The 288358-nt window shown below is 39.5% G+C and overlaps 3 protein-coding genes, 3 long non-coding RNA genes and 2 pseudogenes across 73 annotated transcripts; 4 read left to right on the forward strand and 4 right to left on the reverse strand.

Annotated features, from left to right (window-relative positions):
• Positions 1–592: 592 nt before the first annotated feature.
• SPRYD7 (SPRY domain containing 7) lies at positions 593–32103 on the reverse strand. 2 transcript variants are annotated; one of them, XM_036299621.1, is made up of 6 exons: positions 31890–32037; positions 30550–30703; positions 18845–18961; positions 17155–17321; positions 12520–12622; positions 593–1452 (listed from the first exon to the last, which is right to left on the reverse strand). In XM_036299621.1, exons 2-6 carry the CDS (start codon positions 30560–30562, stop codon positions 1355–1357), a joined length of 498 nt encoding a protein of 165 aa, XP_036155514.1. In that variant the 5' UTR covers positions 30563–30703; positions 31890–32037; the 3' UTR covers positions 593–1354. The 2 variants fall into 2 exon arrangements, with proteins under 2 accessions (XP_036155514.1, XP_036155513.1); XM_036299620.1 differs by lacking the exon at positions 30550–30703 and having other exon boundaries at positions 31890–32103.
• Positions 32104–56517: 24414 nt separating this feature from the next.
• Positions 56518–80045, reverse strand: LOC118650274. Of its 2 annotated transcripts, none has more exons than XR_004965977.1 (3): positions 79577–80045; positions 57046–57193; positions 56518–56673 (listed from the first exon to the last, which is right to left on the reverse strand). It is a non-coding gene; the product is annotated as an uncharacterized LOC118650274 (long non-coding RNA). The 2 variants fall into 2 exon arrangements; XR_004965976.1 differs by lacking the exon at positions 79577–80045 and adding an exon at positions 59404–59522.
• TRIM13 (tripartite motif containing 13) lies at positions 76414–109098 on the forward strand. Of its 18 annotated transcripts, XM_036298510.1 has the most exons (6): positions 76414–76751; positions 79013–79177; positions 90574–90683; positions 94920–94993; positions 106367–106575; positions 107530–109098. In XM_036298510.1, exons 5-6 carry the CDS (start codon positions 106564–106566, stop codon positions 108754–108756), a joined length of 1239 nt encoding a protein of 412 aa, XP_036154403.1. In that variant the 5' UTR covers positions 76414–76751; positions 79013–79177; positions 90574–90683; positions 94920–94993; positions 106367–106563; the 3' UTR covers positions 108757–109098. The 18 variants fall into 18 exon arrangements, with proteins under 18 accessions (XP_036154403.1, XP_036154402.1, XP_036154404.1 ...); XM_036298509.1 differs by lacking the exon at positions 90574–90683; XM_036298511.1 differs by lacking the exon at positions 90574–90683 and having other exon boundaries at positions 94923–94993.
• On the reverse strand, positions 94696–184517 carry LOC118650271. 48 transcript variants are annotated; one of them, XR_004965955.1, is made up of 14 exons: positions 165407–165584; positions 159458–159552; positions 150929–150994; positions 150795–150837; positions 149171–149207; positions 144523–144604; positions 143408–143485; positions 141817–141875; positions 140953–141071; positions 140630–140706; positions 134674–134755; positions 122461–122606; positions 120185–120245; positions 119599–119793 (listed from the first exon to the last, which is right to left on the reverse strand). It is a non-coding gene; the product is annotated as an uncharacterized LOC118650271 (long non-coding RNA). The 48 variants fall into 48 exon arrangements; XR_004965956.1 differs by having other exon boundaries at positions 119600–119793; positions 149182–149207; positions 165407–165583; XR_004965934.1 differs by lacking the exons at positions 141817–141875; positions 143408–143485; positions 149171–149207; positions 150795–150837 and adding exons at positions 163349–163397; positions 164298–164373; positions 164773–165022 and having other exon boundaries at positions 119593–119793; positions 165407–165585.
• On the forward strand, positions 109189–117499 carry KCNRG (potassium channel regulator). Its single transcript, XM_036298528.1, has 2 exons — positions 109189–110974; positions 114915–117499. Exons 1-2 carry the CDS (start codon positions 110394–110396, stop codon positions 115153–115155), a joined length of 822 nt encoding a protein of 273 aa, XP_036154421.1. The 5' UTR covers positions 109189–110393; the 3' UTR covers positions 115156–117499.
• LOC118650273 lies at positions 165799–170329 on the forward strand. Of its 2 annotated transcripts, XR_004965975.1 has the most exons (4): positions 165799–166456; positions 167099–167227; positions 168232–168417; positions 168820–170329. It is a non-coding gene; the product is annotated as an uncharacterized LOC118650273 (long non-coding RNA). The 2 variants fall into 2 exon arrangements; XR_004965974.1 differs by having other exon boundaries at positions 165799–167227.
• On the forward strand, positions 177834–179268 carry LOC118650270 (annotated as a pseudogene).
• A 40855-nt stretch (positions 184518–225372) lies between the features above and the next one.
• On the reverse strand, positions 225373–226949 carry LOC118651462 (annotated as a pseudogene).
• Positions 226950–288358: the final 61409 nt, after the last annotated feature.

The raw sequence follows: 288358 nt of genomic DNA on the forward strand, positions 1-288358 counted from the left end.
AGTAGTTTCGGATTCAGTGAGTGGAGCCTGAGAATGTGCATTTCCTACAAGTTCCCAGGCGATGCTGATGACCACACTATGAAAACCACTGTGTTGGAGTCAACAAGCAAGCTACATTCATTAAGTGCCTATGATGATTAAGGTGTTTTACATATATTACCTTATTTAACTAGTTATAAAATGTTATAAAAAATATGATTATCCCTTTCGTAAATGGGGTATCTTGGCTCAGAGAAACTGAAAAACTCGCCTGAGGAGATAATGGAATTAGGAGGTAAAACTACAATTCAGAGCTTGGATTCTAATGCCCATGTTTTTCTAGTACAACATACGGATCCCTTGTTATCGAAGGAGTGAAATGCATGCATCGTTGCCATGTTCATTTGAAAAGGAAACTCTACCGAGATGTGTACAGTGATTACTTTGGGTTAGTAGGGTATAAACTCAAAGATTCTTGCTGAAAATTATGTAAAGGCTTAGGGTCATGAAGAGGATTCATTTATCTTTAAAGTTCTGAAATAATTAAGGGTGAAGTGAATTTACTGTATCATTAACAGAGCAGAAGAAAATGTATTTAATATAGTACTGAATATTCATTAATTACTATTATTTTATTATTCCTTACAGAAAAAAATACATTTAAATAAAAGTCCCTAAAAGAATAATCTCATTTACATTTAAGTTTAAAGCATCCCTATTCTTAGTGTCTGCCAGTGTGTACTCTAACACTAATCACCACTACTTACTCTGGAATTGAAGTAACACAGCATAATGGTCTTCAATACTAGAACACATCTCTTTTCACAAAGCAAATTAAAAGCAAAGACATACAAACAAACTAGGCAATTTAAATTTTAAGAAAATGATACATCTCACAGTAAATAAATTGTGGAAAGTGAAGTTGCCAATAATATAAATCTCTGTCACTTGTTATGCTCTATAAAAAAGAACATGAGACACAAAATCATTGGACTGCAAACTTAAAATAGTTAGTGAGATCTAAACTTCAGAATGACAAAAACCCACCCAACTCTACCAAAACAAATAATTTATATAAGACAGATTCCCTTTTAAATATATATACATATTTCAACTTAATACTGTTAATCATACCCATAGTTACATTTACTTAAATAAGAATTAAATAAACTGCCCAAAATGCTGACTTCATATCACAAAATGTAAGTACTTTAAATCACAATTTTGGGGTGATATATTGAATACACTGGTTCCTGAAACAATATTAACAAGCATATTTTTAATAATATATTTTCATCTATAAGTCAGGTAAAGCTTTATTAAATGGTAAACACTTTTAACAGTGCAGAAGTACAAGTTTCAAAAACAAATACATTCAGAAGATCTGCTGTTCAAATAGTATTTTTTCAAAACCAGGTGGAGGAGTATGATAAAATTCACTGAACTGGCAATCCAAAATTGCACTGTCATCAACTAGAGATAGAAAAAGACAAAATAAATTAGAAGCAAACACCTTAATTTGTATGAATACATAATTATAAAATAAACTGTTTCCAGAATACCATAATATCAATAGGCAAAAAGAATAAACACATCTACTGTTCAGGTTACAAAACATGATCCTATTGGGTAAAAATAGCCACAACAAAAAGCAAAATCTATCAAAAACACTGAAAGGCTATACATCAAAATATTATTAATAATTATCTCTAAAGGGTGTGATTATGGGTAATTTTTTTAAAAAAGATTTTTTATTGATTTTTTTTTTTTAGAGAGAGAGGAAAGGAGAAGAAGAGAGAGAAACATTGGTGTGAGAGAGAAACATTGATTGGCTGTCTACCAGGGATCAAATCTACAACCTAGGCACGTGCCCTGACTGAATTGAACTGGCAACCTCTTGGTGAACAGGATGACTCCCAACCAACTGAGCCATACTGGCCAGGGCAGACTAGGGGTAATTTTAATTTTTCCTTATTTTCCAACTTGTATTTTCTAAACTTTCTACAATTAACATTGTTTTAAAATTTCATTTTGAAAAAAATTATAGCTCCACAGGAAGTTGCAAAAATAATATAAAGTCCTCAGGGGAAACATCTTACATAACTACAGTACAATATTAAATCTAGAAAACTGACATTGATAAAATACTGTTAACTAGTCTCCAGGCCTTATTTAGCATGTACATGTTTTTACCAACATTTACCCAAAATAAATGAATGCATATAGCCATATAAAGACTTATACATGAATGTTTGTAACAGCTTTATTTTATTTTTTCAATCCTCACCTGAGAACATGCTCATTCATTTCAAAGAGAAGGGAACGGAGAGAGGGAGAGAAAGAGAGAAGGAGAGAAGAAGAGAGGGAGAGAGGGAGAGAGAGAGAGATGGAAAGAGAGAGAGATATCCATGGGTTGCCACCTGTACGTAACCTGACTGGGGATCGAACCCACATCCTAGGTGTGTGCTCTGACTGAGAAATCGAACCTGCAACCACACTGGCCAGGGCAGTAACAGCTTTTATTTTTATTTTTATTTTTTTATTTTTTTTATATATTTTTTATTGATTAAGATATTACATATGTGTCCTTGTCCCCACGTTACCCTCTACCCCCCACCCCCCCCACCCCCGCTCATGCCCTCACTCCCCCGTTGTCCATGTCCATTGGTTAGGCCTATATGCTTGCATATAAGTCCTTTGGTTGATCTTTCCCCCTTACCCCCACCCTCCCCTACCTTCCCTCCAAGTCCCGACAGTCCAATCAATGCCTCTCCGTCTCTGGATCAGTCCTTGTTCATCAGTTTATGTTGTTCATTATATTCCACAAATGAGTGAGATCCTGTGGTATTTATCCGCTCTCAAGTTCCATCCATGCTGTGGCAAATGGTAAGAGTTCCTTTTTCTTCTTCCTCTTCTTAAAGAATACCTTTCAGCATTTCATATAATGCTGGTTTGGTGGTGATGAACTCCTTTAGCTTTTTCTTATCCGTGAAGCTCTTTATCTGACCTTCTATTCTGAATGATAGCTTTGCTGGATAAAGTAATCTTGGTTGCAGGTTCTTGCTATTCATCACTTTGAATATTTCTTGCCACTCTCTTCTGGCCTGCATGGTTTCTGTTGAGAAATCAGCTGACAGTCGTATGGGTACTCCCTTGTAGGTAACTGACTGTCTTTCTCTTGCTGCTTTTAAGATTCTCTCTTTATCTTTTGCTCTTGGCATTTTAATTATGATGTGTCTTGGTGTGGTCCTCCTTGGATTCCTTTTGTTTGGGGTTCTCTGCGCTTCCTGGACTTGTAAGTCCATTTCTTTCACCAGGTAGGGGAAGTTTTCTGTCATTATTTCTCCAAAAAGGTTTTCAATATCTTGCCCTCTCTCTCCTTCTGGTACCCCTATAATTCTGATGTTGGTACGCTTGAAGTTGTCCCAGAGGTTCCTTACACTATCTTCATATTTTTGGAATCTCTTTTCTTTTTTCTTTTTCGGTTGGGTATTTTTTGTTTCTTTGTATTTCAAATCTTTGACTTGATTCTTGGGATCCTCTTTTCTGCTGCTGGATCTCTGTAAATTATTCTTTATTTCAGTCAGTGTATGCTTAATTTCTAGTTGGTCCTTTTTCATGTCCTCCATGGTCTCCCTATACTTATTGAGGGATTCATTAAATTTATCGGCGGTTTCCATAAAATTCTTGAAAAACCTTATAACCGTGGCCTTAAACTCTATATCCAATCGTTTGCTTTCCTCCATTTCTGCCATTTGTGACCTGTTTCTTTGTCTCCGCATTTTGGCAGCTTCCCTGTGTTGATAGAGTGGCCCTGTGCGCCAGGTGTCCTGTAGGGCCCAGTAGCTCAGCCTCCCCAGTTACCTGGGGTGGACACTCTTGGTGCACTCTTGGTGCCTTGGTTGTTGTAGAATCACTGGGAGGAATTGACCTCCAGGCCAATTGGCTGTGAGAATCAGCTGTGTCTAAAGTGGGAGAACTTCTGTGCTGAAGACACCCTTCTGGGGCAAGACTTGCTTCAGTGGGGCTTTGGTGCTCACTGAGTCTGCTCCCTGAGTGCGTCCCTTATGGATCTGAGGAATTGCAGTCTGGATGGACCCCCTCTGACCACTGGGTACAGTGGCTCCTGGATCTAAGGAGGTGCTAATTCAGCCTCTGCCTGAGGCCACACAGCAGGAGCCACGAAGAGGCTCAGCTGTGAAGCAATGCAAGCCGCTGCGGGGCCTTGGGCCTTCTCTTGGAAGTTCCAGGTCTGCCTGGTTTGGCTGCAGTTAGGTACATTCACATGCAAAAGCCTCTGCCGCAGCCTGGGTGGGGCGGGGTCTCAGGGAGTCAGAGGGCGGAGAAAGCGGCCATGGCCGATTCTCCGCCCGGAGTCGCGCGTCTCAGTGTTCCGGTAACGGCTGCAAGCACCTCTGAGGGAAAGCCGCCCTCAAGTTCGCTCGCTGCCGGACAGACCAGCTTCTCCCCGTGTGAGACCTGGGTCCCCAGAAACTTCCCGGAACCGGAGTTCAGAGCCGTCGGGAGTTTGTGATTCAAAAAGTCAGCCGCGTCCTCAGGCGCCACCCCCTTTCCTCGCGCGCGCACGCCGCCGTACCTCTGCTCTTCACCTCCGCAGCACCTCTGGCTCTCAGCGTGCTTTTCTTTCCTTCTAGTTGTGGAATTTACACTCAGCCAGCCTTCCTGTTGTTCTGGATGATGTTTACTCAGTCCTTTGGGGTAATTTTCAATTGTTGTGTGAGGCAATAATTTCCCGGTGTTTACCTATGCCGCCATCTTAGTTGCTCCAACAGCTTTTATTTTTAATAGCCAAAACTACAAATAACCTAAATATCCATTAACAGATGAAAGGAAATACAAATTGTGATACTTCCACATAATGAACTATACTACTTGGCAAAAAATAAATCCTATCTAATAAAAGACAAAAAGGGTAATTAACCATACCTCCAACACATTTCCCATTGGCTAATCAGGGCGATATGCAAATTAACTGCCAACCAAGATGGCGGCCGGCAGCCACACAGCTGAAGTGAGCAGGAGGTTTCTTGCTCCAGTGATGGAGGAAGCCAAGGTTCCCCGCCTGCTGTGGCCCGGCTCTGAGCTCCGAAAGCAACAGCTCCAAAAGCAACAAAGTTTCAATTATAGAAGCTAAACAAACCCCAGATACCTGCTTTCAGCCGGCTGCGGCCTCAGAGCTGGGAGTACCAGTGACGGCAACAATGTTTCAATTATACAAGGTAAATAAATCTCAGAATAAAAAAAGAAAGAAAAAAAGGAGAGGCTGGGAGCTTCAGTCGCTGGCCAGCCTGAAAACGGCCCTCAGCCCCTCACCCAGATTGACCAGGCACCCAAGTAGGGACCCACACCCTGAAGGGGGTGTGACCAGATGCAAACACCCATCAGCCCCTCACCTAGGCTGGCCAGGCACCCCTGCGGGACCCCCACTCTGATCCAGGACACCCTTCAGATCAAACCAGCTGGCCCCCTCCTGTGCACCAGGCCTCTATCCTATATAGTAAAAGGGTAATATGCAGACTGACCCTAACAGCAGAAAGACTGGGAATGACTGGTCACTACGACACACACTGACCACCAGGGAGGGGGCAGACGCTCAATGCAGGAGCTGCACTCTGGTGGTCAGGGTGCTCCCACATGGGAGGAGCTCTGCTCAGCCACAAGCCAGGCTGATGGCTGCCAGTACAGCAGTGGTGGTAGGAGCCTCTCCTGCCTCCTCAGCAGCGCTAAGGATGTCAGACTGCAGCTTTGGCCTGCTCCCCGCTGGCAAGTGGACATCCCCCAAGGGCTGCCAGGCTGCCAGAGGGATGTCTGATTGCCATCTTAGGCCCAATCCCCGGGGGAGCAGGCCTAAGCCAGCAGGTGGTCATCCCCCGAGGGTTCCCAGACTTCGAGAGGGCACAGGCTGGGCTGAGGGACCCCCCACCCCCATGTGCACAAATTTTTGTTCACCAGGCCTCTAGTAAATAAATAAACAAAGCAGAATTATTAATGCTATAACACGAATCAATCATAAAATAATTATGCTGAGTGAAAGAAGCCAGACAAAATAATAATAAAAATTGAATAATTCTGTTTATATAATACTCTAAAAATGCAAGATAATCTACAGTGACAGAAAGCAGATCAATGGTTACCTGGTTGGGGCTGTGATGGGGAGAAGCAAAGGATTATATGGGAGCAGGAGGAAATTTTTAAGGGTGATAAATATGTTGGCTACCTTGACTATGGTAATGACATGGATGATCACTTTATAGCTCTTGTCAAACTGCACCAATATATTTAATGAACATTACTAAATATTTTATATTTCATAATAAATGCTGAAGAAAAGGTAAGTACTGGATTTGACATTCTTGAAGTCATAAGTGATTTTAACAAGGGCGGTTTCAGTGAAGTGGTGGTAAAGGCAGACAAACTGGATTGAACAACAAATGAGTGATACAATAAAGACAGTGGTATAGGCTATTCAGTGGTCGGCAAGCTGCGGCTTGCGAGCCACATGTGGATCTTTGGCCCCCTGAGTGTGGCTCTTCCACAAAATACCACGTACGGGCGTGCACGTACAGTGCAATTGAAAGTTTGTGGCCCATGCGCAGAAGTCGGTTTTCGGCCTGGGCGAGTCTATTTTGAAGAATTACTGTGATATTTGGCTCTGTTGACTAATGAGTATGCTGACCACTGAACTATTCTATAAAAAATGCAGCCATGGGGAGAAACTAAGATGGCGGCATAGATAAACACTGGGAAATTGCCGCCCCCCCACAACAATTGAAAAATACTGCAAAGGACAGAGCAGACATCATCCAGAACAACAGGAAGCCTGGCTGAGTGTAAATTCTACAACTAGAAGGAAATAAAAGCACACTGAGAGCCAGAGGAGCTGTGGAGGTGAAGTGCAGAGGTACAAGTGCAGAGGTACGGAGGCTCGTGCGCGCGCGGAAAGGGGGTGGCACCTGAGGACACGGCTGTTTTTTTTGAATCACAAGCTCCAGACTGCTCTAAACTCCGGTTCCGGGAGGTCTCTGGGGACCCAGGACTCATATGGGGAGAAGCTGGACTGTCGGGCAGCAGGCGAACTTGAGTGCGGCTTTCCCTCAGAGGTGCTTGCAGCAATTATCGGGTCACTGAGACGCGTGGCTCCTTAGGAGAATCAGCCATAGCTGCTTTCTCTGCCCTTTGACTCCCTGAGACCCCGCCCCACCCAGGCTGCGGCAGAGGCTTTTGCATGTGAATGTACCTAACTGCAGCCGAGCCAGGCAGACCCGGAACTCCCAAGAGAAGGCCCAAGGCACTTCAGCGGCTTGCATTGCTTCACAGCTGAGCCTCTTCGTGGCTCCTGCTGTGTGGCCTCAGGCAGAGGCTGAATTAGCACCTCCTTAGATCCAGGAGCCACTGTACCCAGTGGTCAGAGGGGGACCATCCAGGTTGCAACTCCTCAGATCCATAAGGGACACACTCAGGGAGCAGACTCAGTGAGCACCAAAGCCCCACTGAAGCAAGTCTTGCCCCAGAAGGGTGTCTTCAGCACAGAAGTTCTCCCACTTCAGACACAGCTGATTCTCACAGCCAATTGGCCTGGAGGTCAATTCCTCCCAGTGATCCTACAACAACCAAGGCACCAAGAGTGTCCACCTCAGGTATCTGGGGAGGCTGAGCCACTGGACCCTACAGGACACCTGGAGCGCAGGGCCACTCTATCAACACAGGGAAGCAGCCAAAATGCGGAAACAAAGAAACAGGTCACAAATGGCAGAAATGGAGGAAAGCAAACGACTGGATATAGAGCTCAAGGCCACGTTTATAAGGTTTTTCAAGAATTTTATGGAAACCGCCGATAAATTTAATGAATCCCTCAATAAGTATAGTGAGACCATGGAGGACATGAAAAAGGACCAACTAGAAATTAAGCATACACTGACTGAAATAAAGAATAATTTACAGAGATCCAGCAGCAGACAAGAGGATCCCAAGAATCAAGTCAAAGATTTGAAATACAAAGAAAGAAAAAATACCCAACCGAAAGAGAAAAAAGAAAAGAGATTCCAAAAATATGAAGATAGTGTAAGGAATCTCTGGGACAACTTCAAGCGTACCAACATCAGAATTATAGGGGTACCAGAAGGAGAGAGAGGGCAAGATATTGAAAACCTTTTTGAAGAAATAATGACAGAAAACTTCCCCTACCTGGTGAAAGAAATGGACTTACAAGTCCGGGAAGCGCAGAGAACCCCAAACAAAAGGAATCCAAAGAGGACCACACCAAGACACATCATAATTAAAATGCCAAGAGCAAAAGATAAAGAGAGAATCTTAAAAGCAGCAAGAGAAAGACAGTCAGTTACCTACAAGGGAGTACCCATACGACTGTCAGCTGATTTCTCAACAGAAACCATGCAGGCCAGAAGAGAGTGGCAAGAAATATTCAAAGTGATGAATAGCAAGAACCTGCAACCAAGATTACTTTATCCAGCAAAGCTATCATTCAGAATAGAAGGTCAGATAAAGAGCTTCACGGATAAGAAAAAGCTAAAGGAGTTCATCACCACCAAACCAGCATTATATGAAATGCTGAAAGGTCTTCTTTAAGAAGAGGAAGAAGAAAAAGGAACTCTTACCATTTGCCACAGCATGGATGGAACTGGAGAGCGGATAAATACCACAGGATCTCACTCATTTGTGGAATATAATGAACAACATAAACTGATGAACAAGGACTGATCCAGAGACGGAGAGGTATTGATTGGACTGTCGGGCCTTGGAGGGAAGGTAGGGGAGGGGAGGGGTAAGGGGGAAAGATCAACCAAAGGACTTATATGCAAGCATATAGGCCTAACCAATGGACACGGACAACGGGCGGGTGAGGGCATGAGCGGGGGGGGGGGGGGGTAGAGGGTAACGTGGGGACAAGTACACATATGTAATATCTTAATCAATAAAAAATATATTAAAAAAAAATGCAGCCATGTCGGGAAGGATAAACATAGGACTAGTGGGGGGTAGAGTTTAAGAAAGAGTTGTTCAGATGACAATGATTCAGAATGCTTATAGGCACTGAAGAGAGAGGTTGATGACATGAGATACAGATGAAGAGCTGAAAAAGTGAAGTCCCAGAGTTGGGGAGTTTTAAGTCTAGATTACAGAATGAGTTTTCCAAACATGAAGGGCACCACTTCCTCTGAGAAGGGATGAAAGGAGGCAAGATTGGAGTCGATCCAGAAAAGCTTCAGGAGGGTAGGGAGGGAAGGTGGAACTCTTGATAGCCTGTTTCTTTATAAAGTACCAGAGGCCTGTTGCACGAAGAGATTCGTGCAATAGGCCTTCCCTTCTCCTGGCTGTGGGCATAGGTTTTCCTCCGGCACCCAGAATCCAGGCCTTTGCTCTGGCCAGAGCTGCCTTCCGTTTTCCGTCTTCGCGGACCCGGCCAGAGCCGCCTTCTGTCCTGCCTTCGCGGCCCCGGCCGAGCCACCTTCCGTCTTCCATCTTCACTGCTCCGGCTCGCCTTCAGTCTTCGCTCCGCCGCTTGGAACCTATGTATGCAAATTAACCACCATCTTTGTTGGCGGTTAATTTGCATTATCGTGCTGATTAGCCAATGGGAGGCGTAGCGAAGGTACGGTCAATTACCCTGTTTGTCTATTATTAGATAGGATAGGGTAAGGTCATCTGCAGAGAATTGAGTAGGAAATTCAAGAAGCATAGTGAAGGTCTGGGATGTTTAGAGATGTAAAGGAACTGCCACAATGACACTTTTCTTCAGTGTTATACAATTTTTCTCTCCCCAATGATTGAATGTAAGAACAGATGAAATGAATGGCTGGACTGATCTAGAATTAGGAATGGGATGGAAGACAAAGGGTAAGGAAACTTAAGTTTTACACTTATATGTGATAGTATCAGACTACTAAAATATTTAATTGCACTGATTTATCAATTCCAATTTATAAAACACTAGAGGCCCAGTGCACAAATATTTGTGCACTTGGTGGGGAGGTCCCTCAGCCTGGCCTGTGCCCTCTCGCAGTCTGGGACCCCTTGGGGGATGACCACTTGCTGGCTTAGGCCTGCTCCCCGGGGGATTGGGCTTAAGATGGCAATCAGACATCCCTCTGGCAGCCCGGGAGCCATCAGGGGATGTCCACTTGCCAGCGGGGAGCAGGCCAAAGCTGCAGTCTGACATCCTTAGTGCTGCTGAGGAGGCGGGCGAGGCTCCCACCACCACTGCTGTGCTGGCAGCCATCAGCCTGGCTTGTGGCTGAGCAGAGTTCCCTCTGTGGGAGCGCAATGACCACAAGGGGGCAGCTCCCGCATTGAGCGTCTGCCCCCTCCCTGGTGGTCAGTGTGTGTCGTAGTGACCAGTCATTCCCAGTCTTTCTGCTGTTAGGGTCAGTCTGCATATTACCCTTTTATTATATAGGATAAAGGCCTGATGCATGGATGGAGGCCCGTTGGTTTGATCTGAAGGGTGTCCCGGATCAGGGTGGGGGTCCCGCTGGGGTGCCTGGCCAGCCTGGGTGAGGGGCTGATGGGTGTTTGCAGCTGGTCACACCCCCCTTCAGGGTGGGGGTCCCCACTGGGGTTCCTGGCCAGCCTGGGTGAGGGGTTGATGGCTGTTTGAAGGCTGGTCAAGCCCCGCCCCAGTGGGGACCCTCACCCCATGGAGGTTTGGCCAGCCTGGGTGAGGGGCTGATGGCTGTTTTCAGGCTGGCTACACCCCCTTTAGGGTGGGGGAGTCCCCACTGGGTTGCCTGGCCAGTCTGGGTGAGGGGCTGAGGGCCGTTTTCAGGCTGGCGAAGCCCCCCCCCAGCGACGGAAGCTCCCAGCCTCTCCTTTTTTTCTTTTTTTTTTTATTCTGAGATTTATTTACCTTCTATAATTGAAACTTTGTTGCCTTCAGTGGAGCTCAGAGCCGGCCGTGGCAGGCGGGAAGCTTGGCTTCCTCCATCACTGAAGCAACCAAGCCTCCTGCTCACTCCAGCTCTGTGGCTGGCAGCCACCATCTTGGTTGGGTTAATTTGCATATAGTCGCTCTGACTGGCTGGTGGGTGTGGCTTACGGCTTAGCAAAGGAATGGTCAATTTGCATGTTTGTCTCTTATTAGATTAGATACCTTACTATATATAATTTATTACCTACAACTTTATTATATTAAAAATAATGCTGAGCCAAACCGGTTTGGCTCAGTGGATAGAGCGTTGGCCTGAGGACTGAAAGGTCCCGGGTTCGATTCTGGTCAAGGGCATGTACCTTGGTTGTGAGCACATCCCCAGTGGGAGGTGTGCAGGAGGCAGCTGGTCGATTTTTCTCTCTCATCGATGTTTCTGACTCTCTATCCCTCTCCCTTCCTCTCTGTAAAAAATCAATAAAATATATTTTAAAAAAATGCTGAATCACAGAAACAATTTATAGTAATAATTTTATTTGCTACTCGTTTATATAATTCAGTCATTCTAGTGATATTTATTTCATTTCTCAGGCTAAATGATTTTTAATATTAAGCTACATTTCCATTTATTTAAGTAAATGAAGGAATTGCTTTTAGGTGTACCCAATATAGAAAGAAAACTAACCTACATAGAGTTTAAAAGTATACCTTTGCCCTGGCTGGGTGGCTCAGTTGGAATGTCAACCCATACACTAAAAGGTTGTGGGATCAATTCCCAGTCAGGGCCCCTGGAGACAACCAATAGATGTTTTTCTCACATCAATGTTTTTCTCTCTCTCCCTTCTCTCTAAAATCAATAAACATATCCTTAGGTGAGAATTAAAAAAAAAAACCACCACACTTTTACATGCAAAGATACAGAAGGTAAAATCACTGAAAAATAATTAGAGAAAAGAAGACTAATAAAAAACTTAATTAAAAAGTAAAGCACAGGCTCTGATAGTTATTACCATATTGTTAAATATTTATATTTGTTATTATTTTTCTGACATCCAAACATTGTTAATTTTCTAGGAAATTACTGCAAAAAGTTAATAATTAGTTTTCATTATGGCTCAATTCTAAGAACTTAAGTAAGGTAGTTAAATGATAAAATACTTTTAGGTCTACTAAAACCATGCACCTGTTGATTTTAAAGTTGTTAATATAAAAAAATAAAGCAGAATAGAATGATAAAAGCATTCTGGCTTTTTTTAAAAAAAGAGAGATACCTTATTTTTTTGGCATTTGTCTCAAAATAATGAAGAGAGAGAGATGAAAAACAATAGGTGTTGGGGTTAGATGAAATCTAATTGGCTACAATAATTGTTTGAAGATAGGTGGTGGGTACATGAGGGTTCATTATATTATTCTCTTTATTTCCAAACATGTTTAATATTTTCCATTATAAAAATTAAAGTAATTAAGTGGTATAGGGTTATCTCTTAAGTACCCCAATTCTTGCAGGACACACTTATACAGAAACTATAATACTTATACAGGAAAACCTTCCTTATCCTACTGAATACATTTCCTATAAAAAGCCCTTAGCAAAAGTTAACATATATCTAATAATATTTAGAAATATTTTAGCTTACCATAAACAACTGGATACACTGTCCCTCGTATACCTGATGCTGGACAATGCATGTTTTTTCCATTCAAATATACATTTAATTCTACATGGTCATATGTAATACCCTAGGAACAAAAGAAAATATTAAAAATGGTAAAAATATAAATCACAATTATTAACAATTATTATTAAAATGCTGGAAAACACTTAGATACCAAGCACTATTCTAGGCACTTCATATTTACTCATTTAATTCTCACAACAAGATAGGTATTATTATCATCTCCATGTTACAGATGAAGTAGCTAAAGCACACCAGTTTAAATAATTCACCTAAGGCTGCACAGCTGGAAAGCAGAAGAGATGAGATTTAAACCTATGCAGAATGGTTTTGCAATACTTATTTTTAATTTGCATATAATTTTAAACTTTTAAAACACTCTTTAAAACTTTGCACAGTAGTTACTGACTGATGACAGAAAGAGAGCTTTCTTTGGAAGAATTAAGAATAGACAGCAGAGATTCTTCAACAGAGAAATCATTACAGACCAAGAAGCACCACTTCTGACTGTGGATAAAGTGTACCAATTTAAAAGCTTCTTAGAGGTAGAAAAAGATCTCATAGATAATGTAGTCTTTACTCCCTCACTTTCCAGTTAAGACAGCAAAGGCTCAGATAAGTCATGGTGTTAAAGGCTATGAAATATTTTCTTCAAATCTTCGCAAAACCAAGGTTAAACAATGATTTATTAAAAGTTAAGGAATATTGAGAAAGATAAACAAGCTACCTTTGTTTCATTTCAGTTTAGGTATCCCTATCTAATAATAGACAAACATGTAAGTGACCGTACCTTCACTATGCCTCCCATTGGCTAATCAGCGCGATATGCAAATTAACCAACAAAGATGGCGGCTAATTTGCATACTGCAGGCAGGGCGGGACAGCGTAGCCGCCAGCGCAAGCCGCCATCCCTGGCTTCAGGCTAGCCCCAGAAGCTGGTGATCAGGGGAGATGGGGGTCCCCTGCCCAGGCCTGACACCCCTGGCCGAGACATCAGGCCTGGGCAGGGGGCAGAGCCAACAATCACAGGGGTCTGGGGGTCCCCTGCCCAGGCCTGACGCCTGGGCCAGAGACATCAGGCCTGGGAGGGGGGCAGAGTCGGCAATCGGAGAGGTCTGGAGGTCCCCTACCCAGGCCTCACGCCTAGGCCAGAGGCATCAGGCCTGGGCTGGGGGTGGAGCCAGTGATCTGGGGAAGATGGGGGTCCTCTGCCCAGGCCTGACACCTCTAGTGGAGATGTCAGGCCTGGGCAAGGGGCCGATCTGGCGATCAGAGGGTGATGGGGGTCGACGCCTCTGGCTGAGGCGTCAGGCCTGGGTGGGGGGCCAAGCCGGAGATTGGTGTGAACTACAGGGGAAACACCTTTTCTGATCACTCATTGGCTAAGCTCCCTGTATGCCACTGGTAATATTCTTAGTAACTTGGGTAATAAGAATCCAAAAAGGTGATCTAGGGTTTTTCACCACACTCCTGGCAAAAAAAACGAAGGTCTGCTGCTGGAGGACTAAGAAATGTAATATCCTGCCCTAGCCAGTTTGGCTCAGTGGATAATGCCTTGGCCCGCCTACCGCAGGGCCTGGGTTCAATTCTGACCAAGGGCATGCACCTAGGTTGCAGGCTCCTCCCTGGCCGGGGCTCAGGTCAGGGCTCATGCAGGAGGCAACCAATCAAAGTGTTCCTCTCACTTTGATGTTTCTCTCTGTCTTTCCCTTTCTCTTCCACATTCTCTAAAAATCAATGGAAACATATCCTCAGGTGAGGATAAAAAAAAAAAAAAGTAATAAAGAAATGTCATATCCTATGAAAGACACATCTAGAAAATGCCTAAAGAAAGTTGTCATTTTTTCATGGTGAAATGACTGGAGTCCATGCTGATGAAAAAACCTTGGAGGCTGCGGTGACTGGCAGTGGCTGCAGCAGCGGGGTGATGGGGCTGGTGCCTTCCCCTGATCAGCCCGGTCGCCTCCCACAAAGGGAGGCCAGACTGAGGCTTAGGCCCGCTCCCCAAGGGGAGCAGGGAGCTGGCCTAAGCCATCACGAGGACATCCCCTGAGGGCTCCCAGTATGTGAGAGGGGGCAGGCTGGGCTGAGGGACAACCCCCCCAGTGCATGAATTTCGTGCAACAGGCCCCTAGTCCTATATAATAAAAGGGTATTATGGAAATTGACCCTAATGGTGGAATGACTGGTCACTGTGACGCACATTGCCCACCAGGGGGCAGATGCTCAACGCAGGAGCTGCCCCCTGGTGGTCAGTGCGCTTCCACAGAGGGAGCGCCGCTCAGCCAGAAGCCAGCTCATGGCTGGCCAGCGCAGCGGCGGTGGCGGGAGCCTCTCCCACGTCTGCGGCAACACTAAGCCATTAGTCAGAAATCCCCCGAGGGCTCCCAGGCTGCCAGAGGGATGTCTGACTGCCAGCTTAGGCCCAATCTTCTGGGGAGCGGGCCTAAGCTGGCAGGTGGACATCTCCTGAGGGGTCCTGGACTGTGAGAGAGTGCAGGCTGGGCTGAGGGAACCCCTCCCCCCAGGGTACTAATTTTTGTGCACCAGGCCTCTAATTTAAATAATAATAATAATAATAATAATAATAAAGCAAATTGATAATTGGGATTAGCATTTTTAATGAAAAGGTCTGTTTTCACTTTTTTAAAAAAAATCCTATACAATAAAAGCATAGTATGCAAATTGTCCCCTTGACCGGGAGTTCGACCAGGGGACGTGGCTGGCCAGGGGAAGGGAGGGCGTACCAGGCCGGCAGCTGGCAGCCGCTAGGGACCCTAGTGCACGGGGCCTCCAGAAATTACATAAAAAGCAGTAACTCTCTTTAGAGCAAGCATGTCAAACTTGTGGCCCATGGACAGCATACAGCCCACAAGGAATATTTTTGTGGCCCAGCCAATATAACAGTATGTAAGAAATGTTTTAATAAAGATTTTATAACTTAATTTTCACAAAATCCTATTATACATAATTATTAATAACAAACTATAATGTTTGCTAATGACTGATTACTATAACTGTGTTGCATTCATTTCTCTTATGCACCTTACTCACAGGTGCACCATTTCTCTCCACTAATACTAGCAGTGAATATTTTAGCAGCCGATTGCCACGTCATCAATCTTGGACTGACTTGTTTGGTGTGCGCAACAGGAAATATTTCACTTTCAGAGAACAAGAAAAATAGGTTTATTTGTGTTACATTTATTTGTGCAGTTATTCAGTGTCTGGTAAGTTAATGTTTAAGAAAAAATATTAATTTTTATTAAGATGTTCTATTATTTTATGTTAATGATTACTCATTTATCTCAGCCCTTTGTATTCAGCATGTCTCTATCGAAATAAACCTATGTTTCTATGAAAATTGAAGCTTTTGTTTTTTTGCGGCCCACATAAACTTAAACCTTGTTTATTTGGCCCGTGTTAGCCTTTGAGTTTGACATGCTTGATTTAGAGGACTACAGGAAATTTAGCAACTCAGATCGGGTGGTAATCCAGGCACCCTTCACCACCTGGTGGCAGCATAACCTATAGTATAAGGGCAAAATCTCAATACATACCAATACCAAAGAAAGAAGTGAAGCAGCAAGTGAGAACCCCACACCTCATCAGCAGCATTTGGTTCAAATATTTTCAAACTTAACCTGTCCTTTTACATGATCTAGAAATTAGGTTTGATTTTGACATAATGGTGCATTTATCAATAATTGTTTGCAGGTTTAGCAAACAGACTCATATTAAACTGTCTTCTGTATTATAACCCTGGAATCACCTTGTACAAGAAGTTACTTAACTTCTCCTAATCTGTAAAATGGTGATAACAATACTACCTATTTCATAGGATCATTATGAGGATTAAACAATTTAATCCCTGACAGGCACTTAAAACAGTAACTGTCTCATAATTATTCTTTAACAGAAATTCATAACAAATCTTACCTAATAGACAAACATGTAAATTGACTGTACCTTTGCTACGCTAACCAGCCAATCAGGAGAGTATGCAAATTAACCTAACAAAGATGGTGGTTAATTTGCATATGTAGGCTCCAAGCGGTGGAGCGAAGCCAGACGGCCCCGGGGCCGGAGCAGCGAAGCCGTATGGCCAGAGTGAAGACCTGGGTCCTGGGTGCCAGAAGCAAACCGGTGCCAGCAGTCAAGGGAAGGGAAGGCCTATTGCACGAATCTCTTCGTGTAACAGGCCTCTAGTTAAGTAATAAATGTCAAAATTTTCTCTGAGATCTCCAGCTGCAAAAATGCCTACTCCAGGTGAGTGAACTTTTAAAATTGTGGGCCAAGATTTCTCTGATGTTAGAGAAGCAGGAAATGTTGATCAGCAGCCAGTCAGTCATTAACTCTCCTGAATGGAAATAAGGGCTCACTGATATCCTTCACCAGCAACAGCTGTAGAAAGCAGACAGTTCGGTAAGGCGGCAGCATCTTCACCAAGTGCTCTTTTTGGAAAATGTGCCACCTCATTAGATGTATCCCTGTGCTTTGGAATTCAAACCACAAACTCCCAGGCAAAGTACATATACTAAAAGCAGTTCAAGTTTAATAATATACAGTGGAAGACAACTCCTCAAGAAAACTCACCACCACGTCTCCCTCCTGTGGAAGGCTGTTGGCTGGCAGCCTGTTTTTCTCCTCGTTGTTGTGGTATAGAGCTCCATCATTTCTCATCACCAGACTGTGCACATCTCGGCCGAGAGGAATCTGATTCAAATTAACTTTCTGAGTTGCAACACCAATACCCCAGATTCCTAAAAATATAATGATATTACTAAAAATATAATGAACTATTGTTTTGAATCTTTATTTTAAAAAAAAATCTTTTAAAAGTAGTTTGCAAGTTATAGTAGGTTCTGCAGACATAGCATAGCCTAGGAGATAAGAGTGGGCCTTGGAGTTGTACCTAGGTTTAAATCCTGATGTAGCTATGTCATCTTGGGTAAGTTGCTTAACCTCTCTCTGCTTACTCACTTGTGAATTATGGATCCCAACATTACTTACCTCACAAAGGTATTATAAGATAATAGAGGCCCAATGCACGAAATTCATGCATGGGGGTGGGGGTGGGGTCCCTCAGCCCAGCCTGCGCCCTCTCACAATCCAGGACCCCTCAGGGGATGTCTGACTGCTGGTTTAGGCCCACTTACACACTAAAATAATGTGTAAGTAAAGCACAGAGTAAATATTCAAAAATATATGAGCTATTTTCATTCTTCTTCTCTAAAATGATTTTTTTAAGAAGCTACACATTGAATTTAAAGGGCTTGGGTGTTCTATTTCTAGCACTATCTCTGAGAAGTAGGAAATTACTATCTTTCATTTTTTCATCTATATATAGTAATATGTGACAAATAACATATGACTCAGTCAATATCATGGAGAGAAAATTATTCATAAAGTATAAAATCATTTTGTTATCCAATACTTAAATCAGTGAATTAAAAACCTTTTGGGCTTAGGCTGACTATTATAATACTCATGTAAAATTGTTATACAATTCAAGAAACTATAAATTTTTAAAGAAAGCATAGACTTTAGACTTCTATCAGAATTCTATCTGACTTCTATCTGATTGCTTCAGATAATACTGAATCAGGGTATCTTAATAGGAGTTAAGAGAAAAACTCAGGATCATAAGATTGATTTTATCCTAAAATAAACAGTAAGAGTCTATATCTATATCTTATATGCTTGACCAAAGGAAATGGTGCACCTAGCTGCAAATTAATAATTAATTATATTAATAATAATGCTAGTGCCTCACAATGATCTAGTATGTCCTGTTGTTAAAACACTTTCATAGCCCACCCTGTGTAGCTCAGTGGTTGAGCATTAACCCAGGAACCAAGAGGCCACTGGTTTGATTCCCGGTCAGGGCATATGCCTGAGTTGTGGGCTCGATCCCCTGGGGGAGGGGGAGGGCATGCAGGAGGCAGCCAATTGATGATGTTTCTCTCTCATCAATGTTTCTATCTCTCTATCCCTCTCCCTTCCTCTCTCTCTAAAAAATCAATAAAAAAACACTTTCTAGCTCATGTAAAGAAGGAAAGGAAGGGCAGCTCCATTAATCCCATTTTATAGAGGTGAAAACTAAATCTAATTAAACTAAATTAACTAATTAAACCAGAATCACAAAGAAGAGATGGAAGAAAATGTCTTCTAAGTAAGAGTTTAGAGCTTTTTTACTACCTCATTAATCTTTTTCATATATTGAAAATTACTCCTAATATTTAAAACAATTAGGACTATACTAGTAAAGTACCATTATACCAACCTGTGGACTGGATTTTGAATTCAAAGTAGCTTTTGTTTTGATGTAAAGGTGCACTGGCTAAACAACCTCCTGTTCCACATATTCTTCTTCCATTTTTTACAATAACAACATCTGTTCCTAAATAAAAAATGCAGACAATGTGTAAAGTTTTGTATTTTCTTATCCAACAATCAAGGTTAATTTCTGTTTCACTTTTAGCTCTTGGTCAACAATAAAAAAGTACACTATATATACTTTAAGATATGGAAATAATGTAAATATTTAATTCACTATTTTTTTCCTGAGAGAACATTTATATTTAATATTCATTTGTAGCTACAAATCTTGTTTAATTAGGCAGGTCCAAACCCTGAATTATGCTGAATATTTAAAATACTTTAAATAAAAATAAAAAAACTAACTTTCTTTCATTTTTAGCCAACAAATCAATTTGATTTCTTAAATCTCTTAATTTAAATAAAAGCGTAAACACCTAGAAACTGGTAAATTAGTATAATTTTCAATTCAATCCAGGTGAATTAAAACAATCTACTAACAGCTGGCTGAATATCTACTAAGTACAAAGTACTATGCTAGTGCATTAGTCAAGGAAGAACTGAAGAGTACATGGAATATGGAAAGAAACATACATCTTTGTTCTTGAAATAGGTAACACTGAAAAATGCTAACTTTAGGATTTTAAAAATGTTTATAAGATAGCTACTATAAATCATATTGCAAATATGTAATAAAGGTTTTAACATCATTAAAAGCACTTTATTTTCATGGAAATTTTTAGTTTAGCTCAAATAACATTTGATAGATGAGACTGTGAGAAAAAAACTGCAGTGTGGCCTCAATACCAATTCTTTTCCAAATCTCAATTAAGAATGTATATAAGAGAACATGAAGAGACTTAATTTAATTCTAATATGTAAGAAATATACTATAACATTGAGGCATGTGACTCCCAAGTTCTGTGGCCAGTAGTAAGTGTAAAAGCCAAGAAGATTTGGCTATTGGAATTATATAGGACTCTTTCTAAGGGCGTTAAATAAAACTAGGGCATAGTAACAAGAGGTATTAGCAGGGTGCAATGATCACATTAACTCACTATTGGATTCATGTTTAAACAAAAATTATTTGAGATAAATACGTAATAGAAATGCAAAATTTTCAACCTCAATCACAATTCTAAATTTTCAGACACTCTCCTAAATAAGGTAAAACTAAGATCCTATTATATGATTATTAAAAATTCACTAGCATCCATTTGTTTCTAATCATGAATGTTAAACTCCAAATTCTGAGTAACTTTATAAATAATTTACATCTTGCTGCAAAATGTACCACCAGCAATTTCAACTGGAGAGCACCCAGGACCCAGCTTCTCCTTGAGGTAGAGACCATTTAGTGCTTGGCATCTAGCAGATGCTCAGCAAATAACTAATATAGAAATGAATGAATAAATATGCTCTGCTAAGCACTTTGCGGTGGACATGTAGCATCTGTTTTCCCTTTCCCAACAGCCTTCCCTCTGGAGTTCAAAACAGTTCCAAGGAAGCTGACTCAATCTCTGGCTTCAGGGGTACAGCTTTGACCTAGGTTAAGTCAATCAATGCATTCCATATTTCTTGGCCACAGTGATTAAGTGAAAAATGGTTATATGACCTAAGCCAGTAAAATCAAAGATAGTCTCAGGACTTCTACAGAAAACAAAGGGATAAAGACACTCTCTCATTCTTGCTGGACCTAAATGAGGAAGCCCAGGGAGCTGCTGCAAGTTATCATGGAAGCCGCCCTCCAGAAGAGGAGAAAAGAAACCCAGTCCTTGGCAACAGTCTTTCCTGAAGCTTGTGCTGCTTTTGTACTTTTTTCAGTTACATGTACCAATTAATATCCTTGATTGTTTAAACAACTCTGAGTTATAATTTTTACTACTTGTAACTAAAAGCATTTTAAGTAAAACACATTTCAAAGAATTATGTGAATGAATGGCATTTTTTCTTAACCAGCAATGCTCTGTGGTTCCCATACATACTACAATCATCTAATATCAAGCTCCTCTAGTAGATAGCTTATTGTCTTGTATATCATCCTAAGGTGCTAAGTTAATAGAAATATCAGAAGACCCTCAATACAATATAGTCTACTGTCAGAACTACAGAACCAACTCTGAACATGGTATTATTCTCTAACTTCAATATCATTTATCTCCAAGGCATTCTGCTAGGTACTGAGATATTTTATATAAAAAGATAAATATATTCAAGGAACACGCTGGAGTGTTGTGAATAATTAGGGAATTATATTTTAGATGTATTCCATTTCTTTTAGTACAAAGATTAGGATCTATGTAATTTGTACAGTTTTATTAATTAGAAAGTCAAGGCCAATTTGAATACAGTCAGAGCACGTAAAAACATAATCAGAGTATGTTTTAAGGAGGGAGGTCAAGAAGGCTGCAGTCTAAGGAAGTTCCATCTGCTTGCTTTGAGCACTGGACCAGACTTGTAGCTAAAATGCAGAATGTTCAACTTGAAAAGCCAGCTGAAAAGTAGCTGATCTGACATACTGTGAGTGGGGAGTGCAGAGAGGGGACAGAAGATGAGTGGGTGAGCCAACTTGTGCAGCTGTGCAGTACAGCTGGGAAGCTGGAGGGTAGGTGTGGCAGCACAGCTCCTGGCCACTGGGAGCATGGCGTCTCAGACCCACATAGGGATCCCCAAACCAGAGCAACAGAGAAGGGAAGGGGAGCCCACGTAGCATCCGACAGTGGGAATCAGTGGTGATGTGATCCACCTGGAGGTGACTGGGTGGGGAGGACTCAGCACTGTCCCAGGCAAAAAGCGAGTGCTTGGTTACACCACCAGCCAGGAGAGCTCACCCTAATCTGTGTCCATGGAAGGGGCCACTCAGCAGAACTATGACTGGCAGAGGGGTCTGAGCCCATCACTCAGCAGTGAATTTGAGGGGCTGATTATTCTCTGAAAGAACTTTCAGCAGAGAGCAGGACAAGGGCCAGTAAGAGTACTCTGGGAAAGAGGTGTAATCCTCCACACCTCCAGCAAAGAGGAGGTCCTTCCCCCACCTGTGGAACAGCTCTGGGCTGGAAATATGCACCCATGTGGCTGGGCCTGGTGGCGCAGGGGACTTGGATATCTGGACTGGTGGAAGCCTGGGCAGAAGCCCTGCCCAGCAAGAGCATTGAGCCAGCCATGCTGAAAGATTAGAGATAAGCAGGGCTGGTTCCTTTTTTTTTAATTCCCTCCTGCTTGGGGTGGCAACAAGGGACACCAGTGACTCAGGCAGAGCTGAGGGATTGGAAGCAGAGGAAGCACCTGCCCACCCCTTCTACAAGCTACAGGCATCGCCCCAAATGTAAATCTGTCTAACCATCCACACCGTGACTGGATACCCCTACAGAGCCCAGTTCTGTGGGGGAAGGAAAAGCAGCTCAGAAAGTACTATTCAAGGGCCAAGTCCCAAAGCAGAAGCAACTTCTGGGTTAGAGAGGCCCTGTCCACCAGACTATTTGGGGATCTGCCCAGGCAGGTTGCTCAGGGCCAGGCTGGGACAGCAACTCACATTGGCCTGCACCAGAGAACTGCCCTGGAGGCCTGGCACCTACACACCAAAGGACTAGATCCAACAATATTGGAGCAAAATCCAGCAAGCTCCACAAGTAGCAGATCCAAACGTTTTTGTTTGGTTTGGTTTTCTCTTTCTCCTCTTTTTTTTTTCTTCTTCTATATTCTCTTATTGCTAGCTTTCATTTTAATCTATTTTTCTCACTCTCTTTATTTTTTTAATCTTTATTTTTAATTCAGTTTTTTCTTTTCTTTTCCCATTTTTCTTTTCCTAGTCTATATTTTATTTTGTTCAGTATTATTACTTTCCAAAATTATTATTTCATTCATTTTTTTTCCTATCTTTTATTGTTTCTACTTATCCTATTTCTGGTCTCTTCCTTCTTTGCTTTCATATTCTCTTTTTTGTTTTAGTTTCTCCTCTAATTTTTTTGGTCCTGTGTCTTCTGATATCCTTTTGTGTGTGTGTGTGTGTGTGTGTGTGTGTGTGTGTATTGTTTGTTTTTTAGACTTTTTGTTGGGGCTGTTTGTTTTCATGTTGTTTTTGGCTAGCTCTGGTTTTGTCTTTTTTGTTTTGTCTTGTTTTATCACCTGTATAACAGTTGGCATGATGTAGCTGGGTTGAGACTTACAGTCAACAAACCTGAGGGCTGGGCCCACCAACAAATGGGACAACAACAACAATCAAGACCCAAATTCCACAGGATAGCCAACATAATCCATACAAGGGTCATTCCTAGAGCACCCAGCTCAGAAGATCAAAGAGAATACTAGGTGTACCGGTTAATAATGGCAGATTTTGTAATCAAAGAAAACACGATAATTTCAAGAGAAACATCAAAAGTGCTTTATTCAAATAATGTCCATCACTAGCTACACATTTCCCCCATCTTTTAGGAGATACCATCCCAAAAGAACTTTTCTTGTTTTGAGGCAAACTATTCAGAACCCAATTTTCCACTTCTTTGTATGTTTTGAAGTGCTGCTCAGAAAGTGTGTGTGACATCGATCAGAACAAGTGGTAATCTGAAGGAGCAAGGTCTGGTAAATATAGCGGGTGGGTTAATACTTCCCAGGCAAGATCTTTTAACGTGTCTTTAACTGGTTTTGAAGTGTGTGATGGTGCGTCATCACAAAGCAAAATTACTTTGCTGTGTCTTCTGGCACATTCTGGTCATTTCACGATCAAAGCGTGGTTCAAATTGATTATTTGTTGTCAGTAGCAATAAGTATTAACCGTTTTACCTGGTTTTAGAAGCTCATAATACACCACACTTTCCTGATCCCACCAAACACAGAGCATTGTCTTCTTTCTGAAGGATTTGGCCTTGTAGTCGATGTTGATGGTTGACCTGGATCAACCCATGATTTTGTGCATTTGGGATTCTCAAAATAAATCCACTTTTCATCACCAGTCACAATTCGATGCAAAAAAGACTTTCTTTTGTGCTGTTGAAGCAACATTTTACTGTTGACTTTTCGGTTTTCCATTTGTCTTTCGTTCAGTTGATGTGGCACCCATTTTCCTTCCTTTAAAATCTTTCCCATTGCTTGTAAACAATCAGAAATTGTTTGCTGAACAACGTTTAATCTTTCTGCAAGTTGTTTTTGAGTTTGACACCCATCTTTATCCAATAATGCTTGTAATTGTTGGTCTTCAAACTTTTTTGGTTGACCTGGACATTCTTTGTCTTTCACATTGAAGTCATCACTTTAAAAGCGTTTAAACCAGCATTCACAAGTATCTGGAGATGGAGCACATAAAGCTTCCCAAAGTATACAATAACTTTTTCTTCAAAATAAAGTAATGAATTTAAACTTCCAGCAAATGCTCTTTTTTTTTTTGGGGGGGGGCACAAAATTAGACATATTTAAGCATAAAATATCTATGATGTTAACACCTTCAGCAAATTTGACATATGAAGTTTTGAAGCTTGCTGTCAATACAACAAAATAGCATACATATCAAATTGCATACATATCAACATATGTGTAACTCCATCTATTGAAAAAAATCCACATTATTAACTGGTACACCTAGTACATCACTGGGTCCCACAAGAAGGCCACCCCACCAAGACAGGGAGACATAGCACTCTTATCAGATACACAGAAAACACACACAAAGAAATGGCAAAAATGGGGAAACAAAGAAATAGGTCCAAAATAAAAGAACAAGAGGAATTGCCATAAAAACAGCTAAGTAAAACAGCGGCAAGCAATTTATCAGATAGAGTTCAAAGTAATGGTTATAAAGATATTCAAACAATTTAGTGAGAACTACAAGCAACTTAATGAGATCTACATGAGCATGAAAACAGATACAGACATCATGAATAAGACCCCAACTGAAAATGAAGAATGACATAGCTAAAATAAAGACTACCCTGGAAAGAATCAACAGATTAGAAGAAGCTGAGGATCAAATCAGTGAATTAGAAGACAAGGTAGAAAAAAAACCACTCAATTAGAGCAGCAAAAGGAAAAATTACTTAAAACGCATGATAACAGTGTAAGGGAACTGTGGGACAACATGAAACTGAGGAACATCTGTATCATAAGGGTATCAGAAGGAGAAGAAAGTAAGCATGGGATTGAGAACCTATTTGAAGAAATATTGACAGAAAACTTCCTTAACCTGGCAAAGATAAAAGTTATACAAGTTCAAGAAGCACAGAGCATCCCAATTAAAATGAACACAAAGAGAACCACAGCAAAACACATCATAATTAAAATGGCAAATATTAAAGACAAAGAAAGAATTTTAAGGGCAACAAGAGAGAGACAGTCAGTTACATAAAAGGCAGTTCCCATGAGACTGTCAGCTGATTTCTCAACAGAAACACTATAGACCAGAAGGAAATGGCATGAATACTTCAAAGTAATGAAAAGCAAAAATCTGAAACCAAGACTACTCTATCCAGCAAGGCTATCATTCAAAATTGAAGGGGAAATCAGGAGCTTCCCAGACAATAAAAGGCTAAAAGGAGTTTAGTACCATCACACCAGCACATCAAGAAATGCTAACAGGACTGCTGGGAGAAAAAGAAGAAATAGAAAGAAACAGAGGAACATAGGCATAAAGAATAAAAATGGTAATAAATAAGTACCTATCCAGAATAACCTTAAATGTAAATGGATTAAATGCTCCAATGGAAAGACATAGGTAGCTGAATGGATACGAAAACATGACCCATATATATGCTGTCTACAAGAGCCCACCTCAGAACAAAAGACTCACACAGGATGAAAGTGAAGGGATAGGAAAAAAATTTCCATGCAAATAGAAACAAGTAAATAAAAAAGCTGGGGTAGCAATGCTCATATCTGACAAAATAGACTTTAAAACAAAGGTCATAGCAAGAGACAAAGAAGGACACTATATAATAAAGGGATTGATCCAACAAGAGGATATAAACCTGGTAAACATATATGCACCCAATATAGGAGCACCTAAATATATAAAATAAACTGCTGGAGAACTCTAAAGGGAGAGATCGACAGCAATACTATTGCAACAAAAAAACTTAACCAGGGAGGTGAAATAAAAAGCCTGTACTTAGAAAACTACAAGATGTTAAAAAAGAGATAGAGGAATACAAAAAAGTGGAAGTATATACTGTGTTCATGTATTGGTAGAATTAACATGATTAAAATGTTCACACTATCCAAAGCAATCCATAGATTCAATGCAATCCCTATTAAAATACCAAAGGCATATTTCACAGATCTAGAACAAATACTCCAAAAATTTGCAGCAAATTCTCAGACATCTCACATAACAGAATTTTCATTGACACATTATCTAGGAGGACAAGAGAAATAAAGGAAAAATAAATAAACAAATTTACTCAAACTAAAAAGCTTCTGCACAACAAAAGAAACCAACATTAAAAGGAAACCCACTGTATATAAGAACATATTTGCCAATGATACATCTGATAAGGGGTTAATTTCCAAAGTAAATAACATACTCATACAACTCAACAAAAGGAAGCAAACAATCCAATTAAAAATGGGCAGAGGACCTGAATAGATACTTCTCCAAAGAGGACATACAAATGGTTCTTAATAAAGAGACTTATTAAAAATGTTCAACATCACTAATCATCAGAGAGATACAAATTAAAGTGACAATGAGGTATCACCTCACACCTGCCAGAATAAGGCATCAATAAATCAACAAACAAGTGCTGCTGAGGATATGGAGAAAAAGGAACCCTAGAACACTGCTGGTGGAAATGCAGACTGGTACAGCCACTATGGAAAACAGTGTGGAGTTTCCTTACAAAATTAAAAATGGAACTGCCATTTGACCCAGTGATTCAACTTCTAGGAATATATCCTTAGAATCCCAAAACACCAACCAGAAAGAATATATGCACCCCTATATTCATGGCAGTGTTATTCACAATACTAAGATCTGGAAACAGCTCAAGTGTCCATCAATAGATGAGTGGATAAAGAAGTTGTGGAACCTTTACTCAATGGAATACTATGCAGCTATAAAAAAAGAAGGGTCTATTACCCTTAAGACAGCACGGAGGGACCTGTAGATTATTATGCTAAGCGAAATAAACCAGTCAGAGAAAGACAAATATCACATGATCTCACTTATATGTGGAATGTAATGAACAAAATAAACTGATGAATAAAATAGAACCAGAGGGGAGAAACCAAGATGGCGGCATAGGTAAACACCGGAAAGTGCTGCCTCCCACAACAACTTCAAAAATACAACGAAAAGACAAAATGGACATCATCCAGAACTACAGGAAGGCTGGCTGAGTGGAAATTCTACAACTACAAGGAAAGAAAAAAGCACAATGAGAGTCAGAGGAACTGCAGAAGTAAAGTGCAGAGGTACGGAGGCTCAAGCGCAGGCGGAAAGGGGCTGGCACCTGAGGACGTGGCTGTCTTTTTGAATTGGGAGGGAGTCACAAGCTCCCGACTGCTCTGAACTCCAGTTCCGGGAAGTCTCTGGGGACCCAGACTCATACAGGGAGAAACTGGACTGTCTGGCAGCAGACAGAACTCAGAACTCGAGGGCGGCTTTCCCTCAGAGGTGCTTGCAGCAATTACCGGGACACTGAGATGCGGGGCCTCTTAGGGCAGGGCTGAGGATCAGCCATAGCTACTTGCTCTGCCCTGTTGATTCCCTGAGACCCTGCCCCACCCAGGCTGCAGCAGAGGCTTTTGCATATGAATGCCCTGGCACTTTGCAATCTGAAAATTACCTAACAAATTACAGCTGGGCCAGACAGACCCAGAACTTCCAAGAGAAGGCCCAAGGCCCCACAGCAGCTTGCATTGCTTCACAGCTGGGCCTCATCTGGGCACCTCCAAACCCCCCAAAAAGAAAGGGGAATCTGCAGATCTCTTTGTAGCTCTGCTGAGTAGCCTCAGGCAGAGGCTAAATTAGCACCTCCTTAGAGATCCAAGAGCCAGTGTACCCAGTGATCAGAGTGGGACCATCCAGATTACAACTCAGATCCATAAGGGACACACTCAGGGGGCAGACTCAGTGAGCACCAAAGCCTCACTGAAGCAAGTCTTGCCCCAGAAGGGTGTCTTCAGCACAGAAGTTCTCCCACTGCAGACATAGCTGATTCTCACTGCCAATTGGCCTGGAGGTCAATTCCTCACAGTGATACCTACAACAATCAAGGCTTAACTACAACAACACTGTGCACAAAGCCCACAAAGGGGTGCACCAAGAGTGTCCACCTCAGGTAACTGGGGAGGCTGAGCCACTGGGCCCTATAGGACACCTAGCACAGGAAGCCACTCTATCAACACAGGGAAGCATAAAAAATGCGGAAACAAAGAAACAGGTCACAAATGACAGAAATGGAGGAAAGCAAACGACTGGATATAGAGTTCAAAACCATGGTTATAAGGTTTTTCAAGAATTTTCTGGAAACCGCCGATAAATTTAGTGAGACCCTCGAGGATATGAAAAAGGACCAACTAGAAATTAAGCATACACTGACTGAAATAAAGAATACTATACAGAGATCCAACAGCAGACAAGAGGATCCCAAGAATCAAGTCAAAGATTTGAAATACAAAGAAACAAAAAATACCCAACCGGAAAAGCAAAATGAAAAAAGAATCCAAAAATATGAAGATAGTGTAAGGAGCCTCTGGGACAACTTCAAGCATACCAACATCAGAATTATGGGGGTGCCAGAAGAAGAGAGAGAGCAAGATATTAAAAACCTATTTGAAGAAATAATGACAGAAAACTTCTCCTACCTGGTGAAAGAAATAGACTTACAAGTCCAGGAAGCGCAGAGAACCCCAAACAAAAGGAACCCAAAGAGGACCACACCAAGACACATCATAATTAAAATGCCAAGAGCAAAAGACAAAGAGAGAATCTTAAAAGCAGCAAGAGAAAGAAACTCAGTTACCTACAAGGGAATACCCATACGACTGTCAGCTGATTTCTCAACAGAAACCATGCAGGCCAGAAGAGAGTGGCAAGAAATATTCAAAGTGATGAACAGCAAGAACCTACAACCAAGATTACTTTATCCAGCAAAGCTATCATTCAGAATTGAAGGTCAGATAAAGAGCTTCACAGATAAGAAAAAGCTAAAGGAGTTCATCACCACCAAACCAGCATTATATGAAATGCTGAAAGGTATTCTTTAGAAGAGGAAGAAGAAAAGGGAAAAGATAAAAATTATGAACAGCAAATACACATCTATCAACAAGTGAATCTAAAAATCAAGTGAATAAAAAATCTGATGAACAGAGTAAACTGGTGAATATAATAGAACCAGGGGCATGGAAAGGGAGTGTACTGACAATTCTTGGGGGGAAAAGGGTGTGGGGGTGCAGGAGGAGACTGGACAAAAATCGTACACCTATGGATGAGGACAGTGGGAGGGGTAAGGGTGGAGGGTGGGGTGGGAAGTGGGTGGAGGAGAGCTATGGGGGGAAAAAAGAGGAACAACTGTAATAATCTGAACAATAAAGATTTAATTTAAACAAAAACAAACCCAAAACTACAGCTACATATAATAATAATAATAATAAAAAGAACCAGAGGCATGGAAACATGGAACAGACTGACAAATCTCAGAGGAAATGGGGAGGGAGGGAGAGGTTAACCAAAGAACTTATATGCATACTAGAGGCCCGATGCACAAAATTCATGCAGGAGGGGGTCCCTCAGCCAGGCCTGTACCCTCTCCTATCTGGGAGCCCTCGGGGAATGTCTGTTGCCAGTTTAGGCCCGATCCCTGTGGGACATCCCTCTCAGAATCCGGGTCCGCTGGCTCCTAACCGCTTGCCTGCCTGCCTGCCTGATGGCCCCTAACCCCTCTGCCTGCCTGATTGCCCCTACCTTGCCCCCCTGCTGGCCTGATCAACCCTAACTTGCTCCCCCTGCCGGCCTAATCGCCCCAAACCACCTCTGCCTCAGCCCCCAGCCTAAGCCACAGTCTGGTCTCCCTCTGCGGGAGGCGACCTGGTGGATCAGGGGAAGGCACCACCCTCATTACCCCGCAGCTGCTGCCACTGCCGGCCTGAGCCTGGGCCCTTCGCAGCCTCGCCTTAGCTCTCATGGCAGCTGCGGCTTTGTCTGGAAGGAGGTCCGAAAGGTCATCCGGAAGACGTCTGCTCTAATTAGCATATTATCCTTTTATTAGTATAGATATGCATTGCACATGAACACAGACAATAGGATGGTGAAAGCCTGGGGCAGGTTGGGGACTGAGTGGAGGAAGGCAATAGGGGAATAACAAGGGAACATCTGTAATATTCTCAATAATAAAGATTTTTTTAAAGAGAGTATGTTTTAAGAAACATGGAACATTTTCAAATATATGGCATCTTTTTCAAAGTAGCTACCTTAGATACCTTAGAAAACAGTTCTTACTAAAAAGTCAATTCACAATTAATGCAAAAGATATGGCAAAAAATGCAAACATTTACAAAAACTATGCCACAGAAAATTCCAATAGAGGAATTCAAAATGGCTTTAAGCAATGCAATATCACCAAAATAAGTGACAACTTTGAAAGAGAAAACATTCATTTGGATGTGACATATACAGGCTATTTTGTTAAAGAAAAAAAAAAGCAATCATCTTCTTTAGGTTATCTAATACAACCTTTCACATACCCAATACACCCATACTTGCTCAGTGTGCTTCTCATATTTTCAATGGAAGATGAATTTATGCTTGAAATGTACTCTTAACACAGCATGCCTTTCCTCTCTTTCATGTTATTCAGTTTCTAAAATCCAATGTCTTTTGTGATTGAAGAATTTGAACCTAATGGAAGAAAGGTTAACAGAAAATCTCCATGCAGGTAGAAAATTTGGGGATGACATTATTCTACTGAAATTGCTGGGCAGATGTTGAAAAGGTCAGTGGAATGAGTATAACTGACCAGCTCTTCATAGAGAAGAGACCAGAGAAAAGGAATGCTCCCAGGAGCAAACTGCAGTAAATCAGGAGTTTAGCAGTAGATAAAAAGAGCTAAAGCTGATTGATCCTAAGTTCCAGGAACTACATATGGTTATCCTTTACTGTGTTCCCAGCACCTAAGAATCACCTTTGTTATGTCAATGCAATGTCCTTTAGCCAATGAGAGATGTGGGGAAAATAGAAAGTGCGTAAGTACACTTGGAATACAATAATACACAAAAAGACACTACTCTGAAATAATTATAGTGGGAAATACCTGCTTCTAGAACCCAACTCCAGAAGCATGAACTATGTGGGAAAAGTCCAAGGACAGAAATAATGTGGAGGGAGAGGAAGAATATTAGATAAGAAGTTATATGCCCATTTGAAATTGGGAGGAAAACACATAGATGCAAAGGAGCAAAGTGCTATTTTATTTTGCAACAGCCTGACCTGTTGGGAGCAGGCCAGTCTGGTGAGATTACACCACCTTGAACCGTGACTAAGGAGCCAGGTAAGAGAGGTGTTGGCTGAAATGGCAGAGTGTGACCCCAGATGCGGTCAGGCTCCGGCAATTTGCCTCGTTTTGACTTTAGATGAAAGGAAAATCACTTCCAAGAGATCAAGCTCCAACCTATAAATGACGGCCGAAGAGAAGTCAGGGCCGGAGCGGGGTGAGACCTAGAGCACCCTGAAAACGTCCGGGTTTTGACTGGAGCTCGGCAGCAGGGCGCTGCAGCAGCCCACGCCGCTCTCCGCGCCCTCGCCAGGGGACCTCCGGAGAGCCTCCAGGCGGCAGCTCCAGGAGGTTCCTGTGAAATCCCAGTGAAAATGGGTAGGTCCACGCACCCACCTCCCGATGACAGGAGCTGCGGAGGGAGGAGGTCCGAGACACCAAACCGGGTCGGGGCGACGTCGCCGGGGGAGGAGCGGGGGCGGCGCCCGGCGGGGCTGGGCCGAAGGTGGTCCTTCCGACCCCGCACGCCCCCGACCTGTCAGCGGCGCCCGACCCCGAGTGGGCCGTTGGGTCTGGCGAAGGGAGGGTCCTTACCCATGTGCTGCGTGTCCAACTGCACGGCCGGCATCTCCTTCAGAGGAATGTGCCCCGTTCCGCCGTCTCTGCAGCACCGCAGGCAGCAGAACACCGAGGCGGCCATCACGCAGGGACCACTGACTCCTCTGCTGCCTGTCGCTCTTAGACCGCGGCGACCCCTCCCTCACCCCTCCTCTCTGCCTCGCGCCCCGCCCGAAAGCCGGAGGTGTCGGTGTGGAGCGCGCGGAGGCCCAGACAGCGACGCCCCTGGCTAGGAGGGCGCAGCGCAGGCTGAGGTGAAGGCCTAGTAGGCGGAAGAGCCCGGAATGCAGGCGGGGCGGGGCAGAGCTACAGTCAGGGCGGAGCAGGCCGGGGAGGGCGGGGCTAGAGTCAGGGCGGGGCTGGCCGGGGAGGGCGGGGCTGGCCGGGGAGGGCGGGGCTGGCCGGGGAGGGCGGGGCTGGCCGGGGAGGGCGGGGCTGGCCGGGGAGGGCGGGGCTGGCCGGGGAGGGCGGGGCTGGCCGGGGAGGGCGGGGCTGGCCGGGGAGGGCGGGGCTGGCCGGGGAGGGCGGGGCTGGCCGGGACAGAGGACGTGAACGTCAGGCGGCGGGAAGGACACGGCTGGCGCCTGCGCACGGGGTTTTCTCCCTTGGGGCGGCCTCGCGAGTGCAAACCAGTTCTTAGGGTGCGCGAGGGTGTCTGCGTCCTCTGAACACCGAGGAGTCATCGATGCTGTGCTTTTTTTTTTTTTTTTTTTTTTAAATTTTATTGATTTTTTACAGAGAGGAAGGGAGAGAGATAGAGAGTTAGAAACATCCATGAGAGAGAAAGATCGATCAGCTGCCTCCTGCACATCTCCCACTGGGGATGTGCCCGCAACCCAGGTACATGCCCTTGACCAGAATCGAACCTGGGACCTTTCAGTCCGCAGGCCGACGCTCTACCCACTGAGCCAAACCGGATTCGGCGATGCTGTGCTTTTAAAACTGCACCTCCCACGTCGACATTATCTTTAAAGATAAATTGACAAAGGCAAATCAGGCTGGGGGAGTGGGAGTTGATGAGAGCCCGGAGGTAACCACTCCGCGCGCCCGTGGCTGAGAGAATTTTGCCTCCACAGAGAGCCTCGGTCCCCCCACCAGGGCTGGTTTCTGAAGAATTTCCTCAAATCCTGAACAGACGCACAGGCCCCTGGAGTAATTGCACCTGGATGAGCACCCGAGTAGGCCCTGCTGCATTTTAGGTGCAGAGATAACGCATTTCTTGGCCCTTGATGCCTGCTGTCACGAGCGCGCTGGAGGCCACTCCAGGGGTGCACGGGGGAGCCCTCGGTTCTCTCTGCCTATTCCTTTCTGCTTTCACGTAAAAGGCTCACGTGGCGGTCACCTGTCATTTTCTTGCCTGTTTTGTCATCCGTCCCTGGTCAATTTAACATCTTCAGATACCACCTGGCGTCTAAAATGGACAAACTCGAGAATTAACCTAGCTCAGACCTCTGTTCCTAAATAAGGTTTTCATCCTGAAGGCTTTCCCAGGCTTCAAGTCTTGGAAAACCAGACATAAAATGCCCATTTAATATGTAATGGGTTCCTGTATGTAAATTTTTAGCGACTTGAGTACATATTCTTTATGAAGGATATTTCTCTGCGGAATAAGAGAATTTCTTCAGGGTCTCTTTGCTGTCTACAAATACTGTTTTGTACTTTGAGATTTAGTAAACATAGAATTAATAATCAAGGTGATTATTGAACTGGTTCACAGTAGACCTCCCTCACTGCTGTAAAGTAATGTCTTGGTAATCATTTTACACATGGAAGTTTCTCTTACTGAAATCCTTGACTATTATTCGGAGAAGTGTTAGTGTTCTGCTTTTCTTTCCACTGGGAAGGGAGGGAAAGTTGATATAGAATGTTGTAGAGAAATTTTTTCTGCCTGTCTGTGAGGTAAGCACTCTTTCACATATGTATCTAATTGGATTCTTAGAAGGTTTCAGGGTGGATATTGTTCCTCCCATCCCCATTTTATAGATGAAGAAATAGACTTAGAGGGATTAAATAATTTGTGTAGCTTCAGATGACTAGGAAATAAACAAGGTAGGATTCAAAGACATCAGTATGACTCCTAAGCTTGTGTTTGCTCCACCAGATCATGCTGCTTCTCAAATTCTGAATTTATCTTGTAATTAATGCTACAATCCTCTAAAAATGTCCTCTCAGCAAAATGAAGATTTGCAATTTATTTTTGTATGGCTCATTAATCTCCATATTGGCTACAAACTGTCATAACTTATATAGACAATAAAATAAAATTAGTTTTTATAAGGTACAATATTTGTTCAGAAATATTATTTAATGCATAACCTTTGGACACAGAAAACAGGGTGCTGAGGACCTGGGGCAGGGGGAGGGGGCAGGCTGGAAGAGTCAAAGGGGGAAAAAAGAGGACATATGTAATACTTTCAACAATAGAGAATTTTAAAAAAAGAAAAAAAGCAACATCAATGATGAGAGAGAATCATTAATTGGCTACCTCCTGTGAGCCCCCTATTGGGGCATGTTCCCTGACCAGGAATAGAACCGTGACTTCCTGATTCATGGGTCGACCCTCAACCACTGAGCCACACCAGCCAGGTTCAATTTACCATTTTTAAAGTATAGTATTTCTTGCCCAGTTGGCATGTCTCAGTGGTTGAACATCGACCTATGAACCGAGGAGTCATGGTTCCATTCCTGGTTAGGGCACATGCCCGGGTTTTGGGCTTGATTCCCCAGTGGGGGGCATGCAGGAGGCAGCCGATCAATGATTCTCTTTCATCATTGATGTTTCTATATCTCTCTTCCTCTCCCTTTCTCTCTGAAATCAATAAAAAAATACATTTTTAAAAAGAAATATTATTTAAAGTAGTACATGTATTAAATATATAATAAACATTCAGGTCATTTAAGTAGGTCATATCTTCAATGAAAGCCAGCTCTTAGATGACTGTGAATTGACCATTACTATACAGGCAGAATTGCCATAGTCTTTCCTGGCTAGAAAAATAATCGGCTGGAGCATTGCCCAGTGCACTTTGCCCCCATGGTAGCAATTCAAGTGTGCTCAGCATATGAAGCCAGCAAAACCCATTAGCTCCTAAAACGGACTTACCTGTCTTGGCAGATGAATGCCATTCATGAGCTCGCAGACCTTACTTCTTCTTATATCTGGGATTCTATTATTCTTTCATTATTCTTTTCAAAGGAATTATCCTTTCTTTTTGAAAAGCACAGTGCTAAAGATTTTTTGACAGTCTTTTACAGTTATCACTTTAAATAACAACCACAAATAAAGCCTACAAAAAGTTTTCCAATAGTTAGAAGGTTGTTTATCTAAGTCAAAAGCAATTACAGAGAATTACTATTTTTTTAAAAAAAAAGTCTATTTGCTTCAACAACATATGCTAGGAACTCTACAACTGATGGGACAGTAATGTAAAGCATGTATTTCCAAGTTGAGTGTAGCGTCATGTTAGGATTTTATTTTTATTTTTTATTTATTTATTTTTATATTTTTAAATTTGATTTTAGAGAGGAAAGGCAGAGGGAGAGATAGAAACATCAATGATGAGAAAATCATTGATCAGCTGCCTCGTGCACGCCCCCTACTGGGATCAAGCCCACAACCCTGGCATGTGCTCTTGACTGGAATCGAACCCGGTCCACTTCAGTCCGCAGACTGATGCTCTTATCCCAGTGGTTCTCAACCTGTGGGTCGCAACCCCTTTGGGGGTCGAACGACCCTTTCACAGGGGTCGCCTAAGACCATCGGAAAACACATATATAATTGCATATTGTTTTTGTGATTAATCACTATGTTTTAATTATGTTCAATTTGTAACAATGAAATTGGGGGTCACCACAACATGAGGAACTGTATTAAAGGGTCGCGGCATTAGGAAGGTTGAGAACCACTGCTCTATCCACTGAGCAAAATCAGCTAGGGCTATTTTTATTTTTGAATTTAAAAATATTTTTGAAAGGGCAGTGGGGAAAGAGAGATAGGAGAAAATAAAGGGGGGATAAATGGTGACAGAAGAAGACTTGGCTTGGGGTGATAAACACACAATACAATATACAGATGATGTATTATAGAATTGTACCCTATATACTTTTACCTATATAATTTTATTAACCAATGTCACCCCAATAAATTTAACAAGAAAACAAAAGTCAAAAAAAATTTCAATTATAGTTGACAATATTTTTCAATATTATATTAGTTTCAGGTATACAGTATAGTGGTTAGACATTTATATAACTTACAAAGTGATCCGCCTGATAAGTCTAATACCCACCTGGTACCATTCATAGTTATTAATAACATTATTAACTATATTCCCTATGCTCTACTTTACATTCTGGTGACTATTTTGTAACTGCCAATTTGTACTATTTAATCCTGTCACCTTTTTCACCTAGTCCCCCAAAACCCCTCCTAACTGGCAACTACCAGTTTGTTCTCTGTATCTAGAGTCTGTTTCTGTTTTGTTTCTTCATTTATTATGCTTTTTAGAGTCCATATAGGTGAAAACCATATGGTATTTGTCTTTCTCTATCTGACTTATTTCACTATTACCGTATAGATCCATTCATGTTGTTGCAAATGGTAGGATTTCTTTTTTATAGCAGAGCAATATTCCATTTTATAATGTACCACTTTTTCTTTATCCAGTAATTCTTTGATGGAACCTTAGATTGCTTCCGTATCTTGACTATTGTAAATAATGTTGCAATGAACATAGGAATGCATATATCTTTTCATATTAGTGTTTTGGATTTCTTCGGATAAATACCCACAAGTGGAATTGCTGAGTCAATATTTTTTGTATTTATTTATTACTTTTTTTTCTTTCCCTTTAATATTCTCTATCCCCCTTCCCTCTGGTAACCACCATCCTGTTGTCTGTGTCTATGAGTTTTTGTTTGTTTGTCCTGCTTGTTCATTTGTTGCTTTCAGTTTTATATCCCACATGAGTGAAGTCATATGGTTCTTAACTTTTTCTGTCTGACTTATTTCACTTAGCATGATAGTCTCAAGATCCACCCATGTTGTTGTTGCTGGTGAGAATGCAAACTGGTACAGCCACAATGGAAAACAGTATGGAGGAAACTTAATTTTTGAGGAAACTTCATACTGCTTTCCACAGTGGGTGCACTAATCTGCATTCCACCAACAGTGCACAGTGGCTTCCTTTTCTCCACACCCTCACCAATACTTGTTTGTTGATTTATTAATGATAGTCATTCTGACAGGTGTGAGGTGATGTCTCATTGTGGTTTTAATTTGCATTTCTCTGATGATTAGTGATGTTGTTGAGCATCTTTTCATATGTCTATTGGCCATTTGTATGCCCTCTTTGGAGAAGTCCTCTGCCCATTTTGTAATTAGATTGTTTTTTTGGTGTTAAGTTGTATTGATTCTTTATATATTTTGGATATTAACCCCTTATTATTGATGCATTATTGGTGAATATCTTCTCTCATGAGGTAGGTTGTCCTTTTGTTTTATATATATACACTAGAGGCCCGGTGCACGAATTCATGCACCAGTGGGGTCCCTTGGCCTGACCTGTGGGATCGGGCTGAAACCGGCTCTCTGATATCCTCTGAGGGGTCCTGGACTCCAAGAGGGCACAGGCCAGGCCGAGGGAGCCCACCAGTGCACGATCGGGCGTGGGGAGGGATGCAGGAGGTTGGCCAGCTGAGGAGGGACCACGGGCGTGTCTGGCCCATCTGGCTCAGTTCCAATTGGCCAGACCTCAGCAGGAAGCTAACCTACCAATTGGAGTGTCTGCCCTCTGATGGTCAGTGCACATCATAGCAAGCAGTTGAACAGCCTTAACATATCATTAGCATATTACACTTTTATTGGTTGAATGGCCGATTGGCCGACTGGACACTTAGCATATTAGGCTTTTATTATATAGGATATTATACTAAAAGCAGTGTCAAAGAGTTTATTGTCTGTGTTTTCTTTTAGGCGTTTTATGATTTCTGGTCTTACATTTAAGTCTTTAATCCATTTTGAGTTTATTTTTGCATATGGTATAAGAAAGTATTCTAGTTTCAGTTTTTTGCATATATTTGTACAGTTTTCCCAACATCATTGACTGAATACACTGTCTTTACCCCATAGTATATTCTTTTTTATTATTATTATTGTCTAAAGTTTTACATATATCTCCCTTTTCCCCAATTGACCCCTGCCCCAGCCACCAGCCATTCCCACCCTGAGTAAGCTCCCACCGCCCTAGTGGCTCTGTCCATTGGTTATGCTAATATACATGCATACAAGTCCTTTGGTTTCTCTACAATCCCCCCCTCCTCTGCCATTTGTCTCTGGATCTATTCTTTTTTTTTTATTATTAAATCTTTATTGTTCAGATTATTACATTTGTTCCTCTTTTTTTCCCTCCATAACTCCCCTCCTCCCAGTTCCCATCCCACCCTCCGCCCTCACTCCCCACCCACTGTCCTCATCCATAGGTGCACGGTTTTTGTCCAGTCTCTTCCCGCATCTCCCACACCCCTTCCGCCCCCCCAAGAATAGTCAGTCCATTCCCTTTCTATGTCCCTGATTCTATTATAATCACCAGTTCATTCTGTTCATCATTATTTATTCACTTGATTTAGAGTCACTTGTTGATAGATGCATATTTGTTGTTCATAATTTGTATCTTTACCTTTTTCTTCTTCTTCCTCTTTTTAAAGGATACCTTTCAGCATTTCATATAATACTGGTTTGGTGGTGATGAACTCCTTTAGCTTTTCCTTATCTGTGAAGCTCTTTATCTGACCTTCAATTCTGAATGATAGCTTTGCTGGATAAAGTAATCTTGGTTGTAGGTTCTTGGTATTCATCACTTTGACTATTTCTTGCCACTCCCTTCTGGCCTGCAAAGTTTCTGTTGAGAAATCAGCTGACAGTCGTATGGGTACTCCCTTGTAGGTAACTGTGTTTCTTTCTCTTGCTGCTTTTAAAATTCTCTCTTTGTCTTTTGCTCTTGGCATTTTAATTATGATGTGTCTTGGTGTGGTCCTCTTTGGATTCCTTTTGTTTGGGGTTCTCTGCACTTCCTGGACTTGTAAGTCTATTTCTTTCAGCAGGTAGGGGAAGTTTTCTGTCATTATTTCTTCAAATAGGTTTTCAATATCTTGCTCTCTCTCATCTTCTGGCACCCCTATAATTCTGATGTTGGTATGCTTGAAGCTGTCCCAGAGGCTCCTTACACTATCTTCGTATTTTCGGATTCTTTTTTCATTTTGCTTTTCCAGTTGGGTGTTTTTTGCTTCTTCGCATTTCAAACCTTTGACTTGATTCTTGTGCTCCTCTGGTCTGCTGTTGGGAGTCTGTATAATATTCTTTATTTCAGTCAGTGTATGCTTTATTTCTAGTTGGTTCTTTATCACAACATCGAGGGTCTCATTAGATTTCTTGCAGATCTCATTAAGTTTATCGGCAGTTTCTAGAAGATTATTGAAAGACCTTAAAAGTGTGGTTCTGAATTCTATATCCTCCATCGACATTTGTGTCCTGTTTCTTTGTCTCCGCATTTTTTATGCTTTCTTGGTGCACCCCCTAGTGGTCTTTGTGCGCAGTCTTGTTGTAGTTAAGCCTTGATGTAGGAAATACTGGGGGTGATTTGACCTCCAGGCCAACTGGCTGTGAGAATCAGCTGTGTCTGCAGTGGGAGAACTTTTGTCCTCTGGGGAGGTGCTAATCTGGCCCTTGCCTGAGGCTATCCGGAAAATGGCTCTGTGCAGGGCTTGGGCGGGGCGGGGTCCCAGGGGATCAACAGGGCGGGCGGAGCAAGCAGTTATGGCTGGGCTGCTGTCAGTCCCGTTCCCAGAGGCTCTGCCTCTCAGAGTCCCAGCAACCGCTGCAAACCTCGGAGAGAAAGCTGCCCTCGAGTTCCAGACAGTTCCGCTTCTCCCGTTTGAGTCTGGGTCCCTAGAGACTAGCCCAGAACTGGAGCTCAGAGCCTGAGACTCCCTCCCGATTGAAACAGACAACCGCACCCTCCGCGCGCACCTCCGCACCTTTGTATTTTCCACACTGTGCCTCCTCTGAGTCTCGGTATGCTGTTCTCTTCCCTTCTAGTTGGAGAATTTCCCCTCAGCCAGGCTTCCTGTGGTTCTGGGTGATGTCCGTTCCATCTTTAGTTGTATTTTTGAAGTGGTTGTGCGAGGCAGCAATCTCCAGTGTTTACCTATGCCGCCATCTTGGTTCCTCTCTGGATCTATTCTTGTTCATCAAATTATGCTGATCATTATATCCCACATATGAGTGAGATCATGTGATATTTATCTTTCTCTGACTGGCTTATTTCACTTAGCATAATACTCTCCAGTTCCATCCATGCTGTTGTAAGTGGTAAAAGTTCCTTCTTTTTTATAGCAGCATAGTGTTCCATTGTGTAGATGTACTACCATTTTTTAATCCACTCATCTGCTGATGGGCACGTAGGTTGTTTCCAAATCTTAGGTATTTTAAATTGTGCTGCTATGAACATAGAGGTGCATATATCCTTTCTGATTAGTGTTTCTGGTTTCTTGGGATATAGTCCTAGAAATGGAATTACTGGGTCAAATGGGAGTTCCATTTTTAACTTTTTGAGGAAACTCCATACTGTCTTCCACAGTGGCTGCACCAATCTGCATTCCCACCAGCAGTGCAGGAAGGTTACTTTTTCTCCACATCCTTGCCAGCACTTGTCGTTTGTTGATTTGTTGATGATAGCCGTTCTGACAGGTATGAGATGGTATCTCATTGTTTTGATTTGCATCTCTTGGATAATTAGTGACTTTGAGCATGTTTTCATATGTCTCTGGGCCTTCTGGATGTCCCCCCCCCCCATAGTATATTCTTGCCTCCTCTGTCATTTATTAATTGACCATATATAGGTGTGACTTTATTTCTGGACTCTCTATTCTGTTCCAATGATCTATGTGTCTGATTTTATGCCAGTCTCAGGCTGTTTTGATTATTCTAGCCTATAGTATAGTTTGATGTTTGGTAGCATGATACCTCCAACCCTTTGGGTATGTTGTTGATGGAGCTATTTGGGTGGTACTCTGGTGTGGTCTGAAGGTGGCTATGGGGTATTTTGGTTCTGGGGCCTCTTGGGATGGGCTTTTTCAGGCAAAGGTCAGCCGCTGCCTGTGCCTGGCCCCGGGGTCACCTGGTAGGAGCTACAAAGCAATCCACGCTTGGTAGCTGCCTGTGCTTGGTCTAGACGAGACAAGTGGGAAAGGCCATGCTGTGAACCAAGGCTGCCTGCCATTAGCGCCAGACCTGGGCCATTCAGCAAGAGGCACAGAGCGTCAAGAGGCCAGCCACAGTCCTGTGAGAGCTTTCAGGAAAGTGTGCAGCACAGGCTGAGGCCAGCTGCCTGTCAGGAACAGCTACTGAAAGAGGCTCAGGGAGTCGCCAAGATGGGGCGAGCCATGTTCACCTGATTAATGCAGATTCAGACCTGGTGCCCACCTGTGTTTATAGGCTGTGTGGGAGGAGGGCTCAACATAGGAACAGTAGTGGCTGCCCCGCTAACCCTACTCCTGAAGCCACACAATCCCGTTTCTCCCCATATGTCCCTGGCACCTTTCGAACTGCCGTCCCTTTGCTGGAGCTTCGGTTGAGTGTTCGTGAGTGAGTCTGCACACAGACCCTTTAAGAGGACACCTTGGTTTCCAGCTGCCTTTCATCTCACCCAGACTGAAACCCCACTGATTTTCACATCCAGATATTATGGGGACTCCTCTTCCCACCACTGGAAGCCTGGTGTGGGGCTGGGACGCCTTGCCCCTGGGGGGACCTCCACACTGAGATATCCAGAATCTCAAATGCTATGTCTGGGTGTGGGACCAGCTTGTTTCTAGGCTCTACCTCCTCCTAGCAGTCTCCACATGGGTTCTTCTTTATTTATTTTTAAAAATTTATTGTTGTATGTAAGTATAGTTGGTATAAAATCTTATACTGGCTATATTAGTTTTAGGTGTATAATATAGTGATTTGACATTTTAATAACTTTAATAATTAGTGATCACCCCACTAATTCTAGTAATCATCTGTCACTGTGCAAACTTATCACAATATTATTGACTGTATTACCTTCCCCTTTCACCAATCTCCCCTACTCTTTTCCTTTGGGTAACCATCCCTTTGGCCTCTATCCCTTTGGTAACCATCCCTTACCTGTTTTTATTTTTTTGGTTTTTAGATTCCACATATAAGTGAAATCATATGGTATTTGTCTTTCTCTGTCTGACTTTTTTCACTTAGCATAATACCCTCTACATGCATCCCTCCATGTTTTCAGAAATGGCAAGGTTTCATTCTTTTTTTATTGTCACATGATATATATATATATATATATATATATATATATATATATATATATCTCAATTCTTTTATCCATTCATCTACTGATGGACACCTAGGTTGCTTGCATATCTTGGCTATTGTAACTAATGCTGCAATGAACATAGGAATATATATATTCTAATTAGTGTTTTTGTTTTCTCTGGATAAATACCCAGAAATGGAATTGGTAGGTCATTTTCAGTTTTTTGAGTAATCTTCATGCTGTTTTCTATAGGGAATGTACCAGTTTGAAGTCCCTCCAATAGTACACAAAGGTTCCCTTTTCTTCACATCCTCGCCAACACCTTGTTACTGTTCGTTTTTTTATAAAAGCCATTCTGACTGGTTTGAGGTGATATCTCATTGTGGTTTTCATTTGCATTTCCCTGATGATTAGTGATGTTGAGCATTTTTCATATGTTGGTTGACCATCTATATCCATTCTTTGGAGAAATATTTTTTCATGTTCTCTGGCCATTTTTCGATTGGATTGGTTATTTTTTTCTTATTGAGTTGTATGAGTTCCTTAGATATTTTGGATATATCATTTGTAATTATATTCTCCCATTCAGTGGGTTGCCATTTGGTTTTGTTGAAGTTTTTCCTCATTGTACAGAAGCTTTTTAGTTTGCTGTAGTGCCATTTGTTTATTTTTGCTTTTGTTTCCCTTGCTCAAGGGATGTTTTTAAAAAGATATTACTCAGACTGATGTCAAGTAATTTTCCTCCTTTGTTTTCTTCTAGGAGTTTTATGGTTTCAGGCCTTAATTTAAATATTTAACCATTTTGAGTTTATTTTGTAAATGGTATAAGAGAGTGGTCCAGTTTCATTCTTTTGCATGTACCTGTCCGGTGCTATCAACACCACTTGTTGAAGAAACTGTTGTTACTCCAGTGCTTATTTCTACCACCTTTGTCATAGATAAGTTGACCATATAAATGAGTGTTTATTTCTGGACTCTATTCTTTTCCATTGATCTGTGTGTCTGTTTTTGTGCCAGTACCATACTGTTTTGAAATCTCCATTGTTCTTCTTTCTCAAGAATTTTTTGCAATTTGGAATTTTTTGTCATTCCATATAAGATTTAGGATTATTTGTTCTACTTCTGAAAAGAATTACATTGCTATTTTGATAGAAATTAACATTTAATCTATAAATTGCTCTGGGTAGTATGGTCATTTTAACAATATTAATCCTTCCAACCCATGAGCACCGTATATGCTTTAAATCATTTATTTGTATTTTCTTCACTTTCTTTATTCTATGTATTATAGTTTTCAGTGTACACGTTTTTAACCTCATTGATTAAGTTTATTCTGAGGTATTTTATTCTTTTTTATGCAATTGTGAATGAGATTTTTTTTTTCATTTCTCCTTATGGTTATTTATTTTTAGGAATGCAACATATCTGTATATTAATTTTGTGTACTGCTACTTTACTGAATTCTTTTATTAAATAGATTCATTTTTTGGTGAATTATGTAGGATTTTCTAAATATAGTATGCCATCTGCAAATAGTGACAACTTTACTTTTTTTTAAAATTTGGGTACCTTTTATTTCTTATCTGATTGCTTTGAGGAGGACTTCAAGTACTGTCCTATATAATAAAAGCCTAATATGCTAAGTGTCCGACTGTTCATTTGACCAGTTGCACTGACCACCAGGGGGCAGACGCTCCGGCCGGTAGGTTAGCTTGTGCTGGGGTCTGGCCCTATCGGGAATGGGTGAGAGGGGCCAGACACACCCTGGAGCCCTCCAGTGGCCCCTCCCTGGCCTCTAAAATATTTCTTCTAATTAATTTCCTTTCAATGTGCACAAATCCGTGTACTGGACCTCTAGTGTTGAATAAAAGTGGTGAGAGTGGACATCCTTGTCTTCTTCCTGACCTTAGAGAAAAATATTTCAGCTTTTTACCATTCCATATGACATTAGCTATGGGCTTGTCATAGATAGCCTTTATCAAATTGAGTAAGTTTCCGCTATACCCACTTTGTTGAGAGTTTTTATTCTAAATGAACATTGAATTTTGTCAAATGCTTTTGCTGCGTCTATTGAGATAATCATATGATTTTTATTCTTGGTTTGTTGATGTGATGATCACATTAATTGTTTTGTAGATGTTGAACACCCTTACATTCCTCATATAAATCCCACTTGATCATGGTGTATAATTCTTTTCATGTACTGTTGAATTGTTTTAATGTAGTATTCTAGTATTTTGTTGAGAACTTTGGCATCTATGTTCATCAGGGATATTGGCCTTTCCCTCTTTGAAGTGTCTTTGGTTTTGCCTCATAGAATGAATTGAAAATGTTCCTTCCTTTTCAATTTTTTTTTTTGAATAGTTTGAGGATAGTACTAATTCTTCTTTAAATGTTTGATGGAATTCAACTATGAAGCCATCTGGTCCTGGACTTTTGTTTGGTGAGAGTTTTGTTTTTTCATTACTGCTTCAATTTCATTGCTAGTAATTGGTCTGTTCATATTCTCTGTTTCTTCCTGGTTTAATCTTGGAATTATGTATGTTTCTAAAATTTACCCATTTCTCTAAATTGTCAAATTTGTTAGCATATAATTGTTCATAGTATTCTTTAATGATCCTTTGTAATTATGTGATGTCTGTTGTAACCTTTCCTCTTTCATTTCTGATTCTACTTGTGTTCTCTCTCTTTTCTGCTTAATGAGTCTTGCTAGAGGCTTGTCAATTTTATCCTCTCAGAGAACTATCTCTTAGTTTCATTGATCTTTTCTATTGTTTCCTTTTTATTTACTCCCATTCTAATTTAATTTTTATTATTTTCTTCCTTCTGCATGCTATGGGTTTTCTTTGTTCCTTTTTTATTAGTTGCTTTAGGTCAGTGATAGCGAACCTATGACATGCGTGTCAGAGGTGACACGGGAACTCATTTTGGATGACACGCATTGACAGAGACAAAAAAATGCATAATTCAAATATTTGTCTCTTGCAACAGCCAGAGTTGGGCATCACTAGAGTAATATTATTACTCACGTTACTCATGATCAATAATGCAATTCTAAAACTGGATGTAAACATGTACATCGGTGTTGCGTAGCAAAGATACATAGTGAAAACATCCAAGATACATTGTTCCAATATTGGCATTAATATGAAAAGGTTAAGAATTGCACTATAAAGAGATTAATCTTTACTCATGACATTTTATTTTTACTCGAGTGACAAAATGCCCAATTCTGGAAACGGCCTTGTTATTGTCAACATGTGCCTCGGGTAAGCTTCCCGTGCGTTCGGGTGCATTCGGCAAATGGACGCATTTGATCGCCATGTTCATTAGGAGACAGGAGTGGGAGGGTTAGAAGAAAAAGATATACAGTGCAACAGTGCTCGACGAGACATTCTGCGTGTCAGATAATTGATTACAGCACCATATATTTGTTGGTTATACATACTATCTTTGAATTGTTTTGCACCAGGAGTCAGTGCAACAACACTGCAAAAAGTTAGTAGGTAAGAAACCTATCAACCTTTTATAAAAAAACGCCGTGATTTATATTTATTTTTGCAGCCTTGTGATGGAGAATCAAAAATATTAAAAGGCAAGATTGAATGATAAAGGAAGTGGAAGTTGCAGTAGCCGACCCTTTCAAGACATATGGACTGAGATGTACGGGATTGTCAACAGAAACAACAGATCATTGTGCATACTGTGTAATGAAACAGTAGTAAGCAGAACGTGGAATGTAAAGAGACATTTTGAAATTAATTATTGTCAGCTCTTGAAAGAAAAAAAGTATCGATGAAAGGAAGGAATACATTTCTAGGCAGCTATACCTCTATAAAAGTCAATCAAATTCCATCATTAAATTTGTAAGATGCTCTACAAATTTAACACCAGAAAGTTACTGTATTGCTCACTCCATAGCTCAGCATGGAAAAGCCCTCAGTGATAGAGAATTTATTAAGGAAACATTTCTAAGATGTGCACCAGCTCTATTTCACGATATGAAAAATAAAGATGATATTATTAAAAGAATTTCTGAGTTACCACTCAGTAGAAATACTATCAAAGACAGAATAATAGATCTTAACAAAAATGTACAACATCAATTTAAAAAAAGACTTAAATAGTTGTAAATATTTTTCGATTTCTCTTGATGAAACTACTGATGTCACATCAAATGCTTGGTTGGCCATTATTGCTAGATATTCTGATGGTCTCACAATGAGAGAAGAGTTGATAAAGTTAGAATCAGTGCCAAATAAGTACATCAGGAAACAAAATATGTAAGGTTGTTATAAAAACGTTCAGTGACCTAAACATTGATATCTCTAAAATTGTGTCATTCATGATAGAGGGGCACCAAATATGGTGGGGATTCCTGAAATTGTTTATGGAAGCTATTAGACATCCACTTGTACCTTTTCATTGCATTATCCATCAGGAGGTGTTGTGTGCCAAATCGGGATTCTCAGAATTGAATGATTTAATATCAGTTGTAACAAAAATTGTGAATTTTATAGCTTCTTGACCCCTTCACAAGTGAGAATTTTCTGCACTTTTACAGGAAGTTGATTCAACCTACAGTGGACTACTGATGTTCAATAATGTGAGATGGCTGAGTCTAGGTAAAGTACTTGAGCGATTTGTGGAGGGCTTTGAAGAAATTCTGGTATTTATTGAGAATAAGGATCTGGCAAACTTTCCTCAGATCAATGATCATAAGTGGGTCAGCAATTTGATGTTTTTTACAGATCTCTCTGTTCACATGAATCAACAGAACTTAAAATTACAAGGTTTTGGCAAAAGTATTGGTGTTATGTTTGGATACATCAAATCTTTTGAAAGTAAACTTAAAATTTTCAAGCGAGATATTGAAACTAAAACTTATAAGTATTTTCCTTGGATAAAAAAGTATTTCGAGAAGGCCACTACAACGAGTGTAATGGAGTCCATACTTATGCACCAGAATATAGTAAACTTGTTATTTGAACAGTTCAGTGAAAGATTCAACCAATTTAGAAGCCTAGAACAGACCATTAAAATAATCAAGTATCTGGATGTAGTTGTTTACAGTACTTTGGAATTAAAGGATTTCTAATGCATGCAAATTGACGATTTAGAGATGCAACTTGCAGATTTTCAAGGTAGCATTTGGACTCATGTATTTGTCAACTTAAGGTCAAAACTTGAAAATCTGGAACGAAATCGTTTAAATAATGAAGAGTGCAACTATGAACAAGAAATTTTGAGTGCTTGGAACAGAGTACCTCACACTTTTAGCGACATAAAAAATCTAGCGATGGCTTTGCTAACAATTTTTTCATCAACATATTTTTGTGAGACTTTGTTCTCAGCATTAAATAATATTAAAACGAACAAAAGAAACCGGCTAACAGATGAAGTTAGTGGCACTTGCTTGGCCTGAAAGTGCACCAAGTATGAACCTGCAATCAAAGAATTAGCAGACAAACTTCAGCACCAAAAAAGTCACTAATTTCTAGTTTTCTTACCATTTGATTATCATTGTTTTTATTATTTTTTCCTAAGTGTACATTGTTTTTCTGTTTTTGTTCATTTTATACGTATTTTTTGGTTGATTTTTCTTTGTTAAATGGCATTTAAATATATAAAATAAATATCAAAAATATAAATTTTTTTTTACTATGGTTGCAAATATTAAAAAAAATTATGAATATTTCTATATGTGACACGGCACCAGAGTTAAGTTAGAGTTTTTCAAAATTTTGACATGCCGAGCTCAAAAGGTTTGCCATCACTGCGCTAAAACAAAATAAAGCCAAACATAAAACTGAAACAAATGAACCCAAATTTGCATATATGAAGTTTAACTTTATCCTGGGCTTGGAGCCCTGCTACCCTGCCTGGTTTCAGGTGCCAGAGACAGACTTAGAAAATTTTGGAGAAGGCACTCTTAAATGTGGGGGCCGCTGAAACAAGAAGCCATTGCTGTCTGGGTCAAAGGTTAAACTGATTTTAGGGCAAACAAATAGTTGATGATAGAAAGTTCTCCTTTACCAAAGAATTGCAGTAGATAAATGCATGATTTTGAAATTGTCCCTTTAAGAAAACCATTAATGAAATAAGAGATCTAGGCAATGATCCTCAATGAATGCTAAACCTATTAGGTAAAATGTTGATGGGAACTTTATAATTACTGAAACCAACTGAATGCACTGAATAAACTTAGTATCACTAAAACTGGGAAGCCTGACATTATGCAATAGGAAGAACACAGGACCAATGCAAAGTCTTTCCACCTTAAAAGCCAAACCTGAATCTGATGAAACTTCTAGATTAGGTTTCCAGTTTATAGAAAATAAAGGCACAGAGAACAAGTGAAATTATTTAATTAGAACACAATCAGCCAAATCCAGATGTAGGGTTGTCAAGGTCTGTGCAAAGCCTGGCATTTCACCCTGCTTACAAGCTAGTAAGTTAGCCTGTTCCTTTTTGTGGATACTGGCAGAAGACACAACATTTCTGAGTCAGAGACAAAGGACTTTATTGCTCACAGAAAGTAGTGTTCAGAGCTTCATGTTCCTTTGTGTTGGCTCCCCATACCTCACAAACCCCCTGAAGGTGACACAAAGGGTCCATGATGGATACCTGGGGATGCAGTGGGCTGCACTAAAGGAAAGAAACACGGACTTGAGAGATTCATTGTTTGTATAGCAAGTGAAAGCCAGCCTGCCCTTTGTCTGGGGGAGACATTACCCCATTCTTCAAGATTGCTTGCTACAAACGCAGCCCTGAGAAATGGCCCCGGTAAAGAATGGCCAGAGCTTTGCATTCATGGCATACCCAGAAGGAACATGCAGGCACACTCAGCACCCATGGCAGACTGCCTCTCTCAACAATCCGTCCCTCAGCCCACAATAACACATTCTTGGCTGAACTTGGGTTTTTATAGGAGTACGCCACTCTGATTAGCCACTCTGATTAATCTGACTACAGAGACTGGGAGAAAATTCATTTAATTAGTCTCATTAGCATTTAATCAAATCTAGTATCAACAGGACTCCAAGCAGCACGATGAGGTCACCTTGCAATCTACCTCAATCATACCCCTCCTTGCCAAGGGCACAGACTCAGCTATCTATGAATAAGTCCCAAAGGGGTTCCGTAGATCTAATTTCAGACCGCCAAGATAAGGTCCAAAACAAAGCTATAATCCATTAAGACCCACACAAGGGAGTTCAGACTAACATGCTGATCTACAGAGTGCAATCGCTGGGCCATAAAGCAACCCCATCCCCAACAAAGAGAGACTGCATGGCCCACACTTTCCCACACACAAAAACATAACCTGAGGCGCAGGGGTCACTCCGCTTTGAGATTTGTTGTCCAGCTTGATTGGGATCCCCATTCCCTGGTTAGGCCACACAGGCAGTGTCGCCACGTAGTTAGTCTCGATCACCGTGTGGTTTAACCAAAACCACTTGGGCTTCAGGAGAAGCATATGATTGTTTACTTATTTATTTGGTTTGTTGGCAGCTAACCACTGCGTTTCTCAAGTACAATGGAGTAAAAATAGGTCACAGTTCATTTTACCTACTTTTTATTAATTTGGTGCCACTTGTCTTCTCACTATTTTAACAATCTCTCATGGGAAAATAGGGACACTTCCTGAAAGAAATAAAAGTAGAGTCATCTTGCTCCACTTTATTCATCAGGTTGTTTTAGTGCACAAATTAATTCATTCAACTGAGGCTGGGAATGGAGGTTCCTGATGCCTAAGTAATGTAATGGAATTAGGAAAGAAAAATTCTTTATCCCAAACCAGTTGGACTAAGCTGTTCAAGTCGTATACAAGATTGAGTGTGTTGCAAGTGGCCTGGAGATTGAAGAGGCAAATCACTATCACCATTTTTTTTTTTTGAGGACTGCTAAGCACAGTGCTGAGGGCTCCATAGGCCTTGTCCCCCTTTTCCCACCAATTCTGTAAAGGGAGGTACCAGTATCTCCATTTACAGATGGATTTCAGTGGCTGTCTAAGGTCAAACAGCTAGAGAGTGAAAGTGGCAGGCTTGTAGCTCCCAGAACCTCATCTCAGTGCCTCTCATTTCTCATATACATGTGAGAGATATTTGTTTTACAGTCCCCAAAGATGCACTGAGTCATGGTAGAAATACTATGCTTTTGGGATATTGAGTGAGGAATTATGACAACTGCTTCATAGCAGTACTCTTCAGGAGTATTCTGTTAATCATAAGGCTTTCAGGTTAAAACACTTTTGCCTAGTGACTTCATCTGTTTATCTATAACAATAAAAGCATAATATGCTAATTAGGCCAGACAGCCGAACAACCTGCCGGATGTCATTCCAGATGTCCTTCGGGACGAAGCCGCCGCAGCAGGGACTGAGGCAGAGGCTGTTAGGGGCGAGGCAGGCAGGTGAGCAGTTAGGGGCGATCAGGCAGGCAGTTGAGTGTTTTGGGGTAATGAGGCAGGCAAGCAGAGGGGTTAGGGGTGATGAGGCAGGCAGGGGCAGGCAGAGGCGGTTAGGGGTGATGAGGCAGGTAGGCAAGTGGTTAGGGGTGATCAGGCAGGCAGGCGAGTGATTAGGGGCAGTCAGGCAGGTGAGCAGTTAGGAGCCAGCAGTCCCAGATTGTGAGGGATCCCAGATTGCAAGAGGGTGCAGGCCGGGCTGAGGGACCACCCCCCCCTCCAGTGCATGAAATTCGTACAAAATATGTTTTGATAAATTTGTACCTTGAGCATCCTCCAAGTAACCACTTCTGTCCAAACCCAGTTCCTAGGTACCACCATATGTAAAAACACATAATGGAAAATTTATCATCTTAAACATTCTTAAATGTACAGCTTAGTGTTAACTGCACTTTGCAACACATCTCTGAAACTTATTCATCATGCACAACTGAAACTCTATATCCATTGAACAACACCTTCCCTTTTCCCCTCCCCCAGCCTCTGACAATCACCATTCCACTTTCTGTTTCTAAGAGTGTGACTGCTTTAGATACCTCATATAAGTGGATGTATTATTTGTCTTTTTGTGACTGGTTTATTTCATTTAGTGTAATTTCTTCAAGGTTCATCCATGTTGTAGAATATGACAGGATTTCCTTCCTTTTTTTAGGCTGAATATATTCCTACACACACACACACACACACACACACACACACACACACACAGACATACACACACACCCCACATTTTTTTTTTATCCATTCATCTATTGATGGACATTTAGGTTGCTTTTACCTCTTGGCTGTTGTGAATAATGCTTCAAGGAACATGATGTGCAAATATCTCTTTGAGATCCTGCTTTAGTTATTTTGGATATATACCCAGAAGTGGGATTGCTGGATCATATGGCAATACTATTTTTAATTTTTTGAGGCATCTCCATATTGTTTTCTATAGTAGCTGCACCCTTTTACATTCCACTAACAATGCACAAGTTTTCCAATTTTTCTGCATCCTCACCAGCACTTGCTATTTTCTGTCTTTGATAGTGGTCATTTTAATGGGTCTAAGTCGATATCTTGTTTTAATTTGTAATCCCTTCATGATTAGTGATGTTAAGTATCTTTTCCTATGTTTGTTGGCCATTTGTATATTTTCTTCAGAGAACTGTCCAAGTCCTTTGCCCATATTTTAATTGGATTTTGTTTTTGTTACGTTGTGGGAGTTCTTTATATACTCAGGATATTAACCCCTTGTCAGGTATATGGTTTGCAATTATTTTCTCATACTCCATAGTTGCCTTGTCATTCTGTTGATGGTTTTCTTTGCTATACAGAGGTTTTCAATTTTGATATAGTCCCATTTGTCTATTCTTGCTTTTGGTGGTTGTGTTTTTGGTGTCCTAGTCAATAAAGTACTGCCAAATCCACTGTAATGACATTTTTCCTCTATGTTTTCTTCTAGTATGTCATTTGGCATCCTATTGATTCTGTGTTCTTTGTAGTATATTTTGATATTAGAAAGTATGAGGCCTCCAGTTTTCATTTTATTTATTAAGATTGCTTTGACTATTTGGGACCCTTTGAGGGTCTATATATGGATTTTAGGGTGTTTTTTTTCTATTTCTGAAAAAAAGTGGAATTCAGATTTTGATGAGAATTGTATTGAATCTGTAGATTAGTTTGGGTAGCATGGACATTTTAACAATATTAAGTCTTCCAATCCTAAATCTAGCATCATGCTTAATGATGAGAAACTGGAAGCTTTCCTAATAAGATCAGGAACAATGCAAGGATGTCTTCTCTCACCACAAGAATATTCTGACACATTTTGTCATCCACAGCTTTAGTTTTGAACTGTTCTAGTTAATTTAGGGTTCATGAAGCCTTGCTTTATATTTTTTCAACTTTCAGGTTCTAATGCACTGAAAGTGTCCTCCCACTGTTGACTTTACTTGTTCTCTGACCCTAAGCAAGGTCCATCTTACCAGGTGAGACCTTGGCTTCTGTGTCTCTACCTTTAGTTATGTTATTTCAGGGCCCTTTGAGTAAAGCCCAGTCAACTAGCTCTTAGGGCCCTTGAGTCACAATGATGCTCCCGTGTGTTGTGCTCAAGGCACACCTGGCTGTACCTAGGCAGCTTTTTGCACATAAAATTCCATGATTATTAAGATTTCCATCTAGTACATACTGAAAGATATGGGATATAAATTTTAAAGACTTTGTTTTAACCAAAGCCAACAATAGAACAATGCCTTATGAATCAATATGTGATGAAAATGAGAGCATTATGAAATGTTTTACTTTTATTGGTTGGTAATTATGTCTAATGGTTCACTAAATTATGTGACATTCTTGATTTTATTGCTCCCCCAGGAAATCCTATTTTAAATAAAGTGTGTTGTAGCTATTAAGTGCACCCTCACCTGCACCTCTCTCACTTGCTAGTGGGTATGTATTTGTGAGGGTGGGGCTGGGGGTAGAGGCTTTCACTGTTTACCGTATGCACTTCTGTATTGCCTGAATTTTGACATATTTATTTTTTGGAGGAGGGTAAAAACACTGAAGTTCTACTTTCTTCTGCCTGCATTTCTTAAGACATGCATTTCTTAATTTTAACTTAAATATAAGATGGTCACCATGGTGCAGCCGCTGCTGCATGGCAACCCATACTCAGTTCTTTTCCTCTGTTTCCCCACACTTCTTTCTTTCTCAGCTTTTGCTTTTTCTCTACTTTCATGAAGTTCCGGTTTTGTCTTTCCTCTCTTTCTTCTTCCTTTGCATAGTTTTCTGAGCCTACACCCTCTACAGGTACTGTTTTAGAGATTTGTCAAAGGCTCTCACTTGTAATTATATCCACCTTTGGTTGCTATGATGGCTGTTCCTTTAGGCCATGGTTCCAAGAAGTTTGTCTAGAATGACTACTGCACTGAGTGGCATATTTCTTCACTTCATATATCTCTCCCCTCACATATTTTGAAAAGAAACTAAAAGATGTGCTCTTCCTCCTTCTTCAGGTTTTTTTTTCCTCCTGGCTTGTATAGCAGTTTTGGTTTGTTTTTTTTTACCAGCAAAACTTTCTCTAAAGTGAAAGGAAATCATTAGTATGCAGCAGTTAAAAAAGAAGGATCTCTTACCTTTGAGACAGCATGGAGGGACCTGGAGAGTATTATGCTAAACAAAACAAGCCAGTCAGAGAAAGACAAGTATCTCACTTATATGTGGAATCTAATGAATAAACTAAACTGATGAACAAAATAGATCTAGAGACATAGAAGCATGCAAAGACTGACAGATCTCAGAAGTAGGGGTGAGAGGATAGCAAGAGATCAACTAAAGAACATATATGCATATATACATAACCCATGGACACAGACAATAGTGCGGTGAAGGCAGGTTGGGGGAGGAATACGGAGTGCAAGGGGGGTAACATCTGTAATATTTTCGATAATAAAGATACTTTTTTTAAAAAAAGGAAAGAAAAAGAATTAACTAAAAGGCACACTAGTTGCTGGGTGTATCTAGAATCTGATTAGATTTAAGAAGAGCAGAAAGATTTTTATTTTAAAAATTGAAAAACATGACCAAATAATATTCTATTAAAAAATAAGATCCAACAAAATCTAGATAGGAATATAGGCTAGTTGTTACTAAAGGTATCAGAAATCTTGGTTGTATATTTTAAATGCACTTATTACTTATTAATTTAACATAAAAATGCAAAGACATCTTCCTGGCCCTGTTCTTAATCTTCCCCCTTTCCCTGTTAAATCCTGACCTACCTCTGCAGCCCCTTCTGTGCCCACTCTAGAGAGCTGGCTGTCAGGACCACTGCCAGGTAGCCTGCCTCCAGGGAAGCACTAATTAGCCAGGTTGCTCCTATTCAGGTCATCTCTGTGCACAGAACAAAGTGAGTCATAGTCCTCCTCTCCTAACAAAAGGGCATTGTGCTGTATTGTTTGATTTGGGCTCTTGTGTACAACTTGTGGTTGCAAACTTATGGGACACGAGGCACAGCTCCAGTGAGTGACACGCCTCTCAAGCTGTGCTATAATGATCTGATCAGCGTGTGCCCCAATGGACTGTGAGATCCTTTAAGGCTGCCATGCTTTTCTTTATTTTTGATCCCCAGCCATAAGCACACTTGTGCTTAGCTCAGGGTTCATGTTAAACAGATATTGCTCAGAAGGCTGCAGGAGGAGGGGAGGGGCAAAAGTTTGTGCTGTACCCCGGGCCGGCACAGAAGAGGCCCCTTTATGAGGGTGGATTTTTTTCACGGGCCGGCAGAGGGCGGCTTGCATCAGCAGACTGGACTGGTTTCTTCCCCCGCCCCCCACCTTGTTAACTTTGGGCATTACTTTTTCCGTGAACCTGAAGGCCTGAGGCTAGAAATTTAAATGTAAGCCTGTACAAGCATTAGGACATCACCAGTTAGTTGTACAGAAGAAACCCATGCTACGTTTAGTCCAAAAGGCACAAAAACAGTCCAGAATTAGTTAAAGAATACTAAACCGTGACAGCTCCGGCTGACACAAAGCTAAAGAAGAAAAGTTACCTGGTCAGTCTTTCAGGATATTTTAATAATTTCAAAGTTGGAAAGCTCCTTACACTCACTTGAAGAACTAGTTTATCTAATCCAACTGCCTCATTTCTTAGACGAGGGAGCTAAGGTTCATGAAACCAGTCCTCTGGACTCTTCAAGACGATATAGCTACAGAAAAGTATACACGATTCTCAAACTTTGGTTTTAGGCACATGTTGAAAACATGTGGAAAGATGACTATTTGGAAAAATTGCACCTAGAATCCTTGTATCTCCCATAGTCTCGCATACATATTTACATATGTATATAATGTACATACATAAAACATGTAATATTTATATATAATAAGTATGCTATATATAAAAATATATATTTATTTTTCCAGCATAGAGAGGCGGCGTAGTCGACTGGTTCAACATATGGACCACCCAGGCTGTCTGGGTTTGAATTCTAGTTCTGTCACTTATTAGTTGTGTAACCCTGAGCAAGTTACTTAAACTCTCTATATATCCTCATCTATAAATGAGGTTCTTAACAGTACCTGTTTTATTAGAATATTTTAAGGATTCAATTAGTTAACATTTATAACGCAGTTAGAGCAGTGCTTGGTATATTAAAGGCACTATAACCTATACTAATAAAAGAGTAATCTGCTAATTAGACTGGGAGACCTTCCGGACATCCTTCCAGACAAAGCCATGGTGGTGGGGCCGAGGCAGAGGTGGTTAGGGTCGATCAGGCTGGCGGGGGGTGAGGGTGGGGCAGTTGGGGGCAACCATGCCAGCAGGGGGTATAGATGGGGGTGAGCAGGGCAGCAGGGCGGGCAGGTAGGGCAGGCTGATGGGGGGCAGTTGGAGGCAAGAAGGCCAGCGGGGGGGGGGGGGGGGCAGATGGGGCAATAAGGCTGGCAGGGGGGCAGTTGGGGTGATCAGGCTGGCTGGCAGGTGGGGGCCGTTAGGGGCAAACAGGCCGTCCAGGGGGCAGTTGGGGGCAAGCAGGCCAGCAAGGGGGGGCAGTTGGGGATGAGCAGGCTGGCAGGCAGAGTGGTTAGGGGTGATCAGGCAGTCAGGCAGGTGAGTGGTTAGGAGCCAGCAGTCCTGGATTGTGAGAGGGATGTCCCCCAAGGGGTCCCAGATTGGAGAGGGTGCAGGCCGGGCTGAGGGACACTCTCCCTCCCGTGCACGAATTTCATGCACTGGGCCACTAGTCTATATTATAAAAGGCCTGTGGCCATAATGCTGTAATGACCAATGACCGGACTCACCAGGAGGTGCATTGATGGGTCTCGCGGCGCGGCAGGCCGGGGTCCTGAGGCGGCATGGTGGGTCTGGGGTCCCACACCTGCAGCTGCACAGTGGGTCTGGGATCTTGCCCCCATGGCAGCCTGGCGGGTCTGGGTTCTCATGCGATTTCATGCACTGGGCCTCTAGTGATTATATAATGTAATAAATAAAATACATAAAAATTTGGAAAGATGCTATTTTAACAATGAAAAAGAATAACATTTCAAGGGTACTTTTTAAAGGGTTGGAAGTGAGCTTTTAATATATCTCTCTTGGGGAAAATCAATTGTGTAATATATTACAAAGGCATGAGAAATAAGGTGTGGTTAATGAACTTGACCACCAGATGGAGAGCCAAAAAGCCTTCCATTATGATTCCAGGTGAGGCTCTGGTTTCCACCTTCCAGAAAAGTTATTTGACTTTCCCCCCTCATTTTGGAAAGTGTAAAAACAGCAACCCAAAGTCAAGTTCACAAACCTTCAACGAAGCAGGTGCTTGGAACATTTAACACTACCTGCCACTCCTGCACTCTTGTTTCAGAGGAACCATGACCCTCTCTCCCAGGCTGGTTCTTAATCAGCATCGCCCGCTTCCCTGGGCGTCTCCATTTGAAGGCAGCCATGGCTTGTACTCTGCTCCTCGGGTGGGGCTGTAGGGCATGGCTGGCAGGAAAGAGGAACGACAATAGTACATCCACTCTCCACTTCAGGCTTAGTGTGGGAAATGGGAGTCCCTGGCCCTGTGAAAAGCAACTCAGATCCCGGCTGAGGACCAGGGTCAATGGCAGTGGGATCCAGCTTCCAGGGGCCATCACTGGAGAGGTCAGAGCAGTTCTAAGAGATGCAGCAGAGGCAGCACTTGGGTTGGTGTTACAGACCCTACTTAGGAGAAAAGAGAAAAGCAGCCTTTGAGGAAATGCCCAGAAGCTTCACCTGAGCAGCGGAGTGGGAGGATGTCTCCTACAAGGGAAAGGCGCTCATAGACGAGGCGCCGGCTGAGGGAACAAGGCAGGAGGCTGTCTGAAGGCCGTGGCCCAGGATCCTTTGGAAAGTGACTGACAGTGAACTAGGCTGGAGCTTACTTAGACAGGACATGTTATAAGAATTGTCTCTAGCCAACGGAAGCGAGGGGCCTGAGCACTCATGCTTCTCAGACTTGCAGATGCATGGAAAACACCTGGAGACCTTGTTAAAACTCATTCTAATTCAACAGATTCAGGATATTGCCTCTGATTCTGCATTTTACCCTGGTGAGGATGCTGGTCCCTCTACCCCACTTTCAGAAGTCGGGGTCTCTTCAAAATGTCAGAAGAGAGAAAGCTGAGCACTGCAGGTCATGGAGCAGACACTCAACCACAGGGCATGTACTTTGGGAGGAAATCCTTCCAGCTGCCATTCAAATTCAAGGTTGCCTTTGCAGGTTCCCAGGTAGTAAAAGTATTTAAGGAGGAGTTCAATTATGGGGCAAAGAAGGAAAGGAATCACAGATTCAAGAAGCCCTCACTGACCTCCCAGTGTGATTGGGGGCTGAGAAGAAGAATGGTTGGGTGAGGCCAGATCACCAGTAGTTAGGGAGATCTGGTGAGGCAGAAGAAGATGCTAGCAGGAAAGTCCCGGGCCCATAGCAGCCCCTAAATTCCCCACAGGCAGTTTTTCACATGCTACCTGGAGGTCACATCTGGAGGCTTTGAAAGAAGATACCAAGTTACCTCACACAAGCACTCGCCAAACCAGGTGACTCGATTGAGAGAAGCTGCTAATTGTAATAGAGGCAGAATGTTATCTGCACTAAGTTTAAAACAGTTTTCCAGGGGGAAATGAGGACAGGCCAAGGCTGCCAAAGAGGGTTGGGTGTTGGCTTTGCAGAAAGCTGAGTGAAACACTGACAAACAGTGTTGACAGGTGTCCTGCATTGAACCCGGCAGTGTGGGATTTTAGGTTTTGGTGTATAAAAATGCAGTAAATACCTGTTTTAAAAAATTCATTATTCAGATATACTTTTTCATACATTTTGACTATTTTTTTTTAATCATTAGGGGTTTGTAATTTCAGTGTTTAGTTACTCATCCTGCTAGGTATTAAATGGACAAACACTACTTAAAGGATGCTTATAATTCTTTTGAAATGTGAGGAATCCTTTATGTGTGTGTGCAACTAAAAGATTCCAACACTAATGTAAAGTATTCTGTTAAATAGAGTAAAAATCTATCTCTTAGGAGAGGGGAAGAGTACACTCTACAAAAAAAGTTTTTCTTTTCCTCAGTCTGCCGGGGGTGGATATTTTTGTAACCCTGTTGCCCAGGAAGCAAGGAATCCCAGTTACCGTTGGGAGTTAACAAGAGCTAACGTTTGCTGAGTGTTTACTGTAAGCACTCCATGTCCTCTACCGCCTTGTGCACAGCAATCCCACAAGGGAGATGCTCTAATTGCACCCATTTTACAGAAGAGGAAACAAGCTCAGAAAGTTTAAGTATTGAGGCCAAAAACCTACACGTTACCCTCAGTTTCTCTATTTTACTCAGGCCCATCATCCAATTTGTTTACGAGTCTGTCAGCTGTAACTCCAAAATATATTTAAAAATCTGATCTTTGTTCCACCCTAGTTCAAGTCCTCATTATCTTTCTTGCTTGAACTTTGGATTAGCCTTGAACTGCCCCTCCAATGCCACTCTTAACCCAGTTCAGTCTTCCCTCCACATAACGGCCAGAGTAGTTTTTTAAAACTCTAAGTCAGATCATATACTCTCCAATGACTCCCCTTGACATTTAAAATAAAATTCAAACTCCCTACGGGGGCTTACAAGACCCTACTACGTGTTCCAGCTCTATGGCAGATTTTTCATTCACTCAACAAATATTCACGGAGGGCTTACTATGTGCCAGGTATCTTCGAGATACTGAACATATTGTTGCCATACAGAGCTTGCACAGTGGGAGGAGACAATAGTCGAAGAAATGTGGAGGATATCAGATGAAGATAAGTGCTATGGAGAAAAATGAATTGGAAAAGGAGAATATGAAGTGCTGAGTGGCAGTAAGGGTCCACGGGGACAGCTGAATGGATGGCAGGAGGCCTTCTTGAGATGGGGACATTGGAGCAGAAACCTGTAGGAGAGAAAGGAGTGAGTCAAGAGGATTCTGGAGAAAGAACATTCCAGACAGAAGGAATAGCAAGTGCAAAGGCCCTAAGGAAAAGGTATGTTTGAGGAACGGCAGGGAGGCAAATGAGGCTAGAGCAAAGAGAGTAAGGTAGGGGAGGAAGTGGAGAGTAGAGAGGTCCTGGCGGTGGGCTGGCAAGAGGCAGACATGCAGGAACGTACAGGTCCTCTCCCCTGCCTCAATAAAGGCACTTGGACTCTGACAGAGTGTGTTGGGAGCCAGGGGAGGAATATGAGCAGGGCAGTGGCATGATTGTGTAGAGAAAGAGAAGTGCTCAAAAGTTGTCCATAGGTCTGGTAAACAAGAATAGGTAGTTAACTATTGAATCTACCAAGGTGAAAGATGTAGCAACTGAGACAGTTTCAGTGGGATGGTGACACAAGCTTGACTGGAGAGAATTCAGGGCATATGGTGGGGGTCAGGGGAGGGGTGGAGGAAGTGAGGACAATGAGTAAAAGTGGCTGTGCTAGAAAGAAGATCAGAAAAGTGTGGTGGTGGCTAGAGGGGCAAGTAGGGTCAAGAGAAGACTTGGTTAAAATGGATGAGATTACAGCAATTTCTTATGCTGATGGGACTGATGAAGGAGAAAGAGTGAAACTGCTAGCGAAGGTTAAAGGGAATGGAGTTTGTGGACCTGTAGAAAGGCCTTCAGTCAGGCGATGGAGAGCCAGTAAGGATGTGGCACAAGTGCAGTGGGTGTGCAGACGGGGTGCTGGGAGCTTGTGGGTGCTCTCTATTGCTTGCTTTTATTTTCTTAGTGAAATAGGTAGTTCATCAATGAAGAGTGAGGACTAGAGAGGAACTGTTGAAGTTCGGGGAAAGGAAAATGGTATGAAGCTAAAAGGAGTTGAATGTATGGAGGGGTGTGATTAGACAAATGGACCTTGAATCTATGCTGGTTAAAGACAAAAGTGAGGACATGAGGGAGGAGAGGAACAATTAAAAGGTAGTAATACAGTAGACTATGGGATCCAATGGAGTTGAAGAAACTTTGGAGTTGGGGTACTACAGGAAAATAGGAGGTGATGGTGGAAAATGATGTTTCATGTGCCACTGTTCTCTCTCCCACAGTCTGCTTCAGCTCACTAGCCTTTTTGCTGCTCCTCCAACACTTGAAGTTTGTTTCTGCCTCAGGGCCTTTGCACTTGCTCTTTCATTCACATCATAGCTTATTCTTCAACTATACTCAGCGCTCAGATCTAATGTCATATCCTCAGGGAAATTTTCTCTGATCACCTAGATAAAGGGCAGTCTCTGTCACCTGGCCTAGTTTCATTTTCCATGGCATTTATTGCCACATGAAATTATGCTATATTCATTCATATATTTATATTCTGTGTCTTCCACTAGAATGTATGCTCCACAGGGTAGATTTTAGTAGGCATTTGGCGGGGGGGGGGGGGGGGGGGAATACTGCTATAAGTTTTATGTGTGTTGTTGTTGTTTTAAAAATACATTAAGGGAGTGATTTTAGAATTAAAAATTTTTAAATGATCCATTTTTTTTAAATAAGAAAAAAAAACCCAAAACTACAGACAATCTGATGATGAAAGCAAAAGCTACAACTTTGTCACCTTTTCTGAAAGTGCAACTGGTTTAGAAGATTAAGCTATGCAAACACAAAGAAAATATTTTGAATCATCCATTTTCTGGGTTACTTTTATTTTATTTTCTTTATTTATTTTTCTTTCCTTCTTTCTTTTTTAATTGTCTAAAGTTTTACATATGTCTCCTTTTTCTCCAATTTAACAACACCCCCCCCCCCCTGCCAAGCCATTCAATTTTCAGGCGAATGGAAATGAAAAAAAAAAAAAAAGCAGGGGTAGCAATACTTACATCTGACAAATTAGACCTCAAAGTGAAAGCCATAATAAGAGATAAGGAAGGCCACTTCATAATACTAAAGGGAGGAATTCAACAAGAAGATATAACTCTGGTAAACATATACGTACCCAATACAGGAGCACCAAAATACATAAAAAACTTCTGGAGGCTATCAAGGGAAAGATTGACAGCAATACAGTCATAGTAGGGAAATTTAATACCCCACTAATACCACTGGACAAATTCTCTAAACAAAAAAATCAGCAAAGAAACATCAATCCTAAATGACTCACTAGACCAGATGGAATTAATTGACATCTTCAGAACATTTCACCCCAAAGCCACAGAATATACATTCTTCTCAAGTGCACACGGATCATTTTCAAACATAGACCACATATTGGGACACAGGCAAAGTCTCTTCAAGAAGATAGAAATCATATCAAGCATCTTCTCAGATCACAATGGCATAAAACTATAAATCAACTACAATAAAAACAATAAAAAATCAGACACCTGGAGGCTAAATAGCATGCTATTAAACAATGATTGGTTATCAAAGATATCAAAGGAGAAATAAAAAGCATCATGGCAACAAATGACAATGAAAACACAACAATCCAAAATCTCTGGAACACAGTAAAAGCAGTCCTGAGAGGGAATTACAGGCCTACCACAAAAAAAAAAAAAAAAACAAGAAAATATGGTAATAAATTATCTAACCCTACTCAAAGAGTTAGAAAGAGAGCAACAAGAAAAGCCCAGTGTAAGCAGAAGGAAGAAAATAATAAAGATCAGAGCAGAGATAAATGACATAGAGGCAAAAAAACAAAACAAAAACAAAACAACAAAAAGATCAATAAAACCAAGAGCTGGTTCTTTGAAAGGATAAACAATATTAATGAACCTGTAGCCAGGCTCACCAAGAAGCAAAGAGAGAAGACCCAAATAAAAATACTCAGAAATGAAAGAGGTGAAGTAACAACTGATCCCACAGAAATACAAAGAATTATGAAAAAATACTTTGAACAATGCTAATCCAACAAACTGGACAACCTAGCTGAAATGGACATGTTCTTAGAAAAATACAATCTCCCAAAACAGAATCAAGAAGAATAAAAAAACCTGACTAGGCCAATAACTACCAAAGAAATTGAAGCAGTGTTCAAAAATCTTCTAGCAAACGAAAGGCCTGGTCCAGATGGCTTTACAAGGGAGTTCTACTAAGCATTCAAAGAAAAACTAAAACCTATCCTCCTCAGACTATTTCAAAAAATTCAAGAGGAAGGCACACTTCCAAGCTCTTTCTATGAAGCCAGCATTATCCTAATCCCCAAACCAGATTAAGACACCACAAAAAAAAAGAGAGAACTACAGGTCAATATCCTTGATGAACATATATGCTAAAATCCTCAACAAAATTCTAACAAATCAGATCCAGCATTACATTAGAAAGATCATACACCATGACCAAGTAGGATTTACTCTGGAGATGCAAGCATGGTACAATATCCGCAAATCAATAAATGTGATACACCACATAAACAGACTGAGAGACAAAAATCACATAATCATATTAATAGATGCAGAAAAAGCATTTGACAAAATCCAATACCCTTTCTTGATAAAAACTCTTAGCAAAGTGGGAATAGAGCAGTGGTTCTCAACCTGTGGGTCACAACTCCTTTGGGGGTCAAATGACCCTTTCACAGGGGTCACCTAAGACCATCAGAAAACATATATATAATTACATATTGTTTTGTGATTAATCACTATACTTTAATTATGTTCAATTTGTAACAATGAAATTGGGGGTCACCACAACATGAGGAACTGTATTAAAGGGTCGCAGAATTAGGAAGGTTGAGAACCACTGGAATAGAGGGATCATGCCTCAACATAATAAAAGCCACATATGACAAACCTACAGCCAACATCATGCTCAATGGGCAAAAACTAAACTCAATTCCCTGAAGAACAGGAACAAGACAGGGATGCCCACTTTCAGCACTCCTGTTTGATATAGTACTGGAAGTGCTAGCCATAGTGATCAGACAAGAAGAAGAATTAAAAGGCATCCAAATTGGAAAAGAAGAAGTAAAACTGTCCTCATTCACAGATGACATGATACTATACATAGGAAACCCCAAAGACTCCATCAAAAAACTACTAGACCTAATAAATGAATTTGGCAATGGAGCAGGATACAAAATTAACACCCAGAAATCTATGGCCTTTTTATACACCAATAATGAAAGAGGAACTAAAAAAACAATCCCATTTACCATTGCACCAAAAAAAAAAATTAAGATACCTAGGAATAAACTTAACTAAGGAGGTAAAAGACCTGTACTCAGAAAACTACAGGACATTGAAAAAGAGATAGAGTAAGACATGAACAAATGGAAGAACACACCATGTTCATTGATTGGTGGAATCAACATCATTAAAATGTCCATACTACCCAAAGCAATCTACAAATTTAATGCAATCCCCATTAAAATACCAATGGCATATTTAAAGACCTAGAACAAACTTCCCCAAAATTCATCTGGAATTTTAAAAAGACCCCAAGGGGGGGAGGTAATAGGGGGTAAGAACACATATGTAATACCTTAATTGATAGAGAGAAAAAAAGACCCCGAATGGCCACAGCAATCCTGAGAAAGAAGAGCAAAGTTGGAGGGATCACAATACCAGATATCAAGCTATATTACAAAGCCACAGTTCTCAAAACTGCCTGGTACTACCACAAGAACAGATCAATGGAACAGAACAGAGAACCCAGAAATCAATCCAAGCCATTACGCTCAATTAACATTTGAAAAAGAAGGCAAGAGCATACAATGGAGTCAAGACAGTCTCTTCAATAAATGGTGCTAGGAAATTTGGTCAGATACATGCAAAAAAAAAAAAAAAAAAAGGAAAAGAAAGAAAGAAACTAGATCACCGACTTACACCATACACAAAAACAAACTCAAAGTGGCTAAAGGACTTAAATGTAAGACGGGAAACCATAAAAATCTTAGAAGACTCCATAGACAGCAAAATAGCAGACATATGTCGTAGCAATATCTTTACCGATACAGCTACTAGGGCAATGGAAACTAAGAAGAAAATAAATAAATGGGACTACATCAAAATAAAAAGCTTCTGCACAGCAAAAGAAACCATCCACAAAACAACAAGAAAGCCACTGCATGGGAGAAAGTATTTGCCAATGTTATTTCAGATAAGGGTTTAATCTCCAAAATTTATAGGGAACTCATTCAACTTAACAAAAGGAAGATAAGCAATCCAATCAAAAAATAGGCAAAGGACTTAGACACTTTTTGAAAGAGGACATACAGAAGGCCCAGAGACATATGAAAACATGCTCAAAGTCACTAATCATCCAAGAGATACAAATCAAAACAACAATGAGATATCATCTCATACCTGTCAGAATAGCTATCATCAACAAATAAACAAACAACAAGTGCTGGCAAGGATGTGGAGAAAAAGGAACCCTCATGTACTGCTGGTGGGAATGCAGACTGGTGCAGCCACTATGGAAGACAGTAAGGAGTTTCCTCAAAAAACTAAAAATGGAACTCCCATTTGACCCAATAATACCACTTCTAGGACTATATCCCAAGAAACCAGAAACACTAATCAAAAAGGATGTATGCACCTCTATGTTCATAGCAGCACAATTTAAAATACCTAAGATTTGGAAACAGCCTAAGTGCCTATCAGCAGATGAGTGGGTTAAAAAACTGTGGTACATCTACACAAAGGAATACTATGCCGCTATAAAAAAGAAGGAACTTTTACCATTTGCAACAGCATGGATGGACCTGGAGAGCATTATGCTAAGCAAAATAAGCCAGTCAGAGAAAGATAAATATCACATGATCTCACTCATATGTGGGATATAATAATTAACATAATTTGATGAACAAGAATAGATCCAGAGACAAATGGTAGGGGAGGGTGGGTTAGAGATCAACCAAAGGACTTGTATGCATGCATATTAGCATAACAAATGGACACAGACACTAGGGCAGTGGGGGCTTGCCATCCAGGGCGGGAGTAGCGGCGGGGGGGTCAATTGGGGGAAAAAGGAAACATATGCAATACTTTAAACAATAAAAAAAAAAATCAAGTGTTTACTACATGGCAGAGAGTATGTCAGATGTTTTTATTGCAGTACCTCATTTAGAAGCCACCATAGAGAAACTGAGGCTTGGAATAATTAACCTGCCCAGAGCCACACAGGATAGGTCACCCAGGTCAGTCTTCATGTAACTGAAGCTAAATAAACTATATGGACACAGAATCACTGCTTTTATAATAAAAACTAGATGCTTGGTGCACGGATTTGTGCACGGGTGGGGTCCCTCAGCCTGGCTTGTGCCCTCTTGCAATCCGGGACTCCTCAGGAGATGTTGGACTGCCAGTTTTGGCCTAATCCCTTCAGGTCCGGCCTAGCCTGCAGGAATCAGGCCAAAACCGGCAGTTCTACATGCCCCAAGGAAATGGCAGGCGGCTGGGGAGGAGTCCGCACCGCCTCTCATTCCTGCCCCTCTGCGCCTGCTGCTGCCAATTGGCAGCACTACCGCGTGGAAGCAGGAGAGGCTCCCGCCACCATAGTAGTGCTCACCAGCCATGATCCCGACTTGTGTCTGAGCAGCGCTCCCACTATTCCCACCTTGCTGAGAGTTTTTATCAAGAAAAGGTGTTGGATTTTGTCAAATGCTTTTTCTGCATTAATTGATATGATCATGTGATTGTTGTCTTGCAATCCATTTATGTGATATATCACATTTTTTATTTGCAAATATTGCACCAGCCTTGCATCCTTGGAATAAATCCCACCTGGTCATGGTGTATGATCTTTTTAATGTATTATGGGATTTTAGCATCTATTTCATCAGGGATATTGGCCTGTAATTCTCTTTCTTTTTCTTGTCTTTTTCTGATTTTGGAATTAGGACAGTGTTTCTCAACCTTCCTAATGCCGCGACCCTTTAATACAGTTCCTCATGTTGTGGTGACTCCCAATTTCATTGTTATAAATTGAACATAATTAAAGCATAGTGATTAATCACAAAAACAATATGTAATTATATATGTGTTTTCCGATGGTCTTAGGTGACCCCTATGAAAGGGTCGTTTGACCCCCAAAGGGTTTGAGACCCACAGGTTGAGAACAGCTGAATTAGGATAATGCTGCACTCATAGAAAGAGCTTGGAATAGTCCTTTCCTCTTGGATTTTTTTTAATAGTTTGAGGTGCATATGTGTTAGTTCTTCTTTGAATGTTTGGTAAAACTCTTCTGTGAAGCCATCCAGACCATGGCTTCTGTTTGCTGGAAGTTTTGTTTTTTGGGGTTTTTTTACTACTGCTTCCATTTCATCAGTAATTGAAATTTAGATTTTCTGATTCTTCCTGATTGAGTTTTGGAAGATTGTATTTTTCCAGGAATATGTCCATTTTATCCAGGTTGTCCAGTTTGTTGGAATATAGTCATTCATAGTATTTTTTTTATGATTCTTTTTATTTCTGTGGGGTCAGTTGTTACTTCACCTCTTTCATTTCTGGTTTTGTTTATTTGGGTCCTCTCTTCTTTGTTTCTTTTTTTTTTTTTTAATTTATTGCTTAAAGTATTACAAAGGGTATTACATATGTGTCCCTTTTATCCCCCCACCCTAGACAGTCCCCTAGCCTCCCCTATCCCCCAGTGTCTTATGTCCATTGGTTATGCTTATATGCATGCATACAAGTCCTTTAGTTGATCTCTTACCCCCCTACCTCCTGCCCCCCAACCCTCCCCGGCCTTCCCGCTGCAGTTTGACAATCTGTTTGAGGCAGCTCTGCCTCTGTATCTATTATTGTTCAAAAGTTTATAAAGGAAAAATACCACATGATCTCACTCATTCATGGATAATAGAGACCATTATAAACCTTTGTTTCTTGATGAGTCTGACTAGAGGTTCATCAATCTTGTTTATCTTTTCAAAGAACCAGCTCTTGATTTTATTGATCTTTTGTTTTGTTTTTTTTTCAGTCTCTATGTCATTTATTTCCTCTCTGGTCTTTATTATCTCTTTCCTTCTATTTACTCTGGGATTTTTTGTTGTTGTTCTCTTTGTAATTCTTTAAGTTGTAGGGTTAGATAACTTATGAAAAGCTTTTCTTGTTTTTTAGAGGTGGGCATCTCTCAGACCTACTTTCACTGTGTCCCATAGATTATGGTTTGTTGTGTGTTCATTTTTATTTGTTTCCATTCATTGTTTAATAGCATGCCATTTAGCCTCCATGTGTTTGAATGTTTTTTATTGTAGTTGATTTCTAATTTCATGCCATTGTGATCTAAGAAGATGGTTGATATGATTTCAATCTTCTTGGACTTGTAGAGACTTAGTTTGTGTCCTAACATGTGGTCTATCTTTGAAAATGCCCTATATGCACTTGAGAAGAATGCGTATTCTATAGCTTTGGGGTGAAATGTTCTGAAAATATCAATTAATTCTATCTGATATAATGTGTTGTTTAGCATTGCTGTTTCCTTGTTGATTTTTTTCTAGAAGATTTATCCAGTGATGTCAGTGGAGTGTTAAAGTCCCTACTATGATTGTATTGCTGTTGATCTCTCCCTTGATATCCTCCAGAAGTTTTTTTATATAGTTGGATGCTCCTGTATTGGGTGCTTATATGTTTATCAGAGTTATATCCTCTTGTTGTATTGACCCCTGTAGTATTATAAATGGCCTTCATTATCTCTTGCTATGGCCTTCACTTTGAAGTCTATTTTTCCAGATATGAGTATTGCTGCACCAGCTTTTTTTATTTTCCATTTGCCTTGAAAATTTTTTCCCGTACCTTCACTTTCAGTCTGTGTGAATCTTTTTGTTCTGATGTGGGTCTCTTGTAGACAATATATATGGGTCATATTTTCTTATCTATTCAGCAAACCTATGTCTTTTGATTGGAGCATTTCAACCATTTACATTTAAGGTTATTATTGATAGGTACTTATTTATTGCCGGAATTCAATTCCAGCATGACAGCAGGGCTGAATCATCTGGAGTGGCAAGGGCATTTCCCCAACCCTGAAAAGGATGCATAAAATTGATTTCTTGCTGCCAGAAAGATCAGGGCACCTTAATTTACATGTTATTGCCTCCTACTAGCCAAACACCTGAACAGCCATAGGCAAATTCCCCCATTCTGACAATGCCTCTGTATACAAAATCCTGACCCTTTCAAGTGTATATCTGCACCTTGCCTCAGGACAATTTGTGTTAATAAAAAGCATGGGGTCCTGAGATGAAGAGATCTTAGTTTCTTAACCCAGGCTCCTCTGACCCTGAAATGCCTTTTAAAATTATGCTTCATCTCAGGACTCTTGATTAAGTTACACACAGCCCCATCTCCAGGTTGCTGAACCCTTCTACATGCTGGAACAAGAATGCCGGCAATTTATTGCCATTCTTATTCTTTATGCCTGTGTTCTTCTCTTTCTCTCTATTTCTTCTTCTTACAATAGTCTTTTTAGCATTTCTTGCAGTGCTGGCTTGTTGGTACTAAATTCTTTTAGGCTTTGTTGTTGTTGTTTGCGAATCTCTTTATTTCATCATCAATTTTGAATGATAGCCTTGCTGGATAGAGTAGTCTTGGGTTCAGTCCCTTGGTTTACATTACCTTGTATACTTCCTGCCATTCCCTTCTGGCTTGAACTGTTTCTATCAGGAAGTCAGCTGACAGTCTAGTGGGAGCTCCCTTGTAGGTAACTTTCTGTCTCTCTCTTGCAGACTTTATAATTTTTTTAAAATATATTTTATTGATTTTTTATAGAGAGGAAGGGAGAGAGATAGAGAGTTAGAAACATCGATGAGAGAGAAACATCGATCAGCTGCCTCCTGCACACCCCCCACTGGGGATGTGCCCACAACCCAGGTACATGCCCTTGACCAGAATCGAACCGGGGACCCTTCAGTCCGCAGGCCGACGCTCCATCCACTGAGCCAAACCGGCTAGGGCCATTGGTTATTCTTATATGCATGCATACAAGTCCTTTGGTGCACCTCTTAACCCCCCCCCCCACACACACACACAACCTTCCCTTGCCTTCCTGCTGTAGTTTGAAAGTCTGTTCTATGCTTCTTTGTGTCTATATCTATTTCTGTTCATTGATTTATGATGTTCATCATATTCCATAAATGAGTGAGTTCATGTGATATTTATCTTTCTCTGACTGGCTTATGTTGCTTAGCATAATACTCTCCAGTTCCATCCATGCTGTTGCAAATGGTAAGAATTCCTTCCTTTTTACAGCAGCATAAAATTCCAGTTTATAGATGTACCACAGTTTTCTAATTCACTCATCTGCTGATGAGCATTTAGGCCGTTTCCAAATCTTAGCTATTGTAAATTGTGCTGCTATGAACATAGGGGTGCATATATCCTTTCTGATTAGTGTTTCTGTTTTATTGGAATATATATCTAGAAGTGGAATTACTGGGTGGAATGGGAGTTCCATTTTTAACTTTTTGAGGAAATGCCATACTATTTTTCACAGTGGCTGCACCAGTCTTCATTCCCACCAGCAGTGCAAGAGGATTCCTTTTTCTCCAAATCCTCTCCAGCACTTGTGGTTTGTTGATTTGTTGATTATAGCCATTCTGACAGGTGTGAGATGGTACCTCATTATTTTGATTTGCATCTCTCAAATGATTAGTGACTTTGAACATGTTTTCATATGTCTCCTGGCCTTCTGTATGTCCTCTTTCGAATATGTCCTCCCTCTGTATGTCTATTTAGGCCCTTTGCCCATTTTTGGATTGGATCGTTTATCTTCCTTTTGTTAAGTTTTATGAGTTCCCTATAAATGTTGGAGATTAAACCCTTATCGGAGATAACATTGGCAAATATGTTCTCCCACGCAGTGAGCTTTCTTGTTGTTTTGTGGATTGCTTCTTTTACTGTGCAGAAGCTTTTTATTTTGATGTTGTCCCATTTGTTTATTTTTCCCTTATTTTCCATTGCCCTAGGAGTTGTGTTGGTAAAGATATTGCTATGACAAAAGTCTGCTATTTTGCTGCTTATGGCTTCTTCTAAGACTTTTATGGTTTCCTGTCTTACGTTTAAGTCCTTTATCAATTTTGAGTTTATTTTTGTATAAAGTAAAAGTTGGTGGTCTAGTTTCATTTTTTTGCATGTATCGGTTCAATTTTCCCAGCACCATTTATTGAAGAGACTGTCTTGACTCCATTGTATGTTCTTGCCTCCTTTGTCAAATATTAATTGAGCATAATGGCTTGGGTTGATTTATGGGTTCTCTATTCTGTTCCATTGGTCTATATGTCTGTTCTTGTGCCAGTACCAGGCAGTTTTGAAAACAGTGGCTTTGTAGTATAGCTTGATATCTGGTATTGTGATCCCTCCAATTTTGTTCTTCTTTCTCAAGATTGCTACAGCTATTCAGTGTTGTTGTTTTTTTTGTTTTTGTTTGTTTGTTTGTTTTTTATTCCAGATGGATTTTTTGGACATTTTATTCTAGGTCTTTGAAGTATAAAATTGGTATTTTAATGGGTATTGTATTGATTTTATAGATTGCTTTGGGTAGCATGGACATTTTAATCATGTTGATTCTACCAATCCATGAACATGGTATATTCTCCCATTTGTTTACGTCTTCCTCTATCTCTTTTTTCAGTGTCCTATAATTTATTGAGTATAGATCTTTACCTCCTTGTTCAAATTTATTCCTAGGTATCTTAATTTTTTTTAAATTAAATCTTTATAGTTCAGATTATTACAGTTGTTCCCCTTCCCCCCCCCCCATAGCTACCCTCCACCCGGTTCCCACCCCACCCTCTGCCCTCACCCCCCCCTCCCACTGTCCTCATTCATAGGTGTACGATTTTTGTCCAGTCTCTTCCTGCACCCCTCACACCTCTTTCCCCCCCAAGAATAGTCAGTCCATTCCCTTTCTATGTCCCTGATTCTATTATATTCACCAGTTTATTCTGTTCATCAGATTATCTATTCACTTGATTTTTAGATTCACTTGTTGATAGATGTGTATTTGTTGTTCATAATTTGTATCTTTACCTTTTTCTTCTTCTTCCTCTTCTTAAAGGATACCTTTCAGCATTTCATATAATACTGGTTTGGTGGTGATGAACTCCTTTAGCTTTTTCTTTGTCTTTGAAGCTCTTTATCTGGCCTTCAATTCTGAATGATAGCTTTGCTGGGTAAAGTAATCTTGGTTGTAGGTTCTTGGTATTCATCACTTTGAATATTTCTTGCCACTCCCTTCTGGCTTGCATAGTTTCTGTTGAGAAATCAGCTGACAGTCGTATGGGTACTCCCTTGTAGTTAACTGACTGTTCTTCTCTTGCTGCTTTTAAGATTCTCTCTTTGTCTTTTGCTCTTGGCATTTTAATTATGATGTGTCTTGGTGTGGTCCTCTTTGGGTTCCTTTTGTTTGGGGTTCTCTGCGCTTCCTGGACTTGTAAGTCTATTTCTTTCACCAGGTAGGAGAAGTTTTCTGTCATTATTTCTTCAAATAGGTTTTCAATATCTTGCTCTCTCTCTTCTTCTGGCATCCCCATAATTCGGATGTTGGTATGCTTGAAGTTGTCCTAGAGGCTTCTTACACTATCTTCATATTTTTGGATTCTTTTTTCTTTTTGTTTTTCCAGTTGGGTGATTTTTGCTTCTTCATATTTCAAATCTTTGACTTGATTCTTGCGATCCTCTAGTCTTCTGTTGGAACTCTGTATATTATTCTTTGTTTCAGTCAGTGTATGCCTATCTAATTGGCCCTTGTTCATATCCTCAAGGGTCTCACTAGATTTCTTGAGGGTCTCACTAAATTTATTGGCGGTTTCTAAAAAATTCTTGAAAAACCTTATAAGTGTGGTTTTGAACTCTATATCCAGTAGTTTGCTTTCCTCCATTTCTGTCATTTGTAACCTGTTTCTTTGTCTCCGCATTTTTATGCTTCCCTGTGTTGATAGAGTGGCTTTTGGTGCTAGGTGCCCTATAGGGACCAGTGGCTCAGCCTCCCCAATACCTGAGGTGGACACTCTTGGTGCACACCCTTGTGGGCTTTGTGCACAGTCTTGTAGTTAAGTCTTGATTGTTGTAGGTATCACTGGGAGGAATCGTCCTCCAGGCCAATTGTCTGTGAGAATCAGCTGTGTCTGCAGTGGGAGAACTTCTGTGCTGGAGACACCCTTCTGGGGCAAGACTTGCTTCAGTGGGGCTTTGGTGCTCACTGAGTCTGCCCCCTGAGTGTGTCCCTTATGGATCTGAGGAGTTGTAATCTGGATGGTCCCACTCTGACCACTGGGTACACTGGCTCTTGGATCTCTAAGGAGGTGCTAAGTTAGCCTTTGCCTGAGGCTACCCAGCAGGAGCTATGGAGAGATCTGCAGATTCCTCTTCTTTGTTTGGGGTTTGGAGGTGCCCAGAGGAGGCCCAGCTGTGAAGCAATGCAAGCTACTGTGGGGCCTTGGGCCTTCTTTTAGATGTTCGGGGTCTCTCTGACCCAGCTGCAGTTTGTTAGATAATTTTCAGATTGCAAAGGGCCAGGCCTTTCATATGCAAAAGCCTCTGCCAAAGCTTGGGGTGGGGGGTCTCAGGGAATCAACAGGGCAGAGCAAGCAGCTATGGCTGCTCCTCAGTCCTACCCTAAGAGGCCCTGAGTCTCAGTGTCCCGGTAATTGCTGCAAGCACCTCTGAGAGAAAGCCACCCTTGAGTTCTGCCTGATGCCAGACAGTCCAGTTTCTCCCCATATGAGTCTGGGTCCCCAGAGACTCACGCGGAACTGGAGTTCAGAGCAGTCAGGAGCTTGAGACTCCCTCCCGATTGAAAAAGACAACCGCATCCTCAGTTGCCAGCCCTCTCCACGTGCGCCTCCGTACCTCTGCACTTTACTTCCGCACCTCCTCTGAGTCTCAGTGTGCTTTTCTCTTTCCTTCTAGTTGTAGAATTTATACTCAGCCAGCTTTCCTGTGGTTCTGGATGATGTCCGTTTTGTCTTTTAGTTGTATTTTTCAAGTGGTTGTGCGAGGCAGCAATTTCCAGTTTTTACCTATGCCACCATCTTGGTTTCTCTACAGTTTCGGTATCTTAATTTTTTTGGTGCAATAGTAAATGGAATTTTTTTTAAATTTCTCTTTCTGTGAGGTCATTATTGGTGTATAAAAAAGCCAAAGCCTTTTGGGTGATAATTTTGTATCCTGCTACATTGCTGAGTTTATTTATTATGTCAAGAATTTTTTTTGATGGAGTCTTTAGGGTTTTCTTTGTACAATATCATGTCATCTGCAAATAATGACAATTTTACTTCTTCTTTTCCAATTTGCATGCCTTTTATTTCTTCTTCTTGTTTGATTTCCATGGCTAGTACCTCCAGTACTATGTTGAACAGGAATGGTGAGAGTGGGCATCCCTGTGTTGTTCCTGTTCTTAGGGGAAATGGATTTAGTTTTTGCCCATTGAAAATGATGTTGGCTGTATGTTTGTCATATGTGGCTTTTATTATGTTGAGGTATGATCCTTCTATTCCCATCTTGCTGAGAGTTTTTATCAGGAAAGGGTGTTGGATTTTGTCAAATGCTTTTTCTGTATAAATGGATATGATTATATGGTTTTTTAATCTCTCAATTTGTATTACATTTATGGAATTGTGGATAGTGTACCATCCTTGCATCTCTAGAATAAATCCCACTTGGTCATGGTTTTTGATCTTTCTAATGTAAGGCTGTATTGGATTTGCTAGAATTTTGTTTAGAATTTTGGTGTCTAAGATCACGAGAGATATTGGCCTGTAATTCTCTTCTTTTGTATTATCTTTATCTGCTTTTGGGATTAGGCTAATGCTGGCTTCATAGAAAGAGCTTGGAAGTATTCCTTCCTCTTGAATTTTTTTGGAATAGTCTGAGGAAGATAGGTTTTATTTCTTCTTTGAATGTTTGATAAAACTCTCCTGTGAAGCTGTGTGGTCCAGGGCTTTTGTTTGTTGGAAGTTTTTTGATTACTGCTTCAATTCCCTCCATAGTTATCAGCCTATTAAGATTTTTTATTCTTTCTGGTTGAGTTTTGGAAGGTCATATTTTTCTAGAAATATGTCCATTTCTTTTAGGTTGACCAGTTTGTTGGAATTGAGTTGTTCATAGTATTTTTTAATGATTCTTTGTATTTCTGTGGGGCCTGTTGTTATTTCGCCTCTTTCATTTCTGATTTTGTTTATGCTTGAATTTGAAGAGAGTCCCTGTGTGCATGCTCCGATAATCAGGATCCCCAAGTGTGCACCAGGAATCAGAGTCCTGTGTGCGCATGTCGAGAATCAAGAATCAGAGTCTTTGGTGCTCGGTGCGGCCTTGAGCATGAGGAGAAACAGAGTCCCCATGAGAATCAAAGTCACTGGTCTGCTAGGGAGGCAAGATTGTTTTTGTTTCTAAATATTAGATCAAACTGCTATGCCTCCAAGATTTTGTGGGGTGGTCTTATGTACCAGGTGTTTTGTAATGGTGCATTCTCTTAGATCTCCTTACCTGGGTGCTCTAGGAGAGCCCTTCATTTAACTTTTTTGGGTTCTCCTATTGTATTTGGGTCTTAAATGTTATTGTCCCATTCATGAACAGAATCTCCTCTCAGGCTGGCTGACTATGTGGCTCACCCCCAACCACATCATGCGAGCTGTTGCAAAGGAGCTGATGAAACAGAACAAAATAGAACAAAACATGAAATAGAAGGAACAAAACAAAAACATACACAAAACCCCTACAGCACCAACAAAAGGAACCACCAGAGAAGAGAGAATTAAGAAAGAGAGAAGAGAGCAAGAATGATAGTAAAAAAGAAAAAATATATGAGGAGAAAATAAAGCAAAACAAACAAACAAACAATGCACACGTAAAAAGGAACAAGAAAATGGGGGCAGGATATGTAGATGCAGAGATGAAATAAAGAAAATTAGAATAAAGTATTAGAGAAATAGGGGAAGGAAAACAGTTTGAAATAAAAGAGTGAGAAAAGAAATGACAAGACAAGAAAAAAATTTGAAAAGGAAAATAGAGGAGAACATAGGTTGACCTAAAATAAAAAGAAGAAAAAAGATGAGAAAGCAGGAGAAAAATAAAAGCGAAAAAAATTCAGTGAAAAAAATTGAGTAGGAAATGAGAAGAAGGAAATTAAACATATGAATGAAACAACAGAGACTAGAATAATAAGAAATTGATAAAGCAGATAGATAAAGAAGATACATTTTAAAAGAGAAAAAAGAAACAAAAATCTCAAAAAAGAAGAGAAGAAAAAAGGGAGGAGGAAAAGAGAAAAGAAAAAAAAGGAGGAAAAAAGTTCATTTCAGCCAAGTTTAATGCCCTATGGGACCTTGCTTTGGATCCCACTCTTCTGTTCTGTCTGCCAGTTCTGGGCTTCTTGTTGGGTACTTAGTTGTTAACCACTGTGAGGCACTGTCTTTTGGCTTTTGGCAACCTGCTTGAGGCTTCAAGCGATACACTGATCCACCACTTGTGTCTGTCTCCACAGGCCTTGGCTGGAGAAGGAGGAACCAATCTGCTCTCTAAAGCAGGTTTGTTAGCAGCAACGGGCCCAGGGCAGGGTATTGTAGTAATATAGAGAAATGTTTAAAAATGCTTTGAGGATTCCTGAAAAATGTCTAAGAAGGTTTTAAAATGTTTAAATTAACTTTCCTTGAAACTTAAAGCGTGGTATTAAGAACACATTCCCCACTGCCCTGAAGCGTGTGTCCCTCATAGATAAGGATTTGAACTTCAGTAAATAACTCAGAGTGACTTGTCAAAATAACCAGCTGAGTGAGTGATGTACTCTCCCTAGATAACCACATGTAGCCGCTCGCCCTGTTTGAGATAAACATGTGTGCATTGACATAATTCATTGATAGCCACCTGGACTGCTGCAAATGGGGTACAGGTTTTAAAAGTGGGGGTCCTGACCAGCCTGGTGCTCGCCTGTCAAGACAGCCACAAAGGCACGTCCTCTTGTCAGTCCGGCAAGCGACGCGGCTCCACGCTCTTCTCTCTGCCAGACAACAGAAGAACGGTCAGTACCTCCCAATTGAGATGCGACCGAGCTCTTGGGTAAGGAACACTGGCCCCCTGTATCCGGATCAGACCAGCTTACCTGCTGGACCCCCAAGGACAGCACCACTGGGATCCCACTTAAGCCTGTACCCACAGCACCAGGAATTGTGTGAGTAATAAAGTGCCGTGTGATTTGTAACTGCATATGTTTCATGTGGTGTAATTCCTCCAGTAGTTAATTGAATTATTTTGCGTACGCTTAAAAGTTAAATTAAAGCTTCTGGTCTTTTTGATCCTAAGCCTGCCCTTCAGTCCTGCTTGTGTAGAGTAGCCTCTTCGCTAGAAACTACTTAAATGTCCCACACCTGCACGGTTAAAGTTTATCTCAAGGGACACTTTAAATACCCCAGATCCTTTCCCAGGATCTACTTGGGACACAGGGCCAGCAAACTTCCCCTGGTTTCCCAAGTTCGACCTCTGCCTGCCTTTGCCTGCTAGCTAGCTGTCAATCTTAATTACTCAATAGTCTGTTTCTTAAAGAGCATTAGGTGGGGCAGATGCCATTTAGCTTTCAGAGAACATGGTGGGTTTGTTCCCCTGTACCAGAGATACTCCTCCACGAATGGCCCAAAATATTACTCTGCTGGACAGAAATCCTTATATGGAGACAGTGGGGTAAGCTGGAAACCTGCAGTTTTTATCAGTTTCCCATGTGCGGGGGAAAATATCAGTCTGGTTCCCAGGATTTTGGGGTGGATGGCCACTCTCCCAACCTAGTCCCTTAGGGTTCCTTGAGACTATTTAAACCATAAGTTTGGCCTCTGCCTTTGTTTCCTCTGAAAAGCTCAAAATGCAGGGTGTGGCATGCAGGGTACCTGAGGTGGGGGGGGGGGGGGAGGAATGTATTCACGAATGTATTCATGATTCTAATAAGCCCCAATAAAGGTGACCACCAGAGAAAAGAGAATTAGGGCAGAGAAAAGAGAGCAAAAATGATATTGAGAAAAGGAAAAAAGGTAAGAGAGAAAAGAAAAAGAAGAAAAAAGAAGGGGAGAAAAATATATGTATATGGGGAGAAAACTTCAAAAAACCAACAACTAATTCAAAAAATGCAAACAACAAGCACCCAGAAAAGAAGGAGGGAAGCTGAATCTGAAGAGTCTGAGCTTATTTCCAGAAGGTAAGGTAAAGGAATTGAATGAATGGGGAAATGGTCACGATTCAGTATAGAGGAGGTAGAAAGAGAATGAATGTATAAGAAGAAAAGTAAAAAACAAAATACTCAAAAATAGTAGAAAATAATAATTGAAAAAATTATAATTAAAAATATATATAGAGGAAAATTTATATATATATGAATTTTCTTTTATATATAATTATATATAATTATATATATATATATATATATATATATATATATATATATACACACATATATATAAATTTTCCTCCTTTCTTTAACCTTTCTATCTATGCATTCATCTATTTTTGGAAAAGGAGAATATAGAGCAGATAGGCCTGAATTGGTGATTGAAACTAATTAAGCTATTAGTAGAAGAGAAGAAGCAAGGAGAGGAAAAACAAAAACATAAACTAACAAAATTAACAAACAATCAAACAAACAACAACAAGAAAGAAAAAAAATCGGGGTGGCAAAGAAAGACAAAAGAGAAGTGTGCATGGACTTGGAGTAGGGGAGAGTAAATTAGATATATGAGTAGGCCAACAGAGACTACTTTAATAGTAATGTGTCAATAAAACAGATAAAGAAGATCCATTTTTAACAAGGAGTAAAAAGAAAGGATAGAGAAAAACTAAAGCAGGATCAGGAGAAGAGAAACAGGATGGAAAGGGAAAAGAGAGGAAGAAAGTGTGGCATAAAGAAAAAAATGAGATAGAGTAAAATAATGATTAAAAAAATAAAAATAGAATGTAGAACACTAATCCAAAAAAAATAAAAATTAAAAAAAGAAAGGTAAAAAATAATAACAAATAAATAAAAATAATAATAAATAATAAAATAATGTGAAAGAAAAACATTTTTAGTCTCTTAAGTAAAAGATAAAAAATAAAAAAGTGAAGTTCGTTTGCTTCAGTGGAGCTTCAATGTCCCACGGGGGCTGGTTTAAGACCCATCTCTACTGTTCTGCCTGCCACGTCTCAGTTTCCTATCAGGTAGTCAGAAGTGTTGAAGTTCCCAGCGATCCACCGCTTCTCTGTGTCATATGCCACAGCCTTGGTTTCAGGCAGGTGGGATAAATCTGCCCACTTTGTTTTCCTGCCTGCTTTCAGTCATATTTACACAAGCGTCTATTTCTAACACGGCCCCTTGGTAGCGGTTTTTCTGTATTAGTTTCCAGGACCAAATGGCCCCTCAACCCAGTCCCTGAGGGCTCCCTCGGGGTATTTAGAATCTTCCTTTCCCTGCAGTGCTTAAGACTGAGTGCAGCTGTGCTGCTAGGAGGAGCCTGGTCTTCAGGAGAAAAATGTCTGTTCAGGATTGGAGGGACAGACTGTCCCAGAGTTGGCTTCCTGATCATCTCTCCCTCTTCTGCTCCCCAGTTTCCACAAAAGCCACCTTCCCCTGCAGTCTCGGTGAGTGTTTTTAATTGAAAGATCCTATGCACTGAGTTTAGCAAGTAAAAGCAAGGAAAATATAAAGAAAGAGCAACCATGCCACCTCATGTCTTTCTCGCGCCCCCCGCCCCTGCCCCCTGGCACTGCGCCTGGGCAGTGTAGAACTTCAGGCTGCCTTTCTGGGCACAGCCTCCCACGGATGTGGGCTTAGATCTAGAGTCCCCCGCTGCCAGCAGCCCTGTGGACCCCCTTCCACATTCGAGGGCTACACTAACCCCAAGGGACGCGGATTTGGTGCAGGACAGTCTCCCTCTGATTCTCTAGTCCCGGCTGCATGCATTCCTCCCTCCAGCCCAGATCCCCAACCCCACCTTTCTCCAGGTGATCTCTGACATTTCTGTCCACAGATTGCCTTACCAGCTGTGTTTAATTCACCAATTCCAGGTGGATGGATTCAGCTGTTCCTTCTACCTTCTCTGTGAGAAGGTGCAGGGCCCCTCTGCGGTATTCAGCGCCATTTTGTCTCCCGCTGGACAAACTTTTTAGGTGCCCACAGCCGGGGAGGCTGGAGTCTCGGTGTTTGTGGGTTCACAGCCAAGGCAGCTGGTCCCTGGATGTTGTGGCTGTAGGGTCCCAGGTGGTATCCAAGGTCACCCCAGGTGAAGATAAGGCTGGGCTTCCAATCACAGCTGCTCTCCCCTTCAAGATGGTGTGGTCTCTGTGGCCAACACTTGATCTTAACCCCATCACTTCTTTTAGCTATGTCTGCCTCCAGTACAGAGAGGAACTTTCTCCTCCTAAAGTCTTTAGCAACCTAATTGGAAGATACAGTTGTTATTTTTCACGGCTCATTTACTTTTCTTGTTAACCGTTGTTAAGATAATATTTAGTTATTGAAAATCTTATTCTTTTCCTATATCTATGCCACCCTCTTAAAGACCAATGCACAAAATTTCATGTGCAGCCACTCACCTTGGGCTCCGGTAGAGGGAGGGAAGAGCGGATTGGAACCATGTGAGCAGAAGCTAGTGTTGGGTGCTCTGGGGTAAGACCTCAGAAGGCAGACATTCCAGTTTCCTGTACCAAGTCATTCCCTCATGCTGCAGAAGACATCTTTCTCCAGTGGACCTTTGCGATCCAGGCAATTTTTACCTGGGAGGGAAGGCAGTTTCCCCACCCTACTGGAAAACCCCTTGCCCCACTCTGAGGCCCAATAAGAGGCTAAAAATAACAATCAGCCTACAGGCAGAATCAATTACCCCACCCTATTGGAAAACATCTCACCCAACCTGTGGTCCATAGCCTGAGACTAATTAAGACTGAATACAAACAGACTGCAGGCAGAGGCAGGTCTCTGGAGGATTTGAGTCTTTGCCGGGTCTAATTTGTGACCTGGAACTAGGAAAAACAGACTTTGGTGCACATCTTGGTCCTTTCCAAAGGTAATCAGCCCCAGCAGAGAGAGACCCAAGCTCTAGATTGCTGATAGCTACAAACATGGTACGCAGGGCCAGTCAGAAACAGCATCTAACACTGTTCTACACTAGAGATTGGGAGGTATAGCAGACCTACCTAATACATAGTCACAAACCCAAATAGGCAGCCAAAATGGGGAAACAAAAAAACAACCCCCAAATGAAAGAACAAAAGAATTATTCAGAAGAAGAGCTAAATGAAATGGACATAAGAAACTTATCAGACACAGAGTTCAGAATAATGATGGTAAGGATGCTCAACAAATGAGAAAATATATACTAATTATGAAGAATGACATAACACTAATAAAGAACACAGTGGAATGAATACACAGAAGACTAAGGGAAGCCGGATATTAGATAAGTGAATTAGAAGACAGGGTAGAAAGAAATCACTCAATCAGAGAACCAAAAAGAAAAAAACAAATAAAAAGGAGTACAGATTAAAGGAGCTGTGAGACAACATGAAAAGTAAGAATATTCTCATAATAGGAGTCCCAGAAGGTGAAGAAAGTGAGCAAGGGATAGAGAATGTGTTTGATGAAATAATGGCAGAAAACTTCCCTAACATAGTGAAGGAAAAAGTCACACAGGTTCAGGAGGAATAGAGGGTTCCAAGCAAGTAGAACCCAAACAGGCCCATGCCCAGACACATCATAATTAAAATGCCAAACATTAAAGCCAAAGAGAGAATCTTAAAAGCAGCAAGAGAAAAGCAAGTTGTTACCTAAAAAGGAGCTCCCATTAGGCTGTCAGCTGATTTCTCATCAGAAACTCTACAGGCCAGAAGGGAATTGCATGAAGTATTCAAGGTAATGAAAAGCAAGGATCTGAAACCAAGATTACTCTATCCAGCAAGGCTATCATTCAAAATAGATGGTGAAATAAAGAGCTGCCCAGACAAAAAAAAAAAAAAAGACTAAAGGAGTTTGTCACCGCTAATCCTAATCGAGCACTGCGAGAAATGCTAAAGCGGCTCCTGTAATGAGAAGAAACAGAAAGAGAGAGAAACACATGGGACTACATCAAAATAAAAAGCTTCTGAACAGCAAAAGAAACCATCAACAAAACAATAAGAAAGCCCACTGCCTGAAAGAACATATTTGGCAATGATACATCTGGTAAGGGGTTAATTTCCACAGCATACAGGGAACTCATACAACTTAACAAAAGGAAGACAAATAATCCAATTTAAAAAATGGGCAAAGGACCTAAATAGATACTTCTCCAAAGTGAACATACAGAAGGCCAAGAGACATATGAAAAAATGCTTTGTGTAACTAATCATCTGAGAGATGCAAATTAAAACAATAATGAAATATCACCTCACACCTATCATAATGACTATCATCGACAAATCAACAAACAACACGTGTTGGTGAGCATGTAGAGAAGAGGGAATCCTAGTACATTGCTGGTGTGAATGCAGACTGGTGCAGCCATTACAGAAAACAGTATGGAGTTTCCTCAAAAAATTAAATATGGAACTGCCATTTAATCCAGTGATCCCACTTCTAGGAATATATCCTAAGAAACCAGAAACACAAATCAGAAAGAATATATGAACCCCTATGTTCATAGCAGCCAAATTTACAATAGCTAAAATCTGATAGCAGGCCAAGTCCATGGGTGGATAAAAAAGCTGTTGTACGTTTATACCATGGAATACTATGCAGCAATAAAAAAGAAGGATCTCATACCCTTTGAGTCAGCATAGATCGACCTGGAATGTATAATGCTAAGCAAAATAAGCCAGCCAGAGAAAAACCAATATCACATGATCTCACTCATATGTGGAATCTAATAAACAAAATAAATTGCTGAACAAAATAGATCCAAAGACATAGAAGTATGGAACAGACTGTTGAACCTCAGAGGGAAGGCAGGGTAGGGTGGGTGGGTGGGAAGTGATCAACCAAAGAACTTATGTGCATATATGCATAACCCATGGACACAGAGAATAGGGTGGTAAAACCCTGGGGTGAGGGTGGGGGTAGGCTATAAGGGATCAATGGCAGAAAAAAGGGGACATTTGTAATACTTTGAACAATAAAGATTTTTTTAAAAAAATAAAAAATGTAATGAGATATAATTCATATACCATAAAAGTCATACTTTTATTTTATATATTTTTTTTAAAAAAACCTTTATTGTTGAGAGTATTATAGATGTCCCCGTTTTTCCCCCCTATTGCCCCTCTCTGCACCTGGTTCCTGCCCTGCCCCAAGCATTCATCACCCTATTGTTTGTGTCCATAGTTAATGCATATATGCATATACCTTCTTTGGTTAATCTCTTCCTGTTCCTTCTTCCTCCTTCCCTCTAAGATCCTTCAGTCTGTTCTATGTTTCCATGCCTCTGCTTCTATTTTATTCATTAGCTCATTTTGTTCATTAAATTCCTTGTTCATTTATATTGATTTTTAGATTCAATTGTTGATAGATTGTATTTATTGCCATTTTATTTTTTATATTTTTGTTTTCTTTTTCTTCTCCTCCTCCTCCTCTTCCTCCTCCTCCTTTGAATATGCTTTAACATTTGATATAATACTGGTTTTGTGATGATGAACTCCTTTAACTTTTTCTTGTCTGTGAAGCTCTTTATCTGACCTTCAATTCTAAATGATAGCTTTGCTGGGTAGAGTAATCTTGGTTGTAGGTCCTTGCTATTCATCACTTTGAATATTTCTTGCCACTCTCTTCCGGCCTGCAAAGTTTTTGTTGAGAAATCAGCTGACAGTCATAGGGGTACTCCCTTGTAGGTAACTAACTGCTTTTCTCTTGCTGCTTTTAAGATTCTCTTTGGCATTTTAATTATGATGTGTGGGCCACTTTGGGTTCCTCATGTTTGGGACTCTGTGTGCTTCCTGGACTTGTAAGTTTATTTCTTTCACCAGGTAGGGGAAGTTTTCTGTCATTATTTCTTCAAATAGGTTTTCAATTTCTTGCGCCCTCTCTTCTCCTTCTGACACCCTTATGATGCAAATGTTAGTATGCTTGAAGTTTTCCCAGAAGCTCCTTACACTATCTTCATATTTTTGTGTTCTTTTTTCTTTTTGTTGTTCTGATTGGATGTTTTTTATTTCCTCACATTCCAGTTGCTGTTTTGATTTTCAGTATCCTCTACTCTACTGTTGAAACCCTGTAAATTATTCTTTATTTCAGTTAGTATACGTTTAATTTCTGACTAGTTCTTTTTCATATCTTTGATGTTCTCACTAAGATTCTTGAAATTCTCACTAAATCCCTTGAAGCTCTCATTATAATCCTTGAGCATCCTTATAAACATTGTTTTGAACTCTGTATCTAGTAGTTTATTTACTTCCATTTCATTTAGTTCTCTTTTTTTGGTGATTTCTTTTGTTCTTTCATTTGTGACATGTTTCATTGTCTGCATTTTGACTGCTTTCCTGTGTTTGTTTCTGTCTACTAGTTAGATTTGCAATGTCTCTGGGATTGGTAGAGTGGCCTTGTGTAGTAGGTGTCCTGTAGGGCCCAATGATTCAGACTCCCCAGTCACCATAGCTAGGCCCTCTAGGTGTGACCCATGTGGGCTGTGTGCGCAGTCTTGTTGTAGTTGAGCCTTGATTGCTGTTAGTGTCACTGACAGGAATTGACCTCCAGGAAAATTTTCTGTGATGACCACCTATGACTACTGCAGAAGAGCTGCTGTGCAGGAGACACCTTTATGGAGTAGGACTTGCTTCAGTGGGGCTTTGGTGCTCACTGAGTCTGCCCCTTGAGTGTACTGCTCATGGATGTGTAGAGCTGTAATCTGGTATGGTCTGAAGCTGACCACTGGGAGCACTGGCTCTGGGGCCTCCTGGGAGGTGCAAAGTAAGCCCCTGTTTGTGCCCTGCCTGGGGCCACCTGGCAGGAGCTACAGAGTGATCTGCAGGTGGCTGCTACTTGTATTTGTCTTGGAAGTGCCTGGGAGAGACCATGCTGTGAAACAAGGCAGACTGCTGCTAGTGTTTGGCCTGGGGCCTCTTATTGAGAAGTATGGGGTATGCTGACACCAGCTTCTGCTTGTTTGAGTGATTTTAGGAAAGTGTGAAGCCTGAGTCAGGACAGGCCATTAGTATGGAAAAGCCACTGCAAACAACTTGGGTGGGACTGCACATTGGGTGTGGCAAGGTCCCAGGAAATCACGAGAACAGAGAGAATTGTGTGAGCCAGGTTGATGGAGACTCAGATATGGTGCCTGCCAGTCAGCTCTGCAACAGAGGAGGTCTCAGCATACAAACAATGACCTCTGCCAGCACTCCTGTTTGGGAGAAAGCTGCTCCTGAGTACTTATTCCCATGCCAGACAATCTAGTTCCTGTCCATATGTCCCTGGATCCCTCCCAACCCCCATGCCACTGCCCCAGCCCTGCAGCTCAGAGGAGTAAGTCCAAGTGAGGCTGTGCAAATGCCACTGCCTGGGACTCCATCGGCTCCAATGTCACTAGGCCACAATCCCCACTGGTTTTTATAGCCCAAAGTTATTGGGGCTTCTCTTCACTGCACCAGAATCCTGGGCTGAGGGGTCTGGTGTGGGACTGGGACTCCTTGCTCCTCACGGGAGGCCTCTGCAGCCAAGATCTCCCTCCTAATTAAAAAACACCACACGTGGGTGTCAGACCAGCCTGCTCCGCACCTCTGCCCCTCCTACCAGGCAATGTACTCTCTTCTTTACTTCTCTAGTTGTAGGGCTTCCATTCAGCCAGATTTCAGACTATTCTGAATAATGGTTGGTCTGTATTTTAGCTGTAATTTTGATGTGGTTGTGGGAGGTGGCAAGTACCACATTTACCTATGCCACCATCTCTGCACTCCAAAATTCAGTTTTAAAGTGTACAATTCAGCAGGGTTTTGTATATTTAGAAGGTTGTGCAACCATCATTACTATTTAATTTCGGAATTTTTCATCACCCTGTACCCATTAGCAGTATCTCATCATTCTTTCCTCTGCCCAGTCCCTGGAAACTACTAATCAACTTCTGGTTTATATGGTTTTGTCTATTTTAGATAAATCATCTGAATGGATGATTTGTAGGCTCCTTTCACTTACTATAATGAATTCAAGGTCTATCCAGGTTGTAACATGAATCAGTATTTCGTTCCTTTTAATGGCTGAATAATATTCCATTGTATGAATGTATATATCACATTTTGCTATTTTGCTTAGCCATCCATTAGTTGATGGACATTTGGTTTGTTTTCTTTTTTTTGTTTTGGGATATTCTGAATAATAATGCTATGAACATTCATATACAAGTTATCATATGAGCATATGCTTTTAATTCTCTTGGTTATATGTCTAAGAGTAGACTTGCTGGATGAAGTAGTAACTCTATGTTTAATTTGTATTATTATAACAGTAATATATTATATAACCATTATAGAAACTTTGAAAAATCCAGTAATGAACCAGGACAAAATTAAAGTCTTCTCATTTTATACCATTCGTGGATAACAATTGTTAACATTGTGGTGTCTTTTTAATATGTGCATATGTATTGACATACGCTAATAATCAGTTTCATGCTATGTATACTGTTTTGAAATTTGCTTTTCTTTACTTAATAAAAGATTGTGCAATTTGCAAGTTGTTTTTTTTTTTAACATGATTTTTATATGGCTATGTATTATTATTTACTATGACTGTACCAGGATTCATTTAACTCATATTTTTTAAATGGATAATTAGGATATTTCTAGTTTTCCCCTGATAGTTTTCACCAGGGGGCAGCTCTATAACAAATAGACTTGACATATAAATTGTGGTTGTTATGATTATTTTCATAGGATAAACTCCTAGAAATTGAATTAAATATATATTTTGAGTGTTTTTTATACGGATTACCAAACTTCCCCCAAAGGATTGTATCTTTCTATGTTGGATTTTAGCAAGAAACAAGATGGCCTGTAACACTCAATGCTGGCCTATTGGTCATTATAATGTTTTTTTTGTTTTGTTTTTTAAATTTTGTTTTATTGCTTAAACTATTACAAAGAGTAGTACATATGTCTCCTTTTTTTTTCCCCCTTGACCTTCCCCCGGCCTCCCCTACCCCCCAGTGTCTTGTGTCCATTGGTTATGCTTATATACATGCATACAAGTTCTTCAGTTGATCTCTTACCCCCTCCCCCCCAACCCTCCCCACCTTTCCCGCTGTAGTTTGACAGTCCGTTCAATGCTGCTCTGCCTCTGTATCTATTTTTGTTCATCAGTTTATAATGGTCTTTATTGTCCATAAATGAGTGAGATCATGTGGTATTTTTCTTTCATTGACTGGCTTATTTCACTTAGCATAATGCTCTCCAGTTCCATCCATGCCATTGCAAATGGTAAGAGTTCCTTCTTTTTTACAGCAGCATAGTATTCCATTGTGTAGATGTACCAGTTTTTTAATCCACTCATCTGTTGATGGGCACTTAGGCTGTTTCCAAATCTTAGCTATTGTAAATTGTGCTGCTATGAACATAGGGATGTATATATCCTTTCTGATTGGTGTTTCTGTTTTCTTGGGATATATTCCTAGAAGTGGGATCACTGGGTCAAATGGGAGTTCCATTTTTAGTTTTTTGAGGAAACTCCATACTGTCTTCCATACTGTCTGCATTCCCACCAGCAGTGCACGAGTGTTCCCTTTTCTCCACATCCTCTCCAGCACTTGTCGTTTGTTGATTTGTTGATGATAGCCATTCTGACAGGTGTGAGATGGTACCTCATTATTGTTTTGATTTGCATCTCTCGGCTGATTAGTGACTTTGAGCATGTTTTTATATGTCTCTTGGCTTTCTGAATGTCCTCTTTTGAAAAGTGTCTATTTAGGTCCTTTGCCCATTTTTTGATTGGATTGTTTATCTTCCTTTTGTTAAGTTGTATGAGTTCCCTATAAATGTTGGAGATTAAACCCTCATCAGAGATAACATTGGCAAATATGGTCTCCCATGCAGTGGGCTTTCTTGTTGTTTTGTTGATGGTTTCTTTTGCTGTACAAAAGCTTTTTATTTTGATGTAGTCCCATTTGTTTATTTTCTCTTTAGTTTCCAATGCCCTAGGAGCTGTATTGGTGAAGAAATTGCTTCGGCATATGTCTGCGATTTTGTTGCCTTTGGATTTCTCTAGTATTTTTATGGTTTCCTGTCTTACATTTAAGTCCTTTATCCATTTTGAGTTTTTTTTTGTGTATGGTGTAAGTTGGTGGTCATTATAATGTTTTAAATTTTTTCCAATTTAATGAACTAAAGAAGGTTTATCATTATTTCATTATTTTGCTTGGTATTTCTTTTGTTGTTCATCCTTACCCTAGGATATTTTTTTCTATTGATTTAAAAAGAGTGGAAGGAAGAGGAAAGAGAGAGAGAGAAAGAGAGAGAGAGAGAGAGAGAGAGAGAGAAAGAGAGAGAGAGAAACACTGATGTGAGATAGAGGTGGGGATAGAAGCAGCAATCCAGGTATGTGCTCTGGAGCGGGTATTGAACCCAAGACTCTTCAGTGTGAGGCCAGACGCTCTATCCGCTGAGCAACACCAGCCAGGGCTTGCCTGGTGTTTCCTTATCAATGAGAATAAATATTTTTTCTCATGCTTATTGACCATTTGCATTTCTTTTTTTAAGTCCTGTTTTTCATATTTTTATCTTGGTGTTTGCCTTATTATTTCTTAGGAAGAGTTTTTGACCTAGTTACATATATGACATATATTTGTTCTAATCAAGTTTATTTTTCTTTTACCAGTTTATCTTTTTAAAATACATTATAAAAATATAAATACTCATTATAAAATACAAATATATATATATAAAAGCCTAAGCGACTGCTTGATCATTCGACTGTTCAACCACTGACTACCATGGGGCAGATGCTCCAACCAGTAGGTTAGCTTGCTGCTGGGGTCCGGCTGATTGGGACTGGGCGAGACGGGCCAGACACGCCCTGGAGCCCTCCTGCAGTCCCTCCCAAGCTCTGATCAGCCCTGATTGGGACTGGGTGAGATGGCCCTGATCAGCCCAATCGCCGTGATAGGGACTGGGCACGAGGGGCTGGACACACCCTGGAGCCCAACTGTGCTCCCTTCCCAGCCCTAATCGTGCGTGCACTGGTGGGGTCCCAGATTGCAAGAGGGTGCAGGCCAGGCCGAGGGACCCCACCGGTGCACAAATCCATGCACCGGGCCTCTAGTTTATAATAATATAAAACAGATATTGAAAATTTTCCAAATTCTATCCCCTCAAATTGACAATTTGGTGTGTATTCCTCCAAGTATTTTTTCCTAACCATATGCTACCAATTACATTTCTTTTCAAAATTGGAATCATAGTATACATAGTTTTTAACCTGATTTTTCGCTTAAAGTATCTTATACATATTATCAACACATACAGCTTTATCTTCTTTTTAATAGTTATATACTATTAACTGTGTTGTGTTTTTAATATATAAATTTTATAATCTTATTTAATTATATTGTTTTTTGTGGCATATTGTTCAATTTTTATGCTTAGAAAGAATGTTCTCAATTTTTTTATAAGAATTTTCTGATGGACTATTCAAGAAATTATCCTAATTTTAAAAGACAAATTATGTTGTGAATGAGCGAAGACTACTGACACATTTGTATAAACTATAGGAGGAATCTGGAAAAACTTTGCAAATGAATGGGGAAAATATTGTCTTGATAAGATAAAATATATTGAAGTGCCTATTTTAAGTGAATAAAATTCACAATATATTGCCATTGCAGCTGATCTCAACAGCTAATTTTTAGAGATTTAAAATACATCAATGATGTTTGAAAGAGAGAACTCTTACTACCCCAAAATATTCATGAAAAAATTCATAAGCACTGTGTTAAGTGCTAGGAATGCACTGAGAAAACACAGGCAGATGCTCGCAAACACACACAATCTCTGCTCTTGCAGAGTTTACAGTTAAGTGGGAGACAAACATTATTCAAATAATGATGCAAATAAATATATAATAACAAACTGCAGTGTGTGCAATAGAAGAAGAGTATAGGATAAGAGCTGATTAAGATGGAACTGTCCTTGGCTTAGAACATTGTGGAAAGCTAACCTGGGATGTATCAGTTGTGCTGTGGTTGGAGGTAAGGATGGAGAGGTGGGTTTGGTGGCAGGTGAGGGGGTGCATTACGGAGAGAAGAAACTATAAGGGCAGGAACCCTGAAGCTGGAAGGAGAATAAGCCTTGGGTAACACAAGGGCTAGCTGAAATGCCTGCAAGAGGAAGAAGGAGCATGCCTCTGCTAAAGTATTTAAATTCAAACAGTTTTCACCATTCAAAAATGATGTAAATATAGGCTGTCAGGTTGTGTGAATCACTGAATGATAGTTGAAGTCCTGTGAGTGTCCTGAAACTGAGTGTTCAAAAAAATTCCAGAATTTAAGTGCTGGATAGAAGAGAATGCCCCAGCAAGTATTCCTGAGTTGAAAAAAGGAAAGCCAGGAGTGAGAATGATATAATTGAAGGCCAGGGAAAGAGGACCTTTTAAAGAGGCAGTGAGTGCTGCTAAGAGATCAAGGTAAATGAGAACTGAAAAAAGGTCCATTGAATTTCACAACATGGAGGTCAAAGACCTTTACAAAATGTCTAAACTCTGCTGATATTGTATAATGAGTTTCATGCATCTTCTGAATTGTCTGTGTCTTTTGCCTGACTGGGAGGGTTGTGGGCTGCTTTAGATCCAGTGCAAGCTCTGGGAGGTCCAGCCACATTCTAGCAACAACCAACATGGCGTTATAAACAACAAAAGCATTATATGGAAAACCCATTTTTGACAAGGCATTTATTACCACATGCTTTGACATCAGAATCAACTAGGTTCTTATTAAAAAACATCTGTAATACTCTCAACATTAAAGATAATTTAAAAAAAGAAAAAAAAACCACAAAATGTATTTCTTGCACAATACTTGTACAATTTCTTGTAGGTATCTGATAAATCTAGATATTCAGAACCAAAATTCTATATAACTGAAATATATGGAATCTGGAATTTCTTCAAACCAGGGACCAATTCCTTTAATTTCTCAAGTTTTAGGTAAGTTTCTGCCTTTTGTGATAAATGTATTTTTACAGATAGACTTTTTTTCTTTTAAATGGAATATTTTGGATGTTAAATTTCTCTAAAATTCTAGAGCTTTTTAAAAAACTGCAGTCTTCCCTTCTTCGAGTGTGACGTTTTTCCCTTTTTCTCTCCTTAAATACAGGGAAGGAGGTATAGATAGAAGTGGAAGGATATATACTTTTTAAAAGGTCATCCTGGGCTGGGTGTGGAAAAGCAAAAATTATGATGCTTACTTCCTCTACTTCATAGGCAGTTTAGCTTTGCTTAAGACTATCATGGGAGCCTCAAAGTTATAAATCCAAGGCAACTGTAATCAAACTCAGCATGGTTTCTTCTTTCATATAACAGTAGCAACCATTTATTAAGCACCTGCTATGTGTCAGACACAATGTTGGTGGCTTTAAATATTATTTCCATAATCAAGTAAATCGTGATCCCCATTTTACAGAAGACTAAAGCTTTGAGATGCTAAGTAACTTGAACAACTAGTGAGTAAGTGGTAGAGCTAGATTATGGATGCAGGACTGGTTCCAAAGCCTTTGCTCTTTTCACAACTTGGGATGTTAGTGCCTTTTATTGTTAGGGGTCCTCCTTGGGGGATGTTGGGGCTTGCACTCCCGACTTTGACAGCTGTTGGGAAGGACAGAAAAATAAAATGTTCAAGCGTATCTGAGGAGGCTCACCAGCACCCCACTCCTGCACAAAAATTGCTCCAGGCTTACTTATTAGATGTTCCCCACTCTGAAAATTTATATTTCAGTGTACACCAAATTGGCACTGTCCTTTTGTTTTTTAATGGAACACCTGCTCACATGTCTTGGTAGGTGGAAGGAAAGCAGCATTTTTTTTTTTTTTTAATCTTTGTCAAGGTTCAGCACAAAAACAATAAAACAATGCAACAAATAAGATTATGTATATATGAAGTTCTACCTATAAATATACTTACCACAAACAACAGAAAGAAATAAGACTATATCCATAGTCTTATTACTGTGCCGATGCATTAATTCCAATCTTTAGTTGTTAGTTTACTTATGTGAAGACCAATCAATAGAAGGAAATTCCAGTGTGACAGAATTTTGACAATCGCTCAATGTTATCTCTAACAGGATCTAGTTACATTGTGCTCTTCCAGGAAGGATGTAAGCTGTGTATATGTTTTAATCTGGCCCACCGTTACTCTCTTTTCTAGTTATACTATATGTGAGATTCTCTGACTGATATTTTTTTAGGATCATGGGAAGAGAGAGAGCCCCGTCTTCCTTCCTTATTTTTCTATACTTAGGAGTTTAAATATATAATGTTCTCTTAGTAATTTTTTAAAAAACAATCTAGAGGTTTCTATGCATGTTTAACCAGTGTTTTACATTTAGTTTGGCAGAAGTTTATTAATTAGAACTATATAAATATGTATTATATAATTACAGTAAGGATAAATTGTGATTTATGTGTTAATAACCTAACTTTCTCTCTTGGATCATTTTAATAGTGAGATATTTAAAATGTTTCTAAAAATCAGCCTTTAAAAATAATATTAATATAGGAGACTGGGGTGCAGTTTTTATTGGCACTGACAGTTACTGTGCTATAGAAAGAACCTAAACCTGGAACCTGACTTTAGCTCTGCCTCTTATTTACTTCAGAGAACTCCCTTCATCCCTTTCTTCATCTATAGAATGAGGATACTTTCCACTCCACAGTGTTCTTATAAAGATTAAATGACATAAACATAGCAATGTTCTAGAAAGACAAAATTGGATTTAAGGGACCTTGGGCATGGTGAGGAACTGGACATCTCAGAATAGTAGGGAGGTGCTTTTTATGGGTTTTGAGCAAAACATTTATTAGTCATGAGGCTCAAATTCTATGTATGGTAGGCCTCAAATACCTTTCTCCCAAATTCTAAGCCCAGACTTCCCCACCTGGGTGAACTCAACCCCAGGGCATATTCTGTGACGTTTTTGTCCTTGTTTCACTTCCCCCAGACTATAAAATTTGGAGAAGCCATTCCTTCATCTTTACATTCTTCTTATAACTGCTCATTGGTTAAGTGCTTAATGTGTTTATAATAGAGGCCCGGTGCATGAATTTGTACATGGGTGGGGTCCCTTGGCCTGCCCAGGGATTGAGGCCTATTGGGGGGCTGGCCAGGGGCATGGACCCTGGGAGATTGGCCGGCTGGCCCCCCAATCGTGGCCTATTTGGGGGGCCAGCCGGCAGGGGGGAGGGGCCTTGGGAGGTTGGCTGTGGGAGTGAACTGAGCATCGGGGGGCAGCTCTGCATTGAGCATTTGCCCCCTGGTGGTCAGTGCACATCATAGCTACTGGTCGGTTGACTTGTCATTCCAGGTGTTCGGTTGTCTGGTTGTTTAGGCTTTTACTGGTATGTTTATAGGCTAGAGGCCTGGTGCACAAATTTGTGCACCAGTGGGTTCCCTTAGCCTGGCCTGTGAGATTGGGCCGAAACCGACTCTCTGACATCCCCCTAAGGGTCCCAGATTTCGAGAGGGTGCAGGCCAGGCCGTGGGACCCCCACTGGTGCACAATCGGGGCCAGGGAGGGACATGGGAGGTTGGCCAGCTGGGAAGGGACCGTGGGAGGGATCCAGGGGTATCCGGCCCATCTTGCTCAGTCCTGGTTGGTTCGACCCCAGCAGCAAGCTAACCCACCAGTCAGAGCGTCTGCCCTCTGGTGGTCAGTGCACATCATAGCAAGCGGTTGAACAGTCTTAGCATATCATTAGCATATTACGCTTTGCTTGGTTGAATGGACACTTAGCATATTAGGCTTTTATTATATAGGATAAGGTCCTTACACAGAGAGCTGCACATCAGAACAGTGAGTTAGATTAGCAACTGAAAGCCATTAGTGGCTCATTAAGTTAAAGCCAATTTTAAGTTCCTCCTTCTCTCTGAAGGAAAGAGCAGCGTTTTTCCTGAATGAAATCTTAAATAGAATTGAGCCGCTTAGTGTTCAGCTTAAAGCCTGCAAAGGTACAGGTGCAAGATTGGGTGTGGGGACAACCGTTCACTTTGGTTGTGCTCTGGCTGGAACCCCCTGGCTTTGGTCCCAACAGGAGTACCCCTCCCAGTCCCACCCGCCCGGTTGTGGGGTGCGAGGCAGTCAGCTGTCTTCCGCCCCGCAGGCCGCTGTGGCCGGGCTTCCGGTCTTGAGAGATGCAAATGAAGTGGTGTGAAGGGTTGGGCCTTTTTTTTTGTTCCTTAAAATGCAACGAACAAAAAAAAAAGTACAACAATCCAAACCCAACCATCTTGCTGCACACGCTGGCTTCCCGGCTGGCTCCTGAGACGGCAACGCCGCCCGCGTCCGCGCGCTCTGGGCGGGGCCCCCTCTCCGCCCGCCGGTCGTTCCCTGACGCCGCGCGCCCCGCCCCGCCCGCTGCGGGCTCGGAGCTCCGCGCGCGCAGCCCCCCTGGGCCGAGCGGCCGCTCCGGACCCTCCCCTCTCCCGGGAGCGCAGCGGCGGAGGCGGTTGGAGGCGCCGGAAGGACTCCTGCCTCCCCTCACCCTCTCCTTCTCCCTGGGAAAGGCAAGACGCGGGAGGCGGAACAGAGGCGAATCCCGACCCGGGAGGCGGACCGAGGTGCCGGGGAGGAGGGCGGCGGGGCGGGCCCGATAGGCCCCACGAGTCCATTTTGCTGCCGGGAGCTGGGCGGCCGCGCGGCCCCAGGCAGGGCCCCTTCCTGCCCCCGGAGGTGCTAGCTAAGTGCCATCCGCCGTGCTCCTCTCGGGGAACACGAGGTGATCCCAGAGGTGCTGCCAGGGTGGGGGCTCGTTCTGGCAGGGCAGGCACCTGCGGGAGGAGCGGGGGCTGGCCGAGAGCTCGGGGAGAGTCCAGTCCAGCAGCGCGGCGGGAACCTGCGGGCGCCGGGACCGCGGGTGGGGAGGAGCGGCGAGCGATGGGTGGCCCGGGGAGGTGTGGATCTCCTCCAGAAGGCCTGCTCCGCTACCGAGCTTGCTCGGCTCCATTGCCAGCAACTCCCTATCGCCTGGAAAAGAGAAGGCGGCCGTGAACCAGAACCGAGAAGCTTCTTAGTACAGAAATCGCCAGCCTCCCCCCGTGCTCCTGGCTTTCACCAGGTCTTAGCAGACTGGTTTTGTTTGTGGGGGACAATTGATAAAAACTGATGGTTAAGACTAAGAATCCTGTGCGAATTAATGCCTAACACCCTCTTTGTTCTTTCTTTGCAGTAGCCTCCTTTGATTGTCAGTCACAACCTGGGAGATAGTAACCCAGAAGAATACACCTGCTTGCAGGGACAGAGGTAAACTACAATACATTTCCCTACATTAAAAAAAAAAAAGAAAAAGAAAAACTCCCGTTTTCTTTAGGCCCAGAACCTTTTAAAATTGTGTACGATGTACCCTCATGGGTGACTTTTGTCTTTAAATATTTTATCAAACCTAAAAAAAAAAAAGATTCCAGATTTGGAAATTCTTTATGTGGCAATTACCTGAAATGTGTTATAATCCAGAAGTTTATATTGCAGTGGAAAAGGGAGGCTTCAGCAGCATTTTGCTTTTTTATAAGTTTTTTTTTCCTTCTATGCCATGCTGCTAGAGCTTGTACACCAGAGCTTGAATTTTCTGACTATATAATAGATATTTTAAAAGCAGAATTTCATTTACATAGGCACTCCCTTTGGTAGAATTTGATGTAGCTGTTGATGAACAGGCTATACTTATCTTGCACAATGAGAAGATACATTTCTTCAGGCTTTCCCATATTTCCCTAAAAATACCATCCTTTTTTGCACCAGCTGATGTACTAAACCTCCCTGCTAAGTCTTTCTGTAACGTACCAGATTATTCTCTTCATTTTCTACATTTATGATAGGTTGGTTACCTTGCCTTACTTCTTCTACAGCTTTTGTTCAGATATGCCCATTTCCATGATATTGCTTTGTAGCTGTTATCCTATGTAATACTTTCTATGTTCTCCCTTGAAATTACAGTTTAAGAGTCCAGCTCTATTATAGGAACATTCTTGGGTAATACACTCATGCTCGAACATAATGCTTTAAATGTATTTACAGTGTTTGTAAACATATGTAATTAAACTTCTATATTTATATAGTTTAGCAGTTTACAAGATTGTCACTTAATCTTTCCAAGAACATTATGGAGGTACTATAAAAATCCTTACTCTGTGAATTGAAGGGTAAAACAGGTAGTTAAACCAGAGGTGGGGAAGCTTTTTTCTGCCAAGGGACATTTGGATATTTATAACATCATTCGTGGGCCATACAAAATTATCAGTTTAAAATTAGCTTGTTATATTTGGTCAAACATTTAATTAACCCACCCCTAATGCCTTGGCAGGACCAGACCAAATGATTTTTCTGGCCTTATATGGCTCTCGGGCCAGATGTCCCCCACCCCTGATAAACCTAGGTATTTAGAAGCAGGTTCAATGTTCTTTCCCCTTTGCTGGGAAACCTGTTACAACCTAAATTGTAAAAGTCATAGAATTTTATAAGGGATTTAGAAAGCCCATGATTAAACTTCTCCATTTTATTAATGAGGGTACTAAATTCTTGACCTACTTCTTGGATAGTTCTAAGATGTAAGAATTGGAAAACTTAGATCCTGTGCCGAGCTTGCTGAGTATGATTGAGAAATCTGGGGATGGGGGGAAAGGAGGTATTCCTTTTTTCACTTTGCTTAGTTAGATGATCTCTAAGGTGTTTTTAATCTCAGTACTTCTACTTTATTCCTTCCCCATAACATTTATATTTCCTATATATATCTAATACACAGACACATACTAATATTAACTGCCTTAAACTGTTTTATATTTTAAACTTGGATAGATATGGTAAAGTATACCTTGTTTTTTTTATTAAGCTCTATAAAAGTATGGCTCTCTTGTAAGGTCAGGAACTGCATGGAGAGGTGGGGCACTCCCATCTCTTTGGTTAGAGTTCATAAAGTGGTGTACCCTTTCTAGAGGGAATTTTGGCAGTCTTTTCAAGAGTCTTAAAAATGTTCCTAATCTTTGAGCCACCCAACAATACACTTAAAGGAATTGTCTAAGGAAATAATCAGAGCTATGTACCAAGACTTTTCTACAAGATGTGCATTTAAGTGTTGTAATACCAGAAAAATAACCAATAAGAGCATATTCATAGGTACACTAGCATGTTTTAGAAGGATATAAAGTGATGGGAGAAATGCATATGATAAAATAAGAGAAAAATTTGTGTTATGCTACCAGTTTTGTTAATATTTGTATGTGTACAAACACACAAGATTGGAAGAAATATGCCAAAATAATACTAGAAGAAATGTACCAAAATAATAATAGCGGTTATTTCTTGCTAATTTAATTATGAATGATTGTCTCCTGTATTTTAAGAAAGACATAAAAGCTAATTGCATGGTGGTACATCTGCACAATGGAATACTATGCTGCTGTAAAAAAAGGAATTCTTACCATTTGCAACAGCATGGATGGAACTGAAGAGCATTATGCTAAGTGAAATAAGCCAGTCAATGAAAGAAAAATACCACATGATCTCACTCATTTATGGATAATAAAGACCATTATAAACTGATGAACAAAAATAGATACAGAGGCAAAGCAGCATCGAACAGACTGTCAAACTACGGCGGGAAGGCTGGGGAGGGTTGGGGGCAGGGGAGGTAAGAGATCAACAGAAGGACTTGTATACATGCATATAAGCATAACCAGTGGACACAAGACACTGGGGGGTAGGGGAGGCCGGGGGAAGGTCAAGGGGGGGAAAAAAAAGGAGACATATGTACTACTCTTTGCAATATTTTAAGCAATAAAACAAAATTTAAAATAGAAATAAAAATAAATGAGAAAAAAAAGCTAATTGCATGGATAGACTCTCCAAACTTCAGTATGGTGTCAACTTTCTATGTCTTTTTTATAAGGCATTAATCATACCTTTAGAGCAGGGCTGTGGAATGGCCTGCCCATGGGCCACATGGCCCATGAAATCATTTGGTCTGGCCCTGCCAAGTTATTATGAGTAAGTTAATTAAATGTTTGACCAAATATAACAGGCTAATTTTTAAGTTGACAATTCTGTATGGCCTGTGAATGATGTTATAAATATCCAAATGACCCTTGGCAGAAAAAGGTCCCAACCCTGTTTTAGAGTAACAGTATCTTTGTAAATGTGCTATATTTTTGGATTAGGGCAAGAATTGACTTTTGATTTTTATTTAATCTTTAAAAATATCATTAGAACGTTGGACTATCCATTTTTGTTATTCATAAAAGACACTGCCATTATTATTACTTTGGGCTGGTACTAGATAACTAGAATAGCACTAGGATAGATTGCTATACCCACCTCTTACAAATACAAGTGAACTTTGACATACAGAATAGTTATATTCAAGTTAAGCCTTCTATAAAGCAAATTCCTATAACATGAACTCTTTTTTCCCCCCATTTAAAGATTTGTTTTTATTGATTTCAGAGAGAAGAAGGGAGAGGGAGAGAGAGAGAGAGAAACATCAATGATGAGAAAGAATCATTGATTGACTGCCGTTTGCATCCCCCTTACTTGGGATTGAGCCTGCAACCTGGGCAGGTGCCCTGACCGGAAATCAAACTATGACCTCCTGGTTCATGGGTCAGTGCTCAACCTCTGAGCCACACTGGCCAGGCAACATGAACTCTTTTAAATTAACTTCATTATAGATGTAAATACATACATTTTTAAGGAAAGGCTGAATTGAAAATTTTTGCTAATAATTTAAGTTATTGTATTTTCTGTGGCATAAGCATGGAGTGCCAACATGCATAATATAGCCAACCTAAAAATTACTTAAAGTTTAGCACCATTACCTTTCAACTTGATATATGCTGTAGAATAAGATGTGTATATCATTCTACACTGAACAAATGGAACATTGTTCATACCAATTACATTTCCAATAGTCATCTCAGAAATAAGTTCTTATTAGTTGGTAGATGGTACTTACCAGTTATGTACTAAATACCTATTTTCACTTGGTGCAGTGAATAATTTTGTCTAATAAATCTAGTTAGTTGTCTACTGAATGCTAGACTTTGGCAGCACTTTTCTGAAAACTGGAATTAACCTCAAATACAGAGTTAGTTGATGTAATCTTTTAGTAGGTACCAACCTGTTGGGATAATAATTTAGGTCAATGATTGCCAAGTTTATGGCTGTAACGAAGACAATTTGTTTTAGGGATAAGAATTTGCCACCTTCATATAAACCTGTTTTTCTGGGAGAAAAACCAGACATTTCTGGTTCTTACAACTTTTGCAGAAGTCAGTAGTTGGAACTTAAATTAACTTGATTTGAACGATTAACAGGCAAAGATAAATATCTGGGTATGGTTGGTACCAGAATAGGAGAATAATTTAGTCTGTATGTATATTTCCCTGTAATTCAGACACACAGTTTATTCAAATTGATTTCACCTCAGTGGGAGAGAATGGGATTCAACACCATTTGGAGTCCATATAGATTTTTCAGTAGTTGTACATAAGTGGGATAATGATATCTACTGGGTATCTTAAAACCCTACTGATTTAATACTTCAGACTTACAGGATTATCTGTCTGTCTATATATAAAAGCCCAGCGACCATTATGGTGGAACGACCAGACAACCAGAATGACCAGTTGCTATGACATGCACTGACTACCAGGGGGCAGACGCTCAGTGCAGGAGCTGCCCCCCCACCGGTGGTCACTGCGCTCCCACAGCAGGAATGCTGCTCAACCAGAAGCCAGGCTGGCGGCTGGCGAACGCAGTGGCAGTGGCGGGAGCCTCTCCCTCTTCCGAGACAGCGCTAAGGAACTGTGAGCCAAGCTGTAAGGAGCAAGCAGGCAGGCAGTTAGGAGCAAGGGGTCCCGGATTGCGAGAGGGATGTCAGGCCTAAACCGGCAGTTGGACATCCCCCAAGGGGTCCCAGATTGCAAGAGGGTACAAGCCAGGCTGAGGGACACCTCCCCTCCCCCATCATAAATTTTGTGTATTGGGCCTCTAGTAGAATAATATCTTGGTAATTATCAGGTGTCACAGGGAAAGAAAGATGAAAAGGGTGGGGAATAAGAAAAGAATAAGAGGAAATCAGAGATTTTACTCATTGAAACAAGTATGAAGAAGATGAGTTAAAAGAAGAATAAAGGAAAGAGCCAAGGTGAAATAGTGGTACATATAAGAGAATGAAGAAAAGAGAAAAAAAAACAACACCCAGTTTTTCTGAGTGGTCTGTACTAGTTAGGTAATAACCTGGACTTTTGTTTTTGAGAATATCACCTTAGTCCAAAAACTGAAAACTGAACTTTCTGCGTAGGTAGGTCTTCCAAGCTGGTGGACCTTCTGTACTAGCTTCATTTTGCCTTGCTTACTAGGAATCTGATTAGAAATATCTGGAGGGAAATTTCTAATTAGTCTTACATGGATTCATAGTTAACTTTTGTTTTGTGTTTGCAAAAGCTACATAACAATTACATAAGCTATTTTATTTATTTATTTATTTTAAATATATTTTATTGATTTTCTTTTACAGAGAGGAAGGGAGAGAGATAGAGAGTTAGAAACATCGATGGGAGAGAAACATCGATCAGCCGCCTCCTGCACATCTCCCACTGGGGATGTGCCCGCAACCCAGGTACATGCCCTTGACCGGAATCGAACCTGGGACCTTTCAGTCCGCAGGCCGATGCTCTATCCACTGAGCCAAACCAGTTTGGGCTTTATTATTTTTTTATCCTTACCCAAGGATATATTTATTGATTTGTTTTTTTAGAGAGACAGAGAGAGAGAAACATTGATCTGTTGCCTCCTGAATGTGCCCCAACTAGGGATTGTACCCACAACCTTTTTGGTGTATGGGATGATGCTCCAACCATCTGAGCCACCTGGCTGGGCAGATAAACTATTTTTAGACACAGAAATATGTGATATCTTAATTTTAATATTCTTTTTTTGAGATACTAGAAATCTTCATCTTTGTCCTGTTTTGATTAAGTAAGTTATGAAACGGTCTGTAAAAGCCAGAATGAAGTGTAATAACACATTGATATAAAGTACTTAAAAACTTTGTAAATAATTTTCACATATTATTAGATACCTTTCAAAACAGTTGTACAATGAGGACAGAAACTAGTATGTGTAAATGTTTTTTAAATATATTTTATTGATTTTTTTACAGAGAGGAAGGGAGAGGGATAGAGAGTTAGAAACGTCGATGAGAGAGAAACATCGATCAGCTGCCTCCTGCACACCCCCTACTGGGGATATGCCCGCAACCAAGGTACATGCCCTTGACTGGAATCAAACCTGGGACCTTTCAGTCCGCAGGCCAATGCTCTATTCACTGAGCCAGAATGGTCAGGGCTATGTGTAAATGTTTTGTCGAAGGTCACAGACTGAGAGCCAGACCAGTATAGTATGTCAGTCTCTTCACAGACCTGTATTCAGAGATTCTGAATAATAAATTTTTTAATTTATAAAATAATACTATTCCAGATTAAGCTCTTTGTGATGCTTAGCATATTTAATGTTTCTGAAGTTTTGCTTTTTTAGCTCAGTATGGTTTTCTTATAATTGGCCATCCTTTTTAGTTTTGTTCTCTCTTTTTGCCAACATTTTTCTTTCATTTTACTTTATTGATTTTTATTTATTTATTTTAAATATATTTTATTGACTTCAGAGAGGAAGGGAGGGGTATTGATATTTATTTATTTATTTTAAATCTATTTTATTGATTTCAGAGAGGAAGGGAGAGGTAGAGAGAGATAAAAACATCAATGATGCGAGAGAATCATCAATCAGCTGCCTCCTGCACGCTCCCCACTGGGGATCAAGCCTGCAAACCGGGGCATGTTCCCTGACCGGGAATCGAACTGAGACCTGGTTCATAGGTCCACTCTTAACCACCGCGCCATACTGGCCAGGCTGCTTTATTGGTTTTTGAGAGAGAGAAAGGGAGAAACATCAATTGGTTGCCTTCTGCATGCTCCCCCACCAGGGATCAAACCCGCACCTGGTTGTGTGCCCTGACTGGGTATTGAACAAGCCACCTTTTGGTGTAACAGGACAACACTCCAACTATGCCACACCAGCCAGGGCTCTGCCAACTTTTTATTGTGAAAATTTTCAAATATACAGAAAAAATAAATATCCTTACCTACATTCAATAATTTATTTATTGGATCCTTATTAAGTTTCAAGAAAGCATTATTAATGGATCTCATATAAAATAGAATACACTATACTACTTGAAAATAAGCTTAATTAGTGTGCTTAGAGGAAGTGATTTATAAAAGAAAAAAAGGTGATTCCTTTTATTCTAAGCATTGTTCCAAGAGAAGATTGATATCTCAGTGTAGTAGAGCTTCTCATATTTAGTTTTGTCTGTGAACTCAATTTCAATATTTGTTATCTAGTTAACTGTTAGGTATTTGGATACTGCTTTGAAATTCCTGAATTCAAAGATGGGTGGAAATTTGGTTTAAATCCGTAAGATAAGAAGTATAATATCTTGGCTTTTCTTTTTGTTCTTAATGGGATTTGAAAAGAAATCATGGGTAATATTTTGAACAACTTCATATTGCTATCAACCAATGAAATTTAAAAGTTTATAGGAATGTTTCTTTTAATAAATAGGGTTTTTTAAAAAAATAACTTTTGCTTGCCCTAACGGTCCGGTTTGGCTCAGTGGATAGAGCATCGGCCTGCGGATTGAAGGGTCCCAGGTTCGATTCTGGTCAAGGGCATGTATCCTGGTTGTGGGCACATCCCCAGTAGGGTGTGTGCAGGAGGCAGCTCGTTGATGTTTCTCTCTCATTGATGTTTCTAACTCTCTATCCCTTTCCCTTCCTCTCTGTAAAAAATCAATAAAATATATTTTTTAAAAAATAACTTTTGCTTAATGAATAAATGAACACCTTTTGCATTGTAATGATTTTGGGTTGATCATTTAAAAACAAAGGACTTGTAGGAGGGAGAAGTCTTAATACACACAGATTAGCTTTAATATCTATTTTATGGCTCCATTCCTTTTAAGTATTAGCTTTTCCATTTTTAATGTTTTGTTTTATATTTATAGAGACTGTTGAAGCTATATCTATATAACCATTACTGGTAGAATTGTTAATGTAGTTTTTGTAGTTTTCCTTCAGTGGATGTACCTTGAAAATTTGCTTAAAACTAAATCTGTGGTTCTGTTATACAACTGTGTATTTGTCAAAATTCATAGAACTGTACACCAGAGAGTGAATTTTACTTATATAAATGAAAAAGTATATTTAAACTATAAATATGTCAGGAAAACATAGTTGAAAGACAAAGAGGTGGTAGACAACAAGGTATATATTCATTTACTTTCTTTGTTGCTATAAAACGGGAAATTTTTGCCCTGGTCAGTGTGGCTCAGTTGGTTGGTCCTGTACATCAAAAGATTGCAGGTTTAATTCCCAGTCAAGGCACATACTTTTGTTGGAATGCATCTGGCTATGGGATTAATGTTTCTCCCTCCCTCTCTCCCTCTCTTCCTCTCCCTAAAAATCAATAAGCATGTCTTTGGGTGAAGATTTAAAAAATAAAAAAAACTTGGTAAATATTTAATTGTTGGGAAAACAGATTTTGGTGCTTCCCAATTGAGACCTTTTGGTATTCAGAAACACAGTCAAAAAAAGAAATGAATCTTGGGAAACTTGGTTGCCTTTATACACATAATTTGACATTGGTTAAGTCGAAATTTATGACTGAACAATAATTTTGTTTATATAGTTTCTTGATGTTAGTAGAGCTTCTCTTCTCTATTAGGAAAATTAGCCCCCAAAAGAGGAGCTATGCACTTTGGTTTCTTCAAAGGGGTAAACTTTATTGATTTCTTCAGATTTTATGTGTTAGAAAATTCTAAATTTAAGAAAATTCTATAAATTTGTTTACTGTAAAGCATACTCTTCAGGTAATGAGACCAAAATCTTATTGTGTATTTTCATTTAAAACTTTTAGTTTTTACTCAGAGAGGAAGGGGGGAGGGAAAGTTGGGAGAGGGAGAGGGAGAGGGAGAAGGAGAGGGAGAGGGAGAGGGAGAGGGAGAGGGAGAGGGAGAGGGAGAGAGAAAGAGAAACATCCATTGGTTGCCTCCCTCATGCACCCTTTGGTGTATGGCACCACCCTCCAACCAACAACCATACCGGACAGGGCTTCATTTAAAACTTTTGAGGCAGTAAACTTGCCATGGTTTTTTGGATTAGAATATATCTCAATTTTCTCTAAAACTCAGCTATGGAAGTGGTCACATAGTTTTGTCATAGAGACAGTTTTGAGTATAAAGCTAAGGGATGAGAAAGTAAAAGTATTTAAAGTGAATGAAAATAAAAATCTTTAAATTATAAACCAATATGCTATATTATTAAAAATGGAACAATAGGATCTATCATAATTTTGATGCAATTTATAAAAAAGGGACTTTGCAAATAGTAATTTTTTTCCTCTGGTTCATTTTAAGAGTTGTAAATTGATTATGGCTTTGAGATGACTTTATTATTTCTAAATTTTCCTCTGTGTGTCATTTTCCTTTTTACTTTTGATCATACTTAATTGCCTTAAAATTCTTTTTGGCTCCTGTTGCAGTATCCTCAGTTTTCTTCAAAGTTTCTCTTTGCCGTGGTTGCTCTTTTTCTCCTCCTCATCCCAACTGTGCATCCTTTTTTTTCCTCTTTCTTATTTATTTAATATGCTTGAATAGGATTCTCTGGAAATATTAACCTTACAAGGATAAGTAAACCCTGCTACTTTCCTATTTCTACTATCTACTCCAAAATCTAGCCTTCACATAGAATTCATAGGTGAAAGATGACAGTAGAAGTGATAAAGTATGGAACCAGGACTAGGATCGGAGGATATTCAAGTTTTCCCTCAGTGTTTTCAGCTAGCACACCAGTCTTCATAGCTATTCTCTTCCCAGTGCTTTTCAAAGGTTGTATGATTTGTCTCACAAAAGAGTTTTCCGAAAAATCAGTTCATCACACATTTGCCATATGACACTCAATTTGACAGAATAATCTTTGCTTTAGTTCTATATACTAGTATATTAGTATATCTTTCACAACTTAACATAAAACTTTAAACTAATTAGCCTTGCAAGCTCAGCTTATCTTTTAAATACTATTTATCTTCTGGATTGTAACTCTAATTGCGACTCTTAAAATTACTGTTAAAAAATTACTTACTTATTTTTTATTATAAGATGGCCTTCTGAATATTAGACCCTTTTTTTTTTATTACTTTGGTTGTAACATTATACATATATATATATGTGTGTGTATCCCTAACTAGAACTGAATGAGGACATATATAGCACTATTTAAAAATTTTAGGATAGAAGTTTTAAAATGTTCATATAAAAATAAATAAGCTTTTCATTGGGAAGCTTTTGTTTACATGTGTACAGTACAGTAGATATTTATTATAAATGAAAACAGAAAAATTTTAAGATAGTAATTTAAATAACAAGATAAACCTATTACATCTTAACATAAATAATTTGTGAAAAACAACTTCTTTGAGACACATTTGTGAGAAGAGTGGCATTGGTTTACATATAGATCTCTTTAATGAATTATTTATTTATTTTTTTAATCCTTACCAGAGTAAGGATATTTTTTCCATTGATTTTTAGAGCGAGTGGATGGGAGGGGGAGGGGAAGAGGGAGAAAGGGAGAGAGGAGAGAGAGAGAAACAATGATGTAAGAGAGACACCAATTGGTTGCCTCCCACACGCACTCCAACCAGAGGGGAGGGATCAAACCTGGAATCTGCAACCAGGGTACGTGCCCTTGACTGGGAATTGAACCTTGACCCTCGGGTGTGCAGGCCTAAGCTTTAACCATTGAACCATTTGGGTGAATTACTGTTTAATAGAAAACACCTAGAGTCTTTTATCTGCCTCTGCTATAGTAAGTTCTTTTGGCTGAAATAAACAAAGAAAATAAAATCTGGCCTTGCACAGATATGTAGGTGGTGAGGGGAGGAATATTTTAATAGCCTTTTCTGATAATTGGGGATCTTTGCTTCTGTACCATAAGTCAACAAGCAGTAGTTTCTTAAAGGTTAAGTTACAGTATGGAATCTGAAATCATATTTTTTAACATATTTGGTCTTTTGCTCTTTTACCCATGCATAATTTGTAACATGCATTGATGATTGAACTTGTTCGTTCACTGTGTTGTGCAAATCTTGACATATTTTATCATATAGTAATCTTCCCACTAAAAACCCCCACATTTATTATTATCACCACTTCTCTCACTAAAAGTCTTTAATTTAGGGAAGTTATCAAGCTCTTAAATGACAATGTTTTCCAAAGGTCTAGTTTTCACCCCAAAACTCAACTTTTATCATTGGGAAGAAATACTGTTTTTTCTCTTGAAGTGATAGGCTCATTTTATTCATTTTCAAGAAAAATCTCTGCCAGATACCTAAATCGAAATGGCCATAATTTTTTTACTTGTTCTCTCAAGTAACAATGGTGTTCCATGACAAAAACAGTTGGTTCGTTTCAGCTTGCAACTCAGTCACATAAGCGTTTTTCCTCCAGGCAATTGTCTGCTGGTATGTGGCAGAAGTGCTGTGTGTTTACTTCCTATTTTATCATTAAAGGATCAAGACTTAATAAAATGAATACTTGTTACTGCTTCATCAAGAACATTCTTAAATGAAACTGGCTATCCTCAGTTTGATGTGGTGGTGAGAGGAATACAGACTCAACAACACAGTTCGGTACTATGTGTTGCCGTGCTTGATTCCTGCTAAGTTTCCAGCAGCCTCACCATTGCTTTTACAGTGCAGTGGTTAACATGGTGCCAAAAGCAAGTAACATCTCAGTATTATTATGAAAACCGTATTGACCTCCTGGATGCCCTGAAAGAGTCTTAGTGATACCCAGGTTTCTGTCCACCACATTTGGAAAACTAATGCTACAAGATGGCTTTGATTACTGCTCTGCTATTTTAAAAAATGCATTTAATTATCTAAGGAAGAATGAATTACAACTCTCTCATTTTATGTCTTTACCTATCATTTTAATAATTGTAATTTTGCCTTTGAAATAGGAAAAAATGCCATATTTATTTATATTTTTTATTGATTTCAGAGAGGAAGGGAGCGGGAGAGAGATAAAAACATCAACAATGAGAGAATCATTGATTAGCTGCCTCCTGTACTGGGGATCGAGCCCACAGCCCGGGCATGTGGCCTGACCAGAAATCAAACCTTGACCTCCTGGTTCATAGGTTGATGTTCAACCACTGAGCACACTGGCCAGGCAAAAATGCCATTTTAAAATAAAAGTATGCATGAGAATACATGCTTGGCTTTCTATTTCTGTGCTGCTTTCTTTTAAATAGCACATTTTATAATTGTGGGCCCAGACTAAAGAACTCATTCTATTCAGACACTGAGTAGCTTTGTTTCTGACAGCAGTAGTCAGCTCTCTGTTTTAAAACAATCACTTGGATGCTGCTGGCTCAACTTGCAGTTGTCCTAGTCCTAACCCTGTCAGCCAAAGACTTGTTGGAAAGCCCACACAAAGGCCTTGTGTACAGGGAGCCCTGCTAATAAGGAGTGTGTTCTAGTCCCAGCAGATTAAATCTGCTTTGGTGTGCATTCCCTTCCCAGATTTCTTACTTATTTCCTTTGTTTGCCCTGTTATTTTAGTGAAAGGTTATTTTTAATATATATGAATATAGTTTCTTATAATTATTATATAGTGCAAGTGGAGGAGGTTACTGGAATGAAATAAAATGTTTATTTCTCTATGGTAGGATGTGATGGAGCTGCTTGAAGAAGATCTTACGTGCCCAATCTGTTGCAGTCTGTTTGATGATCCTCGAGTTTTGCCTTGCTCTCACAACTTTTGCAAAAAATGCTTAGAAGGGATCTTAGAGGGGACTGGGCGGAACTCATTGTGGAGGTCATCTCCATTCAAGTGCCCCACATGCCGTAAGGAAACTTCAGCCTCTGGAGTCAATAGCCTGCAGGTTAATTACTCCCTGAAGGGTATTGTGGAGAAGTATAACAAGATCAAGATCTCTCCAAAAATGCCAGTGTGCAAAGGACACTTGGGGCAGCCTCTCAACATTTTCTGCCTGACTGATATGCAGCTGATTTGTGGAATCTGTGCTACACGTGGTGACCACACCAAACATGTCTTCTGTTCTATTGAAGACGCCTATGCTCAGGAAAGGGATGCCTTTGAGTCCCTCTTTCAGAGCTTTCAGACCTGGCGTCGGGGAGATGCTCTTTCTCGTTTGGATACCTTGGAAACTAACAAAAGGAAATCTCTACAGTTACTGACTAAAGATTCAGATAAAGTGAAGGAATTTTTTGAGAAGTTACAACACACATTAGATCAAAAGAAGAATGAAATCCTTTCTGACTTTGAGACCATGAAACTTGCAGTTATGCAAGCCTATGACCCAGAGATTAACAAACTCAACACCATCTTACAGGAACAGCGAATGGCCTTTAACATTGCTGAGGCCTTCAAAGACGTGTCAGAACCAATCATATTTCTGCAACAGATGCAGGAATTCAGGGAAAAAATAAAAGTAATCAAGGAAACTCCTTTACCTCCCTCTAATTTGCCCACAAGCCCTTTAATGAAGAACTTTGATACCAGTCAGTGGGAAGACATAAAACTAGTAGATGTGGATAAACTTTCTTTGCCTCAAGACACTGGCATACTCATTGGCAAGATTCCCTGGAGCTTTTATAAGTTTGTAGTAGTCATTCTGCTTGGCCTTCTCATTTTCTTTGGTCCTACTATATTCTTAGAAAGGTCTTTATTTGATGAGTTCTCAACCTGGAAAGACCATCTTTCACACTTCAGTTCCTATCTGACTAAATCGCCTGATTTTGTAGAACAATCAGTTTTTTACTGGGAACAGGTGACAGATGGGTTTTTCATTTTCAGTGAAAGATTCAAGAATTTTACTTTGGTGGTCCTGAATAATGTGGCAGAATTTATGTGCAAATATAAACTATTATAAAATCTATTTTAAGTGCATAGTTCTCTTTTTTTGTTAGACATTTGTTAGAGAACAGAGTGGTAGTTCAGATTTGGTCAAAGATTCCAGTCAGATACTTTCCTTCAAAAGTAATATCTTACATATGCCTTTCAAATTAGGTAGTATAAAGATAAAAGTGAAATTTAACTGTATAGTCCTGAACCCTCCTTTTTTAAAGAGTGCTTTTGAAATAAGTATCATACTCCCCAATATTGTGTTTATGCTATGTAAAAAGGGGAGGTGAGAGAGCACATGATGTAATATTGTATTGATGAGGTAATGTAATAGTGATTGAATCTAATAAAGACTACTCTTGTAAAGCAACTTTTTTTTTTTTTTTTTTTTTTTTTTAGAAAACGGGTGGATTGGATTTCCAGATTTTTCTGCCAAGGGTAGATTTTCTTTTTTGCTAAAGTGTAAATCATATAAAGTGCAAATAAAAAGTGGCATTTTCTTGTGATAAGTGTACATTTTTAAGAGGGTGGAGATTTTAGCTTGCCTTTTTCTCCTTAGGTTTTATAAATTTATCACTAAAGGGGTTTGGTAATAAACTACAGAAGTGTTAGGTGGCTGTGCAAATGAAAGCATAGGTTAAAAAAAGTAACATGGTAAAAGCAGGAAATGGGAAAGCCTCCTTTTACTGACAGCTAAGTGTGGGTTGTCCCAAAGTATCCTGGCAACCGTACAACCAAGCAAACCACTTGCTTGAAGAATTTAAGAGTAGTAAGACTTTTGACAATAGAGAAAACAATCTGTCAGCTACTATAAAGTACAAAGTAATCATTAAACATTAATGCTGTCCTATCTGTTCACATGAGGTAAAGATACCCTATCTCCCAAAGAATACTTAATTTCCTTGTTTAGAATTCAAGGAAAACAAGAGTGAGCTTATCTTAGAACTGCTCTCCGGTATAACTTACATCTGTCATAGATCAAGACATTTCTTTGAAAGCCCAGAGTGTCTTTACCCCAGTCCTTTAATTTGGTTGAGAAGAGATAATACAAGGGAAATAGGAAAAAAAAAGATGGCAATGCAATTTAAAGTACAAAAGAATCATTGTAGTTATGAGAAGAGTCAAGTTAACCTGCTAGTTGAGGTAATGGCTGTCTCATCCTTAACTGACAATTTGTGATTGAAATTGCTAAAGGGATCATAAGAAATGACAATTTTCTCTAAATCTTAACCACTGCCATGAGGATTCAGTGGATAAGTGGTCTGGGGAGGAGGAGGACTTTTCTGCTCCCAGTATTTTTTTTTAAATAGAGATTTACAGTAGCTTTTCATGGAGAATTTTTTATGGAATACAGGAAAGGGATCTATTTGACACCTATCCTTATATATTGTCAGTTTTTCTTAAACTGTCTAGTTTCTCATCTGTTGCTTTTTTTATTTTGTGTACTGTAAGTTCCCAAGCAACTCAAATTTGCAAACACAACTATGGATACACTATTTGCTTTACAGTAGTTACCTGGAAATCTAGGTCTTTATTTTTTTTGTTATTTTCTCCTCTCTCCACTTAATTATATATAACTAGCAACATTTATGGGTATAGTTTGATTTACAAGTTCTTAAGTTTGTGGCGGAAGATTTGTAGCCTCTAATCTGAGGCAAGGGAAGAATGAGTGGTCAGAAACTGGTCACTCTGAATGTGGGAGGGAAGATATTCACAACAAGATTTTCTACCATAAAGCAGTTTCCTACCTCTCGGCTAACACGAATGTTAGATGGCAGAGACCAAGAATTTAAGATGGATGGTGGCCAGATTTTTGTCGACAGAGATGGTGTTTTATTTAGTTTCATCTTAGATTTTTTGAGAACTCAACAGCTTATATTACCCACTGATTTTTCAGACTATCTTAGGCTTCAGAGAGAGGCTCTTTTCTATGAACTTGATCCTCTGGTTGATCTCTTAAACCAAGAACTCCTGCTACAGCCAAGACCTGCTCTTGTGCAGGTGTATTTCCTAAGCCGAAACACTCAAGCTTTTTTCAGGGTGTTTGGCTCTTGCAGCAAAACAATTGAGATGTTAACTGGGAGGATTACAGTGTTTATAGAGCAACCTTCAGCACCAACCTGGAGTAGTAACTGCTGCCCTCCTCAGATGACCTTACTTCCACTGCCTCCACAAAGACCTTCTTACCACGACCTGGTTTTCCAGTGTGGCTCGGACAGCGTTACTGATAACCAAACTGGAGTCAGGTATTTTGTACTTTGAAGCATCTCTCTTCTATATCAGTTCCTGATGTTTCCCCTCAAAACGGAAAGTTTCTCATGCCTACAACTTTTCTTAGAATAAATTATGACTCAGTGTTTTGGGGTAGCCAGTAGAGTTGGGCAGAATGACCAGATAATTATTGTCCAAACTGGGGTACTTTTCAGAGTGAAAGAGGGTTTTGTTATTATGTGGGACAATAGGAATAAACCAAGACTGTCCAGGGAAAACTGGGACTGTGGTCACTAAAGTTGTAGGAAGAAATAATTTTATAGAAAATGTTCCATTGCTAATAAATTTGGCTTAGGAATAAAACTTTTTTTTTTAACCCCTAATGGCTGGCATATAGTGAAGGCTCAATCGTTTATCCTGATCTCCTCATACTTTATGTATGTTTGCTTTTTCAGGCCTTATGATTTGACTACTGATTTTTCTCCATTCTACTTTATTTTTAAACACCATTAAGGCAGATAATCCATGGCAAATCTGGTATCCTTACATCTTTGGCACTCTTAGACAACTCAAACTATTGGTATAGGCCATCAGTATGTTAAGGATAGTTGCTCCTGAGTCAATTACTTTATCCCCCTACTGTTCTTGACTGGACCCTATGGCTAATTTCCACTCTGCTGTCAGTATCTTTTTCCCCCTTAAAATTATCTTAATATTGTCCCACCATTATTTTACTAGCTGTGAAAATTGGCTTCGATTTTCAGGAGGAAGAAAAAGTCTCCATATTTTTTTTATGTGTACTATATATAATAATAAAAACATAATATGCTAATTAGACCAGATAGCCGGTTGACCTTCCAGACAAAGCTGCAGCAGCAGGGGCCAAGGCAGAGGCGGTTAATGGCGATCAGGCAGGCAGGCAAGCGAGCAGTTAGGGGCGATCAGGCAGGCAGGCAGGCAGGATAGTGGTTAGGAGCCAGTGGTTCCAGATTGCGAGAGGGAAGTTCAAGGGGTCCCAGATTGCGAGAGGGTGTAGGCCGGGCTGAGGGACCACCCCTTCCCCCGCCCCCCCACCCTGTGCACGAATTTTGTGCATCAGGACTCTAACATAAAATTACTTTTTTGGGACATAACGGTAGGCATATTTGGGGACATTTTCTTAACTTCAGCAGCAGCCATCAGGAACTACCAATGCTTGCCCATCCACAAGACACCCCTCGGTCTTGCAACTGGGGAACACTGAGCAGTATAATTCTTAACTTATTATACTTCATAATTCCTGCCCTTGCAAAGAGGTTGAAATGTCATTTTGGGAGAAGAGAGCCAGTTAAATTAATAGGCTGACTGTGAATAAAAGTAAGACCCTCTCATCTCAAATGGTTTTAAGATAACTCCATGCACAATATTCTTTTCGTTGGTGGGGCACTAACATAAATAGAGAGGAAATGACCAGTTTTTTGGTTTTTAAAATATGAGTGATTAAGATCTTTGAGTATCCCTTTTGTAAAAGGGATCCTAAGGAAACCTAAGAAAAAATGGTGTTATTGGTTTTAAGAAGAAACATGCAAGGTAAAAAATGATATCCTGGAAATACTTAAATGCTCTTTAAAAACTATGCAGTTGGAGAAAATAATTGTAATCTTGAAAAACAAGATTAGAAACTCAGGTTGGGATATCCTTGCATGTACACAGTATCAAGTGGTTTTCCCTTTGTTATTAAAGTGTTTGTGTTTTAGAAATATTACAAAATGGTTTCATCTTAATATGAGAATGGCATTAAACTTCCAAAATAGATAATTCCCAAAACAGCACCTAGTTTTAAAAGTTGAAAGCTTTTTTTTCATCCCCAAATAGTATTCTTTTCAATTGAAGTTCAGAATTTTTTCTATCCCAGAATGTTTGATTTTATTTATTTTTACTTTATAGTGCCGTTTTCAAAGTCGAGACAGATAACCTGAATAAGGTGACATTATTGGGATTTCAGATGACTAGATGAAGCCTCCAGGCTTAAAAGATCCACCTTAGATGACTGCCTCGCTGGCAATCATTTTTATTTCTTGCTCTCTCCCTGTTCTGAATCTGTCCACTCAGTTGCTTTTTGAAGGTGGAAAGTGGAGAATAAGCCTGACTGGCTTCTAGGAGTCTGGTGTGTCATCCAGTTGTTTGGTATGTTCCACTAATGTAACTTACTACTCTAAGTTTTGTTAACCTAACAGCTTGCTCAGTTATTATCTCTCAAGTTCACAGTACTAGAAATACTTGGCTTGCATCTTGCAGATGTGGTAACATTATCAAGCTCAAGTTATGGTCATAGGATGCTAGACCATAGAATCCCAGTAGCCTTTTATTCTATCTCACTTTTCCTTTTTTAAACTGGGTCAAATGGAAAAGTGTAACTGCCTTTTGAGTTTTTAAAATACATTTTGTTTTCTGTTTCTCATTGGCTTCTTCTATCCTTTTCTGGTGCTGTGAATCTGTCATTTCTCAATCTGGCTTCAGAGGGAATTAAGTACTTTGGCTCAGTGATTTCTTGCAAGTGCATTCCACTTTGTTATAACCTATAGTATACTATTTGGATCTTTATTTTGTGAGATGCTCTATAACTGTTTTTCTCATTGAAAAATGTTCCTACACTATATAATTAAGATCTGGGACTTGTGGGTAGATGGAATGATTTACTAAGGTTAAAAATTTATTATATCAGACATAATAAACATTTTTAAAAAAATCCTCACCTGAGGATATTTCTTAAATTGCTTTTGCAGAGAGAGTGGAAGGAAGGGAGAGGGAGAGAGAGAGAAATATTGATGTGAAAGACACACATCTATTGGCTGCTTCCCATATGCATCTCTACCAGGACCGGGGCCGAGGATCGAACCTGCAACCCAGGTACATGCCATTGTCCAGGAATGGAACCTGCGACCCTTCAGTTCATGGCCTGACACTCTAATCCCTGAGCCACACTGGCCAGGGCAATAAACATTTTTTTGATATGTACTTTGTGGTTTTACAATTCTTACATTTTTTGAATTGCTTTCTTCGCCTAGAATGAGCTTTAGAATGTGAACTACAATAAGCCACTCTATTTCAGTCATAATTAAAAGGCTAGGGATGCCCCCAAGGCTCTTTTTATCCCATAAAACTGCAGATAGTTTAGGTTGCAGCCTAGAACTAATTTAAGTTGGCCTCTTCTTCCTATCTCATAAACAAATGGTGGGAGGACACAAAGACATAAAAATATCCTTGATGGTAAATAAAGAAGGAGTAATACAGCTATATCTATTGAATATGTTATAGTGACATTATTAAAGCCAACATATAACCAATCTGAAAAGTTCAGATTCATTTTTCTATAATTATTTAGATTGGTTCTATCAAGTTTCCCAGGAAATAGGCAGAGGCTTTTTGACCCCATGTTTTGCTTTGCAATATTTAGACAGTTATTGAGTAAAACTTGACAATAAATTCTTCTTGATATTTTATATCTGCAAAATTTACCTGGAGAAAATGTGTTTGATAAGAATAAGTCATAAAAGAAAATGTGTAATATCAGTGCTGAAAATGTGTAATATCAGTGCTGGTAAATTAAATCTAGGGGGAAAATTATAAATGTATAATGTTCATTAAAATGACTAAATCAATTAATTAAATTATTTAATTAAAGCAGTGTTTAGTAAATGTAATTGTTTGACCAAATTGTTTGCTCCAGAAAATAGTTTCTCAACGAAAATCCATCAGTGCCAGTTACATTCCTAAGTGTAGAATTAAAATGACTTTGGAAATCATAGTAAGATATCTATTTTCAGTACCCTGAAATTACTGATGTGGATTTATAAATGAAGTGTCAAAACAAAATCTGATGAAAATGGGTATGATGCATTTATGAGTGGTTATAAGTCAAATTTATGTGTTCAGTTTTGCTAGTTATTTAAGGGATGCTTTATAATTAAGTGTGTGTGTTTTTTTTTGTTCTAGGTATGTTTCTATAAAACCTGATAGTCGAAAATTGGCCAATGGAACTAATGTTCTCGGCTTACTCATTGACACTTTATTAATGGAAGGCTTCCATCTGGTTGGTAATAGAACAGTATCCTCTGAAGACAAAACTGAATGCTATAGTTTTGAAAGGATAAAAAGGCCCGAAGCTCTCGCCATGAACAAAACTGTGAAACCGGAGGCTGCCATCATGCCAGGGCAATCTCAGAAAAAGAAATGAGTTTTTTGTTCTTTTTTAGAGTAAAGGGAAATTGCCATTTTCTTGTCTCTTGCCATGCCATCTCTGGGCAACCACACCTCAACAATGTTTAAGCCACTCTAACTGCTTGCTGCTTTCTGAACAACACTGTGCACTTGGTGCTTTGCCACATATTCCTTCTACCTTCAATGCCTCTTTCCATTTCTCTTTTTCATGAACATTTATATGGCTTTCAAGAACGGATTCTGTAATCATGCTGATTGATTTCTAATCCCAGCTTAATCACTTACTAGCTAGATGACTTGGGCAAGTCATTTAACCTTTTTGTGCCTCAACTTCTTCATCTATCAAATGGGGATAAAAAAATATATATATTTTATAGTATATATGAGAATTAAAGGAGATAATATACTCAACACATTTCCTGGTATATGGTAAGCACTCAGTAACTAATAGTGATGATGATGATGATGAAGATGGCTCCCTTTCCTCTGTATGGACTTACATGCCATTATAAAAACAATTTTTTCTCACTTGAATATGAGCTTCATCTACTCAATAGTGTTAACATTACTATGTGTAAAGTACTGTCCTAAATATTTAGTGAGAAGAATAATATATGTTACTAATTAGCATCTACATTTGATCAAGACCTTTATGAATAACTTCGACTAACATTTAAATCAGCGGTTCTCAACCTGTGGGTCGCGAACCCTTTGGCGGTCTAACGACCCTTTCACAGGGGTCGCCTAAGACCATCCTGCATATCAGATATTTACATTATGATTCATAACAGTAGCAACATTACAGTTATGAAGTAGCAACGAAAATAATTTTATGGTTGGGTCACAACATGAGGAACTGTATTTAAAGGGCCAGAAGGTTGAGAACTGATTTAAATACACATATACTTTGACTTAGTGATTCCTCTTGTAGGAATTCTTACATATGTGTCATTTTAAATAGGAAAAACATTTAGAAGAGGAATCATTAAGTCAAAGAGCACCAAGTACTTTGTACATAGTAGGATTAAAAAACCATAGAGTGGAAGCAGTTGAGCACCATTTTAAAAAGTATAATTAACTCATTCAAAAACATCTGTTAAACATTTGTTGGACACTATACTAAGTTTTCAGGATTAAAAAAATGAGTAAGAAAGAAATTATTATTCTCAAGGAGATCACATTCAACTGATAATCATCATAACAGCAAAAGATTAGAAATACACTCAAAGTTCATCAATAGGGAATGGGTAAATTATGGTTCATACAATGAAATTCTATGCAACTCTTAAAAAGAATAGGGCAGCAGTTCATAAACTGATAAGGAAGGATTGTCAAATATTTATAAGGGGAAAATGTGCAGAACAATGTATAATGTTGAAAAAGATATATTTCCACTTTATAGTTTCCATTTGTGAAAAAATATACTCGTTTTCTTATATATCCATGAAATTGTCAGCAAAGATCCAGGTCACCTGTGGAGAGGGAACTGGGTGAGTGGGGTTTAGGCATGGGAGAAAGGCTTTTTTTTTCACCAGACCATGTAAAAGTATTAGCTATTTTAAAAAAAGGAAGAGCCATACCTGAAAGACAGTATGCAGAGTAAGGGGGACTCTTATGGCATATTATGGCCCATTAACTTCCATTGACACAAATTTTACCATCCTTCCTGTGAAACTCCTCCACTTAGTAAAAAAAAAAAAATGTATTCCAGACATTTCTAGTAATTACTTACAGATTTGTGTACTAGGTTGTAGGGAAGAAATAATTTTTTAAAAAAATTTCCCAACAGTATCTGAAAAGATTATGTCTATTATAAAAGTGCAAAATACTTTAAGACTAGTAATGTTAAGGTTAGCAACTGAAAACAATGACCCAAATAAGAAAAAAAGCTTTATGAACCAAGTGTTTTGATTTTGGTGGCATTCTCTTTTCTGCAGAAAAGCCAACTTAGTTGTTTTAGTGCGTCATCTTAGTTTTGGGGATGATGTGTTTGGTCTGGTTCCCTTGCTAGCATCATATTCTAGGGCACAATATTTCTATTCTGTTAAGTTTTTGGCATGTATATGATTTAACTAGTTGAGTATAGTTGAAATGGTTATATATGTAACACTATTTAATTCTCTATAGTGTTTTGCTAGTAAGATTATTAAAAACTGATAACTGGTTAAAATACTGAAACAAAAAATATTGTAACAGGAAATATTTAAACTGTATTAATAAGTTTGTCATTCACATTTGCAGAAAACTAGTTTGATGAGAAATGTTCTTATTAATGCACTAATAGAAACATATTACCTGTGGAAACATATAATATACATAACATTTATTAATTCATTCAATAAATATTTATTGGCTTCTGCTATGTGCCAAATACTATTCTGGACATTGGAGATACTGCAAGGAACAAAACAATGCCCTCCCTTCTGGAGCTTACTATAAATATAACTCATAACATTGACAATGGGTTTAAATTAAAATAATTTGTCTTTTATTAAATAGTGTCTAAAAGTCATGAGTTCACAATGTAGAGATTTTTTAGGAGACAGACTGCTACACTTAAAAAAATGTTCATTATAGAGAAGTGACTTTGAGAGTGGATTGAATTTCTTATTTTAGTAAATATTTTAGAGATATCATATCTGGAGACACATCTGTCAAGATCACTTCAGTAAGCCTCTGGTGTTCACTCCAAAATAGAGTGGGACTCTGTGATTGGGATGTGAAGACATGCAAAAAATTGAGTCTTTTTTAAGAAAGGGAGGCAGGCAAATGTAGTTAGAAGGAAATAGTGATATGTTTAGATGCACCACAGGCAAATTAAAAACTTGCTTGCCTTAGGAAAAAAAAGACTAACATTTTCATATGGGCACCACTTAACTCTTAACTTCTTGAATGAAATGATTTGTCAATTTTCTTTTCAATTATAAGAAAATAATGGCAGAAATTTGTCTTGGCAAACCATGCTGAAAACTTTGTTCATCAAATCATATACACATGCCCTAACCGGTTTGGCCCAGTGGATAGAGCGTAGGCCTGCGGACTCAAGAATCCCAGATTCGATTCTGGTCAAGGGCATGTACCTGGGTTGCGGGCATATTCCCAGTAGGGGGTGTGCTGGAGGCAGCTGATCGATGTCTCTCTCTCATCGATGTTTCTAACTCTCTATCCCTCTCCCTTCCTCTCTGTAAAAAATCAATAAAATATATTTTTTTTAAAAATCATATACACATATCAATCCATCTCATATACACAAGTATGACTCATCACAATGACATGTTAATGTTTGTCAGTCTTAACTGTACCATCAATAGTCGGGCCTCCCTTATTATCCCACTTCTCTTTTGTTTCAGCTTTTTTCCATCACCCAGTTTCATTTCTGATAAGGCACTAAAGATTTTAGCTTATTCTTGAATCTCCTTAATTTACCTTATAAGCAATTGGAAGTTCTCCCTACAGAGATTTTCTGAAAAGAAGCTCTAGTGTTGAATTTTACTCTTGGATTTAATATATGTCATAATTAGAAAGAGTTCAGAATTAATTTGAGCTGCTTTGAAAATATATCTAAAATCAGGAGCCAAAAATAATATAAAATGGTCAAGGGAAAGCAACTTGAGAAATACATGGTTTAGGGAATAATTGCTGTTTCTAATTTGTCTTGTATACTGTTTTCATCTGACAAACTTCAGCTTCGCTTTGTAAGCTTTTGTATTGATTCTCTATCATAAATAATAGAAATGGTCACATCACCAGAGACCTTGCTGGGGGATGATAAATGACTTGGTAAGAGCCCTCTAAATCTCCCATATGCTACTGTTATTTTTCCTGTGTTGGGGAAGTTCATTCTGTAACAGCAAGTTTAGCAATGTAGAGCCACTAAGGAAATTATTTTTTTAATTTAGGAATTTTTATTACCTTTCTGGAGCCAAAGAAGCCATCAGAGAGAATAATGTGACATCAAACTTAGTGTTTTAAACAAAACATAATTACCAGCTTTGCCACAGAACTACACCTAAAGAATTATTTGGCCTTCTAGTGGACCTCCTAGAGAAGAAAAGTTCTGTACAAATTTTGCCAAAAAACTCAGCATCTCATAATTATTAAGCTTAGAAAATGCCTTAGTATTTATCTAAACTATGAGATAGATCCAACCACATGTCTTTAAATGGATAAAAAGCTAACACCTTACATGGGAAATGAGTAGTAAGCATGACATAGAACAAAAAAGCAATAACATGCAGCAAAATAAATAAGACTATGTTCCCAAAGCTAAAATGTGCCTAAGTCTTATCTAACCAGAGAGAGCTTTCAGGTAGGCAGCATTCTGCAGCTGCAGATTTCATATCAGTACCTCAAAACTAGAAAACATTACTTTAAAGAGGCTTTTTCCTCTCAGTTGAGTTAAACATACCAAATATTCAGTGTTTCTATATCATGTTATTCTCCATTTTCACACTCTGGTAAGAATTTGGAATATCTCTGGGTTCCCAAGATGGAAGCCAAACAGGATAGGTTTGTCTTACCCTTCTTGTAAAAAGAGACCCTGAGAAATTCTGGCTGCAATGTCTGAGGTTCCACAAATTCTTTTAAGATGAGGATTGGGACTGCTTTATTTTCCCCACAGTGCTGGACATCCAACAGTCCAAACTGAACTGAACTGAAAAATTCGGAATGCTACATTATCAGTGAACAGGCACTTAGAAAAACAAGAATTATAGTAGATTCAAAGATGGATGAGGATACTTTATGTAAAATGTCTGAAAGACTTGGTTCAAGTAAAGACTACCCAGCATTTTTCTATTAGGTGTTTTCTTGGGTGATTACAAAATGAGATGAATATATTGATGTATATAGAAATACTAACTAGTTGAAAGTTACACAAAAGTATACATCTAATCAGTACAACAGCCCACCTAAAACGAATATACATAACTTGCTAATAAAAAATACAATGCTACAAGAGTGCTTAGTAATTTAAAAAACATTAAAGGAATATAAGTTCAGAATGAAGGTTACATGACTATGATCGATATTAAATCTTTACTTACCTCCATAATTTAGTCATGAAAAGACAGAAGTCAGCAGATCAGACATGTAAATTAGATGTAACTAGAATAGAAATACGGGGGGGGGGGGGGGGTGTAAGTTTCCATTTCTGGATAACCTGACTGGAAGTTCACTGAACTTGGATTAATCAAATGGTTCAAGGATAGAAGTGAATTAGTCTAAAGCTCCTGGTATATGCCCAGAAGACATATTACTGAGTTTTTTAAAGGTTGTTTGGAAGCACAGATGAACATTTTAGTTTTCCTTACATTTCATTAAAATAGAACATAAAAAAATCAACTAAAGATGTAGAATAATATGGTATTTCTGTCTAACGACGTGGCTACTTTACAGACAGGTAATCACTAGGTAAATAGGAATTATACAAAACAATGTTTAGTTTCTAGAAAACCAAAATATTTGCTTTTAATTAATTAAACAATTTTTAAAATTGTTTTCCCTTTGGTAACTTTTTAAACACCTGCCTACAATTTAAGCAGTACTGAGTTCCTATTTGATTATTTTTGGCTAAGCCTTTTCTTCGGAAGCAAGCCCAATTTAGGGTAAGGAGGAGGAAAAGTTCCAGATCTTTTAGAACCTTCATTTCCTCTTAACATGTTTCTCCATCAAAAACAAGTATTCAAATAAGGAATCTCAATTATCTAAACCATTTTTGGCCAACTCTGGAATTTCTTGTTATACCACCTTTGAAATGCTACAGTTGTACTCTTGAAAAACCTGTCTTCCTGGTTTTCAAATTTCTGTTTATTATTACACTTCTTCAGCCAGAATGCCAGTTCTTTGTGCTGTACTGTTTCTTGAAACTAGAGACCAGCACATTTCCCACAATTCAATTATTTGCCTTTCCATTTGCTAAATTAAAGCCATGTCAATTTTACAAAGTTTTAATTGATTGAATTATTTGGATTTTAAATTCTCAATTTCGTTCCTTCAATCTAATACTGGGAAAGATCTTTGTTTTATTAATGGAAGTAGAGGTTAAGGCTCAAGAATATGAACACATTTTAGTCATTGACCCTCATAACTGATTTTCTTACAGGCATAAAAAGCTTGAGATATGACACTCCAAGAAAAAAATGAAGAATTTTAATTCAATTTTGGAAATGTTTATTTAAGATTACATACTTAGTCAAATAATTTATTTACATAAACATGTGTTTACATATTTAATTTATTATTTTTTAAATATATTTTTATTGATTTCAGAGAGAACGGGAGAGGGAGAGATAGAAACATCAATGATGAGAGAGAGTCACTGATCAGCTGCCTCCTGCACACCCACTACTGGGATCAAGCCTGCAACCCGGGCATGGGCCCTTGACCGGATCCAAATCTGGGACCCTTCAGTCCGCAGGCCAATGCTCTATCCACTGAGCCAAACCAGCTCTACATATTTCTTTTTAAAGAAAGGGGTCTTGTCCATAACAAAGAGCTTCAGATAGCTTGTCCACCCTTATCAGCTTTATGAGGATACTGACAAATTTACCTCTCCAGAATGACTTTTACATAGAATTCTCGTTCTATATATTCACAACCTTTAATCGAAGCATTTCAAATGAAATTCCTGCATATTGTCTTAAATTCAGTATGACAAAAATGGGACTCAGCATCTTCTCAAACCAGCTTCTCAACAGTCCACTTTCAATGATACCATGATTGTCTAGTACAAAACATTTATTTTTTGACACCACCCTTTTATCCAACTCATTGTGATGTTCTATACTTTTTCCTTTTGAAATATCTTTTATTCTTTCATCTCCATTCTCATTGCCACTATTCTGTCCGGGATTTCTTCACTCCTAGATTACTAAAATAGTCACATGCCCAGCTTCCTTACCACTAGACTTTATTTCTTAGAATCCTTCTATATATAGTACTGCCACATTTGATTTCCAAAAATTCCATTACTTTGTCAACTTCCACTGTTATTTCAAGATGCTGGGTTATGCTAACTTTATGCCATATCAAGACTAAAATCCTCTAATTGGTTTTCCAGGCAAAGGTCCAATAACTTAATAATGTAGTTATCCAAATTCATGTAACCTTTTATCTAAGGTTTTAAGACAAAGGTTTCAAGTTATTGCATTGTGTTTTGACTTAAATTCTCACCCACAAACCAGTCCTCTACTTGACAACTCAGTGTATCTTAATTTACAAGCATACAGACCACAAATTACAAAATGAAGACATTTTTTTTTTCTATCAAGTCAGCAGAGACAATTTTCTAATCCCCCTGTAATTCCCAAAAGATACTTACAGATTTGTGTTGAGGGATATTCTCAGTGGCATTTATTGCCCTTTGCTACAGTGGTCTATTGTCAGAAACTCTGCTCAGAACAGACAATGTCTGTAGCTTCCAATCTCAATCCTTTCTTCATGTGCCTTAGGTGTCAAAATATATTCCTAGAAAACAGGTTATAAAGTAAATTAATATATGGGGAAACTGCTTTGCCATAGGAACCATTATTTAATTGCTGGTTAAATTCCTGACTTTTGACTAACAGTTAAGAATAATTTATACCTAGATTCTGGAAAAACATGTCCTATAAATTTTAGATAAAAGCTTGGGGCACCTAATTTTTTTTTAAATCACATTATGATAACAATGAAAGCAATTGCTGCATATTTGATCCACAATTTTCTTTGCCTTCTTGGATTTCTTAAACCTTTTTTTGGTGTAATTTAGTCTCTAATAAAATTATCCAAGTTTCTAAGAAAAGCTCTTCCACTCAATAAGATCACTCCAGCAAGAAGTCAGAAGCACACCATTTTCTTTATAGACTCACTTTAAAGAATTGCAGCCGAGCCTGGCCAGTGTGGCTCATTGGTTGAGCATCGAACTATGAACCAAGAGGTCACGGTTCTATTCCTGGTCAGGGCACATGCCAGGGTTGTGGGCTCTATCCCCAGTAAGGGGCTTGCAGGAAACAGCCGATTGATGATTCTCTCTCATTGATGTTTTTTTCTCTCTCTCTTCTCTTCCTCTCTTAAGTCAATAAAAATATATTTATTTTAAAAAGAACTGCAGCTGATACTCAATACATTTGTTTTTATACTATGGTAATGTTATTTCTTGAAAAGTTTTTTTTAATGTAAGGACTTTTCTTTCTACTATAGTCAATCTCCTCAGACACACAAATAAAGGCCAACAGAAAACAAACTATATTCAGAAAGCATTAGGTGATGTTAGATCACTAACAAAGCCTCAAAAAGGAATATTAAAATTTCACCGGTCTTCCAACTATTCATACCCCATCCATAGGTTTCTGACTTTAAAATTTTTTGAAAGGACACAGTAAGGTAGCTAAAACTTGAGGTATGAACGTAAATGTGTAGTATAGAATGAGAAGAACCTCTATGTGGTAAAAGGCAGAGAACTCCTAAACTACCAGGAAATGAGCATTACATTTATCTAGCTGGTACTCTTTTCAGAATATATTTTATCATAAAGCCATTTCTGCTGATTTTCAGCACTCAACTGCCATTTATCAAACACCTGCTATGTTAGGCTGGCAAAGTACATAATAAAACATGATAGTCCCTGCTTATAAGGCAGGATATATTCATTGTTCTAAGGTATAGAAGCACAAAAGAAAAATGATATTTGTGGCTGAAGAGGAAAATGAACTAGGAAAATTTCATGCAGAGAATAGAAAGCCTAAGATTTAGAAAGTTGAAGATGAGGGAAAGGACATTGTAGGAGTAGATAACTTGAGCTAAGGCTTGGATGCAAATTAGAATGGATTGGAAAAGGAATGTTTCTATTTAGCTTAAAAATACTTTGGTATTAATTCACAATCATTCCCATAGTGGTAAAGGTCAATCTTACTAGGGCAAGAAAATATCCTGATAGAATTTTTCTCTGCAACTTTTTCAATATTTCTAACTTGATTTGCTTAGTTAAAAGCCATAGATCCTCTAATGTTCAGGATAAAATTGTCTAATGTAAGCCTAGATTTCCTTCCAATATTTCTTTTTTAAAATCCTCACCTGAGGATATGGTGTTGTTTTGTGTGTGTGTGTGTGTGTTTTCATTGATTCTAGAGATGGAGAGGGAGAGGGAGAGGGAGAGGGAGAGGGAGAGGGAGAGAGAGAGAGAGAGAGAGAGAGAGAGAGAGAGAGAGAGAGAGAGAGAGAGAGAGAGAAAGAAGAAGAAGAAGAAGAAGAAGAAGAAGAAGAAGAAGAAGAAGAAGAGAAGGAGAAGGAGAAGGAGAAGGAGAAGGAGAAGGAGAAGGAGAAGGAGAAGGAGAAGGAGAAGAAGAAGAAGAAGAAGAAGAAGAAGAAGAAGAAGAAGAGAAGAAGAAGAAGAGAAGAAGGAGAAGAAGAAGGAGAAGAAGAAGAGGGAGGAGAAGGAGGAGAAGGAGAAGGAGAAGGAGAAGGAGAAGGAGAAGAAGGAGAGGGAGGGGGAGGGGGAGGGGGAGGGGGAGGGGGAGGGGGAGGGGGAGGCGGAGGGGGAGGGGGAGGGGGAGGGGGAGGGGAGGGGAGGAGAGGAAGAGAAACATTGATGTGAGAGAAACATCATTGTTGCCTCCCGTACACTCCCCAACCAGGGATCGAATCCCAGACCCTTTAGTGCACAAGAGGACGCTCTAACCAACTGAGCCACACTGGTGGGTCTGTAATTCATTCTTTAAGCCCGGCTCATCTTCTACCTTCTCTAAGTCTTCTTTTATGAGTCTAAGTCCTCATTTCCTTGAGCTTCTACTGCACTTCAAGTCAGCAAGACAGACTTTATAGCCCACTATTCTCTAGTTGTTGTTGTACATAAGTATAATATTCAATCTAGGCCAGGGGTGGGCAACCCCTGGCATGCGTGCCAAACATGGCACGCCAGTAACTTTTTCTGGCACGCAAAACCCTCTCTTAAAATCTTCCATTTACAATTTTTTTCTTAATATCGATTTTTTTATTTTTCAGATAAATTCAGTGTAGGTGCATCTTAGATAAATAATTTTACATAACAAGTTATCTTAAAGACCATAGACATGTATTGACGAGAGAGGGGAAGAGCAATTTCTATGCCTCTGCCTTAACTCTCCCTGCCTTTCTAGATCCAACCAGTGTTTTGGTTTCAGCCACATACGCTTGTGAATCTTTGTTCTCAGTGATGAATTTTGTTAAGTCTCGTAATAGGAGTAGCCTGACAGATGAAAGTAGTAGCTCGTGCACATCTCTGAAGGTCACGAAATATAAACCTGATGTAAAATCTCTGTCATCAGTGATGCAGCAGCAAAAGTCCCACTGATAATATCAAACAGAGTGATAAAGTTTTCTGTCAGACTATCAGTGTATATGTATACATTAAAAAATAAACGTATTTTTCATCATCATATACTGTGTTTTTGTCGCTCGAATGAATTTTATTATTTCTTCAAGGTTCTTCACATACATACACCTTAAGAGATATCAAGTAGGCGTAACATGTTCTCAAAAAATTAGGGTTGGCACGCAGAAGAATTTTGAGTCAGATTTTGCTGGTTTTGGCACGCACTCACAAAAAGGTTGCCCACCCCTGATCTAGGCTAAAAGTTCTTTGCTGACAGAGATCATTTTTTTTTAGACTAAAGTGAAATACTGGACATAGAATAGGCCCTTAATAATAAAAGATTATCTCACTTAAAAATGCAAACAAAAAATTTTTAAGTCATTTAAAGTAGTATTTTATAACTATTTTTGATGAGGTAATATTATATTCACTCTCATTTATAGAATTTTGAACCTCAGATTATCACCACTTCAGGTCTTTACACTATTCAAAAATAGATTTGCAGGAATAAAACTGTCCTACTCTACCACATGTATGTAATATAACCTAAATTTTTTTCTATAATGGCAGTTAAACATATACTTTCCAGAGGTTTCCACATAAATCTACAATATTTTACTTTTCCCTTTGCTTTTATGAGTAATGTCAGTGTACAGGATTATTTGCAAAATAAATATCCAGGCTGGACAAAAGTAGGTTTACAGTTGTGAATATGAAGTTTATTCTTGTATTATTATTTATTAACTAGTGGCCTGGTGCACGAAATTTGTGCAGGCGGGGGGTGGGGGGGGTGCCCAGCCTGCACCCTCTCCAATTGGGGACCCCTTGGGGGATGTCTGACTGCCAGTTTAGGCCCTCTCGCAATCTGGGAGTCCTGGCTTCTAACCACTCACCTGCCTGCCTGCCTGATCGCCACTAACTGCCCTCCCCTGCTGGCCTGATCTTGCCCCCACTGCCTCTGCCTTCCTGATCACCCCTAACTACCCTCCCCTTCCAGCCTGATCTCACCTCCAAGTGCCCTCCCCTGCCAGCCTGATCTCACCCCCAACTGCCCTCCCCTGCCAGCCTGATCTCGCCCCCAACTGCCCTCCCCTGCTGGCCTGATCTCGCCCCCAACTGCCCTCCCCTGCTGGCCTGATCTCGCCCCCAACTGCCCTCCCCTGCTGGCCTGATCGCTCCTAACTGCCTCTGCCTTGGCCCCTACCACCATGGAATTGTCTGGAAGGAAGGTGGACACCTGGAAGATGGCCGGTCGACCCAGTCCAATTAGCATATTACCTTTTTATTAGTATAGATCATATAGGACAGGATTGCTTAAATGGGGGGGGGGGGGCTTTTTCAGCAGGAGATACTCTTGGAGACAAAAACACATCATCCCTATATCTGGACTGATAGCCAGCCATATGCACTATACTGCCAAACCGGTCATTAAAAACCCTTAAAACCCCTGTTGCCCTTAAGATCCCTCCTCAGTCCCCACCTTAGGTTCTGCCTTCGCAGTTCACCCAGATTTGGTTCTTATTGGTCAGTTTCTATGCTAGTCAGTGTCTCTGGGCCTATCTCTGGGCCCGATCAGAGGCAGGGTTGATAAGCAGCTCTGCGGAGGCCCGGAGAGAAATAGGTGCGGCTGTTGGCGAAGCCCGGAAAGAGAGAGGCAACGGCTGATCAACAGTGCCACAGATGCTGGGGATCAGACCCTGCCTCTTTCTCTCTGAAGGCCTCTCTCGGGCCCTGATCCACAGCCCCCTGGGCAGTCAGTGCTGGGTTGCTGTGCTGGCACCAGCTGCAGTTAGTGCGGGGTCGCCACAGCAGCCCAGCACTGACTTCTGGTGTTTGGTTGAGCCTTGGTCGTTGTGGACATTACAGACCCTGGCTCTTTATATATATAGATTATATTATTTTCCATACAAACAACTGTAAAACTGCCTTTGCCCCACCCTATATTAAAGGCAAACAACTCGGTTCTAGGATTATAAAATTTGGGACAAGATAACCAAATTCAACCTCTTATTTACTTAAAACTGAAGACTGGAGAGACAGCAACTTGGTCAAGGTCACACAACTAACCCACAGCAGAGCCAATTTTTAAGTATATGATCACACTAACTTCTCTGGGATAGGAACAATGTAAGCTTCTGTTTGCATTGTCATTCCTCTGGAAAAGTAACCAAACATAATATTCACAAATTATGAATTTGTGCATTTTACTGCATTATAACCTTTTGTTCTGCTTCATTTCATGGTCTTCTTAACCAGTGGAAAAGTTTTAACTTTTCTCACATGCTTCTTATCTTAATAAGATGTACGATGATGACACTGAAGAGATAAGTGTCAGAGGCAAGTACTTCTGAACAAAGTGACTTATTAGATGAATAGCTGTACACACATTGAATGAGATTGATACAATGAAAGTTTCATTGTCTGAGACTTTAAAAATGAGGACAAAATGGTAGAAAATAATTTAGATTCTAATGTCCTGACTCATCAAATTAATCCAATGGACATTTTCCCTTCTAATTTATATCACTTGTTTTTCCACATTATTCTTATATGAATTCTTAAATGAATCCTAATTCTAAGTTATTTCTTTAGACATGCCTTTATTGGAAAAATTTCTTTTCCATAGGAGCAAATAACAAAACCAAAAGAATAGTCTAAAAAGATTTAATCTAATCCATTTAGTGTTTCTATGACTCTCATCTTTTCCACTATGATAAATTATATATAAAAATATTAAATATTAAAAGTAAACTTTGAAAACAGAGAAGGCTCTAAAATTATAAGATTTGCTAACAAAATTCTAAAAATTCTGACTTACCTTTTAAACCACTATGTTACGTAAATCAGTTTATTAACTCATTCAATATTAACTGAAAGGCATATTAGGTATCTGCCATGTGTCAGATATGTTTTAATTTCAATGTCCTTATATCTATAAGGAAATTGTTACTTGAAATATCAGATACCACAAATTGTAAAATTATATTGTATACAAGTGAGTAAATTAAAATTATGAAAATTTAAAGAGCATGATTTAATGTAAAAAGATTATCATACTAAGAAAGGAAATGAAACAAGATGAAAAATAAATTTATATTTAAAAAAAAAAGGAATTTCCACTCTTCAGACTTCTCCTGGTCTTTTATTCAGGACTAGATTCAAGATCAGACTTTAAGATGATTTCATCATTCTCATGCTTTCTTTCACAGTTCTCTGGATTCATTCATATGAGCAATTACCTATTTAAAGTTAACTATGTGTTGGCACAGTGCCATGTGCTGTATTTTAGAATCTTGATGTCATAATCTTATTCTAAAGCAACAATATCTTACGCTTTTTTCTTATCTTTAAATGAAGAGGGTAATGAATAGTTAATGGCAGTGAAGTTAATTTTAGAAAACTTCTTAAAAATAAAAAGTATTTTAGAGTAGCAGACATATCAGGTAAATTATAAAAAAATACATTTGTTAACTATAAAACACCCAAATAGTTCACTGGAAGGCGGGTCTTGCCTAATTTGGGAGGAATTAACTATGGAGAGCAACAGAGACCATCATGTGAAATCGACTCAAGAGGCTGCATAAAGCAAGCAGGGTATTAAGGCTAGGTTTCAGTTCATTTGGGAATATCTTTGGATAACCCCAAACAAAAGAGCTTAGAAGCCAGATAATTTCCCAATGCAGGGCAACACATCTGAACACCATGGATGAAGCAGAAAAATTAGCCATTAAATAATTTTAATACTTTAAAAAGTATTTAATTTTTTAAATAAACCCAAATTGAGATGGTTGCAAAACTAACTATTCCTGACCTTCATAGTGCTTTCTCATAACTTCTCAGAAAGAACATGTGGGAATCCATTTCAGTCTGCTAGAGACAATTTTTCTTAAGATTTACATCAGATATGTCAAAATTTCTTGGTAAGAGATAAAATATGCTGTAAAATTCCTTAACTAGTATATCATTTCAATGAGAAATAAAGGTCCCAACAAAGAATTATTTCACATATAAAACTTTATATTATCTGGCAAGTACTATTTCATGTTTCTCATTCTTTTTGGCCCTTCAATGTAGTTGATATAAGTGATCTATTTAAATAGATTTGACTTGAGCCTGGGAGAATTCCACTGAAAAGTAAGATCTAATTTCTGGCTACCTGATCAGTGAATTGTTTTGAGTAGCCATATTAAAATTGGTACCAATGTATTCTATATTACTGAGTGCTATGTGAGGTCATCAGCTACATTAGTCATCAAATGAGCTGAGTTAAGATAGTCTCTGGGCTCAAACCTATTAGGCTTATTGCCTAATAGTACAACAAATAAGGAAGAAAATAATCACAATATGATGTATCATAAGTAATAATAAAGCTATTATAAGGGTGATAATACAGAAAAGGGAGTTAATTTTCTATGTGTGTATATGGAGGGAGTAGGAGGAGGTTGCCCTTCTGAGTAATACCTGAGAATGTTTATGAAGGTTATACTGCCTGGAACTGCTCTATGAGACAGAATTAAATTAATGATCATTAAGCCTGAAGTCCCATTGACAGAAAATATTTTTAAAGTGTATCTCATAGCTTAGAGATAGGTAATCTCCAAAATGTTTATAATTTAGATGTATTATGTAGTTTGTCTGCAGCCTTTTAGTTACAAAAGGTCCATTTTCTTAGATTTTGATGAGCTTCCTGAGAGACAGTGTGCTTAAGCGAGATGACAACATTTGATGCTGTAAATGCCTTAAAAACAATACAATCAAGTACGACCTATAGATTGTGTAGGCTTACTATGGATAGTTGGGCAGGGGCAGTTTTCTCAGGAGATGACTATTAAATTAAGAGCTGACTGAATTCACATATCAGCATGTATAGCTATGGGGCACACATACCTACAGGAGGACCATACACAAACACCCATATCCAGTGTTACTGAAACACACTTCTAAAAGCATGTTTTCTTGCAGGGAACAGAAGTAGCATCCTGGAATATTTGAGGAAATAACTTGGGCTTGGTATAGAACTACCAAATACAAACCTATATGTAAGACATTCTTTGGAAGCTATCACTATCATTTTGCATTCTATGGCTTAATATGTTAATTTTGTCCCCCCCCCCCCATCTCTTGTTGGCTATAAGACAAAGGATATAGATATTACTGAGCATGAGCTCTGCAATCAAACCACCTGAGCTTGAATCCTGACTCCACTTACTAGTTATGACATTAAGCATACTATTTCCCCTTGATTCAGTTTCCTTACCTATTACATAAGGATAATAATGTACCTTCTTCATAACATGGTTATGAGAATTAAATGGGTTATTAAAATTTCTGGCAAAGGATTACACAATCAATGTGTTAGTTGTTACTCCTATCATTTATAGCAGCATCTAAAGCTTGAGTGGTTTCTATATGCACTTAAAAAAAATCAACAACCCTATGGTGTTAAGCTGTTTTGATTTGATTGATTTGGGTACTTTTCACTAAATTAAGCACTTAAAATAAACAATAACAACTTACTGGCCTATTTCCCAGAGGGGCAAATAAACATTAATACATGTGCCAGGGTTGATGTTCATTATTATATTTACAATTCTCTCATATCAAAAATCTCATATAATTTGGAAGAGAAGCACAGTAGTCTGAAAAGTACTTGAACTGTAAAAACTAAAAAGCCTGCATTAAAAAGGTGTTTTCATAAAAATTATCTTTTCAGCCAAGCCATAGCATTGTCTAATCAAGTCTCAACAATGATTTGGGTTCATGACTGGTAATGATATATAGAATGACTATTTACTGCATATTTGATGCCAGAATCAACTAGATCCACTGCCAATTTCAGAGTGAGATTGATGTTCCTGGGAATACCCCACTTAATAATTAGCTGAGCACCTAGTATGTGCCTAGTAAGATGAGAAAAGCTCCAATTGAAACTGAATTCCCTTATATTTAACTACAGGAGGAGAATTCAGAGAGAGGTATAAAGCCCCAGCTATGACTTTTCAGTCTTAATATCCATACATCCTAAAATACAAACATCAAATAATACCCCATTATAACCCATCTCCTCGAATCAAAACAGTATGGTTAAAATTTTTCTGTAGAATCGATTCCTTCCTGTTTATTCAAATTATTCAAACTTATTCTTCTTGGAAGTCTTACAAGGAAAATGAAAACATATGATTAGTTCTATACTGGATTTGTCCAAAAGCCTTTAAAAGGTACCCTCTTGGGCCCTGTCTGGGTAACTCAGCTGTTTAGAGCATTGTCCCAATACACCAAGGTTGTGGGTTTTATTCCCAGTCAGGGCACATACAAGAATCAAACAATGAATGCATAAATATGTGGAACAACAAATTGGTTTCTCTCTCTAAAATAAAAGTAACCCTCCTTGAAAACAAATGACAACTTATAAAAGCCTTTAATATTAAAAAAATGTTCCAACTCTAGTACTTAATGAAAATGTTAACATTTTCATTATTTCATAGTTTCCAGACAAGTGGTACATGCTCCTGGAATTTCTTAAGAATACCTTTTGTAGATACTGTCAGTTCTGTTAAAACAATGGTTATTTTCAGTAAATACTGTCCTAAAACAAAACAAAACAAAACAAAACAGGAAGTTTCCCTATAATTTCCTTTAGTAAAAAATCACCCTTTGGCCCAGCCGGGCATGGCTCAGTGGTTGAGCATCCACCTATGATTCAGGAGGTCAGGGTTCAATTCCTGGTCAGGTTACATGCCCAGTATGCGGGTTTGATCCCCAATAGAGGGCATGCAGGAGGCAGCCAATTGATAATTCCCTTCATCACTGATGTTTCTCTCTCTTTCTCCCCTCCCCCACTTCCTGGAAAAAAAAAATTGTCCTTTGTTAGCACACATTTTAAAGGCAAGAATTTGTTCAGCTGATGTATTTTCATTTCAAATGTCTTTAAATCTTACTCCCCCTCCCCTCTTATTTAGTTACTTTAAAGATTCCTGGTATATCAGTCTAATGCATATATCCAGTTGGTATAAAATACTGAAACTCGATCTACTGTTCTGTCATCCAGTACAATACAGAATAAAGAAGTCTCAAAATTTGTCTTTTCTTTTTCAATCACTCCTTAATATATCTGAACACCTCATTTTTTCAATTCTCTGAATGCCCTCTTAGTTCACATTTACTCTACATGTGGGCCTAACATAAGCCATATACACTAAGTCTTCCAATGAACATGCATTTATTAGCATATAGCAATATTAAATAATTTCCATGCTAGTTTTTAAATCTGTTGAACTTTTACCTAAACTCCAAATTAAATTATCTAATTTGGCTATTCAGAAACTAAGACCATCTGGTATTGTTTAAAACAGGAAAGATTATAGTGAAGGTCTTTTTTTCTTTTTAGAAATTTATTTTCTTAATGTATATCCTATATAATAAAAGCCTAATATGCAAAATGACTGAATGGCAGGGGTGTGAGCAGCCCCCCCCCCCATCACTCCGCCAGTCGTCCCAGAGGGAGGCAACCAGCAGCGGTGGTGGGGGCAGGGCCGGTGAGTGGGTGGCACCAGGCTAGCCAAGGCAGGTGCCAGTGGGGGCCCCCCTGATTGCCCCACAGATTGGACTTGATCGCCAGCCAGGCTTAGGGACCCTACCTATGCATGAAAATCATGCACCAGGTCAGGCCTCTAGTAAGTATTATAAAATCACCAAATTCTTCCTGAAGAGTAAAAGTATGAAGAAAAAAGAAGTCACCCATTTTCAAAGTTCCAAATTCCTGGAGTTTTAGACATAAACTCATCTAAGAATCACCTATTCAAAATGGTACAATAACTATTATGGACTTATTTGGTCCATAATCCCTATTTGGATATTTTCCTTTTTTTCCCCCCAAAGGATGCAATACCCATTAAAATGCTGACAAAAATGGCATAACAGGGTCTGACTTGGAATCTGTACCATAGGCCTGTTTTGATGACAAACACCACTGCCCTCAGATTTTTAGACTCCCAAATAATATAGTTTATTTTATTAGCCAATTTTTCATATTCTAAAAATATGCTTTTATTGATTTTAGGGAGAAAAGGATAGAAACATCAATGAGAGACATCAATTGGCTGCCTCCTGCACACCCCCCACTGGGGATAGAGTCCATAATGAGGGAATTGAGCAGGGACCTCTTGGTTCATGGGTCAACACCCAACCACTGAACTACACTGGCCAGACCAATTTTCAGATTCTAAACCTGCCTTTCCAAATTAAACTCCTAGTTCTTAAGAGTTTTAAATTATAAAATATTAGCACGTGAGAAAAATAGGTTGAGACATACCATTTTTGCTTACATTCTAAATGGGGCACTGTAACAGATAGGTCATACACTCTGAATTCATGTTTGTGTCATGTTTACATTTTTTTAAACCATAGCCACATGTTCAAACTGAAATGTCAATAACTATTCTTAAAGGTTTTTTGATTATCAAATGTAAATTCCATCCTTTCCAAAGAGCTCAGCTTTTTGATAAATTTGGTGTGATGATTGGGGTACAAAAGAAATTCATACTGATCTTAGATTTCCTTTTGAGCAAATCTTGAGTCAGTATTTTCCTTACTCTCCTGTTTAAAAAACCTTCAATGATTTCCCTTGCATCAGAATGCTTCTCACACTATGGGAAGGTACCTGTGGGGATGATAAGCAAGTGTGGCAGAGGAAGCCACAGGATAAAACATCTCATATGCTCAAGTTTACTAAAACATCTTGAGAAATTTTATGTATTTAAATATTATGGAACAAATTCTACAATTCATGGTATTTTTCAGGTATATTTTAGATAAATGTAAAGAAAAAATTTCTGGGCCAGAGCCTATCTCAAGAGGGAGATGCTCCCGTTAGTCTCTTATGAATCAGGTTAAGAAAAAAAAATTTGCTAATCCAACTATGTAACTAGAAGGGAATAAAGCCAAATAGTAGTTGCCATTGGGTGGTAAAACTGTGATTTTTAAATAGAATTTTTGCCCTTTCTGACATTTCTATATGTTCATGTATTACTTTTACCCTAAGAAAAACTAAAACAAACTTCATTTTAAACAGAAAAATACTTAATTTTTAGACTTGAAAGTCAGTTTTGTTGTGCTATTAAATACACTAAAGTCAGACTTTCCTTTAGTTTGTTAATATAGTTTCAAAATTAAAATAGATTTATATACTCCGTTTCTTATACTTACCTTTTGAGGTCTGGGGCTTGAAGAGTAGGAAAATGACAGAAAAACCTCTCAACAAATTCAAGAATTCTTTTTGTTGTTAATCCTCACCCAAGGATGTGTTTCCATTGATTTTTAGAGAGTGGGAGGAGAGACACAGAGAGAGAAACATTGATGTGAGAGACACACAGGGATTGGTTGCCAGAGCTTGCAACTAAGTTACATGCCCTTGACTAGAATAGAGCCTAGAACCCTTCAGTCTACAGGCCAAACCTCTATCCACTGAGCCAAGCCAGCTAAGGCTTCGAGAATTCCTTTTTTAACATTCCTTTGACAACAGAGTAGATTGCTCCCCTAAAGCTTATTTTAAAATGACCTTATTTTTTAAATGATTTAATTTTTGAAATTATCTGTTCAAATTCTTCCCATGATAATATCCTTCATTATCACTTGTACAGTTCCCAAACCCAGTAGGATTTCCATTACAGATTTCCATGGTGGTAAGGCTGCTTCAAATAACTACTTTTTTTTTAAGGATTTCTCATTCTGCACAGCTGGCCTGGCTCAGCAGTTGAGTGTTGACCTATGAACCAGGAGGTCACAGTTTGATTTCCGGTCAGGGCAGATGGCAGAGTTGGGAGCTTGATCCCAGTGTGGGGCGTACAAGAGGCAGCCGATCAAAGACTCTTTCTCATCATTGTTGTTTCTATCTCTCTCTCTACCTCTCTGAAATCAATTAAAAATATATTTTTTAAAAAAGAAAAAACAAACTTTCCTCCATTCGCAATCATACATTCTTATTTATAGCACACCCCTCCCCTGCCATGCTAATACGATTGATCTCACACCCATAATAAACCAGTAAGTTTAGCAAATGTATTCTTCTAATTAGTTCATTTGTACTATTTGGTAACCTTTTTCACTTAATCATGAACAACTCCTAGCTCATTAATATAACTACATTATATTGAGTAAGTCTGAATAGTACTACTTATCACAATATATTATTTTTTGCTCTCCAGCCTGTTTTCTCCTCTCTTCCAGGAACTTATTCCATGTGGTTTGAGCAGGCCTGACCATCCCCACCACTAGGTAGGCGCGATTTAGACCAGCCAATCAGAGTACTCCATTTATACTCCACCCCCCCCCCCGACCATGGTGATTGGTTCAGGAATGGACATATCCTAGAAACAAGCCAATGAGAGCCTTCCCTGAGACCTCTTTGCCAGAATTATTCAGACAGTATGCCATTTAACATGTTATTTAATCAGCTTTTAATTGTTAGACACCTAAAATAACTCTTCCAATCTTTTAATATAAACATTATAATAAACACATGGACTACTTCTTAAGAGTATATTTATTAACTGTTTTTACAATATTAGAAAAGGGAAATAATTATTCTAATGTGCTAAAATCCTAAAAATACATTATGGCTACTCCACATTCTTATGTGATTGATATATAGTTTTTCATATAACAGAAAATAATCAACTATACCACTTGTCAGAATAGAACTAATATCTGAACTTTGGGACCTAATATTTAGGCTGATGTTTCGAAGTTCTGGATATCTTAGTCAAGCTGCTTTTTCTTCATTTTGTTTCTTAAAATTAAAATTTTTGTTCATATTGCTAATACATTTTAAAGGTTAATATGTATGAATAAATGAGGTACAATTAATGATAAAAGTGTTATGTTCCTCAGGTGTGTTAAGTCAGAGAATAAGGTTAAGAACTAGGGATATAAATTGTTCGTATCATCAGGAGGAGGACTAGTGCCAGACTATTAAAGTCAGGAAATAGCAAACAGAAATTACTGAAAAGCAAAGAGATAGAAAAATGCATGTATCAGGACTAGTTCACTTGAAGAAATATGGAAAAACTTTAGAAAATATTGGGGCAAGATCATGAGGTACAAGCTAAAAAATTTGAATTTCATCCAATACAAAGCAGTGTTTTAGGAAGGTTAAGTTAATGGGATATCTGTAGCAGATGATGAAACAATTATAGGCAAAGAATTCCCGAGCTAAAATGCTGCAAAATAAGAATAAGCAAGAAATAACGAAGTACTTAACTATGGTAGCAATTCTAAGAATGGTGTCAAAGACAATGTTTGGGTAAATGACAAACATGAACAAGTTCAGTGTGTTCCTTGGAGCCATTAGCTTTGACTAAACTGGTCAAGTGGAAAACAATTTCAGAGTCATCAAAGCACAATTTGCAAAAACCTGATCATCACACATATATCTATTAACCAACCAAACACTTTTTATACTCTAAATGGTCTCAAATGGAGGTTATTAACCTTGAGTCTGATTCATAAAACTATTATGTTATATTTACAAAGATCAAATAGGCTTAGAGGAAACCAAATGAATGAAAAATTAAATCTGTAGATTAAGCTAAAAGCTTAAGCAGTCATAACATCTGCCCCCTATAAAGTTTTTGATCTTATGAGCTACGATTCTCCCTCTTGTATAATTGATCATAGCCTTCCAGACCTCCTTCCTATACCAGAAATGTGTTTATAGTTGCTATGTCATCTACCTGAAAGCCTCTTCTCCCAGATACCTAATGGTGTGCTCCCTTATGGTTTATGTCTTTGTTCAAATGTCATCTCTGTGAAGCATTTTCTCATCATACTATTTAAAATATGCCTCTCCTGCTTTCCAAACACCTTCATGCCATCCCTCCCACAGCCCTTGATTTATTTTTCCCCATAGAATTTATCACCATCTGACATGCCACTATGGTACCTATTAATGTTGTGTACTCTGTTACCCACACCTCACTCCCAAGATTGTAAGCTCCATGAAGGTTGGAATTTGTTTTTTCAGTGCTGATCCCCAGTACCTACATAACGTAAGTAAATTTGTACCTTACTTTCTATATATAAATGTTTCAAATCTATTTTTTTTAAGTTCTTTAAAAAATATATTTTATTGATTTTTTACAGAAAGGAAGGGAGAGGGATAGAGTTAGAAACATCGATGAGAGAGAAACAATGATCAGTTGCCTCCTGTACACCCGCTACTGGGGATGTGCCCGCAACCAAGGTACATGCCCTTGACCGGAATCGAACCTGGGACCCTTCAGTCCACAGGCCGATGCTCTGTCCACTGAGCCAAACCAGTTAGGGCTCAAATCTATTTTTAATGTTCCTTGTCCAACATTAGCATTTTCACACTGCCAGAAAATACAAATATGAAAATCTATACACACTATGTTAAAACTTACAAATTCTCTTAAGAAGTGATGTACTTAAACTTTCTCGATGTATACTACCAAACAACAAATATTCTACCTTCATTGTTTCAGGCTAAAATTATATTTTAAACTGTTCACATGGGAACAAAAAAAAATTCTTTATAGTTTACTATTTATCATATGAATTAAGTCCAGACAAAGAAGTTTTAGTAGCACTATAAGAACTTATATCCTTGAAATGTTACTTCCATATATAAGAGCATTCCCAAAGATTATAAAATAATGAGATACAGAAGGAAACAATCTCTGGGGTGATTTAAAATTTCTACCACTTTCTAAAGATACTCTTTAGTAGAATAAACCATGCTAAGTGGTTAAGTTATAAAACAAAGATATATAGAATCCTATCTAATAAAAGAGAAACATGGTAATTAGCTGTACATCCGCTACCCTTCCCATTGGCTAATCAGCAAGATATGCAAATTAACTGCCAGCCAAGATGGTGGCCAGCAGCCAGGCAGCTTGAAGCGAACATGAGGCTTGCTTGCTTCAGTAACGGAGGACTCCAACGTTCCCTGCCTGCCGCTGCCGGCCTCTGAGCTTGCAGTTTGAAACATTGTTACAAATATCGAAGCTAAACAAAACCCCAGAAACCTGCTTTCAGCTAGCTGGGATCTCAGAGCTGGAGTTGAAACAGTGTTTCGATTATAGACCCCAAACAAACCAGATACCTGCTTTCAGCAGCTGAGGCCTAAAAGCTGGAGCCAAGCCTCAGAGCTAAAGCTGGCCCAGAATAAAATAAAAAAAAAGAAAAAAAGAAGCGGTTGGGAGCTTCAGTCACCCGCCAGCCTGAAAACAGCCCTCAGCCCCTCCCCCAGACTGGCCAGGCACCCCAGGGGGGACCCCCACCCTGAAGGGGGTGTGACCAGCAGCAAACAGCCATCATCCCCTCATCCAGGCTGGCCAGGCACCCCAGTGGAGACCCCCACCCTGATCCAGGACACCCTTCAGGGCAAACCAGCTGGCCCCCACCTGTGCACCAGGCCTCTATCCTGTATAGTAAAAGGGTAATATGCCTCCCAGCACCGGGATCAGTGGAGCCGCGAGGCCTCCCGGCACCGGGATCAGCGTGACAGGGCAGCACCCAAACCCCCTGATCGCCCTGGGGCTCTGTGTGTGACAGGGGGCGGGGCCACAACCTCCCTATTCGCCCTGCTCTGTTCATGACAGGGGAAGGCACCCCAACCCCCTGATCAACCCTGCTCTGTGCCTGATAGGAGGGAGCTCCCCAACCCCCTGATCGCCCTGCGGCTCTGTGTGTGACAGGGTGCGGCGCCCCAACCCCCTGATCTGTGCGTGACAGGGGGGAGCTCCCCAACCCCGATCGGCCCTGCTCTGTGCGTGACAGGGGCAGTGCCCCAACCTCCCCATCGACCCTGCCTTGAATGTGACAGGGGGTGGTGCCCCAACCCCCCAATCGGCCCTAACCTGAGCGTGACTGAGGGTGGCATCGCAACCTTCCGATCCGCCCTGCTCTGTGCATGACGGGGCGGCGCCCCAACTCCCCAGTCAGCCCTGCTCTGCCTGACCAGGGGCTGCACCTAGGGATTGGGCCTGCCCTCTGCCACCCAGGAGCAGGCCTAAGCCAGCAGGTCGTTATCTCCCAAGGGGTCCCAGACTGCGAGAGGGCACAGGCTGGGCTGAGGGACCCCCCCGCCCTCCCCCGAGTGCACAAATTTTTGTGCACCAGGTCTCTAGTACCTTTAATAACAAGTTAACTAAATTGACGAACATTTAGTATAAAAGTGGCTTAAAATTTTTTCAACACAATTTCTCAAAAAAAATCTAACCCTATAGCATAAGATAAATATAAATAACTAGAGGCCCGTTGCAGGAAGATTCCTGCAAAAATAGGGCTTCCAGCGGCTGAAGCCAAGCAGAGAGGGGAGCGAAACCCACTGAGGCGGGCTTCGCTCCCACTCCAAGCCGCTGCGGCTGGGGTTCCCCTCCCGCTCCCAGCCACTCCTGCTGGGTTTCCCCTCCCGCTTCCAGGCACTGTGATGGGTTTCCCCTCCCACTCCCAGGCGCTGCCCCTTCCCTCCAAGCCGCTGCCGCTCCGGCTCGCAGCCACTGTGGCTGGTCTTGCCCTCCCACCTTCCGCCTCCCACCACCACAGCCTTGGCTCCGTTTCTGTCCTCAAGGCCTCTACTTAGCTCCCTTCAGTACTGCTTGGCCTCCATGTTGTCCTCAGTCTTCCCTCGCAACTGGTATATGCAAATTGACCACCATCTTTTAGCTTCTATAATTGAAACATTGTATCTTTTGGAGCTGCTGCTTCAGGAGCTCAGAGCCAGGCGGCGGCAGGTGGGGAACCTTGGCTTCCTCTGTCACTGGAGCAAGCAAGCCTCATGTTCGCTTCAATTGCCTGGTTGCCAGCCACCATCTTGGCTGGAAGTTAATTTGCATATCTTGCTGAGTAGCCAATGGGAAGGATAGCGAAGTTACAGCTAATTACCATGTTTCTCTATTATTAGATAGGATTACAAGATTCTACAGGCAGTTTACATTTTTTCCAAAACATAAAAGTCCAATCATATGAAAATAACTATCAGATTATTCAAAATCCCACCGAATTAAGGGGAGCTGTGCTCATTAATATGCTAATCTAAGTTAATTACTCATGTTGCATGTGTTAATCAAGAAATAGACCCAAATAGAAATTATGAATGAATTTAATTTCAGTATAATTAAGACAAAAAACAGCAACTAACTTGTCACCTTGCACGGAAATTTAACAGAAGAGGTTTAAATTTATTTATTTGCCAACATTTTCTTCATAGCATATAGCCTAAAAAAAAGACATCAGAAATTCATGAGTTATATTTTATAAATAAACATGGTAAGAACATAGACTCTTAAATTTCTGGTGGAGGAATTAATGCTTCATTAAAGAGCTCAAGTTAAACAGAAACTTTTATTCTAAACTGTAAAATTTCCTTGATAGAAGAAAATAAGATTTTTTTAAAGCTGGAAATGTATGATGGTCTCTTATTTCTTCTCCCAGATATACAAAGTAATATATCTAAACACTTACTAGAACCAAATCTATCTCAAAAGTTTAGGACATTAATTTTTCTCCTTTTAGTTAATACTCAATGAGAAACAACACTTAGAATAAAACTTTTTCCATAAATAAGGGATAGTAATATCCACCTGCAAAAGGAAAAAAAAAATTGAATTAGAATGTCAACTTCTAAATACATACATACATATATATATATATATACATGTATATATATATATATATATATATATATATATACACATGTGTGTATGTGTATATATATATATATATATATATATATATATATAACTTTAGAGATCACAGTTTATGAAAGTATAGTCTTGCTAATCCAATTGTACCTAAGATGGGCTCGTATCAGTTATAATACTTAGTTGCTTAAAACATCTATAATTCTGTAACCAAAGAATATATAAATGAAGAAAATCAACTTAAACATGAAAGTTAGTCTATGGCCAAATTTTCAAATCTATCACATATCAACATGTGTAATCTTAAGAGATTTTCATTTGAATATAGGATGCAAACTGAATTGTTGAATATTCCTCTTCTTGTCTCCTGGATACTTGCCTGCAGCACTCTGAGTTATCACTAAACTCAATCTATACTCCAAATAACATTTAAGATGATCAAAGCTGGAATTATTTGGCATCAACTTAAAAAAAGAACCTGAATAAAAAAGATTAGGATTTTTTTCCAAAGAAGATGGGAAAAATGAAAAAAAATATATACTCATATGTAACTCTTTCTTCCTTGCAAAATAAATAGCCAAATTAAGATTAACATTTTATTTTACTATTTGTTCTGTTTCAAAATTACACAAAGATGGAATTATATTAACTTTTACAAATAAAGCTTCCAGTCCTGTTGAATTACCTGTTTCATCAGGTACTGACAGGCTATTTCCTCTTCTATAATAAAAGGCTGGAAAGAAACTGCATAGCTACAATAAATTTCAATGCAATATTGTCTTACTCTCCCAATATTTCAAATTTTTTAAAATCTATTATCCGGATTAAAACAAGAAAGTTTTCTTTTAGCTATAATAGCCCCAAATGGACCTTCTTCATACCTGCAGCACCTATATATAAATATTCACCTAGTAAATGTAAAATCCAAGTTTCCTCTGTCATTTAGAAGGAAGATCAGATTAAATATAATTTCGTAAAATTTGACTTCAAATTCATTTAGAAAAACATAAAGAAAGCAATAAAAGAAATCTAACTCCTGGGGTGTTCTGGAAAATATTAGACAAACTATGTAATTCATTCAGTAACTATTTCTAAGCATCTATGTGTTAGACGCTGGAATATTTTTAGTGAAACCAAAAACTATCATATATTTGTACAGTCTTTCATAAAATGGTTGAAATGAAGTAAAGGAAACAGGTTAAGAGCTTGATGAATGATTTATGAAAGCACCAAGCAATATTATTTCAATGTGACAGCTTGCATTTAATTCTAACAATATGGTGTATTGCTTCCTTGAGACAAAAAATTGCTGGAAAAAAGTGAGGTTGTTCTAAAAAATGTCTTATATAATATTTACCTTCAAATTAGAATTTAAACAAAAGATACTTGAATACAATTCCTTAAATTACATCTAATATACTTTCAGTGCTTCCAAAATTGACAATTGAAATTGGAAATTATTCATTAAGAACTTCTTTTATTTTGTATATTTCCTGCTTGGTTATATAGAAAAGGGTAAGATATTCCTGGCAGGAAATAAAACCAGAAGTATGGCACACTACACAAACACACTTGTCTCATCCTGAACATCAAGTTTTAGTTTAATGACTTAATGAAACTCCAACAAATAAAAAATAAAAGGTAAAGAAAACATATTGCTTTAAATTTTAATTAAAATGTTTTACTGTGTTTGCATCTATAAAATTAATTTTTGGTGTTACTATGAAGTTAAATTTTGGGATAAAAAAGCAAACAAGGCCTTAATATATATGTACATATATACACACACACACGTATGTATATATGTATGTGTACACACACACACAGTTTGTCTTTTTGTTAATCCTCAGATGAGGATATTTTTTTTCATTGCTTTTTCAGAGAGAGACTGGAAGGGAGGGAGGGAGAGAGAAAACATCAATGTGAGAGAGACACATTGACTGGTTGCCTCTTGCATGTCCTGACCAAGGGCCAGGAGCCAACTATAACCCAGGTTAAGTGCCCTAGACTGGGAATTGAAACCTCGTTGAGATGGCCGACACTCCACTGGGAACACCGGCCAGGGCAAGATGTTCGTTTTCGACTTGTTAAACAAAAATCTTTGGCTATTAAAAAAAAAAAATTAATAATAACAGGAAAAAATATGAGAACATAAAGTCAGACATAGGATTAAGATTCTAATCTGTCATAAATAGCAAATTACTTAATTTACTTAATTTGAGTTGTTTCCTAAGTTATCCCAGGAATAGGTTGATCATCTGTAAGATTTTTCCTACCTTGAAAATTATGATTAAGTGCACTTTGAGACTCAGAATTTCAGGAATTTAATTCACATTTCATTATTTTTCCCCTTCCTTATAAGGAAATATTTAGAAACATTATTAAATAGTCTAAGTTCTTTCCAAAATGTATATGTTATAATGTACATTTAACTGTGAGATAAGTATCTCTCAAGTAATTTCATTTTACTAGAGAAACAAAGGGAAATGAATATTTGTTTAATCATATGTAAAAATCTGTATATTTACACTGAATATAAATGTGCATTAAGAAATATTTATTTGATGTATAAGCTCTTTCAATAAACTCTTGATGGCATTCAACACAATTATTAAATTGCAATTATACTATTTTAATATACATAATACATCTGAGAAGTTAGTACTAATTTTTATAGATTATAGAATTATAAACATAACAGGATTATTAATAACACTGAAAATATACTATCAATAAAACAGAAAGTTCATTAGTAATATTAATATATATTAAAATATGACTGTAGAATATGGTCAACCTTACTTCAGCAGCACAGTTAATACTGGAGATAATTTAGAATCTTAACGCCAATATTTACGTGCTGCTAAGGCACTGTTGACATCACTATCATAGGAGTTATGAAGAGTTAAAACAAATACATTTTCTTCAGAAGATCAGATCCTTGTATTTTTGAGGCAGCACAATATGGCCTGCACCTTTTCAAAACCCACAAACCATTATGTGCTGCTACTTTACTCCAAGGTTTTATTTTTTTAAACTCACATTAGCACCTAAAGATACAAAAATATTTTTTTTTCTTTTAGGGAAAAAAGAGAATAAAACCATTAAATATTCCATGTTTATAGACTATTGCATAATTAGTTTCTTAGAAGCTTTTAAGTAGCATATTTATTTCTACATCAAAATTTTAAGGAAAGCCAACTATGTGCCAAGCACTTTGCTATAGTTAGGAAAACAAAAATGCATAATGTGAGGAAAAGAAAAGTATTTTTCCTAGGTCACCTTAATAAGTTAATACAGTTAAATATTTAATCAAATTTTTAAATGTATTAAATACTTTAAGTTATTTTTTCCTTTTATAAAAAGTAAATTCATAAAATTTGGTCTTTACCTTGGTAACAGCATATATTATAAACAGCATTTCATTCCTTGAAGTACACTTTTCATAAGACATCTTCATTAAGTAGATAAGACTTCATATCAAGAGAAAAATAAAAAATGACATGCAAGAGCTCAGTTTCAGTAAACTAAAGCTAGCAAAATGAAGTCACATGAAATATTTAATACTAAGTAAAAAGACCCCAAATAAATCAATTTTCTTAAATAATTTATGTTTAAAAACCTAAATATTTTACCCTCAACATTTATCTCCCTACTAAAATAGTCTGTCAAAGTTGGATATCATTTTATATAAGACGTAATTCTAGAATATGAAGCCTTGGAAAGATAAGTTAACTTTGTACCCAGAGATGAGAAATAAAAACAGGAATCCTGTAGCTCTTTATCTTTCTTCCCCTTACCTGTTTCCACTCTTCATCAGGCAAGAAAATATTCTCCTAAACATTTTCCACTTATTCAACTTTGGGAATTACATATTTCTCTCACAGGGGTGGGGAACCCTCTTTTCTGCCAAGGGCTATTTGGATATTTGTAACATCATTCTTGGGCCACATAAAATTGTCAACTCAAAAATTAGCCTGCTACATTTTGTCACACATTTAATTAACTCACCCTTAATGCTTTGACAAGGCCAGATCAAATGATTTTGAGGGCTTTATATGTCCTATGGACTGGACGTTCCCTACCACTCCTCTAAAAGATAAAATTACCAGGGCTCTGGCTCAAATCTTGATAACCTCTTTTATTCCCGTTTTCTCACCATTAAAATAGCTTTGCTAATGCTACAATACTTCTACAGAATAACGTGATGTGCACTGAAATTTGTCCCTCCCTCCTAATATCTAATTGTTTAGAAAAAGCACAACTGTCATATAGTCCATATTAATTTTCTTGTGAATTTTTCACTATTATTAAAAAACATATGTAATTAATCTCCTATCTGAGCAACCTGTGTTTCATATGTTACTCTACTCTATTAGTGTCTTACTTTTCCACACAATTTTTAATATGTAGCCAAAATAAATCTGTTTGCAATAACATGAAAATACATAATACTTATTTGTGTTTACCAATTACACTAAGAAACTGACCTTCAGGTTACCCTCTCCCCTCAAACCCACTTTCCAGACAAAAAGGCACACCCTTTCAGACAAAAATGTAAGCGTGACAATTTTCAAATATACAAACTATATATATATATATATATATATATATATATAATTTAACAAATACTTTATTGAACACCTACTATGAGCTAGGCACGGCCCCAGTTGTTACACTAATTGGTACACTAATATACCAGACAAAATCCCTTCCAAAAAATTTAAGATCATTTAGATTGAGACAAAAATCATGAAATAAATAACCGTTCAAGATTATATATTGTTCTTTGAGCCTGCGGCAAGTAGAGGTATACATTAAATAATTATTACAAAGTCAAACGAATGATTATTTCTTTTTTTAAAAAAAAAATATATTTTATTGATTTTTCACAGAGAGGAAGGGAGAGAGATAGAGAGTCAGAAACATCGATGAGAGAGAAACATCGATCAGCCGCCTCCTGCACATCTCCCAGTGGGGATGTGCCCGCAACCCAGGTACATGCCCTTGACCGGAATCGAACCTGGGACCTTTTAGTCCGCAGGCCGACGCTCTATCCACTGAGCCAAACCGGTTTCGGCATGAATGATTATTTCAAAATCATGAAAAATGAGTCATTTCAATTCCAATACTTCTTTTGCTAAGTCTACTAGTATATATTTTAAACTAAGCCAAGTATACCATACTTGAAATGTGAATACTATAAAATGCAATCAGTTTTTAAAACCTTTTTTAAAAAAATTCACATTAAGAACGTCATTTATTTTATTTCTTAAAATTGCAGTTAAATATACCTAACATAAATGTTACCATTTTAAAGTTCTATGGCATTAAGACCATTCACATTGCTGTGCAAATCATTGCCACCCTCCATTCTCTAGAACCTTTTTATCCATAGCAACTAAAACTATACCCAATAAATACTAACTACCTTGGGAGGGAGAAGAGGTAGAGGAGAAGGAGGGAAAGGGATGGAGGGAGGGAGGAGCGGAGGGAGGGAGGAAAACATCAATCAGTTGTCTCCCTGACCAGGAATTGAACTGGAGGCCCTTTGGTGCACAGGAGGATGATGTAACCAACTGAACCACACTGGCCAAGGCAAAGATTATTGCTTTCTGTGACAATACATATTGTAATTTTATCACCGATGTTTTAATAATCACCCTCATGAGGATGATTTTTTCCCTATTTTTATTTCTACTTTTAACTATCTGAGATAATTAAAAAAATCTACTTTCTATTTGAAAGCCTGATAAAAATATTTCCATAAAATACAGAAATTCTTGATTTATTTTAATCAAATGTGAAAATTCTTGATTTAAATTATTAATAAAGTGAAAGATTCTAGTGGAGCAATTCCAGCTAGATAGAGAAGGAGTACCTCTTTACATGGCATAAAAATATTTCTGCTACTTTGTTATTTAGCTATCCTTTATGTGTTACTACATTACTTTAGATTTTTCAAGTATCTTAATTTTACTTTTAATCTGGCATCAATACATTTTATAATAGTAATTACTTTCTTCAAGTATGCTTTAAATTCTGCACTTAAACCTCTGGAGCTGGCTATATATAACCATTCTGGGCTGCAGAATGATTATCCTTGCTCAGGACAGTGGAATACTACTTAAGTAATGAAATATAGGGTGGGGCAAAAGTAGGTTTACAGTTGTGAGTATGCAAAACCATTTACTCTTGTATTATTTATTAATTATTGTATTTTCCATATGAACAACTGTAAACCTACTTTTGCCCCACCCTGTATTATTATTATTATTATTCTTTGTTAATCCTCACCGGATATTTTTCCCATTAATTTTTAGATAATGGAAAGGAGGGAGTGGGGGAGTAGGAGAAGGGAGAGAAGGACTAGAGAGAGAGGGGAAGAGAGACACATCAATTGTTTGCCTCCCGTAGGCAGAAGGCACTCCAACCTGGGCTGGGGATCGAGCCTGCAACCCAGGTACATGCCCTTGACTGGGAATCGAACCCTCGACCCTTCGGAGCATGGGTCAACCCTCTAACCATCAAGCCACAATGTCCAGGGCCCTACCCTGTATTATTATACTTGAAGAATATTTTAAATTAACCACTCTTTAATATCTTTAAGCAAAGCCTAAATTATGGGGTCAAACCAAACAGCATGACAATTTCACTGAATATGGTAATTTTTTTCATTACCCTATTAAGAAATTGAGAGGTTTATGAAATGTCCAAATATATAAAACTCACGGGTAACAGATTAAAATGTGTTTCGCTTTTTTTCCTTTTTTCTTTTTTACTTGTCTTTTGGGTACAACTGATTAAATACAAAAAGATTATATTAACTACAGAAGATATATTTAAAATTCAGTGTGGTGATGAGGCATGCAATGAAATAACATTTTGCTATAATCCAAAAAACCTAGTTTTTGCATTTAAGTTGTACTGTTTCTATATTACCTTGATTTTTTTTTTCCAGATGGAGAAATTAACAAATGAATGATTATTTGGAAACTGTGAAGTGGATTTCAATTTAGACAATTTATCCCAGAAAAGTCAGGATATTTATATATAAGTCCCTAAATAGAAGCTAAACATTCATATTTTGGGGGTATTAAATTTTTTTTTTTTTTTTAAATATATTTTATTGATTTTTCACAGAGAGGAAGGGAGAGAGATAGAGAGTTAGAAACATCGATGAGAGAGAAACATCGATCAGCTGCCTCCTGCACATCTCCCACCGGGGATATGCCCGCAACCCAGGTACATGCCCCCGACCGGAATCGAACCCGGGACCCCTCAGTCCGCAGGCCGACGCTCCATCCACTGAGCCAAACCGGTTTTGGCGGGGTATTAAATTTTTGATGATTTTACTCTAGATATGAATCAATTATAAATATACCATGATGTCAGCCAAGAAATACAATACAAAAAAGTTGATAAGAACTAATAAATATAGCCAAACCTCGGTTCTTAAACATCTCCCATCTCAAACAATTTGGTTCTCAACCAAGTTTTTATGGGGAAAAATGTCTTGGTTGTTGAATGAAACTTTGGTTCTCGATCAGTCATGAGTCTCTCAGGTGACAAAGGAGAGAGTGCATGAGTGAGTCAGTTTATCCCTAAACCTTGTGTTGTAAACATATCAGGAAAATGAAAACAAGGCAAAATTTAATAGCACAGGTCTTGATTTAAATAGGAAATAAACATACAAATGTAATGAACTCTAGTATAATAGGGATTTCATGTTCTAAGCATAAATAAAATAGGTAACATCAATAGATTACTCAATGCAGTCTTGCCCTTTGTCACTAATCTGTCTGAAATATTTGAGTCTTCAAAGTTATCTCCACATGAAAACAGGAATAAATTGAATGCAGAATTGAAATAAATTTATGTCCACAAGTAAGCAATCACATTTTTTATCTAGGCTGTCAGTTTTACTCTCCCTGTTATGTTCAATAAATAAATAAGAGGCATACACATAATTATTCAGAATCATGGACTACTGTCACTATGTGCTATTTTTCTGGATATTGTTTAATTGGAAACATTACCATTTTAGTACCTTAAAGGGAACTCCAGGCATATTACCTAGAACAAACAACAGAAAAAAAATTCCAACTATGAAATATTGCAAATGACCTATGTTTAAAAGATACTGCAGAGTAGCCAAGAAAAACTGCTTAGAAATTTATAAAGGAGATGAAATGAGGTTAACAACGTTATGTGTGCTTAAAAATTTTTTTAAAGTTAAATGATACTCATTTCTTTTTGAAGAGCAGACTGCCCTCAGTCTATAGTAAGTGCAATACAAATTGAAAAGACTTCTTTTTCTGAGACTTTAGTTGAAGAAAAGCTGAGCTGGCTTCCAAGGGACCAATTAAGAAACCCAAGCCTGGATTATATAGGATTCTTTGGGGATTTGCAAATGTTTCCATTCTAGTTTTCCAGAAACAAAAATATTGAGGGGGAAAATTTTAAAAAGAAGTGACCTGTGACATTTGGCTACTACTCTTCAAACTGGCTCATTATTAAAAGTTTTAATATTTAATTATTTGTACCCTAAAAACTACTTATCAAATTCAGTGGATGACCACCTATGATCATAATAAAGTCACTCTTCAACACATAGACATTATTTACTGGGTCACTAATGCAATAGTATGAGATAATGTAAAAAAAGCATCTCAAGGATTAGTTTTCCTTTAAACAGGGCCATCCCTCAACATCAAGAACAGAAATAGCTGCACATTACTTTCATTTAGAGATATAAAATTAGCTCAAGAAATATATGGAAATTAATCTTTTTGGCAGAGAATCTCAAATATTTTTAAGGAAATACATATTTCCTAGATTTGAGAGTTTTTCTAATGGTATAATATTAATTTTAGCTAATGTGTTAGAATTATTCCCTTAGAATTTACTTGTTTCTCAAAAGTTAAATGAATCAGGGTAAAGATCTTTCATATTCTAAGAAAAGAGGTATGCATGTGTATATATAAAAGGAAGGAAAAGGGATTGTCTTCCTGTTTTTCCCACCTCCTGAAGTTTAACAGCTAAATCTAAAGCACTTCACAAAGAAGTATAAAGTGTAACCTAGGGAAATGTAAAAATAATAATAATAATAATAAAAAATAATTTCTTAAATGGAGAGAATACTTCCAATTTATAAAACCATAAAATAACTGTCAAGGAACCTGAATAATGATAATAAGACCATACTTATATGTAAATTCCTTTGAAGGAAAAGGGTGCAAAATTGTGATTCTCAGAGTTAGAGATGCTAGGGCCTACCTGTAAGATACTTTCCCAAATAGAAAAATTACCTATGGCAATGGCATTATTCTTGCTCTAAAATGGATTAAATAAACACCAAACTTCGCCCAGCCAGTATGGCTCAGTGGTTGATCATCGACTCATGAACCAGGAGGTCACCGTTCAATTCTTGGTCAGGGCACATGCCTGGTTTGTGGGCTCGATTCCCAGTAGGGGGCATGCAGGAGGCAGCCAATTGATGATTCTCTCTCATCTCTCTCTCTCTCTCTCTCTCTCTCTCTCTCTCTCTCTCTCCTTCCCTTCCTCCCTCCCTCCCCTCCCCTTCCTCTCTCTGAAATCAATAAAAATGAATTTAAAAAATAAAAATATATTAAAAAAAAAACAACACAAGAAAACACCAACCTTCAATGTGTAGAGGATAAGGGGACGTTAGTAAGTTGTCATTCTAGGATGGTAAAAAATCAGAAATAAAGCAAAAAATTACATCAAACAGTAACTTTTTAGAGCAATGGTAGGGGGGCCGAGTTAATACTTACAAGGTAAGAACTGATGAACTAAGTACAAGGCTGTTTTATCATGGTCTTCATTTTATCGTTATAAACCTAGAAAAAAATAAAAGTGAAGACTTTAAAAATGTGTTCACATTATATGTTATAAAATTAGCAATCGAGGTTGACAGTTTTCTGCTCCCTATTAAGCATAGAACAATCACAGATTATAAAATCCAGCACCATTTATATATTTCAGTTCAGAGTTTGTTTGCTTTGGGTTTTGTTGTTGTTGTTAATACTCACCCAAGGATATGTTTCCCATTGACTTTTAGAGAGAATTGGAGGGAGGGAGAAGGGAAACATCATGTGAGAGACACATAGGTTGGTTGCCTCCTACAGGTGCCCCCATCTGGGTGAGGATGGAACCTGGAACCCCAGGTACCTGCTCTTGGCTGGGAATCAAACCCAGCAACTCTACTGTGTGTGTGTGTGGGGGGGGGGGGGGGGGGGGGGTGTGGGGGGGTGGTGTGTGGAGGGACAAGTGCATGCCTGGCGCTCTAACCACTGAACACACCAGCCAGGGCTTATTATTAGTTTTTAAAACTCACTTTTCTATTACTAATACCATCTTGAAGTTTAAAAGTCTAATATGTAAGTGCACTTAAACTCATTCTTCAATGTCTAACTTGAAGCACACTGAGCTTCTGGAGAACATCATAATTACAGATATTTTAAGATAAATTCAAGATCATACCACAAGATTGACCAACCTCTCTCTCACAAACATACATACACATACATGTATGCTACTGCAAAAACTAAAAACCACACAGTGCCCAATTTCAATAATTCTATTATAAATACAAAGCTTAAGGTGTTTAAATATGTATAAATAAATGGTTGAAAATCCTATATAATAAAAGCATAGTATGCAAATTGTCCCTCTGACTGGAGTTCTTCCAGGAATTCGACCACAGGGTAGGCCAGCCGAGGGAAGGGAGTGAGGTCCTGGCCAGCAGTGGTGGCAGGCGGCCAGGAGAAGAGAGTACCCAGTCGACAGCCGCTAGGGACCCTACCAGTGCACAAATTTCGTTCACTGGGCCTCTAGTAATGTTATAATCTACTAGAGGTCCAGTGCACGAAATTTGTGCATGGGGGAGGGGTCCCCTCAGCCCAGCCTGTACCCTCTCCAATCAGGGACCCCCTTAGGGGATGTCCAACTGCCGGTTTAGGCCCGATCCCAGACATCCCTCCCACAATCCAGGACCGCCAGCTCCTAACTGCTCACCTGGCTGCCTGATTGCTCCTAAATGCGCCCCCTGCCAGCCTGATCATCCCTAACTGCCCCTGCCTGCTGGCTTGATCGCCCCCAACTGCCCCCCCTGCCAGCCTGGTCGCCCCCAACTGCCCCCCCCCCTAGCCTGGTCATCCCCAACTGCCCCCCTGCCCGCCTTGTTGCCTCACGCAGCCTGTTGTTCAGTTGTCCATTTGGTTGTTTTGGTCATGATGGCCCCTGGCTTTTTATATATTAGGATGGCCAAAACAAGAGAAAATATAGTTGTGAAATTGCCTGAATGCAGGAGCAAATGAAAGAGTAATGATAAGAAAAATTTATTTCCATGGTTGCCCTTTACTTATTAAGAATAGGAAGGATTAAAAGCCAGTATGCAAAAGAAAACATTACATCTTCTCTTTAAAAATAAAAAAATTGAAAAATATCCTGGAAACTTAAGTTTGTTAAAAGGTTTGACTTCTTTGGGACATATTATAAACTGTTCTTACACCAACTAACAGTTAAGAACTTACTACAAGTCACAGAATAGAATGAACAGAATAAACCCATCCATGCTTAATGAAACATTCATTCCAATTGTACATCTTATTGTAGAAGATCTTTGCCAAAAAAAAAAAATAGCACTTTTGTCTCATTAATTTCAAAAACAAACAAAAAAACAAACAAAACCCCAACATTTTAAATCCAAAGAAAAACCAAGAGAATACCAAAATGAATCTCCACATCTTAGCCCTGGCTCTCCAATCCAGCTGTATTTAATTCTAATATTCTGCCATGCTTACTTTGCTTAAATTTTTTAAGAAAGACTACATATATAGTTGAGTCTCATTCCCCTCTCTCCTGATTATAATCCTGAATTTGGTTTTCATTAACTATGCATGCTTTTATATGATTATTATAAATTCAAGTATTTAAAACAACATATATCACTAGAGGCCTGGTGCACAAGAATCGTGCATATGGGGGAAGGGGGGGGTCCCCTCAGCCCAGCCTGCGCCTTCTCGCAGCCCGGGACCCCTTGCTCCGCCACCGCTGCTGCGCTCGCCAGCCGTGAGCCTGGCTTCTGGCTGAGCAGCGCTTGCATGAGAGCACACTGACCACCAGGGGGCAGCTCCTGCGTTGAGCGTCTGCCCCCTGGTGGTCAGTGTGTGTCATAGTGACCGGTTGTTCCATTGTTCGGTCAATTTACATATTATGCTTTTATTATATAGGATTGTTTTCAAACTTTACATAAATGTTACCATGCCATATATATTTTGTATAATGTATTGTATACTTTGCAACTTATTTTTATCATTAATCTATAATAATACACACAGCTCTCTTAAATAGCAGTATAACAAAGAGTTCATATGATTATGTCACAATTTATCATTTTCTTTACTTAACATTCAAATTGCTCTCAAAATTTTTCCTATGAAAAGTAATAGTAAGCAAGATTTTTTCACACGTCTTAGTTTATCTAGGACATCTAGGAATGGAATTGTTGTGTTCAAACCTAAGTATATCTTCAACTTTATTAGAATTTTGTCAAATGCTCCCACAAGCAGCATAAGAAAAGTTCCTCTTTCTGTATTTTCTCCAATAATAAAACTACATTTAAGAAAAAGTGCTACTATGCAGATGAAAACAAAAAATTCTTAAATGATCAATTCATCAAGTGTAGATATACTAAATGTTCCAAAGAAATAGAACAGACTAAAATTTGGCCAAAGATACTTGCACAAAAATAAAGCTCACATAATATAGATTTTCCTCATATGACTGAAGAAATACCAAGATGTTATCTAGAACTACTGTGGAAGAAATGATAAGGTTCATAATTAGTTACTGAACTTAGATACACAATGATCAAAGAGAAAAGAAAGCAGAAAATATAAATGGTTTATTGATGTGAAGAATCGTCCCTCATTTCTTTTTGGGCAATGCTTCTCGCATGTAGTGCTTCTAAAAACAAAACAAAACAAAACAAAACAAAAAACAAAACAAAACATTACAGCTTGGGGAAAAAACCCAAATTCCTGAGCCCCAGCTCTAGATTCTGATTCAGCAGGTCTGGAAAATGTTTTATTCTAGGTTATTCTGGTACAGGTAGTCCACAGACAATTTATACAGTAATTAGTAGTAAAAACAAGGTGTTTTTGATATAAAGGATTATGTAGCTCACTTTTTGGTTAAGGGTCATTTAACACTAATGTTATCTGTAAATTACATCAACATATTAAAGAAAACACTTCAGTATTAGCAAAACATAGTAATCTCAACTTATGGTTGAATATGTTTTACTTCACAATATTAAACTAGGTCGTGGGATCACTTATCATTTCAGATAACCAAGCACATACTACAACAAAACTTTTTTGGATAATATTAGGGAATATTCTTAGTTTACTGTAATTAGTAAGGGAAAACATTAAGAGTGGGGGTGATTAGTTCTGTTTTTAATGAGGACATTTGTTACCTTTTTAAAGAAATGCTATTGCAAATGTCAGACTTTAAGACATGCTCACACACTAAAATGTCATTGTAGTTCCCAGGAAGAATGCTACAAATGAAATCAGTACTTTAACAGAAACCCAATATTTACTTCCCTGTAATTACAACCTATTGGAATGATTTAGATAGAAAAGATGAGAAAATGTACAGATATTTAGGTGATACAAACCTGTGCAAAATCAAATTGTGTTAAATTATAAAAACACTCTTTTATACTATTTGAAATTACAAAGTCCTATCTCTGAAAGATTTAGAATAATCTGAATTTTCCAGTTATAAGATATTAACAGTGAGAAAAAGCAAAGACTTATGAGTTTCTATCTGCAGCATGCTTTGTATTAGTTATATACAATATTAAGTAGTATAGAGTGGTATTCTTTTTAGTTATAGTGAAATCTACAATAAGTTGGCCTTGTTTAGATTGGGCTATAGAAAACGAAAATATGGGTTGGGAATATGGCCCCAATGTGAAAAAAACACTATGTGGCTACCGTCAAACTTTTCTTTCTTCAATATTACCTAACTTGTGTTATTAGCAACTAATTATTAATTTTTCCAGTTTACCAGCTTAAAAGTGAAAAACATGAAACACCATACACACTTTCAGATGCAAGACAAGTTTACATTTAAACAGAGGAAATTAACTGAATGAAAATTACATTAAGTAAAACAAGAGTAAATAGTAAAAATAATAAAAGTCTAAACACTGTAAGTACCTATGGCTCTTTTTATGCTCCTCTGGGAAGAAGACACCTTTTTGTCGACGAATATAATATATAGGGTTACACTGACAAGCCCGTCACAACTAGTCTGTAAAAACTGGTGGGTTTAGGTTCTTTTGGCCACCATTATTGCATATTTGATGCTATTGTGTACAACAGCTGAGTAGAAGCAGCAATCTCCCAGCTCCTGTTCCCAGCTATAAGGGACAAGAACAAGGGCTGTGGTGATACTTGTTTATTCACTGTTGCTGCTGCTGAAGCAGCAAACTGAGAAAAGCATATATAACTAATAAGAAAAACAAAATGGTTCAATCCAACCTACCTAGTATGTCTGCTTACATCATTATACAATATACTTATTTAGAAGGAATTTTTTTCTTTAAAAAGCAGGATGGGAAGACAAGACAAAAAGACAAAATTGGTGTTTTGCTTAGAAAGGGCACCTATTAATGTATCTCAGAAAATAATTTAATGACATGTAATGATCTGCAACTTGTAGTTTAGTTGCTCAATTACCAAAATTCTCAGGCTGTCTTTTTACCCAGGTTTAGGGTTAATTCATAAAGAGTATTTTCCATAGCTAGTCTCCTGGAGAATAAGAAAGTATCTAAACTTTAATCAAGATATGAACTTGTATTTTGCTTACAAAGAGCACCAGGCTCCCAATTAATCACTACCATATGTTTCACATTAGATACCATTAATAAAAAAATATTTTTTAGCCCATAAAGTTTACAAAAATCCCAACAACTAAAAAATTTCTACATGTAACTTATCTACTTTAAATGTGTAACACAAAGCTAAAAACTTAGTACATAATATCAATTGATGATGAATAAGAAAAATAAACTGTTCTGTCAAATTACCTTTAAATTTAAATGTGATGCTATTTATAAACTTAAAACTTAATATTTAAAAGCAATTTGTACCTTTTAACAACTACGGAAATTTTTTATTCTGAAAAGATATTTTAGAAGTCAGAAAAATTAGGAAACCTATAGCATTTTTTATAAATGCTAGAACTGGCTGATACATTTTTAAAAATATTTGGTAAAAAAGGATAGGTTTGCTATTTCTTTAAAAAAAGTATAAAACACAGTAATATTTAAAATTCAGATCATAATACTTTGTAAAAAGAAAAAAAACACCCAATCTTTTATTTTTCTCACAATTGAAAGCATATTTTTTCTGCTTAGTAGTGCAATAGGAAAAAAATAATAAAAATAAAAATAATTCTGAAGGTCACAGGATAATAAAACTTCTAAATATATGTATTTAATATAAAGGCTATACAATAAAATACTAATAGCAAAATAAAAGGATTTTTAAAAATTAAGACATTTGCAAACAGTAATAAATAAAGTATTAACCAGAAGATTAATCAGTATCAGCAGGTGCTTTTGAAACATGCTTCATGTTTCTGTTCCAAGTGACTCTAACCAGGAAAATAGGAAAAAGTAAGCCAAATTATATGTTAATGAAACACCAAAAGTGTGGTTTGTGTTGCTGAGAACTTAAATTCTACTTCAAAATAATGTTTAGCAAAAAATTTAAATTCTCACACTAAATATTGCCTTTTGAAAATGCTTATCCGAAAATGTAATTCTGATGCATTAGGTCTCATTTGAAAAAAACAGAAATAGAATTAGGATGAATTTCCTAGTCAAGAAAAGAAACAAACTACTCACGTACAAAACTGCTTCAAATAAACATTTTTTATTAAGAAAGATAATTGTATCTACTCTTTAATAAAACCTCTATTAAATAAAGTTGGTATAGCTGACAAGTTACTTAAAATATAAGTTGTCCTTATAAATTAGCATTATATATCAATGACAAATAATGAATAATTTCAAGTTCCTTCATACACATATGTTAAATTACCTCTATTCTAGTTTATCCAAATATTCTCCCACCAGATCCTAAGGATAACTATTTCAATAAAATAGGAACACTGACAGTATAGCTGTATTTTAGAAACAATTAAGAATTTTTCCTTAAAACAAGTGTCATTTAACCCCCAAAAATGCATTTAACAAAAAATATAGATATTTGCACAAGATGTAAGTTTATCAACGGAAAAAAAATAAATTCTTTCTCAAAATTTTGACATAATGAAGTACATATCAAGGCTTAGATATAGATAAGCGGGTTTGCAAATTTACAACAGCCAAAATCCTTACAAAATGTCCTTTAAGGGGCAGTTAAAAGATAACCAATCACACTTTGCAGTATAAAAACTTAATAACATGTCTCCTAAAATAAAATACTACAAATTAAAGTTTCTGATCCTTCATAAGAAGTGACCAAATACAAGAAAACTATTAATATCTGCATTGATTCTTTTAGATATTAAATTACTTACTAAGTTTAAAATTTTTAAGTTTATAAGCCAGTGTATAGAGAGGACAATTTTATGATGCTAAAAATTTGTGTCCAAAGAGTAAATTTTGACAATTTCAAAGAACAGAAATCATAAGCTCTCTAAATTAGGGATAATTCTATGGATTTATGTCCTTATCTATAATATAAATGCAAAAGCTATTTCTCTTCACCCATTTAATTCAATAAGGCTGTGTGTAAAGATACCTGGTTTGAAAGTAATAAATTGAACCTGGATTTTTCCCCCCAGACATTCAGAAATCATATTTTTTACTTTTCATTATAATTCTCTAACCTGGAAAACAATGGTTAAGTTAAAGGGGAGCAAATTTTCATTTTCTTCCCAATTAAACTCACATTTTTCATAACATGCTCAAATCAAAGTTATGAAAGACATTCTAATATTATGTATTTATCTCAATCACCTACAGTATAATGACATCAACATCTGAATTTCACCCTTATATTAAACTAATTTCTATTAAATTTTTAACATTTTATTTAACCTTAATTGTTAATAGATTCACATTCCTGGATCTAATATCTACTAATACAAAAACATCTAACATTAGCTTTTTAGTATTTTGATATATATCTCAATGTTCAGAAATTCTTAAACATACATCTGAGAATTTTCTCTAAAAATATTTAATAATGTGTAAAGATATGTTTACAGATAAAAGTAGTTTTATGACCATGATAATTACACTTTATTCTTAAGACTAAATTACACTTTTCTCGTGGAAAAAAAACACACCCCACTTTTGTAATTCCTATATCTTAAGTATATAAAGTAAATATTTTTAGGTGAAAAAAACATTTAAAGAAAAATTATAGTACATTATATTTTAGTAAAGCTCACTTTATGTGGCAAATAGTTTTTAAAAAATCATAGTAATACTGTTCAAGTTCATTTTCATTATACCAGATTACCATTTAGAAATCAAGAATTTTATTAGCTAAGTAGCCAAAATTTTCAACTAAACCCATACAAATCAAAGAAAATAAATGTTATAAAAGTGGTTCTGTTGTAAAGTTTTCTGGAGGAAAAAACAATAAGTCACTAGAAATTTTGGCATTCTCCCATTTATTTTTAAAGAGTTTGCAACTTCTGATATGAACAATTTAAATATTTTACTTGGAACACCCATGAGTCAGACACTAGTTTCTACTTAAGAAAGTGGGTTTTTCAGTTTCAACCAAATTGCCACTTTTAGTTAGAATACTACTTGGAATATTTTAAATGCTTTAAAAATATTCTCATTAATTTTATCTAATTTTATAGGCTCTACTGACCACTAAACCCATCATACAGCCAAGCACCAAATTCCATTTGATTGAAACTTTCTATTTTATAAGATGAAAAGTCCAACATTTAATTCTTTTATATATAACACTATAATAACAACCCTAAGAGGAAAAAAAGAAAAATCCCTATATATACTTATTTTTAGACTAAATAAATTCAGTTGGAGTTGGACCTAATACAAGATGATGAGATCAACTATATAAAAAATCTGGAGTTTTAATAAGAGTACTTAACCATGGCTACTTCACAGGATGTATTACTATATCTTTACTGAGTTTTAACTCATCTAAAAGTTCTAGCTTTACCAATTGTGCAACCCAATTATATTGAAAAGATATAAAACTGTATGCTTCTAAAATTCATTAGTATACCTTAATCTCCTAACATGTTCCAGTGCATTATGTGAGTGCTCAATCAAAGAAGTTAGGTTGTTCTCCAGAACTGGCTCTCTCCTTAAGGTCAAAACCTGCAATAAAAATGTCATGTATTATAGCAAGAAGACACTCAACAGATTTCCGCCTCCTGGAGTTCCACATTGGATCCCTGGACAGAGGTAAGGTCTTCAAAATGACCTCAATCTTGCGTATGTTAGAAAACACACTAACTTGAAAATAATGTTATTTGAATAGAAATAACTTGATTAGAAACACCTGTGATATGCTTTATCATTTGAAGCCTCTTCAAATCAGATTAATATGTTTCTGCTTTCATTTCTCTTTAGGGCATTCATTTTCAAAGCAGTGTAGCGGGGGAGGGTGTGTAAGTAGGTGTTAGAGAACTGGTAAAGGGGACTCACAAGGAAAATACCAGAGATACATTTTGTCTGTGCTTCTGAAACTTATAAAACCCAGTTTAAAAAAATACTTAAGGGATGGAGAGGAACTTTTTACTACCTTTCTCCCCAAATTATCAAACTTTTAATGATTATAGAAATTACCATTATTTTCAACTTTTATCTTTTGCCATACCGGAGTGAACATTAATATTGACATTTCCAAATATTTTAGACATTACAATTGTAACAGAACAAAATTTTGAACTTACTCTCTAAGCAAATTAAAATATAAGTAATAAACAGATGAATACTGGGCCAATGCTTTTTTTAATGTTCCTAGCAGACATGGTGTAACCAAATGTATATGTGGCTTTTGATTTGTTTCACCTATATTTTGACTTAATGGCAATCTAGTATATAAAAATATTAAATTGCTAAATTACCAAAGATTAATAATGTACTATAAGTGAACCAAAAAGCTCTGAGTTATCCTTATTTATTTAAAAATAGCTTAGGAAAAGAAATAAAAACCAAGTAAATTTTTACTTCTTTGGTGCCAAATATTTGATTATTTAATGGCAAAAACCACACACACATAACCCACAAACACCAATTAAATACCATGATATTTTAAAAAATTAAAATCATTACTACAATAGTCTTCCTCAAAGATATAGACAAAGTTTTCTATATTTGAGTACTATAAAAATTAAGGTAGCTTAGCTTTAAAAATCTCAAAAGAAATGTAGTTGATACCAATATGTACTCTATGCCAAAAGTTAACTTTTTACATAGTAGGAAAACAAAATATACTGATAATAAAGAACAAAGGAAGTACAAAGACAAATATTAAACCAAATGATTAAAAAGATGATGTAAAAAACCTTTAAATAATGAAACTCAAATCTATTACAAAATAGTTTATTATTTATACTTAGAACCCACATCTTTCCAGTGTAAAAATTTTTTAGTAAAATAAGTCAGAATTAAACAAAAGTATGGTAAACTTCTCATTTATCATAAGAAATATTTAGAATAAAATTTGTATGTATTTAATATCAATTCTAATATTTGAAACTTATCTTTAAAGGAAGACCTTTTAAAGCATCTTGAAGACAGTCAAGAAGGGTGGGGGGAGGGAAGACAAATGGAAATCATTTCCCCTCCAGAAAGCAGTATTTATAGGAAGGCTTTACAGTCATTTGTATTTGAAAAATATATAAACACATTTAGTAATGTGATATTATAAAACTGATGTTACTCATATTAATAAGACAATCAACTTTAAAGCTCTAACAGTAACTTGTAAAAAATGCAAACAGCTTAATCTCATTTTCAACATTTAAAAGAAAGTGGTAATTGTGGTATTTTATTACCGATTTCCTTTAGTGTTAAGAGAGGGGCTACCAAATTTCAGCAAGTCATAGTTTGAGTTCTTATTACATGCCCAGATTAGTTGCCTGACACATAGTGTTTGTAAGCTTGCTGAATAATAATAATAAAAGAACAAAAATGTTCTTTTATTATTTAGTGTATTCATACTCTAAAATATGACCATTCTTTTTAAGATGTGTTTTCTAGTTATAATCAGATTCATAGCCTGTTTCTTTTAAAAACGGGTTAAAAAGAAATCAATATGGGGATCATTATGCTTCATTAAACAAACAAACAAACAAAAGACAAGAGCCAATTTTAGGCCAGTAATTTGTTAAAATAAAGAGATAATTTTTTGTAGAATAAAATTTCAAAATAGTGTATAAATTTATACTCTGATTTTTTTAATTGGAGAAAGTTTATGTATCATGTAGAACAAATAACTAATATAATCTTCTGGCTATTTTATTTTTGTAAACCAAATCAACTGATCAATATTTCTGGACTACAATATTTTGTTACATTCTGAACTGTTACTACATATCAATAAATAAACAGAAATAAAAATATAGGTAATTGCCACAAAACAAAAACCAAAAATGTAGTATACCAAACATGATAATATAAGGAATCCAGAATATGAAAGTTATTTTGAAATTTTCCTCTTTAGTTCTAGTTCATGATAAACATTAAAAGTGATATTAATCTGATTAGAAAAAATACAGTGCTACATACAAACACCTGAGAGTACATTCTGTAAATGTACAACTAAGACAGTTGACAGCATTAAAACAAAGTCTAAAACTGCATTTTTATTTGGATTTTTAAAAATAGTAAAGACAAAAATTAAAATCAATGCTAACAGGAAGACTGATACCTTACCTTCTCAAGTTCCCTCTCCCCCCACCAATATGTAAACATAGCTTTAAAAAAGAGTTGAGCTACTATAGTAACACCTTTACTCACCATTATTTTCCTGTGGTATTATGACTTTTCTAGTCTTTACAGTACAATCAAAATAAATTCAATCACATACATAATATAGTAATCATATGCATCTGTTGGAACTCATGCCTATATGCCCACAAATCTAATGCCCAAAATCTTCCTCTTATCTATATCACACAAAAGGGAAAATATTTTTAATGCTGTGGATTTTATTTAGATGCTAGTGTGTTTTCAAGCTTTAAGAGCAGTGTTTTAAATAAAGGAATCCTTCTCTTCTTTAAAAAATATCTTATTAAGCAAGACAATCCTTCACCCATCACCCCCAAAACAAAAACCATAAAGCAAAGTACTAAAAAAAGTATGGTTAAATTTAACCAGCCTGGTGGAATCTGAAAGCCTCTCCCACCCTCAAATTCTCCAAGTTACATAATAATTTGAGTGAAAATTAAAACACAAAAAACAAAACCACAGGAAAAAAACACACAACAAAAAACAACAACCCACTGGTATCATAGGTAAAATTACATTAAAAATAGAAAAGAGGTTGTCTATAATTTCATCAACTTAAATTTAATAAAGGATAATTAGTATTTTCTATGAAATTTTCATGAGATGATTGAAAATAAAACAGCTTTTAAAATAAGGTAATGAACATAGATTCTGTAATTGCAATTCTTGTTATGAAGGCACTATAAAATAGTACCATTTATAAATTCAGTTATTCCACTCTATTAATATAAATTATATTTATAGCCCTGCAGAGACTTATAAAAGTCATATAGGAGCCTGTCATTTGAATATTTCCTAACAATGCATGTTTGATCTAATGTGAGAATACAAACTCTTAAGTTTCAAAATTTCAACTACTACTCAAAAGGATGCAAATTTCCATTAAATTTAAAAAAACTTTAAAAAGGATCAACAGCTATCTTGTTTATCAGTAAGTTTGCAAATTTTCTTTGAAAACCACACCGGACTTTTATCAAGATGCAATTAAACGCAATGACAAGCTGGTAATAAACATAAGTATATAGATGGCTGTCTCAAGCAACGTTAAACAAAAATCAACTTAAAACCAACCAAATAAAACACATCATACCCACTGTTGTATACAATATTTTCTTCATAGTAAATTTATCAAAGGAATGAAATCATATATACGCACCTGTGCATACTTACCTGTTGTATTGTGTAAATTAAGCAATATAAATTTCCTGTAAATAAAGTTTTAAGCCCGCTACATTGGCTAATTAAATAAAACATTTATTTTAAAGATATGAAAAAATTTAAAAATATATCCAATTTTGTAAAAAATGTGGGAAAACTCAACATTAAGAAAATTAAAGTTTCTTCTCATAAAAATAAAAAAACAATTCCCCTGCAATCTGCATCTAATAAATATATGTAGCTTAAGATGAAGAATTTCTGTCAAAAGAATAAACAATCTTAATGCTTCACTCAGTTTTAACCAATAGAGAACAGGGGCAAATATCTAAAAATCTTGCTATTTCTGCCAGCAGAATTACTATTTTGCGAAAATTGTCTCCTAAATTTTACTTTTAATATACATTTCAGAATCACTCGAAGTTCTTTTATGGAAAAAAAATTAAACACCAGCTTTTTTTTTCAGCTCTCCGTATTAACGTTTTGTAATTATTTCCGTTGTCTAAAAATATAATTTTTCGTAAAGTCGAAAATTATAATCTAGTGTTTAACATTCAAATCCCTCAGTCCGCTCTCTTCCAGCCAATCAGGGGCTAACGAGTCCAGTGTTTTGGGTGCTCCGTTAAACACAATTTGAAAAACATCACATTTCGTTCTCCTGTTCTCTTCGGGAAAACATTCTAAGTGAAGGCGGCTCCCCCCATCTTTACAGAAATAAGAAATCAACCCATCGTTACATCGGGGGGGAGGGGGATTCCGCAGGCGGGTCCCCCGAAGCGCTATTCCTCTCGGCCAACAGTTTAATCGCTGTTGCAAAGACCATCTCCTGCGCATTCGCCACTCAGAGCCGTGCATCCCACACGCAAACACCACGCCTGCACGGAGTTAACCTCGGGGCGCTTCGCCACAGAAAAGGCTTCCAGAACCGATATATTTACAAAGGTCATTACCTATCAAGTATTACTTAAAGCCGCCACTGGCTCAAATCATTCGAGCTGTCGAGTAAGAATTGGTAGGAACTGGGAGCTAAGAAAACAACAACAAAAAAGCAATCACTAAAGGGAAAGACAAATAACATCCCCCTCCCCTCCGCCTCAGGTCAAGAGAGTTCCTAAGAAAAGGGGGTGGGGGTGGGGGTGGGGGTGGGGGGGGCGGTGGGGGCAAAATTGCCGCTAAGTTGTCCCGGTAAAGACTTTTCCGAGGAAAACATCAATACTGCTTCACAGATTGCTATTTTCCTCGCGACATGTTTCAAAGATTGGAGAAGAAAAAGTATTCTAAGAAAAGTGACTTGGAGGCAATCGCAAGACTCAAAGCCCCATCTTTTATCTCACCCAATACCCCCCGTCCTCCCCCACACCCCGAAAGGACAACACCGGGAGAGCCAAAGACAAAGATCCCAGGCAAAAAGCGAAAGTCCAGCACCTTTCCCAGGAGCCGCTAGAGCCTCAAAAGCCCTATCTGCCCCGAAGCGCAGCAGCGGGCAGCGCGACCCCCGTCCGGACCGAGGCGCTCGGGCCCGAGGGCGGCAGCGGGAAACTCCCACTCCTGGGGCTCCTCACGTTCCAGCGTCAAAGCGCGACGGGCGCGAGGCACCCGCTCCTTCGGGTCCTCAATTCTCCGCCAGCCTGAACTTTCTTGTCACGAGAAGACGGCCGTCAGCAGGCCAGGCAAACTGCAATAAAAGACGGCCCGGTTCCGCAACGGGGGAGGAGGCGCTCGTCTCGCTCCTCCCGTCAAGGAGCCGCGGCCGCCGAGCCCCGCGCGTCCGTCCGGGTCCTCGGGGGTCGCGCTGACAGATCCGCTGGGCGGCGGCCGCTCCGCCGCAGCCCGTCCCGCTCAAACTGCAGCTCCCCTCCCCCCACCCCGTCCCTGCGCTCCCGCCGATTCTGCCCGCCACCGCCCACTCGCAGACACCCCGCTACCCCCAACCCGACCTCCTCGCTTTTTTCGTGATTAAAATGAAGACGGACCCAGTGCCCACTCCCTGCACCCCCTCCGCCTGCCAGTCCCACCACTGCCACCTCCCGAGTCCCGCTCTGCTACTTCAGTCTCTTACCGACTGCGCCAACCCTGGCCAAGCTCCGCGGACTGCCCTCGGCTTGAAGTGATTTTTGGAGATTTTTTAAGTGATTTTTTCGGTGGAGTCCTATCGGCGATCTACTGTCGGACAGGTTATCCCATCTCTCCCGCTAGATTGATGGGCTCAGGCATCACTCGAAAATGGCGCCGAAAGCGCTAAGGCTCCTCATTCAAATTCGTTAGAGCCAACCCCGCCGCCCCGGGGCATGCCGGGAACGCGGGCTGCCTCCACAGCTGTCAATACCTCCTCCAACCCCCCTTCTGACTTTCCCAACAATTTTGCGCACGCGCAAACCCCTCCCCACAACTCCCCAACCCTCTCTCTTTGCACATGCGCAGAATTATAGCTGTTCCCGGCTCTCCCAGGACTTCCTTGGTGGCAACCCTCCTACCTCTTCTTCCTTGCGCGTGCGTGCAAGCCCCGGTTTACTCAGCCTCGGAGGTAGAGAGACGGTGGAACTGTGGGCCTGAAGGACCATACATAGACGATATATCAGTCTATAAGCATTTAGTCTACTGTTCGAGGAAAACAGATAAGGGTGCAGCTTAAGCGAAAAGAAAAATGTCTTATTGCCAGTGTCTAACTAAACCAACAACGGAATGTGTCTCCGAGACCATCTATATTGGATGGACACACGCGTACTTAAAACAACCCCGCCTGTGTGCAGAGCTCTTGCTGTATGACAACGCGTTGCAGGAGTTATTGCACATAAGCTTCAGAACAACTTTATGAGGTAGGTACTATTATTTTGTTTGCAGACCGGGAAACCAGGGCTGAGAGACTTTAAGTAATTTGCCAGGTAGCAAGCATGCGGATGAGTCCGCATCTGTCAGATTCTGGAGTCCGAGGCATTCTCCTTGCTGTGCAATCCAATGGGAGCACACACAGGAGGCGTGGTTTCCCCGTGTGTGTGTGTGTGTGTGTGTGTGTGTGTGTGTGTGTGTGTGTGTGTGTGTAGTTTACTTGCCTAGTCCTCCCGGTCCTGTTGCAAAGACGCTTTCATCGAATCCAGTTTACCTCACCATTGTACTTGTCCTTACGCATTCTCTCAGTATGAGAGAGGTTGAATGAGCAGTCTATGGGTGTCACGTAGAGTAATTAAAAAAAAAGGCCTGTTAAGTGAACTGAATCTAGTAAAGATGGGTTTCCATTGTGTGACACACTGATAAAGAAATAATACCTAGTTGCCACGTATTGCCTGTGGTAGGCACGGTGCTAAACTATTTATGGATAGATCCTGTTTATATCTCACAACAGCCATAAGAAGTAGGTAATATCCTCATTTTACACATGAAACCCAAGACTCAGATCAAGAAACTTGCCTCAAAGTGTTACAACTAGTAAGTGGAAGCACAGACCTAGGCAAATCTGTGTACACCTTAAAAACAAGGTGCTATGATGCAAGTAAAATGATGATAAACTTGTCAGTATTTTAACACTTTCCTTAAAAATTTCTTTCAGTAGTTCATTTGCTTGGTAGAGTTATCCTATGTCCACAGGCTAGTTAAGATGAAAAAAAAATTTTAAACTGTGATTGATCTGAAATTAATAGATTTTAAGATTATTTTTGATTGATTACCTTTTTCCTGATTCCAAATTATAATGAAGTTTCTAAAGAATCCAACAGTTTAAATCTGGGGTATTGCTGTGTTGTTGTTTTCCTTCCAGTTTTTGTTGCAAAACAACTTGTGTTTAAGTATATGAAGACATATGAAGGTTAAAACAATGAATATATAAGTGCAGGAAGTATTAAGAAGTGAGAAAATGGAAGAAGGCTGGCATATTTGCATTATCAAGGTACATTGAAAAAGAAATGGATTTTAGTAATTTAAAATCTAAAAGTAACGTGGCTAAGTAGTATGTTATATATGTGCATGGCACTTTTGTGCACTGGGTAAGTGGACTCTGGAATCAAATTGCCTGGGTTTGAATCCCAGCCCTGCTACTTGCTAGATGTGACCCTACAGGAGTTACTTTTTCTGACTTGGATTTTCTGTTAAAGCAGTAATGCTAGTGCCTCGTTGAATTGTTGTAACGATGTAAATGAGCTAATATATTTAAGGCATTGAACGGCGCTTGGCATATTAGTAAATGTTAGCTAGTAGTCTTTAACATTGGTCTTTCAAAATGGCTTCTTTAAGAGGTGTTTTAAAGGTCAAACTATAGTTAGTGCCATTAGGAATTAGCATTTGTGTTCAAGAGTCCCTTAAAATGACAAATTAGCCTGACCTATGATTTTTGCCGAATATGAGTAATGATTTCTGTCAGAAAGGTAATTTGTTTTACCATTTCATAAGAGTAACCTGGAAATGGAATGGTTTTATTGCTCTTTCTAAATATTAAAGTTAAAAAAAAAATCAGGCCAGACTAAAATATATAGAGTAAAAACCATCCAAATTTCTGTCATCCAGAAATAATTACATATTCTTTGTATTTTAAAAATATAATGTACCTTTGGGGAGAATCAGCTAGGGAAGTCTAGATAAGTGATATATTTGGGGAACTTATTTTCAAGACTATATTGAACTTCATGAATTGGTAAATTTTGATCTAGCTCCCTTTTAGTATAGTCTGTCAAGAGAATGATAATATAAAATTGATAATACCATTGAGTGCCTACTCTGTCAGGTACTGTGCTAAGTATATATGCAGTTTTCACTTGAATCCTCATACTAACGCATGAGGTGGGTGCAATTATTATCTCCATTTTGCACAGACTAAAGTTTATATGGAGGTTACTTTTAGATTTAAGCTATTTTGTTTAAAATCTTTTTTAATAAACCCAAAATCTTTAATTAAAGCTCTTGATTCACTAAAACGGGAGAAAACGAAATCAAGTAACATAATTCCTATGCCTGAATAAAAAGCCCAATTGAAAAAAATGAAACGTTTTGACCACAAGGGGGTGCAAATTCCCGAGTTGAATTTCAAAGGAAAAAAAAGAAAAGAAAAGAAAAGAAAAGGCGTTTAGACTATAAAATTCACAGGTAAGAAACTATTAAGAATACCTTCTCCAAATTTTAAGACTCCACAAAATGATTTACTTTATGAAAAGAAAGAACTTGATTATTTAGGTACTCAATTAGGGCAGTTTTCAGCTTTTTTCATCTCCCCCACCCCTTTCACCTATCCAGTTTGTGTCTCTGCATACTCTTTACTTGTAATAACAGTAGAACTGAAGTCATAATTTAAAATCCGAAGTTTTACTTGGAAACTGGAATGCAGTCACTAGTCAACAAATTGTAAATATGGATGTAGGGTGGAGAACAGAAGTCTTGTACTTTCAATGCTTGTTTTTCCCTCCTGCTATGTCTAATGAGTAAGCTACAACTGATAGTATGTTGGCTTCAACATATTAACTTATTTAGATAAAATTGTGAAATTTGCAGGTATGCTCATATTTTAAGAAAGAATGAAGACTGTTAAAGAAGAAAGCATTTTGAACGGTAACTTGAAACCTTATATACACTATTGAATGTTTTAAAAAAACTTATTTAGATGGGTACCTTTTATTTTCTTGTTGGTCTTATTTCTCTGAGGGGGATTTAATTAAAAAACAACAACAAACCCTTTTATTTGGGAAATAATTTTAAATTTAAAAAAAGTTGGGAGGAAATTGCTTCCTCTTATGCACAGTGCTTCTCTTTTCACAATTATGTTCATATACAATTTTTTTTCTGAAACACTTGAGGTTACATTATATACATCATGGTCCTTCACTCCTAAATGCTTGAGAGTGTATTTCTTATAAACTTCATAAATTTACATTGAAGTAATATTTTAACTACCATGATATTCCAATTTTGTAGGTTGATTTTTATAGCATTTCCCCCTCCAGCACAGATTCAGTCTAGGGCTAGGTACTGCATTTAGTTGTCCTGACTCTTTAACATCCTTTATTTTGGAACATTTTCATAACCTTTAAAAAAAAATCTTTACCTTGACATCTTTGAAGAATGCAGCTTGTCTCCCCACCCCCATTTTTAATAGAACATTTCTTATTTTGTTTTTGTCTGATGTTTCCTCATGATCAGATTGAGGTTATACAGTTCAACTGGATTACTATGCAGATGATATGTGTCCTTCTCCAGGGTATCACTTCTGGAAGCACATGATATCCATCTGTCCCTCACTGATGATGTTAATTTTGATTACATGATCTATATGTGGCTTGAGTTTTCCACTGTATAGTTAGGTGTTGTTGTTTTTTTCTTCCTGGCAATTAATAAGCAATTTCTGGGGAGACATTTGAAGATATATACAGCTCTTCATCAAAATTACCATTTAAGTATGTATGTTCTATCTATATTTATATGTGTACATTTTGTAAATTATTTCACTGTTCAAATTGTCCCAGATTTAGCTAGAGGGAGGACCTTTGGTCTGGCTCCTGTGTCTTTGTGACATGCCTACATCATTTTTTAAAAACACTTCCTAACTTTGTGGTATAATAAGATGTTCCATATTTATCTTATCCTTACCCTGCCCCACCCTGGAATTAACTTTTTCTCTAAGGAGTCCTCTTAGTGGAGAACTGTATTAGAGACCAAGGCTAGGTATGCTCGTTGATACTAAGGTATCTCTGCTTCTTGGACCTTTCAGAGGCAGAGCTAGGATATATATGAATACACGAATATATCCGTATATGTTAGTGGCATGGGTTTAATTTTAAATTATTTTTATTATAATTGAAATGTCATAGCAGTTTCATGAAGTTCTGAATAAAGGCAATGAAACCATAGTCCACACAAACAGCTCACATTTTTCATTTTCCCTTTTAGTTAATGTCTGTACATATATTTGTATAGGGTTTTAGTGCAAAATTATTTTGTCTTTTTTCAACTTAACATGTCATAAGCATCTGAGTTACTATATCATTTTTACAACCTTTATTCCAAATGGCTGAGCTACATATTTCGTATCATTCAGCCAATTCTGCCATGCATTTATTTCTGGCATTTAAGTTGTTTCCAGTATTTTGCTTTTGTTAAAAATTCTGAACTGAACGTTTTTATGCATATAGCTTTCCTAATTGACTTTCTTATTTATTTGCTTGTTTATTGGAAGATTTCCCAGATGTGGGAATAGCAGTTCTCAAAATGTAGGTATGTTTTGATGGGTTTGATATGTACTAGCACACAGAATTAACCAAGCATTTACCATATCAGAATTGGATAAATAAAGATGAAAAGAATGTAGTATCTGTTAGCAAGGAGCCGAAAGTCTAATGGAAGAACCATAAATTTTTTTAAAATTGTAATTTGATAAATATCGAGGAAGAGCTTATAATCCAAGTTAGGAGTACGTAGCTCAGAAAACCTTTACAGGAGGAGGTTACAATTGAACTGTGTCTTGAAGTACAGCTTGATAGAGCTGTCTTGAAGGATACCTTAGTGGAGCCTTAAAGGATTGGAGTTACCCCAGTGTAAAAGAGTGTAGAAATAGGCTATAGAAGCATTTGAAGCAGAATCACTATAGTATAAAAAAACAGGGAGGTTCACGAAAATTCAGGTAGTTAATGTGATTTGTTGCCTAGGTGTCTTTGAAGGAGGTGAGAAAGTTCAGTCTGATAAGTGGATAGAGGTTAAACCATGAAGGGCCTTGCATGTCACCTTTATATTGATGCACTTGGAAATTCTTAAACCAATGAGTAATATGATCAGATTTATATTTTAGAAATTTACTTTAACAAGCATACTGGAGAACAGATTAGAAAATCCAAGAAACATGAAAAAAAACAAAACCCTCCTCACATTGGTGGTATCAGTAAAGTAAAGAAAGGCTAGTGGCAATGTAAATTAAAACAGACCTTTTGGAAAGTAATTTAGTGATATATAAAAAAGGGTTATAAAAATATTCATATTTTTCCTTTCAAAAACTCTAATTTCAGGAATCTAGTCTAGGTGAAATAAATCCAAAATATGGGGGAAACTCTATACAAGAGCCTCATTCAAGCATTAAATATAATAAAAAAAAGGGAATAGGAGAATGAAATGTCTAATAATAGGAAGATTATTAATTAAGTTATGGAATATCTACTGTATTTGCTATTAGCATCATCACAAAATGATGCATATCAACATGGAAAATGTTATAAAGTGCAAGATATAAAGAAGTATAATTAGCATGATTATAACTACATCTAAAAACACACAGAAAATGCCTGGCTGGTGTGGTTCAGTGGTTGAGCATGGACCTATGAACCAGGAGGTCAGAGTCCGATTCCTGGTCAGGGTACATGCCTGGGTTTCAGGTTCAATCCCCATTAAGGGGTGTACAGGAGGCAGCCTATCAGTGATTCTCATCATTGATATTTCTATCTCTTTCTCTTCCTCTCCCTTCCTCTCTGAAATAAATAAATAAATAAATAATATATTTTTAAAAACACAGACAAAAATATACTTAAGCAAAAACTATCAACCCATATTAATGTAAGTTAAAAATATACATGTTAAAAGGCCAATCTAAAATTTGGAATTGTTGACACCACCAAACTATGTTTCCAAGGAACACTGGTGTTCTATGATCTAATCCAGTGATTCTGAAACTGAGAATTTTTTTTTTAAATATATTTTATTGATTTTTTACAGAGAGGAAGGGAGAGAGATAGAGAATTAGAAACATCGATGAGAGAGAAACATTGATCAGCTGCCTCCTGCACAATCCCCACCGGGGATGTGCCTGCAACCCAGGTACATGCCCTTGACCGGAATCGAACCTGGGACCTTTCAGTCCGCAGGCTGATGCTCTATCCACTGAGCCAAACCGGTTTCGGCTGAAACTGAGAATTTGTTGACAGTTATAAATCCTTTCTCTAGATTCATGTACACAGGTTTGCATAATTTCAGAAAAGGATGATGCCTGATGTAAGATCCTGAAGAAAAACAGGAAAAACTGTATATGAACAGTTATATATATATGCAGAATAATGGTCCTCCCGAAGACGTTCATGCCCTAGATTCTATGAATATGTTATGTTACATTGCAGGGTTGCAAATAGAATTAAGGTTTCCACTCAGATGGCCTAAAAATAGATTATCCCAGATTATCTGAGTACGCCCATTATAATTATAAGGTTCTTCTAAATGTGGAAGAGAGAAGAGTAAGAGTCAGTGTGAGTGGTAAGATATGAGAAAGACTCAACCAGCTACTGATCTAAAATTCCTTTACAATTAATAATGGCTAATATTTATTGAAGAAGTTTGAACTTTCCCCTCTTTTTACCAATAAGGATACTTGGAAATGGATAAACCCATTTGTTGCAGTTATCTACTTTCTAAAAAATTAGTGTGACTGGCCTTAGATTAAATATTAAAAACAATGTTTTGAAAATAATGTAGTTTTCATAAGAGTTTAATAAAGAAAATTTAACCTATTCAGGTTTGGAGTCATAGGATCTTTTTTTTTTCATAACTTTTATTACAGTATGTTGTTAGTATTATTCTATTTTATTATTTCTTATTGTTGTTAATTTTTTTTCTTTATTTATTAAGGTATTACATATGTGTCCTTATGCCCCCATTGCCACCCCTCCCCCCACCCCGCTCATGCTCTCACCCCCCTGGTGTCTGTGTCCATTGGTTAGGCTTATATGCATGCATACAGGTCCTTTGGTTGATCATTCCCGCTTACCCCCACCCTCCTCTACCTTCCCTCTGAGGTTTGAGCATCTGAATGATGCTTCTCTGTGTCTGGATCTGTTTTTGTTCATCAGTTTATGTTGTTCATTATATTCCACAAATAAGTGAGATCATGTGATATTTATCTTATTTCACTTAGCATAATGCTCTCCAGGTCCATCCATTCTGTTGCAAATGGTAGGAGTTCCTTCCTTTTTACAGCAGCATAGTATTCCATTGTGTAGATGTAACACAGTTTCTTAATCCACTCATCTACTGATGCGCACTTAGGCTGTTTCCAAATCTTAGCTATTGTAAATTGTGCTGCTATGAACATAGTGATGCATATATCTTTTCTGATTGGTGTTTCTAGTTTCTTGGGAATATATCCTAGAAGTGGGATCACTGGGTCAAATGGGAGTTCCATTTTTAGTTTTTTGAGGAAACTCCATACTGTTCTCCACAGTGGTTGCACCAGTCTGCATTCCCACCAGCAGTGCACAAGAAAGCCCACTGCATGGGAGAACATATTTGCTGATGTTATCTCCGATAAGGGTTTAATCTCCAGCATTTATAGGGAACTCATACAACTTAACAAAAGGAAGATAAACAACCCAGTCAAAAAATGGGCAACAGACCTAAATAGATACTTTTCGAAAGAGGACATAAGGAAGGCCAAGAGACATATGAAAACATGCTCAAAGTCACTAATCATCCGAGAGATGCAAATCAAAATGACAATGAGGTACCATCTCACACCTGTCAGAATGGCTATCATCAACAAATGACAAGTGCTGGCGAGGATGTGGAGTCATAGAATCTTAACAGCAAAAGCATGATTCTGTAATTGCCACCATTGTCAGAGTGCCCCCAGTAGTTACTGAGAACAAATTCATTTCCACCTATATTGATAACCCTTATTTTCAACCAGAAGATAACTGAACCCCCACTCCCCCAAAATCCTTTTTGTTTCTTTGATGGCTTTATGATTTTAAACCCTTTACTATCTTGGCTCCCTTCTTCTGGTTATTCTTCAGGTCAATAGGGCTTCTCTCAAAAGTGACACCCGGAATGGTAAATCATATACCATATTTGGTCTGAAATATACCAAGGGTTGGTTAACTTTTTATCCTAGCCATTAAAATGTTTGTTTGGGGGAAATAATTTTAAATAATAAAAAAGACTATAAATAATACAAATAGATCTATTCTTGGCCCTTTATCAAAATCGAAGGAGAAAGGAAAGTGATATGTTGTTAAGGGGCCTTCAGAAGCAATGCAGTCTGTTGGAGATGATATTGAATTTTCAGTACCTGTGACACTCCCAAGTTCAAAGTGGGCAAGCATCAATTAATCTACTCCCTGCCATACTTAGGCTAAATTGTACAAGAGAAAAATGAAAAGGAGCATGTTATACAACCATGAATAGTCTAGGACCTTGCCTGTGAAAGTTCAGCTTGGGGAAAGGAGTACTTGTTGTATGCCAGGGTGTTAAAAGTGATTGAATAAACATGAGGCATCTTCTCAGTTATCAATTTTACTCAGAGATTTTTAAGATATTTATAAGCAGTATATTTATACTACACATAGGATTATTATGGAATATCATGCAACATTTATTTATATTTAAGACAAAACATGAAACTAAAGAAAATTATAGCTTGGGACCAATCTTCTAGGCAATTATTCATTCTTCTCTACTACTAACTACACTTTTGTGAAAAAGTTTGAGGAGCAATGACTTTGATGATTATTCATGAAATAGGGATAAATCTAGGGGAGGGGGCGCTACACAAACAATAGTGCGGTAAAGGCCTGGAGGAGGTGGATGTGGGGTGAAGAAGGTCAATGGGTGGAAAAGGGAGACATTTGTAATGCTCGCAACAATAAAGATTTTTTTAAAAAGAAATAGGGATAAATCTAGGAAAAGGCATGAAAGATCTGTACACTGAAAACTGTAAATATTGCTGAGAGGAATTAAAGATGACTTAAATAATTGAAAGATATATCTGACTCAAGGATTCATATTGTTAAGATGTCAGTTCTCCCCAAATTGATCTATAGATTCAACATGATCCAAATTAAAATCCCAATAAGCTTTTAAAAAAATTGACAAGTTCATTCTAAAATTTATATAGAAATGCAAAAATCTAGAATAGCCGAAACAACTAATTTTGAAAAAAGATCAAAGTTGGAGGGCTGACACTACCTTATTTCAAGACTTATAAATCTACAGTAATCAAAATAGAATCCATTAGTATGAAATAGACAAACAGATAAATGCAGTAAAATACAGAGTTCAGAAAGACCCATATATGTAAGGACAACAGATTTTTGACAAAGTGCAAAGGTAATTCAATGAAGAAAGTATATTTTTTTCAATACATGGTGCTGGAAGAATTGAATACCCATATACAAAAATATGAACTTTAATTTATATGTCATGCCATATGTAAAAATTAATTCAAAAGTGGTCACAGATCTAAATGTAAAACCTAAAGTTACCATAATAGAAGAAAACAAGAAAATTTTTGTGATTCTGAGTTAGACAGATTTCTTAGATGTGATACCAAAAGTACACTTTATAAATGAACAAATTGATAAATTGGACTTAATCAAATTTTACAAACTTCTGTTCTTTAAAAGACATTGCTAAAAGAAAGAACAAACCACAGACTGGGAGAAATATTTGCAAAGCATATAATAAAAGATTTGTATCAAGAAAATAAGAAACTCTCAAAACTGAACAATGAGAAAACAAAAGTCTCAATTAAAAATGGACAAGAGACCTGAATAGTCACTTCACCAAGAAGATACCTGGATAATAAACAAGCATATGAAAAGGCATTCAACTTTATTAATCTCATTAGTCTTTATGGAAACACTAAGTAAAACCATGATGCAACTACTAGTTATCTGTATACATAAAAAAGGTATAAATATTTGTTAGAACAGCTAAAATTAAAAGTGATGTTGAGAAGTGGAGGAATCAGAACTCTGATACACTTCTAGTAGGAATGTAAAATTATACAATCAGTCTGGAAAACAGTTTGTCGATGTCTGAAAAAAGTTAAACATACCCCAACATATGATCTAGCCATTTCAGTCTAGGTATTTTCCCAAGAAAAGAAAGCATGTGTTCCTACATAGATCTGTACATGAATGTTCATAGCAACTTTATTTTTAACAGTCTCAAATTAGAGGCAACTCAAATGTCCATCAACTGGTGAACAGATTGTGATTTAGTTATACAATGGCATACTACTCATCAATAAAGGGGAATGAACTATTACATGCAACAACATGGATGAATCTCAAAATAACATTCTAAGTGAAGAGACAAAGCGTTGAGAACATACCATATGATCCTATCTAATAAAAGACAAAAAGGGTAATTGACCGTACCTTTGCTACGCTTCCCATTGGCTAATCAGCATGATATGCAAATTAACCACCAACAAAGATGGCGGCTAATTTGCATATGTAGGCGCCAAACGAAGGAGCGAAGCCTGCTGGCCCCGGGGCAGGTACAGCGAGCGAAGGCCAGCGTGACAAGCAAAGAGCGAAGCCCGAAAAGAGCTAAGCCCCTCGCCCTCCGTGCCAGCACTGCCCCCGGCGCAGAGCTAAGCGCTGAGCCCGCCACGCCGGCCCCTCCCGGGCGAAAAGCAAAGGCCTGGGTTCCGGGCGCTGGAGGAAAACTGATGCCAGCAGCCAGTGGAAGGGGCCCCCGAGGGGCCCCAGACTGGGAGAAGGCACAGGCCGGGCTGAGGGGCCCACCCAAGTGCACAAATTTTTGTGCACCAGGCCTCTAGTTCTATATATAAAAAATTCTAGGAAATACAAACTATAGGAGCAAAAGACCAGAGTTGCCTGAGGAGAGAAGTGTTAAGGAGGGAGGGATTACAAAGAGGCAGGGAAACCCTCAGGGATGTTGGATATGTTCACTGTCTTATTCTGGTGATGGTTTCATGGGTGTATACATGTTAAAACATCAATTGTACACTTTAAATACTCATGTTAAAAGTTATCAGTTGTATACCTTAAACATGTGTGGCTTATTGAATGTCAATTATGCCTTAATAAAGCTTAATAAATATATTTTTAAAAATGTATCTAGAGAAAAGGAAGATAATTTCAATTGTAATATAAAAGGGAATTAACATTTATTTGAAACATACTAAGGGGCAAGTACTGGATAGATGCTTTAATAAGAATTATGGTATGAACAAATATATAATTTGCTGTGTGCCAGTTCCCTGACCGGGAATTGAACCTGTGACCTTTCGGTGTAAGCCGCAGCGGTTCTCAACCTGTGGGTCGTGACCCGTTTGGCAGTCGAACAACTCTTTCACAGTGGTCACCTAAGACCATCCTGCATATCAGATATTTACATTACGATTTATAACAATAGCAACATTACAGTTATGAAGTAGCAACGAAAATAATTTTATGGTTGGGTCACAACATGAGGAACTGTATTTAAAGGGCCAGAAGGTTGAGAACCACTCACTAAGGGACAATGCTCAACCAACTGATCCCCACTGGACAGGGCTCATATATTGTAACTTTGAGTAAAATTGTTTCTTCAATGTTTAGTTTAAGAAAAAATTAAGAAAAGAAACATTTTAGGAAATTAAAGAAAAACATTTTAAAGTTACAGAAACATCTATATGTTGGTAACATTTCTCCAGAAATATTTAATATAATATAAAAACTCTGGACTGGTCAATTTGAATCTTTTCTCATAGTCTCCATAGAAATGTTTGTTTAACAGAGACACTGAAATAATGTTAGATAGAAAATATTATTAACTATTACAAAACCATAATTTATTCAAAGACGAGAGATAATATCCTGGATTTCTACAATACTTAAGCTATTTCTTAGTTGCCTCACAAAGGAATTTATGTAGTAGAACATAGTCAAGGCATGGCTGAGGTATCATAATAAGACTGTACAAAGTGTAAGATTTTCAACTAGCTAAATTTAGTCATTCACTCTCTGTCCTCTGTCCATCTGCACTGTCTTCTGGCAACAATAAAGTTGGGTAAACTATACATTAAAGCAATTTCTAATGATGCCAAATAAACAGCAGTTTCTAGGTCATTTCTATTCCCTCCTCCACGAAAGTGTACAACATTTAGGTTATCCCACATATTTCCCTTACACCCCAAAGAGTTTGGTTGTCAAAGAAAATCAATCAGATAATATTACTACTTGCCTTTATGTATTCTCTAAGTACATACAAAATTAGACATTAACATGAAAATATAAAGGGCTCTCTGGATTGGGAGCAGCTCTCCTGCCACATCCCATCATCCCCTAAAAATGTACCCCTGGATCAAGTTTGTCTCCACCCGCTCCTAGGTCAGGAGCACCTCTGTGCTGCTGAACTGATCACTGCCTGCAGTGGTGCTGAAACGACCTGAGACACTGACAGAACCTCAGCAGCTCCCCTGACATATTTCTAGCCACAGCTTCCAAACCAGCACCTTTCAAGGGACATTGACACAAGAGCCAAGTTCATTGGGGCTGGGGCTGCCACATTAGGGGCTAGGATTGGGACTGTGTTTGGGATCCTCATCATTGGTTATGCTAGGAGCAACAGGCTCTTAGCCTATGCCCTCTGGGCTTTGCCCTGTCAGAGGCCATGGAGCTCTTTTGCCCGATGGTGGCCTTTCTCATTTGCTTCACCATGTGAAGGAGCTGTCTCCACCTCCCATAGTTCCTTCTCCCATGTCTTGTCTGCCCTGTATGTTCCTTTATACCTTCCCAGGCAGTCTGGGGAAAGTGATTGGCTCAGGGTTTGACAGAGGGAAGACAAATAAATATGGTATTAATAAGAGGGGAAAAAAGAAAATATGAAGGGTAGAAAACATCAAACCATAGAACTGAATTTTAGTTTTACTGATATTTATATATTACACTTCCTGTTTATGACTTCAGAAGTGCAACCATGCAGTACTTCTATTAAAAACAGAATAATCTGAGAACAGTTTAAGTAAATGATAACTTACCCAAAGGAAAAAAACACTAAACTGACTGCTGCCTTCATTTCTGGAATTCTTATCTTTGTTATATACAGAGTTGAATGTTTCTCAAACATCATTTACTAATTGTGTAGTTAAAATGGAGCTTGAAGGCTTTTAAAACAAGCAACCAGACATGAGTCTTAGTTCTGAATCTGACTAGTTAATGGAATAAGAAAACCAAGCCAAACTACCCCATATATATGTTTATGTTAAAGTATATATTTTTATATAAATGTTATGCTTGCAAAAATTTGCTTTTTTCCCCTCTCATTTTGAGGTTTCAGTTGACTATTGTTATATATTCATTAACAATTCTGCCTGAAGGAGGGAAAGGGTAGAAGTGAATACAATCCTTAAATAAAAGTCCCTTTACTTCACTATTAACTTGTTCTATTTGAAACATAATTGAGTTTATTTGTGTGTGTGTGTGTGTGTGTGTGTGTGTGTGTGTGTGTGTGTGTAGAGAGAGAGAGAAGGGAGAGAGAGAGAGAGAGAGAGAGAGAGAGAGAGAGAGAGAGAGAGAGAGAGGAGAGAGAGAGAGAGAGAGAGAGAGAGAGAGAGAGAGAGGAGAGAGAGAGAGAGGAGAGAGAGAGAGAGAGAGAGAAGAGAGAGAAAGAACACACATGAGCAATGACTGCTAGCTAGCTAGACATCAAAATCCATGTTCTCACTTTTTGGCCTCCCTTGCAGTTAGGTGTGGGCATGTGACTAAATTTTGGGCAATAGAATGAGAATGGGAGTTATATGTACTACTTTCAATGCCCCTGCCTAAAAAAAAATTCCCCTTCCAACAGACTGAAATAGAGAAAAAACCACAGGGTACCTTGGAATTTGGTATTGAAAGCCTAGGTACTGAAAGACCTTGGAAACTAAGTATTGAACTACTTGTTTATTTCAGCAAGAAATAAATTTGAGTCATTGATTGTTGGGGATTGATTGTTATGGCAATTAGCCTACCCTGATTAATATGACACACACAACACCTATTTGCAGTATCCCTGTGATGCGAAACTGCAGAGGATACCATTTACATTGTAATGTATATAAATGGCATTTTCTGAAGCACACTTAAGAGGCTATAGGTGTGGCCCTGGCTGGTGTGGTTCAGTTGGTTGGAATATCATCCTGTACACTAAAAGGTGGCAGGTTTGATTCCTGGTTGGAGCACCTGTGTGAAGCAACTGATTGATTTTTCTCGATCACATTGATGTTTTTCTTTCTCCCTCTCTTACTCTAAAAAAATAATAAAGTAGAGGCTACAGGTATGTATACACATGGATAGACATAAATGCTCCCCCCCCCCCAAGAAGTTGTGCAATGATGTAGCTTCGTTAAACTAACACCCACTTCCCTCTTTTATTGCATATGAACATCAATTTGTGTAAAGGCACTTCCTTTTGTGTTGGTGGTAACAGATTAAGGTGGAATGGAATGGATCATATAATAAAAATGGTAAGGGGAAAATCAGAATCAAATCAGACATCTTTCTTAGATTTGTTCAACGGTGTTAGCTACCTGCTGTTCTTATAAACTATGATCCTCTGGCATGCATTAGACCAAAAGAGTGTGTTGGGACTACCCCTTGCACTCCGCCCCCCCTCCACCCCAGACTTACTGGTATGAGTAATAAAAACGAACTGGGTTTCACTTGTCCTTATCTGTAAATGAGAGTTGGATTTTAAGACCTCAAAGATCCCTTCACTAAAATTATATTTATGACTACAAAGATTCTACTCTTCTCCTAAACAAAAACTGTTAAATTGAAATATTTTTTCACTCAGTCAGGATATTTTTTAGAGTAATTTTAAAGCAGTGTGTCACTTCTTTGATTACTCAGTGGGTGGAGAAGTAGCAAAGCTAATGTAGAATGTGATATTGTTACTATCATAACTAGCTAGTTAATATTAATTATAGGAAAGCAGCAAAGGGGAGGCCAGACATTGTAAACACAGTCAACTGGGCACCTTCACCAGGAAGTTGCCACTTCACACCCCCCAGGGAACCACTAGTCCATTCCCTTCAAATCACTGGGGGAGGGGGGTCCAACAAAGAGGAAGATGGGAGCATTGGTGCACAGTGAAGTTGGGATGACATTGGGAAGGTGCTTGCTTGTCAGTCTAGCCCGGAAAAAAGATAATTGGCTAGGAGGCTGGGGCCAAAGTAAGCACTTGGAATGCTGAAGGGTTCATTGAGTAAGCTCCTAGTTAAAATACACAGACAAAGGAATTCTTGCTTGCTCTTATTTCTCTTGATTTGCTCCTGCTTCCTTGGACTCGCTTGCTCTGTATCGCGCACTTGCCTGCCATGTGGCCTAAGAAGCTACATGTCCCATGGCCATGTGGACCCCATATGCTACTGCAGCTGGGGAGCACAGCTAAGCTAGCCAGATGCTGGACTGGACTATGAATATGGAGCAAAAACTCTGGGCAGTGACTTTAATTCTAGCTCTACTGAAGACAAGGTGGGACTTTTTCCGTGGTGGAATGGAGGGAGATGAGACCTTGGACGGGAACTCCCTTAATGTTATATCATCAATAAAGCTTTCCAAGATACCTTATCCTCCCATGAGGCCTCAGGAAATTCTTATTCCTGCAGTACCCTAAGAGCTCCACTCCCACCAGTAACAGATAGGGACACAGATGGCACCCCACTGATAATGATATCTATTGAAATGATATACCATATTACAAAAAAAGTTTAAAAACCCTAAATAGATTTAATTATTCACCAAATTTAGTTGTTCACTGAATTTAGCAAATAAAACCTTAAGTTTTAAATTTTTTTTATTGATTTTAAAGAGAGGAAGGGAGAGAGAGAGAGAATCATCGATTTGTTGTTCCACTTATTTATGCATTCATTGGTTGATTCTTTTATGTGCCCTGACCCAGGATTGAACCCATACCTGGTGTATCAGGATAATGCTTTAACTAACTGAGCTACCTGGCCAGGGCTAAAATCTTAAGTTTTACTTCTCTTATATACTTATACTCTAATGTTTCAATGTAATAATACTACAGGAAGTTTAGGATCATGGCAAAATCACCAAAGTCATAATTATCTTTGTCATAGTTGACTAAGTCATATATGGCTTAGTGCTAAATCACATTTTGGGTATAGTTGACAGAAATGAATCTTTACCTGTTTGTTTGCTGGTGGGATTCTGATCTCATGGGTTTCAACTTTGGTTAAAACTAAAATATACATTATCCAGACTTGATGCAGGCATGGAATTGGCTTTCATTCACATTCTTTTGCTATAAGAGAGCTGCAGAAATATGGACCTCACTCAGGGATGATGTTGTTTTATAAAGTAGAAAGAAAAGGCTCTATATTATTGTCCAAAGTGAAGTTTTGAATGTTAAGAGAAAGCCATATGAGCTGGAGTAGATAAGACGAAATTACAATAACATTTTCCCCCCTGCAGAAGAACAAGACAAAAGAGAAAACTTGCAGTATTATTTTAAATACTAGTTTACACATGTGGATTGTAACAGAGCATACAACAGACTGAGGACCCTCAGAGGGAAGTGGAGGAGAGGGAAGAAATCAACCAAAGAACTTACATGAATAAGTGCATAACCCATGGACATAGACAATAGTGAGGTGAAGGCCTGGGGAGGGGATGGAAGTGGAGTAAATGGGGGAAAAGGGAACATCTGTAATATTTTAATAAAGATACATTTTTAAAAAATAACAGAAATTAGGAAATAATCCTTAAAATGAGTTATGGATAAATAAATTTTGGTATATCCATAAGTTGAAATGATAAGCAGATATTAAAAACATGTTTTTAAAATATCCAATAATATGAGAAAATAGTCATTATAGACTATAAATCCATTATTCCTATCAAACAGGAATCAATCTTATTCTTTCCAACCCTGTACTCTTCCTCATGCCATTTCCTCCCCAGTCCCAGTATAAATAGGAGCATATTGGAAGAAATGTTTCAAGGAGAGAAGCATAACTAGTGAATTTTAAAGCTTAAAGGGATTTCAGAGATCACTTAGTCAAAATCCATCTTTTTACAAAGGAAACTGACACTCTGGAAAATTAAATGTCTCATCTAAGTCTCAATCCCAACATTGCCACTTGGTGCAAACTAGGTTTCCTTACTCTCCAAATTTGGCACATTGTACCTTCTACTACAACCTGCTACATTTGAGGCTGAGTCAGACCAGATTACAATGGTCCCCCCTTATCCACAGGGGGTATGTTCCAAGACCCCCCAGTGGATGCCTGAAACCCAGGATTCTACTGAACTCTAGATATACTATAATTTTTTCCTATACATACATACCTCGTCATTTCAAGGAAGCACCTTACAGCTTCTCTTTGGCACATCAAAATTGCCAAGCATCACCACTCTTGTACTTGGGGACAATCAATAAGTAAAGTAAGGGTTACTTGAATGCAAGTAAGGGTTACTGTAATACCACAACAGTTGATCTAAACAGAGTTGTCTACTAAGTGACTAAAAGGCCTATGGCATATACTTGTGGATAAAGGGATGATTCACATCCCAGGTAAGACAGAGCTAGATGGCATGAGATTTCATCATGCTACTCCACACAATGTGCAATTTAAAACTTATGAATTGTTTATTTCTGGAAATTTCCATTTAATATTTTTGGACCATAGTCATTGACCCCTGGTAACTGAAACCTGGAAAGCAAAATCAGGGATAAATGAATACAGAAGGTTAGGCCAAAGAGTATGAACTTTATCCTAGTCTATCCTTTTTACTTTGTGGGGAGGGAAGTGGGAGAGTAGGTGGTACAGGGCACAAGAGAATAATGATCAGTCATAAAATATCTGTAGATATCACCTATATTTTTTCATAATTCTAAATCTTTAACTGTTTTCTTACTCAGTACAACTTTAAAAATTCTTGGGAAAGAACTCAAATAATTTCTCTTTCTCAAATAAATAATATTGAGTAATGGAAGTGACTAGATTACAACTTATAACTATTTTATTTATTCATTTGCTTTTGTCTGTCTCTTCCTCTAGAATGTATCTTCCAGAGGGCAGGCCTATATCCTTTTTTTTGTTGTTGATTCCAGTGCTTAGCAAGCGTTTGACATATAAAGGATGTTCAGTAAGTATTTCAATAAGTTCAATAGGTAAGTGAATTGATGAATAAATGATAGCCACTGAAACGCAATTAGCCTTTATTTACTTTGACTAGATTTATTCTGGAAATTTCCCCCAAGTTTGTCATTCCATCGCCTTTCAAAATTAATTTTAGAATTGGGTGAATCTACTCTATTCTTCATATGCTCTGCATTTCAGTCAAGCACAAATTTATAATATTACTTTAGGACTCTTAAAACTCTTGTGCCAAATTTGCTAAGTTTGGGAATTACCTTGACAAGTAATTTTTTTATATTTTTATCCACGGATGAATGTGTATACTTACACCATGAACTAGTGGTGTACATGTGAGATTAAACTGGTGATAAGTCAGGAGGCAGCACTGCTGGGTGAGAATGTTTAGAAATAGAAAAAAGAAAAAAGGCAAGATTGTATACCTTGAAAAATACAAGCATTAGGCTGAAATAAGTATACACTTAAACTTATATTCTCAAATTAAGTGTAAGTTTAAAACCTGACAAAAAGAAGTAAATAATATTTTAAAAGCACATTTTTTCCTTGAAGGTAAGATATTAAAACAAAACAAAAACAATACACTAAGCCTAAATTAAATAATGACCTCAGTTTTAAAAGTCAGTGCACTTAAATTTTTCTCCTTAGATTTATTTTCAATATTAATATGTATAGAGAATTAAAATATTTTTTACAGCAAAATTTTGCCAGATGAAGAAGCTTTAAAATGTTGGCATTATAGACCATTTCTAGGAATTTATCCTAATTTAGGAAATAATCTGAAATTTAAAACAGATTTATGCATCAAAAAGTTCATAACAACACCATTTATAAAGAAGTAAGGAAAATAACTTTAATGACCACTTAAGCATAGTACTCAATGACTATTTCAGTCATTGAAAATATTTTTGCAGTGTTTCAAATAACTTGAGGAAACATTTCTGATAAATTGTTATGAAAAAAGGCAGTGTACTCAAGCAAACAGTTTAAACTTCATAAGCTTAAAAAACTACATGGAAATAAGTGAATTGCAAGTCATTTGCATCTAAATCAAGGAATTATTGGTTATTTTTTCCTGTTGTCATTTAAAAATATTTTCAAAATTTTCTTCACCTATGTGTACAACTTTTATAATCAAAGAAAACCATTACTTGTTATAGATATGTGATTATGTTCCAACTAGAAGCCTGGTGCACAAAAATTTGTGCACTCAGGGGGGGTCCCTCAGCCCAACCTGTGCCCTCTCACAGTCTGGGACCCCGCAGGGAATGACCAACTGCTGGCTTAGGTCCACTCCCTGGGGGATTGGGCCTAAGCTGGCAGTCAGACATCCCTCTGGCAGTCCGGGAGCCCTCGGGGGATGTCCACTTGCCAGCGGGGAGCAGGCCTAAGCTGTAGTCAGACATCCTTAGTGCTGCTGAGGAGGCAGGAGAGGCTCCCACCACCACCGCTGTACTGGCAGCCATCAGCCTGGCTTGTGGCTGAGCAGAGCTCCCCCTATGGGAGCACACTGACCACCAGGGGGCAGCTCCTGCAGTGAGCATCTGCCCCCTGGTGGTCAGTGTGTGTCATAGTGACCAGTCATTCCCAGTCTTTCTGCTGTTAGGGTCAATTTGCATATTGCCCTTTTATTATATAGGATAGAGGCCTGGTACACTGGTGGGGGCCGGCTGGTTTGCCCTGAAGGGTGTCCCGGATCAGGGTGGGGGTCCTGCTGGAGTGCCTGGACAGCCTGGGTGAGGGGCTGAGGGCCATTTTCAGACTGACCACACCCCCTTCAGGGTGGGGGTCCCTGCTGGAGTGCCTGGCCAGCCTGGGTGAGGGGCTGATGGCTGTTTGCAGGCTGGCCACACCCCCTTCAGGGTGGGGGTCCCTGCTGGGGTGCATAGCCAGCCTGGGTGAAGGGCTGATGGCTGTTTACAGGCTGGCCAAGGCCTCCAGCAGGGACCCTCACCCCATGAGGATGTGACCATCCTGGGTGAGGGGCTGATGGCTGTTTGCAGGCTGGCCACACCCCCTTCAGGGTGGGGGTCCCTGCTGGGGTGCCTGGCCAGCCTGGGTGAGAGACTGATGGCTGTTTGCAGGGTGGCCACACCCCCTTCAGAGTGGGGGTCCCTGCTGGGGTGCCTGGACAGCCTGGGTGAGGGGCTGAGGGCTGTTTTCAGGCTGGCCACACCCCTTTCAGGGTGGGGGGTTACTGCTGGGGTGCCTGGCCAGTCTGGGTGAGGGGCTGCTGGCTGTTTGCATGCTAGCCAAGCCCCCCAGCTGGGACCCTCACCCCAGGAGGGTGTGGCCAGCCTGGGTGAGTGGCTGATGGCTGTTTGCAGGCTGGCCAAGCCCCGCAGTGGGGACCGTCACCCCATGACGGTGTGGCCATCCTAGGTGAGGGTCTGATGGCTGTTTGCAGGCTGGCCACGGCCCCCAGCCACCCAAGCTCCCAGTAGAGGCTGGCTGGAAGCAGGTATCTGGGATTTATTTATCTTCTATAATTGAAACTTTGTTGCCTTGAGCCGAGGCCATAGCGGCCAGGGCAGGCGGGAAGCTGGGCTTCCTCCATCACCGGGGCAACCAAGCCTCCTGCTTGCTCCAGCTCCGTGGCTGCCGGCTGCTATCTTGGTTGGGTTAATTTGCATATAGTCACTCTGATTAGCTGGTGAGCATGGCTTGGGCGTAGCGGAGGTGCCGTCAATTTGCATGTTTCTCTTTTATTAGATTAGATGATGTTTTCAGAATCATCATGTGAGTGTAAATATTGTTGACCAAAAGAAAAGTTTGATATTATTTAAATCCAAATAATGGATTTTCCAAACCAAACATTGATACATATCCTATAACTGAAGCCAGCTGCGTGAACTTTAGGTAATTATAATGGTTTAGTATAATTTACTTATTTTGATGTGGTGGGCTCTCACTATGTTTGTTGATGGTTGATGATGGAGATACCTCAATTCATTTACCAAGTTCCTTGGATCTGTCAGTTAATAGCTCCCCCAATAAGAGTTTAATGATATGGTATGATGTCAAAAAGCTGTCCATAAAATTGCCATTAGTTTGTGTGGTGCACTTTTTTTTAAATTAAATATATTTTTATTTATTTCAGAGAGGAAGAGAGAGAGAGAGAGAAACATCAGTGATGAGAATCATTGATGGGCTGCTTCATGCACATCCCTTACTGGGGATCAAGCCCGTAATCCAGGCATATGCCCTTGACTGGAATTGAACCCAGGACCCTTCGTCCATAGGCTGACGCTCTATCCACTGAGCCAAACCAGCTAGGGCTGTGGTGCACTTCTGCAAACTATTATTTTGTTCATCAAAAAGAATAGTCTCTTAAGTGCTAAATTTTTTCTAACACAAAAGAGAGAAAAATTTGTTCTTAGCTTGTTTATTTTGGCCAGCTGTGAGCTTCAGGTAATATTTTGTGATTTGACATCACCAGTAAAAAAGGTTTCTTGGGGGAAAAACTGGCAACAACACTTTACCTTGTAGAGTTATTGTAAGTTTTAGAGATCATATATGCAAAGTGCCTGGCACAGTAAATGGTGGCTATTATAATAATATATAACATGATTATGACTTCTTATCTATTATATTCCTACCAGAGGCCCGATGCATGAAATTTGTGCAAGAGTAGGCCTTCCTTCCTTCCCCTGGCTGCTGACACCAGCTTCCCTTAGGCACCTGGGACCTGGGTTTCCCTCAGGCCGCCGGTAAGCACCTGGGACCTGGGCTTCCCTCACAGCTCTGGCTTCATCTGGAAGGTCGTTTGGAAGGACGTCCAGAGGGATGTCCGGTCTAATTAGCATATTATGCTTTTATTATTATAGATATGTAGGGTGAAATAAAAAATACATAGTGCAATCTATTTAAAAAACATTTTTCTAGAGTTTCAGATAAAGATAAGGAGTGAAGGAAGACCACAAAATATTCCTACCCAAACACTTTACAAAATGGGCAAAACAAAGAACAGTAAAAATTCTTTTAACAACATTACTAGAAGTAACCAGAAAATATCCACAACCTAAACTAACGAAGGCCAAAATAATATTGTTATTTCAAAACAAATAAATGTGGGATAGCAAGAAATGAAATAGACGTGGCTGGAATTGACTTCTCTCCAAAAGGAAAAACTGGTAATCCCAGCACATCACCTTAGTCAACTCGTTCTTCAATCCTCTAAGACAATTATGACTTTTCTCTCTGAAATCTCTCACATCTCCCTGCTCCTCACTTCAAACTCTTGTTTCATTGATAAATAGAAGCTGTCACAAGAGAAACATATGTTTCTCATACTATATCTACCAACATGCTTTCATCTCTACTCATATATTCTCTCTCTTCCTTTGTAAAGGGTCAACTATCCCTGCTTTTATCTAAGGCAAGACCCTCCACTTATGCCCTGGATCCCATCTTATCTTCCATAGTCAAGGACTATGTTCTTGTGATTATACCCTCCATTCCCTGCATCCTCAATCTCTCCCTCCCTACTGGATTATTCCAATAAGTAAACATACGGTAATATTTCCCATCCTAAAAATAGCATCACCCTAGACCCCATGTCCCCCTCTACTTATATGGTGAGTAGGAGTCCATTTTTCTGCTCCCCTATATAAGAAAACTTTTCAAAGACTGTGTATACTTGCAGTCTCCACTTCCTCACTTTACATATCTCTTCAATTCAATCTAATTAGGATTATTGTCTTCACAGCTCCACCTAAACTGCTCCTGCTGAGATCATGATTACCTTCTTGTCAGGTCATTTTACTCTCATGCATGTTCCTCACTCTTTTTCTTCTTCTTCATCAACATTCATTTCCCCCTAGGTCATCTCATCCAATTTTTCTGGTATATTGTCTATATTCTTAGGACTTCTAAAATTTGTATTCTATCCCTGATACTTCTGTTGAGCTCTGAACTCATGTCCAACCTTCTACCTGGGGACTCTATTTAGATGGCTAATAAGGACCTAAAAGATGGCACATTCAAAACAAACCTCTTCATTTTCTTCCCCAATTCAATTTGTCTCCTTCATGTCAGTCAACAGCATTATTTTCATATATTTGCTTAAGGCAAAAACCTAGAAATTGTTCTTAATTTCCAGTTATTAAGCTATTGTCTCTTAGCAATAAACCTTTCTATACTCTGCTTTGTGATACGGAGACTGGGACTTTACAAACTAAACTACATTTCTACTTTACCAGCTGAATCCCTGCTACAGTCTCTCAACAAGAGGCATTAGAGAAAGACTAAGAGTCAAGAAGAGAGAACAAGAACTTGCTCCTTGGTTTTCTGCACCTGTCAGCATTGCCCCAGTTATGGTCCTTCATCTTGACAGCAGCAGTTAGCTCCAAATTTCAACTATTTTGTACTCTCCTGTATCCAGCCTCAAAATACCCTCTCAGAGGTACCACTAGCAAGTGGGCAGCAACCCCTCCTGTGAGGTCAGGGTTCCAGCTCTGCTGAGTCTTTTCTCATAACTTCTGTGTTCTAATAACTTTAGGTCTTCCCTGTGTTTATCCAGTACCAGCACTAGTAGATCCTTCCTGAAGTTACTCCATTACCTTAGTACTTCCCTTTTCAGTTCTACAACACCTATTTGACCAATTATTTAAATAGTAGCCCCCCTTATCCACATTTTTACATTCCATTATTTCACTTACCCACAGTTAATCGAAGCCCGAAAATATTAAATGAAAAATTCCAGAAGTAAACCATTAACAAATTTTAAATTGCATGTCATTCTGAGTGGCGTGATGAAATCTTTTGCCATCCCGCTCCATCCTGCCCAGCATATGAATCATCCTTTTGTCCAGCATTTCCTCATATAAGCCTCCCACCCATTAACCATCTAATAGCCATCTCAGTGATCAGATCAACTGTTGAGGTAAGTAAGTGCTTGTGTTCAAGTGACCCTTATAATAGCCTCATACTTTTCCACAATGTCTTCATCACTGCATCTCATCACATAGGCATTTATCATCTCACATCATCACAAGAAGGGGGAGTTCAGTGTAATGAGATATTTCAGAGAGACCACATTCACATAACTTATTACAGTGTATTGTTATAATTGTTCCATTAGTTATTTTTTTAAATCTCTTACTCTGCCTAATTTATAAATTAAGCTTTATCATAGGTATGTAAGTATACGAAGAAACATAATATATATAGGGTTCATTAATACCTGTGATATCAGGCACCCACCAGGGTTCTTCGAATGTATCCCCTACTGATAAAGGGGGACTACTGTACTCAATTTATTGCTGTTGAAATATTTAGTGGCAGTCAGAGGGATTCCTCTAAAGCACTTCCATCTCCCTGCTTCTTTTCATACTTAGAACAAAATTCAAACCCCTCATTAGGGACTACAAACCCTTTTGTGACCTGCCCTATCTAATTCTCTAGATTCATCTCTCACCAGCTTCTATTTACTTGTTTGGCTCTAATCATTCTGTCTTGGACATACCATCTTCCTACTGCAGGCCCTTTGTCATAGCCCTTCTCTATATCTGGATGACCCAGGTCTCCTAATTCATGCCTCACTTCATTCAGGCCTCTTCTAAGATATCAGCATAGAGAGGCCTGCTTTCACTGCTTTATCTAAAATGCCCAATTCCGCTCAGCCAGCATGGCTCAGTGGTTGAGCATTGACCTTGAACTGGGAGGTCAGAGTTCAATTCCCTGTCAGGCACATGCCTGGGTTTGGGGCTGGATCCCCGATTCCCCAGGAAGGGGACATGCAGGAGGCTGATGATCTATAATTCTTGCTCATCATTAATGTTTCCATCCCTCTCTCCCTCTCCCTTCCTCTCTCTGAAATCAATAAAAACATTTTAAAAAGTCTCCAAACTCTTATACTTTTTAAAACTTTAAATATTTTAGGAAATAAGATCTTTTGTGGCAAAGAAACATTTTTTTACAAGTTCAGCAATTCCTTAAGCTGATCTTGCTACTACCAAATTGGAATTGAAATTTAATACTTTATTATTTAAAAGTACTGTAGTGTACATGTTTTTATCCTAAGATTATCATTGATGTTTCCATCTCTCTCCCTCTCTCATCCTCTTTCTGAAATCAATAAAAAAAAATTTTTTTTAAAAGATTATCTTATTTGTATAAATGCATAAAAATATGCCTACCATGAAGATCATTTAATATTGATGGTAAAATCTGGGATCTGTGAGATTTAAAATTTTTCCTGTAGCCCAGCTGGTGTAGCTCAGTGGTTGAGCATTGATCCGTGAACCAGAAGGTCGCAGTTGGGGCACATGCCCGGGTTGCAGGCTTGATCCCCGGTAGGGAGCGTGTGGGAGGCGGCAATGGATGAATCTCATGGGTGCATGATTCTCTCTCATGTTTCTATCTATCTCTCCCTTCTCCTTCCTCTCTGAAATCAATAAAAAAATTTTTTAAAAAACCACACATACTTAAAAAAATGTTTTCCTGTCACTTTCTATATTGTTTGAATTATTTATAACAGAACATGTATTATTTTTATGAAACCAATAAAAATATTGTCCTTAAAATTATATACATATGAATATACTGAACTGTACATTTTTAAATGGTTATGATCATTTTTTTGTTTTTTACCACAATTAAAAATTTTTAAATGCTATTATAAAACTTATAAAGTAGATCTAGCCATTATAATAACTTTACAGTTGGATTTTGACTCTACCAAATTTTTCCCAAATCAACTTTGCCATCAAACTTTACCCCTCAAATTATACCCTTCACATAATACTCTGTACTTGCCTATGCCTTATCTAATTTAATTTTAGAAAGCAGAGATTATTCACTGGCAGATATTATTACAAATATGCAAAATGAAAATGCACTTATAAAAAATAAGTAATATATTGTGTTACTATGTTAGGTTATAAGAATGTAAATATATGTCATTTGATTTACATATTTGGGAGAAAATTTTTAATTTTAATTATTTTTTCTGATTGTTAAAATAATGTGTACTTGTTTTAGAAAACATGAAAAAGAATGTAAAAATGACCATAATAACATTACACACTTTGGTGTATTTTCCCCCACCCTTTTTCTATGCATACAAATAAATACATTTTTAAATAAATAAGGAGAAATAGCTATATAACCTAAAAATTTTAACTGTACATTAAATTAAATATTTCTCTGTGATATTAAAAATTTTTAGTGGCTATTAGATTGATATGCCTTGGTTTATTTACCATTCTTTTACTGTTGAATATCTAGATTGTTTCCTCTGTATAGATACTATAGTATATATAAATCATTTACTTCACATTTGAGTATTTGCTTAGGATTGGTTCCTGGAAGTGGAACTACTGTAACAAAATTTGGACAGTTTTTTAGACCCCTGAAAGGTAATATAGTAATCAGTAAGATTGTAAATTTCATTGCACTCTTAGCAATATTGGTTATGAGCACTTATTTTCAATCTTTGTCATCTGATCAGGAGACTCTGTAATTCACTTTGGTAAAGCTGAATTGTTATTCATATAATCATATTAGTAACTTTACTATCTCAAAAGACTTATACTTCTTTATCTTCTCCATGATGCTTCCTTAACATAGAACCTTGCCTAGATGTTGAAGTAGTGTATTTTTTATTGGCTTTGGCATTATTTCTTTTAAAATAAATTATACTTTGAATACATAGGAAGGTGAAGAAAACTAACATAAAGAAGGATCCAAATTATTTTACTTAATAAAAAGTAAGATTGTATTTAGTCCTTAAATAATAGACTATTATTAGTATAAGCTAGCAATATCATTTTATTTATTGAATTTATTTCTTTATTGAAATCATATTGTTTATTGTTTAATGTGCTATTTTCACTATAGCACTTTCTAAAATGCTTAGTTTACTAGTATAAGAGTAACATTCACTAGATAACCACTTTAAAATAATTTCCTCATCTCTGCCTTCATCAAGATGCCTAGAAACAGACTGGCTCAGTCCCAATTTTCTTTCATGTTATCATTACTATGAAATCATTGTATAGATAGGGTAATACCTTCTGGCATACAGAAAATAGCATCTTTAAAACTATATGGCACATTTTGGTTGCAGTTTCTCCTCCTTTGGAACTGCATTACATAATTTTAAAGTGTTTACTTAAGCTTCTTTGGGCTGCCTCCATGGTAGCTGTGAAGTCAGTCAGGAACAGTTTTGGCCTGATAACAAAGTCTGTTAGCTTGACATGAACACTGTGTCAATTTTTTAAAAATCATTACAAATAAGAAACTTTAAAATCAAAGATATGCTTAATTCATTTTGTTTTTTTAAAAGCATGCTACTTCAAAATCAAGAAATACACATAAAACAAAGGGTTCATAAATATATACTTGCTCATTATCCAGATGCACGTTTAAAGCATATACTATAGTATGAATTTACAGTGATTTTGACTTTATAACTGTAAATAATTATGCAAAATCAAAATATATAGAGGTATTAGCATTAGGAGAGTATGAATTATTAAAATGGCCCTAAGCACTATTTCTCTAAGTCTAAGTCATAAAGGAAATCTTTCTAAGAGAACATTGAAGATGTATAAATTATGTCAGTTTTAGGATAATTTAAAAGGTACTAGGTTATCGCCCTGGCCTGATAGCTCAGTTGGTTAGAGCATCGTCCTGATATGCCAAGGTTGCAGGTTTGATTCCTGGTCAGGGTACATACAAGAATCAACCAATGAATGCATAAATAAGTGGAACAACAAATCAATAGTTTCTATATTGCTCTCTCTACCTTCCTTTCTCTCTAAAATCAATTTTAAAAAAAGATTATTTACTCTTGATTACTCAAGGGAAGGAAGTATTTTCAGTTCCTTAGAGAATTAGAGCTCATTTAGCATTTAAATAACTATTTTTTTAAAAGCATGCTACTTAAAAAATTGAGTGTACTGGTTTTAAAGAAAAATAAAGGAATTTGCATTGTAAAAGTGGGAGAAGTCATTTAAATTTTGTATTGTAATAATCAAAGTGTTATATCACCTTCAAGGAAACATGCAAATTCTTATAAACTACCTAAATCTTAACCATCCTTTTGGGATTACTGAGTTTTATGAATAAACAAGTCCAAGTCAAGATCCTGACATCTAAAAACATAACAGTCCTTTTTTATAGAAGTGTCATTTTGTTTTAATTATGTAACATGAATTTATTATAAAATTACTTATTGGAATAATCTCGGTATCATTTTGCTTTTTAACTTTGAGAGATGGCCTTAATAATGAGGTCTAAAGTCAGGAACAATTTAAGAAGGGAACAGAAAAAACTTTTAGGAACTGATCATTGCCCTGAAAGTATAGCCATTGTGGGGGTCCTACCTAGTTTGGGAGAAGGAGGTGTCTGTGTTCAGAAGGCCTGACCTGGAGGGGAGGGAATGGTCATAAGAGAGAAAGGGGAAGATTATGAGACAAACTGCCTCAGATTGGCTTGGGGTTAGCTTTGCTGTAATGAAATGTTTAAAAAGGGGGACATTTGTGATACTTTCAAAAATAAAGATAAGGTAAAAATGAAAATAAAATATAGAGCTAAAAGTAATTAAAAACGGAAATGTTTGGGGTTTTATATCTCATTCTAATATCAAAAAGAGGATACTTACTTGGTTTCTTATATCTAAGCATTTTTCATATATAACACATTGTATTTTTGTTCAAATGTTACGTTATCTCTGAGCCTTATAGTGATCTTCCTGCATTGTGTCTCTTTATTTCTTTTTGTTTGTATCTTAGAAAAATGCCTCTTGGATTTTTAATCAGAATGTGATTATTCTTTGGTAAAATAAAAACGTATTTGAAAACTCAAGGCTGCTTCTTGGTTGTGATTGGGTCTGTTTGCCTTTTTTACAGTCTTTGCAGAAAATTTTCAGAGATTTGCAATGCCTTCTTTACCTGAGATAGTATGTGAAAAGTCACTGTGCTTAACCCAAGTCCATACCTTCTATATGCAGACATATCAGATTGGAATCCCTGGAAAATTTCTGCAGAGAACCACCTTAATTTGCATTATGGATGCAGGATGGGTGAGTATACCACAAGAGTATATACATAAAATGCAAGTGACAGAATCAGCTAAACTCACTCTGTACTTAACTACCAGATCATACTCAACAATGGTCATACCAAGTCCAACACATTGTTTATAAATCATTTTATCTGAAGTTAATGTGTGGTGATTTCAAACACATAGCAAACTCTGAAACTCCTCCCATTAAAAGGCAGTCTATTCCTCTCCCCCACCCTTTTTTTAATTATACAGATTTCATAACTTAGAAATCCACACATGAAACCTATATGTTCATGTTGACCAATGTCTCCCCTTTCTAGAATATGTAAAACATTAGTGATTTGTCTCTAATGAATAGAATCTGATAGAGATAATGCTGCATGACTTCTAAGATTAGGTCATAAATGGAACCCAGCAATCCTGCTGTGAAGAAGCCCCGACCACAAGGGGAGGCCAGGTGTAGGTGTTCTGGCTGATAGCTGCAGCTAAGGTCCTAGACTTCAGTCAGTCCTAATCCCTAGACATGAAAATGAAGAGCCTTTAGATGATGCAAGCCTCCAGCCTATGACCTGGCCTAGCTGATGCCAAGTAGATTAGAAACAAGCTGTCCCTACAAAGCCCTACCCAAATAGCATGTTCATGAGTAATATTGTTTAAATCCACTAAGTTCACCGTAACCAGTTTGGCTCAGTGGATAGAGCGTTGGCCTGGGGACTGAAAGGTCCCAGGTTCGATTCCGGTCAAGGGCACGTACCTTGGTTGTGGGCACATTCCCAGTAGTAGGTGTGCAGGAGGCAGCTGATCGAGGTGATGTTTCTCTCTCATCGATGTTTTTAACTATCTCTCTCCCTTCCTCTCTGTAAAAAATCAATAAAATATATTAAAAAAAAAATCAGTAAGTTCTGGGGTGATTTATTATGTTCCTGAGTCTCTGCTTCCAATAAATCTGTAGCTCAGGTTAGCTGTAACAAGTAGGTAGGAGATGTAAGAAGCAAAATAAAAACTCTTTCCCTCTACTTTTCCTTGTTTCCTTAGCTAGACTTAAATCTTAGCACCTCCTAGTACTAATTGTTGGTGTGGTTTTGAAGTGCCATTAGGAACAAAAAACACCATCATGGGGACCCAATCTGTCTGAACTCCTTTTCCTTGAAAGCTTACTGACTTAATGTGCTAGGAAGGCCTGACCTGGAGGGGAGGGAATGGTTATAAGGGAGAAGGGAACAAGAAAAAGAGAAAGCTTGATTCCTTACACTTTTCTTCTCCCCCATGTAACCCTAGTTTCAAAAAAGAAGGGAAGCAAGATTTAATCCTCTCCTGCACTAATCTCCCATCTGAATTAGAATCTTTCAAAGGATGCTTTTTCATTGAAAGACTATACAGCCTTTCGATCTTATAAAGGGACCAAATCAGCAATGTGTTTTCATTCCTTATCAGGGAAGCAGGATTTACTAATCAAAGTTATAAACTAGGGACACCAGGCTGTCTTTAGTCACTCATCACTATCCTTCAGAGGTTCCTCTGGCTCCTTCCTTTTCCCTAAATGTGAGTGGGTCCCCAGGGTTCCCTTCTCAGAACTCTTCTCACTTAATACTCTCTCTGATCCATTTATTCACTCCCGTGGTTTTAGCTACTACCTAATGTTTTAATGATTCCAAAGAGCCAGACCTTCTTTCCAACCCTCCTGGGATACTTCCTTGGTACCTCAAATTCCACAGGGACAAAACATATTTCCTCCTCTTGGACTTGAGATCCACTCCTCTGGCCAGTCCACCCCCTAGACCAGATACTTGGGAATCCTTTGCCCCACACCGCCAATCAGTTTCCCGTTCCACTGAATCTTTTTAATTTCTTTTCTTGAACCCCTCTTCTCTCAATCCCCACTACCACTAGGTACACAGCAGTGGTCCTAGTCAATCTTACAGTTCATCTGCAGAACCCTAACCAGTGTAATCTTTGCAAAGATCTGTAATCTTTTCACCCCTGGACATGCCTTTCTTTTCTTTTCTTTCTTTTCTTTCTTTTTTTTTTTTTTTAAAAAGTCTTTTCATGGCTTTCCCTTCCCTATAGGTCAGCGATTTTCAACCTTTTTCATCTCATGGCACACATAAACTAATTACTAAAATTCTGCGGCACAACAAAAAATATATTTTTGGCTGATTTGACAAAAAATATGTATAATTTTGATTCATTCACACCCAACGGCTATTGTGTTGACTGCTGTCATTTTTTTATATAACAATCTAAGGGAAAGAGTCAGTGCCCCTAACTAAATGGTCAGGTATTACACGTTTTAAAAAATCTTGTGGCACACCGGTTGAAATCTCAGCTGTAGGTTTTAATCTTAAGGCTCAATAGTTATTTACTCACCAACTACAGTAAACCCTTAGAAATTGTATGCAAAATTGTGGTATGGGTCTATAGGAGCATTGTTTTTGGTTTTTCAAAAGGGTATGTGTACCTGAAAAGGCTAAAAATGTGTAGGTCTCAGTCTAAAGTGCAAACTCCTGAGCATAGAATGCAAGCCCTGCACGACCTGCCTATTCCCATCCTTCCAGCTTCCTTTCTCCCCCCCATTCCCACCCGTACTTATCTTGCCTTAATTCTTCACTGCAGGCCTTTGTCCAAGTGGCTTTGCTTCTCAGCTTGGGAAGCCCTTTCCTTTCTTTTTAGCTGGCCTAACTTTTGCCAACCAGTAAGTTACCTTCTTTCTTTCAAAAAACACCTCAGGTCACAACCTACAGTAAGCTGTGCACGCTAGGCAAATGGGGTGTGAACTCTTGCTTCCCTGAAGCCAGCCTACCAATTGCTCTTTCTCTTAGCATTTACCTCTTGGATTTTCAAATTGAACCCCAGGCGGCTTTGTTTTTAAATCTTTATCGTTGAAAGTATTACATATGTCCCCCACTTTTCTCCCCTTGACCTCTCCCAGCCCGCCCTCGTGCCTCCCACGTATGATTTATAGTTGCCAGCAGATTTTTAATAACAATCCCCCCCCACACCTTCCTGTTACAGAATGCTGTATGGGAATTTTCAATATGAAAGTTTTATTTTATACCTAGCCACCACATGGCGTTACATATTTAACAAATCCTGTAATTCTAATATTCAGTGACCAACTAGGAGGCAATTTATCTGGATTATTGTTCCTAGTTTACTGCAACGCCACCCAAAAAAGGCAGTTTACTATCATAATGTGTCCCTGAAATTATCTACCCTGGAAGATGTTCCAACTTTTTTAGATAAACCTTGCTCTAACTAGTCTTCTAATACCTTACAGCACCGTCCCTCACAGTCTTTAAAAAAAAAAAAGTATTTTGTTGCCTCCAACGAAGCTCGTTGCCCTCTTTGGTCCAAGGATCTGTGCGAAGCGTATTTCCCTGCTAGTAATCCATCAACACAAACAGCGCTCACCGCGCTCAATCACCAGTCCCCGGAGTTTCCCCAAATAGCTTGCACCACGCTCGCGTGGCACTGGACCCGAGGCCCGCTCAGCCGAGGGGAGGCAGACCACCGGCGCCTCGGGAGCGCGGGCGCAGCAGCTGATTGCCAGCCCCGAGTGGAGAGCGTCGGGCTTCTGGAGCGCGAAAGGCGCTCAGAGACGCTGAACTCGGCCTTGACTGCGCCAGGGCCGTCCCCGCCCCCTGGAGCTGGGAGCCGCGGGGGCCCGCACCAACCTCCGCCCAGCGCCGCCCCGCCGCTCACACAATGGAGCGCGTTGGCGGCGGGCCACTCGGGCGGCCGCTGGTCCCAAGCCCAGGACCCTGGCGTGCTGGGGAAGCAGGCCGGGCTGGGGCCATCGAGAAAACCCCAGCACACCCTCCGCCCACTCCCACACTCCCAAACGGCTGCGAGCCCGGAATGCGAGCCGGGGTGCAGGGAAGGGGGAGCGAGCGGAAGTGCCACCCCCTGCAGTCAGGGGACGGTGACGTCACCGCTACTGTTAGCCTGTAGCGGGGGCGTCTGCCCGTCACGTGATCTAGCCACCGCCTCCTCCTTCTCCTCCTCCTCCTCTTCGTCGTCTCCCCGCCCCCCCAATCCCGCGCCAGCTCCCTTCCCCAGTCCGACTCCCCACTTTCGCCCTCCCTCCCGCTTAGCAAGACTGTCAACAGCGCCAGCTCCGCCCCCTCCCCCGCGCCCAGTGTAACCGCCCCGGCGGCGCGGCGGGCTGTCGCGCTCAGGTCCTCGCTCTCGGAGGAGCGCGCCCCTGCCTCCACCCAGCCCAACCCCTGACGCCTGGGTGCGTGGGCACTGGATCCGGGGTGCGCGGCGGCCTTCAGTAACAGCGATTTTCTGTTCAGCCGAGTCCGAGCTCCGAGGGCGCCAGTCCCTGGCAGGTCGTCGGGGGTTGGCCCCCAAGCGGGAGCGGCCGCCGGGGACCCGCCCTCAACCCCTGCCCTGCCGCCCGCACCTCCGCGGCGCTCCCGCCTCCGCTCTCCCTGCCGCCTGGACGGCGCTCGCTAGTCCTGTCTGGTGTCTTCTCCGGCGGCCGCGCGGGCAATGGTTGTATGACTGCGGGCCAGGCGCAGACCTCCTCCTTGAGTCCCCTCGGCCACCCCACCGTGGACTCCTGGGATTACAGATTTGGTGGCTGTCACTGCTGCGCCTGGTTCTATTTTTTCCCCCATTTCCCTTCTAAAAGTAGAGGCTGGGGGGAAGGAAAAGAAAACCCGGGCCGAAAGGGGCGGTACAGACTGACCTGTCATCGGTGGGGGAGGAAGACCCCTGGCCAGGGCGAGTTTTCGAGCCCGCGCAGGGACCGGAGCCCTGGGTTCGCACGGAGTGGCGCGGCGGCAGCGGCGCCTCGGCTAGGTGTCCCCTTGGCGGCGCGGCCCCGCTGCGCCCGCCCCCTCCCCCGGCGCCGCGCTCCCAGCCCAGTCGCCAGGGACCAGGGAACCCCCCAGCTCGATTTTTTTGTGCAGTTTCAGCAAAGCTCCGAGGAAGTTGGTCCTTTTGTTCCACTATTTATAGATTGCGTCAACATTGCGAAAAGGAGAAGGCGGAGCGGTGGCCCCTCCCCCCCTCCCACCGGCTCCAGAGAGAGAAAAGCCCCAGCACACGACCTAAGTACACAGCACGGTAGTCGCCCGCCAGCCCCAGCCTCCCGCTCGCCGCTTCCCCCTCCTCCGAGGCGCTGCCAACCCTGTCACGTGTCCGCCAGGGAAAACCAGCGGCCGGGGGCTCTGCGCTGCCTGCCAGGCTTCGCGAAGGCAGCGGCTGTGTCGCTCACCCGTGCGCCTAGCTGGTGGGCTCCGGCCGTGGCCCAGGCGTCGCGCACAGCGTGGGCACCCCTGCCTTAGCCACCCAGCGGGTACCCTTGGGTCCCCGGCTTGTGGGTGTGTTCCCCAGTTTTCCCCGTTTCCGCCCTCTTCCTCCCTCCCTTCGGAGTGCCACCGCCCTGCTCTCGGAGTGTGCGCGCCTTTGGGCCTCGCCTGGGAGCCAGGGGCCGGGCTTGTCTCTGGCGCCTCCGCTTTCCCAGGCCTTGAGATGCCAGTCTTCCCTGGGCCCCGCACGGTTGGGTTGGGGCGGGAGACTGAGGGGTGCGGGGGTGGCTTGCAGCAGCTCGCAGGGGTGGCCCGCGGAGCGCGGGAAGCGCGGAGGGGCCTTGACCAGACCGCGGAGACGCTCTCCCCAGTTGCCCTCCCTGCTCCGCAGGTGCAGCGAGCGTGGCGCGAGCTCACTCACTGCTTCCCCGACAGCTAGGCACCAAGCAGTTTTCAGACCTGGGCCGCAGTGGAGGGGCGGGGATATAATATTCGAGGAGTTACTGGAAGCTGGATCGGTGACAAAAACATTCGAACTTTTCTTCAAAACGCGAGGGCGAAAATGATAGGCCCCGTCATACCCCCGAAGTGAAACTGAGCTCCCTGCCGGCCTAAAGCTTCAGTTCCAGAGCTCACTGTAAACAGGGAGGGTGATAAATACAACTGCAAGTAGCTAGTCTGAGTGTGATTTACCTTCGCAGCTTCCTGTCTTTTCCCTACGTGATTTATTTAGATCGGAGTTGAACTTCCCTGGTTCGGAATAAAATAATTTAGCCCATCAGATCAGGGGTGGTGGAAAGCTGGGGGTTGAGCTGGGACAAGTGCAGGAAACACGTCTGACTTTTCCAGGCAGCTGGACAGTGTGGTAAACAGTCTGGAAGGGTTATGTTACTTTTTAAGGAGTTTGGAGGACTGTTCCCTGCACTGCCCCTCCTTGGGCTCAGGAGCAGACTGGGGAAAGGGGCGAAGCGGGACTCTGCACAAGCTGCCCCGCCGCCCACCCCAGCCCCCCTACCAGGCCCGGAACTGGGCTCATCCAAACTCTGGAAGGATTTCGAATGGGCCACACCCAGCAGCAATAAGTGTGCCTTTCTCTGAGAAACCTTTCCAGGTTTGGGTCCCCCCTCCCCCCAGGGGGGAAACCTTAGGCCATGAATTCATCTGTTTAGCATTGCGTGCTTCACTCCCGATAAAGAGGGAGGCGAGATGAAGTAAAACGAACCCGTGCAGTGTTTGCTGGGTTTCCAAAGCGCAGAGCTGAGCCCACCCTCAGCAAACTGGGCGCGCGGTGGTCTCCTCACACCTAAAGGTGCTCAGAGCCTGGCGCGGGGCCTGTTTTATTCTCTGGGCTCTCGCGCCTTCTCTCCCGGTTTCCTTACAATTGAGTGAAAGCCCGCTGGTCACCCCTCTTCCAGCCTTTCTATTTCGCTTCGTTGTCTGTATTTGAAAGACAATGCCTACCGTTTCGTTTCCCCACCAATTCTGAAGTATACAAAGCAAGTTTCTTTGCAAGAAGAAAACAAGTCAGGCCTCTTGGCCCTTTTGGCCCCTGTTAGGAACAAGGGTGCGCAGGCCCCAGCTTTAGCCTTGCTTTCCCCCCACTCCCCGCCCAGCTTCCCGCCAACCAAGGTGTCCACTTTGTCAGGCACACGCTTTCCTCCCCCCCCCCCGCCCCCCTCCCCCCAACTTTCTTCTTTCGCAATCTTCCCAGCTGCAGAGAGAAGGGAGCGAAAGCAAAACGAAAGCACCCGGGCCGCATCAGCCGAAGCAGCTTCCCAGAGCGCAGCCGGGGGTGACCAAGGTCTGGGGTCAGGAAGCAAGGGTGGGCGCCCCAGCTTCGTGGAAACCGGGTCGTGGATGGTACCGGGAGGGCGCAGGGAAACTCCTCCTCCTCTTGGGAAAAGTCAAGGGTATGATAATATATACCAACCCAGAAGGGAACGTTTGGCCTGGGTCTTGAGTTGAAATTCGAGACTGATTGGACCCTGAGGAGGGGAAGTAGAGGCAAAGGAGTGTGGCGGGAAGGCTGGCGTTGGCCCCCAGGGGCGATCTCGGGGAGAGACCCAGGCGAGGAGCCTGGCACGGCTCCCAGAAGCCAGGGGGACTGGAGGCCCACGGAATTGTTCCACTGATGTTGGATAAGCATCCGCCTCTCATCAAAAACCAGAGCCCTAAGCGGTATAAAGACGCCAGGACTTCAGGAAACTTTGGTGATATCCTTCGCACCCGCCCTCCTCCTTTGCGGTCTTCACTGCAGGGACCAGGCGGCCTGCGCAGATTTGGACGGAAGCGCAGCCGGAGTGGGCGGCCTTACCAAGACCTTTTCAGTTAAGGAAAAGCATGAGAATATCTTCAGAAAGTGAAGGTAACCCCTCACAGCCACCCCTCAGGATGGCAGCCAGCCCGAGTCTGGTCAGCTAAGACGAGTCCTCACTTATCCCACCCTCCTCCGTAGCGAACCAGCACTGGAATACTGGCCCGTGAGATGCTCGCTCTGTCATTCCGGTACATTTACGCAGCCAAACAACTAACTTTATTCTATTTAATAGCACCTTTGTTGTGTTTTTTGGCAAATGTTAAAAAAATCATGTGATCCTAAATGAGTCGATTGTGGAAACATAGTTTGTGCCAGTAGTTGGGTCTGTACTCTCTCACTGGCACCTAATGCAGGGGGCACGCAATGCTCTTACACCTCTAGCTGTTCAGAGGCACGTTCACAAAATCCCTTTCATTTTTAAATAGGGAGACTCGAAATTGTATACTTGTTTGCATTGCTTAGATTATGTATTGCTGTCTATTTATTCACTAACAGGACTAAAAACGGCTGTAATATTAACAGATGCAAAATTGAGTTCCCTTAGGCGAACTTTGGGAATACAGTCTTGGTTTCCTGCTGATGTTTTGCCGGTACCAGGCAGTAATCAATCTCAGAGTAGCGTTGTTCGTTTTTATTCCTTCCCTCTTCATCACAACTGCAAATACCAGAAAGTTCTAACTGTAAAAAAGATGGCTTACTCCACCGGAATTTCTTTATATAATGATGGGAGGAATGCTGTAGGTGAAATAGTCTCTTAGGCTAATTCCTTTTTAAAAGAGCGTCTGTTTCTTAAACACACAAACAAAAAACACAAAAAACTCCGCAAAAACTGTTTTCAACGCAACAGACTGATATAAATGCCTGCTTGCACCATGCCAGCCCTTGGTTTCAGACGTGGCCAGTGTTCTCATTTTCTTGCAAGTTTTTCCCCTTGTAACTTATTTTTGGGAAAAATAAGCTCCATCAGGTTATCTTGCTAAACTGGGCGTCTATAATTATGAAATTGGTCTTTTCTCCTCCACCTACGTAATAAGTACAGATCCCCTCCCCCCACACACACACCCTCCGCATTCGCAAATGGTGCTTTGCCTGGGTTAAGTTCAGACTTTAGTGCCTACGACGTTGTCCGCCCGAGGCAGTCCCTTGAGCCAACAAAGGCCAACCTCGCTCACACCACTGGAACCCGCACCAACAGCTCGATTTGGAGTCCAGGTTGGAGACAAATCTGTGCTTTTCGCGGTGAAATGGGAACTTGCCCAAGCGATGCATCTGGCTTTAGATTTTATGGGGAATACGATCTGGACAAGGGAATGAATGACTGTTTCAGGCGCGGCGACACGCTCCTCGCGAACCCGGGGCCTCCCTGGGGCCAACAGCGCACCCAGGGTGGACCGCAGGGCCTCCGCCAACCTCGAGGCGCCCTGGTTTGGGTTAACCCCACACCGGTGCTCTGCTTTCTCCGCTTCGCCTGGGGTCGCTCTCAGCGGCCGATGGTGCTTTTAGACCAGAGGAGAAAGTTGGAGACAGAAGATCACATGTCCTTAAAGGGGCTGGGGAAAAGGAGACGAGGCTCTTCTCAGTCAGTGCCAGGAAACTCCAACACCCCGCGCTCCCCGCGAGGGGAAGAAAACTGTCCCGGGGAGCACAAGTGTCCCCGAGACTTTGCCAGAGTTTCGAGAGTTCGGAGGTGGCGTGACCGACCCCTCCCCGCCCCCCGCCGCGTTATTTCACAACACCCTTTGGGCTGCATTAGGCGTGGACCCAGGCAGGGTGTGGAGTAGGGTGAGGTGTTTCCCGTTCCCTCAGCAACTGGAAACCTTATGGGGTTAAAATGGCGCTGCGGGTTGGGCCAGAGGAGTGGTGTCTCGTTTGGCCTGGAGGGCGGGAGACGCCGGGTGGGGTGTGGGATTCCGCAAAGGGCCGGAGAGCCGGACGTAGGGGAGGTGTGACACCAGAGTTTCTGCGATCGGGAACTGGTTCCAAGGACGACTCCCGCGGGAGTGGGGACCGAGCCCGCCGCAGGGGCGGGGCGAGGGTAGAGGGAGGGAGCAAGTGGTGGTTAGTGCACGTCTAGGCCCCCAGGACGGGGTTAAGTCAGGAGAGCGCCGTGGCACCCAGCTCTCGCTGGAGAGGATACTCCCCCTCCCGCCTCCCCACGACTGGGGCCCGGCGGGCGGAGGGGGCGGGCGGAGCGCCACGCCGAGCAGTGGACGCTGAGGTCTGCAAGTTGCCTTCGGAGCGGGGCGGAGGCGCTTCTCCAGGCTCTGTGGAAAAAAAAAACACAGACAAAAAACACACACATCTAAAAGCGCACCCCCTTAGCAAGCTGCCCCGTGATCCTGGTAAAGCAGATAGAAAGGGACTCTGGAAACGAGGGAAGCTCAGTTTAGAACTTCCCAAAGTTTCCAGGTTTGTCAAGGGAGTGGGAATCTTGACAGCTCTGGAACTGCTGCGCCCATTCCCCCTTCCAGAACAAAGCTGAAGGAGCGTGTTCCAAAGGAGAACTGAAGCTCAGGCCCCGGGGAAACCCAGCGGCCCTTGCCGGCTGCGCTCCGGCTCACTGCTCCCAGGGCCTCCGGGAGCGCCCGTAAGCCGCGTGGGGCGAGAAGTGCGCGGCTTGGGGCTCCCCGGGCTCTGGGTCCCGTTTTGGCCTGAGCGTGACAGCCGGAAACGCTCTGTCCCGTTTGTTGTTGTTGTTGTTTGTTTGTGTGGTTTTGTTTCGTGTTGTGTTGTTGTTTTTTGTCCTCCAGTCAAAACATTTGGCTGAATCTCTGAAATAACTTGTTTGACAGTCTATAAAAGAAACAAGACAAATAGACCTACCAGCAGGCTTGCGTCAGAGAACAATTTCCCCTGGACTATATAGCGAGGTTGGTTTTTTCATTAGTTGCAGGAACTGAATTTTTGATGATTTACCTGCCTGCTGGAGCTCTTGGGTGTATTCTCTTCTCCTTTCCCACTTCATCTGATTATCAACTCCTTTCTCATTTTTTTTTTTTTTTAAAGTTCCGGGCACTCAATTCCAGGTATCCATTGTAACACATGTAGCCGCTAATCTAACTCAGCCTTTATCAATAGTCGCTACAAGCCACAGTGTTTGCATAGCCCTCACAAAACGGGCCACGTCTTCGGTTCCTGTGAACCACAGCAATGGAAAAGTTTTGCTTTGTATGTTCTTTTCTTTTTTTTTTTCTTTTTTCACATAGTGTTCAGCGATGGTGCTCTCCTCCCAGTAGCAAGTTCCCCCTCTTCCCAATCAGTTCGGGACTTTTTGATGTTTGCAGGGAACTAAAGAGTTAGAAGACGTCACCTTCCCCCCCCCCCACCAGACAGGATTAACACTAACCAATGTAACCAGTTAAACAAAACAGATTTTAATATCATTAAACACTGATCTCCCCGTTAAACTTGGCAATTATGTCACTTTGAAGAAGGAAGTAAAAACGAAATTCTTGAGAATGAAACAAAGTTATGGAAGCTATCTATCTGAGGTACAGATGTAGAATAAGGAAGTTTCCGTCTTTTTTTTTTAAGAGTTCTTATTGATAAACAATTATTAATATGAAATAAAATCTATAAAGCTAACCCTATCACGGGTGGCTGCACATAGTAGGCATTCAATAAATAGTTAGTCTCCTTCTCTCCATTTCTTCTCCCCATCCTTGGAAAATTTGGCAGGAGATACAGGCTTCCCAGTGGCTAAGGAAATTATGCTCAAACTTCACTTCTGGTTCATGTAATCTCCACTCACTTGAGAAAAAAAAACCCTCACAAAATGTATCCAGGGAACTTTAAGAGCTTATTAAAACTTAATGGAAATAGCTGGACAAAATAAAAAGTATGGTGATTACATACATATAAATCCGAAACACATTAAATTATTTCAAACTTTTCAGTGGCTGTAAGAGGCAACTATTACCATTTGATTTCGTTTACCGATTTCTACAGTAAAAACGAAAATTGTGGGCTCCTGCTCACTTCCCGCATTTCTGTTAGAGCTGCATTCACCCACAAACCTCTCTTTCCACCTCACATTTTCATAACGCAATTTTTATCTGGACGCAGTTCAGCTACCCACGTTTGAGACTTGTGCTCATTTTTTTTTTCTTTTAAAAAATGAGAAAACTGAGTAGGAGGTTGTAGTACTCGGTGGTGAAAACCCACCTGTCCGCTCCTCCTGCGCTGAGTTGCTGGAGAAGACAGGCGCGGGTGCGGCTTTTCGGATTCCCGCCAGGTCACCTGGTCGCCCTTTTTGGGGGGCTCCTTCTGCGGGAGTAAAATCACTTCTTAGTGAGTTTCCTGGCAACTCTGTACTGCTTTTTAAAAGAAGAATTCCCGCACGTTCGCCTCGGCTTACAGGCTTTCGAGCCTCAAATTGTTAAGAATTTTAAAACTGTTCAGGGCAACTTTTTTGCTCTTTCGCCTAAAAAAAATGAGGCGGGTCATGGCAGGTGACCTCCGCCACCCAGGCGGGTCTCAGGCTCCTGTAGCCCCGCTGCCCTGTGGAACCAGCCAGGGAGCAGTGGCACCTCCTCGGTGCGGGCGCCGGGAGTCCGCAGCCGTGAGCGTGGGCACCGTGCGCGCGTCTGGAAGCCGCGCCCAGGGGCGCCTGCTGGGCGCGAGGAGAGCTAGGGGCACCGGTCCCGTCTCCCCGACCAGCCCCCTTGGGAATATGGAAAGACAGAGGCGCGCAGTTGTGGCTTCGGGGCTAGAACTTAGCTCTTTTGAGATCTTTTTAGCTCCTTCTAGAAAAATGCACCATTCATGAACAGAGATAATTATCTCCTCGCCCTCCACTCCAGGGGTCCGCCAGCCCCGTGGGAGTGTGAATCCTCCGAATCCCGCACGGTTCCAGCTCACGCAGAGCCCAAGGCGGGGGCGTAGGGGTCAGAGTAAGTTCAGAGCCTGGAGCCCAGTCTGAATTGAGAAAAAACAAAATACAAGTCTTGCTAGGGACTCCAGCCAGGGCCTCAGCCCAGAGTCCCCTCCAAACCCTCCCGCAGCGCAGAAGTCGGGGATTGCTCTTCTCTGCGCAACTGGACACCGTGCCTGAAGGGCCTGCGGAATCACGCGCTCGCCTTTTGTGGGGGCTGGTATCCGTGTGCCAGGGACATTGTTTCTGCCAACTGAGACTTGGAGCGAGCCCCCAGGTTCCATCCCACCCGGCCGCCCGGGAATAACTCCAGGGCTCTCCCACCTGAATGTGCAGGGGTCATCCGCAGCTCTCAGGGGGTCTCGTGTCCCACGGGGCCTCGCACGGAGGGGCACAAGCAGCGGGGCTTGCGAGGACGGCGCTGCGCAGCGGAGCCAAGGGCACAGGGAGCCACGGGGAAGGGCAGCCCTCGCCGGTTCCGGTGCCGCAGAAGTCGGAGGTGCTTCTGGGCTGGGCCCGGGTGAGGGGAGCTGAGGGGAATTGCTTCTCCAGCTTCGTGGTGCAGGCAAGCCTGGCGGGGAAGGGAGAAGGGGGAGGAACTCCCAGTTCTTCTCGTGGATCTTGTGGGTCTGAGCCGGTCAGCGAAAGCACTCGGGGTGAGGGTCGCAGGAGCCTGAGAGCTTCGAGCAACAAGCTGGGCCTGACCCGAGCGACCCAGCCAAGCTTCCAGCCAAGCGAGTGCAGGGGCCTCGGCCTCCTGGGTGCTGGCCACAGTCGGCCACAGGTCCTTCAGTGGAGATGGCCTAGCCCTCTGAGAGAGCCTCCGCAGAGGGCCAGATGGCAGGGAACCCCCAGGCACCTGACCTGGACACACAGAATCCACAAAGGTATTTCCAGGCCTCAGTCGCTTCTGGCCAGCGGTTAGTTAGCTCAGAGTCGGGTTTCTTCTTCCACCAAAAAAGAATTACACAAGTCTCTCCAATCTGTAATCAGTGAACTCAGGGGCTGACTACTTTCTTAGGATCTTATCAACATTTTTGCCTGTAGAAGTGAATTTGGGACTGTCTTCTTCCCTCAAGACAGCTGGTCACACTGACCAAAGGTAGGTTGCAGGCCTAGGAAGGCTTTAACCATTGTTCAGGTATGTTTCTCCATCTTGGGACTTGCATATTCCTCACACTCCTGGGCTTGCCAGGGGAGGTACTGCACTGTATTGAGGAGGTGGGCTTCCCTGCAGAACTAGCCTGACAAGGGGGTGAGAGGCCAACCTGGCAGACTTGAGAGTGACTACAGGGAGCCATGTAAAGGACCGGGAGACAGGACCCAGAGCATGTGTGGAGGACTGGGGGTGGTTAGGATAGTTCTCTCTCAGTGAAAAAGAGGGCCGGGGAGTTTTGCTGCCTTGATTAAAAAGACAGTGTGGATATGGCCAGTCCAAAGGTGGATGAGGCAAGGCCTGAGATTCCAGAGACCAAGGTAGGATTGGAAATCTGTATTTTTCCTGTTTAAATTTCTTGATTTTAAGGTTCTTTCCCACTTGTTTTCTATTTACTCTTTAGTGTTTTTCGAAAATCTTACCCAAAGAAGTCATTCAGTTAACATATTTAATGAGAGCCTACTGCATGCTAGGCACAGGAATGGGATCGTGTACAAGACAGTTCCTATCCTCACAGAGCTTACAGTCCAATTTTCTCTATAGAGAAAAAACATGCCATGAAAGGGACACACGGACATATCCCTGGTGGAAGTGTTACTTAAAAAAGTGTTACTTTGGTGGTGGTTCATCACCACCAAACCAGCATTATATGAAATGCTGAAAGGTATTCTTTAAGAAGAGGAAGAAGAAAAAGGAACTCTTACCATTTACCACAGCATGGATGGAACTGGAGAGCGGATAAATACCACAGGATCTCACTCATTTGTGGAATATAATGAACAACATAAACTGATGAACAAGGACTGATCCAGAGACGGAGAGGCATTGATTGGACTGTCGGGCCTTGGAGGGAAGGTAGGGGAGGGTGGGGGTAAGGGGGAAAGATCAACCAAAGGACTTATATGCAAGCATATAGGCCTAACCAATGGACACGGACAACGGGGGGGGGGGGGGGGGTGAGGGCATGAGCGGGGGGGGGGGGGTAGAGGGTAACGTGGGGACAAGGACACATATGCAATATCTTAATCAATAAAAAATATATATATATTTTTTAAAAAAGTGTTGCTTTGACATCACAATTGTTAATAATGAAAATACTTAGATGTGGTACTTCTTTAAAAATTTAAACTCCTAATTGGAGCTACTGAATCCCTTTGTAGCATTGTCAGCAGGGCAGGAGGGAACAATTCATTGAGTGCCTGCTGTGTTTCATAGGCACTCCACATATATTACCTTTCCTAAGCCTCATAACAACTCCACAAAGTAGGTGTTTTTATTTCCATTTTATAGATTAGGACACTCAGGCTCAGTGAGTTTATGAAGGTCACTTGGCAAGTAAGTGGAAGGACTATCTGTTTCCAAGTCTGTGTTCTCTTCACTCTTCTCATGGACTCTCGTCCCAATCCAGAGGGTAATGATCCTAAAAAAGATACTCATATTAAGGGAATTGACATTTGAGGACTTTAAATACTGGTGGAAAAATGGGATTGTGTGAATTTATAGTATCTTTATAAATTATACTTTATGGTTGCCAGTACAAAAATTAAGAGATCACAGTAAAAACACCAAGAAAGTTTTATTCAAATTGAATTCACATAACTTGATTAATTTCTCTTTACCATCCTTTGCTTGCTAGAATATTTTCAGAATAAAGAGATGTTAGTTTTGTTTTATTATACAGAGCAACACGTGTGTATAGTCTTACATTTAAATGTAAATGTTTGATTTTCTAATGTGTAGTCTTTAGGTCACTTTCCTTGGGTTTTAACTGAAGATGACTAGTCATTAGTATGTAGACCATCTGGGGAGGGATTATAATAATATTATAATTTTATAGAATGATAACATTTGATATGTAAAAGGAAAGTTTTTTTGTTTCTAAGTCTTAGAGTTCCATTAATCAATCAATTAATTCAATAACTATCCTTTGAACACATACTACCTGTCAGATACAGTGCTGTGTACTAAGGTTATAACACTGATCAAGATAAACTGAGTTTGCTGTGGAAAGTATATAAGGAAGGATGTAAAACAATGCTTGCTCAGTTCCCACTATGTGGCAAACACTCTTCTAGACTCATTTAATCCTTCAGACAAGCCTGTCTGTCCCTTTATATACAGAACATGCACAGAATAGGGAGGCTCAGAAAATTTAAATAACTTGGTCAAGATCACACAGCAGTAAATGGCAGAGCGCCATGTCAAACCCAGCAATGAAGCCTATGCTTTTTCACTTGACTATGCAAAAACTGAAAATTGTAGTTTTTTTATTCCTCTTTGGTCTCTTTCCTCAAGTAAATAGCTGAATAGCAATTCTTATCCTGTTTACCTCATGGAGCAATCTTAAAACCCGAAAGCAGTGTAAAAATTTTATTTTTTAAAAGCTGTTCCCAATAGTTTAGCTTAATTTAATCTTACAGGAGAAAAAACATGAGTCCTAACAACAGGCTTATTATAATAATCTATTGTTGAAAAAAACTTCTAGTTCAGTAGGATCAGAATTTGATGAATAACTGTTGTTCTTTGCTTTATTAATTAACTTAATGACAAATATTTAATGCACATGATAGAATTACAGAGCCTATACATAAGAAATTAGGGCAAGTCCCTTGTCCAAAAGTGGGTGAAAGAGACATATAGACAGGGAAATTATGAAAATGTGTGATAACAGGTGCTGAGGTCTCTTGGGAGCTAACAACATTCTGAGCCTCCCTCACCTAAGCTAGAAGCTTTGCCTCCTAAACGTGTTTGTCGAGCTAAAAGACAGCTGTTAAAAATAAAATAGCACTTCAATTCTTGCAGAATCAAATTTTCTGGAGGTGAAGCCCATTTTAAACAAGTTCTCCAGTAGTTCTTAAGAAGCCTGCTGAGACTAGAATTTGGGAAAAGAGCTTGACCTTGATTATAGTCAAGTAGCCTAAAGAAAAATAGCCCCCCTAGCCCCTGATAGTGGACAAGGATGTGGTTATACTATACCAGCAAAGGTTAAGAATGTAAACCCACTAAGGGAAGTTGATGTGCTAAGGAGTGAGAAAGATTAGCAGGAAATCTTCCAGACAGATATAGATGACATAAATTATAACACATTACTAGTATATGGGTTGGGGAAGAATTTTGCTAATAGTTTTATCCATGAGTTCTTTTAAAACAGTTAGTGGATGTCACTCAACTCCAGAGCATCTACTTAATTAAATAAGAGTTCAGCAGAGAGTCCAATTTTTAAAAAAATATATTTTATTGATTTTTACAGAGAAGAAGGGAGAGGGATAGAGAGTTAGAAACATTGATGAGAGAGAAACATCGATCAGCTGCCTCCTGCACACTCCCTACTGGGGATGTGCCCACAACCAAGGTACGAGCCCTTGACCGGAATCGAACCTGGGACCTTTTAGTCCGCAGGCTGACGCTCTCCACTGAGCCAAACAGGTTAGGGCGAGTCCAATTTTTTTTGAAGCCAAGGAATCTTTTATTCAAATGAAACTTTAATGAAAGGCTGACATATAAAGAAGAACTGTTGAGGCTAAAGGAGAGGATGGATGAAGAAGAGCTGGGTGCCCAGAAAGCCAGTATGCAGCCAGCCATGCAGTCAGCAGTCTATGAGGGACTTGAACCAGGGACTAAGCTTGCCTTTTTTGTATTCCAGGCCTGGCACCATGTAGGCACATAAGATGTGCACAGTGTTTGATGACTACCATGGACTGAATGTTCCCCACCCCAGTTCATATATTGAAAACTAATCCCCAGTGTGATAGTGTTTTGGAGATGAAGTCTTTGGAAGGTGATAATTATGAGGGTGGAGCCCTCATGTGTGACATTAGTGCCCTTATAAAAGAGACTCCAGAGAGCTCCCTCACCTCTTCCACCATGTGAGAATAGTGAAAATATTTCTATCTGTGAACCAGGAAGCTGACCCTCACCAGACACCAAATTTGCTGGTACCAGGATCTTGGACCTCCCAGCCTCTAAAACTGTGAGAAACAAATTTCTGTTGTTTATAAGTTACCCAGTCTATGGTATTCTGTTATAGCAGCCCAAATGAACTAAGACAATGACTGGATGAATAAATTAATGAAATGCCATAATTTTTACTTTAAAATATAATCGAGGAGCAAAAACCTTGCTGATAGTTTTATCAGTAAAGACCAAGATAAATAATCCATTTAATAGCTCATTTTCATCACCAAATTCTCTTAGCCACTTATGGTCTTGCCTTTTTTTAAATATAAAGTTAGTAAGCATTTGGCTTTTACAGTCCAATTTACTCTGGAACTATTTTCACTTGATTTCATCAGAAAAAGAACCCAGGTGAAATCAGGAAAATCCAGGCTGTGTGTGTGTGTGTGTGTGTGTGCGCGCGCGCGCGTGTGTTTTGGCTATGGGGGGAGTTGGTGGTAGTACAGGACAAAAAGGAAGAAAAAAAATTTCGTTTTAAGAGTCACACATAACAATTTCATTGTAGAATTTTGAAAAATACAATAAAGTACAAAGAAGGAAATAAAATTACTTTTCCTGAGAGAATGCTGTTACCAGTATCTTGCTTTTATCACTAAATAATATGCATGTATATTTCCTTTTACTAAATATTGTTCTATAATGTGATTTAAAAAATTTTTGTATCATAATCTATGGAAAGATGTATCACATTTTGTCAAACAAATGTCATATTGTTGAACATTTGGGCTATTTTTTTATTTTTTCCACTATTATGAACAATGTCACATAAATACCCTTTAGTCTTTGTGTGTGTGTCTGTGTTTCAGTATTTAAGGTATGTGTATTTTTTAAGGCTTTGACATATATGGGCAAATTGCTTTCTGGAATGGTTGTACCAAGATAGACTCCTGCTGACGATATATTCAAGTTCTTGCTTTGCACAATGGAGTTTTACTCTTTGTCTGTAATTACATTCTGATTATGATCAATATTGGTTATTTGACAGTGAGCGCACTCCTTTCCTAGCTTTGGGAAGGAAGAGAGGCTTTTAAGGGCCTGAGTGTAGATATTTTCCAGAATTTGCAATTAAAAATCTATCTTGATTTTTTTTTTTTTTTTTTAACAGACTCATAGATACAGAGAACAAGCTGATGATTGCCAAAGAGGAGGGAGTGGGGGGATGGGTAAAAAGCAAAAAAAAAAAAAAAAAAAAAAAAAAAAAAAAAAGTTTTTTCTTAAAAAGCACCAGAGTCTAAGGAAGGCTGTTGAGCTGGCTCCATGGCAGCTGCTCTTAATGCCCACAGGGCATTCTGAGTGTTTCGGTCTTGACTTCATAGCTTCATCCTGGGCCTAAATGAGACATTACCCTAAATCAGCTGTTCTCAACCTGTGGGTCGCAACCCCTTTGGGGGTCAAATGACGCTTTCACAGGGGTCGCCTAAGACCATTGGAAAACACATATATAATTACATATTGTTTTTGTGATTAATCACTATGCTTTAATTATGTTCAATTTGTAACAATGAAAATACACCCTGCATATCAGATATTTACATTATGATTCATAACAGTAGCAAAATTGCAGTTATGAAGTAACAACGAAAATAATTCTATGGTTGGGGGCCACCACAACATGAGGAACTGTATTAAAGGGTCGCAGCAATAGGAAGATTGAGAACCACTGCCCTAGATGAACCTCTGCCACCGTGACCACCACCACTTCTGAACTGAGTCTATCTTGGGCTGTAAATTGCTTTGGGAACCTTTCTAGATGTTAAATTTATTTTTGAGGAGGCTGAAACTAGTCACTTGATCACATTTGTGAAATGAGTCACATTAGGATAGAGATCTAGAAGGGTTGTAAATTATTCTGCCTAAATTACAGCAATAATGACTATGTATTTTGTAACTAACACTATCTCTATTAGTCCCTCTCAGTTCAATCTGGGTTTGACTTTTTTTTTTAATGATCTATATACAAAGTGTGTGTGTATGTGTGTGTGTGTGTGTGTGTGTGTGTGTTATTTTGGAAATTTTGAACAAGAGTTCCATATGTAGTTATAGTATACTGCTATAGCTAAGTATGATCTCAATACACACACACACACACACACACACACACACACACTTTACTCATTTAGGGAAGTACGTGGACCTTCTTTTCTTTCTTTGCTTACAAGACTGAAAAACTGGCAGAATCTTTAATTTGTAACTTGGCAGTATTGTAATTTACAGGCAAGCCAAATTGGGTAAAAATGCTTTAGAATTTTTTTTACTCTAGACAGTGAAAATCATGAAGCTGAGTGTGCACATTGGGACTTTTTCAGCTTGATTTTTTACCACATTCACTGGCACTGACAGAGGTAGAGCTTTCCAGTACAGGTGTGTGATGTCCAGGGGTAGGTGTGGGGATTTATGCCCATTCTATATGTGCTCTTAATGTTAAAATAGACTGTTGTCTTGAAATACTGATTGGGGAAATATGAAATGTGAATTTATCTGAGCTTCATAAGTCCATCTTAATCATGAATTATATAAACACAGACTCAAGGATTGGGAGGTCAAAATCAGACATGTTTCCAGGCCTGAGCTTTTTCTGTGGGTTCCTGGAACATTCGTGGTACCTGAGACACAGCAGGAACTTGACAACTCTGAAAACAGGCTTTCTCTTTTGAATGTTGGGGGTTTTGAGATCAACTTCATAATGAGGAAAGGTGCATGAAGTAATGAAAAGCTATTTCCTTTTTAAAAAAGTTCAGAAAGCAGCACAAACATCTGGTAATTTATTTATATTCTGGTTCTCTGAATTACCCATTTCCTTAATATATATTTTACTTATTTTTTCCTAGGGGGATAAATTTCCACTTTGTGTTTTTCCCAGTTCAGCTCTGTTAGGCTACTCATTGTAGCATTTAGATTACTTGGTATTTAAGGACAAGGGTAAGGCCCCTATCACTCAAGCTAAGATTTTCAAGAAGCAGGGGTAGGGGGTGGAGGGATCAGGTGTCAGAGGCAAAGGCTTTTTGCATGTTGAACAAGCTTCATTACATTATAGTTTCATTTTTTATAAATTAAATAAAGAAGTAAATGGCTAATAAGACCAAGTGTATCTTTTAAAAAAAATAAATAAACAACAACATTTAATCAATACTCATTCTCTTTCTCCTCAGAACTTAACTCCTTTTTCCAATTTCAGAAGTCATGAAAATTCTTTCTCCTTTCTCTCTCGCCCCTGCAATATCCCAAATGGTGAACATGTATGTGTGAACGGCAGGGGTCGGAATATTCAGGAAGCTAGGATGAGAAAAACCGGCTTGATTTCTGCACTTGGAAAATAGTTTATGTCTATTTAGGGATGATTCAAGATCTGGACTGTTGTAAAAACTTGGACATACTTATATACTTCATAATATCAGATAATGAGACAGCACAGCATTTATAGCTTCCTTCTGTCTCTTTTTCTGTTTTACTTACCATATTTGTAGTAAGTAAAGTAAGCGTGGTTTTAAATGTTCAGGATTGGACTATTTTGGACTAATTGGACTCTATTATCATATGTGGCTTGCCAGTTTAAAATCAATTAGAACATGAGAAAAGAAATGAGATATATTGATTAGTATGACTATGCGAAATAGAATTTAGTCTAGTTGATTCATTAGTAGGCATTTTAGGATATTAAATTACTACTGTGAACTTCAATAGGTTATAAACAACAAGAGGCCCAGTGCATAAAATTTGTGCACTCAGGGGGGTCCCTCAGCCTGGCCTGTGCCCTCTCACAGTCTGGGAGCCCTTGGGGGATATCCTACTGACGGGTTAGGCCTGCTCCACACAGGGATCATCCTTAGCGCTGCCTTGGTGGCAGGAGAGGCTCCCACCACCACCACTGCACTAGCCAGCCGTGAGCCTGGCTTCTGGCTGAGCAGTGCTCCCCCTGTGGGAGCATACTGACCATCAGGGGGAAGCTTCTGCTTTGAGCATCTGCCCACTGGTGGGCAGTGCATGTCATAGCGACTGGTTGTTCTGCCATATGGCTGAAACTGGCTCTTCAATATCCCCTGAGGGGTCCCAGATTGTGAGAGGGTGCAGGCCAGGCTGAGGGACCCCATCAATGCAAGGTCAGGGCTGGGGAGGGACATGGGAGGTTGGCCAGCAGGGGAGGGACTGTGGCAGGGCTCCAGGCTGTGTCCAGCCCGCCTTGCTCAGTCCTGATCAGGTGGACCCCAGCAGCAAGCTAACCTACCAATCAGAGCGTCTGCCCCCTGGTGGTCAGTGCATGTCATAGCGACTGGCCGACCAGGCGATTGTCTGCCCCCTGGTGGTCAGTGCACATCATAGTGAGCAGTTGAGTGGCCTTAGCATATCATTAGCATATTATGCTTTGATTGGTTGAATGGTCAACTGGACGACTGGACACTTAGCATATTAGGCTTTTGTTATATAGGACTAGAGGCCCAGCGCACGAAATTTGTGTGCAGGAATGGTCCCTAGGCCTGGCCTGCGATCAGGACCATTTTCTCTGGCTGTCGCAGCTGGCCCCTCTCCCCCGCCTCCACCCCCCCCCCCCTGATTCCTCGTTTGCCATTGGGCGATTGGAGCCTGATGACTGAGGGGAGGGACCAAGAGGTCAGCCATTCCCACCTGCCCGCTGGCCCCACTGCCACTGCAGGTGACCCTCTGTGTGTGGGGTGACTGGCGGGGGACTTGGCCTGGTGCTGCCCATGTCCCCTGCCACCCACCCTTAGTTCCCCATTTGCCATTGGGCGATGGGAGCCTGCTGGCCGGGGATATGGACCAAGAGGTGGTCAGTGCGCCTCATAGTGACTGGTTGAGTGGTCATTCTGGTCGTTCTGCCTTCAGGGTCAATTTGCATATTACCCTTTTATTATATAGGATTGTCACTATGCAGAATTGGATAAAGAAGTATCGGAACTGGGCTTAATAGATATAAATTTAGTGTTATAACCTGGTATTTGCCTATTTGAATATCCTGCTGCAAGTATAAATGCACGTTGTTTGCCCTCATTTCATAAAAGTATATTGCAGAACATATTTTTAAAAATTGAAGAGTTGTATGAACTGGCTAGTTTATTTATCTGTTTAAAAAGTGAAACAATAATTAATTGTGATTTGTGGGTCACTTCTTCTCCCCCTAATGATTTAATCTGTTTGCTTAAATAAATGAAGGAATATTCTGGATTTGATCTTCTCCACCTCATAAATTTAGGAATATTATGAAGTGACACTATTATACTTGACTGTGAAAAGGTATATATTTGTATCTTATTAACTGGGTTCTCTCATCAGTGCCTCTTTCTGGTTCAGATGGAATGATCAGCTTTATAACTAGGCCTGGTGAAATAAAAACTGAGAAAGAGGGGCCTCCTAGTTCCCCATATTCTGAAATGTTACGTTGCCTGACATGAACACATAGTCACACTTTGCTATCCTGCAAATGTCAGTGAATATATGCACAAATCCCTGCTAGAAGAGTATGATGCCCTGTGAGGAAAAGATAGGCCTAAGCCCCTTTAAGTATGAGGATATGTTGCAACAAGTTCCAGAAATAGTTCATTTTTGAGATCCAGAATTATCTGTTTGGCTATGAGGTACACAAAATCAAAGCATTAGCAAGAGTGAAAATGTCTAATACTCTCTTATATCAAACTTATTTGATTAATGAGAGGGTTGAGAGCTATGGACGTTTTGGTTTGTTTTGGTGTGTGTGTGTGTGTGTGTGTGTGTGTGTGTGTGTGTGTGTGTGTAGATGGTCTTTAGTGATTCAGGTAGTGTAAGAACTGTTCTGGGGGTCTGATTCCCATTGAGAACAACTCCAACTTTCTCATCTGACCCTGGTAAACTTTGAATATCACTCAGCACTGTACCTGGCTCATAATAAATGGATTTGCTTTATAACTGCTATAGAAATTGATCCCTCTGCCAGGGTTGCTTTCTCCCTGGCCTCCCTTTCAACCCATTTGGCCTTTCATCCTGAATTTGGATTGGAACCTTTGGGGAAGGGTAGAAAAAAGCATAATTGACAGTTATCCCAGTGATGTGGATTCTAATTCATTAAGTTTACTTTTTGGGGGGAATTGTGCCTGTAGTTGTTTTGTGGGAAAAATGTATTTCTTAATGACTAACTCTACATTAAGCTTTTTTTAGACCCAGGAGGGAATATAAAAAACAATTAGCTAGAAGGGACATAATCAAGAGTATGAGATTTACACTCAACCCAAGAAATATATTTGCATATCAAATAAATGACAGTCATGCTTGATGTCTCAGAATCTTTAGCTATCATAATCAGTAAAGAAAGTGAAAACAGATGTTTTCATTTAAGCTTTCAATTGTGTTACTATTAAAATAAAAACAAAGTTTCTTTAAGTATCCTTCTAGGTCCAATCTAATCATTTCTCTAGATAGAATTCTCAGAAAGGCCAATGGCATTTTGAGAATGGAACAATATTTTAATAGTTCTCCATGATGCTACATACAAAGTTTGTCCATTTTCCATTTTGTTGTACTTTTCTAAAAGTGCTATTTTTACTGTGGTTTCAGTGATTCTCATCCAAAACATTGCAGCATCATGTCATGGAAAAACCCTGGATTGGGGGAATCAATTCTCATCTGAATTCTTCCACTAATGAAAAGACTTTGGGAAAACCACATTAACTATTTGGACCTCAGTTTCATTAGCTGTGTTGATCTGCTATGTTAGGTTTCTTTTTTAATCTAACTTTTAAAAAAATATATATTTTATTGATTTTTTTACAGAGAGGAAGGGAGAGGGATAGAGAGTTAGAAACATCGATGAGAGAGAAACATCGATCAGCTGCCTCCTGCACACTCCCCACTGGGGATGTGCCCGCAACCAAGGTCCATGCCCTTGACCGGAATCAAACCTGGGACCCTTTAGTACGCAGGCTGACGCTCTATCCACTGAGCCAAACCAGTTAGGGCTAATCTAACTTTTTAAGTCTTTAGTAGAAAATGCACATCATAGCTAAAAGGATACTCATCTATAGACATATGACATTTCAAGCTTTAGAGTAATACTGCATAGCGTTTAAAGTGTATGTCAATGTTGGCAGATGTGTAAGTCTTAGATTAGAAAAACAAATACCAGACTGCTGGTCAAGATGGCAGCATAGGTAAATACAGTACTCTCCTCCTCCCCAAACCACAAAAAAATTACAACTAAACTACAGAACAATCATTATTCAGAACTACCTGAAATTGAGCCGGCTGGAAGTCCTACAGCTAAAGAATTGAAGAAGCCATATTGGGACTGTTGGTAGGAGGGGTGGAGATGCAAACAGTCCCACATGCACATGTGGTGGATAAAAATCAGGAGGGGTATGTCAGCTGCAAAGGTTTCCCTGAAGAGATAGGGGTCCCAACCCTACACCAGTCCCCACAGGCCAGGGTTCTGGTGCCAAGAAGAGAAGTCTCCATAAATTCTGGCTGTAAAAACCAGTGGGGGTTGTGAGGGAGATAGAGGGCTTCTGGAGTCCTAGGCAGTTCTAAAAGGGCCCATGAATGAATTTACCCAGTCTTACATCCCATAAACAAATTGAGAGAAAAAAAATCACATACTAGTTATCTTATCAATCAATACAGAAAAAGCCTTTGACAAAATCCAACATCCTTTCTTGATAAAAACTCTCAACATAGTGGGAATAGAGGGATAATACCTCAACATAATAAAAGCCTTATATGACAAACCTAAAACCAACATCAAACTCAATGGGCAAAAACTAAAACCATTTCACCTAAGAACAGGAACAAGACAGGGATACCCACTTTCAGCACTACTGTTTGACATAGTACTGGAAGTGCTAGCCATAGTGATCAGACAAGAAGAAGAAATAAAAGGCATTGCAACTTGGAAAGAAAAAGTAAAACTGTCATTATTCATAGATGACATGATATTGTACATAGAAAACCCTAAAGACTCCATCAAAAAACTGCTAGCGTTGATAAATGAATTCGGCAAAGTAGCAGGATACAAAATTAACACTCAGAAATCTATGGCCTTTTTATACACCAATAATGAACTCACAGAAAGAAAAACTAAAAAAAACCCCAATCCCATTTACCATTGCAACAAAAAATTAAGATACCTAGGAATAAATTAACTAAGAAGGTAAAAGACCTGTACTTGGAAAACTACAGGACACTGAAAAAAGAGACAGAGGAAGACATAAACAAATGGAAGAATATACCGTGCTCATGGATTGGTAGAATCAACATCATTAAAATGGCCATACTACCCAAAGCAATCTACAGGTTCAATGCAATCCCCATTAAAATACCAATGACATATTTCACAGACCTAGAACAAACTCTCCAAAAATTCATTTGGAATAAAAAAAGACCTGAATAGCCACAGCAATCTTGAGAAAAAAGAACAAAGTTGGAAGAATCACAATAGCAGATATCAAGCTGTATTACAAAGCCACTTTTCTTAAAACTGCCTGGTACTGGCACAAGAACAGAAATATAGACCAATGGAACAGAACAGAGAACCCAGAAATCGACCCAAGCCATTATGCTCAATTAATATTTGACAAAGGAGGTAAGACCATACAATGGAGTCAAGACAGTCTCTTCAATAAATGCTGTTGGGAAAATTGGACAGATACATGCAAAAAATGAAACTAGACCACCAACTTACACCATACACAAAAATAAACTCAAAATGGATAAAGGACTTAAACGTAAGATGGGAAACCATAAAAATCTTAGAGGACTCCATTGGCAGCAAAATAGCAGACATATGTCATAGCAATATCTTTACCAATACAGCTCGTAGGGCAATGGAAACTAAGGAGAAAATAAATAGGACTACATCAAAATGAAAAGCTTCTGCACAGCAAAAGAAATCATCAACAAAACAATAAGAAAGCCCACTTCACGGGAGAACATATTTGCCAATGCTATCTCAGATAAGGGCCTAATCTCCAACATTTACAGGGAACTCATACAACTTAACAAAAGGAAGTTAAACAATCCAATGAAAAAACGGCCAAAGGACCTAAATAGACACTTTTCGAAAGAGGACATAAGGAAGGCCAAGAAACATATGAAAACATGCTCAAGTCACTAATGATCTGAGAGATGCAAATCAAAACTGCAATGAGGTACCATCTCACACCTGTCAGAATGGCTATCATCAACAAATCAAAAAACAACAAGTGCTGGTGAGGAAGTGGAGAAAAAGGAACCCTTGTGCACTGCTGGTGGGAAAGCAGACTGGTGCAGCCACTATGGAAAACAGTATGGAGATTTCTCAAAAAATTAAAAATGGAACTCCCATTTGACCTAGTAATCCCACTTCTGGGAATATATCCCAAGAAATCAGAAACATCAATCAGAAAGGACATATGCACCCTTATGTTCATAGCAGCACAATTTATAATAGCTAAGATTTGGAAACAGTCTAAGTGCCCATCAGCAGATGAGTGGATTAAAAAACGGCTCTCCATTTACACAATGGAATACTATGCTGCTATTAAAAAGAAGGAACTTTTACCATTGGCAACAGCATGGATGGACCTGGAGAGCATTATTCTAAGTGAAATAAACCAGTTGGAGAAAGATAAATATCACATGATCTCACTCATATGTGGTATATAATGAACGACATATACTGATGAACAAAAATAGAGCCAGAGATAAAGAAACACTGAACAGGTTGCTCAACCTCAGGGAGAAGGCAGGGGTTGGGGGAGTAAGAGATCAACCAAAGGACTTGTATGCATGCATATTAGCACAAGCAATGGACACGAACACTGGGGTGGTGGAGGCTTGTTCTGAGGGGTGGGAATGGCCAGGGAGGGAGGTAAATCAGGGAAAAGGAGACATATGTAATACTTTAAACAATAAAAAAAGAGGAGGGTGTACACCTCAAGCGCCCAGCGTGGGTAACTGGGGAGCCTGTGATACTGGATGCTGCAGAACATCTTCATTAGGCCACTCTACAAGCCTAGGAGATGTAGCAGTTCTACCTAATACTTGGAAACAAGCACAGGGAGGCTGCCAAAATGAGGAGACGAAGAAACATGTCCCAAATGAAAGAACAGAACAAGACTTTAGAAAAAGAACTAAACAAAATGGAGACAATCTATTGGATGCAGAGTTCAAAACACTGGTTATAAGGACACAATGAACTTAGTGAGAACCTCAATGGCATAAAAAAGGAATGGACAGAGATGAAAGATACACTGACTGAAATGAATAATAATTGAAAGGGAATCAACAGTATAATAGAATCTGAGAATCAAAACAGCAATTTGGAATATAAGGAAGCAAAAAACACCCAATCAGAACAGCAAAAAGAATAAAATAAAATGCGGATAGTGTAAGTAGCCTCTGGGACAACTTTAAGCATACCAACATTCGCATTATAGGAGTGCAGGAAGGAAAAGAGAAAGAACAAGAAATTGAAAACCCGTTTTAAAATAAAATGACAGAAAAGCTCCGTAACTTGGTGAAGAAAATAGTCATACAAGTCCAGGAAGTACAGAGAGTCCCAAGCAAGATGAACCCAAAGAGGCCTACACAAGGCACATCATAATTAAAATGCAAAAGATTAAAAACAAGAAAGAATCTTAAAAGCAGCAAAAGAAAAGCAATTACCTACAAAGGAGATCCTGTAAGACAGTCAGCTGATTTCTCAAAAGGAACTTTGCAGGCCAGAAGGGATTGGCAATAAATACTCAAAGTAATGAAAAACAAGGACCTACAAGCAAGATCACTGTAACTAGAAAACCTTTCATTTAGAATCAAAGGACAGATAAAGAGGTTCACAGACAAGAAAAAGCTAAAGAAGTTCACCATCATCAAACCAGTATTAATGAAATGTTAAAGGGTCTAGAAGAAGAAGAAGAAGAAGGAGGAGGAGGAGGAGGAGGAGGAGGAGGAGGAGGAGACATGAACAATAAAATGGCAATAAATACATATCTATCAATAATTGAATCTAAAAAAAACCCCAAAATAAACAAGCAGATCAGAAATGGACTCATAGATAGAGAATATTTTGATTTTGATGGCTGCCAAATGGGTGGGGGTTTGGGGAGGATGGGTGAAAAAATTGGTTGTTACAGAATAGTAATCAGGATGTAAAATACAACTTAGGAAATATAGTTAATGATATTCTAATAAATATGGTATTAGTTAGGTGCAAGATTTATTGGGATGATCACTTAGTAAGTTAGTCACTAATGTAATCACTAGGATATACACCTGAAACTAATATAATAATGTATGTCAACTGTAATTGAAAACAAAAAAGATTTAAAATAAAAAAAAAATGGGTTTAACACGGCCTGTGTGGCTCATGGTTGAGTGTCAACCTATAAACCATGAGGTCAGGGTTCGATTCCTGGTCAGGGCACATGCCTGGGTTGGAGGCAGCTGATCAATGATTCTCTCTCATTGAGGTTTCTATCTCTCCCTCTCCCTTCTTCTCTGAAATCAATAAAAATATGTTTTTTTAAAAATGGGGTCAAATTTCAAAAGCAAAGCAAATACCATTAACTTACTGAAAAGCAGTTAAAAATTTAAATACATTAGAATAATACTTGTTTTTCTCTGTTATGATAATCTATATTCATAGCAGAAATTTTACGGAATCCATAAAAAAAGAAAAAAATGATTTTAATGTCACCACTCAGAACTTAAAAGAAATATTTTGATACATTTTCATTTCTTTTGGCTCTGTATATTTCTTATATTTTATGCCATATATGATTTACTTTTACAATTTTGGAATTATATTGTTTGTGTTATTTGTATCTTGTTTGCTTTTTTCACTTGAGAAAACATAGTGAGCTGTTTCCCATGTCCTTATTCTGAAGCATAACTTTTAAAAGCTTTTTAATTTTTGTTTTTAAACTATAAAAGATACCTACTTGATATAAATATTTAGGTAGTAACTAGTTTGTTTTCTTACTAAATTTTTTTCTTTTTTAAAATATTTATTATTGAGAGTATTACAGATGTCCCCCTTTTTGCCCCCATTGCCCTCCTCCACTTGGTTCCTGCCCCACCCGAGGCCTTCACCACCCTGTTGTCTGTGTTCATAGGTAATGCACATATGCATATAAATTCATCGGTTTATCTCTTATTGTTCCCTTTCCCTCCGTTTCCCTCTGAGAATCATCAGTCTATTCCATGTTTCCATGCCTCTGGTTATACTTTATTCATCAGTTTATTTTGTTCATTAGATTCCTTGTTTGTTTATTTTGATTTTTAGATTCAATTGTTGGTAGATATGTATTCATTGCCATTTTATTGTTCATATATATTTTTTTATCTTTTTCTTCTTCCTTTTCTTATAGAATACTCTTCAACATTTAATGTAATACTGGTTTGGTAGTGATGAACTCCTTTAACTTTTTCTTGTCTGTGAAGCTCTTTATCTAACCTTCGATTCTAAATAATAGCTTTGCTGGGTAGAGTAATCTTGGTTGTAGATCCTTGCTATTCATCACTTTGAATATTTCTTGCCATTCTCTTCTGGCCTGCAAAATTTCTGTTGAGAAATCAGCTGACAGTTCTATGGGTGTTCCCTTGTAGGTAACTAACTGCTTTTCTTTTGCTGCTTTTAAGATTTCCTTTGTCTTTTTTTTTTTTTTTTTTTTTCTTTCTCCATGCCTTTACTTTTAAACATGAAGGGAAAATCGTACAGGTATACATGAAAAAAAAGGCAGACATGATCACAAGTAAAAGCGAAGAAAATCTAACCAGAAAGCTTTAATGCCTGTCAGCTGTTGGACCTGGAAGTTCTGCGTATGACATGTTGCAGGGCTGAAAGGAATCAATATTCCTCTCCTTCTTCCTCACCCTCTCCTTCAACAGAATCCACACCAACTTCCTCATAATCCTTCTCAAGGGCAGCCATGTCCTCACGGGCCTCAGAAAACTCTCCTTCCTCCATGCCCTCACCCACGTACCAGTGGACAAAGGCACGCTTGGCATACATCAGGTCAAACTTGTGGTCTAGGCGAGCCCAGGCCTCAGCAATAGCTGTGGTGTTGCTCAGCATGCACACAGCTCGCTGTACTTTGGCCAGGTCTCCACCAGGGACCACAGTGGGAGGCTGGTAGTTAATGCCAACTTTGAAGCCAGTGGGGCACCAGTCCACAAACTGGATGCTGCACTTGGTCTTGATGGTGGCAATGGCAGCATTGACATCTTTGGGGACCACGTCACCACGGTACAACAGGCAGCAAGCCATGTATTTACCATGGCGAGGGTCACATTTCACCATCTGGTTGGCTGGCTCAAAGCACGCATTGGTGATTTCTGCTACAGAAAGCTGTTCATGGTAGGCTTTCTCAGCAGAGATGACAGGGGCATATGTGGCCAGAGGGAAGTGGATGCGGGGATAGGGCACCAGGTTGGTCTGGAATTCAGTCAGATCAACATTCAGGGCTCCATCAAACCTGAGGGATGCAGTGATGGAGGACACAATCTGGCTAATAAGGCGGTTAAGGTTAGTGTAGGTTGGGCGCTCAATATCGAGGTTTCTATGACAGATGTCATAGATGGCCTCGTTGTCAACCATGAAGGCACAGTCAGAGTGCTCCAGGGTGGTGTGGGTGGTGAGGATGGAGTTGTAGGGCTCAACCACAGCTGTGGAGACCTGGGGGGCCGGGTAAATGGAGAACTCCAGCTTGGACTTCTTGCCATAATCGACGGAGAGACGTTCCATCAGCAGGGAGGTGAACCCAGAACCAGTTCCCCCACCAAAGCTGTGGAAAACCAAGAAGCCCTGAAGGCTTCCGAATTCGGTCCAGTTTCCGAATTCGGTCCAGGACCAGGTCAATGATCTCCTTGCCAATGGTGTAGTGTCCACGGGCATACTTATTGGCAGCATCTTCCTTGCCTGTGATCAGCTGCTCAGGGTGGAAGAGCTGGCGGTAGGTGCCATTTCGAACTTCATCAATGACTGTGGGTTCCAGGTCTACAAACACTGCCCTGGGCACGTGCTTGCCAGCGCCCGTCTCACTGAAGAAGGTGTTGAAGGAGTCATCTCCCCCGCCAATGGTCTTGTCACTTGGCATCTGGCCATCGGGCCGGATGCCGTGTTCCAGGCAGTAGAGCTCCCAGCAGGCATTGCCGATCTGGACACCAGCCTGGCCAACATGGATGGAGATGCACTCACGCATAGCTGAGGGTGTGCAAGCGCAGGAATCAGGAGTAGACACGGGTCCTGGTTACTGTTCCCGACAAGCTAAGAGTCGAGGTAAGTAACGCACTCGATTTCCTTTGTCTTTAATGCTTGACCTTTTATTTACGACTAGAGGTTCCCTGCTCCTGCGGGCCTAAGCTGGCAGTTGGACATCCCCCAAAGGGTCCTTAGCACTGCCTCGGAGGCGGGAGAGGCTCCCACCACCACCACTGCACTTGCCAGCCATGAGCCTGCTGGCAAGCCCGGCTTCTGGCTGAGTGGTGCTCTTCCTGTGGGAGTGCACTGAGCACCAGGGGGCAGCTCCTGCCTTAAGCATCTGCCCCCTGGTGGTCTGTGCTCCTCATAGCGACTGGTCGCTCCACCGTTTGGTCAATTTGCATATTAGCCTTTTATTATATAGAATGTATCTTGGTGTGGGCCTTTTTGGGTTTCTCTTGTTTGGGGCTTTCTATGCTTCCTGGAGTTATAAGTATATTTCTTTCACCAGGTAGGGGAAATTTTTTGTCATTATTTCTTCAAATAGGTTTTCAATATCTTTTTCTCTCCCTTCTCTTTCTGGCATCCCATAATGCAAATATTGGTATGCTTAAAGTTGTCCCAGAGGCTCCTTACACTATCTTCATATTTTTAGATTCTTTTTACTTTTTGCTCTTCTGATTTTTTGCTTCCTCATATTCCAAATCATTGATTTGATTCTTGAAATCCTTTACTGTTGAATATCTGTAAATTATTCTTTATTTCAGTTAGTGTATGCTTAATTTCTGACTGGTCCTTTTTCATGTCTTTGAAATTCTCACTAAGATCCTTGAAAGTCTCACTAAGTCCCTTGAACATACTTATAACCATTGTTTTTAACTCTGTATCTAGCAGTTTGTTTGCTTCCATTCATTTATTTATTTATTTATTTTGGAGATTTCTTCTGTTCTTTCATTTGTGACATCTTTCTTTGTCTCCACATTTCGGCTGCTTTTCTGTGTTTGTTTCTATGTATTAGGTAAAGCTGATATGTCTCCAGGAATTGGTAGAGTGGTCCTGTGTAGTAGGTATCCTGTAGGTTCCAGTGGCTTAGCCTCCCCAGTCACCTGACCTGGGCATTCTAGGTGAGCCCCTTTGTGGGCTGTGTGCAGGCTTGTATTTTAGCCTTGATTGCTGTTGGTGTCACTGGGAGGAATTGACCTCTAGGCCAATTAACTGTGAGGACCAGCTGTGACTACAGTGGAAGAGCTGCTGTGAAGGAGAGACCCTTATGGAGTAGGACTTGTTTCAGTGGGGCTTTGGTGCTCACTGAGTCTGCCCCTTGGGTGTGTCACTTGTGGATGTGCAGAGTTGTAATCTGGTATGGTCTGAAGCTATCCATCAGATGCATTGGCTCTAGAGCCTCCTGGGAGGTGCAAAGTCAGCTACTTCCTATGTCCTGCCTGGGGCTACATGGCAGGAGCTACAGCCATCTGCAGATTGCTGCTACTTGTGTTGAACTTGGAAGTGCCCAGGCAATGCCAAGCTGTGAAACAAAGCAGGCTGCTGCCAGTGCTGGGTCTTTCTTAAGAAAGTCTGAAACCTGAGCCAGGACAGGCCATTCATATGGAAGAGCCACTGCAGACAGCTTGGGTGGGGCTGAAAATTGGATGAGGTAGGGTCTCCAGGAATTACTAGGGTGGCGATATCAGTGTGAGCCAGGCTGATGGAAACTCAAATATGGCTTCCAGTCAGCTCCGCAATTGGGGGATGTGTCAGCCTAAGAACAATGACCCCTGTGAGCACCCCTGTCTGGGAGAAAGACAACCCAAGTTCTTGCTCCGATGCCAGATAATCCAGTTCATCTCTGTATGTTCCTGGATACTCCCAAGCTGCTGCCCCAGCGCTGGAGCTCAGAGGAAGCCTGTCCAAGTAAGTTCGTGCACCAGCCCTTTAAGAGGAACTGCCTGCGTCTCCAACAGCCTCCCTGTCACTCAGCCATAATCCTGGCTGGTTTTTACAGCCCCAAATCATGTGAGCTTCTTTTCTCAGCTCTGGAACCCTGGGCTGGGTGTCTGGTGTGGGGCTGGGACCCCTTGCTCCTCACGGAAGACATCCACAGCCAAGACATCCCTCCTGATTAGAAAAACACCACATGTGTGTGTTGGACCATCCCATTCTGTGCCTCTGCCCTCTCACCAGTTTAAATTTACTTTCTTCTTCTCTAGTTGTAGGATTTCCATTCAGCCAAATTTCAGGTGGTTCTGAATGATGGTTGTTCTGTATTTTAGGTGTAATTTATTATTATTATTTTTTAAAAATTAATTCTTTATTGTTGAAAGTATTACCTATGTCCCCTTTACTCCCCTATTGACCCCCTCCAGCCTGCCCCCACCCCCAGCCCCAGGCCCTCATGCCCCATTGTCTGTGTCCATGGGCTATGCATATATGCATACAAGGTCCTCGGTTGATTACCTCTCACCCACCGACCCTTCCCCGCCTTCCATCCGAGATTCTGCACTCTGTTCCATGCTTCCATGTCTCTGGGTCTGCACAATTCATCAGTTTATTTTGTTACTTAGATTCCACATATGAGTGAGATCATGTGATACTTGTCTTTCTATGACTTATTTCATTTAGCATGATATTCTCCAGGTTCCTCCATGCTGTCTCAAAGGGTAAGAGATTGTTCTTTTTTACTGCTGCATAGTATTCCATGGTATAAAAATACCACAGCTTTTTTATCCACTCATCTAATGATGGGCACGTGGGCTGTTTCCAGATTTTATCTATTGTAAATTACACTGCTATAAACATAGGGTGCATACATTCTTTCTGATTGCTGTTTCAGGTTTCTTAGGATATATTTGCAGAAGTAGATTCACTGGACAAATGGCAATTCCATATTTGATTTTTTGAGGAAACTCCAGACTGTTTTTCATAATGGCTGCACCAGTCTGCATTCCCACCAGAAGTGTATTAGGGTTCCCTTCTCTCCACATCCTCTCCAGCACTTGTCATTTGTTCATTTGTTGATGGTAGCCATCTGACAGGTGTGAAGTGATACCTCATTGTCATTTTAACTTGCATCTCTCTGATGATCAGTGACTTTGAGCATTTTTTTCATACATATGTCTCTTGGTCATCTGTATGGCCACTTAGAAGAAGTGTCTATTTAGGTCTTTTGTCCATTTTTTAATTGAACTGTTCATCTTCCTTCTGTTAAGTTGTATGGATTCCTTATATATTTTGGTTACTAACCCTTTATCAGGTGTATCATTGCCAAATATGTTCTCCAGTAGAGTGTGCTCCCTTTTTGTTGATGGTTTCTTTGGCTGTGCAGAAGATTTTTATTTTGATGTAGTCCCATTTGTTTATTTTCTCCTTAGTTTCCTTTGCTCCAGGAAATGTATCCATAAACATATTGCTACTAGATGTCTGAGATTTTGCTGCCTATGGTTTCTTCTAGGATTTTTGTGGTTTCACGACTTACATTTAAGTCTTTTACCCATTTTGAGTTTATTCTTGTGTACGGTATAAGTTTGTGGTCTATTTTTATTTTTTTTTTTCATGAATCGGTCTAATTTTCCCAACATCATTTATTGAAGAGACCATCTTGACTCCATTGTATGCCCTTGCCTCCTTTGTCAAATATTAATTGAGCGTAATGGCTTGGGTCGATTTCTGGGTTCTCTGTTCTGTTCCATTGAAGTATGTGGCTGTTCTTGTACCAGTACCAGGCTGTTTGGATTATGGTGGCTTTGTAGTATAACTTGAAAACTGGTATTGTGATCCCTCCAACTTTGTTCTTCTTTCTCAGGATTGCTGTGGCTATTTGAGGTCTTTTTTGGTGCCATATAAATTTTTGGGGTATTTGTCCTAGATCTGTGAAATATGCCATTGGTAAATTAATAGGGATTGCATTGAATCTGTAGATTGCCTTGGGTAGTATTGACATTTTAATGATGTTGATTCTACCAACCCACGAACATGGTGTATTCTTCCACTTGTTTATATCTTCTTCTATCTCTTTTTTCAATGTCCTATAGTTTTATGAGTACAGGTCTTTTGCTTCCTTGGTTAAGGTTATTCCTACACATTCGAGTTTTTTTTGTTTGTTTGTTGCAATGGTAAATGGGATTGCTTGTTAAGTTTCTCTTTCTGAGAATTCATTATTAGTGTATAAAAAAGCCATCAAGTTTTGGGTGTTGATATTGCATCCTGCTACATTGCCAAATCCATTCAATAAATCTAGTAGTTTTTAGGTGGAGTCTTTAAGGTTTTCTGCATACAATATCATGTCATCTGCATATATCAGCAGTATTACTTTCTCCTTTCTAATTTGGATGCCTTTTATTTCTTCTTCTTGTCTGATTGCTGTGGCTAGGACTTCCAGTACTATCTTATCTAAAAAAGAGGAAATATGCAAATTGACCATCATACCATAACAGTCAAGATGTCTGCACCCACAGCAGAGGCAGAGATTCCATAACACAAGATGGCTGCACCCACAGTGGTGGCCGAGTTCCCGTAATGAGCCTTAACAAGAAATCAGCAGGGACCTGAGGCTGTGCCCCTGGCCTGGTGGGGCTTGACAGGGGACCTCAGGCTGCAACCCCTGCCCCCGCACCAGGCTGGGGACCTCAGGCTGTGGCCCCCACACAACAGGGCTTCAAGGGGGACCTCAGGCCATGCCTCCCACCCAGCCACTGGGCTAGGGACCTGAGGCTGCACCCCACACCATGCAGGGATTGACAGGGGACCTCGGGCTGTGACCCCCCAGCCCAGCAGGGCTTGGTGGGGAATCTCAGGCCATGTCCCCCACCTGGCAGGGCTTGATGGGGACCTCAAGGCATGCCATCCACCCTGGCTTGCTCTGGGTCACTCCAGCACCACTGTCCTGTGGCCTGGAGTGAGGTGTGTGTTGGGTTGCTCCAGCTAGCCCCTGCAGGCCTGTCCCAGGCACCAGTGAGAAGCAGATGTGGGTTACTCTTGATCACACAGTCAGAGCTCCCCTGTGGCCTGAGTGGGGTGCACGCTGACTTACTCCAGGTTGTCCTGGTAGCAAGACCCTGGACTTGGGGTGGAGTGGGTGTGGGTTATCTGGGTTGCACAGTTCTTGCTTTCTTGTAGCCCACAGTGAGACATGCTCTGGGTTTCTCCTGATGGCCTTGGCAGGACTTCACGGTGGCCAGGGTGGAGCAGGCACGGGTTGCTCTAGGTTGCATAGTCAGAGCTCCCTGTGGCACTCTCCTGTGGCCTGAAGTGGGGTGTGCTCTGGATTGCTACAGATTGCCCTGGAAACAGGTCCTGGGGCTCAGGGTGGAGCGGGTGCCAGGTGGCTCTGGGTCAGGCTAGCAGTATTGTTCTGGGGTCCTGGGTGAGGGTGGAGCACAGGATTCCCCCTGGATTGCGCTCACTGTGAGGGTCTTGGAGCTGGATCCTAGGACTCTGAGTCCCAGCAGGCTGGTGAGGAGGCCTGGTATGGGTGCTTACTCTGGTGGTGTGCATTCACTGCAGATGTGTGGGAGCCTGCTAGGAGGTACTGCGTCACTCACTGCCCTTGAATATTGTTATGTTTCATGTTTTCCCACAGCTCCCTTTGTCTGTCCTCCTGTTTTTTAATTTTGTTTTTTTTTTTCGTTTTGGTTCTCTGATTGAGTGATTTTTTTAAAACTCTGTCTTCTAATTCACTGATTTGATCTTCAGCTTCTACTCTGTGTGTATTCCTTCCAATGTGTTCTTTATTTGTGCTATGCCATTCTTTATTTCCATTTTCATAGTTACTATATCTTTTCTCATGATGTTGAATATCTTTATCATTATTATTCTGAACTCTGTATCAGATAAATTTCTTATGTCTGTTTCATTTATCTCTTCTTCTGGAGAATTCTCTTGTTCTTTCATTTGGGGGCTGTTTCTTTGTCTCCTCAGTTTGTCTTCCTGTTTGGGTTTGTGACTATGTATTAGGTAGATCTTCTAGGCCTCTCAGTCTCTAGTGCAGGACAATGTCAAATGCTGTTTCTGACTAATTAGATCAGGCAAAGTTTTAAAACCACCAGAGACTACCTCTATCTACAGACTGATAGGATTTTGTCTTGAATTGCCCTCAGGCAAGCATCCACAGGTGTGGCAAGAGTTTTTTCAATAGGGTAGAGGATAATTTTAGTCTCTTAATGTGCCTGAGCAACTCTGCACTGTGGGGCAAGGTGTTTTCCAATAGGGTGGATCAACTGTCTTCCACCTAGGCAAGGTTGCCTATATAGCAAATGTCTGCTTGAGAAACAGGACCTCTGCAGCGTGAGGGAATGACTCAGTTCAGGAAACCTGGGTGTCTGCCTTCTGAGTTTTAACCCTAGAGCCCCTGATCCTGGATTCTGCTCACGCAGCTCAAGTCCACACTGCCTTCCCTCTGCCGGAGCTCAAGGTGGTGGCTACACAGGGAATTTTGTGCATGGCCCTTTAAGAGGGTGCCTGGATTTCTAGCCATCTCTCCCTGGCAGACAGCAACCCTGCTGCTTTTCAGAGCCAGATGTTATGTGGGTACCTTTCTCAGTTCTGGTGCTCTCTGCTGGGGGACCATCTTGAGGATTAGACCCCAGAGTTCTCAGTGGCAACCCCCCACAGCTGAGATATCTCTCTGGAACTTCAGTTGCTGTGGGAGCTGGGCCAGCCCTTTTGTGCCTTGGCCCCTCATATTAGTCGCTATGCGGTCTCCTTTTTTGGTCCTCAGTTATCAGGGTTCTTTTTCAGTTGTAATTTTGATGTGGTTATGGGAGTCAGTGTGTACCCACGTTTACCTACACCACCATCTTGGTTCTCAACAATAAACTAGTTTTATAAAGCAGAAAATTAAATTTTCTTTCCACACAATGCCAACTCTCTCTCTCTCTCTTTTTTTTTTTTTGAACTGAGAAAGTTTTTTTTTTGTAATTTTTTTATTATTATTATTAGTTAAGGTATTACAAATGTGTCCTCATCCCCCCCATTAACCCCCAACCTCCCCCCCCCCCCCGCCCCGCACACTCATGCTCCCATCCCCCTGTTGTCCATGTCCATTGGTTTGGCTTATATACATGTATACAAGTCCTTCGGTTGGTCTCTTCCCCTTACCCCCGCCCTCCCCTACTTTCCTTCTGGGGATTGATAGCCTGATCGCTGTTTCTCAGTCTTTGGGTCTGTCCCTTTTCATCAGTCTATGTTGTTCTCCATAATCCACAAATGAGTGAGATCATGTGGTATTTATCTTTCTCTGACTGGCTTATTTCACTTAGCATATTCCCTGGAGGTAACTCCATTTAAAGCTTGGGGTATATTTTTACAGTTATTTTTTAAAAAAGTAAGTATGTAAATGTATATGCATGACTATGTGAGAGAGATTTTTTCCTTAAAAAAAGTCATTTCACTCATGCATTTTACAGTTTGTGATTTTTCAGGCAGTATCAAGGGGTGAATATCTTCTTTTGTTAAAAAATATTTTCCTTTTTATTGCATTTATTGGAGTGACAGTGGTTAACAAAATTTTAATGGTGTCATGTGTACATTTATATAACACATCATCTGTATACTGTATTGTGTGTTCACCACCTGTGTGGTGGATGTTTTCTAATCAGTATATCCAGTCAGAATTGTCTGACCACAGTGTCTACACAGTGATGCCTGCCTGTCTTTTTTAAAAAAATCCTCATGTGAGGGTATGTTTTTAAAAAATTTATTTTAGAGACTAAGGAAGGGGAGAGAGAGAAACATCAATTGGTTGCCTCCCTTATGCACCCTGTGTATGGGACTACACTTCAACCAACTGAGCCACTGTCCAGAGCTGAGTGTATCTTTGACTGTTTCACATCAAGACTAAATTCTTGGATGTAAATGACTAGTCAAGTGCTATATACATGTGACTTTTGGTATGTATTGCCAGTTTTCCTACAGAAAGTTCATCCTGGTTTACATTACTGCAAGCCTTGTACGAAAAGCTCTGTCTTTCTCTTCTTCAACTCTGATCTGGTCAAAATTTAAGATACAGTTTTCATCATTGCTGTATCAATTTTTGCTTCAATTTTAATTCAGGACATTCCTTTCAAAGTATAGGAAAAAAAGTAATTCAGATACTCTGGAGCCTTGATCATCTTTGATTCTTCTTGTGAGACTTTGTAAAGAATTCTTGGGAATTTTAAGTTCAACTATACTATATTTCTATTTTTATTTAATATACTAAACTCATAGATTAATAATTTATATATTCCTTTAAAATTTGAAACTGGCTGGCTTAGATTTTTTCTATTAAAATATAGAGTGCTTTGGAAATAATAACCTATTAAAAGATATTATCATTTATATTCTAGTAACTAGAGTCTAGTTTGATTGAGCTTCTAAAAATCCTTTTAGTGGGGTAGGGGAAAAGATCTCGAGAATGGTGGATAGGACCCCATATCCAAGGGCAAGAGTAATTGTTGGAGGAAGAAAAGGGGACTAAATGGAGGTTCAGTGTAATGACTGGCAGTTTAAATACACTTGAGTTTAAAATGACCAAGATTCATTGCTTTCTTTTAAGGATAAAATAGTAAAGGCAATCATATTTTATCTGAATTGAATAACATATTTTAGCACTTTGATTTTAGTGAACTGTGGTGACTAAGAGCAAGCTACAATTATATTCAATCATTAAAGTCCTGTGTTACATTTCAGTTGAATGTCTTCCTGATCTTTAGATTTTGTGACCCGGGAGATACACTACAGTTATTACTAAGCCTTTTTCCTAGGAAAGAGAGCTCATGAATAGGGGATGTTTTGAAATACAGCCAACACCATTTTAATATAGTACTCTACTGTGGGGGTTCAGTTTATGACAGTGGAATGCTGCAATAACTTGTCACCCAGGAATTGAGATTGTGGTGTAATAGGGAGCAGGTTCAACCCTAAGCCAAGATCTCATGTTTGATTCTTGGCCCCGAATTAATTAATAGCCAGGATTACTCTGGGCAGGTAATGTAGGTCATGACAACATAGCTATCTAATAAATAATGGTGTGGCTGAGCATTTCAGGGTCCGAATGTTCCATGATATCTTCATTAAACCAGGTGGTCAAAATACAACTGGATAAAAAGAACACCTAACCACCAAATTTGGTTTATGCCATACTGACAGGCCTGCTACTCCTCCTTGCCTGACTTTCCCCAGCTTTAGCAAAATGTTGGTACCAATAAGATATGATCTGGAATCTATAACTTTTTTTTCTTCACTCATGTGCTACCCAATTAAATTTACACTGGTCGGAGTCCGAGGAGTAAGGCTGGAAGACACACATAAAAGGAGCCCGCCCTATATCTGGCACCCTGTATTTTACATTACAATGCAAACACACCAAGCCTGTCAAGAATTTCACCCTTGGCTTCTCAGTGGAAGGTAAGGGGTTATCTTTGCAGTGATTGCTGCCTGCACCTTTCAGTATGCAGAGGTTGGAAGGGAGGAAAAAAAGCACAAATTTTGAATATTTAAACGTATCTCTCTCCTCATTGATCTTGATTTCTGAATTTCATTATGGTACTAATTTATTTAGTTGCTTATTTTACAGATGGAAGTAATTTGTTTTTGATAAGTAGCTCAATATCTTTTCAATCAGTGAAAGACCAACTTGTCTAGACCAGTGGTCGGCAAACCACGGCTCGCAAGCCACATGCGGCTCTTTGGCCCCTTGAGTGTGGCTCTTCCATAAAATACCGACTTCTGCTCATGGGCCACGAAGTTTCAATCGCACTGTACGTGCGCGCCTGCACATGGTATTTTGTGGGAGAGCCACACTCAAGAGGCCAAAGAGCCGCATGTGGCTCGTGAGCCGCAGTTTGCCGACCATGGGTCTAGATAGGATGGTAAATTAAAGACACCTTTCAAATACACACTTACATACAAAGTTCACATATGTGTTCAGGAACATGTATACAACTGTTAAGACATCCTGTTTGGTCCTTAATAATAGAATTTGACCTACAATTGAGAAATACAGACTGGACTACATATATTTGGGAGTGGGGGAAATTATACCTTGAGAAAAAAAAAGTTCTGAGGCAGAAATGTGGTATTTGAGAAACAAGAACTTGTAAAGCACTACACTTTGTCAAAATTGGGATATTAGAAATTAAGCATCTTGAAAAAGTGTACCTAATCAGTATTTAACCTTATTGAGGCCATAAAATAGGAAAGTTTTCATCTTTAATTAATTTTGAGGAAATAATTTGTCTTTATTTTTTTCTTTTTTAAAGTATTTGGTCATAAACAAGAGTAAAAAGTTTAACTTCATACATTCGAATGCATTTATTCTTATTTAATAAAAATTGAAAAAAAAACAAAAACCCACCATGTAAATAATACTCTTAGTGTAGAGCGCACCCAGGAAGGCACATGGGCATTTCTTTAATTATTGTCAGCTGAAGCCAGTGGCGTTGGCAAAGCCACGTCCTGGAAACACCCTTTGCCAAAAGGCAGGAGTGTTGTCAGCTTGACCTTCAGCCCAGGTGCCAGGGAGTGGGTTTTGTTATTTAAATCCAGCTAGGCACCAGAATGAATATGACTCAGGCCCACCCAAGAATGCACATGATCTCCTTTGTCTTGACTTTTAGTAAAATTTCCTGTTTTTTTTTTTTTTTTTTTTTTTTTTTTTTTTTTTTTTCTGTATAAAATAAACACGCTGTATTGGCTCTGGGTCCCTGTCCCTGTCTCTCCATCAGAGGACAGTGGTCCCACCTGGCCCCAGCTTTTTCCTTCCATCTCTGTGTCTGTTTCTTTCTTTCATTTTCTCAATCCCCAGCAGCCCCTACTCAGGAACTGGACTTGGAGAAGAGAGAAATATTCACGCTTGGTGTGTTATGTGTAGCACATTCTTTGAGGCACAGGATCTCAGGGTGTTCTAAGAAACGCTTTGACATTTTCAGGACTTTCTGCCACCTGAGATTTAAATCAAAACTGCAAGGCATGCTGTGGCTGGGTGGCTCAGTTGGTTGGAACATCATCCCATACACCAAAAACATTGCAGGTTCAATTCCCGGTCAGGGCACATACGTAGTTTGTGGGTTTGATCCCAGGTTGGGGTATGTACAGGAGGCAACTGGTATCTCTCTTTCTCTCTCTCTCCTCTCCCCCTAGAAATCAATTAAAAAATATATCCTTCAGTAAGGATTAAAAACAAACAAAAAACACCCAAGAACTAAAAGGCATATCTGACCATCCTGGGTCAAGGAATGTTTATCTCAGGCATTGATTATGCTGTATGCATTAATAAAAGATTGAGATAAAGTCAAACCATGTGTCTTGGTGTGTGACTTTAACATTTGAATTCATTCAGCATTTATTAGACAATGAGTTGCTAGAGATTTGCATTTTTCCGAGTCACCCAATATTAGCTAGCTGTTTTTTTGCAGTCTAAAGTTGTACTGAAGAGTGCCTTGGACAGCATGTTTTCCAAGTTTTGGGCAAGATTCACATTCACAAAATGTGTAACTGAACGTAACATTATCCAGTGTTAGTCTTGAAAATACAATGACTCTGCAAGAAATTGTGGAAAATTTAGAATGACTAAGACTTATATTTCCAAGACCATCTTGGCTTTATAAATTAAATTATTTGGTTTCTGTCACCCCATGTTTCCATCCCTAGACACTGTTAAATAATCCTCAAAACCTCTCTTAAGTCCACTTTAATGCCTCTATATCTCAGATTTCACTTTCAGCAGTGCAGGCCTATTACATACATTAGAGCAAGAAGAGAATACAGAAGAAAAAAAAACTGATCAAAAGGTTAGAAGTATAGGACTTACAAAGTTTAGATTATTTAGTTTGGAAGAGAGAAACTGATGAGTGGCTTAATAAAACTTTTCAAGAATATGAAGGGGTATTGTATGGAGACCAGCTGTTCTCCTTGCTGCTGAGAATAGAACAAAAGGAAAAGGTCTTTAACTTCAACGGGAGGGAGCTAGGTTGGACACAGGGAAGAGGCTTGTTAAGCATGGGAATGATTACTGTGGAATCTCTTTTTCTAGAGATGTTTGGCAGTAAGAAAGAAAGTGATATGTGAGAAATGATTTAGCTAGGTGGAACCTTACCTGGGAATCAACCAGGTGCCCTGTGGAGGCTGTTTGCTGGTCCTTAAAGTCTACACCAAGCCAACTGGACCTTATCCTGATAAGGTGTGAAGAAGTACCAGTCTAGTTCTGTCTTTGATTGTTTCAGCAGATGCTGAGCTAGTGTTCACTTTGCCACAGGTTCAAATTTACTGATACCTAATTGTTACTTGGTGGGAATTAGTAATTGGGGCAAGGGTGGGAAGGAGGTAAAGAGTACAGCCTTGTCACCGTGTAAAACATACATAGGCCCCCTTCAAAGAATTCTGAGTGAGTAAGGGTAAGGTGTGTGAAGTGTGAAGAGCTCTCTAAATTTTTTCCTTTTTTATTTGTGAAGAAAAAAATACATTTTTTTCAACAGTATATAGATTCTGTGTCCATAAAAACTGCTCCTTCCTTTAAGCTTTTGGGATAGAAGCATATGTCTTGAAGAAATGTTTCATTTAGTTCGTATTAGTAAACTGCTTAGAATTGTAGGATTTTAGACTTATATGGAATATTTTTATTTTTAATATTTATTTATTTATTTATTTATTTATTTATTTATTTATTTATTTATTTATTTAGTTTCCCATCACTTTTTATCCCTTCTATGACCTCTTGCAGCTTCCCCCAACACTGTTGTCTATGTCCATAAGTTCTCTCTCTTTTTTTCTTTTTTGTTCAATCATCCCCCCTCCCCGTCCCAACTGTCCCCTCACATCTGCCTGCTGTCTATGATTCTGTCTCTATTTTGCTTGGTAGTTGTTCATTAAATTCTTCAGAGGCCATTTATTAACATAGTGAATGAATTTTTCTACCCTTATTAATAATCCCTAAATTATATTGCCATGACAGTAATAAATATATTATTGTTAATATTACCACAGGAATTTAAGTAAAATCACATTAAAAACAACTCTTTGTTATTTGTTAAATAAGCTGTTAGTACACTATATTCTACTGAAGTGAGCTTTTTAGTTTTTTTTTTTTTAAATATATCTTATTGATTCTTTACAGAGAGGAAGGGAGAGAGATAGAGAGTCAGAAACATCGATGAGAGAGAAACATCGATCAGCTGCCCACAACCCAGGTACATGCCCTTGACCGGAATCGAACCCGGGACCCTTCAGTCCGCAGGCCGACGCTCTATCCACTGAGCCAAACCGGTTTCGGCTAGTTTTTAAAAAATAAACTATAATTTAGACATAGTCTAAGAGATTTGACAGCATTTACTCAGTTTTAAGTATCAACATTTTGAATACTTAATACTGGCTGATAAAATATTCTTGGTCATTTCAAGCATAATAATAATAGTTTTTATTATTTAAATATATATTTATTGATTTTAGAGAGGAAGGGAAAGGGAGAGAGAGATAGAAACATCAATGATGAGAGAATCACTGATTGGCTGCCTCCTGCACAGCCTCTACTGGGCATCGAACCCACAACTGGGGCAGGTGCCCTTGACTGGAATCAAACCCAGGACCCTTCAGTCCACAGGCCAACACTCTATCCACTGAGCCAAACCAGCTAGGGCTCAAACATAATTATTGCAGTAGAACCACCAGGAGGGATTGATTCCATACTGATCCCTGGTGATGAAAACACACATACATACTAAACCAAATGTAAACCCTTTGTTCCTGAACAGCTAAGATGAAAGACTATACTACTGCACTTTTCAGCCTAGAGATAATTCTCTTTCAACTATTTTAAGAGTTTTTGAGGTTAAAACTGTGTTTTAAACTTTATTTCTGACATCATTCTACAAAAATGTCATTAAAGAAAATGAAAGTAACATATTACTGTGCAGCATCAAACTAATGAACATGGTGTATTCTTTCTTTTTTAGTCATTTCCTTTAGTGCTCCATTAACCAAGGTTTAAAAAGAGGCAACTGCAATGAGGACGGGCTTTGGCAGGCAAGGAGAGGACTTGTGCTCCATCTTCCACCCTGCTGTGTAACTTTGAACTATTAATGAAAAGCCCAGAAACCTGAACTCTTACTTTTTCCTTTCCGAATTGGAGTAACCGGACCTATTCATGTTAACTTGGTAAACATACAAAAAATTAATGGATCAGTCTGATATTCATAGAGCTTCCTAAATTTTCTTTGTTCTTGCAATATAGTCAAGTCTGTGAAACTTAATTTATTTTTAGGAACGCCAGCAGACTGCTTGAAGTTGGATTTTTCATCTAAAGATGATAACAAATGGGGAAGTATGGGCGAGAAACCAGAAAGAGCTTTATGTTTCCGGCCCAGGTAACAGTTAAGTCAACAAGTCTTTTAGCTTTGCTAACAATGGCAGCCTGAAGCACGGTTCTGTCAGTAAGGTTGTATGTGCCCTATCTCTAATCAGAAAGGTCATATATGACAGAATATTTTTTCATCTTTTAAAAATCTACTGGAAGGTTATTCTGATTCCTTGAAATAACTTTTGAAAGGAGAAAAGCTAGAATATTTGATATATCTAATGAATCTATAATAGAGTTTAACACATGTGCACACATACACTTGTTAAGATTTCTATGTGGCCAAAGAGCTTGGTGTTCAAACTACTTTGTTCTATTTGAACAAATGTCTTCAAGTTTTGTTTTCAATTTTTATCATAAAACTGTGAATGCAAGGTTTGATTCCACCTTAAAAACTTGGAGCAGATGTTTCATAAGGGTTTCATAAAGTTGATGCTTTATGATGCGTACATACTACAGAGTAAAAAAAGGTAAACTAACACAGTAAGAGTAAACAACAACATGATGAAAATAAAAATATATTCAAAATAGAATACTTAGTGCTCTCTAAAGAATTGTTCCATGCATTTAACATGAGAAATCTGTGAAAATTCATTCCTAACAGTTAAAAGATCTGATGTAGTTATGTTTCTGTCTTCTTATTATTCATACTAGAGACCCAATGCATGGATTTGTGCACTGGTGGGGTCCCTCGGCCTGGCCTGTGGGGATTGGGCCAAAACTGGCAGTCTGACATCCCCTGAGGAGTCCCAGATTGTGAGAGGGTGCAGGCCAGGGACTCCACCGGTGCACTATCGGGGCTAGGGAGGGACCATGGGAGGGCTCTAGGGGGTGTCTGGCCCATCTTGCCAGGTCCTGATTGACCAGACCCTAGTAGCAAGCTAACCTACCAGTTGGAGTGTCTGCCCCCTGGTGGTCAGTGTGCATCATAGTGACTGGCCGAATGGTCGGACACTTAGCATATTAGGCTTTTATTATATAGGAAACTGTATTGAGATTCAGTAGTATCTTGGGAGAATTTCTAGTATGAGGTCTGGTATATCATTCTGTGCTACAGTTTCTGTATATCTTTATGATTCACATCCTGTTTATTCTACTCATTAAGGCAGAAGAGGAATTAATTGGATGATGATTGTGCTATTGATATGCACTTGATACTTTGTCTAAGAAAATAGTAAGTCAGATAAAACCCAGTGTATTTTAAATTTTTAACCAAGATATGCATTCTCCACTTGCTCAGACTAAAATTTGACTTGTAGGATTAAAGGGATGGGAGAGTTCATGGGAAATCATTTTTAAAGACCCCCGCCCCCCATATATAGAGTTAAAAAGCAACATTATAAACTGTTAAAGGACCAAGATTTCAATGCAAATAAACATCCAACTTATATAAAAGCCCTGTGTATAATATGTGTATTGTTATTAGTTTTTAGATTTTGCTGTCCTTGGGCACTTTGTGGGCTTGGATTTCTAGTTTAGTAGAGTACACTCAGCTGCTCTGTGCACTTGAGTTCTATAGAATCCTTGTGCTTCATCCCCATTTACCTTATCCTTGTGGGAAGCATCTGTTTTTGCATCTTATTTTTTAGAAGTGCAGCTGGATTTCTGGAATCCTGTGGCTGTCTGGTATGTTCTTCTGCACATTCATATGATTAAATTGTAACAATGCTTCTCTTTTCATCTCTTCAGAATGAATATACTCTTAATATTTTTAGGTTATAACAATGATATAGCTTTGTTGTGAAAATATTTAAACTAGAAAAGTATAGAGATTAAGAACAAAAAGTCCCAGAGATAACCACTTTTAATATGATAACACATCAGTGATCATCCTTATAGATGTCTCTCAATCTATATTATAAAAGGCCTGTGGCCCTAACGCTGTCATGCCATAACGACCAATGACTGGACTCACCAGGAGGTGCATTGATGGGTCCCGTGGTGGCGCCAGTGGTCAGGGCTCTGGGTCCTGCAGCAGCGCCTGCGGGCAGGACTCTGCTCTGGGTCCTGTGGCGGTGGTGGGAGGGACTCTGGGGTCCCGTGGTAGCAGCACGGTGGGTCTGGGGTCTAGTGGTGGCGGTGCATTGGGGCGGTGGGCAGGTGGGCAGGGTGTGCATGGGTGGGCGGGGCCATTTGATTTCGCATGCTGGGCTTCTAGTGTATATATATTTACATGTAAATATACAAGTAAATGCACACTCATTTTTACATAAATGAGATAATACTATACAGACTGCCTTGTAAGCGATTTCCATGCTAATAACTATAGATCTGCATGATTATTTTAATGGATACATTATGTATATCCTATATAATAAGAGCATCATATGCAAATCGACCAAACGGCCGAACAGCGGAACAACCATCTAGATGACCATCTGAGACAACGCTTTGATACCCACTGGTGTCAGGCCAGCCAAGTCAGGTGTGATGCAATTGGTTGGGGGCCCAGCCATTGCCCCATGATCTCCCCGCAGAGAGTGTCCCAGGCCACTGGCTATCAGGGCAATCAATCAGGGGGGCTCCACAATTGCCCCAAAAAGGGAGGCCCAGGCCACCGACTGGCGGGCTGTGGCAGGTGAGCAGGGCCTCCCTCTGAGAGGGAAGCCCATGCAGGCAGCTGGGGGAAGGAAGGTCTACTCTTGCATGAATTTTGTGCATTGGGCCTCTAGTTATATATAGAATACTGCCTGGCACTCAGTAGTCTCTCAACCAACAGTGGATGAATGAATGAGCAATGATTTATTTAACTAATCTCCTATTCATGGACACAATTTGCTTCCAAATTTTTACTATTGTAAATTACACTGCAATGGATATCCTTTTGCATCTTCTTTGTTCACATGTACAATGATCTGTTTAAAGAAACTTCTTAGAAGTATAATTTCTGGCTCGAAAAGTACAAATATTTAACAGTTTGACAGTGATAACCTTGTTGAGTTGCTAAATGTATGCTCAAGTTGTACCAGTTTACATTTATCATTAATAGTACACAAAGATATCTGTTCCACATATTCTCCCCAACACTCTCATTGTTGTCAGTCTTTTAGAATTTGCCATTCTGATAGAAAAAAAGAATGTACTGGTTTTATTTGCATTGCTTATATTACAAACAAAGCTGACTATCTCTTTGCATGTTTATTGGCCATTATGCATTGCTTGTTCTTTGCCCAGTGATTTTCTCTTGAACACCAGAGACCTGTTTTATTCTGCTAAAGTCATTTAAGTTTATAATCCTACTAGTGGCCCAGTGCATGAAATTCATGCATATTAAAAGGGGATTAGAGAGAAACCAAGATGGCGGCATAGGTAAACACTGGAAATTGCTGCCTTGCACAACCACTTCAAAAATACAACTAAAAGACAAAACGGACATCATCCAGAACCACAGGAAGGCTGGCTGAGTGGAAATTCATCAACTAGAAGGAAAGAGAAAAGCACACTGAGACTCAGAGGAGGTGCGGAAGTAAAGTACAGAGGTATGGAGGCGCACGTGGAAAAGGCTGGCAACTGAGGACGCGGTTGTCTTTTTCAATCAGGAGGGAGTCTCAAGCTCCTGACTTCTCTGAACTCCAGTTCCAGGTGAGTCTCTGAGGACCCAGACTCTTATGGGGAGAAGCTGGACTGTCTGGCATCGGTCAGAACACGAGGGCGGCTTTCTCTCAGCAGTGCTTGCAGTGATTACTGGGACACTCAGATGCGAGACCTCTTAGGGTAGGACTGAGGATCATCCATAGCTGTTTGCTCCGCCCTGTTGATTCCCTGAGACCACTCCCCCCCCCCAAAGCTGTGCGCAGAGGCTTTTGCATATGAAAGGCCTGGCCCTATGTAATCTGAAAATTAACTAACAAACTGCAGCTAATTCAGAGAGAATCACAACTTCCAAAAGAAGTCCAAGGCCCCACAGGAGCTTCCATTACTTCACAGCTGAGCCTCATCTGGGCACCTCCAAATCCCAAATAAAGAAGAGGAATCTGCAGATCTCTCCATAGCTACTGCTGGGTAGCCTCAGGCAGAGGCTAAATTAGCACCTCCTTAGAGATCCAAGAGCCAGTGTACCCAGTGGTCAGAGTGGGACCATCCAGATTACAACTCCTCAGATCCATAAGGGACACAATCAGGGGGCAGACTCAGTGAGCACCAAAGCCCCCCTGAAGCAAGTCTTGCCCCAGAAGGGTGTCTCCAGCACAGAAGTTCTCCCACTGCAGACCCAGCTGATTCTCACAATCAATAGGCCTGGAGGTCAATTCCTCCCAGTGATAACTACAACAATCAAGGCTTATCTACAACAAGACTGTGCACAAAGCCCACAAAGGGGTGCACCAAGAGTGTCCACCTCAGGTAATTGGGGAGGCTGAGCCACTGGGCCCTATAGGACACCTAGCACAGAAAGCCACTCTATCAACACAGGGAAGCATAAAAAATGCAGAGACAAAGAAACAGGACACAAATGACAGAAATGGAGGAAAGCAAACTACTGGATATAGAGTTCAAAACCACAGTTCTAAGGTTTTTCAAGAATTTTCTAGAAACCCCCGATAAATTTAGTGAGACCCTCAAGAAATCTAGTAAGACCCTCGAGGATATGAACAAGGATCAACTAGAAATTAAGCATACACTGTCTGAAGTAAAGAATATTATACAGAGTTCCAACGGCAGATTAGAGGATTGCAAGAATCAAGTCAAAGATTTGAAATATGAAGAAGCAAAAATCACCCAACCAGAAAAACAAAAAGAAAAAAGAATCCAAAAATATGAAGATAGTGTAAGGAGCCTCTGGGACAACTTCAAGCGTACCAACATCTGAATTATGGGGGTGCCAGAAGAAGAGATAAAGAAAGATATTGAAAACCTATTTGGAGAAATAATAACAGAAAACTTCCCCTACCTGGTGACAGAAATAGACTTACAAGTCCAGGAAGTGCAGAGAACCCCAAACAAAAGGAATCCAAAGAGGACCACACCAAGACACATCATAATTAAAATGCCAAGAGCAAAAGACAAAGAGAGAATCTTAAAAGCAGCAAGAGAAAGACAGTCAGTTACCTACAAGGGAGTACCCATACGACTGTCAGCTGATTTCTCAACAGAAACTATGCAAGCCAGAAGGGAGTGGCAAGAAATATTCAAAGTGGTGAATGCCAAGAACCTACAACCAAGATTACTTTACCCAGCAAAGCTATCATTCAGAATTGAAGGTCAGATAAAGAGCTTCACGGATAAGAAAAAGCTAAAGGAGTTCATCACCACCAAACCAGTATTATATGAAATGCTGAAAGGTATCCTTTAAGAAGAGGAAGAAGAAGAAAAAGGTAAAGATACAAATTATGAACAACAAATACACATCTATCAACAAGTGAATCTGAAAATCAAGTGAATAATCTGATGAACAGAGTAAACTGGTGAATATAATAGAATTAGGGGCATAGAAAGGGAGTGGACTGACTATTCTCGGTGGGGAAAGCAGTTTGGAGATTTTACCTCTTAGTGGTGTTTCTTTTTGTCTGAAGACCATTACTAAAGTTTTAAGAGATTTGTTCAAGAGGCAATCATTGTTTGGAGCAAAGATTAGGTTGCCCAACATCTGGATTCCAAAAAGAGGGGAAAATTAATTATTCATCTATATTAAAGTGACACTTTATTACCAGCTACTGAACATAGTGCTCGCCTTTTGTTTGTTTCAGCTTTATCATGCTGTGTGTGTGTGTGTGTGTGTGTGTGTGTGTGTGTGTGTGTGTGTGTTTAACCAGAAAGTGATTCCTAACCTCTCAGTTAGTGTTGAGACCATCACTTATTTAGTCAGACCACTTTGGTTTCCAGACCCAAGTTGCTGCTGCATTCCCAATATGAATGAATCACATGGGTTTTAGAACCCTCCCATAAATTGATAATAAAATGCTTATCTTTAAAAACAGTAAGTTGTATCCAGTGGTGTTAATTTAAATTCTTCATGTCCAGGTCAAAATGCCAGAAAACGAAATTTAGTCTCTTGATAATAATAAAGTGTACAGGCTTCCAGAGGGGAGATTCTGTGGCTTCTGTGATATGCTCCTTTCCTTCTCCCTTCTCCAGGCCCCTCTCCACTTGGCAGTGCAGAGTCACTTTGCTCAGCCCTCTGGCCTCATCAGTGAGTACTTGTGGGGTTAGGGTGATAAGGATTCTAAAGTAAAGAGTGCCTTGTTTCAATTCAAATAGTTGGTTTAGTCACAGAGATACTTAATCCACTTACAAATAGTAGAATCCTCCAACAAGCTTCTTTGTGTTCATCAGAATATTTTGTACTCATTTCAAGGGGGAAGAAAAGAACAAGTGAATGCAAACCATGCAGAAATAGTCCAGTTAATTTTGCTGATTCTAAATAGTGTAAACATTTGGATACATTAAAATTTTTATGTTTCTATATATGTTATGTGGTTAAAATACACATAACATATTAGTTACCATTTTAACATTTTTTAAGTGTATAAGTCAGTGGCATTAAGTACATTTGCATTGTGCAGTCCTCACCACCCTCCATCTCCAGAACTTTTTTCATCTTGCAAAACTGAAACTCTGTACCTGTTAAACAACAACTCCCCATTCCTCCCTCCCCCCAGTCTCTGGCAACTACCATTCTACTTTATGTGAAGGCTTTTTTTTTTTTTTTGATATTATATTACATCTCTTCTGTTAAAACTAGGGTAGAAATCCATCTATCAGAAACAGTTTTAGGTGCATTCCAGCCTGGACTGTCCTGTAATTTCACATCTTTCTTGAATACATTTTGGGTTATTTCTGCAAAATACTTCGTATGAGTATCAGAGGTTCTTGCTTCTCTTATCCCACTAACGTTTTGAAGCCATAAGAATATCTTATTAAGGATTATGCAAAATAACCTCCTACAAATCCTAATATTATTATACTGCCCCCCCAAACTTCAAAGCATCAAGAAAGGTTGTTTTTTTTTTTTTTTAAACTAAACCAGATTCAGCTGGCTATCTCACTTGGCTACAGAGTCCTAAAGAAGAGACTGAACTTGATCCTGCTGCCCTTGCATACACAACACTTCCATTGACTCTAGAGAAGACTTAGTGCATGAAAGGATTCCAGGATCAAAAGGTTAGCTCTATGGGGAGCTGTGTCTGGCTCAAGCAATTCTTTTTTCTTCTTTTTTTACTCTATTGACAGTGAAAACGTTTTATAGTTCTTTTCCAAGGTTTTGAAACTTCTACTAAAACAGGTTACTTGTGAAAAAGTGAGAAGACATCTAATTGAACAACATCCAGAGGAGATCATGGCATAGATCAACAGGGAGAAAAACATTTCTAAACCATAGTAATATTGCTCAAATCATTTGTATTTTAAAAATAAAGAACTTGAGACACCAGCTGATGGAAATGTTCATTATGAAACCTGCTTGGGCTATAAAGCAGAATGTGAGATAAACTAAAACAGGAAGCTCACGAGTTTTTATCTTTGTCTGCTAATGACTTAACACTGGCAGGGTTATACAACCATTGCATTTTATGAAATAGGAAAAAATAGTATATCTAAATGGTATAGATCTGAAGATGCTTAACCAATATTTAACTTATTGCTGGGAAAATAAAAGCCTTAAAACATTTCAAAAAGAGAAATTGCCTTAAGGATAATAATTAACAAGCAGAGTAGTAACAGCAGTTTTGAAGAAAGTGAGATATGACTGTATATGTTATTGTACTAAATTTTCTACATTTATTGGAGCTCCTTAGTATATCTTAGTATATTCATTCAATCATTTGCTCATTCATTCATTCAACGTTTTTGTGTGTACTAACTCTATGCCCAATGTTAATCTGATAGTTTTCCAAAACCTCAAATGAACAAGTATATAAGGAAGTGGGTTACATTTAATGAAACAGGACCCACAACAGGGGTTGAGGTTGTGTCTCAAGCATTTTACATTTACTACTCTTTAGTAGTAAATTTGCCTCAAGAATTTTCTCTAGCTTCACCTGGAATGCACAGATTTTGATTGACAAGTGACTTCTGTGATCTTCCTCCTAGGAATAACTATTAGAATACTTATCCTTAATATATTAGCATGCTTTATAACCAGAAAACTGATTTAATATCATTAGAGTTTTGATCTTAAGCATCTTCTATTGTATGATCAATGGAAAGGCTTGGTGAGGAACTTGTCTAAACAGTTCTCTTGCATTTTCACATAATTGGGCGTGACAGTTCTCTGCCATTGCACAGGTTAACTGCAGTCGATGGTGTTCATGTTTTTACTTAAGGGCCATTGAATTGTATTAGAAACTTTATACTACACTCTTGTAATCCTCTAAGTCATTTCTGAGTTGCATGATTGAAAGTGAATAATAATGTACTACAAAACAAAAATTACTCAAGCAGTTAAAAGCTTTTTTGGTGTGTAGTTTTAGAAACAACCAGTCCACAGAGAGTAGGGATCATGAAAGAAATGAAAATACACACTCATCCCCACCCACTTTTTGTGTCTTGGCCTATTCAGATCCTGTGAAAACATTAAGCCACTTAACCTAAATGGTATTGGGTAGTTAATTTATTCAGCATCTGGAAGGTTCCAGGTTAATGCTTATAGAGGCAAGATTTTAAATTTTGGTGGTGGTGGCGGGGGAAGGTACATTTTAGCTGAGATTCTTTCTCAGTTTCTTTCTTTAATGTCAGGCTATAAATTCTCATGCCCTTGAGAGAGAACATTTAAAGATAATAAAGAATCGAATCATATTTATTGTGATGAGTCTTTCTTAAATGCTTGCTATATTTCTAACTCTGTGCTGAGTGCTGGGGAATAGCAAACTCTTCCAGTTAACATGTGCCCAAAGACCTACAGAAATCAGGTACTTATTTTTTTCAACTACATTTGCTTTTCTTGGGAATTTTTAAGTGTTTTTTGGTTTATGTTCTTATGTGGTGGTTAAGTTGGCTTGCTGAAATGCTTCTAGAAAAGACCCAGGCCAGTGACAAATTGAAAAAGAGTTGTTAAGTGTGCACTCAGAAAGAAAAGCAAAGAGGTATGACAAGGAGCAGTTTCTCTCTCAGGATCCCAAATCTCTCATCTAGCCAATTAACATTAAAGTCGGAAATTGTTCTCATTATTGTGATTGAGGCCATTGTTTCTGGAAGGGCCCTGCTAAAATTCAAATATATTTCTTTGGAGCATTAGCACATGGATTTAGGTGAGTTTGTCAGACGAAGCAGTTATCGAAAATGGAAATGAGAAAGAAGGATCCAGGAGGAATAACACAGTAGATATTCAGGTGTTAACAGAGAAGGAAGCTGGAGGAAGAAAGGTCCTGAGAATATAATAACACCAGTGGAAGGCCAGGGGTAGGCACACAGCATGGAACTTTGACAGCTTGATTTAGCATAAACATCTAGAATGATAGCTTTGTTGGGGACGGGATGATAGAAACAATAGGAGTAATGCTTATAAAGAGGCTTTCGGTATCACTGAAGATAAATGCAAACTGTTTCACAGTCTGATTTAGGATTTGGTTTTTACAGTTGCTTTTTGTGGGAAAAAGACTTCACCTCAAATTTTCAGTCTGCTTGACTAAAGGCTGCCTGGGCTGGGGTGCTGGGTCCAGAGAATTTCTGAGGCCAAGTACAGACTTGGGGTACAGAATTTCATCACTTCAGGATTCCTGCTATGAGTTCAAGGGGAAGAAGTGGTCATCACAACCTTAGATTCTGCTGCATTTTGACAGTTTAGTAGGTCAGTAATGGCAGTGACAACTCAGTTCAGTCCTCACAAGTGTAAAAAGCACTTGGGACATTCAACTAATGAATGAAATCCAGAAGCCTTGATGGGCCTCAGTATTCTTGCATATTTGTATTAACCTGGAAAATTGCTCTTGAAGAGAAAAGGAAGTTATATTTTTAGAATTGGATCAGCATTTCCAACAAACCTACTGATGGGCTAACTCCTCAATGTTTACATGGCAACAGGATGAACTATTATTAGTACTGCTCTCATCATGGACTCTCAGAATGTTTTTTGTTGGGTAGACCAGCTATGCAGATGAGGAAGTTAAGTGCACTAATTGATTGAGATTACTGTTGACATTTTAGCGGAGATTCTTTCTCAGTTTTTTCTTTAATCCTAGATAGGTAGTGCATTGCTATACCTCTCTTATTCACTTGTTCGTTTGTTCGTTCATTCATTCATTCATTCATTCATTCATTCATTCATTCATTCATGAATACAGAGTTAAGCAGAAGCAGCTACCATTAGGCCTTTCAGGCCATAATGAAGAATTTAGTTTTGCATCTAAGGACTGTGGGAGACTGGGGGGGGGGTGGTGGTGGTGGTGGTGTGTGTGATAATATTATCTATTACAGATAATAAAAAATTGAATCATATTTATTGTGATGAGTTTTTGTTACATGCTTGCTATATTTCTGACTCTGTGCTGAGTGCTGGGGAATACAAATGAAAGAGGGAACACATGGTTTCTACCCTCAAGGAACTTATCATTTATTAAGAGAGAGAGAGAGGGCACTCTTTTAAAAAAATATGTTTTTATTGATCTTTAGAGAGAGAGGAATGGAAAGGGATAAAAAAATAAAAACATCAATGAGAGAGAAGCATCATCTTATCTCATAAATAATGAGATAAGACAAGATATAATACATATACTTACAATAATCTAGTAGTTTAGAAAAAGGGGGAAACAGTGGGATTATTTAAAGAGCTAAAATACCTTCAGTCTGCTCCTCTCACTTTAGTGGTTGATGACTCCAAAATCATGGGAGAAAGGGGATAGGGAGAATGGAAGAAGGTTTATTCATCTGATACTTGCTCACTCAGGCATTGTTGCTCTTGTACAGTCAGTGTCTGTGGATATTTGGGGACTGGTGGGAAAAGAATTTTAAGAAATGGAGATAAGGCAATAATGGTAGAATATTAACCAACTGTACCTCTTGCCTTCTGTCCATCCGCCCAGAGAGCCAAGTATATTTATGTACTTTTCTACCTACTGCAGTCCATTCCTGAATGGTCACAATTCTGTCGGAGGTCACAGAAACTCACCTTCATTTATGGTTTTTCAAATGAGTTCCAGTCAAATGGCTCTTTCAGGCAGAGAGATGGAGAGCCATATATGGATTTTCCCTTTCGTTCTCATTGCTTCTTCCCTTCTCTGACCTCCCTGATCCATTCCTAATCTTTTTACCAATTTCTTTCTCTCCATTCCTCCTAGCAGTGTAGCTATTTTTTTCTTAGAATTCCTAGTTCTTTTTTATTTCCTCACAACTATTCATGTCTCTATATACACCATTGTCTCTGTATAAGTCTAAAGAAGAAAGAAGAGAATGACACAAGTGTAACCAAGCAAGACCCTTCCCTTGCTTTTATGTTTGGAAACCACATACTGGAATATAGCTCTTGAAGTATAGGGATTGAATTACCTTCACTTTTTTTGTACATATCTCAGTGTGCTCAAGATTCTATAAACATTAAGTGAGAACAATAACAGTCACCTGTCTTATAAAAGACATCCTGGGCTTCATCCTAGACAGGTAGTGCATTGCTATACCTCTCTCTTATTCACTCATTCATTCATTCATTCATTCATGAATACAGAATTAAGCAGAAGCCAGTTACCATTAGGCCTTCTAGGCCATAATGAAGAGATGGTGCTATTTTTATACCTATTTTATGATGAGGAAAGGGGCACCATCATCTGTCTCAGGTCACACTGCTTTTATGTGCAGAGCCAGGAGCTAAGTCTAAAACCCATGGCCTACTCACTTTATGCTGTGCAACCACTTCACCAGATGTTAGATGTCTTCTGCTCCTGCCCCTTTACAGCTGTAAGATCTTGGGGGAAATGTCTTAATTATTCTGAGCCTCAGTTCCCTTATCCATAAGGTATGAATAATACTGTTTACTTCAAAAGAGTATGTATGAAGAATATATGAAAGTTCCTGGCACATGATAGCTAGCAACTAAATTTTATGTTTCCTTTCTTTCATGAAGCAGCACTATGACAAGAGAATCTGTGATGTGATTTTGTTGTAGAACCCTAAGCAAGTATAGTAAGGCATTTTGTGTTCAACGTCATGGCTGCCAGCAAAACCTGTGTTATGCATTTGGGCTTAGGGGCTAAGAGAAGGCTGAAAAATTGTAGGATTTGTTTGGAGACTATGTCTGGGAAGAGAGGCATTCCAAGCTCCTTGGTCCACCCTACCCAATTCAGGTAGCAACAGGAGGGGAAAGAGGCAGTTGTTTATATAAAGACATATAAATGAAGGCCTCACATCCTAAGGGGTCAATTTTGTGTGTCATTTGGAGCTGAAATTAATGGACATTTCCCTTTGAAAGATCAACTCTAGAGGCAATATCTAATGGAATAATGGGGCCTCACAGTCTTTCTGTGAAGGATCATATTTATTTTTTCAATCCTTGATGAAAACCAATTTGCCTTCCCTGAAACTAGACATGTAAACTTTGATGAACTGATAAGAGGGGGGGGGGCGGGAAGACAACAACAACAACCTTTCAGTCTATAACAGGCTCTTAAAAATAATTTAGGGGACAATAGTACTGCAAAGTTTTTCTACAAAGTGACTGTTTATACACATGTAAGGAAGATAAAAAAAACACCAAAAACTCCCACCCTGGAAGAGAGGGAAAAAAACATCAAAAGGCTAATCTTAAACTGGTTCCCAAAGTTTTTTTAGAGTGGTTTGTGGAGGCAACATTTGGAGGAGACTCTGTTTCACTGGTGACTTAAGCTTGTTAAAATTATGGAAGCATCATTGCTGGGCCTTTACTTTTCTTCTCTTACTCTGGGTCTGCTTTGAACTAAGTCTATCTCATAGATAGGGGCACTCAGAGGTAGGCTCATTAAATGTCCTCTTGGTCCTTGGATTGCTTCTCTTTCAATTCTACTTTCCTACAACATGATCTATTCCACATCAGCAGCCAGTCTGCAGCAATCTAATGAAGGTTCTGCAAGGGGCTCTACCAGTGTGTTCATATGATCATGTGTGTTTCTAAATTTTGCAAAAGCAAGATGTGTTAAATCAGTCACTCAGACCACTCTGACTCATTCTCTGTCACAGTTTGTCAGTGGGCACCTGAGTGAGGGCATGTTTTGGATTTGGCTAAGAAGAAGTTGAATTGGGAATATATGCAGTTTATTGGGATATTTTAATGTAGTTTGCAGTCCCTTTTGTGGCCATGGGAGTGAGGAATGGCTTTTAGGAATACTACTACCACCCACTGGATGACTCATCCAACATGGATGGCGAGAAAAGGGGATGGCTTGAGATTTTAAGGATAGGAGCCAGCCCTAGGACACTTGGCACTAGAAGTAAGGAATAGTGGAGAATAAAGAAGGTTTCAAGCAAGGCTTGTGAAGCTCAACTGGGGGAAATTCTTACCTCCAACAGACATAAAATTGTGAGCAGAAGATTGATGCCTAGCTCAATATGTTCTCTCTTATCTGGAATATGCTTGGCAATGCCACATATACAATTATAAACTCACTATATAAGAGGAACCCAATTATCCAACTATGTAGCTCAATGCAATGTAGGAATATTTGAATTGTTCTTGTGCATACCTTAATTTCAGGTTAATTTTATATGTTTCCCCCCAGAATTATTCATATTAAAAATTATTCATATTAAAATTCAGATATGATAAGAGGACATATCCTTATTGAAATCCAAAAGTACAAGAATACGTTGCAAGAAAATATTTGTGAGGAAGAGACAAAATGACGGCTAAATAGGCAGACATGTCCTGCACCTTCTCACAGAGCAGATAGAAGAAACAACTAAATCGAATAACATCCACCCAGAATTGGTGAATTAAGCACAGCTGGTGAGACAATCCATGGCCAGAAAGGACAGAGGATGCCTGGAGAACATTCATAGGACCTTTCAATTACAAACACTCACCAAGGCTGCAGTGCAGGTGGAGGTGCAGTTTTGTGGAGTTTGGGGGAGGCTGTGGAGAGGAGTAGGACAGGGAGAGGTGACTAGGGATCTGACACTGGGACATTCTGGTCCCTCCAACCCTAAGAAGCCATTTTTCTCCTGAAGAGCCAGCCCCTCCCAGCACCTGAGGGCAACTAGTGCAGCCACACTCAGCCTTGAGCACTTCAGAGGAAATGAAGAATCTGAATAGCCCCATGGAGCCCTCAGGGACTGGGTTGCAGGGCCATTTGGTCCCAGAAACTAATACAACAACACCCCCACCTAAAGCCTGTGTCAGAAACAGACACTTGTGTAAGTACAACTGAAATCAGGCAAACAAAGCAGGCAGATTGGTTCTACCTGCCTGAAACTGAGGCTGTGGATGTGACACAGAGGAGTAGTGGATCGCTGGGAACTTCCACAAGGTGCTGACTACATAACAGGAAACTGAGACGTGGCAGGCAGAACAGTAGAGAGGGGTCTTAAACCAGCCCCCATGGGACATTAAAACTCAGCTGAAGCAAACGACACTTCACTTTTTTATGTTTTATCTTTTATTTAAGAAAGAAAAAAATTTATTTTATTTTATCTTACTAAATTTTTTTTTAACCTTTTATTTTTTTGGATTATTTTTCTTCACTCTATCTTTTTATCATTATTTTACTTTATCTTATTTTTTCTTTTTTGCCACTCTTTTCTTCTTCACTTCTCCCTTTTTCATCCTGTTTCTCTTCTCCTGTTCCTACTTTAGTTTCTCTCTCTCTTTTCTTTTTCCCCTTTGTTAAAAATTGGCCTTCTTTATCTACTTTATTGATGCATTATTATTGTTGTAGTCTCTGTTGGCTTACTCATATATCTAATTTCCTCTCCCCTGCTCCAACTCCATGCACACTTCTCTTTTCTCTTTCTTTGCTAGCCAATTTTTTATGCTTTTGTTTTTCCTCTCCTCTCTTGCTTTCTTCTTCTCTTAATTGCTTAATTAGTTTCACTCACTAAACTCAAGCCTATCTGCTCTATTCTTCTTTTCAAAAAATAGATGAATATATAGATAGATAGATTAAAGAAATTTTTTTTGTCTTTTTATTTTATTTATTATTGATTATTTTGTTTTTTCCTTATCTTCTTATCCACTCATTCTCTTTCTACCTTCTCTATACTGAACTGTGGCCAGTCCCCTATTCATTCAATTCCTTTACCTTACTTTCAGGAAATAAGCTCTGCCTCTACAGATTCTGTCCCCACCTTTTTTCTGGGTGTTTGTTTTTTGCATTTTTTGGATTATTCATTTGTTTGGAGGCATTTTCTACTCATATATGTATAATTTTTCCCCTTATTTTTTCCCTTTTCTTTTCTCTCTTACCTTTTTTCTTTTCTCAATATCATTTTTGCTCTCTTTTCTCTCTCCTAATTCTCTTTGCTCTGGTGGTCATTTTTATTGGGGTTATTGGTGTCATGAATATATTTGTGTTTTGTTCCCACTGTGTCATGTCTTGTTGAGTTGTATTTTGTGCTTTTAAGTAAACGTGGTAGAGAGTGAGCCACATAACAGACACCCTAAGAGGAGACTCCATCCATGAATGAGATAATAACACTCAAGACCCAACTACATCAAGAGAACCCAAATATCCCAACTAAGGGGCATCCCTAGAATACCCATCCCAAAAGACCTGCGAGATTACACCGCTGGGTCCCACAAAATATCTACTATATAAGACAAAATTAAAAAATATGGGTGACAGAGAAGTTTGATCTAATACATAGAAACAACCACAAAGGAACAGCAAAAATGGGGAGACAAAGAAAAAGCCCCTATATGAAAGAAAAGCAGAATCACCAGAAAGGAAGTAAATGAAATGGAGGCAAGCAATTTGTCAGAAAAAGAATTCAGAGCAATGGTCATAAGGACGCTGAAAAGAATGGAAGACAAATTCAACAATGTGTAGGAATCAAGAGGAAATGAAGAAGATCCAGGGGGAAATGACGAATGACATAGCTGCAATAAAGAACACAATGGAAAGTATCAACAGTAGACTAGAAAAAGCTGAGGACCACATCAGTGAACTGGAAAATAAGGTAGAAAAAACCACCCAAGCAGAGCAGCAACTGGGAAAAAAACCCTAAAAAGCAGGAGGAGAGCCTAAGAAAGCTTTGGGACAACATGAAATGACACAACATCTGCATAGTAGGGGTGCCAGAAGGAAACTGAGCAAGGAATAGAAAACCTGTTTGAAGAAATAATGACAGAAAACTTCCCTGATGTTGGGAAGAAAAAAGCCACACAAGTCCAAGAAGCACATAAAGTCTCAAATAAGATGAACCCCAAAAGACCGACACCAGGACACATCATAATTAAATTGGCAAACACCAATGACAAAGTAAGAATCTTAAAGTCTGCCAGAGAGAGACAGAAAGTTACCTATAAGGGATCTCCTATTAGACTATCAACTGATTTCTCAACAGAAACACATCAGGCCAGAAGGGAATGGAATGAAATATAAAAAGTGATGCAAAGCAAGGGTCTGAATCCAAGAATACTATACCCAGCAAGGTTATCATTCAAAATGGAAGGTGAAATCAGGAGCTTCACAGACAAAAAAGAACTAAAGAAGTTTATTACCACCAAAACTGCAATGCAATAAATGCTTCTTTTTTCTGCTGTAAAAAGAAGAAATAGGAAGGGAAGAAGGAATGCAGGCATAAAGAATAAAAATGGTGACAAACAAGTACCTATCAATAATAACCTTAAATGTAAATGGATTAAATGTTCCAATCAAAAGATATAGGGTAGCTGAATGGATAAGAAAACATGACCCATATATCTGCTGTCTACAAAAGACTCACCTCAGAACAAAGGACTCACACAGACTGATAGTGAAGGAATGGGAAAAAATTTTTCAGGCAAGTGGAAATGAAAAAAACGCTGGGGTAGCAATACTTATATCTGACAATATAGACCTCAAAGTAAAGGCCATAACAAGAGGTAAGGAAGGCCACTTCATAATACTAAAGGGAGCAATTCAACAAGAGCATATAACTCTGGTAAACATATACACACCCAATACAGGTACACCCAAGTACATAAAAAAATTTCTGGAAGATATCAAGGGAGAGATCAACAGTAATACAATCATAGTAGGGGACTTTAATACCCCATTGACACCACTGGATAAATCCTCTAAACAAAAAACCAGCAAAGAAACATCAATCTTAAATGACTCACTAAATCAGATGGAATTAATTGACATCTTCAGAACATTTCACCCCAAAGGTACAGAATATACATTCTTCTCTAGAGCACATGGAACATTTTCAAAGATAGGCCACATATTGAGACACAAGTAAAGTCTCTTCAAGACTTTGAAGTAAAGTCTATTTAAGAAGATAGAAATCATATCAAGCATCTTTTCAGATCACAATGGAATAAAATTAGAAGTCAACTATAATAAAAACAATGAAAAAAAATCAAACACTTGGAGGCTAAATAGCATGTTATTAAACAATGGATTTCTTACCAAAGAGATCAAAGAAGAAATAAAAAACATCCTGGGAACAACTGATAATGAAAACACAACAATCCAAAATCTATGGGACACAGTGAAACAGTCCTGAGAGGGAAGTTCATAGTTTTATAGGCCTACAACAATACAAAACAAAACAAAAACCCAAAACCACACACAAGAAAAAATGGTAACAAAGTCTACCCCTACAACTTAAAGAATTAGAAAGAGAGCAACAAGAAAAGCCCAGAGTAAGCAGAAGGAAAGAAATAATAAAGATCAGAGTGGAAATAAATGACATAGAGACAAAAACCAAATAAACACAACAACACAAAAATCAATAAAACCAAGAGCTTGTTCTTTGAAAGGGTAAACAAGATTGATGAACCTCTCACCAAGAAGCAAAGAGAGAGGACCCAAATAAAAATACTCAGAAATGAAAGAGGTGAAGTAACAACAGACCCCACAGAAATACAAAGGACTGTAAAAAATACTACGAACAACTCTACTCCAACAAACTGGACAACCTAGATGAAATGGACACATTCTTAGAAAAATACAACCTTCCAAAATTCAATCAGGAAGAATCAAGAAATCTCAATAGGCTGATAACTGCCAATGAAATTGAAGCAGTAATCAAAAATCTTCCAGCAAATAAAAGCCCTGGTCCGCATGGCATTACAGGGCAATTCTAGCAAACATTCAAAGAAGAACTAAAACCTATTCTCCTCAGACTTCCAAAAACTCAAGAGGAAGGCACACTTCTAAGCTCTTTCTATGAAGCCAATAGTACCCTAATTCCAAAACCAGTAAAGACATCACAAAGAAAGAGAACTATGGGCCAATATCCCTGATGAACATAGATTCTAAAATCCTCAACAAAATTATAGCAAATTGGATCCAGCATTACATTAGAAAGATCATACACCATGACCAAATGGGATTTATTCTGGGGATGCAAATATGTAAATGTGATATTAAATTGTATGTGGTGTCAATGGAGTATTAAAGTCCCCTACTTGCAAATCAATAAATATGATACATCACATAAATAAGTTGAGAGACAAAAATCACATAATCATATCAATCGATGCAGAAAAAGCATTTGACAAAAATCCAACACCCTTTTTTGGTAAAAACTCTCAGCAAAGTGGGAATAGGGAGATTATACCTCAACATAATAAAAGACTTATATGACAATTTACAGTCAACAACATATTCAATGGGCAAAATCTAAAACCAATTCCCTTAAGACCAGAAAGATGTCCACTTTCACCACTCCTGTTTGATATAGTACTGGAAGTGCTAGCTATAGCGATCAGACAAGAAGAAGAAATAAAAGGCATCCAAATTGGAAAAGAAGAGGTGAAATTTTCATTATTTTCAGATGACATGAGATTGTACATAGAAAACCCTAAAGACTCCATAAAAAAACTACTATAACTAATAAATGAATCTGGCAATGTAGCAGAATACAAAATTAACACCCAAAAATCTATGGCTTTTTTGTACACCAATAATGAACTCACAGGAAGAGAAACTAAAAAAACAATCCCATTTACCACTGCAATAAAAAAATTAAGATAACTAGGAATAAACTTAACTAAGAAGGTAAAAGACCTGTACTCAGAAAACTATAGGACGTTGAAAAAAGAGATAGATGAAGACATAATGGAAAAATATACTGTGTTCATGGATTGGCACAGTCAATATTATTAAAATGTCCATGCTACTCAAAGCAATTTATAGATTCAATGCAATCCCCATTAAAATACCAATGGCATCTTTCACTGACCTAGAACAAACTCTCCAAAAATTCATATGGAATAAAAAAAGACCCCAAATAACCACAGCAATCCTGAGAAAAAAGAACAAAATTGGAGGGATTATAATACCAGATATCAAGCTATAATACAAAACCACTGTTCTCAAAACTGCCTGGTGCTGGCACAAGAATAGACATACAGACCAATGGAACAGAACAGAGAACCCAGAAATCGACCCAAGACATTATTCTCAATTAATATTTGACAAAGGAGGCAAGAGCATACAATGGAGTCAGACAGTCTCTTCAATAAATGGTGTTGGGAAAATTGGTCAGATACATGCAAAAAAAATGAAACTAGACCACCAATTTACACCATACACAAAAATAAACTCAAAATGGATAAAGGACTTAAACATAAGTTGGGAAACCATAAAAATCTTAGAAGATTCCAGAGGCAGCAAAATACCAGATATATGCTGTAGCAATATCTTTATCTATATAGTTCATAGGGCAATGGAAATTAAGTAGAAAATCAACAAATGGGTCTACCTCAAAATAAAAAGCATCTGCACAGCAAAAGAAGCCATCAAAAAAACAACAAGAAAGCCCACCATATGGAGAACATATTTGCTAATGCTATCTCTGATGAGAGTTTAATCTCCAAAATTTATGGGGAACTCATACAACTTAACAAAAGGAAGACAAACAATCCAATCAAAAAATGGGCAAAAGACCTAAATAGACACTTTTCAAAAGAGGACATAAGGAAGGCCAAGAGACATAAGAAAACATGCTCAAAGTCACTAATCATCTGAGAGATGCAAATCTAAACGACAATGAGGTACCATCTCAATACCTGTCGGAGTGGCTATCATCAACAAATCAACAAATGACAAGTGCTGGCAAGGATGTGGAGAAAGAGGTACCCTCATGCACTGCTGGTGGCAATGCAGACTCCTGCAGCCACTGTGGAAAACAGTATGGAGTTTCCTCAAAAAGGTAAAAATGGAACTCCCATTTGACCCAGTAATCCCACTTCTAGGAATATATCCCAAGAAAGAAGAAACACTAATCAGAAAGGATATATGCACCCCTATATTCATAGCAGCACAATTTACAATAGCTAAGATTTGGAAACAGCCTAAGTGCCCATCAGCAGATGAGTGGATTAAAAAACTGGTACATCTACACAATGGAATACTATGCTGCTAGAAAAAAGAAGGAATTCTTACCATTTGCAACAGCCTGCATGGACTGGAGAGCATTATGCTAAATGAAATCAGCCAGTCAGAGAAAGATAAATATCACATGATCTCAGTCATATGTGGGGTTTGTTTTATTATGTTTGGTCAACATAAACTGTTGAACAAAAATAGTTCCAGAGACAAAGAAACACTGAACAGACCATCCAACTTCAGAGGGAAAGCAGGGGATGGTGGATGGGGGGTGGTAAGAGATCAACCAACGGACTTGTATGCTTGCATATTAGCATAACCAATGGACACAGACCCCAGGGCAGTGGGGGCTTGTCCTGGCCAGTGGGAGTGGCCAGGGAGAGGCCAATTGGGGAAAAAGGAGACATATATAATAGTTTAAACAATAAAAAAAGAAAATATTTGTGATACTTCTCATCTTTAAAAATGTTTTTAATATGTGTAATTTCTTTACTTATTCTCCATAAATATTCATTTTTGTAATCATTTTGAATTTAATTGACGGACCTAAAATTGGTATAAACTTTAGATCCCATAAACCCAGATCTGTCCTCTTCCATACCTTCACTCTCCTGTGGACATGTTCTGTAGCACCTGGGAGTACATATGTAGAGGGGAAGCAGCATGCCGTTATGGAAGGAGAACCCTTGATTCTGCCACCTGTGAGCTGTGGCTTCAGCAAATTTCTTAGCCTCTCTGAACTTCAGTTTCCTCAGCTGTAAAGTTTGGATGATAACCAGTCAGGATTGTTGTGTTAAAGGAATACTTAGCATAATGCTCAGCGTGTGATAAGCACTCAATAAATATTATCTCCCTATTTTCTTTGACCTTTCTCAAATTGTTCTCAGGTTTACCTTAGATCATGGACCCAGGTTAGGAATTTTGATATTAGGGTATGAAGAAAAGAGTTGGGGTTTCCCCTTGATTCTTGTTTTTAAAAAGCCGTAGACAAAATGAATCATAATGATATTTCTCTGAGTTTAAAGCAAAGAATGAAGTGCTTTCATCAGCTAGCTAGATAGTGTATTGGGCCAGAAGTTTCAATTTAGTGTGTTTGCCACCACACTCACACTCACACTCACACTCACACACACTCACACACATACTCATATTTATTTGATACTAGAGGCCTGGTGCATGAATTTTTGCACCGGTGGGGTCCCTTGGCCTGGCCTGTGCTCTCTCACAATCCGGGATCCCTTGGGGTATGTCGGAGGCCCGGTGCATGGATTCGGCCCAATCCCCACAAACCAGGCTGAGGGATGCCACCAGTGGACAAATCTGTGCACCAGGCCTCTAATATGCATATTTTCCGCCCTCCCTCCCCCCTTCCATCTGAGATTCATCAGTCTGTTTCATGTTTCCATGTCTATGTGTTGAGCATCTGCCCCTTGGTGGTCAGTGTGCGTCATAGCTACCGGTCGAATGGTGGAACGGTGGAATGGTCGCTTAGGCCAATTCCTCCCAGTGATACCTACAATAATCAAGGCTTAACTACAACAAGACTGTGCACAAAGCCCACAAAGGAGTGCACCAAGAGTGTCCACCTTAGGTAATTGGGGAGGCTGAGCCACTGGGCCCTATAGGACACCTAGTACAGAAAGCCACTCTATCAACACAGGGAAGCATAAAAAATGCGGAGACAAAGAAACAGGACACAAATGACAGAAATGGAGGAAAGCAGCCGAAACCGGTTTGGCTCAGTGGATAGAGCGTTGGCCTGCGGACTGAAAGGTCCCAGGTTCGATTCCGGTCAAGGGCATGTACCTGGGTTGCGGGCACATCCCCAGTAGGAGATGTGCAGGAGGCAGCTGATCGATGTTTCTCTCCCATCGATGTTTCTAACTCTCTATCTCTCTCTCTTCCTCTCTGTAAAAAATCAATAAAATATATTTAAAAAAAAAAAAGAAATGGAGGAAAGCAAACTACTGGATATAGAGTTCAAAACCACACTTTTAAGGTTTTTCAAGAACTTTCTAGAAACCGCCGATAAATTTAGTAAGACACTCAAAAAGTCTGGTGAGACCGCCAATAAATGTAGTGAGACCCTCAAGAAATCTAGTGAGGAGGAAAAATGGCGGCGGTATAAACAGACGTGTCCTGTGCCTTGTCCTGGAGCAGATAAGGGTGAGCAGCTGAAACGGGTAACATGCAGCCCGAATAGGCAGAGGATTTTCAGCTGAGAGACTGTCTGCAGCTAGGAAAGACCGAGAACCCCCAGGAAAAAAAGGACGGTTGGAGACTGCGGCTGCAGCCTCTCGTGGTGCGCCAGCTAAGCAGTGGAGACTGTGCCATCTTGGGTGGTTGTTGCCGGCATCCAGAGACCAGCTACTACCCTGGAAACAAGGGATCTCAAGCAGCGTCACTGCCTGAACTCAGACGAGCACTGCTTCTTCTCACGGAAAGGTTGGACATCCCCTAAAGGTGCGGTTTGAAGTTCGGGTTGGAGGGAGGACCGAGCTCGCGCGCGCGGGGCGGAATCTGCGCCCCACAGAGTCTGCAGCCGTTGGGACCAGCGTGACCCGCGAGTGGGGAAGGGGCCCCACAGGGCTGCTGGCAGAAGGGAACGCGAAAAATGAGCCCATAGCTGGACTGGATGTAAGGGAGCAGCCTTGGACTTTGCCAATCTGCTGGCTGCTTGGTGCCAGGGGCGAGTGAGCGCGCGGAGACTGCGCGCGGAGACTGTGCGCAGACCTGGAAGGTGGAGGCTTGCGAATTCGCACAACTATCAGGCTCTTGTTACAGTTCCCCTTAGATCCGTGCATTTGATTATTAAACCCAGTGCATGGGATTCCCCAGTTGGGGTCATTCACAGAGCCTGTAGGGGAAAGTTCTTTTTGGGGAGCCTGGGAAACAGCGGGCAGTGGCAAGGAACCAGCTCTGGGCAGTGGTCTTTCCTGAATCAGTTCCCAATACCATAGAGGAAAAACAAAACAAACAAAAAAAAAAACCCTACTGATAGAGAGGACCTATAGCCTCAGAGGTCAATCCAGACACACTGCCACCCAGAGGCAGAGCCACGAACTGTCTCTTCTACGATCACAAATAAAGGCAGTCTGGTAAACAAATACAAGCTGCCTTAAAATCAGGTCTGTGGTTTACCGCACGGAGGGACAGTGTATCGCAGGGAAGTTCAACACTCCCCTGAATGCCTGGCAGGACTGAGGCGTGCCAAAAAGAAGAGTGGAAGATCTGAAGCACCTTCACTTCCGAATATTTTTATATATATATATATATATTTTTTTTTTAAATTCTTTTTTCACCATTTCATTAAGAACCTATTTTATTTTATTTTATTTTATTTTTTTTTATTTTTTTCATCACTTGATTTTACCTTTTTAATTACTACATTGTTTTAACCAGTATTATTGCTATCCTTTTACCATTTTTTCAAGTGTCATTTTATTTTTTATTATTTTTTTAATTTTTCTTTATTTTATTTTGGGATTAGTGTTATACACACTATTTTCATCGTTCCTTTAGCATCATTTCTCTCTAGCTCACATTTACCCTTAAGCCAAAACTCTCTTCCTCACTTTTCCCCTTTTGTTGTCCTGTTTCTCTTACCCTATTCCTGCTTTGGATTTTACCTATTCCTTCTTTCTAACCACTGTCTAAATTTCACTCTACTTATATATCTAATTTCCAATCCCTCGCTCTCCCCATACAAATAGCCTCTTCACCAACTCTATTTCATTCTCTAACTTTTTTTTTTTTTTTTGTATTTTTGTTTTTTTTCTTCTCTCCCTTTTCCCAATCTCATTTCGGCACTCCTTTTTGTTTTTTATTTTTCTCTTTAATCTTTTTCTCTTTTTTCTTCTATATCCCCTAATTCTCTTCGCTCGGGGGGTCACCTTTATTTGGGGTTATTAATATCTTGAATGCATTTAGTTTGTTGCCTTGTACGTTGTGCCTTGTTGTGTTGTATTTTGTGCCTTTGAATCAGCGCAGCAGAGAGAGAACTACATAACCAAACACCTTGAGAAGAGAAATCATGGTGAAACAAAGAACCAACCCAAATATGAGAGAAAAACAGGCATCATCAGAAAAGGAAGTAAACGAAATGGAGGCAATGGAGGCAAGCAACCTGTCAGAGAAAGAATTCAGAGTAATGGTCATAAGGTGGATGAAAAAAATGGAAGACCAATTCAACAATATGTGTAGGAACCAAGAGGAAATGAAGAAGAACCAAGAGGAAATGAAGAGAAACCAAGAAGAAATGAAAAACGACATCACTGCCATAAAGAACTCAATAGAAAGCATCAACAGTAGACTAGAAGAAGCAGAGGACCGCATCAGCGAGCTAGAAGACAAGGTAGAAAAAAATACCCAAACAGAACAGCTTCTAGAAAAAAAAATTAAAAAGCAGGAGGAGAGCCTAAGAGAACTCTGGGACAATGCTAAACGAAACAACATCCGAATAATAGGGGTGCCAGAAGGAGAGGAAACTGAGCAAGGAATAGAAAACCTGTTTGAAAAAATAGTAACAGAAAATTTCCCGGATATAGGGAGGAAAAAACTCACACAAATCCAAGAAGCTCACAGAGTCCCAAACAAAATGAACCCGAAAAGACCGACACCAAGGCACATAATAATTAAATTGGCAAACACCAACGACAAAGCAAGAATCTTAAAAGCAGCCAGAGAGAGACAGAAAGTTACCTACAAAGGATCCCCCATCAGACTAGCGACCGATTTCTCAACAGAAACACATCAGGCAAGAAGGGAATGGAATGAAATATACAAAGTCATGCAAAGGAAGGGTCTGAATCCAAGAATACTATACCCAGCGAGGCTATCAATCAAAATTGAGGGTCAAATCAGGAGCTTCACAGACAAAAACGGTCTACGGGAGTTTATTACAACCAAACCAGCAATGCAAGAAATGCTACAGGGTCTGCTGTAAATAGAAAAAACAGGAAACAGAGAAGGAACGCAGCGGTAAAGAACAAAAATGGCGACTAACAAGTTTCTATCAATAATAACTTTAAATGTAAATGGATTAAATTCCCCAGTCAAAAGGCATAGGGTAAATGAGTGGATAAGAAAACATGACCCATATATCTGCTGTCTACAGGAAACCCACCTCACAAAAAAAGACGCACACAGACTGATGGTGAAGGGATGGAAAAAGGTTTTTCAGGCCAATGGAAGTGGAAAAAAAGCCGGGGTAGCAATACTTATATCTGACAAATTAGATCTCAAAGTGAAGGACATAAAAAGAGATCAAGAAGGCCACTTCATAATACTAAAGGGAGCAGTCCAACAAGAAGAAATAACTCTGGTAAATATATATGCACCCAATATAGGAGCACCCAAATATGTAAGAAATCTTCTGGAGAAGATCAAGGGAGAGATTGACAGCAATACAATCATAGTAGGGGATCTTAACACCCCACTATCTCCACTGGACAAATCCTCTAAACAGAAACTCAGCAAAGAAACATCAATCCTAAATGACTCACTAGATCAGATGGAATTAATTGACATCTTCAGAACATTTCACCCCAAAGTGACAGAATATACATTCTCCTTGGGTACACATTTGTCATCTTCAAAGATAGACCATATATTGGGTCACAGACAAAGTCTCTTCAAATTCAAGAAAATTGAAATCATATCAAGTATCTTCTCAGATCACAAAGGCATAAAACTGGAAATCAACTACAACAAAAACAATCCAAAAAAATCAAACACATGGAGACTAAATAGCATGCTATTAAACAACGACTGGGTCACCAGTGAGATCAAAGAAGAAATAAAAAACATCATGGCAACAAATGACAATGAAAACACAACAATCCAAAACCTATGGGACACAGCAAAAGCAGTCTTGAGAGGGAAGTTCATAGCTCTACAAGCCTACTGCAAGAAACAAGAAACAATGAGAATAAACGACCTAACTCTACAACTCGAAGAATTAGAAAGAGAGCAACAAAAAAAGCCCACTGTAAGCAGAAGGAAGGAAATAACAAAGATCAGAGCGGAGATAAACAACATAGAGACCAAAAAAACAATACAAAAGATCAACAAAACCAAGAGCTGGTTCTTTGAAAGGATAAACAAGATTGATACACCTCTAGCCAGGCTCACCAAGAAACAAAGAGAGAGGACCCAAATAAACAAAATCAGAAATGAAAGAGGAGAAATAACAACAGACCCCATAGAAATACAAAGGATTGTTAGAAAATACTATGAACAACTCTACTCCAACACACTAGACAACCTGGAGGAAATGGACATATTCCTAGATAAATACAACCTTCCAAAACTTAACCAGGAAGAATCTAAAAATCTCAATAGGCCAATAACTATGGAGGAAATCGAAGCAGTAATCAAAAAGCTTCCAGCAAACAAAAGCCCGGGGCCAGATGGCTTCACAGGGGAGTTTTACCAAACATTCAAGGAAGACCTAAAACCTATCCTCCTCAGACTATGTCAAAAGATCCAAGAGGAAGGAGCACTTCCCAGCTCATTCTATGAAGCCAACATCACCCTAATCCCAAAACCAGATAAAGACAATACAATGAAAGAGAATTACAGGCCAATATCCCTCATGAACATAGATGCCAAAATCCTCAACAAAATCCTAGCAAATCGGATCCAGCAGTACATCAAAAAGATCATACACCATGACCAAGTAGGATTTATCCCAGGGATGCAAGGATGGTACAATATCCGCAAATCAATAAATGTGATACATCACATAAACAAATTGAGAGAGAAAAACCACATAGTCATATCAATTGATGCAGAAAAAGCATTTGACAAAATCCAACACCCTTTCTTGATAAAAACTCTCAGCAAGATAGGAATTGAGGGATCATACCTCAACATAATAAAAGCCATATATGACAAACCCACAGCCAACATCATAATCAATGGGCAAAAACTAAAACCATTCCCCCTAAAAACAGGAACAAGACAGGGATGCCCCCTCTCACCACTCCTGTTCAACATAGTACTGGAAGTACTAGCCATTGCGATCAGACACGAAGAAGAAATAAAAGGCATCCAGATTGGAAAAGAAGAAGTAAAACTGTCCTTATTTGCAGATGACATGATACTGTACATACAGAACCCTAAAGACTCCATCAAAAAATTATTAGACTTAATAAATGAATTCGGCAATGTAGCAGGATACAAAATTAATGCTAAGAAATCCATGGCATTTCTTTACACCAATAGTGAACTTACAGAAAGTGAAACTACAGAAGCAATCCCATTTACCATTGCACCAAAAAAATTAAAATACCTAGGAATAAACTTAACTAAGGAGGTAAAAGACTTATATGCTGAAAACTACAGGACACTGAAAAAAGAGATAGAGGAAGACATAAACAGATGGAAGAATATACCGTGTTCATGGATTGGTAGAATCAACATCATCAAAATGTCCATACTACCCAAAGCAATTTATAGATTCAATGCAATCCCCATTAAATTACCAACAGCATATTTCACAGATCTAGAACGAACGTTCCAAAAATTCATCTGGAATAAAAAAAGACCCCGAATAGCTGCAACAATCCTCAGAAAGAACAAAGTAGGTGGGATCTCAATACCAGATATCAAACTGTATTACAAAGCCACTGTTCTTAAAACAGCTTGGTACTGGCACAAGAACAGACATATAGATCAATGGAATAGAATAGAGACCCCAGAAATCAACCCAAACCACTATGCCCAATTAATATTCGACAAAGGAGGCAAGAACATACAATGGAGTCAAGACAGTCTTTTCAATAAATGGTGTTGGGAAAACTGGACAGATACATGCAAAAGGATGAAACTAGATCACCAACTCACACCATACACAAAAATAAACTCAAAATGGATAAAAGACTTAAACATAAGACGGGAAACCATAAAAATACTAGAGGAATCCACAGGCAGCAAAATCGCAAACATATGCCGAAGAAATTTCTTCTCTGATAATGCTCCTAGGGCAATGGAAACTAAAGAGAAAATAAACAAATGGGACTACATCAAAATAAAAAGCTTTTGCACAGCAAAGGAAACCATCAACAAAACAACAAGAAGACCCACTACATGGGAGAACATATTTGCCAATGATACCACCGATAAGGGTTTAATTTCCAACATTTACAGGGATCTCATGAAACTTAACAAAAGGAAGATAAACAATCCAATAAAAAAATGGGCAACGGACCTAGATAGACACTTTTCGAAAGAGGACATACAGAAGGCCGAAAGACATATGAAAACCTGCTCAAAGTCACTAATTATACGAGAGATGCAAATCAAAACGACAATGCGTTATCATCTCACACCTGTCAGAATGGCTATCATCAACAAATCAACAAACAACAAGTGTTGGAGAGGATGTGGAGAAAAAGGAACCCTTCTGCACTGCTGGTGGGAATGCAGACTGCTGCATCCACTGTGGAGAACAGTATGGAGCTACCTCAGAAGACTAAAAATGGAACTCCCATTTGACCCAGTGATCCCACTACTAGGAATATATCCCAAGAAACCAGAAACGCCAATCAGAAAGGATATATGCACCCCTATGTTCATAGCAGCACAATTCACCATAGCTAAGATCTGGAAACAGCCTAAGTGCCCATCAGCAGATGAGTGGATTAGAAAACTGTGGTACATATACACAATGGAATACTATGCTGCGGTAAAAAAAAAGGAACTCTTGCCTTTTGCAACAGCATGGATGGAACTGGAGAGCATTATGCTAAGTGAAATAAGCCAGTCAGAGAAAGATAAATACCACATGATCTCACTCATTTGTGGATTATAGAGAACAACATAGACTGATGAAAAGGGACAGACTCAAAGACTGAGAAACAGCAATCAGGCTATCAATCCCCAGAAGGAAAGTAGGGGAGGGCGGGGGTAAGGGGAAGAGATCAACCGAAGGACTTGTATACATGTATATAAGCCATACCAATGGACATGGACAACAGGGGGATGGGAGCATGAGTGTGTGTGGGGGGGAGGTTGGGGGTTAATGGGGGGGATGAGGACACATTTGTAATACCTTAACTAATAAAAAAAAAATAATTGATGAGCTAAGACTTGATCTCAAAAAAAAAAAAAAAAAAAAAAGAAATCTAGTGAGACCCTCGAGGTTATGAAAAAGGACCAACTAGAAATTAAGCATACACTGACTGAAATAAAGGATATTATGCAGAGTTCCAACAGCAGACTAGATGATCGCAAGAATCAAGTCAAAGATTTGAAATACGAAGAAGCAAAAAACACCCAACCAGAAAAGCAAAATGAAAAAAGAATCCAAAAATATAAAGATAGTGTAAGGAGACTCTGGGACAACTTCAAGCACACCAACAGCTGAATTATGAGGGTGCCAGAAGAAGAGAAAGAGAAAGATGTTGAAAACATATTTGAAGAAATAATAACAGAAAACTTCCCCTACCTTTTGAAAGAAATAGACTTACAAGTCCAGGAAGCGCAGAGAACCCCAAACAAAAGGAATCCAAAGAGGACCACACCAAGACACAGCATAATTAAAATGCCAAGAGCAAAAGACAAAGAGAGAATCTTAAAAGCAGCAAGAGAAAAACAGTTAGTTACCTACAAGGGAGTACCCATACGACTGTCAGCTGATTTCTCAACAGAAACTATGCAGGCCAGAAGGGAGTGGCAAGAAATATTCAAAGTGGTGAATGCCAAGAACCTACAACCTAGATTACTTTATCCAGCAAAGCTATCATTCAGAATTGAAGGTCAGATAAAGAGCTTCACAGATAAGGAAAAGCTAAAGGAGTTCATCACCACCAAACCAGTATTATATGAAATGCTGAAAGGTATCCTTTAAGAAGAGGAAGAAGAAGAAAAAGGTAAAGATACAAATTATGAACAACAAATACACATCTATCAACAAGTGAATCTAAAAATCAAGTGAATAAATAATCTGATGAACATAATAAACTGGTGAATATAATAGAATTAGGGGCATAGAAAGGGAGTGGACTGACTATTCTTGTGGGGGAAAGGGGTATGGGGGATGTGGGAAGAGACTGGACAAAAATCGTGCACCTATGGATGAGGACAGTGGGGGTGTGTGTGAGGGTGGAGGGTGGGGTGGCAACAGGGTGGAGGGGAGCTATGGGGGGGGGGAGAAGAGGAACAACTGTAATAATCTGAAAAATAAAGATTTAATAAAAAAATAAATAATAATAATAAAAAATAAAAGCCTAATATGCTAAGTGTCTGACCATTCATTCGACTCTTTGACCAGTCGCTATGACAAGCACTGACCACCAGAGGGCAGATGCTCCAACCAGTAGGTTAGCTTGCTGCTGGGGTCCTGCTAATCGGGATTGGGTGAGATGGGCCGGACAGGCCCTGGACGAATCTATGCACCGGGCCTCTAGTATTTAACATAAGTAAACTGATAATTTTTCAAGACCCTAATAATTATTATCCTACATCAGTTGCTTTGGACGGAGATTATAGTGATAACTTTTAATTGTAGTTAGAAAATAGTAATGAAATAGTACTTATTTTGTCAAATTTTTAGCACTTGAATAATTGGAGTCATTGAGATTTACTCTTTATTCAGAAACATTAGTTGTTTCAACTGGACTATGACTGCCTATAGCTAGAAGTATAAAATCCCTGCAGTTCATCCATTCTTCTCCTACCAGCAGGTGTCATTATGGAAATATGAAAATATTGTAAATTCCAAAGATGTAGGAACTAGCTGTGAGAAAGAGAAGTAGCATTTTAGATATTAAAAACAACAAAAAGTGAAGAAATCATTTGATGCTAATCAAGGATGACATATTTAATTATGAATATGGAAATGTTCTACAATATAATGTAATTGACACAGGATTTCAGGACACATAATTAATTCATTTTAATTAGGTTATACAAATATTTACTAAGACCCACTCTAAGCTCATAGGAGTCTCAAAAGAAAAGTAAGACATAATTTCTACCCTTAAGGAGCCGGTATGATATTTGGAGAGGAAAGGATACATTTATGAAATAATTAGTTAACAGGATGAATCAGTCCCTTTTAACATGTCAGATTGGAATGCTAGATAGCAAAAGCTGCAAAAGTTCCAGCTGGAGGGGCTGTGCAGTATTGTTGATTCTGGGTTAATCAAAGAAGACTTTTTACATATTTAAGTAGAAAGGAGCTTTTAAATTATTTTGTAACTTGATGTATCATTCTTTCCTTTTCTTTTTCTTTCTTTTTTTTTTTAATCCTCACCCAAGGGTATTTTTTCCATTGATTTTTAGAGAGAGAGAGTGGAAGGGAGGGAGAGAGAGAGAGAGGAAAAATAAGAGAGAGAGAGAGAGAAACATCTATGTGAGGTAGACACTTCCACTGGTTGTCTCCTGCATGCACCTAGACCAGGTCCAGGATTGAACCTGCAACTGAGGTATGTGCCCTTGACCAGGAATCCAACCTGAGACCCTCTGGTCCACAGGCTGATGCTCTAACCATTGAGCAACTGGCCAGGGGCATTATTTCCTTTCTGTCTAACTTCTATCACTTATCTTTCTCCAAACATCTAAAGTAATAATTATAATAATTAATGTATTGATTAACCAAGATGTAACAATTGGTTGTAATAATTTGCTATAGTCAGTTGATACTATACTAGCTTTTAAAAAAAACTATGGTAAACACTAGAAGTGGGCATTTTTCCTAGGAGACTTACACCAGGGGCCAGGATAAGAGTATATTAGTGTATTAGGTCAGGATCAATGCTTCATCTACTTTATTTTACCCTCTACTGTGACCTCTTCTAAGACATAGAGTATGTGGCATTCCTCTTTGCATTCCTACCACTCTAATTCTGTGTCAATATCTTTAGTGAGTTCTCAGTACATGTGTGTTGAATGACTAAATGAATGATAATATTACCAAAGGATAGGATATTGGCAATACTTCATACATTATGTTGTTAGAATGTATGCTGATGTTAGACTAAGAAATCTCAGTTAGAATTATTCAGAAAACTGGATTGAAATGTTGATAGCATAGATCCTGAAGTTTTCTCTTTTGATTAGTTCATCCAAGGAAATTTGATTCAAAAATTATTTAAGTACTAGAGGCCTGGTGCACGAAATTTGTGCACTCAAGGGGGGAGGGTGGTCCCTGAGCCTGGCCTGCACCCTCTTGCAATCCAGGAGCCCTTGGGGGGATGTCCAACTGCCATGGAGGTGGGAGAGGTTCCTGCCACCTCACCTGCACTTGTCAGCCGTGAGCCTGGCTTCTGGCTAAGTGGCGCTCCCCCTGTGGAAGCGCACTGACCTCCAGGGGGCAGCTCCTTCATTGAGCGTCTGCCCCCTGGTGGTCAGTGTGCCTCACAGCAATGGGTTGTTCTGCTGTTGGGCTGAAACTGGCTCTCTGACATCCCCCAAGGGGTCCTGGATTGTGAGAGGGTGCAGGCCAGGCCGAGGGACCCCACCGGTGCACGATCAAGGCTGGGGAGGGACGCAGGAGGTTGGCCAGCCAGGGAGGGGCCACAGGAGGGCTCCAGGGTGTGTCTGGCCTGTCTCACTCAGGCCCAATCAGCCGGACCCAGCAGCAAGTTAACCTACAGGTTGGAGCATCTGCCCCCTGGTGATCAGTGCACGTCATGGCGACTGGTCGACCAGTCAACTGTCTACCCCCTGGTGGTCATAGCAAGTGGTTGAGCAGCCTTACCATGTCATTAGCTCATTAGCATATTACACTTTGGTTGAACAACTAACTGGATGTCTGGACACTTAGCATATTAGGCTTTTATTATATAAGACTAGAGGCTTGGTGCACAAAAATTTGTGCACTCAGAGGGGTCCCTCAGCCCGGCCTGTGCCCTCTCTCAGCCTGGGACCCCTCGGGGGATGTCCACCTGCTGGCTTAGGCCCGCTCTCCAGGGCATTGGACCTAAGCTGGCAATCAGACATACCTCTGGCAGCCCGGGAGCCCTCGGGGGATGTCCTCTTGCCAGTGGGGAGCAGGCCTAAGCTGCAGTTGGACATTTTAGCACTGCTGAGGGGGCGGGAGAGGATCCTGCCCCCACCGCTGTGCTGGCAGCCATCAGCCTGGCTTGTAGCTGAGCAGAGCTCCCCCTGTGGGAGTGCACTGACCACCAGGGGGCAGCTTCTGCATTGAACGTCTGCCCCCTGGTAGTCAGTGTGTGTCATAGTGACCAGTCATTCCCAGTCTTTCTGCTGTTAGGGTCAATTTGCATATTACCCTTTTATTATATAGGATAGAGGCCTGGTGCATGGGTGGGGGCCAGCTGGTTTGCCCTGAAGGGTGTCCCAGATCAGGGTGGAGGTCCCACTGGGGTGCTGGCCAGCCTGGGTGAGGGGCTGAGAGCCGTTTTCAGGCTGGCCACACTCCCTTCAGAGTGGGGGTCCCTACTGGGGTGCCTGGCCAGCCTAGGTGAGGGGCTGATGGCTGTTTGTAGGCTGGTCAAATCCCCCAGTGGGGACCCTCACCCCTGGGGGTGTGGCCAGCCTGGGTGAGGGGCTGATGGCCATTTTCAGACTGGGGGGGGTGTAGGGGAGAGAAACATCAATGTGAGAGAGAAGCATTGATTGGTTGCTTCCCAACTGGGGATCAAACCTGCAACCTAGGTTTGTGCTCTGATGGGAATTGAACCCAAAACCTTTTGGTGTACGGGATGATGCTTCAACCAACTCAGCCACCTGGCCAGAGTTATATTATTCTTTATTTCATAACCTTTTCAATAATTTGTTTTTGTGGTAGTAATAAATCTTTTTCAATGATGACAGTTTGTTTACTACACTCATACTGATTCTTTTAATTTGAAGAATAATGAGCCACGTGGTGAGGTTCATGTCGTCAGTCTCCCTTTGGTAGATTGAGCTGCCTACCTTTTATTCATCACTAACATCTTCAGCTGCTACTGGACTTCCCCATTTGATTTTTCTTTTGTCATCTCCAACTTAACATGTCAAAAGGGGAAATCATCATTTTTAATCTGTAAACCACTTTCTTCTTCTGACCATACCTGTTCTCTTGATGGCACCATTATTTTTCTACCTCCAGGCTAAACACTGATGTTTTCCTTTTCTTAACCCCTTCATTCATGCAATATATCAACAAATCATTTATACTTCCTTTGAGATACTTTTAGACTTAATGTTTTTTCTTCCTTTCCATTCCTACCTGAGATCCTGGGTTAGACCATACATGGATGAAACATCTTCCTAGACCATGTTATGACCAGTATTCCCCCGCCTCCTCCCCCCCCCCCCACCACATGAATGAGTATGAATACATTTCAGTTAGAATTACTAAAACATCAGTACCAAATCCAAACTCTGTATAGGGGTTGCTATGTCTCCTCAATGATATGCAATTTGATCACCACTCTAACTCAGATCTTGTATACCTCAAATGCTTTGCTCCAAACATATGGAAAATGCATTTTCCCAATCTAGTTAGTCTCTTTGACTTTTAGATATTTTTAAAAAATTGTGGTACAATATACATAACATAACACTTAACATTTTGATAAAAAATTTGGTAAATTTCGGTTAAAAGTGTACAACTCAATGGCATTAAGTACATTCACATTGTTGTGCACCATCACCACTGTCCATCTTCACAACTTTCTAATCTTCCCAAACTGAAACTATATCCATTAAACAATAGCTCTCCTTACCCTCTTCGCTAACCCCTGTCAACCATCATTCTACTCTTTCTTTGAATTTGACTACTCTAGGTACCTCACATAAGTGGAATTATATATTTGACCTTTTGTGCCTGGCTTATTTTGTCTTCAAGGTTCATACATGTTGTAACATGTGTCAAAATTTCCTTCAGTTTCAAGGCTCAATAACATTCCTTTTGTACATATATGCCACATTTTGTTTATCCATTCACCTATCAAGAGACATTTAGATTGTAGTTCCTCCTCTTTCAACATGTCCTACTGATTGCAAGCAGATTAATGTTCCTCTGCCTACTTCATTGATGTTACTTTGCTCAGAAGTCTTCAATGAATTCCTTCTCACAGATGGGATCAGGTGCAGAATTCATAGCCTAACACCCCTTATCTGGGTTCTGAGTATAGACTATCACTGTCCATTATTAATCCTCAGCATTTACTCATGAAACAAATATTTTTTGAATGTTTGGTATGTGTTGGGCCCTGAGATAAGTGCTACAGATGCAGCAGTAAACCAAAGGAACCTGGACCCTTACCCCATGGAACTGACTTTGGAGTTGATTCCTTTCTTTAAGCCAGAATGCTCTGCTCTTTCACCTTGGAAGCTGGCTGCTTCACCCAACATGAAACTGCCAAAATTATTTGGTGAATGACCAACTTACCAAAAGCTAATTCTCTAGTAATCATTTGGCCAAATGATGAATTTGCTGAAAAATTGACTTTAAAAAATATATTTATTTTGCCTTTGTGCCATTGCATTTCTTCTCATGGAAATGTATTGGTCAACTGCTGTTTAATATCAACTATGCCTGTATTTTACATTCCAGACCCTTAGAACATCTAGAATGTTCAACACTCTGTAGAATGATCAAGTTTTTTTTAAACACTAATTTTTGTCTTAATTACTTTTGTCTCTGGCCCTGTTGCTTCTGCTTCTGCCTCTGCATAGGCCAGGGGCAACGACTATGACAAATTGTCCTGTCTAAAGTATTTGTCAGATGATTGCTCAGGGAATTGGTGATCCATTGAATTAGTCATCAGGGAACTGATTATTTAGCAAATCAACTTCTAAAAAAATTTAAATGACTTCTCTCCCTTGTAGTAAATTGAAGGGAAGCATTTCCTTTCATTTTTTCAGGTCTGTACACTCAATTTGAACCACAATATGTTTTAATAAACCCGTTGATTTGTTTTTAGCAGTAGTCTTCTTATATCATGTGATCAGAACCGGTAGTTGTTGGTTAATCATAAAAAGTTGGTTAAAGTGAGGAATCAAAGAAAATGATACAGACACATCTTTTATTTTATTTTATTTTTTAAAAATATATTTTATTTTTTTACAGAGAGGAAGGGAGAGGGATAGAGAGCTAGAAACATCGATCAGCTGCCTCCTGCACACACCCCACCAGGGCCATGCCCACAACCAAGGTACATGCCCCTGACTGGAATCGAACCCGGGACCCCTCAGTCCTCAGGCCGACACTCTGAGCCAAACCGGTTTGGCTCAGACACATCTTTTAAAATAAGACATATCAATGTAAATTCCATTAGCCAATCTTTTAATGTAGGGTCAAGACATTGTTTTTGAAAATGGGCCAATTGATTATTCATATTGTCTCTCTTATTAAAACCATACTCATAATGAATCACCTCTGATTTTAAGCTTGTTTCTTTAAATTGGAACAAGACCTTAAAGACACTTGTGATGTAAAGAGTGCAAAGTCCTTGTGTATTTTTATTATTCTTCCCTGTCATTAACAGTTGTCACATTCAATTTAAGAGTTGCCATAATCAGATGACAAACTATAGGTTAGAGTTAGGTAATCTGCAGTTCTGTGTTTCTCAGTGTTCATATCATTAAAAGTTTTTCTTCCTTATCAGACTCAAGCTAATAGGATAATAATAATATAACTTATTTTGTACTTTGCTTTATGGTTTTAGTGTGGTTTATTGCTTCATTTAATGATACAAATAACCAGACTGCTTGAAATGGGATGCCTTTGGAACAAAACATTAACTGAGGTGAGAGAGGCTTCATCTTCTGCTTTCTTCTTTCCCTTGCTTATAGTATCTTTTAATTATCTACGCTCAGCTTTGCCTCAGGCAGGTATAGGTATAGTAGGACATTAGCTTGTCAGTGTTATTTTTTTCCTTTTTAACAGATACAGTTTTTGGCAGAAAAGAAAGATAGATTAATAAACAGTATCAAGGAGAGCAAAGACCCTAGTCTGGGTCTTGAGGACAGATTTCAGAAAATAGTGGTTGGGATTTCCTTGCTTATGATCTTGTTTTCTAACTTTCCAATTCGCATTGTCACAGATGGGCACATTTATGCTAGCTCAAGGAAAATATAACTTTTGTGGCTTTGGAACATGCTTTTTCCTCAACTGCTTAACTCCAGGCAGAATAAAGTCTTTTTGAGAAGTGGAAACCGAACTTCAGGCATCTTTCTTCCAACTGAAGATGAAATGGATCCTCAGGCAGCCTCACCACATACAACTCTTGCTCTATGCTAACTTATTGAAATCTTATAGACTCTGTCCTCAATCTCTGAACTTGAAAATCTCTTGTAATACAATAAATTACTTTCATTGGCTTCCTTTTTAAACTCTAGTGAATAATTCAAGTGTTCTCAAATTTCTGTTCTAAAAATGTCCCTTCAGGGATCTGCAGTGAAAATGAAGCGCCATTTAACCACTGAACACTTGTGTGAACCCAGTTTCTGCTTTGGTTTTGGAAGCTAACCATACTTGAGGCAGTTCTTCTAGTCTAGAGCTGTGGCTGAATTCTCCTCTTCTTTTCATCGCCTCCAGGGCCAGAGCCTCTGACTGCATGAAGGTAAGTGTTACCCAGCATATGGAAAAGCAGATACCTACTCACTGAAGCAGTGAGACTCAATAAAAATTGCACTGGAAACAATCCCACCTTAAGAAGTAAAAAATGAGAGAAATGTCCAACAAAGCACTGTGCACACATGAGACACTCAATCAGTATTTGTTGAATGAATAGATGAATGAGTCATGCTATTCCCAGCTCAGGCCCTCTTTCGGCAGCAGCTATCTCTGTTTATCTTCTCAGACCTCACTTCTTCATCCCCCACCCCCAACCTCTCATCATTACTGTCTCATTGTTGCTCTGCCTTTTCTTCTCTAACCCAAGGGAAAAGACAAGGGCTAGTTTGGGAATCACATCTTAGGCTGATGGCAATTAGAGGATATAGAGTGAAAATACTGTACAACCAGATCCCTCTATAGGTCCTCTCAAATGCAGACATTGACACCTGCCTCTACATTGGGCCGTTCTGTCCTGATGCTTGGATAGGTGGGGTGGTCATAGGTGGCCAAACGGCTTATATAGAAGAGTAAGTGTTCAGTGTCCAAGTTGGGTTTCTAATGCTTTGTTAGCCAAAGGGTTGAAAATTAGCTATGCTCACACACATCTCCTTATCGCAGCATCTTTTGGATGAATTGCATGCTCTTAACTCTGGAACAGGGAAGTGTTCTCCTCTAACTTCTCAGCTTTTTAGAACATGGTTTGTGTCTGTTTTCATTGTCATTTCTGGCTTTCATATGGTCTCAACTATCTGTGAAGCCAGTGGAAAACAGACTGTGGCTTTTCTTAGATATTTTCTCAAACTCTTCTGGGTTAGTGCCTACTTGGAGGTAGTTTCTCCTTCCTCCACCTTTAGGGTAATTCTGAGAATCTAAAGAAAACTGGTACCTTTTGGACTTGTTGCCAAATGTATTTTCTGGTGAGTCTAAACATTCAAACAGATTCAGAGTGAGGAACACTGGGTCTTTACTTATAGGGTTAAAGTCACCACTTTGATGTATCTTCTTCCCGTTTGTGTTGTTTTCTTCTGCATAGAGTGGAATCCTAGCAAATGTATGTTCAATTTAAATAAATACAATTATACCTAAATAATTTTAATCTCTGCTCCAACCACTGAGTGTTTGCCTTGGCGCACACAGGAAATTATAGAATAGAACCTGCTGTTCCCTTGGTTATCTTAGTTTCCATGTACTGCTCATGATGTGAACTTTTAATTGTGCTGAGTGTGATTCTAATATTGATTGGTACAATATATTGTTGTTACCACATAGTCTCTAAACAGAAGCTAGGTCTCTGATCTTAATAAAAGCCATAATCATCTGTTCCACCTTTGGAGGGAAATCTAGATGTGTTAGACTGAACTGAGAGACTGTGTCTACAATATGGTGCACTCCTTAGGGATTTTCAAGGGTAATTTTATAATACACTAGTGACTCGGTACCTGAATTCGTGCACATTGAAAGGAAATTAATTAGAAGAAATATTTTAATATCACTATTTGCCCTTTCTCTATAATAGAAGTGTCAACCAAATTCACGATCGACAATGACAGATGGAAACATAGGCGTGCGATTGGTGCAAGTGAGAACTTTATATGTATCGTGACTGCATGAGTCAACTTAGCCTTTTATAGATATAGAATAAACTTGGTTAATTAGACCTGCTCTCTGATTTAGCTAAATTTTTTCCAGCCCAATGAAGCACCCCAACTTTTCTTTCAGGTAATTGTCAGCAACATAGCAGTAAATGTCAACACGAAGCAGATTATTATTGTAGATCACACAGGGAGAACAAAGGGTAAAATATTTAACTGCAGCAGTGTTTGACTATATTCTGCGCAGTGAGAAAACCTGAAGTTATTTTCAAGGTCCACCATTTCTTACTTCATTTCAGTTGAGTCAAGTTTCTAAGCTTTCTAAATCTTCATTTTCTGGCTAATGAAAAGAAAATAGGATTCCACCAAGTCTCCTATCTACCTACTCCAGGACTTCTGTGAGGATCAAATGAGATGAGGAATGGGAAAACACTTCACAGACATTTGGTTAAAGTGTAAAATGTTTGCACCTAGCTATAAAGCTAGTGTGTTCCTGGGCTGAAGAAACTGCAAGGAGGTTAGTTGCTGGGGAGAGGAAGCCAGGCATTGCTACGTGACATCATTACCTGGCGCCCACAGCCACCATTTCTGGGTTAGGCTGGGCTGTGGGCCACATTTTGCGCCATGAGGTCTTGACAGTGTTGGCTGTGATTTGGTGGGGTGTCGCTCCAGGGTGGTGGCAGGGCCTGTGTCCCACTTGGGGGAAGCCAAGTGTTGCTTTGTGGGCACCAGGTCCGTGGTGCTGTTTCTCTGTAAATGGTCAGTGCACGTCACAGCAGCTCCTGCGTTGAGCATCTGCCCCCTGGTGGTCAGTGTATGTCATAGTGACCAGTTGGAAGGTCCGACACTTAGTAATATATATATATATATATATATATATATATATATATATATATATATATATATATATAAATTTTAACCCTAAGTGCTCACTTTACAATCTGCCACCTAAGATATTACACCACAGTTGTATCAGATTTCTCTTTATGGCACCTTTTGTGATAGATAATTCACAGACTGGTGACATTCTGCATTCTTTTTAAAAAAGATATGTTTTTATTAATTTCAGAGAGAGGAAGGGAGAGGGAGTGAGAGATAGAAACATCAATGATGAGAAAGAATCATTGACCAGCTGCGTCCTGCACCCCCACACTGAAATGGAGCCCGCAACCCAGGCATGTGCCCTGACTGGGAATTGAACTGTAACCTCCTGGTCAATACTTAACCACTGAGCCACACTGGCCAAGCTCTGCTTTTTTAATTTTTAATGTTTTGTAGTATTTTTTGGTTTTGAGAATATAGTTTGAGCTGGTATTTGTTGCCTTCTTTAGAATTGCTTTATGAGGTCTATGTAACCTTTCTACTGATCTGAGACATTATGGAGGAAACTTAGACCTAGAGCCAAAATGTTGGATACACCCCAGTTTACTGTTTTAGAGTTGATTTATGGATGCTGTATGCCACAAGATATGAAGAATCACAAAAATAAACTAAGATATCTGAAGGTAAACACCAAAGCTCAATCTTTTTATCATTCCTGATAATGACTCCATTGTTTACTATGGATTCTAAGTTGTTATAGAAATAGGGAAGGTCTGCACTGCCTGGAGATTGGGAAAGATGTTGAAATCTGAAGATGGGTTTTGTCTAAATGAAATAAAACTCACATAGAGCCAAATCTCCTTATGGGTCTAATATTTATTAAGTGCAACAGTCAATATCAGTCTAACTTGAGAAACCTTGAAGAATAATGTAAATATTTATTCTAGGTTTATTTTTAAGGGATTTCAGTATTGGGGTTTCACATAGTGAAATCATACAGAAAGCTTTCTAAAAATTCTCTTTACGCCTTTTTCCTTCTCACCAGCTCCCCACTCAGGACAACTGCAAAATCTCTCTCTTGTTCTACTTAGAGTGTACTTCTGGGTGGCTCTCCCATTCTGTGCCCTTGCATACCACACTGACTTTCTGTGGTGTGCGCAGTTCTCTGGAACATGCACTATCTAGCTCTGGAGGTGATTTTGTTTGTTTATTTTGTGAGCATAAGCTACCATTGCCTAGAATTCTGGTGAATACAATTTTCATATAATTTTTAAAGTTTTGCTCATATTTCGTCTTTGATCTTGGCTTGAAACATATTGCTAACTCTTACATTGATATGTGTTCAGTCAAATCAAGTCATTTGCAAGCCAGATGAAGAATCTACCTTCACTCTTTCATTAATCAGTGAGGTCACTCTGAGGGGAGGTATACAGTTATAGTTACAGTATACACCAGATGTGGTCCCAAAGAATACTCTTCACTTACTTCTTGGTCTCTTTTTAGAAATGATGTTGTTTAAAACAACCTGTCTCCAGAAGGCCATATGAAGGTGGTGGAATTAGATGCAAATCACCCTGACTGAATGTGGCAGCTCTGAATACAGTTGTAGTGGTGGGGGACGGTGCTGTGGCTTGTTCCCTTTTAATCTGGGTGTGACTTCTATCTAAAATCATACTTTGAGTTTCTGTCAGAGCAGGAGATATGGCTGGGCATTTGGGTAAGAGGAAAACTAAGGTTTGATATATCTTTATCCTTCATACAATCTTGCTATAAAATTTATGGAAATATCTATATTAGTCAGGGTTTTCCAAAGAAACAAAACCAGTAAGACATGTGTGTATGTGTGTGTGTGTGTGTGTGTGTGTGTGTGTGTGTGTGTATGCGTGTATGTGTATGAAATACATAAATAAATGCATGGAATTGGCTCATATACATGTACAATATGGCTCATGTGATTGTGGAGGCTGACAAGTCCCAAGATCTGCAGAGTGAGTTGGCAAACTGGAGACTCAGGAGAGCCAGTGGTGTAGTTCAAGTCTGAAAGCTGTCAGGCTTGAGACCCAGTAAGAGGTGGAGTCTTAGTTCAAGTTTGGAAGGAGGAAATGAAAAACCTGATGTCCCAGTTGAAGGCAGTCAGGCAGAAGTCTTTTTTTCCCCATTGTGACCTTCAACTAAGTGGATGGGGCCCACCCCCAGTAGCAAAGGCAGTCTGCTTTCCTGAGCCCACCAACCCAAATGTTAATAAAAACACCCTCACAGATGCACTCAGAATAATGTTTGATCAAATATCTGGGCACCCCTGGCTCAGTCAAGTTGACACATAAATTTATCCATTACAGTATTCATGAAAAATGTAGGAACATATACTTTATAATTCAATTTACATTCATATTTATGGGTATTACTTGTTGGATATGATCATGATTTTAGAGTTCAATGAAAGGAAAGGCAACGAAATAATAATAGTAAAATTATTTATTTCCAGTTTTTTTTTCTCAGAGTTATATTAATCTATAGATCTCCTTTCCTCCACTTTATTTAACAACTTAATGTATATACTTCATATTGTCATCCTTGGTATCAGGAAATGATGTGATAGATCTTTGTTCTGTTATAAACAATGTCCTTTTTTTTCTTCTCACTAGAAGGTGCTTATATCTACTCCATAAAGTCTTTAAATGGTTTACCCACCTCAAAAGAAACAGGCCAGAATTTCTGCCTGAATGATAGTTATTCCTCGCTCCCCCCCCCCCCCCCCCGCCAGCCCTCCTGTTAGGTTTATCTAGCTTGGATTGTCTCAGAGAAGTTGCTTGAGCTTACTCACCTCAATATGATGGCTTTTGGGTTTTGTATTGTCAGCTTTTTTCATCTGAGAATTTGACTGAGAGAGATGTCTGTCAACAGATTACAGTTTTATCTAATTGATGGAGCTATTTGGGGCACAGCACAGGGAAATCCCTGTTGGGCAGAATGGGCCTTCTGGGTGTCGGACTCTTTCTTTCAGTGAGGTGGAGATGTAGCTCCTAACTTTTCTAAGCCAATTCCCTGGAAGTAAAACATACTATAGTAAAATATTCTACTACAGTATATTTTTCTACTATAGTGGTAAATCTCTTGAGAGATCTTTGGTCCAGCAACTGGCCCAAAAGGAAGACTCAAGAGAAAGATTGACGTTACTTACAGTCTATGGTCATTCTTGTTGCTGTCCTTTGTGACTTCAAATCAGATCTTCCGCTTGGTCACCTGACCGCTCTTCCATCCATGTTCCTTCTTCAGTGTGGTTTGTGCCTGATACAAGTGTGACCTAGCTGTTCAGACCCTCTCCTAGACTGTTTTTTGCTGCGATCCAACCAGCATCTCAAACTTGACCTTTGTCTTTCCTTTGCAGCCTGTGCTTACCTCTTTGGGTTGATAAGATTTTTCAGCTTCCCCACTCCCTGACTCTTCTCTAACTCTTCTAATTTCTAAATTATTGTAATAAATATGTCTCCCAACCACAATCTGGGCTCTGGGGCTTCATCCTGTGCTAATGTGTATGTAGGCCATGGTATGAGGAGTAAAGGAGGAGGGATCTAACTAATACTCGATGAGATTCAATTTTTAAAAAATCAACCATGGCCAGTTTGGTTCAGTGGTTAGAGTGTTGGCCACCAGATTGAAGGGGCTCAGGTTTGATTCCCAGTCAAGGGCACATACCTAGGTTGTGGGTTCAATACCCATTTCCAGTCAGGTGTGTGCGGGAGGCAATGGATCTATGTGTCTCTGGAGCATCAATGTTTCTCTCTCTCTCTCTCCTGCCCCCCTCTTCCCTCCCTTCCACTCTGTCTGAAAAATCAATGAAAAAAATATCCTCAGGAGAGGTTTAAAAAAATAAATATATCCTAAGAAACCCAAAACACCAATCAGAAAGAATATATGCACCCCTATGTTCATAGCAGCACAATTTACAATACCTAAGATCTGAAAACAGCCCAAGTGCCCATCAGTAGATGAGTGCCGGGGTCCAACCCCAGCAGGTCCAGGGGTCCCCAAAGGTGTGGACGGAGTCGGCGAAGAAGGAATGACGTGGAGACAGTGTTCAGTTGATCAGCAGCCTAGCCAGGATCTCCAGCCAGGATCTCCAGCCAAGTTCTGGTCTGGATCTCCAGAGAGGTTCTGCTTAGGATCTCCAGCCAGGTCCTGTGTCCATGTTCTCTTGCTAGGTTCTCCAAGTTCTCCAGCCAGGTTCTGTCCAGGTTCTCCAGCCAGGTTCAGTCACCAGGTTCTCTTGCCAATTTCTGTAGTCAGGTTCAGTCCAGGATCTTTTGCCATGTTCTCTCCAGCGAAGTTCTTCTGTCTCTAGAGAACGTTCTGTGTAGGTTCTGTGCCTAAGTTCCGTCTCTCTTCATTCTGTCTTCTTAGTCCTGTCTTCTAAGTTCTGTGTTCTAAGTTCTGTATTCTAAGTTCTGAGTCTTGCTGTCTTGTTACATCTGTATTTATACCAGTTGATTCAATCCTATCAATCTCTATTACAAAGGTTAGGGCGTTTCTTATCTCCATTCCAGGGAGTAAAGATTATGTAGCTTAAGCATGATTGTTCGTAGTTAAAGTGATTAATTACCCGCCTGGCACTTAGTTGAGGGGTTTTATTCCCTCCCTAACTTCAGGGGAAAATCCCTACCTGGGGAAACAACCTTTCTCAGAGACCTTGGTTAAAACACATAGTGCCAAGAAGGTGAGCAAACATATTAAGAACAGTATGCCATATATGCCAGGTCCTTTGAAACAGCAAGGATGGACCGGCTCCCGGCAGATGAGCAGATAAAAAAAGATGGAATACTGTGTAGCTATAAAAAAGAAGGATCTCTTACCATTTGAGATAGCGTGTATGGACCTGGAGAGTATTATGCTAAGTGAAATAAGCCAGTCAGAGAAAGACAAGTATCACATGATCTCCCTCATATATGGAATCTAATGAACAAAATAGATCCAGAGACATAGAAGCATGGAACAGACTGATGAATTTCAGAGAGAAGATGGGGTGGGCAGGGGGAGAGATTAATTGGGGGACTTATATGCATATATGCATAGCCCATGGACATAGACAATAGTGTGGTAAAGGCCTGGGAGGGGCAGGTGCAAGGTGGATGTCAGTCAATGGGAAAAAGAGAAGGGTACATGTGTAATACTTTCAACAATAAAGCTAAATTAAGAAAAAAGAGAAAGAAATGTAAAACCAAATAAATACATAAATAAATAAATAAAATAAAAATCTTGCACTCACCACAGCCAACTTTAGAAGTAACAACCTCATTTTATAGTGACTTGGATTACATTTCTATATTAAATATATATTCATAAATAAATATACATATATCAAATTATTTTATTTCTAGATTATTTTCTCTCCTGACTTGTAATAACTCAGATCAGATTTTTCTTCTCTGGGACATTCATAGTATATCACTAAGGGAAATGCAAAATCTGCCACTCACAAGCAGCCTCTAACATGGATGGAACAGAGGGCCAAACCAAAGAGAAAAATACAAAATGTGAGAAATAAGAAAAGTATCTATTTTGGAATGTTTACTTTTTTAGATTACATATCTATTTAGTGAGCTCCCAGCATTTTAAAGGGCAAACAGGAGTTTGATGACAGAATTGTTATGAGGTTAAAACATAAAGGAGGCCAAGCCTAGTAGTTCACCCCATTTCGGTGTCACAGGATCACTTTGCTCAGGGACTCAAGCAAAACGTCTGTCTTTGAAACTTTTCTAAATGATAAATCATTGTTAGAATTGAGTGAAATCTTTTTACTCCAATAAAACTCTTTATTGGAGATAATTAAGAATTAATTATCCTCATATAATTGGACTAGGTTTTTCTTATTAACCATAAAAATATTGCTGTTTGTCTTGTTTTTACCCTTGGGCTGATTGGCCATAAAGCACTCTAAAAACAAACCAATTTGTAGAGCTTATTTGACAAGAAGGAAATACAAAAATGAAGTGTAGTTTGTATAGCACTGCTTTCATGGCACTATAGGGCATAATTTAAATGTAAAGAAAATAGAAGAGCAAACATAACTTTGAAACTGATTGCCTGTAAAAACTTAATTGAAAACAGTGTTCTGCTTTTAAAAAGTGATTTATTTTAAATGTGCTTTTAAAAATATAGGTCTTCTAGATAACTATTTTAAGTATATCATCTCAATGTGGGATTTAAGTAAAAGGTCAAATCTTGTAGAAGTACTTTTGGTATGACTCAGTTCTGATCGCAGACAAACTTTATCAAGAAAATGAAATTAGTTAACACTTTCAAGTCTGAGCACTTGTTTAAAGACACAGCAACTGTTTTCTTTTTCTTCCCACAAATCAAGACTTTAAGGAGAAAACTTTGAGAAACCCAGAAAACAATAAATTCAAAATGCTATTGTGTAAATGTTCTTTAAACAAGTTAACACTATATGAGAAGGAAAAAAAGCATTAGATATGTTACACTACAAGAATAAACTTATTTCAACATGTAATTTTGGCAATGTGGACGGATGAATCTCAGAACCTTTTTACTTGAAATTATTTGCATTTATTCAACATTTTTCAATTAAAGGATCTACATTTTATTTCACAAAACCTAATGTGGAACTTTTACCTTAACATTTAATTCTTGACTAAGTAGTTAGTCTTTCACTCTGCCTGCTCCCACCTGCCCCAGTCCTGAGCATCTGTGACTTGCCTTTTTCCTGATCTAGTTTGACTCCTACAATTAGTTGATTAACCAAATGACAGTCACATGCCCAGTCAGGATAGGATGGGCTTCATTTGC

The sequence above is a fragment of the Myotis myotis genome, unplaced genomic scaffold (genome assembly GCF_014108235.1).
Source record: "Myotis myotis isolate mMyoMyo1 unplaced genomic scaffold, mMyoMyo1.p scaffold_m19_p_3, whole genome shotgun sequence".
NCBI classification, from domain to species: domain Eukaryota; kingdom Metazoa; phylum Chordata; class Mammalia; order Chiroptera; family Vespertilionidae; genus Myotis; species Myotis myotis.

Bases quoted from the DNA above. Each gene is read 5' to 3' on its own strand.
- SPRYD7 (XM_036299620.1), bottom strand. From the start codon at position 31,995: ATGGCCGCCTCGGTGTTCTGCTGCCTGCGGTGCTGCAGAGACGGCGGA. The intron at 17,322-18,844 runs GTTGGTATAATG...TTATATTTTTAG, and splicing joins ATTCAAAATCCAGTCCACAG to GAATCTGGGGTATTGGTGTT. The intron at 1,453-12,519 runs GTAAGCTAAAAT...TTCTATCTCTAG, and splicing joins AGTGTATCCAGTTGTTTATG to TTGATGACAGTGCAATTTTG.
- KCNRG (XM_036298528.1), top strand. From the start codon at position 110,394: ATGAGTGGTCAGAAACTGGTCACTCTGAATGTGGGAGGGAAGATATTC. The intron at 110,975-114,914 runs GTATTTTGTACT...TTTTTGTTCTAG, and splicing joins GATAACCAAACTGGAGTCAG to GTATGTTTCTATAAAACCTG.